Below are 285,875 nucleotides of genomic sequence, written 5' to 3'. Positions count from 1 at the left end.
TGTACCCGGCACAACCCTCCATGCGGCACTACCCTCCACCCGGCACAACCCTCCAAACGGCACTACCCTCTACCGGGCACTACCCTCCTCCCGGCACTATCCTCCACCGGGCACAACCCTCCACCCTGCACTACCCTCCACCCTGTACTACCCTCCACACTGCACTACCCTCTACCCTGCACTACCCTCCACCCGGCACAACCGTCCACCCAGCACAACCCTCCACCTGTCACTACCCTCCACCCTGCACTACTCGCCACCTGCACTACCCTCCACCCGGCACAACCCTCCACCCTGCACTACCCTCCACCCTGCACTACCATCTACCCGGCACAAACCTCCACCCTGCACTACCCTCTACCCGGCACAACCCTCCACCCTACACTACCCTCCACCCGGCACAACCTTCCACCCGGCACAACCCTCCACCCTTTACTACCCTCCACCCTGCACTACCCTCAACACGGCACTACCCTCCACCCGGCACAACCCTCCACCCGGCACAGCCCTCCACCTGGCACTACCCTCCACCCTGCACTACGCGCCACCCTGCACTAGCCTCCACCCTGCACAACCCTCCACCAGGCTGTACCCTCCACACGGCACTACCCTCCACTCTGCACAACCGTCCACCCTGCACAACTCTCCATCCGGCACTACCCTCCACCTGGCACTACCCTCCATTCTGCACTACTATTTACCCTTCACTACCCTCCACCCGGCACAACCTTCCACCGGGCACTAACTTCCAAGTTGCACTACCGTCCACCCTGCACTACCCTCCGCCTTGCACTACCCTCCACCCTGTACTATCCTCCACCTGGCACAACCCTCTACCCTGCACAACCCACCACGTGGCACAACCCTCCACCCGGCGCAACCATCCATGCTGCACTACCCTCCACCCGGCACAACCCTCCAAACGGCACTACCCTCCACGCGGCACTAGCCTCCACCCTGCACAACCCTCCACCCGGCACTACCCTCCACGCAGCACTACCCTCCACCCTGCACAACCCTCCACCCGGCACAACCCTCCACCCTGCACAACCATGCACCCGGCACAACTCTCCATCTGGCACTACCCTCCACCTGGCACAACCCTCCACCCTGCACTACCCTCCACCCTGTACTACCCTCCACCTGGCACAACCCTCCTCCCTGCACTACCCTCTACCCGGCACAACCCTCCACCCTGCACTACCCTCTACCCGGCACAACCCTCCACCCGGCACTACCCTCCACCCTGTAATACCCTTTACCCTGCACAACCATCCACCCGGCACTACCCTCCACCCTGCACTACCCTCCACCCAGCACTACCCTCCACGCTGCACTACCCTCCACCCTGCACTACACTCCACCCTGTACTACCCGCTACCCTGCACTACCCTCCACCCTACACAACCCTCCACTCTGCACTGCCCTTAAAGTGGCACTACCCTCCACGCGGCACTACCCTCCACGCTGCACTACCCACCACCCTGCACTACCTTCCACCCTACACTACCCTCCACCCTGCACTGCCCTCCACGCAGCACTACCCTCAACCCTGCACAACCCTCCACGCAGGACAACCTTCCACCGGGCACTAACCTCCATGTTTCACAACCGTTCACCCTGCACTACCCTCCACCCTGTACTACCCTCCACCCTGAACTACCATCCACCCTGCACTACCCTCAACCCGGCACTACCCTCCACACGGCACTACCCTCCACCCTGTAATACCCTTTACCCTGCACAACCCTCCACCCTGTACTACCCTCCACCCTGCACTACCCTCAACCTAGCACTACCCTCCACGCGGCACTACCCTCCACGCGGCACTACCCTCCAAATGGCACTACCCTCCACGCGGCACTAGGCTCCACCCTGCCCAACCCTCCACCCTGTACTACCCTCCACACTGCACTACCCTCCACTGGGCACAACCCTCCACCCGGCACAGCCCTCCACCTGGCACTACCCTCCACCCTGCACTACGCGCCACCCTGCACTAGCCTCCACCCGGCTGTACCCTCCACACGGCACTACCCTCCACCCTGCACTACACTCCACCCTGCACAACTCTCCATCCGGCACTACCCTTCACCTGGCACTACCCTCCATCCTGCACTACTATTTACCCTTCACTACCCTCCACCTTGCACTACCCTCCACCCAGCACAACTTTCCACCGGGCACTAACCTCCAAGTTGCACTACCATCCACCCTGCACTACCCTCCACCGTGCACTACCCTCCACCCTGTACTACCCTCAACCCGGCAAAACCCTCCACCTGGCACTACCCTCCACCCTGCACTACGCACCACCCTGCACTACCCTTTAGCCGGCACAACCCTCCACCCAGCACTACCCTCCACCTGGCACTACCCTCCACCCGGCACAACCCTCCACGCTGCACTACCCTCCACCCGGCACAACCCTCCAAACGGCACTACCCTCCACGCGGCACTAGCCTCCACTCTGCACAACCCTCCACCCTGTACTACCCTCCACACTGCACTACCCTCCACCCGGCACAACCGTCCACCCAGCACAACCCTCCACCTGTCACTACCCTCCACCCTGCACTACGCGCCACCCTGCACTACCCTCCACCCGGCACAACCCGCCACCCGGCACAACCCTCCACCCTGCACTACCCTCCACCCTGCACTACCCTCTACCTGGCACAACCCTCCACCCTGCACTACCCTCTACCCGGCACAACCCTCCACCCTACACTACCCTCCACCCTGCACTACCTTCCACCGGGCACAACACTCCACCTGGCACTACCCTCCACACTGCACTGCCCTCCATGCTGCACTACCCTCCACCCGGCACAACCCTCCAGCCGGCGCCACCCTCCACCCTGCACTACTCTCCACCCTGCACTACCCTCCACCCTGCACTGCCCTCCACCGTGTACTACCGTCCACCCTGAACTACCATCCACCCTGCACTACCCTCCACCCGGCACAACCCTCCAGCCGGCACTACCCTGCACCCGGCGCTACCCTCCACCCTATACTACCTTTTACCGTGGACTACCCTCCACCCGGCACTACCCTGAAATCTGCACTACCCTCCAACCTGTACTACCGTCCACCTTGCACTACCCTCCACCCTGCACTACACTCCACCTTGCACAACCCTCCACCCGGCACAACCCTCCACCCGGCACTACCCTCCACCCGGCACAACCCTCCACCCGGCACTACCCTTAATTCTGCACTACCCTCCACGCAGCACTACCCTCCACCCTGCACTATCTTCCACCCGGCACAACACTCCACCCGGCACTACCCTCCGCACTGCACTACCCTTCAGGCTGCACTACCCTCCACCCGGCACAACCCTCCAGCCGGCACAACCCTCCACCCTGCACTACCCTCCACCCTGCACTACCCTCCACCCTGCACTACCCTCCACCTGGCATAGCAATCCAAGCTGCACTACCACTGCAACAGAAGGTTGTCTAGGCCAAGGAACATCCCATTTGATTGTCATAAAGGAAACAGACGTGTCTTGTTTTTTATCTCTGAGAGCAGATAGATAATGTTTAGAAATTCCTAACTCTCTCATGAAACCTTGCTCCCAACATCCACATATAGACTCATTCTCTGGTAACTTAGTAAGTTTCATTGACTTATTCTGACTTCTGGGTGGCAATAGCTCTAATGTCTCAGATTTCCCCAAAGAGAAAAAAAGAGTCATGTGTACATTTAAAAGAAAGGAAGGAAGGAAGGAAGGGAGGAAGAAAGGAAGGGAGGAAAGGAAGGAAGGAAGGAAGGGGAGAGAGAGAAAGAAAGAGAGAGAGAAAGGAAAGAAAGAAAGAAAGGAAGAAAAGAAAGGAAGAAAAGAAAGGAAGAAAGAAACAAAAGAAAGAAAAAAAGAAAGAAAGGGAGAAAGAAAGAAAGATAGAAAGTAAAAACAGGGTTAATACCACTCACTGAGCCTTAGGTCGTGACCAGGCAATTGGATGCCCTGTCTTAGGAGGCATGAAATGAGAAGAGTCCACGCCTCCAGGGAATACTGAGAAGTAGACAACACATGCTTGTGTCATATCTGTGCCACTTACTCATTACAACTCATTTAAAATAAATTGGGATTTTTTTGGTTGTTGTCCTGGGCTTGAACTTAATATTTTCTTAATGTCTCTTGTCTAGTTCCGCCAAAAGTGCTACTTCTTCTGGGGAGGAACCGGAAGTACAGCAGACGAGCAAGGGAGACTAAAGACCAGACAGAGCCCAGGTCCTGCTACATCTTTGCTATGTGACCTTTCTGAGCTCCCATTTCCTGTTGGGTAAAGTGGAAACTACTTATATTGCCATGAGTCTTGGAGAAAAATGTGCAGTTTCTTTTCCTTTCAGTTCCCTGTAGGTAGATCTTCATTCACCATGTGCTTTATCACCCACTTTCAAAGGTCCCAATACACATCAGAACTATTTGGATGACACTAACACTTGTCAACTTTCAGAGATTATATAAACTCCACTATCTTACATATCTGTAAGTGACAACCATGATCATTTTTATCCTTAGACACAATGCTAGAAGTCTTAATAAAACACCTGCTAAATTTTCAATCCATAAGTATGGCTATATCACCTACCCAATTATCCTGTTGAGCCTACGATGTGTAAGGCATTAGGCTAGGCCCTATGGTGCAGGGGTCCCCTGACCAAGACCATCAGCATCACCTGGGAACTTATTAAAAAGGTGGATTCTTGGGTCACATGCTAGAACTACTGAATCAAAACCTCTGGAATGGGGCCCAGCAATCTGTGTTTTAACAAGCCCTCCAAGTAATTTTGATGTTTGCTAAAGTTTGAGAATCACTGCCATAGGAGATTCAAGAAAGTATCAAACAAACTGATTGTAATGCAAGGGAGATTAGACAAGAGTTCAAATAGCAACCGCACAGAGCAGTACGTAGCAGCTGTGTGAGTGTGACAGAGCTTGGGAGTTCTATGGAGGGACAGGGCACTTCACATTGGAACATTAATAGAGGCTTCACGGAGAGGGTGTAGTAGAGTAAGGACGAAAGAATCTTAAAAGGCAGAGCAAAGCGCAAGGCAAAACAAGCTGCAGAAACAGCCTGAAAAAAGCTTTGGAGGGAGGTTAATGATTAATTCAGAGAAGCTCTGTGTGATGAACCAGGCGAGGCAAAAAGTTGCTACATTATGGAGAATTTGGAACACTGCTAGAAATGTACTCCCAAAGCAGTGGGAAACCACTGCAGGTTTTTGAGGAGGAAAGTTACTCAAGCTGACCTGTGTTTCAGAAAAATAGCTCTGGGAGTGAGGTGAGGGATTTGGCATAGAAGAGTTTAGAGGCAGATAATGATGTGTTATAGCCCTTCTGTGAGGGACTCTGAATTCTAATTTAAGATCCCCAATGCTGTTTAAAAACCACTGCATTAGAATAAAGACTGTTCTGTTTAAATGAGAAATGCTGCCATCTGATCACATTTTGATACATACCATGCATTGTTTCATAGCTCTAACTCATTCGATTAATTTAATAAATGCTCATTTGAATGCTTTTTCTGTGCCACAAAACAAATGAAATTCAGTAGTATGGTGTTTCTTTTCCCAAACTCGCTTGTTAAGCAAAAGGATGCTTTCAAGTCAGGGATCTTGTGCTTGTGCATCATCCTAGTTTCCTCTTTTCTGGGAAGATGACACAGCCTTCCTTGTTTATCAGCGCATCCAGCATGTCTGTCGCTTCCTTCCACTTTTCACAAGATGGGTCCTGTTCGGAACTTCCCTACTGGGTACAGCAATCGTGTCTCTCAGGAAGTTCAGTCCACACATCACTGGCAGGTCAACCACGACCTTGCCTCTTCTTTGCTAAAACTGACCCGCTCCAACTCCCAGAAGTCATCCTTCAGCAGGGAAATATCTATGTGACCTGGTAGAACCAATCAACTCAGTGGAACTTGATGGACGGGCAGGACTTGGGGGGCATAGGGGAGGGAACACAGGTGTTTGAAACACGCTGGAAATTGCATTTTTTTGTTGTTGTTTTTTTTTTAACCTGACTTCTTGTAAGCCGTAATGTTCAGTGTTTAGGTACTGATGGCCCTGTTTTTAAATCTCAGCCAAACTGCTTATTGTGAGATCTTCTGGGTTCCTTGTTTTCTCTCAGTTTATTCATATTCAAAATGGAGATAATCCTTGGACTTGTAGTGAGATACGATGGTTAGCACAGGAACTATTATTATCATTTTTGAATTATTGCCAGCAAATTGAAGTTTGAGAAAAAGTATCACTCTTGATCATTAAATTAGTTAATAATAGAGAAGACACACATCAGCTGTTATAATTCAGTGATGTATATTTTATTCTAGATATTTAAAAGGAGAATAGTGTGTATTTTGTTCAGGTAATACAAAGGAGAAAGGCTTTAAGTCTCTAGTCAAGGAGCTGAGGCACAGAATTCTTCTTAAACAGCAATACACACTAACTTTAGTTTTTATGCTTATGTTTCGAGTATAGGGAATATAACACACCAAATTATGCAGAAAGTAGATTTTAGTTTACTCCTGTAAAATGAATGAGAAGCATAATTTGGCTCTAAAAATAAAGTTTTAAAATTGCTTTCAAATTAAATTTTACTCTAGAATCAGAGTACTTTAACCAACACTGGTTAAAGCTGTCACTGGGCTGCAGTGACAACTATTCCATTTCACGTTGAAAGAGTTAGAGCATCAAAAGAGAAGGAAGTAGCTTAAATTCACATATCACATGGGTGAAATCTCATACAAGAACTAAAACTGATTCTTGAGGTAGAGGGAGAGATGACAGGCAGAGCACAGAGGATTCTGAGGGCAGTGAAAATACTCTATATGATATTATAATGATGGATACATGTCATTCTACATTTGTCCAAACCCACAGAAGGTACAGCACCAAGAGTGAACCCTAAGGGTAAACTATGGACTTTGGATAATTATGATGTGTCAATGTATTTTTATCCTTGTTAAAAAAATGTACTATTCTGGTGAATGCTTTTGATAACGGAGGAGGCTATGCATGTGTGAGGGACGAGGGTATTTGGGAAATCTCTGTACTTTCTTCTCAATTTTATTGCAAACCTAAAACTGCTCTCAAAAAATAAAATTTGAAAAGAAAAAGAAACTGACTCTCTCTTTCCTTAGGATGGAGCTGGGGCTGACTGGGCCATAGGGATCCCTGAGGGTGAAGCAGAGACTTCCAGGAAATTCAATCACAGAAGGGAAAAGAGCGGAGAATTCTACAGGAAGTCAAAGCCTATTGAAATAACCAAGATGAGATTTTAGAGTTATTCACTGAAGTGTAAGAGAATGAATGTTAATACTAATTAGTAAGTTCCAACACAGTATATTCCCAGCACATGGTGGGATAGGTAAAGGATGAGAACCACAGAGAAGTACTCACCGTGAACTCAAAAGTGAGAAATATATTATCACCCTCTCGTGTATAAAACCACAAATCTATGGTATAAAACCCCCCTCTACTGTATAAAACATAATGGATCACAGCAGAGTATTAAAGACATTTAAAAGATCTAGAGTGATTCCAGGTCCTTGAGACTAGACAACAACCCGATATGAACTCATATTAGACTAAAAAATGTCTCATTAGAAGCAGGGGTGACCTATCATGGAATCAGAGAAAAGGGAGTCAATAGTTAAAGCAAATACTGAAAAGACAAGAGTGGGGCTGGAGACCATAATACTTGAGGAGCAGGAATACATGTGGCTGGGTAACATTCACCAGCATCATCAGTGGTGAGGTAAAAACTGAGAAGACCTACAGCTAGATTGATCAAAGGTTGAGATTCAGCTGGGCAGGTAAAATGGGAGGACAGGCAAGCAAGGACATTAAGAGAAAGTGACTAAAGTGATTTACAATGGGGCCTAAGTTGGATGAGAGAGCAGTAAAGGTGGGAGGAGTTGATGGACAAAAAGCCAGGAATCGTGGAGGGACTCAAGAGTGATGATGCTGGAAAACCAGAACCCTATGGTTTGAGAAGGCCTAAAGCATAGGGCCCTGTGATCGGAGAAGGGTCTTGCTGAGTATGGGACCATGAGAGTGAGGCGCTGAACTGAGGAAAGTTGAAAGTTATTGGATCTGGAAAGATGAAAAATTCAAGAGGCCAGGGTGTTGCATGAGGAATCCATGTGAACAGGAAAAGTAACCCACGATGGAGAATAAGGCTGTAAGCTAGGTGCTTCCAAGAATGAGAGGGAGACCGAGGAATTTGGTAAAGGAGTGAGATAAGGAGAGATGGGGATTTAGTTGGATGTTCAAAGTCGCCAAAGAGCAAGGGTTTTTACGTGATAGAGAAGGACTCATGCCTGAAAGTAGCCTTGCGAATGAGTACGCGACCCAAGTTACTGGAGCTGGGGAATTGGGCCACCTCTATTTGGGGGAAACAAGGTCCTCAGGGGGAGTCAAACACCAGCTAAGGCAACGTTGTGCAGGGAATGTTCAGTGAAGGGGCTGAGGGCAAGGGGAATTGTGGATATAGGATAAGAGTGGACACAGAAGAAAAGTGGGGGAGGGAGGGGAGAAGAGAAAAGTTGGGTATGTAATAGGAAGAAAAGCACAGAAGTGTTTGGGGATGAAAAGATGGGAGAGGACAGAGGAAAAGGAGCTTACACTTTGGACAGTCACAGAAGTAGCAGGGGCAGGAGGCAATTTTTACATCCAATCCCCAGTGACTGGGAGGAGATACTGTCAAGGAGGGATGGGGAAAGCCTCCACGGAAGGAGTAAATCATGACCTGTGTTGACAGGACTTTCAGGGAATTGGAGAGGTTGGGCTAGCTTTGTCCCAAGAGAGGCATAAAAGGTGGGGTGAAGTGGGGAGAGTTAAAGTGGGGCAAGATACTTTTGCTACTGTCTGCCCTTAAATAACCCTGAGTGCAAAGACAAGGTAGCTGAATGCCTCCATCAAAGAAAGCTTAACTCCCTCTCCGTTTCCTCCTGGGTTTCACTACGCTCAGAACATTTCCTCATAGGAGTACACTATGAGCCACTTGGGTATAAAATAATACAGATCACAGAGCAGTGCAAGCAGCAAAAGAAGGAGGGAGTCTTACAATATGTCCACAATGGTGTAAATGTTTCAAAGTTGAGCTACCAGGGGGTCAGTGTATTGAATCCAAGGGAAAAAATATAGTATGTTGTTGTAGCTCCCCATAAAGCTGCAAAGCAGCACCTCTTCGTGTAGTCTGCATTCTTTGGAAAAGATAGTGGTTCTCTTCCTATGTGCTTCTGTTCCTGTCCTCCCTCTCCTTAAAGCAATATCTTACAAGCAGCAGACTTTCTGAGAAGAGATAAGAGGATTTGGGATTGTCCCAAATGCAGTCTGTGCAGACTCGGCTCTTATCAGCTCAGATTATCTGGCCTTCATTAACTATTAAACGCTAACCTTTCCTATTTAACAAGAGGAGACTAATTTTCACAGCCTGATTAGAGAGATGTGGAGGTCTCTCAAGGCCACGTCTTTCACATTTCTGCCTTCTGGAAGATACCCCCCCCAAAAGTTCATTAAACATTACTAACCATTCTCATGACTGTATCTGCCATTCTCTTAACCTGGAGCTAGTTAGATGAATTTGATGTTCTCTGCATCTGGAGCAATTGTGTCTACAGTGCTCAGGGAAAAGGGTGGAAACGGTCCTTGTAGCTACTCTGGCCCTTTGGCCGGCCTGGTTTGGTAAAGTCCTTCTGGACAACTCTCTCTTTGCCCTGGGGGTGGCCGGGGGTCCTGAGCTATGACTCAGTCCATTTTCTTTGGCATTTCACTTCTTTTCAGTTGTGTGTTTTCCTCTCCTAAGTCTTTGAACATGGAACATTTACAATTCCTGAAGCAAAATTAGATGAAATCATCCTGAGAGTTAGATCTTTAGAAAAGTGTCAGTAAAGTGTTCCTTTACTTTCTAGTAATCTGCTTATAATTTTAATTTTTGCAGATTAAATTCTGAGACCCAGGGCTGACTTAATAATTTGCTGTCCCTTCAGACCGAGGGTTTAAAAATATTTGTTCCATATGTATTAAGGAGAGAAGTTATATGTTCTGTGGGGCGAGGCTGAGCAGCAGGGGTGCTCCAGCTGTGCTGAGCTGACCTGAGTCATTCAGTCCTCATCCCAGATGAGCTTAACGCTCCGCAAACGTCTCCTTGCCCCTTACCTGACCCAACATCCTCAGAATCAGGTTCGAGATTTTTTTATTGTAACCTGAGCATGAGTCTTGGAAGTCTTTATTCTCATCCCCAGAGTCTTATCAAAGCAATTCTTGCAACTCCTTTCCCCTAGGGGAATTCTGGTAAATATGATTCCTTCTTATTCCCATTGATGTCTCTGCACCCCGTGACCTTTACCTCTCTTCATGTATGGATGAGCTGTCTTATCCGTGGACTCAGCCTAGCTAATAACTAAGGTCCCAAAATATACATGAATGTACAACTTTGATGCTATGGCAGTGATAAAGTAACAAGAGAATACTGTTATATGTGACAAAGTTATGGCCAAGATTGGAAACCAAACTAACAGAGATTTTTAATAATTTTTTAAAGTTTCTTTGTCATTTAATTTTTTAATGCTTAATTCCAATTTTGGAGGAATTCTGAAAATTTGCCAATTAACTGAGAGGGATGTTTTTGACAAAGTGTATTTTGATTTCAGCAAAACTTTGGGCAAAGTTTTTGCTGTATTGTTAGATGAGATGGTTAAGGCTAGGTATAAACAAAAATATAATATATGGGTAATTTTTTTATTTTTATTTTGGAAAATTTCATGCATATGCAAAAAATACAAGATGGTAGAATAAGCCACTAAGTACTTGTCACTTAACTTCAACCATTTTCATCCCATGACTAATTTTGTTTCATCAGTTCCAGAACCTTCCCCACTATCACCAAGATTAAAAAACACCTCAAAAAGCTGAGAAAATATATTAACCGAAGTAAGTCAGACAGAGAAAGACAAATATATATCACTTACTTGTGGAATCTAAAAAAGTGATACAAATGAACTTATTTACAAAACAGAAACAGACTCACAGACATAGAAAACAATCTTATGGTTACCAAAGGGGAAGAGGGAGAAGGATAAATTAGGAGTATTGGATTAACAGATACACACTACTATATATAAAATAGATAAACAACAAGGACCTACTGTATAGCACAGGGAACTATATTCAACATCTTGTAATAACCTATAATGGAAAAGAATCTAAAAAAGAGTATATATATATATATATATATATATATATATATATATATCTGAATCACTTTGCTGTGCACCTGAAACTAACACACCGTTGTAAATCAACTATACTGCAATTAAAATTTTTTTTAAAAGCTGAGAAAAGATGTTTGATATTAACAAGATAAAATACTATCAGTGTAAACAGAAATTTCTCCCTTTGAGAATTTTTAAATGTGTGTCTTTTAAATTTAATTTAATTGATTTTAATTTTAAGGATAAAGAAAAAGTTTTAAAGAAATTTGGGGGAAAAAGCTCTGAGTGGGATAGCTCAATATAAACCAATTCCTTGAGAAAACTGCTAAACAAGTGGACACCATCTAAGCTAAGACAAAAAGTGGTTTCCAGATCAACTAGATGATCATGAACTCTTGTCTTATGGGCCCCCACTGAGATACCATCTTTAACTCTGAACACCACATGTTAAGAAAGATAACGTACAAGTAAACCACATCCTGGGAGAGCTACAGAAAAGGTATCCAAAAATCATAGGGGGAGCAGGTAAAGAAACTAGGCATGTCTCATTTGAATTAAAAATAATTAAGAAGTTAAAAGACAAGAAAATTGCCTTCAGTCACTGAATCAGTGTCCATGGAAAAAGGACTAGTTTTGCCAATTTAAAGATATGCTGAGTATCTTTTGACACTTTGCAGGCTTCTATTGGTTTCATTTGGTGACAAAATTTAGACTCTTTCATGTCCTTTACTTCAGTATAAGCTTAATACCAGGCATATTAAATACCATCTTTCAGATGCTTACTGTTCTCCAAATGACAAACAGATCAAATCTAAATTTGAAAAATTCAGTCAATATTGGGCACGGGAATGAAAAATTTAAACATCCCTAGTAACTGATTTCATGGTATTCTGCTAAGGTGGGATGAGAATTATTTTTAATAAGAATAAAAAAGAATAGATCCTGGAGACATTGCTCCACAAGTTGAACTTTCCAGGAAAGGATAGGTTATTAAGGAAGGGAGAAGGGAAGTGTGGTTCTTAACAGTCACATTATCATGTCCAGAGCCTCGCACAGAGCTTGACAGATGTGCTCCATAAATGCTGGTTGAACTGACATGCACAGAGCAATACGCTGCATAGGGGACAGATGCTGAGAAGACCCCATAAAAGAAGAAAAGAAGACCCCCTGCTATTTTACTCCCATCCTCTCCAACGTCTGCAAGTGTCTGGAAGTTCAACTTTGGAACTCATCCCTTCACCTTTTGAATATGATCACAGTCAAAATGCAAGTGATTCCGGAACAAGTCATCACCCAGGCACAAAGTGGTCGCACAGTATGTAAGAAGGATGCGCTCAGAGTCTGCCCAGTTGGGGTTTAATTCCCACCTCTACCCCTTAGCAGTTGTGTGGCACTGGACAAATCTCTTAATCTCTTTGCACTTCTTGTTTTATATGCAAAAAGCTGGATTTTTAAAAGGATTAACAACAGGAAGTGTTTAACTGTCACACATGCTCAAGTAAAGGTAGCTCTTGTTAGTACTCTCTCTTATCTGAAAATTTTGAGAGAGAAATAAAAGAAAGACCCTGAGGAAAGCAGGACCCAGGGAGCGGGCAGGAAGGCAGGACAACCAGAAGAGGAGGGAAAAGAAGCCCCTTCAGTTTGGGGCTTGGGGCCAACAATAGCCTTTGTGGAGGTCCCACCCCTGAGGCAGCTCACTCCCCTTCCCTCCCGGGTTACCCAAGTCAGTTCCTTATATGCCCACCCCTGCCCCCCAAAATTGCTTCCCTTCTCCATACACACCATTTGGTATAACCATGCTTATGGCAGAATCTCCCATGCTAAAATTGTGTATATACCTTTAAATCAGTACTGATTCTTTAAATAATGAGGGTTTCTTCCTATGAGACAGAAGGGAGTCAATGAGATAAGAGAACCAAAAAAAAAAAAAAGTCAAAGAAAGAGGCCAAGACAGAACAGGACATATTTAACATCTATCACTTTTTAGAACAGAAAGTATAAAATGTGATTTCTAGATCTTACTGTGAGGTGAAACCAGATTCTTCAGGACAACTGAATGGTTTTCAAGCAGTCAGTGAATTAACTTCAGAAATTGTAACTATTCTTTTGAAAACAGGAGGAAAAAAAAACTTTAAAGGACAGCAAGAGGGGTATAAAATGTTCCAAACACTTTTCTATTATTGTTGTTAAATATCGAAATGGGGAATCAAAAAGGTTATCAAATCTCAGAAACACTTCAGACTAGAATTGATTCTCACCCGTAAGGATCTGGATTGGAACTTGGTCAGAAGAGGAGTTCCCAGGTCCCCTTGATGACCAGCCTGGTGACACTCTCAGGGTAGTGAAACCAGTGATCTTCAAGTGCTTTCTAAAGAGTAGTGAGACTCATAATAAGAAAAAAAATGACCTCATCTGTGTTGAAGCAGCTCCGATTTGCTTCGTCTCACTCACTGTGGGCAAGCTGATCTGGGGTCCGTCTGGGGCGGGAAAACAAGAGCTGTGTAACGGGCCGTCCATAGGGGGCTGCAGCAACACCAGGCGAGCAGTCTGCTTCAACACTACCCTGGTCGGATTGCTCCAGCCGTGGGCGAAAGAAACCCCTCCTAGGAGACAGGACAGGCTGTAGGCAGTGCCGGTGTGGTGGCTGTGCTGCCTGTCCCCGATGCCAATAGCTGGTGGCGTGAGCTGTGTGCCGGGCGAGGGGCGTACTCAGCCCACGTGATACTCTGTAGCATCTCTGCTCTGAGCATGCGCTGTTGGGCTGAGATGTGTTTTCTCTATACATTGGCCATCAAGCTAATACTCAAACCATCTGATATGGCTGGACAAAGGTCAATTCCTCTGTACTCTGGTAGGCACACAGTTACTTTATTTTCCTCATTCCTCCCGTTCAAGAACCCTGCAAGAACCCAGGTGGAGCGTCACCAGATTGGTAACTGAAGTTAACGGGTCCATATGCTGTTATAATATTCGATTTTATTTATAAGGTCTAATTTAAATACGAAAATGTGGAATGTCAGATGAGGTCACATATTAATATTTTATTCCTTGGACTTATGACAAGAATATAGTCTGTAGGGAAAGTACCAATTATTTTTTACAAAATTAAAAAAAAAAATCCTTAGGTATTTCTAGGCTCTGTTCCTAATAACATTCTTTCTTTCTGAGCCTGCCACAGCTCCTCCTCCCTAACCTCCAAAAGAGACCCATCTGATCAGCTACTGGGTTTAGTGGGTAAAAATATCTAGCCCAGGGCTAGGCTGGGTTCCCACCTAAATCCACCAATTACCGGCTTTGGCACATTGGGCAATCTCCCGGTGTGCTGGATTTTTCACTGTCAAACGGAATTTCTCTCAGTGTTGTGGAAAAAGAACCTAACCTAGCACTTGGAAATCTATTTCTTGGTGCTTGGAAATCTATTTCTTGGCCTGCCAGGCATAGGTGGCTCTGGCTCTTTGCTTTTTGCCACACACATTTGCAAACCTTGCTCTTTTCTCCAAGTTTCAACAGAAGTGTCATGTTCTCATGAGGCCTTCCCTGGCCACCTTCTGTAAAATTGTAACACTCCCCGCCTCAGCGTTCTCTCTCCTCTTCTCTGCTTTATTTAATTCCTTAGTTCTTATCGTCCTCTAACAAACAGAATGTTTCACTTACTTATTGTCTATAATCCTGACTAGAATGGAAGCCCTTTGAAGGTAGGGAGCCTTGTCAGTTCTTGCCTGGGTTGATCGCTTGCATTATTCGTAGTGCAGACAACACACATAGCACTTTATAATATTTGTTGAATGAGTGAATGAAAGGGTACCTGTAAGCTAGTCTTACTATTAGTGCCCTTTTTTCACTCATTGCCAAAAGCTCTGACGCGGCTACCCTTCTGCATTCCCTGCTTATGTAATAGCTACAAAAACACTTCCTTCTCCTGCTGAGTGATGAGTGGCTATTAGTTAATCATGCTCATGTAATGTTTGGCAGAAACCCCATTTTACCATGGACTCTCACACTGCCGGGAATGAGAACCTATGTCCTTGGTCATGTTTGCACCAGGAAGAAGTCAGTTCACCTTCTTGTGCGTATCGAGATACAAAGAGTAGGAGCAGGCATTGCGTATATGTATGTATCTCAGGCAACTGATCCAGTAGTGTATTAATATTGCTTATAGAAGTATGCATGTAGCTAGGCTACAACGTTGTGATGCCAGTTAACTGAGAGAAAGTAAAAGGCTTGATCAGTTAAGCTTTGAATGTGGGCAGAATGTGAACAATGTGATTGGATTACATTGTGCAAAACGGTGGCTGCAGCAACAACTGGTCACGGGACGGTGTCACGTATAAAACACTGTGAGTCCTGGAGTCCGTTATCAGCTTTGTCACTGACTGTCATAACTTTTGAGACGTTTGCCTGAGCTGGGGTCAGTAGGGAATGCATCTCTACTGATTCACCACAGCACCCATCTCCATGAACACGGTGCATTCCCTAAGGTGTATCCTGGCACATTGGACCATCACACTGTGTATGTAGTGGACACATTATGATTTGGATGAACAACTTGGAAAGGTAGGAAGAAAATCTTTACTCCAAGCAATATTGGCTTGGCATTTCAAAAATGTTTGTTGTAGAGATAATTTGGAAAATGTAGTGGTAGGGCTCTCCACGAGATGGCACTCATTGTCTTCCTTACCTTTTATTTACAGTTTTGGACATATTCTTACAGAATAGGTATGTATATATGTGTGTGTACATATGTACATATATGCATGAATATGTGTATATATACATACACGCACATGTTTATTCACATATGCATATATGTGTGTATTTATCTAACGTTTTGTAATTTACCTAGATCATTCACATTCTTGACAAAAGTGTCATTTATTTTGGCCCCTTGGGGCCACTGGGACAGGGCACTTGTTTGTGGGTATAGAGAGGGAATCACTGCCTTTGTCCTCTTTTTTTCCACTCTGTGCTCTGCTTATGCCAAAGGATGAAAATGCAAAGCTGGCTTTGAGCCTAGGAATCTATGAACAGCAGGCAAGGATGAAGCACAATACCATCTAGACAGAGAATAAACAGGAATGTAATGAGATAAGCTATTTATAGAGAGACTACTATCTAAGTTGTAAGGGGACTGAGCAGCCTGGTAATTTGAAAAGCTGGTCACTTTTTAGAAAAAAACATCGAGTTTCCCTTCCCCACAGGAAGAACCTTGCTTCTGTTAGCATCTGAGGCCCAAGAGGAACTGTCTTTTCCTTTGTTGGTAAGTTCCAGTATGAATTAAAATAAGATTCTTTTTACTTGAAGTTCTCCCACTAACCATTGCAGTCCTGTGCTCTCGTTACAATGCTCCACCAGCGACAGACTTCACTGTGGATTTTGAGGTCAGAGACTCACAATTACAGTCAGCTGGAGAATTAACTAGGGCTTTGGATTGTTATGAAATAATTCTGTTTTCATTACATTAGCACTAAGAGGGGGAAAAGATCAGGAATTCAGAATCTATAGAAAAGCATATCAAATCATCTCTGGGGGAAATACAAGTTTCTCAACAACAATGACATCAACACACATCGGCACACTGGAAATTCAACTCAAATTGACCTTGTGGGCACTCAAACCAAGTAGCCACTTGGGAGACAGAGATGGAAAAGGCACGTATACCACTGTCTCATGCCACCTGCCTTAAATAATACAGCCAGTCCCTTCTGCCTTTTCAGGAGCCTCTTCCCCACTAGGAAGAAGTTCTGCCCTTTCTGTTTACATGCATTAGTTTTCCTCTGTGTAAATCCCTAACATCATGGCTTATATTTGTAAAGCGCTTTGTTAATTTCAAAATACTTTGAAATCTAAGAATCTTCTTCATGCTTTTCAACCACAATGGTATGGAGATCAATATGTTCATCCTAATTTTACAGATAAGAATCCTGAATAGGGGAGGTGAGTTGTCTAAGGTCACAAACGAGACAGAATCAAGGTCTAAAATGGAAAGAACTTGGTCCGCAGACCCATAGCCCACTCTGCCTTTTGCCTGATCATGTAAAAAGCCTGAAATTGACACATCATAGGAACTAAAGGCTTCAATTTCTTCCCTTGCACATGCAGGAGTAGTGTAAATTAAAGCTGTCTTCCCAGTGCATATTTTACATGGGATGCTTTTCACCCTTAAATATTATCTGCTATAACCTCCTCGAGGATAGAGCCATGACCTCAGAGAAAAGACACAGTATATTAAGTTTCTCCCATTCCTAAAACTGGATTTTCATTAAGGCCACTGCCTGATTCTTTTTTAGTACTGCCCCAGGCATACTGGAGTGAGCTTATTTTCCTGGTTAGCAAGGACATCATTCAAAAGACAATTTGAATGTGGTCATTTAGGTTTTTTTTCCAAAGCTACTGTTTGGATAACCTGCAGAGAAATCTTTAAAATACCCTGAAAATAAATGCCATTTCTAATCTGGTAGACACACAACACACATATATAGAACAGCAGATAATTCTGAGTTCATGCGTGTGTCTGTGTGTGTCTTTGTGTGTGTGTCTGTGTGTCTGTGTGTGTTTGGAGGAAGAGGTGAAGGGTCCTTTGGGAAATAGCCTAGAAACTCTTATTAATTCATAAGCCAATAAGCCAATTATCTATTTTCCAGCCCTTCCGCAATAGATTTAAGGAGTCTGAGGATATAGAGACAAACCAAGAAAAAAATCTAGAAGTCTGAGGTATAAATACTATTCAAAGAAACCTTTGAATTTGCCTTCTTCAAGTATTTGGTTCTGAGACACCCAGAAATGCTTGAGACATGTCAGACCATCAAGACATGGCTAACTCGACCCCATCAAGTTGCTTTCCACTTGCTGTGTGGCAACCAAAATGTCGTTGTGTGCACACACACGTGTGCGTAGATATACAAAAGCATCTCTCCCATTCTCATTCTTTGCACGTTTTCTCTGTCACATGTATGTTTAAGGGTATTTTTCTATTTGCATTTTTGCTGCTTCTTCTTTTTGAAAGGCCAGTGGAAAAGGGTTTAAAGACAGCAGATTGCATAAAAAATCAATTTCACCAAATTGGCTTCAGTTTCCATGTACGTGTACTTACGTGCATGAACACACACACACAAACACACATGCATATTTACACACACGAACTTCTTCCATCCCCCCTGCAGTAATCTAAATAATTAATAGCTGCTTTCTCTTAGGTCCTTTGAAAGAAGCATTCTTAGGCATTAGAATCGCCATCATTCTTCTGCCAAAATGCAATGAATTCCTCTTCAAAGCTGTGACCTTGTTGATTTTGCTCACTGCCAAATTTCACATCGTGAAGAAAAATAGCTTGATATTAGAGTGATTAAATTTCAGGGAGAGCTGACAGAATGGAGTTCTGCAAAACCTAAACTCTGCCAGTTTTGATGTCTCTAATTTATCCCAACAACCGTTTAGGTCTAAATCCCTCAATTTTAATCACATTAACAGTATATTACAAAGAGACTGAACATCCGAAGAACTCCAGTTGCAAAATGAGCTTGGCTCTTCCACATCCTCTCTATGTTTGTGATGATCAAATAGCTGCTAGCAAAGATCATTTGCTGGAGTCAACCCTTTGGTAATTTCTCTCTGACTCCCTCTGCTTAGCCAGAGGCCTGGACCTGGGCACTTGCCCAGATACCAGAGGGGAAGTAAACACACCTACCACCCACCCAAGCAATAGCAAATGTCCTGAGCTCCTAGTGTCGGCACTTAGCTCATCTCGAGTGCTCACATTTCTCTTGCATTTGACTGGTGCTACAGAGAATTAGCTGTACGAACCTAACCGACATCAATTCACACCAAGCCAGAGCCCAGGTCTTACTGGCATCATGCTCTAACCAGAGAGGCAACAGCAGTGCCCCCAAGAAACTGTATGCTCCTGCCGCCCCTCCTGGGTCCGGCGAGATGTTAATGTGTTAGGCCGTCAATGGGGTCAATGTGGAGATTTGTTCATACCGAGCCTGAGCCCTTGCCAATGTGCCAGTTCCTTTGGTACTGTACTCGCATAAAGCTTCAGGAAAGCTGAATATTTAATGCAGATATTTTACTTGAAACCAAGTGCTTCCGTTCTCCAGGGTCTACTTTCTGTCACCAGCCTACATCCTAGGAAACAGAATAAACATTTTTTGGCCCTGCACAAGGTATTTTAGAAATAAAGTGATGTCTGTCTGCAGGGGGAGGTGAATGCTGAAACTAACTAGTTACAGTGGCCTGAGGAGCAAACATAAATAAATGTACAGACTCTTAAGACCCTGGCACAGAGAATACAATCATGAGTTGTTTCGACAAGTCCAAAAAATATTTCTGTCTCTCCTCTTTCCTATGATTTGGCACCTCCTTTACCCCATATTGATTTGTTCCTCATTTCCCTTGCAACAAAATTTACCTTCTTATAAACATATCATATGATATTCTTTCCACAATGACTATTTCTAGCACATCTTCCTTCTTCCTAAATGATTTACAACTTTTTCTTTCCTACGCTTTATTATTCCTCCTGAAAAACCAAAATCAAAAACAAAAATTTGACCAGCACAGAATAGAATACTGAATTTTCCCAGTTATCCAGGGAATGAAGACAAAGGTGGTCATGGAGTTCTGTGTGGACAGCCAGCCACCTCTACTGTACAAGATGATACTCCCAGAGCGCCTTTCAGCTTGAAGTCCTCGTCTCTAAGTCTGTCTCATGGCTGGATTGTTAATAACTGCTCTTCCCACATTTCCAGGTCCCTGTGGGTTGACGGGCTCCCTCCTACTGCTTCCAGTCTCTGAGTTTTCCCACATGCTCAGCTACAGCTGAAAGCCAGGCGACTTCGAAGGGGAGATGCTGAATTCAGGCAACAGATTTGGGAGGAAGAAGGCCCATATCATTCTTGACACTTAAATCACACTTTATTTTTTAACATTTAAATTCTATCCAACGTTTCCTGGCTGGGCATTCCATTCCATTTCAAGTGCTAAGCTCTTTCTCAAAGATAAATTCTAGATCACCTTATTCTCATCATCTTCACAAGGGTAAATGTTTCTGGTTGTAAAAGGGGCCATTTGAATAAAACATGTGTCTCCTTAGGTAAAATGTATGTCCTCCCTATGGACTGCATAGCAGGGTGCTATGTCCTTCTTCTGCTTCTTTCTCTCCTCTGGAGGAGTCATATTCTTTTGTTGGAAACCATGATTTTTTTGAGAAATTAAAGCTGATTGAACTGTTTTCTCCTGATTATTATCAGGCCCTAAACTATATTAAATGAGCTATCTTTTGAGTTTTAGGTCATCTCATCACATTTCCTTTAGCTTCCTGGTTTTAAAAACTGCACTGTACTCCAATCCAAATCTTATGTTTCATAAATAAGAAACACAAGGCCTAGAAAGGTTAAGTGACTTACAGAAGATTACACAGCTAATTTGTGGAAGAAAGTGAGCAGTACCCCAGATTTTCTGATTTTTTTTTTCATTCACTGCTACATAAATGAAATAACTTTCCTATAGTTTCACAGATACGTATGTGAAGATCCTGCACACTCACTGAATGTGTTTAAATCAACCTTCATGTTGAGAAATCTCTCATCCCATCTCTGATGGAAGTTCTATGGTATTTCCATCAGAGCAGAGCAGCCCACCAACACCGTGATGAACTCTTTATCCTCTAGTTAGAAAAGACTGCTGACATTTGCACAGCATTCTACCTTTATAAAGGGCTTTCACACCCATGCTGGCATTCACAAGTTTGATATTACTTATACTTTATGGATGAGGACACCAAACATTCCCAAGTAGACACCTACCTATTGCTCAAGTCACATGACTTTACATTCAAGTAGACCTTGCTCTAGCTTGGGATCCATACAGACCCCATTGGAAACTGGTAGTTATGTCCATACTTTCTTAGTTGCAGCGCCCTGAGAGAGAAGAGTCCTAACAGATGAGAAGCAGCAACAGCACAGTCTGACTTCACAGCTGGCCAAGCATACACGTGTGCTTAGAAGTAAGTTTTGATTAAATGGTGCTATAATGATTGGCCCCCAAGTCTCTAACATTTAGGATGATGAATCCTACATTGTGGTACCCTAGTCTTTAAATTTTAAATTGAATTTGGGTAAAAGCAGTTACCATTCTTATTAAATTATTTTTGACAAAAACATTTTATAAACAAACAAGCAGCTAAATAAATACTTGTTTTAACTTCTAATTTATGAATCATTTAAGAAATGCACACAATTCATGGCAATTTTTCCCCCTCTAGATGACTTTTATCTATACGTTTACATCTTTAAGAAAATTTTCAATAATTTATAACCACATTTTATAAAGTTGCTTTGCTGCTAGAGCCAACATAAATGTGTATGTGATTTATCGTCACAATATTTTATTTCTTTCTTTACCCATATGAGGTCTGGTTTCCCAAGAGGACTGTTCTACCATAAGTGGATAGTCTGATAATTCTATTGAAGTATACAAAAATATTAATATTTTTTCTAAAATAAAAAATAAATGTATTGAAGGCAGTTTTCAGTGTACAGTTTGTTAGAGGTACACACAAGTGGTTTGTGCTCATCCTGAGAAGAGACCCAAAATATGGCCACCTGACTTGAAAAATAAATAAAAACTCCCACTGCTCTAAGGGGCCCCAATGCAGAAAGAAGTTTATACTCAATGCATTCAGCTAATCAACAGTATATCATTAATAGAAACATTCTTTGTATAGAGCCATCAAAATAATCCCATCGGCACAGAGTTGTGGGCATTAGAGTATCACCTGGATGAGCCACAGAAAGATGACACGCCACACAGACCAGGGAAAGAAGGATGGCCGGGGCACAACTGCAAAGAAAGTGAGGTGTGGCCTAAGCATTGCTCACTTCCCTCCCCTGCCACCCGTCCCGTGAATACTCAGGGGTCCTGCATCCACATGCCGCCCGTGCCCACCTCCTAAACATCACCCCGTTTCGGCTCTGATCTTCTTCTCTCCTTTAGATGGTAGTCCTGGAGGCAACTGCTCTCAATTTTCTGACTCCTTAGAAAACAGTCTGTGCGATGAATTTCTCCAAGGGGTTCATGGTTGATCATGGGGTCAACTGATCCTTTGCCCCTGATCACAGACTCCCCATGAAATGCAACGCTTTAGCCCAAAATGTCTTAGCCCAAAGTGCTGACAGGGGTAGAGAGAGTTTTTGACTGATAACCTTGTTAGCTGTGGTGGAGCTCTAAAAAATCTGGAGGTCTGGGTTCAAGACCTAGCTTACCATCAAGCAACTTTCTTCACTTTAGATCTAAAAGTCACTTGACCTGCCTGTGCCTTCATGTTTCCAGCTAAGAAATGAAGATTTAAAGGTTGTTTTGTGAGACAAAAAAGCAGACTGTCCATTATCTATATTATTGCCAGCATTACAGGAGTTTAAAATCATTTTTGCAGCTCTCGTACATTTATTGTGCATGGCATAAATCAGCCACACTAGTACTGCTTTCATATATCAATGATATCAAATGTCCAAAGCAAATCAGAATAAATTAATTTTCACCTTTTTTTCTATTTCTTTCAAAAACAAAGATTCATATATAACTACTACTGTCAAATGTATGTTTTGCCCTTACAGTTGGTCCTTGTTAAAGGACTAGGAAAATGCAGATGCATGGGAAGAGGAGCTTCTGTGTCCTGTGTCTCCCCACCCGCTTTGGTAGCCAGGGGCGGATGCAATGCACGGGGGATGCGGCAAAGCTCGCCAGGCAGTGGAGAGTTTCCCTGCGAGCTCTGCTGGCTCCCAGGCCTGTTTCTTCCCCAGCTGTGCAGTTCAAAACTGCTGATTCATGTTCTTGCTTCAAGCCTAATGACCATGAACACACTCTGATTTTTTTCTTCAGGCACATTTTCTTGGTAACCAGGCGGATGATGTGCTAATGCAAATTGGCAGACTTGAACTGAAACTACAAAAATTGGATCTGCCACGTGGAAGAACAAAGGACAAAAGAGACTTCAAGGCTGCCCTTTTGCATTGGGTTTCCATTTCTGTTGCAGTGGCATACAGTAAGTGCTCAACAAAGATGGGTATTGAGGGGAGACCTTTGGTGACCATTGGGATTTTAAAACATGATGAGCAGTCATTCTTTTTATTTAAAATAAATTTCCTTTGAGTCCTTTTAGTAACCTTGCTTTCAGAGACTCTCTGCTAATTTTTCTTTTTGTGTGGAGTAGCTCTGGGTCAGCAGCCTCTACTGAATTCAGTGAGGCAGAAAATTCAAAATTCGCCTTTTCTCAAAATCCATCTTGGCCACAACCTGGCCGCATCTTGCTTCTGAGTCATCCAGCAAAGGTTCATTGGAGGTCACCCTAGTTCCGTGGACTGATTTGGAGCTTTAATGTATAGCTGTTGAATAAGGTTTAATCTCTTCTTGTCAGCTGGCTGTATGATACAATAATATTGCCCTGTGTTGCTGCACAAGTGATTAAAGTACAAGAGCACAGCAAGTCCTGCTTTTCTACAGCCGTCTCACAGGAAAGCACAGAAGATTCTGCAGAAAGAACAAGCCTTCTGCAACATACAGATATTCCCAGAAAGACAATTCCAAATCCAGTTTATTAGTGCCTGAGTTTTCATTGCACTGCTAGGTAGAATGCCAGGGCTGTGGGCTCCTGCTTTATTAAGGTTCTCTTCTATTTGACTGAGACTCACCTATTTTCTGACCATGGACTTGGAATTTACTGTAAAGTGAGTGAACTGATGTGAACCAATTGAAATTCTGCAAGCAAATTCAGCTCAGATTTGCAGTTGTTGTTTCTATTCTGAAATGAGCTTTTTCTTTATTATCCAGGAACTTGTCAGTTTGGTGGGTCGGGGTGAGTCTATTTTAAGATGTTAAAATTAGTAAATAAATCACCTTAGGTAATTTCATGCTGAAAGCCAAACCTCCCGTTGATGAAAAGATGTTTGGTTTCAACTGGAAAGGTCACGGTCTCCGTTACTCTGATAAGCTGATTTTAAAAGTGATATGGCGATAAACATAGAAAAGGGTAGAGAAATTCCTTACAAAGCAAAATGAAGATGAGGACTTTTTCATCACGAAGGAGTAAGACTCAAATCAAAGTCCTAAAAACGAGGTCATTTTAAGATACAGAGAATTAAAGGTTGGCTAAATGGGTTTAAGTTTTTTATTAACAGCTTATAAATGGTTGTTTTCTTAATCAGTTAAGCACCTAGAACAATCTTGAGGTGGTTATTACTACTCTATAATGAAAATACTAGATATAAGAATTTTATTTTCTCTTCTGTACTGTAGAATGCCAAATCTTAATATCATCCAAACAACTAAATGCCTACTTTATCTTTTGAAGTGATCCAGAGCCAATGGTCTAGCCATAAACCTATACTGTTTATAAGGATGGTCGTCAGATTAGTCCCAGAGCTCTCACTGGATAAAGAGCCAGGAGGAAGCAGCCACAATCCCTCCCGGTCCCTAGGGCTGTCCCTAAGAGGCACTGTGGGCAGTATCTGAAGGCCAATCACCATGAACCTGGAGTGTTCCAAGCACCATCCACAAGGAGTATCCAGAGTGAAAGTGTCCAGACTGGAAGTTTAAAGGAGGAAATTATATTAGAATTACTATCTCCACTATACAGATGAAAAAAGTGAGCAAATCAGTAACTCCTCCACATCCCAACAACCAACTGAACTAGAATCCATTCTTTCTGCCCTTGTGCCTTAAGTTGGACATCCATCAGACCATGCCACTTCTTTTGGGGAAGGGAAAAGAAGAAATAGAGAACTGGATAAACAAGCACAAAAGCTGAATTTTGAGGTTAAAGAGAAAGCCAAGTTGACACAATAGGAGTAATTTTCCAATGATCTGTTGTTTGAAGATTGAGGAGTTCTTCCAGGGAAGAACCAAGAAATGAATTCCATTTAAAAAGTAATGTTTGACCCAGAGCAAGGATATTGAACAAAATTCTGAAAAGTTGATCCCGACATGTGTTTCCTTCTTCTGGGTTAGGAAAGGAATTAAATTCCTTATGCTTCCCCACTAAATGAAAGGCTAATTCAGTCCTTCACAAGTGCGTTCTCATATCCCAAGTGGTTGAACAGCAACAGCTGATTAATGTGGAAATGGTCAAAACACCATGTGTTTCATGATGCAAAAAAATGACTAATAGAAGAAAAATGTCTTGGATTGAGATTTTGCTTGTTTTCAGACAGAATATGTGAGAAGATAAAGAATAATAAAGGCCAAGATTAGGAAAATATGGAAAAGATGGCAACAAGAGAGGACAGGGCAGACCTAGCCTTGGCCTAGGAGCATTGACCTCTCTGATCTTGTCCTTGACAATGGTCACCTTGAGACTCTCTGTGCCCAAGTGAATATATTGTTCCCTGGAAGCTCTTGTTCCCATTAGAGTATTGGAGCTGTGGCCCAGCTCCATTCAGGAACCCCCAACCCAGGCCCAAATTTTAAAAGAATGTAGAAATGTAACAACTGCAACTGCCCACTAGGTAAGGGTTACTAAAATTAACTCTGGGCAACTGACCAAGATGTAGGAAAGAGCAAGTACTTATTGAGCATTTTATTGAGCAAGTACTATATGTCAGTTATCATACCAGAAACTCTACCTGTTTTCTCATTGAATGTTAAAAGCATGTAAGATATGGAACTATCCCCATTTTACTAGAAACTGAGAACCAGGGAGGTTCAGTTTCTTCCTCAAGATCATACAGTTGTAAGTGAAATGACTGGGATTCATTTCCAGGTGGGTTTTAATTTCCAACTAATAAAGACACAAGTGGAATTTCAGCACGTATAGTACTGTATGCAAATATTTCAAAATGCATGATGATTAACTAACATCTTTGTTATGAAATTGTAACGGATTATCACAGGACAGAAGTTAATAAGGCAAAATTTTCCATTAGTATATCTGTAATTTTAAGTACAGTGAAATATTGACAAGTAATTATTCGTGAGCGGAGTCAGGGAAGAGGAACACATCAGAATCACTTGAACAACCTGTTCAAGCCTGTCTCCCATGACTATCCCCTCCCCAGCCCACTTCACTTCTCTTGGTCAATGTTATTGGGATAATGTGTTCTTATTTCTTAGAAATGCTGGGACAAGAAAGATGTGACACCACTTTGTAAATGTTGACACAAGCAAATGTTTCTATGCTTCTTCATTATCCTTTATACTTCAAGTAAAGAAATTTCTAGATGAACACATTCTCAAGTTTTTTAGGTCATTATATGTTTTGGTAGTTAATTTATATCACATACAATTTTACATGTAACCAATATTCTCACAAAATATGAATATTTACATCTCTCATTTGCTTCACTGACATAGTCTGCATGTACACATATACTAACAGCATCGTTGATGTCCTGATTAGATCAAAAATAGAGAAAATTAGTTCATCAGAAAATATTAAAATTCCTAAAGATAGTATAGGAAGTGATTTCAATGGATCTGGCTACTATCATCATCTATTCATTAATTTATTCATCTATTTACTACCAAGTACCTGCAATATGCCAAGTGGTTGGCTTTTACCAGCTAAAGTAGAATTTACCCCCTTATTGAGATAATAATCATTTACTTATGTTGGAGAAACCTCCTTCAGAACAAGGATGCACTAAAAGATACTGAAGATGTTCAGAAATATTAGAGTAACTGTTGTTTTACGCTTGAGTGACTCTGTTTATTGGAGATAAAGCATTCATGCTTAGCAGGTGACACTTTCCAGATGTCAGCAATTAGTAATAATTATTAATAAAGTCACTATCACTTATCTTGCTATGTAGGCTGAAATTTGAATGATATTGGGTTGTTTAAACTCTAATGAAAACATGGACCAAGCATAATAAATGGGCCCTTTAGACTCCAAACACCTTAGTGGTGCTATTTTGGGGAATTCATAGTAAAACTCATCTGTAGGTGAATCTATACCAGTAGCCTGCACTATACTACCCAGGACACCAGAAGAATGAGAAGGCACCTGGGAATGGGAATCTTAAGGCCTGCATCCAAATCTCAGTTTGCAAGTTTTGGAACCATAAAGAAATCACTCATCTCTCTAAGTTACAGCTACTTCATCCGTACAGAAAACAATGGCTTTGCCCATATCATTGGGATATTATAAAGATCAAATAATCTAGGGTTTGTGAAAATGTTGCAGAAACAGTAAAATAATATATTAATATAAAATATTAATTTTGTGAAAATGCTTTAGGAACAGTAAAATGAAATATTAATATAAAGTATTAGTTTTGCTATTAGACCTTAAAATTTTATTTTTGATTTTATAATCATATTTAGGTTTATTTAATATAATCTACTTGCTTATTGTAAACAATCTACAAGATTCAGAGAGGAAGTAATCTTGTATAAAGGCAAGAACTCAAGGCTGGAATTGGCTGAAACTGAATCCCAGTTAGAGAATTTATTGGCCAAGATCCCTTGGCCATGTTGCTTCTCTGAACCTGTTACTTCATCCATAAAGCATACATAACAATACCTACCTATGTTAAAGGATAGAATGCAAAGCATGTGGTTCAGTTGCTTACTACATAGATTCAATTAATGAGAATTACTTCTAATACTACAAAGTTATAATAGTCTTTGTTCTCTTCACTAACCATAGTTATGAATGTCCATATGACTCAAGGATTGTATCATATTTTTCTAGTTTTGTGGTCTCTTTATTTTGCTTTTCTCATCCCCTTCCAGAAGCAGAGGATTTGCAACTACCATAACTGTTATGAAATTTTATTGGATGGGTGATTAACAAGTTAGTGTTACAGTTATTTTTTGTGCTACAGTTTATATTCCACTGAGATATCTGAACAGTGAGTCTGGTTTGAAAGATAAAGCAAGGAGAGGGTCACGCATGGTAGGAGATGTGTTCTTGTCAAGGTGACTCTTACCAAGGTTACAGCCTTACTTTTGTATTTTTGTATTTTATATTTTCTTTTTCTTGAAATGAGTGTTTTGAAAATATTATCCCACCTGGAAGAATCTGGTAATTGGTAAAAGAAAGGCCTGTCTGAGAAACAAAACACTGCTGCAAAGAATCTGATTTAGTATCATGAGTTTTATTCATTTTTAATATAGAATTTTATAGCTCATCAATGGGTAAGCCAGTCTATCATAAGAAGTTGTCTTTTTGTTCATTTTAGAAATGTCCCTGCTGTTATTGTGTGTGTGCTTTTGAAAACTCAACACAGTTTAAACGAAAGAGGGCTGATGCTCTGTTCTCTTTCCCCTCCTCCTGTCCAAGTTCATTGTCCTTTCCCTAAAAGTCCCTCTCACAGTTTTACCAATTCCTTCCTGCAACCCATATTAATGAGTGTCATAGCTTAGAACAATCATCTTTTCATATTAAATTTATAGTTCAGCTAATGTGATGGGATGATCTACATGCCAGAATCTCTTAGTTTCTTTTCCTTTCCTTTACACAACTGCAGACTGGAACCAAATGCTCAGTCAAATATCTTTCTTATGTAACTAACTGGAGGTGAGTGTTTTCCAGTTGCTCTTTTCTCTCTCACCATTATTCTCTGTCTCCCTCTGTATTTATAGAACCAGCTTTAATTATAATTTACCAGGGTGCTGAGGGCACATCAGTGATTCTCCAGATGGCTCAAACCAACCCGTGAGAGTACATTTCTTTTCACATTTGATCTTAGAATAGCCAAAATGTTCCTAGCAAGCACTGACTAAGCAGTTGACCTGTCTGTTTGCAGTTAGTTTCCATTTACCTGCTTTCTGATCACGAATACTAATATTCCTTGATATTATGGGCCCCCTACACATCTCTCTATATTTTCCCCTTTTAGATTTTCCTTTATGCTTAAGCTGTGGATCAACAAGAGGGAAGCCTTTAATTTTATATATATATATATATTTCATTATTTAAACAAGCTTTTCTTTCCAACATATGTTACAGCTTCTGTAATGAAGGTCTTAAACTTAATGTCAACGAGTGCTGGGTATTTATTCTAAAAGCATTTCTGAGAAAGTGAAAAGTATATCTATAATTAAATGAAGAAAAAAGAAAGATGGGGAAGAGAAAGGTATTATGTTTTACATGTTCTTCCATTTCCTCTGAACAAATTCCCTGCCGAAGTGTTTAAAATAGTTATATAATACCAATTAGACTACTGTAACCAAGAACTCATCCTATCAGTACAGATTCTGCATTTCTTTAATTCCAAAATAATAGAAAGTAAGTGCTCCAGAATGATCCTAAGAACTGTAAATAAGCCAGTGATGGCAAAGTGTTTATTAGAAATGGTAATTTGTGTATATATACATATATATTATATGTATACATTGTAGGGAGCAGTAGATGATAAAAGATTCTCATCCCATTGCCTTTTCTGGTCTAAAACCAACTAAATAAAACAGAATAATATGTTATTATAGGTGAAAATATTCTAAGTTTATTTGAATTGTCAAAATTTTTTTATTAGACCAAATTAGAACTATGGAAATGGAAATACTATGAAAATTCTAACAGAATTTAAGAATGTTAGGATGTTTATGTTCATTTGTAAGTAAACATAAAAGTTTTAGTTTTCAATACTATTCTGAGTATTCATGGTAATTCTACTCCACCATTTACTCACTTAGTTTTTCACCAGACTGCCTCCTGTGCCCAGCACTATGAATGTGTCTTGGGGGTGAGAGTAGGTAAGAGGAAAATTAAAGGAATGTTGAGAAAATTTCAGACAGAGATTATCAAATGAATGGGGAGATGAAGCAACCTGCTTCATATGGTGATTATCTTGGTTACTTCCCAGCATAAGAAGAGGGTCACAGTTGATGTATATGGGGAAACAGAATGTAGATGGCTTTCTATGCCATACTCTGGAACTTGGATTTTTGTCCCTTTTCGGTAGGTAAATGGGAAAAATGATATAATTTGAGTGGGTGAGTATCACATATTATTGAATTTCCTTAGATATTCACAATAGCCACAGTGTGAAGGGTGTCATGAGAGGGTGTGAAACTACAGACAAATACATATTAGGAGACCATAGCCATAGTCAAAGATGAGAAGGGCCTGAATTAAGACTAGAAAAGTAGTAATTTAAGAAGATATAATTCACAAGACTTAGGGATGATTAAATATCAGAATTGAAAGAAAGATACAAGTCTAGGGTGACTCGGCTTTTTGGCTTGAACAGCTCGGTGAATTTCTAAAATGAGGATTGCAGGAGGAAAAGTAGGTTTGTGGAAGATGATGAGGTCAGTTTGGGACATGTTGTGAAACACATCTCAGAGGCAGATAGTTGAGATTCATAAGTCTTAAGCTCAGGAAGGAGAAGCCTAAGATGGATAAAAAGATTTGTTTGTCAGATCTGACAAACAAATCTGTCATGATCTGAGAGTCATCAGCATAGGTGACTATTGAAACCCAGAGAGTTATGAGCTTGCCCAGAGAGCCTCACTGGATGGAAAGGTCCCAATAGCAGAGCCCTGGAGAACACAAACACTTAAACCATTATTAGAAGAAGAGAAATTAGGAAAGAAAGATTTTTTAAATAGGAAAGAGGACTACAAGAAGAGAGTCATGATTCAGAAGGGAAGGGAAAAAACAATTTCAAAATTAAATAAGATGAGGACTGAATGATAACACTGTCTTTGCCCATAATTATGTCATTGGTAACTTTGCCAGAGCTAATTAGTATGGTAGATTGCAGAGGCTACGACCAGTAAAATTTAATATGCACCAATTTTATCAATGGATCAAGTCATCACTTCTAAAAATTACACAGAAATAAGTTATTCAAAAGAATAGTTCATTTAAAAATGAAAAAGTGTTTGCATATGCAACATTAAAAACTGATTTAGAAATTACATTTTCTAGAAGAAAATTCCTTCACTTTAAAAAAAATTCTGATTAATTGTATTTTGGGAATATGAAGCCCCACCTTTGGCCATCATGGATCAACTGATGCAGGACTAGTTCTCCTGCTGTACACAACTAGAAAGCTAAACCAAATATATAAAATAATGTTTTCAGACATTGGACAGTAGGCAACATAAGGCAGTGTCTCTAAGGGAAGGAAAACAAGAAAAAGGTAAGTCCTGTGATGACCTAGGCTTTCTGGCAATGGCAGAGGCAGAGGCAGGAAGATGAATCCTAGTCAGAGAAGATTTGAAGAAGTTGAGGTGTTTGGAGTGGCAGGACAGAATAATGGAGAGAAGGGAGTACACATAGCACGAGCTCGAGAAAACTGCACAGGGCTATCCTTGAGACTTTGGTGTACTACAAAGTTGTCCATGCCTAGGGACACTTTACAAGGTTACAAGATAACTACCAGGGAACTATAAAGTCAACAACTATTGGAGCTTGCACAGAACTGGACGACATTCAAGTTCCAGCCAATCAGAGTGAAGAGACTTCAATGCATACTCTGAATATTCAGTAGAGATCAGAGAAAGGCCATGACATAGCATAAGGCCTAACCTCACTGGACAGTAAAAGATGCTCTAGACCAGCCCAAACTAAGCTTAAAAACAAACATTGAAAAGATCCAGCCGATTCCCAAGTAAGTAGATTTCTGACCAAAACAAACTCAATACTCTTTAAAGGAAGACAATAAAATCCAGAGTGTCAACAATTAAACATTCAAAATGTCCAGCATCTGATTTTAAAATTACTAGCTATGCAAAGAAGCAGGGAAATACGACCCATAACTATAAGAAAAATCAATCAATAGAAATAGGCCCAGAAATTACTGAGGTAATGGGATCAGTAGACAAGGTCTTCAACGGTTTTATAAATACAGTCAAGGATTTAAAGGACGAACAAAATGAGAAGAGAAGTTGAAACTGTTAAAACAATCAAATGGAATTTCTTGCATTGAAAAATGCAATAACTGAAATTAAAAATCACTGGATGGGGCTTCCCAGGTGGCGCAGTGGTTGAGAGTCTGCCTGCCAATGCAGGGGACACGGGTTCGAGCCCTGGTCTGGGAAGATCCCACATGCCGCGGAGCAACTAGGCCCGTGAGCCACAACTACTGAGCCTGCGCATCTGGAGCCTGTGCTCCACAACAAGAGAGGCCGCGATAGTGAGAGGCCTGCGCACCGCGACGAAGAGTGGCCCCCACTTGCCACAACTAGAGAAAGCCCTCGCACAGAAATGAAGACCCAACACAGCCAAAAAAAAAAAAAAAATTCACTGGATGAACTTAAAATCAGATTAGATGCTGCAGAAGATCACTGAACTTAAAAGCAGAACAATAGTTAGACTTTAAATAGAAACACATTGAGAAAACAGATTTATACCAATAACTTTGATACTTTAGATGAAATGAAATTCCTTGTAAAACCTAAACTGCCAAAGCTGACATAAGAAAATCCAAATTGCTCTATGTTGATTAAAGAAATTAAAGAAATTGAATCCTCAATTTAAAATCTTCTCACAAAAACAAACAAAAAAAATGTAGGTATGGATGGCTTCACAAAATTTTACCCAATCGTACATATGTTCTTTAAGAAAATAGAATAGGCAACACTTCTCAACAATTACAAGATAGTAAGAATCATTTCAACACAGACTTACACCAGTTCTTAAGAAGAGGAGATCTTGGGAATTCCCTGGTGGTCCAGTGGTTAGCACTCTGTGCTTCCACTGTAGGGGACACGGGTTGATCCCTGGTCAGGAACTAAGATCCTGCATGCTCCGTGGTGTGGCAGGGGTGGGGTGCAGGGGTGGAGGAAGAAGAGATCTTTTCTGGATATTATGATGAGGAATAGCATTATAGAGAACCTGAGAGTTAAACCCATATTTAAAGGATTTCAATAGGTGGGGAAAGAGTCATTCTAATTTGGGGGAATGACATAATATGATATGAAGCAAGGAAGCATATGTGCGTAGAACAGTTAGTACAATATGATGACATCATTTGGGTTCATTTCAGAGACTTTTAGGGCTGGGCTTAAAACATAGGTGATGTCATAACCATGGACCAACTTCAGTTCCAAGTGAGAGAGTTTGGGTTTTATTCCATAAGTATTTGCTAAGTCAATGAAAGTTTCTGAGCATGAGAGTGGCACAGTCAAATGGAAAGCTTGAAATCTTGATCTCATAAAAGCTATTTGGACTGGAGGGAAGAAAGTTCAGTGACAGAGAAAATAGAAAAAATCCTGCAATGGCTTGGTATGGTTCTTTGGGAGTGGAAAGAAAGACACAGTGCCCAGAGGAACCTCAGGGTAGATTCAATGGACAGTAGCCACAAACCTAATCATATTTTCTAAATATTAAGATTAAAAATATATAAGCTACTGCAGACTATACTTTCTAAGCTCAGAGAGAACCTCAAATGGGGTGGAATTTTACTAGTAAAACCTTACCTATATGAGAAGATAAATATTATTTCCATTTATGTTATGTTCTTGGTCTTGGAAATATAAGTTCCATTTATGCCAAGCTTCATGAAAATTATATTTTAGGGAAGAGTCATGAAGCTCTCTCCCACAATTTTAAAACATGAAGCTAGTTTCAAGTAAATTTATAATGGGAAGCAACTGACTTATATACACTGTACGTTCACCAGATTTTAATTGATTCTAGGGAGTTTGATGATTTGAAAATGATCAATGCTGATTAAGTCAGATATATTTGATGTCATCCCTAGTTTTATTTTTTTTGCTCTCAACATGGAATTTGACTAATGCATTTTTCCCTCCTCAATTAACCAAAGTTCATGTACACAAATCTCTGAGGTAGCTTCTAATCCCCTGTGTTTCTCTAGTGAACGTTGTCTAGGGACTAAGGCAGACAAGAATTTGATATGTTGTGATTTAGCAGCAGTAAACAAACCACAGTAGAGAAAGTAGCAATTAACATTGTGAATCTGTTAATACCACAATTGATATAAAAGAATTTTTATGACAACCAGTCTGAAGAAAAACTCGCTATTTCCATGCTAGTTTTCTTCAAACAAAAATCAAAACAAACAAAAAGTGCTTAATAAATAAATCATGAAGACATGCAGGACTCTTTTGAATACTTTAAGAGTTTGTTCATTTGGCTGAATATAGAGGACATTCACTGGCCCATTTGTCCATTTATTCACCAAGCATATGGTGAACATTGCTCTCTCTTGGACACTGCAGTGGTTTGAAGCGAGTGACATCCAGAGTCCACCGCAAAGGGAAGAAGAACATGTACTCACATGACTCCAGAAAATTACGATAGGCAATACTACAAGCAAAAGCCTCCCTTAAAACATTTCTCTTTGCTTGCAAACAATGATTCTCAAACATCGTGGAAACGAAAGACTGCAGAAAATCCTAAAGTTTCTGTTTTACTATTCACATTAAGCCTTATAAATTTTAAATATTTTCCCTGCCTGGTGCAAACGTCCTCTCCTTAAAAATTAATATTGCACAAAGCTAGTGAGCATTTACTGTCTGACAGATAAGATTGTGGTAAGAGCTGCCCCTTCCCTGGAAAAACTCACAGTTAATGGTTGGACACCTCCTATTTGCATTGGAGCCCTTGGAAGCCAAGTGGGGAGGGTTATGAAAGCACCGGATGCTTAGCCTGAGGCAGGAGAGGGAATGGCCAATGGACATCCCACAAGGAGTTCTCAGTGCGGAGAGGGAGGTAGACATGTCACACAGGATTATACTGTCGCGCGGCACGTGTTCTAAGAGAGATGTGTGCGTGAGTCAAAGAAGGTTCACAGGAAGGCTGATTGACTTTACCAGGGTGGGGAGTGAGGTCAGAGAAAAGACATGTCTGAGGAGACAGCTCCTAAAGAATAGGTGGATCACCAGGCAGCAAAGGGGTTATAGTTGATTTCCAAAGTGTTCAAAAGTACTTCAAAAGGGTAAAATGCTCCAAGCATTTTAAATAAGGAATAAAACATTTTATTTTACTATTAAAGATAAAATATTTCAAGAAATTATCCAAATAACTGATAACAGACTATTTTCTGCCACGAGTTTGAATTGATAACAGACCATCCACAAGGCACCAAGAGTAATGAGAATGGGGGGAGAGGACCTCTCTGCAGGAGAGAGCAATTAAAGAGCTCCTGTCAGGCAGTAGTGTTTTTTTGCTTACATCTTTTCATTGAGTTTTCAAAACAACGCTGTCTGGTATTTTGCCCATTTACAGATGAGAAAACTGAGAGAATATCTGTCACCAGTAAGAGGTAAATCTAAAATCTGAATCCAGACAAGTTTGTTTCCAAAGTTCATGTTCTTTATTAGAGGGCACTGTTTTCTTCATTCACCCTGACCTTTTCACTCGAACCTCTTCAGGAAATACAGATATGAAAGTTCCATCAAGGACCTAAAAGAGCTTCCTGTACCAATGCCCAGCAAACCCTTGCTCAGTGTTGGACAGTGGAACATTGGGAGGAAAGAGTCAGGGGATTACCAAGTCTCTCTTCTTCCTCCTGCATTCTCTTGGTCTTGGTAAGAGTTGGAGCAAGGTGTTCCTTTTGCTGCTGTATGTCTTCAGCTCTGGAGATCTGCATAAGGGTCAGAGGACTAGGGAGGACAAAGGAAAAGGGGCTACTTCGGACTTGGGTATGCATAAGGCTTTAAGAGAAAGGGGAACAATCCTGGGGTTTCTATATTGCCCAACTGAGTTCTCTAGGGCAGAAGGTAAAGAAAGCCTCAAAGCAAAAGCCCCAGGTAGGAAAAAGTCTGAATTTACTGATATTAGCACCTAAGCACAATTGTAGGTGGCTGGATAAAGCACAAGTCTCGCAGAGCTGAGGGTTCCGTGATGTACATCATCAGAGGGAGGGACTGTTGCAGCAGCAGAGACACATGCAGCCAGTCTTCCCAATCCTTCCTAGCATCCTAAAGAGAACTGGAATAATGGAAAGTTCAGGTCTTTGGAAAGGAGACCTACCCAGCTGGAACATCAGAAGGGAGACGGAAAAGTGTGCCTTGGAACCACTATTGAGCAGAGATCCAAGGAAGTGGTAAATGTCAAGGAAATTCATGAGAGGGATGCCCATCTGCCCATCCCTAGGTTAAGGGTAGATTGTTTTTATTACCTCTTATCTGGGCTCTTACTCTCCTTTCTCCAGCATTCTCCTCCCTCTCCTCTTAACCAGGACCAGGATTCTGCTCTGAAGTCTTCAACAGCTTCTTTTTGCTTATAGAATGAGCCATGCTCTACAATGTGGCACATTCAGTATGCTCTACAGTGTGGCACAACTTCTTTTTCCTAACTGGTCTTCTACTCTTACTACAGGAACTCTCCACCACATTAAATTTGTATGTGTCCCATTCCTAAACAATTTTTCTCCTATCCCACCTTCATGTTTTTTCTCTCTGTATTACCTCTACGCAAATGCTTCTCTTTTATTTCCCACTCTCTTTTTCTCTCTGAACCTTATTCACAGTATGGAGCACACAAAAGTTGTCCCATGGAACCAGCAGTGGGGTTACACATTTATGTCTTATCTCCTTTATATTTTGTAAACTCTTGAAGGCCAAAAAAATATTCATATAACCCATTATTCCAGGGCATAATTCCTTGTACATAGTAGGCAGTTAATATATAACTCATAAATGCAAATATTAGAAAGAAATAATGACTAGATTAACTAAGTGAGCTGAAAGGGTCATTTGCCAGCATCTAGTCCAATGCCTTCCTTTTGGCAATGAGAAACTGAATCCCAAGGAAGTTAATGATCTCGATCTGCACAATAACTAGCTGAGCCACAGCCAGGACTAAGTAATAGCTAACCTCATTTGATTACCTACCATGTATCAGGCTCAGCTATAAGACTTTACCTGTTTTAACTTTTTCAAACTTTTAACAATAATATGAGGTACTTAATAGCTCATTTGATAGGAAAATAGAGTCACACAGAAAGATTGAGTAATACATGCCAATCAAATAGCTTTGTAAATAGCAGAATAAAGATTTGACCACACAGACTTATTCCATAGTACTGATACTTAACCATGACTCCACTCAGTTGAACCTCTGTTAATCTAGCCCCCATTCTACTATGCCATTCCATCTCCATTTGTTAGCTTAGTAGGGCATAAAGATATTGGCTGACCCAGGTTCTTGCTATAAAATGAAAGGCTTGGAAAGATCACAGCCATATAGGCATTCACTGGTATCACTAATAAAGCTAATTAAAACATGAGGTTAGTTCAAGCTAACAATTAATGTGATTCTAGGTGAGAAATGAAGTTTAGACCTTACTTAACAGATTCAGTCTTTTAGTCTCTGCTATTTAGTCTTCCTCACAGTAAGTAATAAACAGACGCATCCTTTGCCAAGACATGACCTATGCTATTTTATTGTTATCTACTTGAAAGGGAAAACAAATTATACTATATTGGTAGTGCCTGTGGAGGTGTTGGGGGTTATGTTTTTGTTGTTGATGATGATGGTGATAGTAACAATATCTCAATTCCAATTTTTTTCTGTGTATGAGTAAGCTTATTTTCTAGAGCTTCAGAAACTAAAGCCTGTCTCAAGCAAGACTATTTTGAATTGTTTTATGCTTAGGTTTCCGTGCTAATTAGATTCCAGTTTATAATTTATTATAGTGTTCCTTTTTCTCATTTACTGTTATTTCTGTGTGAGCTATTTCCAGATTAGAATTTTGAAATTTTCTCAAGGAAATATAAACCTTGCCTTTCTGTTAATTATAAGAGCAACTGTGACCACAAGATAATTCTGGAAAGGCAATTAAGTAGTGTTTCAATTTTCTCCAAATTTGTACATTTGTAGTTAAAATCCACAAGTTTTGGAGGTTATCCTATCCAGACCCCAACTCATCGGGAAAATCCTCTTCACAACATCTTCTTTGGATGGCAGCCTCTGCCATCCAAGTGAGGCTCAAGAGATTCTCTAAAAATACAAACTTGCTCCTGTTTCTCCACTTACAGCCCTTCTGTGTTTTCCCATCCACTATCCTTCACATGGCTTACCTCTTCACGCTTGGACCCTTTCTACCCTCCAGCTGCATCTCTCACCACCTCAGGTCTTAGCAATCAACACGCCACCATGCTGTAATTCTTGCAATAGAAAATCTAGAGAAAAAAATCTAATACTTCTTCCTCATGACCATCCCTCAAATATTTGAGTGCAGCTATTGGGTATTACCAAGTTTTCTATTTTCCAGGTTAATTTCTCTGAGTCTGGCCATTCTTCAATAATTATGCCCTAATTTGTCCATGTCATATGATTATAGAGTCATTATATAAATTATCCTCAAAAACTGATAGAAAGTACAGGAGGTTCCTCAGACTTTCTCTTTCTTTTTCTTTTTTAAGTTTTCTAACAGGGAAAAGGTCTATTCTGGGGTCATATATGTGATTTCAAGGCTTAATACACTTTCAAAAAGGATTATAAGAATATTTTTGGATCAAAAAGAGCTAACATGGATTCACCAAGAATACGTAAATCTGATAAAACTGAATCCAATATTTTGATATGGTCTGTTCTGTTCAGAGAACAGTGAACTTTTACTTTCCTTGTCCTGGGCACTAAGTTTTATTTATGCATAACTAAATTTCATAAGCCTTTTCATCATCCACATCCACTCAATTTGCACTGGCCAACTAAAATCTTACATTAATTTTCATTACTTTAAAGTTCCCCAAATTCGTACTTTGCATTTATTGTTTTAAACATAGATGTGGTAATATATATTCATTGCTGTTGCATTGCATCTCATTAATTTTAACTCATTATTTTACCCTATTGAGGTATTCATCTTTCGAAATCCCATGTTTATATCATTCAAAATTTGAATGAGTTGGCTGTCTTTGTCATCATTCAAGTTATGGATAAAAAACTAAAAAACATATACTTAGCAGGTACCTGGAAAACTCGGGCCCGGGAGCCAATTCTTACTAGGGACACAGGCCCGAGCAGCCACGGGAAAGCTAAGGATACAGCATTACATTTAGTCTTCATGTCTCCATAGGCTCCTCTTGGCTGTGACAATTTCTCATATTTTCCTCATTTTTGATGACCTTGACAATGTTGAGGAGTACTGCCCTGTTCTACAGCTTCATAGTCTTCGGCTTCAGTTGGCAGAAAGGGAAAGAGACAGTGGAGGAGCCACTTCAGATTCATAAAAACCAAGCTTAGAGCTGTGTGGGTCTTGGTGCTCTGGACGGCTGTCAGACCTGAGCCTCTGAGGTGGGAAAGTCAAGTTCAGGACACTGGACCACCAGAGACCTCCTGGCCCTACATCATATCAATCTGCGAGAGCTCTCCCAGAGACCTCCATATCAACGCTAAGACCCAACTCCACTCAACGACCATCAAGCTCCAGTGCTGGACACCCTATGCCAAACAACTAGCAAGACAAGAATACAACTCCACCCATTAGCAAAGAGGCTGCCTAAAATCATAATAAGTTCACAGACACCCCAAAACACACCACCGGATGTGGTCTTCTCCACCAGAAAGAAAAGATCCATCCTCATCCACCAGAACACAGGCACCAGTCCCCTCCACCAGGAAGCCAACACAACCTACTGAACCAACCTTACCCACTGGGGGCAGACACCAAAAACAACAGGAGCTACGAACCTGCAGCCTGCGAAAAGGAGACCCCAAACACAGTAAGTTAAGCAAAATGAGAAGACAGAAAAACACACAGCAGATGAAGGAGCAAGGCAAAAACCCAGCAGACCTAACAAATGAAGACGAAATAGGCAGTCTACCTGAAAAAGAATTCAGAGTAATGATAGTAAAGATGATCCAAAATCTTGAAAATAGAATGGAGAAAATATAAGAAACATTTAACAAGGACCTAGAAGAACTAAAGAGCAAACAAACAATGTTGAACAACACAATATATGAAATTAAAAATTCTCTAAAAGGAATCAATAGCAGAATAACTGAGGCTGAAGAACGGATAAGTGACCTGGAAGATAAAATAGTGGAAATAACTACCACAGAGCAGAATAAAGAAAAAAGAGTGAAAAGAAATGAGAACAGTCTCAGAGACCTCTGGGACAACATTAAACACACCAACATTTGAATTATAGGGGTCCCAGAAGAAGAAGAGAAAAAGAAACGGACTGAGAAAATATTTGAAGAGTTATAGTTGAAAACTTCTCTAATATGCGAAAGGAAAGAGTCAATCAAGTCTAGGAAGCACAGAGAGTCCCATACAAGATAAATCCAAAGACAAACACTCCAAGAAATATATTAATCAAAGTATAAAAATTAAATACAAAGAAAAAATATTAAAAGCAGCAAGGGAAAGCAACAAATAACATACAAGGGAATCCCCATAAGGTTAACAGCTGAACTTTCAGCAGAAATTCTGCAAGCCAGAAGGGAGTGGCAGGACATATTTAAAGTGATGAAAGGGAAAAAACTGCAACCAAGATTACTCTGCCCACCAAGGACCTCATTCAGATGCAATGGAGAAATTAAAATATTTACAGACAAGCAAAAGCTAAGAGAATTCAGCACCACCAAACCAGCTCTACAACAAATGCTAAAGGAAATTCTCTAGGCAGGAAACACAAGAGAAGGAAAAGTCCTACAATAACAAACCCAAAACAATTAAGAAAATGGTAATAGGAACATACATATCGATAATTACCTTAAATGTAAATGGATTAAATGCTCCAACCAAAAGACATAGACTGGCTGAGTGGATACAAAAACAAGACCCGTATATATGCTGTCTACAGGAGACCCACTTCAGATCTAGGGACACATACAGACTGAAAGTGAGGGGATGGAAAAAGATATTCCATGCACATGGAAATCAAAAGAAAGCTGGAGTAGCAATTCTCATATCAGACAAAATAGACTTTAAAATAAAGACTATTACAAGAGACAAAGAAGGACACTACATAATGATCAAGGGATCAATCCAAGAAGAAGATATAACAATTGTAAATATTTATGCACCCAACATAGAAGCACCTCAATACATAAGGCAAATGCTAAAAAGGGGAAATTGACAGTAACACAATTAGAGTAGGGAACTTTAACACCCCACTTTCACCAATGGACAGATCATCCAAAATGATAATAAATAAGGAAACACAAGCTTTAAATAACCCATTAAACAAGATGGACTTAATTGATATTTATAGGACATTCCATCCAAAAATGGCAGATTACACTTTCTTCTCAAGTGCGCACAGAACGTTCTCCAGGATAGATCATATCTTGGGTCACAAATCAAGCCTTGGTAAATTTACAAAAATTGAAATTGTATCAAGTATCTTTTCCGACCACAACGCTATGAGAGTAGGTATCAATTACAGGAAAAATACTGTAAAAAATACAAACACATGGAGGCTAAAAAATACACTACTAAATAACCAAGAGATCACTGAAGAAATCAAAGAGGAAATCAGAAAATACCTAAAAATAAATGATAATGAAAACACAACGAGCAAAAACCTATGGGATGCAGCAAAAGCAGTTCTAAGAGGGAAGCTTATAGCAATACAATCCTACCTCAAGAAACAGAAAGCATCTCAAATAAACAACCTAACCTTACACCTAAAGCAATTAGAGAAAGAAGAACAAAAAAACCTCGAAGTTAGCAGAAGGAGAGAAATCATAAAGATCAGATCAGAAATAAATGAAAAAGAAATGAAGGAAACGATAGCAAAGATCAATAAAACTAAAAGCTGGTTCTTTGAGAAGATAAACAAAATTGACAAACCATTAGCCAGACTCATCAAGAAAAAAAGGGAGAAGACACATCAACAGAATTAGAAATGAAAACAGAGAAGTAACAACTGACATTGTAGAAATACAAAGGATCATGAGAGATTACTACAAGCAACTACATGTCAATACAATGGACAACCTGGAAGAAATGGACAAATTCTTAGAAAAGCACAACCTTCTGAGACTGAACCAAGAAGAAATAGAAAATATAAACAGACCAATCACAAACACTGAAATTGAAACTGTGATTAAAAATCTTCCAACAAACAAAAGCCCAGGACCAGATGGATTCACAGGCGAATTCTATCAAACATCTAGAGAAGAGCTAACACCTATCCTTCTCAAACGCTTCCAAAATATAACAGAGGGAGGAACACTCTCAAACACATTCTACGAGGCCACCATCACCCTGATACCAAAACCAGACAAAGATGCCACAAAAAAAGAAAACTACAGACCAATATCACTGATGAACATAGATGCAAAAATCCTCAACAAAATACTAGCAAACAGAATCCAACAGCACATTAAAAGGATCATATACCATGATCAAGTGGGGTTTATCCCAGGAATGCAAGGATTCTTCAATATATGCAAAACAATCAATGTGATATAGCATATTAACAAATTGAAGGAGAAAAACCATATGGTAACCTCAATAGATGCAGAAAAAGCTTGTGACAAAATTCAACACCCATTATGATAAAAACCCTCCAGACAGTAGGCATAGAGGGGAACTTACCTCAACATAATAAAGGCCATATATGACAAACCCACAGCCAACATCGTTCTCAATGGTGAAAAACTGAAACCATTTCCACTAAGATCAGGAACAAGACAAGGTTGCCCACTCTCACCACTATTATTCAACATAGTTTTGGAAGTTTTAGCCACAGCAATCAGAGAAGAAAAAGAAATAAAAGGAATCCAAATCAGAAAAGAAGAAGTAAAGCTGTCACTGTTTGCAGATGACATGATACTATACATAGAGAATCCTAAAGATGCTACCAGAAAACTACTAGAGCTAATCAATGAATTTGGTAAAGTAGCAGGATACAAAATTAATGCACAGAAATCTCTTGCATTCCTATACACTAGTGATGAAAAATCTGAAAGAGAAATTAAGGACACACCCCCATTTACCATTGCAACAAAAAGAATAAAATCCCTAAGAATAAACCTACCTAAGGAGACAAAAGACCTGTATGCAGAAAACTATGATACTGATGAAAGAAATTAAAGATGATACAAACAGATACAGAGATGTACCATGTTCTTGGATTGGAAGAATCAACATTGTGAAAATGACCATATTACCCAAAGCAATCTACAGATTCAATGCAATCCCTAACAAACTACCAATGCATTTTTCACTGAACTAGAACAAAAATTTCACAATTTGTATGGAAACACAAAAAACCCCGAATAACCAAAGCAATCTTGAGAAAGAAAAATGAAGTTGGAGGAATCAGGCGCCCAGACTTCAGACTATACTACAAAGCTACAATAATTAAGACAGTATGGTACTGGCACAAAAACAGAAATATAGATCAATGTAACAGGATAGAAAGCCCAGAGATATACCCATGCGCATATGGTCACCTTATATTTGATAAAGGAGGCAAGAATATACAATGGAGAAAAGATAGCCTCTTCAATAAATGGTGCTGGGAAAACTGGACAGCTACATGTAAATGAATGAAATTAGAACACTCCATACACAAAGATAAACTCAAAATGGATTAAAGACCTAAATGTAAGGCCAGACACTATCAAACTCTTAGAGGAAAACATAGGCAGAACACTCTATGACATAAATCACAGCAAGATCCTTTTTGACCCACCTCCTAGAGAAATGGAAATAAAAACAAAAATAAACAAATGGGGTCTAATGAAACATAAAAGCTTTTGCACAGCAAAGGAAACCATAAACAAGACGAAAAGACAACCCTCAGAATGGGAGAAAATATTTGCTAATGAAGCAACTGACAAAGGATTAATCTCCAAAATATACAAGTAGCTCATGCAGCTCAATATCAAAAAAACAAACAACCCAATCCAAAAATGGGCAGAAGACCTAAATAGACATTTCTCCAAAGAAGATATACATATTGCCAACAAACACATGAAAGGATGCTCAACATCACTAATGATTAGAGAAATGCAAATCAAATTACAATGAGGTATCACCTCACACGGGTAGAATGGCCATCATCAAAAAATCTACAAACAATAAATGCTGGAGAGGGTGTGGAGAAAAGGGAACCCTCCTACACTGTTGGTGGGAATGTAAATTGATTTACGGAGAACAGTATGGAGGTTCCTTAAGAAACTAAAAATAAAACTACCATATGACCCAGCAATTCCACTACTGGGCACATACCCTGAGCAAACCATAATTCAAATAGATTCATGGGGCTTCCCTGGTGGCGCAGTGGTTGAGAGTCTGCCTGCCAATGCAGGGGACACGGGCTCGAGCCCTGGTCCAGGAGGATCCCACATGCCGTGGAGCGACTAGGCCTGTGAGCCACAACTACTGAGCCTGCATGTCTAGAGCCTGTGCCCCGCAACAAGAGAGGCCGCGATAGTGAGAGGCCCACGTGCACCGCAATGAAGAGTGGCCCCCGCTTGCCGCAACTGGGGAAGGCCCTCGCACAGAAACGAAGACCCAACACAGCCAAAAAAAAAAAAAAAATTAACTAAAAAAAAAAAAGAGTCATGTACCACAATATTCATTGCAGCTCTATTTACAATAGCCAGGACATGGAAGCAACCTAAGTGTCCATCAACAGATGAATGGATAAAGAAGATGTGGCACATATATACAATGGAATATTACTGAGCCATAAAAAGAAACGAAATTGAGTTATTTGTCATGAGGTGGATGGACCCAGAGTCTGTCATACAGAGTGAAGGAAGTCAGAAAGAGAAAAACAAATATCACATGCTAACACATATGTATGGAATCTTAAAAAAAAAAATGGTTCTGAAGAACCTAGGGGCAGGACAGGAATAAAGCCGCAGACATAGAGAATGGACTTAAGGACACGGGGAGGGGGAAGGGTAAGCTGGGACGAAGTGAGACAGTGGCATTAACATATATACACTACCAAACGTAAAATAGATAGCTAGTGGGAAGCAGCTGCATAGCACAGGGAGATCAGCTCGGTGCTTTGTGACCACCTAGAGGGGTGGGATAGGGAGGGTGGGAGGGAGGCATGAGAGGGAGGGGATATGGCATTATAAATATACGTATAGCTGATTCACTTTGCTATACAGCAGAAACTAACATAATAATGTAAAGCAATTATGCTCCAATGAAGATGTTAAAAAAACAACACAGTTTGAGGGCAGCTGATAAATGTTTAAAGTCATATTTCAATATCTCATTCATGAAGAAAATTAGAGGCTGTAACAAATATTCTCTAGTCATGAGTATCAAATTCACATTACATATTCTTGGTGAATCCATGTTAGCTCTTCGTGATCCAAAAATATCCTTATAGTCCTTTTTGAAAGTGTATTAAGCATTGAAATCACATATATGACCCCAGAACAGACATTTTCCCTGTTAGAAAACTTAAAAAAGAAAAAGAAAGAAGAAGTCTGAGGAATCTCCTCTACTTCCTATCAGTTTTTGAACATAATTTATATAATGACTCTGCAATCATATCTGCAACTTCTTCATTATGAGAGAAATATGCTGTAATCATCTCCTTACCTAGATTGTTATTTGATATTTTTCTTAACCACAGTGACTCTGGTCTTCCTAATGTGAGAATTATTCCTCTTAATAGAGAAGATGGAAGTAAAACAGGAATTAGATATCTAAAGTCTGAATTGGTTCTAATGTAATTTTACCCATATTTTCTCAAATCACACTAAATGAGAGCTGAAGAATGCTCAAAATTATTGTTCAAAAAAACATTATTTTTCTAACTCAGTCCCCTCCAGCAGAATTTCAGAAAGCCATACCCTGTCCAAATTCCAGCTCCAAATTCCCCCAAACTCATTAAAGAAGGCCCTATGAGTTTTCCATGAGCTTCTGAATGTGTGGATGGACGAATTCCTTGGTTTTGAGGGGGCAAGGGCGATCCTTTGTCAGGGCCATTCCTGCTTTCATGTCATTCCTTCTCCTCTGTTGCCCCTATTCATGACGCCCCAGTCCTTGCGTGCCACCCCAAAGCCTTCCGCTCCCCGCCACAGGCTGCGGGTTCACAGCCCAGGTCACCATGCTTTCTCCTGCTCCTGATACTGGCTACTCTAATGTCACTTGCTGCTTCCTTGCCTTGTCTCCTTGACACAAACAAGTCACTTTGCTCAAGTGGAGGAACGCCTTTCACTCACAACAAGCTGTGCGTGAGTGTGCTGTGACTTCCTCCTCTTTCTGAGGTTCTAACATAAATCTCTGTAAGTGAAGGTGATGACATGACAATCTGAGTAGTATACACCCAGGCATACTCCAAACTCTCCCTCCCTTTTGACAGAGACTCTTTTTTTTTTTTTTTTTGGCAGCACTCTCCTGGATCTAAACTCTCTACTGCACTGGGCCCAGGATAATCCAAGATAATCTCCCTACCTCAAGGTCACCTGGTTACCAAACTTAATTCTATCTGCAACTTTAATTCCCTTGCCATGTAACTTATGAGGCCACTCCACCTGCTATCCAGTGGACCACATCTGTCCATAGGAAATACCCATGCGTTGCTTGCTCTGACAAACAGAGTGCGGCTGATACCTGTGCAGACACATTAATGCACTACCACAGGCCCCTTCAGCTTTCTTGGACATGACCAGGCAGTAAGCTCTATCAACATTCAACTTCAAGGAATAAATTTCTGAGTGGTCCTCTCCACAGCACCCAACTTGGCGTGCTATTATATCTCTCCTTCTTCCTCTTGGAAATAATGACCTTGTAGATGGTCTCTCCAATCTCTGACCCTTTCTTATGATCCTTGGCCATGGCTGGTGAGTCCAAGTCACAAAACCATTTCTGTAACATTTTCTGTGTAAATCCTGCATAAGGAGATCTATCTTAAGACTGTTTCAGTATTTAAAATTTATTTTATTGGCACCTTGGTAGAAATTTTATTTTTAATACCCTGTTACATGGTCTCTTCAACTGTTTAGTATTATAAGTGATTCTGCAGTGAATGTTCCTGTACTTACATAATTTCATAAATATTCAAGATGTTAGATAAGTCTAAGAAGTGGAATTAATGGCTAAAGGGTCCTCATTTTGACTTTTAATGGATATTGCTAAACTGATGTTTATATTGCTTTATATTCCTACATACAGGTATATACTAATTAACACTTCTAGAAGCAGACAATTGAGGGAGACTGTTTTTCCACACTACTACCAACAGGACATGATGTCTACCTTTCATGCTTTGTCTATTGCATTGATGATAAATTTTTTTTATTGCAGTTCTCTTCTTCTGATTAGAAATGAATATGTTATGATTGTGAGCTATTTGCAATCATAGGTGTTTCCTATGTGTTTTTATGTTTTAGAATGTAGAATGTTCTGAATCCAAGTAGCTTGAAGCCAAAGTGTGGGTGCAACTAATATTGAGAATCTTCCTGAGGGAAAGAATTAGGAAAAGACAATGTGAGGCAACAAGATTCAGTAACCAGAGCCGTGAAGCCCCAGACTTTACTGACACTTCCTGATCCTTAGAGATTTTACTTTGACCATTTACAGCTTGAAGAGTGATAATCATGAAGCTCTTATGACTTTAGTGCTGTCTCTTTCTCTCTTAGTGGAGGATACAGAAGCAGAAGCTCCATTCAAAAAATGTAGAAGTCTCTCTTTGATTGGGGCTCAATTTGATAAAGGAGGAGTTAATATTACACAGTCCTGAATTAAGAAGGAATATTCTTAAGAATGCTGACATATAAGCAATGCTTAAAATGTGCAGAAACTCCTAATTACAAGTTTGTTATATTTAAGTGTTCAAAATGGAGGAGAAAGATATACCAAAATAATAGTTTAGCCTGTTTTCAATCTAAAAACATTAAGGAGTCTATAAATATCAAAATAATATTGATGCCTTCATACAAAACCTTAAACTTTGTGTTCTTTCTCGAGTTGGATAAAATGACTATATAATGCTGTTATTTCAGATGAACATTGACATTCAGTGCCCTTTCGTGTGGGATCTTACACAATTCAAGTTCTATATTGAGCATATAATTTATGTCCAATGACACGCTCTCTTGAACTGGTGAAGGAAAAAGAAAAGACATCTTCAATTCCTTCCCCATGAAAAATATAGGGCCAGGAAATGAGAATGTAGACTTCAGGTATGTTGATCTATTTAGAGAATCCTCAGTTCTGAATAATCCAAATAAATGAAGTTTTGTGACAGTATTTAATGGTGATTAAATGTTGGATCAAGAAATATCTCAAGGATAGAATAATTTACCATGTTTGAATAAAACTTTTATTTTAAAGGCTCTTCCCCAACCAGCATAACCATTTTGCTCAGATGATCTTTCCCACCCTCTTATTGGATTAGCACTGTCTTCAAAATAGTACAGGTCGTCCTCACTTTGACTGGTAGCGCAGGGCCATAGAAATGACCATGCAAGCTGAGACTACACAAAGTGATCCTAATAATCGGTGGGAAAAATTACAGTTGTTCCATGACTTTTAAAAATGTTTGTCAAAACTGTAAAAACTCTCTTACCATAGTTCATAAATGTATAGGGAAATGTAAAAGAGAATAAAAGTAATATTTACTTAGTACATTGTAATTTAAAATATCAGAAACCTTGATGTTGATAAGATCACCTTCACTAAGTTTTCACTAAGTTCCTCTGGCTGCCCATCCTTAGTCGCTCAAACAGGCCAGTGTAAACATTCCCCACATCCAGCTATTTCTTCTATAGCTCCATTTATGTTCATTCAATATGCTATCCCTCGTCTCTTTGCAGCATTTTCATCTTTCTGTTCATTATCCATTTGTGTAAAATGTCATGTGGGTCTATCACTGGGACACAAGGAAGCAGCACAACTACAGGCTTTGCTGTCTGTTATGTGAACTGAATAACAGATGTGCAGTGATCAATCTCTGACAAATTTTGAAAGAAGTGACATGATTGGTTACTGATCATGACGGGCATCTTATTGACATAGTGATTGTAGACTGAAGAGCAAGCAGGAAGTTTGCACTGATGTACCTGCTCAGGTAACATGCCACGGTAACTGAAGTTTGAATCATGTTGTTGGAAGGACTGGTGTTAACTAGGCCATGGTAACTGAACTTCATGTACAAGGGAACTGTGCAAAGCAAGGACTGACTTGAAATGTTGTATTTATTTCTTTATTCCTAAGGTCTGTCTTTTGTTAGCAATCAAAAAGCTCCTTTTTCTAAGTGTAGTTTAAGAAAATGAGAGGAAAAAAAGTGAACAAAATACTAGGATCTGATGAAAGATCATTCCTATGTACATCTCTACATTTTACTTTATTTATCAGATGACTTACATAATACTGACTGTGCCAGGCATTTTCTAAAAGCTTTACAAACATCCTCCCTTTTAGCCATCTTAACAATAACGAGGTAGTTACTATTATTTTCCTTCTCTTAAAAATGAGAAAATAGGAAAAAAGAAGATAAGCAATATGCCTAAGACTATAGAGCTTGTCAATGGCAGAGCAAGATTCAAACCTAAGCAGTCTGGCTTTGGAGGCTGTGTTTTCAACCACTGAACAATGCTGCCTCGTGTCATCAGCCTGTGTTGCTAATTCTGCAAAGTAACACATTATCAGGTCATTGCTCTTCCCAGTAGAGTTAGGCCTTTCTCATTTATTGTTGTAGCTTATGACTATAAATACAAAATTCAGTACATAAAGCTGACATTATTTACAACAGAGATTACTAAGGCTCCACAGAACTTAGGGGAGACATTGTGCCTTTTTTTTTTAGAGGAGCCATGACTGCCAAGGGAATGATTTGGAAGAAAGGGGATGTAGCTGGTGACATCTCAGAAATCAACTAGATCAGAAGGTCAGAAGGTTGAAGTTCTGATCATGAATTTCTACATGATGGTAGGAAAAAACACCAGGGATCATGGAATGAATAAATTACTTACTCCATTTCTACCCAGATTACAAGGGTCTCCTTAGGGAAAGATTCAAGCCAACTTTACTGATATTTAAATGGCATAGATTTTACTTTGCTTGGCAAACAACCATCCACCTCTCCAACCACTAAGCCTGAAAATTATAAAAGTAAATTTTAATGAACCTGACAAACATTGAGAAGAAAAATAACTCTATAAAGTAAGCACAACTGATACAGCACTGCAAGTTCAAAAATATTATCCCACTTCTCTTGTTTAATGTCTGTTCGGAGAATACTAGTAATCAGATAACTTAATCTGCTTCATTAGCATTGTGGTTAAAGATTAAAACGGCTGTTTATTTTTAAATCTTTTTGTGTTTCATTGCCACTTCCTGAAAGTCTGCTTGGTGCCTAGCAACTGCCAACCATCCAATTTTCAGTGCTATCCTTTTCTCTCTTTGGCAAATAAAAAGAAAAAACCAAAAGCTTATGCAGGTTGTTACTAGAAATAACTTATTTCATAAAACAATATAAATGACCTAGAATAAGCCATTCATGAATACAAGGTCACAGCAAAAAGCACAAGTACAGTAGAGGGTCTATTTCTCATGGACTTTTTCTTTCCAGTTTCCAAGTCCAGTTCCACTAGTTGTGAGAATATTTTTATTATCTATACAATAGATCTTCGGTTCCTGAGTGATTTCACCTAAAAGGAGGAAGAAAGGAGAGGATCCATATGAAGAAAAATTAGCAAACTTGTGTGCAGGTACGGGGGAGCACCGTGAAAAGCATATGAACTGGAGAGAAGAGACAGGCTTATGTCCCAGGCAAGGGAACTAATCACTGAAGACAGCAGTTTCCCTTAAGAAGAGAGAATCGAGCTATATGATCTCTAAATTCACTTTAGGTTCAAAATTTGAGTAATACTACAAAAGCACTTTAATTATTTCAAGGTCATCCAATAAATTGTAATGCCACTCAGTGCTGAAACGCCTCCATTGGCTTCCCACCTCTCTTAGAATAAAATCCAAATTCTTTACCATGGCCTAAAGCCCTGAGTGATCTGTCTCACCCCAACCTCTTCTCCATTCACACCACCATCTGTTCGCATGCCTGGTTCAGTTACTCACACCTGCTAAGCTTACGTCTGTCACGAGACTTTTGCCCTTCCTTTTCCTTAAACATCCTAAGATCCACATCCAAGCTTCTCAAGACTGCCACCTTCTTGTCCTTCAGATCTAAGCCCAAATGTCACCTTCTCCTTTTCACAGTGGCTTTCCTTGTCCAGCTGACCTAAAGGAGATTTCTTCCCCAGTTAATCTCTATCATCTACCTTGTTTTAACTTTCTCTATAGTACTTAACACAACTTGCAATGATCTTATTCATTCACTTGCTCTTTATCTACTCTCTTCTGTACAAGAGCATAAACTATGGGAAGACAGGGATCTTACCCATCTTATTTCCCCATGTATCCTCTGGAACAGTGCCTGGCAAAGAGTAGGCACTAAGTAAGTATTTTGAGAATAAATTAATGATCATATATAATTTACTGATGCACCACCAATGCCGAAGCACAGTGTTAAATATGCTCTTTTTTTTTTTTTTTTTAAGTGAAAGCCGGTTTATTTAGAGAAGTACACATTCCATAGACAGAATCAGTCCATCTCAGAAGGCAAGAGTGGCCTCCAGGTGCAGAGGTGGTTAGTTTTTATGGGCTGGGTAATTTCATAGGCTAATAAGTGGGAGGATTATTCCAACTATTTGGGGGAAGGGGCAGGGATTTCCAGGAATTGGGCCACTGTCCACTTTTTGGCCTTTTATGGTCGGCCTTGGAACTGCCATGGAGCCTGTGGGTGTGCCATTTAGCATGTGCTATGTAGTACAATGACTGTATAATGAGGCTCAATATGTTCTTAAGGTAAAAGAGTGACCTTGATCACCTTCTTATAAAGGTGTCAGAATGAATTATTTATTATGTGTTCTGTATTAGTTTCCTAGCACTGCTATAACAAATTACCATAAATGTGGTGGGTTAAAACACCACAGTTATTACGTTATAGGTCTGGGGGTCAGAAGTCTAACATGAGTCTCACGGGGCTGAAATCAAGGTATTGGCAAGGCTGCATTCATCCTGGAGATTCTAGGGAATAATCTATTACTTTGCCCTTTCCAGCTTGTAAAGGCTGCCTGCATTCCTTGGCTCATGGCCCCTTCCAGCTTCAAAGCCATCAATGGCCAGTTGAGTCTTTACCATGCTAATTCACTCTGACACTGATTCTCCTGCCTCCTTTTTTCACTTACAGGGAACCCTGCGATTCTATTAGGCCTACTTGGATAATTCCAGAATAATTCATCTAAAAATCCTTAATTTAATCACTTCTGCAAAGTCCCTTTTGCCATGTAACGTGATATATTTACAGGTTCCAGGAATTAGGACATTGACATCTTCGGGGGGCTATTATTCTGCCTGCCACCTTGTCATTTGGCCTGCATCTGGAAACAAATCACCCATGTCTTCGGTAATCCTGTGGAAACCTCTTATCTTGCAAACACCTGCTACATGGTTGCATTCTGGAGAGGAATTCCCCATAAATAATCATATCTCTCATTTTCCCACCTCTGGGCTGTGTGGCCTGAGGGTGTGAGTAACACTAACTTTGCGCAAATTGAGCAAAGCGTTTAGACTGCCACCTCCTATGCATATAAACAGCCTAAAAATTAGCTGACTTAGCAGATGATGACATCTCTGGGCAGGCTAAAAATCCATTTCTGTTGCTGATAGAAGATAATTACAAGAGAAAACACATTCCATTCTCACCACCAAAATAAGAAAGACAACACCACTGTATATTGTAAGAAGATAAAATTCAGTGAGAGTCAAGCAAATTGCATCATTATTAGAAGGATCTATCTTAAGCCTGGGAGATGGGGAGAGAGGAGCAGGATGATGGACTCCAGAACCGGCGCTGGATGAAGGCGATTCTCCTCACTTGCCTCGGGTAAGTCAGCCTGTACAATTAAGCAAACCCAGGGGCCTAACACATTAACTTGTCATTGATATATTCTATCTGGCTTGGCACAGCTAGTGTTTCTGGCATTATTTATGAAGGCAGTCTTGCTATATTTGCACAGCATGTGGCACTGTTCATAGCAGGCTACTGATTATTGTCAATGAATAATGCCCCAGAAGCTCCTAACCCTTTGTGCTTATGCCTAATAACTAAACCAGCAATAGCTGCTTCTCTGTGTTCTGCTTAAAATTACAGCACAGCCACAAATAAACTACCAGCGGCAGGATCCTTTTGGCATCAGTGACTACCACCGCCAAGTTACAAGTTCATATTTTTCCCTGTTATATGATAAACAGTGGTCACTGCTAAGACTTTTTTAAAAGGTGATGAAACCTAAATATGTATATCAGAATTTTCTGAAATCACATATGGCTTGAATTACCCAAGCCAAAATATATATCAGGCCTTGTTTGGGAATTTACCCATGAGGGATGGGGAGAATAACCGCAGAGAGGTGGGAATTCCTACACAGTCATTCTTCTAAATTATTAAAAACTGCATGGAAATTTATCTTCTAACATTCAGAGGAGGGTTAGACTTCCTCCTGCCAGCCCACCTTGTCAGAGAGCTTCAGAAGAGGCCTGTGGACCTCAAAATTTGCCCTTCATGGCTCAGTTTGATAAAGAGAAAAACCCCTCAGAGATTTCCCCTTTACCTCTTCCCAAAGGCCACATAGAAACACTTTACCAAATTAATAGGAAAACTGGTGCTCCTTTGGCTAAAATACCATGAGGGTAATCTCTATGCCTGATGCCTCGTTTAAGTGTCTCTAATGAATATATTCCAAATTCATGCAAGAAGAAAGCATTCAGAAAGATGTAGTAACCTCTTTTATGAGATCACTAAAGGCACTACTTAATTTATGACTCATGACTTATGAAGACAGTACAAAGTGCCACAGACACTAGAGAGGGAGGTAGAGCCAGAGCCCTGGATAGAGTGGTCCTGTTTGTCAACTGTAGTGATGAGGGACGTCACCGCTGAAGGGCTCAGGACTGCCCGCTCCTCCCCTGGACTTTCTCTGGCCTCGTCATCTGACCAGGGCATGTTAGTTTCCTGAGATGCCAAAACAAATGACCACAACCTGGGTGACTTTAAACACCAGACATTTATTCTCTCACAGTTCTAGAGGCCAGAAGTCCAAATTCAAGGTGTCACAGGGCCGTGCTCCCTCTGAAAGCTCTAGAAGCAGTTCCTTCCTTGTCTCCCTTAGTTTCTGGTGGCTCCAGGCATTCCTTGGCTTATGGCTGGATAACGTCAGTCTCTGTCTCCATCTTCACATGGCCTTCTTCCTTGTGTGCCTCTGTATCCAAATCTCCCTCTCCTTTCAGTTGTGAAGTCACCAGTCTGATTGCATCATTGAGACCCTTAACTAATTACATCTGTGAAAACCCTATTTCCAAATAAGGTCGCATTGTGAGGTTCCAGGTGGACAATCTATTCCAGAGTCTGGTCCCTCTGCCTGGGTTAGGCTACTGTGAGAAGAATTTGGATTCTCCTGGCTCCCAAATCTTCCTTATCCTGCAGCCGCCCTGGTCCTCTGGTCCTCGCAGGAGATGCGCCTCTCCTGCTCTGAGGCCCTGCTCTGTCCCAGGCTTTCTCCCAAAGGAATTCCCCAACCGAGCCGGCTCCATTCCACCCCCCACCTTCTCTGGGGAGACAAGATGGGCCTCTGTCTCCGAGGTTCTCTTCTTCCCCCTGGAAGACTTTGCAATCTGCCACTCAGCACTCAGGCAACCTGAAGGAACTCAACTTTATTTAAAATACACTTTTTCCTTTTCTCTATAAAGGTGATGCAGCCTTGTTATGAGATTATTTTTATAAAAAATAATCAGAATATTAAAAAGAGAAAAATCGTCACTGATATCACCCAGAGAGACAACCACTTACTGTTTAGATGAATCCCCAACAATCTTTCTCTATGAAATATGTTACACTTTTTAAAAGAGTTAGGACAAGACTGCATGTTTTGCTTCCCACCCCCTTGAATCTCAGATGCACAGAATTGAATGAACTCGTAAATTTAATTTTATGATATAATAAACACCCATGAAAACAACACTCAAGTATTAGAATTTCTTTTCAACTTGCTCTTTTCACATTATCTGTCCTAATCATTTCCTCATGTCACTAATAATCTCTAAAACACAATTTTAATGGCTGCTTATTATTTCATGTTATATGTGCACTGCAATTAATTTAAATCATCCTACATTATGGACATATAGACCAAGTCCAATTTTAATAAAATAATAATAAAGCAATGTATAACTTTATTTATAAATCTTGAATATCTCTGATGTTACATCAAAATACATTTCTTAATCAAAAGATAAAGATGTTTTGAAGTTTTTGATACATAAAACTAAACCTCTAGCTTATAACAATTTATAATTTCACCACCTGGTTCATTATTCTCTTCAAACACTATTAACTGTGTCAACTTTGACTAACTCAAAAGACAATGTTATAGCATTCTCATTTGCATTTCTTTGATTACTAGGGAAGTTAGAGATTCTTATCATATATTTATGAATCATTATACTTCTTTTGTAATGGCCTCTTCAAATTCTTTACCTATTTTTTCTATTGGGATATTTATCTTTTCAATAACTCATTTGTTCATTCAACAAATTTTTATTGTGTGTCAACTACGTGCCAGACAGTTGGCTGGATCGAGGGAAGAGAATGTTGGGGGCGAGCGTGGGGATGAATGTGTGTGTTGGTTTCTGCCTTCATGGAAAATTATGTTCATTTTCTCATAAATTTATAAAATCTCTTTATTTATTAAGGCTATTAACACTTTGTCATGTGTCACTAACATTTTTACTAATTCATCATTTTCACATATGGTAAGTATTATATTATGGAAGTTCGTGAGAGATTATTTGTAACTGGGGAGGGGGAGGAAGGAAGGAGTTCATTTTTTGAAAGAACGTTCTCACCAAAAATGTCTAGCTATTATTCATCTCATTCTCTTGTGTTTTCACTCTTTTCATGTAATTTTTCCATTTGGACTTTATTTTGATATATGACATGAGGTTTTAGACCCGCATTCTTTTCCAAATGGTAATTAATTATCCCAGTACCATGTTTTAATGATCTGCTATTTTCTCATTGTTTAGAAGTTCATGTTTATCATACATAATATTTTATAAACATCCAATCTGTTTCTAAGTTTTCTGTTCCATTCCATTGTTCTGTCTATTCTTAGCCCAAGGTCACAGTGTGCATTATTCAAGCTTTATAACATGTTTAGTATAGGACAGTGCAAATTATAGCATTTTTTAAAAAATTTAAAACTCTCTTCTTTTTCCTCATCCAGGGTAGCTTTATTACAAACACCAAATATATGAACAAAAACCTCCCATGGAGACTTTGGAATTGTCATAATTTCCCTTTAGACTGTAAACTATATAAAGTTTCATTCACCTTTATTCTCAGTTGCTAAGCAATTCTTCCTAATTATCTTTTACTCCACAGTCCCTTAATATACCTGACCCTAATGCCCCATCTCACAGGACCACACTAAACAGAACTGTCACTGCAGGTCATCTGTTTAAAACTCGGCCTCATAGACCAGGAGAGTCGTAGGACCAAAGGAAAGTTGCTTAGACATTAAAAGGAAAAAAAGACAGTTTCAAATGCAAATTGAATTAGCAATGTAAGTTTATAAATCAAGAAAAATAAAAATTCACTTAACCTTTCCTTTGTATTGATTTATATAGTACAAGCATTTTAAAAATGCAAAGTATTTTAGATATTTTATGATTATTAAAAGATCTGTTGGCTAGCCTGGTCCAATATAGCATTGCTCTAGAGAACAGAACAAAATAGAAATTCCCTAACATTCTTATTTATAATAAACTCTAAGAGCTGCACTGGGTTCAGATAGCCATCTGCCAGAGCTTTTCCCTAAGAACACCTATGCAAGCTTTAGTTCTTTCTGAACCTTCTACTTGTCCCTGGCTGTTTGACCTGCAACATTTGTGTGTATACAAGGAAGATGATATACATGCTTACAAAAGTACAAGTTTTAGTACAGCATCACAAGCAAATGTAGGTATCGTTTCCATGAGTTTTGGAAAAAGAAATTAAACAATGAACTTGCTTACGTTTTCCAGAGAAAGTTCTGGAAAAATCAGCAGATACCAAACTATTTATTTTCTATAAAACTTGATAAAACTGAATAATTAGGGTGCTACATTTATTCAGGTATAAGCGATAACAGCTTGCTTAAAGCTTTTTCAGTCCATTCCAAATAACACAACTCATTCATCCTTTTCTCTCTAGGCACCTAAAAATAGGTCAAATTTCTTATTCAAAAGTCCAAAGAAACTTACCTATATATGTTGTTACGTTCTATTCAAGAACTGGGTTGAAGCAAACCAGGTACCTCTTGGATAAAGCATTCTAACTAATTCCAATGGAAAATAAAGGGCCACAGAATTCTGCTGTGAGGTATAGGATGAAGGACCAGCCATGAAAAGAGCCAAACACTCACTCACAAGCCGTTCTATGTGATGTGTATGGTTTCATATGTATTGATCTCAACCTTACTCCCTCTTTTTTTTTTTTTTTGGACATCTTTATTGGAGTATAATTACTTTACAATGTTGTGTTAGTTTCTGCTGTATCACAAAGTGAATCAGCTATACATATACATATATCCCCATATCCCTTCCCTCTTGCGTCTCCCTCCCTCCCACCCTATCCCACCCCTCTAGGTGGTCACAAAGCACCGAGCTGATCTCCCTGTGCTATGCGGCTGCTTCCCACTAGCTATCTATTTTACATTTTCAACCTTACTCCCTCTTAAGTGGTTAGTTTCTCAGTCCCAGCACCTCCGCCCCTCTGGTGTTGAGCATGAAACTCAGACTTTGAAAGGTGCACTGCAAGTGTTGAAGGACTACCCCCGTTTCTTTATATATTCCCTTGGCAGCTCTTATGTAGCACCAGGAAACTTAGTCCCATCTCAGAAAAATCATCACTAGGGATTCTTCCAGAGGTCTCAGGACTTGAACATGCCCCTCATGTGTTGTTGAGGGGTGCTTTGCAAACAGTGTTGCTTAAAATACCTGTGTAAGAACTGAAGTTCTTACTCACCCACAGAATCACAGCGTTCAAGACCAAAAACGCTGCCTCAACCCCGCCGGCATCAGACTGAGGCTATAAACATGCAACGGTCACGGGACCCTTCATTCCAAGTAGGTCCTCTTCACAATTCTCTTTTCCACAGCTTTTGAAATGTCTTATTTTCCCCAATTTCAAGTGACAATCACTCTATAACTGGCTATAATTTAATTTATATGTAAATTAACTTATATTTTCATTTTCATTTATGTTTCCATTGAGGCTGAAAAAAGTCACTATGTCTGGCTTATTGAAAGCTAAAAGATTGAGTCTTCTTATGTAGACTAAAGATAGAATTCTAAATTATACTTACACTTTCCAATTTAGTAAGCTGATTATATTACATTAGACTTGTGACATTTTCTAAAATGTCTGGAGTTTTCTTACTCAGCACATTTTTAGTTCACATTTCTTATTAAGAGCTCGTGAACTTATTGTCTCACATTTTCTTTTTTCTGATCCCACGCTGAAGTCATAGTCATCACATATTTCTTGGCAATTTCAGGAGTTATCTGCTCCTTTCAAGACAGCCTTGTTGAATGCAAACTTTACCTTGACTTCATGGAATCACTTATTTCTTGTGATATTTCTGTAATATCACACCAGAGGAATGAGAATGTTCTATGACAAAGATCTAGGGGAAAAAAATGTTCTATGACAAAGATCTAGTAAAAGTTCTTACTTTCCCTAGATCTTTGTCACAGAACATTCTCATTCCTCTTGTGTGATATTACAGTAGAAGTTGACAAAACTTCAGTGACACAGAGACTCCAACGTACAGGGTCATGCAATTAAAATTATGTATAACACTGACTAATTAAACAAATGCTCAGGAACATATAATTTAGTATCCTTTTTATGCACTGACAATTCAAACTAGATGACTTGAGTTTAATGTTACTTATAAGCAGTTAAGGTTTTTAAAACTTTTAAAATAAATAAAAATATACCCAGAAATTTAGATAGGTCTTATAAACAATAATAACTAGCATTTATACAGTTTTTGATGTGCCGAACACTTTATCGGTCCATTTAATCTTTACAACAACTCGAAGTTAGACACACTCGGCCCTCGGTATTTGCAGAATCAGTGGAGATGGAGGACTGACAGTGTTACCATTTTATATAAGGGACTTGAGTATTCACTGATTTGGGTATCCGTGGGGAATCCTGGAACTAATCCCCTGCAGATACCAAAAGACAACTTTACTATTATCATCGCTTTCACAGATGAAGCAGCTAAGGTACAGGAAGGTGAAGTAACTTGTCCAAAGTCACATAACTCCAGAGGCAGAGTCCAGATCCAAACTCATGCCACCTGACTCCAAACTCATGTTTTTAACCGGAATGCAATACTACCCTTAAAACTTATTCCCAGGCAGTTTCCATTCAAGTATTACCCAAGAGCCTGACCTTGCTAAAAGTCTATTATCAGATGAGTTATGACTAATTCACACAGCTATGCAGGATGGAATCCACAGTCTTGCAATAACATCCAAAGCTCCATCTTGGCCCAAAAGTAACTGCCATGCAGAGGTCCTAAGTTACAAAGGCAGGATTTAGCATATAAAAATACAAGAGGCCCAAGTAAATTTGAATTTTAGGTAAACACAACTTTTTTAACATAGTTATGTTCAGGCCTCTGATATGGTTTTATGTTCCTATATCCCCCTCCTCCCCAGCCAACCAGCTCCCCTGTGATAGCAACTCCTCCAGCCCAGTGCCTAAGCCATGTGACTTAATGGACTGAATTACAGGACAGCCCCCTGTCCAAAAGGTTTAATCCATCTCTTCATATTTCAACTGAAGCCTGAGTCACAGAAGGTAGGGTATTTGGATGCCAAAGCTTCAGCAAAAATTGTCACAAATTCTGAAATGTCATTCTCACTCTCACCATTCTCCTGGTCCCCAGTTCTCAGTGCAATGAAACATTCAGCACTTCATATTGAGAAGAATGTCTTTCTGATTCTATCACTTTCTGGATATTCAGTTTCAGTCATAAAACGTAAAGAGCAGATGGACGTGGTCTTTGAACATCTGAGGACAGAATTTGGTCCTGGATGCTATGTATCTGATAGTCTTAAAGCCTACACTGGGGATCAGGCTAAAATGCATGATTTCATGTAAAATTAATTACTGGGTGAGCTTCCCATTACTTAGTTCACAGTGGCCTTGAAAAATATTGTCCCTCGAGGTATGCCAAGTCAAAATCATGCAAAGTGCTATTTAATTGATGCATTGAACTTAAAAGCAGCCAACTCCATCATATTAGTCCTGTGTGGGTCACATCAGCAACTGCTCAACAAATAACTTGTTGACTGATTGACTGAAGGGATATTGGAAAGGTACTGGGTGACTCTTTCTGCTGTATGACAAGATGTCCTTTGCAAGGATGAACCCAGCAGGGCAACAGAAAGCAATTGTGGAAGCTGCTGAAAATTATTCATGAGAGCCAAAAAAGAAGAGAAACACATTATCTGCATTCTATGCTGGTTGTATAAGCAATGGAAATGGAGTTGTCACAGCAGTGAGAACAGAGAAAATTGCACAGGATTGAGAAGAGGCTTGGATTTTGGTCCTCTGCCAATAACCCTGTTGGAGGCCATGGACAATTTCACTTACATTCTCTCTGAAGTTCAGTTAAACATTTTCTAACGTCACTTCTATTCTTTAATTTTATAGTTTTTCTTCTGACTCGGGTTTATATGTATTTAAGCATCAAGAAATTTCAGCTTTCTGTCTCTTCTCAAGTATTGATTTGCTGCTTTCATTCCTCAACTTTCTAAGCAGATCCCATACTTGAAAAATGTCAATTTCTTATGAATATCCCTACTTCTAAGCGAGTTCAGCTAGCTAGATTAATCAGTATAGACCTAGAGCTGTCATACAATCAATCCTTCTTATAGGCATTCATTCTTTTAATTCAGTGAATGCTGAAATTCTAGTCAATAAATATTTAATATTTATTAAGAACCGCCTACATGTTATGCACTGAACCAGGTACTAGTGAGAAGGTCTATACTCTCAAAGAGCTTATAGTCTTGGTAGAGAAATAGAAATGTAAACAGAATTTCATCAAATTGTGGTACATTCTGTAACAGAAGTGTTTACAAAGAGCCGTGGTAGGCTAGAGGGAAGGTGACCATCTCCTATCTGAATCAATCAGAGAACTTGTTCACAGAGCAGCGACAGTTTGAGCTGAACTTTGAAAGATGAGGTTGTCAGACAGAAGAGCTAAAAGAGGCATTCCAGGCAGAAAACACAAGATTATTCTGCAATGCTTCACACAACTGATAAAGGCTTGAGGGGAAAGGGAGTTGGAGAAGCCAAAGAGGCCACGTTGATAGCTAAAAAGTCTCAGAATGAAGAGAGAAATGAAGAATCAAAGTCAAAAAAAATCAAAAAAATATATTAAAATAAGTATGTATGTTTGTGGGGCAAAGCTTGAGGGGAGATTAAGAACATGAACCCCTGCCTTATAGAAAATCTCACTAACCATCACAGAGAACACCACGATCTTCTACAAGCCAGTCTTTAGAGCAAGACATTTGGTTGTAGCATCAACCAATGATTCTGTATTGAGTTTCCCATTTTGCATAACAGTAGGTCTTCACAAGGCCTACTTCTCCTTGACCCCCAATACCCTTCCTTCCCCAGCAAGTACTCTCCATCATGTGACCCCATCAATTACAACTTGTAAGTGCATCGTCTATTCACCTGTTTATTTGCTTTGGACATGAAAAAATATGGTTCCTTCCACAGATGCTATCATTTGAGCTTGTGTTTCTATTCTTGAGTAAAGAATTAATCACTTGTATGCTCCAAACCTGGCAGTGCCTAGAGCAGTGTTTGGCATATCAAAGCCAAAAATCCCATATTAACATCTTGGAGCACGAACCACATTTTCTCTTAAATGCACTAACCATCACAACATCTCATTTACCCAGGGGCCTTGTGACCCTTCGATAATTAGCGGCAAAATTCGTTATTTCTTATTTGTATTTCTCTTTGTATTTTAAAAATCCCTGAAGGATATGGCTCCTAAATCCTAATGAAACCTGTTTCCCCTCTCTACTAGAATGAGTTAAGGTGCTGGAATAGAAACAGATGGGGAAAAAAAGATATAATTAGGAATCAGCAGAACAGTGGCTTTCCTACTTGCGTTGCATGGTTCCTTTCATTGAGTATAATGTATGAGCTTCAGTATAATATGTAATGTGGTCATCAGTTTTAATCTTGCCGGTCTTTCATTTGACTATTGCTGCCATTCCCATCTGAATCTTCAAAGGGCACTGTCAGGATGATTATCACAGCCACCAGATCTTTCTCCTATAATATCACTGAATCTGATCAACTTATTTTCTTTGCAACTTGGGATCACAGGTAGAGAGCTATTACACTCACTCTGATAATCACCTTTCTCCAAAAGCACAGATTTTAAAAGCAGTGATTACAGACTGCATATTCTGTATATAACACATTTAATAATTAATAATATGAATACAACCCATTTTAGGCAGATTCTATTCCACATTGAAACGGCTATAGCACATGGGATTGAATACCCCTGCCTCTATTCAGTTAAAGCAGAGTTTACATCTCAATTGAGGACATAAGAAAAGAAAGCATTCTCAAACTTGGCCATTTCACCAAAAGATCTCTCTGATATTTAAATGTTTCACCTTAAAATAACTGTCCCAAGTGCATATGAAAGCCAAGAGTCTCCTTCTTTCCTCTAATGTTGTGTTTTGCACACTTTTACCATACACAAGCCAAGTTTATGGAGAAATCAGTAGTTAGTGCTAGAATTCATGAATAAATATTATTCCAGTAGGTGTTTCAGTTCAAGGGAGATGCTTTTAACACAAGTTTATAAGGGCAGATTTGCTGAATTACCAACTTCAGCGGATGTTTATAGTCTCAGAGTTCACCTGAAATTCCCCAAGAAATAAAAGGCAAGGCATTTTTTTATTAGGCTGGTAGTTATTTCCTTTTCTCTAAAATCTGAAGAAATTCACTTAGTGTCTGATTATTACTTTATCATCTGATGGATGTCTTTCTCCTGGGAAAATAAAGTATACAAGTGTCTTCCCCAGTTATACGAATGAAGTTATGAAGGAAAACTATGCAAACTGGTTGGTTTCCTACAATAAATTCAAAGCTTAATAGACAAAATTTCTATTTTGGCATCCTTGGTGGCTTAAATCCATGTCACTCATTATTTTCAAATTATTGTTTGAATTATTGTTGAATTATTGTTTTCTCACGTAATTCTACCACTCATATAATTAATAAAGGCTCCCATAAAATAAACATACATATTTGCATTATCTGTGCCTCTGAGATGAATTTATTATTGGAATTTACTGCATTTAATGGCAGTACAAAATCATCACCTAAATTCATAGTTTTGTCATATGTTTTGTCATAACTGACACTATATGCTATACAGTTCAATTCTTTTTAAACACTTCCAGACTCACACACATGCATACACCATGAGATTATAAATAATGGCATTTTGCATGTTAGGCAATTACTTTCTTAATAATCTGTGTCCATTAATGTTCTCGTAAGTTATTGTGTTTACAAATAAATGAAGACTAGCATAATTGCAGTACTCACAACAATGAGTTAACAGCATGAGTCCCCAACTGACAGGTAAGACAGTAAGAAAGAATGCTTATTCTTATTCACCACTGTACCCAATGCCTAGAACAGTACCTGAATTTAAAAAACATTTGTTTTAAAAAATGAATAAATAAATCCTCTATAAATATTAAGTGGAAAATAATTTTCTCCTTTTGAAACTCTTTTGTAGTAAAGCGATGTAGGGGAGGATATATTTTGGTTTAAAAGAAAACAAATTTGACTTACATATATTTGACACAGAAACAGTAGCCAGGTGGGCAGGATTTTAAGGTGAATATTTCCCCTTTACAGGAGAATCTATAAGTACCTAAATGTTGAAAAATCACAGCGATTTACAGTTGCTGGAAAACCTTACATGCAGCAAGTTGTGGTAACCAAGGAGACCAGTGTGGATGGGCTGTCACAAAGGGCAGAGTGAATTCAGGTAAGCACACTGAACTCAAACTGTCTTTGGAACATGTGTCTGAGGGTGATGCACTTACCTGCTCATATCTAAGGACCTCAGTCATCTCTCTGGTTGAAGACACTTGGTCTAACATAGCAGCTTGTGGAGAAAAGCATGCAATGTGCCTGGTTCATGGGAAAACATAGTTTTCCATGAAGTGTTAACTCTTGGCCAGCTCTGCACCAGATGCATTGTTATGGTAACACCCCCATTTTCTCTCTTATGCTGAAAATGTCTGAGTTCTACAACTTTCCTTTTGTGTGATGAGTATGAAAACAGGGTGATGGAAACATGTGACACATTCGTTCTAACAAAACAACTTCCTAGTTATGTAATTCTTGACATAAAAGAAGGAATTTGATTTTTCTGTTTATCCTGCTCACCTTCAGCCTGGCCTAAGTCCAAAAGTCTAAGTGAGGTTGACTCTTTTGGTCCAGGGTAACTCTCTAATCCCCAGCCCCTACCCTTTTCTCAGACCTGCTCCAAGGTTGTTACTGGAGGTTTTATTGTGCTAATAAGAAGTTCTGGATGGATAGGGTCCACCTTTCAGATTTTTTAATGAAATCAGAAGATGTCTGCTTGTGGACTCAAAAACTTTTGTTTCATAACTGCTACAGAATCCCACTACATCTTGGAACCTAAAGATAGGTGTATGGGGAAAAAAGGAAGATAATGATAAAAACGAATATTAAAGTGGGAAAAAAAGTCAGAGAGTTCACACTTTAGGGGTTTTTCCATCCTCCCAGCTATTTTTACTTGCTAACTCTGCCATCTCTTTGCAGATGTTGTCTGGCTCTCTGCCAGAGTGATTTACACCATGCTGGTCACACACACTGTCAACTCTGGCTCCACTTTCCCTTCCCAGTGCTGCCAGAAATGTGTCACTGGAAAAGCTAAAATACTGTATGTGAAAGTCAAAAATGAAAGAACTAAGTGGGACATCTAGCCTAGGGGAGGGAAGGCTAAAAAGAAGGCGTGTAATGGTATTCAGACAGGTACAAGGTGCCTGCTGTCTCTGTGGAACTATGTTTTCAATTAAGAATGAACTAAACAGAAACCTGAAGATGTCACCAATTGGAGGGACTTCAGAATTTATCTGGCCCAACATCCTCACTTTAAAGTAAAGACATTTATGGTTGAGATATAACCCTTAGAGGCTAAAAAACTGAGCTTGACAATCCACATCTATCCTTCAAAGGAGACTGATGTACTGAGGACATTGTCAGACTAATACTTTATAAGTCTATTTTCTATTATGCAGGATGATTTCAGGTGGTACAAAGGCAGAAGTGTATTTTAATAGTTATGTATTTACTTCTCCCATATATACTTTAAAAAATAGAATCAGCACAACAATTCAGTAATATATAAATTTCCTGTAAGTGAAAATAAACAAATCCTATGATGTGCCAAAGAGAAATTGTTCTCTTGGAAATGTGGCCTAGTATTTGTCCTTGATCTTCACTGCACCATCCCTGCCAGCTCCTTAGCATTGGAATGGGGCTGAGGTGGAGGAAACGGGAGCTTCTTTGAGAGACCAACAATGAGGAAAAATTTCCTAACATCAGAGGTCTTTATTTTTAAGGGAAATTGGCTTACTCACTCAGGTTACGGGAATTCCTTTAGATGTATCCCTGGAAATGATTAAATCCAGCCGTCCTTGAAACTATGAGACATTTGATGAAAGCTTCACATGTTTCGATCCATAAGTGTCTGTTATAATTGAGAAAACGTGAAAAGTGATAATGCGGCCAAAATGTAACATTACATTTAATGTATCATGCGGCAGACAAATGAGGTGTAAGTTAAAACCTCATATTAGATAATCCTAATTTCTTATCACAATTTTGGGGGTTGGTAGCAGTAAAACAGGAAAGGAATAAACAGACAGAAAAATCTAGGTTTGGGAAAGAGATTTTTATCATTATTATTTCTATAAACTATATGGACTAACATTCCCCCTAAATCAATACAAGTGTTAAATGACAGTATTTCAACATTGAGCTTCAGCCTCTCTGTAGTTAAAATGGGTGAAGAATAGGGGTACCAGAGTTAGGTCTTGTTTCTTTTACCAAAGCTAAGCTTGATCTAGATACAGCCTGTTGTGGGACTTATGAAGACGTGGTTCTATAAGAGAGTCAGCTCAACTGACTGCTTCCTACTGCTGAGCTTGGAGAGGAATCTGGTAGTAGCTTTGGACCACTCCATTTTAGGGTAGCTGAATGTCTGTACCACATTCTCCAACTGATCTTCAGTGCAGTGGTGTCACTGTACCTAAGATTCCTGCTCATGAATTGTCTACTCACTCAAGTTAAAGGAATCAATATTGAAAGAAAAATAGCACTTGGTTGTTGATTTTCATAAATGACTCCAGGACTTTGAGTTTTGCAGGCCTGAGAGATTTGTGACAGACTCAGGAGATCTCCAGCTACTCTCAGAATATGATCAGAATCCAAAAGTTCCTGCTTAGTCACTTCTCAAGAACAGCAGTTGCCTTCTAAGATTTATTCCAAGTTTCCTGGCAGAGGATACACTGCTATGCTTTTTTTAAATTAGTTTTAGGCCACCAAATATAATTTATACCAAAGCTCTCAGGAGAATTACTCCTGGAAAACTTTCCCGTTACCAAGACAATGTGTCAACTGACTTCTAGAGTAATAACACAATTGACCTGTCAAAACACACCTTGTATCTATAGAAAATATGTTATGTTATTAATGATTTATATTTAACTGACTTTCCCATTACTAGCTACCCCCCTCTTTATTAATGTGAGACACAGGACAACTCAGGATCCTATGAAGTTAATAAAGGGCTTTATTTACATCTTTTGAAAAGGTATGCCAGGGGCTTCTTCTAAGATCAAAACTTTCAGTAGAGTTAGCATAACAGATTCTTGGATATGCAGTGAAAAATATTATAAGTGAAAAAAAAGATTCCAGAGTTAACCTATAGCAACAAATTACACACACACACAAACACACACACACACACACACACACACACAAACACATATGTTTATTATTAGGCAAAAGTCATCAATAAAATTTTGTGATCATGCAAATTATAAAGACAAAACCAGAGACATGGTTAAGTACATACTTTTCTCATTTTTCTTTGTACAATAGTCTCTAATTTGCAACAATAGTAATGTCAGGCTAATCGGTTTTCTTACCAAAATAATAAACATTGATTGAACTGAAGAATTTTCTGTTTATGACTCGCTGTGCCTGCTTTTAAGCATTTTGAAAAGCAACATGTTTTTTGCAAAGTCATCATTTGATCCAGATGTTTAACGGATTCTCTAGGTTAGCTCATCTAGCCATGTAATTGAAACTTGTTTTACTGTACGATTCAGCTCATCATATTTCTTTTCTACTATCTTTGATTTCTTTGACTTGATGCCAGTTGACATAATTATCAACATTGACTTCAACTGTGTATATGAATTTTGTCTGTTGGGATCTCACCTCCACACAAATTCTAAATGCTGGAATGCCCCAGTATTTAATTCTTTGATTCTGTGGCTTTAAATACCTACTCTGCACTGTTGACTGGCAGATTTTTATGTCCAGCCCAGCCCTCTCCCTTGAAACACAGACCTATGGGCAATTGCCCACTTCACATCTCCACCTAGGCATGCATTAGGCATCACAAACTTAATACGACTAAAATAAATGGCCAATCTTCACCGTCCTGCTCTGCCCAATGTCTTCTCCATCTCAGTTCATAGCAACGCCACCCTTCCAAAGTCTTTGCCCCAAATCAGTGGCTTCATCTTTGAATTCTCTCTTTCTCTCACACCCCACGTTCAAACCATAAGCAAATCCTATTCATTCTACCTTCAAAATAGTTTCAGAACCTGGGAAGTTTTCACCACATATACTGCTACCAAGCTAGTTCAAGCCTCCATTATCTCTTGCTTGGATTGTTGGGATAGCCCCCTCTATGGTTCTTCCTTTAATCCTTATGTCTTGTAGTTTATTCTCACTATACAATAGCCAGACTGATCCTTTTGTAAGTCACACCATGCTCTTCTCTGCCTCAAATGCTCTAATGGTTTTCCATGTCATTCGAAGTAATAGCCAAAATCCCGATGGAACCTACAGGGTTATCCCCATCCTCCTGCCCCCAACAGTTCTGACCTATGTCCTTCTACTCTCACTCTTGCTGGAATCCAGGTATCTGGGTTGTGAAGAAAGAGAGGAGAGAGGAATGAACCATAATCATAGACAAAGAGTTTAGATTCCATGGAGGGTATTTTTTCTCCAACAAGGCTTCTGCATGGCTCATTTATGATGACAGGGAGAAGCTTGGTTATAAAGAAAGCAGCACAGCTCCTGGCCATAGCAACTGTGCACTCATCCTCCCAGGACAAAGGCTGGGTCTCTTTCGTCTTTTGCATTGTGAATGCTAATGCAGTACCTAATATATAGCAAGAAGATAAAAAATATTTGATATGTGATAAATTGCTAGAGAACACATAGCTCTTTCAATAATTTTGGCAAATAGTCTTTTGGAAAATATCATGAAAGGTATCTTTATCAGTTAACGGTATGCCATACCCGATATCGATTACTTTCATGCTAGTTACGGACGGGTTCACCAACACGACCACATCCCTAACACTGTTAGCCTACCAGTTCCTAGGTTCCCCTGGCATTAAATGATCAAGACACTTAATGCCAAGTTGTGTGAGTAGTTGAGAGGCCCCGTTTCTAGGCTTCATTTCAAGGGTTTCTGAATGAGGTACTTTTTCAGTATGGCCCTTATTCGTGCAGAACCTATTCTCTACGTCTTTGAATTTATAAGGAGTTTCTTGGTCAAATTTTCTAAGCCTGAATATCTATATCTTATCAGTAAAATTTCCCAGAATTTGTTTCCTGTATCCTACTGACCCAAAAGAGAACTCCTTTTCTACATATTAAAAACATCATAACTGTTCCTTTCATTTCTGGGACATGAAGATCTTCAGGCTTACTGACTAGGAACTTCTCCTGAGGCATTTCAAATGTTGAACTGAGAAGCACGTTAGGGAGTTTCAGCATGAAATTTCATATCCAATATGATCCAGCATCAAGTCGCCTAAGAACTAATAGTAATGGAATAGTATTTGGAAAGGTGATGCAGTTCTGAAATAGCATAAGCATCTATATTTTATCAGAGTATAAAAATCTCTATAAATGTCAACCTTCAACCATGACTGAATGGTAATGGTCAATGGGATATCTACAGTATTTCAACAGTTTCAGAAAATGTCTCAGTCCTAGTTCAAGTGTGGACTGGATGTAAAGATTTTATGATGACACATATTTAGGCCCTAAAGACTGAAGGAACATATGTTTTGTTTTCCTTATTTTTCACATGCTACTAATTTATTTTCCTCCAGGTCAAATAAATGAACAACAAAAATCAAAATGACTAATCAAACTTTTCAAAAAGCCCTCAGAGTAGCCAGTTTTATCACAGTGTTTATCCATAGCATTATTCCCTCTGTTTCTAATACTTTTCCACCTTGTTCAGAGAATTCCTACTTATTCTTCAAGGATTACTTCAGGTGTCAATCACCCTCCTACCTCCTCTGAGGAACCCGTCCCTTCCCCACTCACCACCACAACCTTCACTAGGGAATCGTTTTCTCTTTCCCCTCTGATCTTACAGCATCTCTCGTATTTATACTGTCCATATCTTTCCAACTAGACTGTGATCATCCGGATGCCAGAAACCATTTTTTCTAACCTTCAAGTTCTCAGTGCAAAGCAAATAAAGTGTTAAACAACATTTGGGATTTTAAGGAATGAAAGCAACCAACATCGTAATGTCTTTAGATCAGTTAAACAAAGCTTCCCTTTTATAGACTCTATGCTCTGCAATCTTGAATCTCAAATATCACTGTGACCTGAGCAACAGTCAGAATGTCTCTGCCAGTGAGCATGTCATGCTCAGTGTACATTTTCTGGCATCTGGGCTGATCTTCTTGGCCAGAATTCACTTCATGTGGATTGAGGACAGCATTTATAGGAGAAGCTGCCCTATCAACTTCAGTAACGAAGAACATTGATCTTTCCTAAAAGTGGGATCACACAACCTATTCTCACACAGATTCCCTCTAGCAGAATCCCATCCTCCTTGAGACATGTTGGACTGTAGAGAACAGAAAGGGTCATCCGTAGCTCTTTCCCACCCACTTTTCTGTAACAAAATTACCTTAAACCGACTTATCCTGTAGTCCCTGCTGTCCTCAAACCAAAGCAACTCTCAAGGTGACAGAAGTCTTGATCCACCACCATGCTCTTAGCACACAGAAACTCTAGACTATTTCTTTACGTAAGCATTGACCACAAAAGGACAAACCAGTAAAAGGATGGCACTGACTTGAAAAAGAGAGAAAATTAGTTTAACTGGTACAGATACTAACTTCACTACTCTCAAGAGCATTATTTCATTTCAACGAATAAATATGTGCAGCAATATGCTTTCTTGATTTGGTATTCCTGCTCCATCTGAAGCACTTGGCAAAGGCAGGCAAATATTTTGGCCTTGGGGGGGAGCGGTAGCAGTGGCTTTAAAACTCCTAGAGCAAGTAGGTGAGCAGGAGACAAAGAGGGTGTCTTTGGGTCAGGTTTCAAAGTACAGATTCATTTTGTTGATGTAGCTGTAGTTTTATGTTGTAATTCTATTAGAAATGCTGGGAAGGGGAATACTGGATTTTTCTGGGATCCTCACATGCTAATAATCATCCACCACTGACACTTGAACAATTTAATGCATTGGAAAATAAATCTGTGTTTCAAATCCTCTACACTGCGGAACTTAGTGTTCCCAGCTTGTTCTATTTTTGCTGTTGGACCATTTCATTTTGAAGACACACTTGGGGAAGATGACAGCATTAATTTAGCTAACAATATTCACTTTGTTTTCATTAGTTGTTTTTGTAGTTTTATATTTTGATGATTGATCTGATAAATGTATAATACCCAGAGGGTGCCTCTGTTTGTATTAATAACCGCATCTCATTCACACTTCATCAATGATAGACCAGCTCAGCTTCACTGTCAAAGGAGTATGAATCAGAAATGTTCATGAGAGGCGGGATACTTTTAATGCAGATGGAAATTACAGGGAGGGTGGGGTGAGGTGGGTAGGGAGGAAAAGTATACTCTGAAGTACAAGACACTGTGTAGGGGCAGCAGACATGGGTTCTCTAAACAGCTGACTTGGGCAAGTCAATTAAACCATCTAAACCTCAGTATTTTCTTCTTCAAAATGGATATGGGCAAGTTACACTAGAAAAAATTCATGATTCTATAATTGTATACTTATATACGATGAGTTTATAATTGTATCAACACTATTAATTGAGCAACGATGACCCTTGTGATTCCCTAACAGAAAACTTTAGAAAGAAGAAATGATGGTGTAAATGATTTTTAGAAGTCAATAAATTATAATAACCATTTGCTGGATGCTTATGTGACAGGTATTATGCTTTTTTATGCATGTTATATTATTTTATCAGCACTATCATATTGTTCTATGGGTACTTCATCCTCATCTTAAAAATTTAAAAATCTAGCCTCAAAGGGTTTATGTAACCTGCCCAGTCACATAGCTAGAACCAAAATTCATATCCAGAACTCTCAGACTTCTAAGCCTGAGCATTTAAGTATATCACCTCTGAGTTAAATTCTATAGCAGCCATATTTATAAAGTTTCATCTTCCAAGTGTACACTGCAATCACAAGTGTCCATATCTGTGTCAAAGAAATGCACACCATTTTGTTGAGTCCATAATATAGAGATATGTTCTACACCACACTACACAATTGGTAGAGCAGGGGGAGATAAAGGTAGCCTTAGAAATAAACACTTTGGAAAATATTCTAAGAAAGAAACAATAAGTACTTGAATTTATTTTATTATTTGTTTATGAATGTTGTCTCAGAATGTCTACATCCAGGAAAATGCATGTGTACTTCCGTTAATATCCTCAACACATTAGATGAAATCATCTTTACATGCGTGTTTCCCTCACTAGACTTAATGTTTCTGAAAATGAAAGCCCAAGCCTTATCTTTAAATTCCCAGCATGTAACCCAATGTTATACAAATATAGAATAAACAGTAAACATCAGCTATACATAATTTAATGAATAAACATTTCCCCAAAACCAATTTATCCTGAAAATTTACCATGGTATCCCTTCCTTTGTTAGTCTCTGAAAGAATAAAAAAAGTAAAAAAGAAATGTTTAATTCTACTAGAGTAGAAAAGAGAAAGCAACTGAGGCAGAAAAAGAAACTGAATATTTAAAACATGGTTAAGCATCTATGGGAAGGAGAAAATAGTGCTATCAGAATGAGACTAAACCTTACCAAAAGGAAGGTAGCCTGAAAACTATTTTTTTAAATGTGTATGTTCCTTATCTGATATAATTTACAGGAAAAAATTTAATAGTGTTTTCTACAAGATGGTTTATAATGACTTCAAGTATTTATCAACTCTACCAAAAGGGAGTTTGAAAAGTGGGCCATTGTTAAGATCCAGATGACCGATGGGGAACTGAACCCATTAGCAGCTGAGGGAGCATGGCCTTAGAAGACACCAACAAAGCAATCTGGTCTTAAATTATGATGTGAAAACTTAAAGGTGTGAAAAGAGACCAGAAGTAAGAGTTCTGCTGTCATAGTAGGATCTCTGTCCTTGGTCATCTTGGGGGCAGGTAGCCTATCTTGCTCTCATTCTCCCCATCCTCCTTATTTATCAGTATCCTAGAGTAAATAATAACCCAGTGTAACTAAGTATATGGAAAATGAATCTATAGTCACCCCAGGTTAGATTTCTCATATATTTAGAGAACATGTCCACATCAGTGGCCATGAGTCATATCAAATAAATGACCATTTCTCCTTAAGCATGCTCCTAAAATTATGTACAAAAATAGCTACTTAAATCTCCGCTGAGTCCTTCTATTGTCTTTGAATGCTGATTCAGAAGGACTATTTGGTGTTTAAAATCTTCAATGCCTTCTTTTCTAGTCTTTTTCTTATTGTTTTGCATGGGAGAATAGAGATATCTAAGTCATACTGCCAGGGACTCACATTAGCATAAATATTTCTTTTTTCTATGCAATTTAAAGGTGAACTTTATGATGAAGAAAAAAGAATGTCATCAGTCGTCTTTTGCACAATGGGAATAATCCCATGTAATCAATAATAATTTTGCATAAAAGTATTTAATTTTAAGTGATCGTGATAACATTAAGTGGTACTATCTTTGTATTTCTCCTGCTTTCATTAAATTGCTCCTTTTAGCTGTGTCATTACACAGACAGGAGTACATTGATAGGTACCTGAGCTTGTAAAACTCAATGAAAAAAACTCATTGTGGTTCTTTCTAGTTTCTCCCTGCCCTAGATCCTCTCTCTTCCCTTTGCTGCCTTTCTCTGTGCCCCAGGAGACTGATCCCTACCCATTGCATCAGCCAGGATCCCTTCCAGCTGTTCCCCACAGGGGCAGCCAATTCGAGGCACTCCTCACAAGAGATTGAAGGAGAAGGGGGAGTAAGAAGGTTGGGAAAATGTTCCCCTCTACCTCTCTGCTCTGAGTGGTGCCCCCCCCCGACCCCGCCTCACAACCCCAGCTCCTGCCTGGCAGCCCCTCCTCATTTCTCAAGCTCTCTCTGATTCCAGAAACACCACTGTCTCCCCATTTCCCTTTAGACCAGGGTGTGGTATTGGCTTCCTGCTGTTGCTTGTCTCGGTGTCTAATACCCTTTCTGTTCTCTGACCCAATAAGTCATTCCTTCATTAAACTCTCTTTATTGGAGTGGATTCTGTTTCCAACTAGGTCTTGACTGATCAAATTGTGAACTTGAAAGTAGATCAACTTAAACTTTTCCCATTCCAATCCCTTAACTCTATTGAAATATCTATGAAAATAATGCCCCTTCTCTTTGTGTAATTGAAACTGGGATGAACCAGTTCAACAGTAACGTAGCCAGAAGGGATCTTTAATCCTGGTAATCAGGGAGCATACTGATGTTGGCGAATGTTTACACTGGACAACCGCTTCTCCTTGCCCCTGCTCTGGAGTCACCATTCTTGCCAACGGCAATGGGACATCATATGCCCTTTTACTGCAGTGAGAACAGAGAAGGACAGAGCAATACTCGGAGGTCAGAGAGCAGTGTTGGAGTGATAACACCTTGGAGTCTGAGACAAAACAAAAACTCAGTAACATTGATCGCGTCTGGATTGAAATTTTTTACATTTTGTTCATCAGGGATTTTTTGCATTAACTGAATTGTTAACATATTGCATGTTTGAATTATTTATCTTGGTTAATGAGTTTTTTTGGCACCCCCTCATATTTTATACCCAAGATGAGTGCCTCACTCTCCTCTGCCTAGTCCAGGCCTTTTTGGAAAGAGTCAGAAAATGGAAAGCTGTCTCAAATTGAAAGACAGCCAAGGCTAGATTATGGTACTGTTATTAAAGATGCAAACTTAGAATTCAGACACACTTAAGTTTGAATTTTTCCCCTACCACTTACTAGTTGTGACCTTGGACAAGTTTCTTAAACTCTCTTAGCCTCAATTTCCTCATTGCAAGATGAAGATAATAATATAGGTCAGTAAACCCTAATCCGCATTGCAACATCCCAAAAGTTCTTAGAACTAAATGATTGTTTGTACCTTTGGCACAAACTAATTTGCAGCAAATTCTTACTGAGCTGAGGTAAGGCAATTCATAGTCTTTATTTACCCCACATATAAAGCAATTACTTATGGGGTGCTGCCTCAGATCCCACTGGGGTTGATACAAACTAAATATATGTTATATGCACCATTTAGCCTGCCTGAAATCTAAAAGTTCTGAATTCAAAAACTTAGATAAGTCTAAGGGTTTTGGATAATGACTGTGAACCTGTAATGGCTCTTTGTGGGGATTCAATGAGATGCTGCATGAGAGGACGTCCCATCACAGAGTGGGCCACCTGGTGACACTCACTGGAAAACAGGCTTTCCCAGAATCCTAGAAACTCAGAAGCAGAGATTCCATTCCAGGCCCAGACACTGCTTGCTCCCTGGTGGAAGATGAGACCTTGCAGACACTGAGTTGGATTATAGAGGCAAATAGGTTATATAAGTCCTTCCAGAAAATGATGTAAACCCTGAATATTAAAGGGCAGTGTCATGGCAAGAATGAAGATGTATCCTCTTTGTGTGGACAGTGCCTCAGGCAGCTATAGGCTCCTGTTAGTTTTGGGGAAGAGCCAAGGCAGCTATGCTGACATATGCTGTGTCTGCTCCTATCCTGTGTGGCCACCTCCCCTCTGATTAGGTTTGCATCCCTGGCTAATTAAATTAGGAACTTAATCTAACCATGCAGTAGTGCAGTCTGTGCGTTGGGAGTGGGTCTCTTCCTATCAGTTGTAACCTGGCTGAAGCGCTGCAGTGCTCAATAAACATTGCTTATTAATGTCATCTTAATCATGATTGTTTCCTAACTGGCAGCAGGCATTTTTCAAAATTGAAGCTTTCTTAGAAATCAGTTGATTTACAGCATAATCTTTGAGCAATTGCAGATGCAGAGACTAAAATTTCACTGTAATTTTGACTAAAAGCTTGATTGAAGAAAGTAAAAACGTCATCCCAGCCTGGGGTGGGGTGGGAACTATATCAGCAGAACATAAATGATGAAGAGACATCTAGACTGGACCATAACAGAGACAATCCTTTAATGGTACATGACTAAGGATTTTACCAATTTCCAATAAGAATCAGAAGTTAATTTCAAAGCCTGCTTTATATTCTTCAGAGTTCCTTATTTTTAATTATGCTTAAATTAACTTGCAAGAACAGTATAGAGTTTTTATTTCACAGGGTAGGTTTAGTCATTCTCATTTTTTTTTTTTTTTTTTTTTTGCCTACACATTGTCTTCATAGTTTTAGATGATTAATCTTATTGGGGACCCCATCCGTAACTTCAAGCAGAATTCTGGTGCTCAGAATGGGCAAAGCAGATTAGAGCCACTCTCAATGGTAGCCTTGTATCTGGGGGAATTACTTGTGAAGATGACCCAATAAATGGATACAAACACCCCTTAGACTTGCTGATGTTAATGAGGAGTTTGTGTACTTACCAGAATCATCTGACAAGATGGGCAATGGGGTAAAACACTTGACTCACTCTGCTTCAGTTTCATTTATAAAATTAGGGAGTTGCACTAGAATATTTTTTCAAATCTTTTCTTTTTGCAGAACTCTTTCCTTATATTATTTTTTACAGTAGGAAGCCCAAAATATGACATAAAAGTAGAGGCATACTGTTTGAAGCAGGAGTTGAGGTGCCAAGTCAAAACTTAAATACTAACAATTTTCATATGTATTTGCCTGGGGTTTTACATTTGGTCTTCTGTATAATTCTTTAGGATGGTGGTTCAGATGTCATTATGTCATTCCTCTTCTGTGCAAGCAGGAAGCACATCAAGAGTTAAGTAACTTGTAACTTGTTCATAACCACACAAGTGACACCATGACTTGAACTCAGGTCTCCTGATTTAGAATAAATATGCAGAGGTCATTTGCAATAATTTTCCCTAGCCATCAGAAAGTCTCAATTCTAGTCATTGTCATTTCTCTGTTATTAGTTCCTAGTTCTAACTAGATACATACCTGGTGGATGCTCTAGAGGTCTGACTGTCACCTTCCTTAAAGCAGTTCACCTGGCATGTCCAGGTAGTGTGGTCAATGTTGTTACCTGTAGAAATGCAGCCTAGCTTATTCTGGAGCATCAATCTACAGTTAGAGAACTTCTAGGTCTAGTATGTTTGACAGTCTGTAAGGGGAAGCTTTGAGCACATAATCCTATTAAGCATATTGTGTTTTATAGATGTGGGGGAGTTGGAGGGGGGAAAAGAAATAGAAAAAAAACACAATTAGGTAGTACATCTTATTTGTAATTTGCTCTTTTCTTTACTCTCAGTTCATCTCTTGTAGCTGAACCAACAATCTGTCTCCTTCCAAACAAGTTTATTTAGTCAGCATAACCAGTGACATTGTGCCTTGTATAATAAATTCTCTGCTCAAAATGATCTTAATAATGTAGTCTTTTCAGCTCTGAGGGAGGAAAATTAGCCTTAGTTAGAAAAGGCATTTCTATAATTCACTTTCAATCATTTCGGTGTCAGTAACCACATATATGTACATAAATCAATTTTGGATCAGACCTTAAGTTGGATCATTGGGAAAGAATATCAGGACAGTGAAATAATAGAATAAAAAGAACCACAGCCCATATGGTATAACTCTTTCACTTCTCTCTTCTTTACTTTTTGAACCCAGCTTTTTTCCCTATCAATGAATACTAAAATAGCATTATTAAGAGAGATTATTGACCTCCTAACCATCCAAACCAATGGCCCTTTCTTCAGTTCTTGCTTGCTGTCTTTGAATTCCACATAGCATCTGACTCTAGTAATCATCTTCTCCTTAAAATGCTCTCCTTCTTTGAGTTTGCGGATATGAAGCTATTGCATTTTTCACCTTTCTGAAAGTCCTGAGTTTTTCTTCACTTGCTCCCAATGTTAAGTTTTTTCTTCTTTTTCTCTTTATTTACCTTCTACTTCAGATGTCACATCTAGTTTCCAGCTTCAAATATCATTATAGGGAAGACCTCCAAATACTAATAATTGTAAATTTCCTAGTGGAAAGAAATGAAACAATGGGAAGAAGAGACACAGGCAGTGACTAATCCACATACTGTTAGTCACTCACTGGAAAGAGAATCCATGTGTTTCCTGGAAAAGGGATAGACTAGATTTACAACTTAGGAGCTGTTCAAATTTTTACCCTTGTTTATAAAGCTAATAGTAATCCCCTTCTGCTTTTGGAGTTTGGGCAAGTTTCCTCTTACATAAACTTTGCCTCTTTGTTTCTCCTTACTAATACATAGTTATGGGATTTTGAATATTGACTCATTTCTTTCATGTCATGCTACATCTAAATAGACCACACACAAAGCAAACTTAAGCAAGAGAACTTACGAAAACTAAATATGAACCCATATGAAAAATGTTAAAATGAAATTGTTTTGGTAGTTTTATGGATATCCTTCCCAAATCTTTACTTGCAGAAAGATTTTTCTTTTTATCTAAATTGAAACATCCATGGTAATTTTGAGGGAGAGAGTACTGAAAGGAACATAGGTCCTTGAGTCAAGTCACAGGTTCATATAGAGGTTTCACAACTTTCTAGTTCAACCTCAATTTCTTTATTTCTGAAACAGAATTATTACAAATGCCTGCTATGATTCTTGGGAGGATTAAAGGTAATGATGTAAAATGCCTATAACATAGTAGATTCTTATAAATAGTAGTTACTCTTATAGTATACCATCTCCATAGCGGAGAAGGAGGACCAGGAGGCTAAAATAAATCTAAATGAAATGAAGGAAATCAGACTGTGATTCAACTAAAATCAAGAAGTTGAAAACAGATCAAGATATCCTGCACTATACTTTTATTCAGTATTCATAACAAGTATAATTACGACTATTATTTAAGTTTTCTTGTGTAATAAGGGAAAGAGCTAAACAATATGGCAAAATCCAATACAGTTAAAAGCTCTGGTACATGTGACAAGAAAAGTTAAGAATTTAAGGGCTGCCTGGGTGGTTTGTTGCTCTGTGCAAGGTTGTCAAATAGGTTTATGTATACTTGCATTATTGGATTATTTGATTTCAGCCTTATGGTGGATGCTATTAGCCTATGAAATATTGAAAAGAATTTAAAGGCTGGATATGAGCACAGGATGGTCAACAGAACCTGACCAATGAACTTATCTTTAGATGCAAGTTTAGATGCAGGAAGGGAGGGGTCAGGTGCTCTGTATCTGCCATCCCTGGTAGTCTGTGGGTATTAGATTGCATTTTCATAGCTGTATGGTTAGGTTATTTTTTTTCCAAGTCTCTCTGAAACAAACTTTGATATAAATGCTTTGTGCCCCAACAAGCCTTAGTAGACTCAGATCTTCATGCAGTGAAAAGATGTTTCCCCTGCTTCAGAAATCAATACTGCAAACAGCAGAGGGAACTTAAACTGCCTCATACTGGTGTCAAGCTTAAAGAAAAGAGAAAAAAATACCTTGCTCCATGAGGATGAACAGCAATATCATAGCAACTGACCTTTGACTGAATGGTTATAGGAAAATGCTCTATTTGCTCCCCTGAGCCAATTGAATCACAATGCTCATTGTACCCTGGAAAAATATCAACTTCAGCTAGAAAAAAATGGAATAACTGAACAGAATGTTTGATCAATTAATGGCTTCCTTTTAACCACATCTTTAGCAGGATAGGCCTAAAAGAGTAGGCCTATGACAAAAGCTACAAAACAGCTAACCTATCTTAGATTATTCCTAGAAGGTCTTGGGTACATCTCCTAGAAAGTGAACAAAGAAATCATGACACTATTTAATCAGTTTTCAATTATCCAGAAGTTGGTAATCCTATTTGTGGATGGTTCATATCTATTCTCCTTCTGCTCTCTCTCGCTGAATGCCTTTGGCTATTACAGTGTCCAAGTGCACTTCCATGAGAGAGGGGCAGGGAGAGATGTCAGCAAGCGTACAAACTGAGAGACCCATAAAAGTGAGAGAATAGCAAGCACTGTGGCTAAATGAGGCTTAGGTACTAACTGCAGATCTAAAAATTCCATGCTTTTCCTGAAGTCATACTATGATGTCCTACCAGCTCAGGGCTTTATATTACCAGCATTCAATAAATATTAGTATAAAGAAAGTATAGCACAGTGATAAGAGTCCAGGGCATAGAGTTGGGTTACCTGTGTTCACATCCCATCTCTAAACTTAAAGTTGAATGACTTACTTACTTGACCTCTCTGTGTCTTAGTTTCCTTATTTGAAAAATAGCAACGTGATAGATTGCATTGTTATCAAAATATGGGTTGAAGGGGCAAAGTCTGGAGATGAGAATGTACCAAGGGAGAGAGATTAATTAAATTTCTGCCATTTTCACAGCTCCCAATGAACAGCAACAAGGGCAGCTATCTGTGGTGGAGAAAACATATACACTTTCCCAAACAGAAAGTCCATAGACCATGTGACTTTCTTCCCAAGCACCCTTTCACTGATGTGATTAGTTCACCATGAAGAAGGTGAATCCATAATTGATGTATATGCTCCTTGGCAGGAAATAAACAACAAGTGGGTCAACAGAAGCATCAAAGAAGAAATTTAAAAATACCTTGAGACAAATGAAAATGAAAAAATAACTTTCCAAAACCTATGGAAAGCAACAAAAGCAGTTCTAAGAGGAAAGCTCATAGCAATATAGGCCTACCTCAAGAAAAGAGAGAAAAATCTTAATAAACAATCTAACTTTACACCAAAGAAACTAGAAAAAGAAGGATAAGCAAAGCCCAAAGTTAGTAGAAGGAAGAAAAATAAGGATCCAAGATGAAATAGAGAGTAAAACAAACAAACAAACAAACAAAAAACAATAAAAATGATCAATGAACCTAAGAGCTGGTTCATTGAACAGATAAAGAAAATTGATAAACCTTTAGCAAGACTCATCAAGAAAGAGTTTTGGCCAAATAAATAAAATCAGAAATGAATAAGGAGAATTATAACTGATATCACAGAAATACGAAGGGTCATGAGACTACTGTGAACAAATATATAGCAATAAATTGGACAACCTAAAAGAAATAGATAAATTCCTAGAAACCTATAATCTTCCAAGACTGAATCAGGAAGAAATAGAAAATCTGAACAGACCAATTACTAGTAAGGAGATTGAATCAGTAATCAAAAAAGTATAAACAAACAGAAGTCCAGGACTAAATGGATTTACTGGTGAATTCTACCAAATATTCAAAGAAGAATTAATAACAATCTTCTCAAACTTTTCCAAAATAGAAAAGGAAGGAGCATTTCCAAACTCATTTTACAATGTCAGCATTACCCTGATACCAATCAGACAAAGACATCACAAAGAAAGAAAATTATAGGCCAATATTCCTGATGAACATAGATGCAAAAATCCTCAACAAAATACTAGCAAACTGACTCCAACAATACATTAAAAGGTCATACACCATGACCAAGTGGGGTTTATTCTGGGGATGCTAGGATGGTACAACATCTACAATCAGTTCAGTGTGATAACACCACATTAACAAAATGAGGATAAAAATTACATAATCATCTCAAAAAAGATGCAGAAAAACCATTAGAGCAAAATTCAATATCTTCTTATGATAAAAAATCTCAACAAATGGGCATAGAGAGGACATACTCAACATATTAAAGGTCACATAAGACAAGCCCACAGCTAACATCATACTTAATAGTGAAAAGCTGAAAAGCTTTTTTCCTCTATATCGGGAACAAGACAAGGATGCCCCACTCCCACCACTTTTATTCACACAGTATTGGGAGTGTTTAGACACAGCAATCTTACAAGAAAAATAAATTAAAGTAATCCAAATTGGAAAGGAAGAATAAAACTGTCACTGTTTTCAGAATACCTGATTCTATATAGAGAAACTAAAGATGCCACCAAAAAATGTTAGGACTAATAAATTAATTCAATAAATTTGCAGGACACAAAATTAATATACAGAAATCTGTAGTATTTCTATATACTAAAAATGAACTACCAAAAAGAGAAATTAAGAAAATAATCTGATTTACAATTTCATCAAAAAGTATAAAATATCTAGGAATAAATTTAACCAAGAGGTGAAAGATCTATATTCTGAAAACTATAATACACTGATGAAAGAAACTGAAGGCAACACAAACAACTGAAATGATATATTGTGCTCATGGATTGGAAGAATTAATATTGTTAAAGTACCCATATTACCCAAAGCAATCTACAGATTAAATGCAATCCCTATCAAAATACCCATGGCATTTTTCACAGAACTAGAACAAAGAATCCTAAAATTTATATGGACCACAAAAGACCACAGATAGCCAAAGAAGCCTTGAGAAAGAAGAACAAAGCTAGAGGTATCATGCACCCTGATTTCAAACTATACTACAAAAGCTATAGTAATCAAACAGTATGGTACTGGTACATAAACAGACATGTAGATCAATGGAACAGAATAGAGCCGAGAAGTATACCTAAGCTTATATGGTCAATTAACCTATGACAAAGGAGATAAGAACATACAATGGAGAAAAGACAGTCTCTTCAATAAACAATGTTGGGAAAACTGGACAGCTACAATCAAAAGAATGAAACTAGACCATTTTCTTTTACACTTATAATAAGAATAAATTCAAAATTGACTAAAAGACTTAAATGTAGGATGTAAACCATAAAACTCCTAAAGAAAACATGGGCGTACGCTCTTGACGTTGGTCCTCTGCAATATTTTTTGTATCGTCTCCTTCAGATAAGGGAAACAAAAGCAAAAATGAACAAAAAGAACTACATTGAAATAAAAAGGTTTTGCACACTGAAGGAAACCATCAACAAAATGAAAAGATAGCCTACTGATGGGGGGATATCTACAATGATACGTTTGATCAGGGATTAATTATCCAAAATATATAAAACTCATACAACTCAATATCAAAAAAAACCCAAACAGTTCCAATTTTAAAAAATGGGCAGAGGACCTGAATAGACATTTTTCCAAAGAAGACACACAGATGGCCAACAGGCATGTGAAAAGATGCTCAACATCACTAATCATGAAGGGAATGCAAATCAAAACCACAAAGAGATATCATCTCACACCTATTAGGGTGGCTACTATCAAAAAGACAAGAAATAACAAGTGTTCGCAAGTATGTGGAGAAAAATGAACCTTAGTGCACTGTTGGTGGGAATGTAAATTGATACGGTCACTCTAGAACCGGTATGAAGTTTCCTCAAGAAATTAAAAATAGAACTACTAAATGATCCAGCAATTCCACTTTTGGGTATTTATTCAAAGAAATGAAAGCACTAATTCAAAAATATATATACTCTCCAATGTTCATAGCAGCATTATGTAAAATAGCCAAGATATGGAAACAACTTGTGTCCACTGATAGATGAATAAATAAAGAAGATATGGTGTATTCATACACTGGAATATTACTCATAAAAAGAATAAAGTCTTGCCATTTGCAACAACATGGGTGGACCCAGAGAGTATTATGCTGAGTCAAATAAATCAGACAGAGAAAAACAAATGATCTATGTTACCACTTATACGTAGACGCTTAAAGAAAAAAAAAACTAATGATCAAATGTAACAAAACAGAAGCTGACTTAATAGATATAGAGAACAAGCTGGTGGTTGCCAGAGGGGAAGAGGATGCGGAAGATGGGAGAAATAAGTGAATGGGGATTATGAGGTACAAACTTCCAGTTATAAAATAAATAAGTCACAGCCATGTAATGTACAGCATAGGAAACACAGTCAATAATATTGTAATAACAATAATATTGTAATAACTTTGTATGGCAACAGATGGTAACTAGACTCATTGTGGTGATCATTTTGTAATGTATAAAATTATTGAATCAATATGTCATACATCTGAAACTAATATAATATTGTAAGTCAATTACATGTCAATTAAAAAAACACACATAAAGAAAGCAGGAAGAAATTAATAAAAATAAAGAATAAGATGGTGAATTAAAAATAGAAAAACCATAGATTTAAGTAGTAAACATAAGGATGAAGAACATGAGGATGATAACATGACTTACCATATTCTGAGGTTCTCTTTTAAAAGGTCTGAAATATTCTTCCTCCTCAAATCTCTCAGATTTTCCTTTCTCCCATTTTTATAAAACATCAAATTTTGCTTAGAAATAATACAACATGCTCCTAAAATGTATTCTTATTTCTAAAATGGATAAAGCGCTATCTCTTAGAATTCAGCTCAGCCAAATTAATGTCACCAGACTCATACTAGATAAGGAGGACTGGCATTCAAACTGGAGAAGGTCACTGTTCTCCTGTAGCTCATCTAGTAGGGAAGACAGACCTATACAGAGAAATGCAGTTTTAGGGTAGTCAGCATGTGGTAATGGAGTTAAATCAACAATAATAATAATTCATTGCTTTTTTTCCCCCTTTTGCAGAAGGAAAATTTACTCTGCTCAAGACAATTTATTGTACAACAAGCTTTAGCAGGGAAAAACAAAAATTGAAATGATGTGATTTGAGTGACAGTTGTGTATTAATATTCTAAAACCTATGACAAATCGCTTAGTCTCCTTGTGCCTCAGCTCCCTCATCTAAGAAACCAGGAGAATGACTGTACTCACAGTACTGAGCTCACAGCGTGCAAGGTTCAAATGAGATAATGTTCCTGAAAACCTTTTTAAATGTGCTATGTGCAAAAGTTATTTTCATTGACGCCATTAGCATCAAAGTGTAAATGATTGTGAATTTCACACTTCTTCCACTTGCTCTTGAAAACCATCTTCAGTCACCACTTTTTAAAGTCAACACTTTCTTAAATGAATAGTGTACAAAGGATCCTGATTCACAAATTTAATGGCTGCACTCCTTCATCTTAAAGCCATAGTCATACCCCAAATTAGTTAAGATCAGTGTGTGGTCCAGAGTGTAGAGTTCTTTGTAGCCTAAATATTGCGACTCTTTAGGATATGTTGTGTTTACTCTTTTAGACTCTATTCATTATTTAGACATTCTTTTTTTTTTTTTTTAATTTATTTTACTTATTTATTTTTGGCTGTGTTGGGTCTTCGTTGCTGCACACGGGCTTTCTCTAGTTGCGGCGAGCGGGGGCTACTCTTCATTGTGGTGCGCGGGCTTCTCATCGCGATGGCTTCTCTTGTTGCGGAGCACAGGCTCTAGGTGTGCGGGCTCAGTAGTTGTGGCACGTGGGCTTCAATAGTTTTTGGCTCGCGGGCTGTAGAGCGCGGGGTCAGTCGTTGTGGCGCACGGGCTTGGTTGCTCCGCGGCATGTGGGATCTTCCCGGACCAGGGCTCGAACCCGTGTCCCCTGCATTGGCAGGCGGATTCTTAACCACTGTGCCACCAGGGAAGCCCCTATTTAGACATTCTTATTCATCATGTAATTAAAATGTAATTACAATTACAAAACAATAGAAGTTCCCCAAACTGACCTCAGGTTAACAGATTCTGCTTACCCACAGCTCTGCTACAGGATGAATGCTCAAACGAATACACCTTTTAAATGTTGACATTCTGTTCCTATCTTTGAGTGATATGCTTACTAAGAGTTGATGTCTATTCCCAAACTCTTTAGGTGGATTTTACTGGTAATTATAAGCATGTAATTAAATTTATTAGTAAATAAACTAAAAATGTAAGTGGGAGAAATTGAATTGTTTCCATCAATTTGAAGTTGAATGGTTTAGAAAGATTCAAAAATAGGCAAAAAAGTCACTATCAAATGAGTTGTGGACAAGACAATTATATGAGGTTAAGGGGAAAGAAGATAAAAAATCTAAAGGGATTCTGACATTGGTATTGTGTCAGAAGTATCTAACTTCTTATTCTACTTTCAAGAATATGGAAATTTAGGGTCATACCTTATGATTGATGTAATAAAATAAATCAGAACTTTTATCAATGGACACAAAGAATAGAGTCTAAATGGTCAAAGAATAGGCCTGAGCACTATCTCAAAAGATCGTTGAATGAATGCACACTTCATGTCTTAAAATTTAACATTTTTAATGTATATAGGAGTCATTTTTATGTTTCTTTGTTTTGACTTTTTAAAATACACTGACCAAGTATGCATTATTAAAATATTAATATTACTTTGGGGACTTCCCTGGTGGTGCAGTCATTGGGAGTCCGCCTGCCAGTGCAGGGGACACGGGTTTGAGCCCTGGTCCAGGAAGATCCCACATGCTGCGGAGCAACTAAGTCCGTGCGCCACAACTACTGAGCTTGCGTGCCACAACTACTGAAGCCTGCATGCCTAGAGCCCATGCTCCGCAACAAGAGAAGCCACCGCAATGAGAAGCCAGTGTGCCGCAACAAAGAGCAGCCCCCGCTCACCACAGCTAGAGAAAGCCTGTGTGCAGCAATGAAGACCCAATGCAGCCAAAAATAAATTAATTAATTTTAAAAATTAAAAAAATAAAATATTAGTTTATAAACTGAAATTATTTCAACATGAGAACATATAAGAACACACATGATTATTTTAAAATTCCATTAAATGAATAAATATGAACTAATTCCCAATTCAGTCTCAGGTAAAATAATAGACTCTGTAAGGAATAGAAAGACAAATAAAGCTAAGCACCCACTTTCAAGGCTCTGAAAACTCACAGACTTCTTACATGTGGGAAAGTTCTCAGATACCTATGTACTCACTGTAGAACTGAAAACAGAGAAGAACAAAGAGCATCTTTGTCTACTACTCAATTCTGTAAGGGTTAAAATTGCAACCTGCTGCAGTCCTGACCAGCAGTGCACTCTGAGAGGAAATTAAGATAACAGTATGAGGCACTCTGTGCTTTGGACAAGCAGCCCCCTTAGATAGATGTGTATCTCTGGAAGGATTTTAATGAACCCAGATTCTTGCATCTTCTACTACATAGAAAAGCACTAAGATCATTAACCTGAGATATCTCTTCTTGACTAGCAGTAATCTTTTACCAAGATATATACTTGAGAGCACATGTTCTCTAGCCAAAAAATCACATATAAACCGGCTTCTCCTCCTACCTCTTCAGAACAACTTCCTCAGAGCTACTGAGTGGCTGTCTCCCAGGCCCTAGTCCTCAGTAAGGCCCTGAATAAAACTTAACTCACAACTCTTACACTGTGCATTTTTCCTTCAGTCACTACCCTTCAAGTTGTGCAGATCACAACTGGCATAACCATTTAGAGTGGTTATAATGTGGTCAAAATGAAATGCATCCTTGGTTTTGGTGAACCAATCAGACCCAAGCACTAAAATAGCTGATGTTTTAGAGTCCGTTTTCTATGTCAGCCACATTAACCATTTTTATTGATAGGAATTGTCACTACATTCCTACCACCATCTAGGTAGGGACAAGTAGAAAATACAATGATTAACAAGATCTCTGAATTATTTGCAAAGTGCAATGGAAGGTCTTTGAAGGATTTTAAGGTTAATGACATGATCCAATTTACATTTTAAACACTCTCAGATTATTAGAAGAAGAAAGGGTTAGAATGGAGAGAAAAAAGAAAACCAGAAATGATGTTAATATGTTCTGTTATCTCCAGGTTTCTGAAATTGTTTTATCATGTTTAAGGTGTGGTGAGCACATCTCAACTTCCTTATCCCAGATTCTAAGCTCCTTGATATCAGTAATCACAAATCTCACTGCTTGAAAACATACATCTAGAATTTTCTCGAATTATCTTTATTTAAAAGTTTGTCCTGAAATTCCCATACACAGTAGAGAACGTGGCAGAAATTCTAATAAGTTGGCTTCCAAATGGCATCTCGCCACCTCTTGCACCCAGAAGCAACATAAGCCCTTCCTCATTTTGGCTCAGAATATATGACCACTGCACTCAGGGAACCTAACACACAATACGTTTAGCTCATCACACATTTTGAAAACTACTTTCTCAGCTAACTTTTGAAAATGTGAGAAGACTAAAAAAATGATGTCAGTTCTTTATCATTTTCAGCTACTTCCCTAAAAGTAGATACATTTGCTATTTATCTTTTTTTTTTTTTGGACTCATCAGCCAATTTTCAAGGCAATTTGAGTTCACTTTTTGTGAAAGAGTCTTCAGGAAAATATTCTGTCAAGGGCTTTGGGACAATCAAGATAAATGACACTCCTACATTTTGCTCATACTAATCACCCCTTTATGAATCTGCCCAAAAGCATGAATTCCTCTCTCCCAGGCTGCTCTTTATACAATCCTAATGCTGCTGCATTCTGAGTCCTCTCTGCTTCATGCATTATCACTTCATTCGCTGTCTTGTTCCCCTATTGAGCTGCCTCTCCACCTGAGATTCTATTCTCAGAGTGGTTCTGCTTGGGATTTTGGATACTAGAGATTAAAATTTTGAAAGAATGAAATAACTGATCTTTTAGGTAACCCTCCTCACTGTCATCTCCCAGAGGTTGATATTTTTCTATTTCTTCACCTAAAATTTAGATAATCTGTAAAAAAATATATACAATGGATTTGGGGAAATTTGAGTCTACCCATCGGAATAACTTCTGTTTGTTGTCAATATATTTTTTCCTTTTCTTTTTAATTTTTTTTATTGGCGTATAATTGCTTCACAATGTTGTGTTAGTTTCTGCTGTACAATTACGTGAGTCAGCTATATGTATACATATATCTCCTCCCTCTTGGTCCTCCCTCCCACCCCCCTCTTCCCAGCCATCTAGGTCATCACAGAGGACCGAGCTGAGCTTCCTGTGTTTTACAGCATGTTCCCACTAGCTATTTATTTTATGCATGGTGGTGTATATATGTCATTCCTAATCTCCCAATTTGTCCCACCCTCTCTCTTTCCCTCCCTATGTCCACAAGTCCGTTCTCTATGTCTGCATCTCTATTCCTGCCCTGAAAACAGGTTCATCTGTACCATTTTTTTAGATTCCACATATATGCATTAATATACAATATTTGTTTTTCTCTTTCTGGCTTACTTCACTCCGTATGACAGACTCTAAGTCCATCCACATCTCTACAAATGACCCAATTTTGTTCCTTTTCATGGCTGAGTAATATTCCACTGTATATATATACCACATCTTCTTTATTCATTCATCTGTCGTTGGACATTTAGGTTGTTTCCATGTCCTGTCTATTGTAAATATTGCTGCAATGAACATTGTGGTACATGACTCTTTTTGAATTATGGTTTTCTCAGGGTATATGCCCAGTAGTGGGATTGCTGGGTCATATGGTAGTTCTATTTTTAGTTTTTTAAGGCACCTCCATACTCTTCTCCATAGTGGCTGTATCAATTTACATTCTCACCAACAGTGCAAGAGGGTTCCCTTTTCTCCACACCCTCTCCAGCATTTATAGTTTGTACATTTTTTGATGATGGCCATTCTGACCATTGTGAGGTGATACTTCATTGTAGTTTTGATTTGCATTTCCCTAATAATTAGTGAAGTTGAGCATCCTTTCATGAGCCCCTTGGCCATTTGTATGTTCTCCTTGGAGAGATGTCTATTTAGGTCTTCCACCATTTTTTGATTGAGTTGTTTGTTTCTTTGATATTGAGCTCCATGAGCTGTTTGTATATCTTAGAGATTAATCCTTTGGTTGTTGCTTCATTTGCAAATATTTTCTCCCATTCTGAGGGTTGTCTTTTTGTCTTGTTTATGGTTTCCTTTGCTGTGCAAAAGCTGTTAAGTTTAATTAGGTCCTGTTTGTTTATTTTTGTCTTTATTTTCATTACTCTAGGAGGTAGGTCAGAAAAGATCTTGCTGTGGTTTATGTCAAAGAGTGTTTTTCCTATGTTTTCCTCTAAGAGTTTTATAGTGTCCGGTCTTACATTTAGGTCTTTAATCCATTTTGAGTTTATTTTTGTCTATGGTGTTAAGGAGTGTTCTAATTTCATTCTTTTACATGTAGCTGTCCAGTTTTCCCAGCACCACATATTGAAGAGGCTGTCTTTTCTCCATTGAATGTTCTTGCCTCCTTTGTCTATTCTTGCCTCCTTTGTCATAAATTAGGTGACCATATGTGCGTGGGTTTATCTCTGGGCTTTCTATCCTGTGCCATTGATCAATATTTTCCAAAACTCACACAGAGTTGTGAAAGAAAGGAAATATTAGACTGCAATTATTGCGTGGTAAAACTATCAAAGAATAGGTTTTTAAACTTTCTCTAAACTAGGCTGGAATAGGAAGAAATCACAAATGAGATTAAAAATTTTGATTGATAACTCAATGTGACTGATGTGTGGGAAAAATACTAGGTTGGGAGCCGAGCTTTGGTTTTTCCATGTTTTTGTAGCTGTTAGAACTTAAGATAATGAGGGTTTGTTGTAAAAATATATATATGGAAAAAAGAACTAAGGGAATCTTTGCTAACCCAGTAACAGATATATTCTGGATCTCAAAGGAGAAGAATAGAGTTTGAGAATTAGAAGATGGTTTAAGATCCAAAGTCATTTTACTATCAACATTAACTTATCCTTTAGTTAGACAAGCTCTTGCCAATATTGTAGCTCAGCTCCTCTCTCTAGCTCTACTGCTAGATATCTTTTAGTTTCTGCTTACTCATGATATCTGTACTTTGATCTTGAATGTATTCACAATCTCTGCATACTCAGTTTCTCTTGACCACTGCCATCTTATCATCTCTGATACCCGACTTCTGTATCTTTTCCAGCATCAGCCTTCATCACCAACTGGAACACTCTTTGTATTTTGCACTCAAATTCTCCAAGGAAAAGAATCTGATTGAGTGTTCTTTAGTCATCATTTTGTTTGGGTAGAGTTCTCATGCCAGATTTCTCATGGGCTGCTACTAGCCGATAGATAGATCCATAATACAGGTGTCTGTTTCCCAGCCCTGACCTAATCAGCTGCTGCTGGTGGGACACAATCATGTGGTAATTTTCTGTGCTGTGTTATTCGTGAAGACACCTATCAGTACCTAGTGCTATGCACAGGGGACTAGACTTCCTCTCCAGTGAACTTGGCTTCATCAAGTTTCCATTTCCATACCTATAACAGGAAAAGTTGGATGACATGTCCATTAAAGTCCTTTCAAATTCTAAGGTACTGTGAGTGCATCTTTTGTATTTGTCCTCATTCTTTCTTTCTTTAAAAAAAAATTTTTTTTAGTTACTACTTGTGATGTTAGGTATTATTCTAGATGTTGAGGAAACAGCAGTGACTGAGGTAGACCAAGTGTATAACAAGATTCTGGCAGTAAGAAAACTTTACCCAAGATGGTACCAATTAAGTGGTTTTAATCAAAGAGCTGCTTAGATACGTTAAGAAATGTTTCAGAACTAGATAAGGAGAGTTGAGGCACCCCAAGGCCAGCAAGAGTGAGAAGCTACCACCACATCTAAAGTTGGATGGGCGAGTGGGACATAATGGTAAACCAACGAGACTTTGAGACATGGAGGAAGAGATGCCTGGAAGAAACTATAGTCACAAGGGATATAGGTGCTGCCCCAAAACAAGGAAATTGCAGGAAAAGGCTCCTCAATCTCTCTCTCTTCTCACCCTCTAGGTTACCAGGGCTTTCCATTGGCCAAATCCAACCGAAAGTATGAGAGCAAACGATTCAAGGTGATACAGTCTTCAGCCTCTGAGAGCATACTGCAGCTCCAAGAAAATGGGAAATGGATAGGAGGGGATCAAATGGAAAATAACTGCGGCATAAATCTTACCATCAAGTGGAGTAAACAGATTAAAAACTTAAACTAAAATAAATACAAAATAAAACAATAAAATTTGATTTTTAAAAAAAGTACAAAGGAGGTAAAAGAAGATAGAAAGTGATTTTCAAGGAGGAAGGGATTATTTTAGAATAATGGAAAAAACAGCACATGTTGACAATTTTTGTCATTTTAATAAGCGTACTTGCCTTGGACTTTTTTATTTTGGAATATCTGATATGTGAAAGGAATGTATGTGACATATACAAGTTATGAACATAAAAGAAAAGCAAAAACCCATGAACAACCACCAATTAAAAAAGAAAATATCCAAACCATTGACACTTCTTCGTTCTCCCTCATCCTTTTCTCCTTTCTCATTCTTCATCAGTAAAACTCACTAACCTGAGTTAGTGAGTTTATTACTAAACTCCATTCCATTATGGTTTACTACAGGATATTGAATATAGTTTCCTACGCTATACAGTAGGACCTTGTTGTTTATCCATTCTATATATAATAGTTTGCATCCGCTAACCCCAAACTCCCAGTCCAACCCCCCCTTCCTCTCCTCCCCCTTGGCAACCACAAGTCTGTTCTCTATGTCTGTGAGTCTGTTTCTTTTTCATAGATAAGTTCATTTGTGTCATATTTTAGATTCCACATATAAGTGATATCCTATGGTAATTGCCTTTCTCTTTCTGACTTACTTGGCATAGTATGATAATCTCTAGGTCCATCCATGTAGCTGCAAATGGCATTATTTCATTTTTTATGGCTGAGTAATATTCCATTGTGTATGTATGTATGTATGTATGTATGTATGTATATATATATATATATATATATATATATACCACATCTTCTTTACCCATTCATCTGCCGATGGACATTTAGGTTGTTTCCACGTCTTGGCTATTGTAAATAGTGCTGCTATGAACATAGGGATGTATGTATCTTTTTGAATTACAGTTTTGTCTGGATATATGCCAAGGAATGGGATTGCTGGATCATATGGCAACTCTATTTTTAGTTTTTTGAGGAACCTCCATACTATTCTCCATAGTGGCTGCACCAATTTATATTCCCACTAACAGTGTAGGAGGGTTCCCTTTTCTCCACAACCTCTCCAGTTTAATCACACTCTTTAATACATGTTAGTTTCGCTTATTTTTTGAAACTTATAAAATTGAAATCTTAAATTCATTCTTTTCAGTCTTGTTTTTTCCACTCAATAATACTTTTTAATTCACCTTTGGTGATACACATTGTTGTAGTTCAACTTCACTGTTGAAAAGATATTTCATTACACAAATATTGTATAATTTGTTCATCCATTTTCCTAAGGACATTGTGTTATTGCCAATTTGTTGCTGTTATGATACTGGTGCAAATATTCTTCTATCTCTCTTTTGGATACATAAGCAAGTATTTCTTTGTGGTATATAATGCATACAGGAATAGAATGGGTGTATTACGGACAATGTGCATGTTGAGCTTTATAAAATAGTACCAACTTGTTTTTCCTACTGGTTGTATCTTTGTACACTCTCACCAGCAATGTTCAAGAGTTTCCCTTGATTCATGTACTCTCTGTCATTATGCTATGGGTTAAATGTTTGTATCCCCCCCCAAAATTCATATGTTGAAATCCTAGTCCCCAAAGTGATGCTTACAAGCAGCCCTGAGTTATGATTCTAGACAACATCACCATGATAAGCATATGAGATGGACACTTGGCCTAACAGTTACTAAGACTTCCTAGAAGGTCATTATAATACAAACAGTATAATATTAATACAAAAATAGACAAATTGACCTACAGACCAGGATGGCTGTAAGATAGACTCATATCTCAGAATTTATTGCTTAATAAAGGTGGTACTACAAGTCAGACTGTTTAGTAAACTTTGATAGGAAAGCTGCTCATTATGGAAAAAAATCCATACCTATTACCACCTACAAGAATGGAATGCACGTATATTAAAGAAATAAGCCAAAAGAAACCATAAAGGCAGAAGATAATGTGCCCTAGGGTCAGGGAAGAACTTAAAATTCCAAAAGCATCGTTAATAGTTTTAATCACATCAAATTAAGAATTTCTGTGAATAAAGTTAACATAAAGCTGTTGCAGAGAGATGATATTTGCCAGGTCTAAAACCACAAGGAAATTATTATCTAGAATATACAAGAAACTCATGCATATGAAAAAAGCATCAGAATCTCAAATTTTAAAAATGAGTAAAGGATATTTGAGTCAATTCAGAGCCAAAGAAACCCAATATATGATAGGTGCCAAAAATCATTGGTAATCAGAGGAACGCACTTTAAAACAAAAAAGAGATAACACTTTAGACCCATCATATTCTAAATACAGAGTGTTGAGTGAAAAAAATAAGGAACCCAATACCATCTATGTAAATTACAACTCATGAAATAATTCATGGCTTACACTAATACTTTAGAAAAGAAGACTATAGGGCTTCCCTGGTGGCGCAGTGGTTGAGAATCTGCCTGCCAATGCAGGGGACAAGGGTTCGAGCCCTGGTCTGGGAAGATCCCACATGCCGCGGAGCAACTAGGCCCGTGAGCCACAACTACTGAGCCTGCGCGTCTGGAGCCTGTGCTCCGCAACAAGAGAGGCCGCGATAGTGAGAGGCCCGCGCACCGTGATGAAGAGTGGCCCCCACTTGCCGCAACTAGAGAAAGCCCTCGCACAGAAACGAAGACCCAACACAGCCATAAATAAATAAATTAATTAATTAATTAAAAAAAAAAAAGAAGAATATAAACCAAATATACATTGGGGAATTGGGAGTGAGGAGTGGACCAGAGGCCTTGCAAAGAGCAATGATCACCAGATGCCCAGAACTGCAGAGGATTACTAAGGAACCCTTGGCTCATTAAACAAAGCAAAACCATAGCGCACAGGTGAAATCATACTACATCATCTTAAATTCCCAATTCCATCGTGGGAGTCCTACCCACAGGACACCCAGCTCAGGAGTCCACCATTAGCTAAACTCTTTGCTTCCCTGGGAATATCTTGGTCCCCAACAGTCCCAATCATCCTTCTATAGGCTGAGGATAAAATGACTCTTTATCTAGTTTTCCAAATATTTATATTCCTATGGTAATATAGCACTGGAATAAAAATGTGATGTTTTTTTTTTAATAATTGAAATTTTAACCAAAATTTTTTCTCTCATTTTCTTGTATCCTTTTTTTCCCACCCATTCATTCAGTAGAAGTCATTGCCTCAGGGAAGGGGTAATATGGCAGAGAAAATCTTTTTGGTGTTAAAAGCATCACTATGAAGTATGTAACTTCTAAGCCATAAAACATCATCTCCAGAAAACCAGATAAAGAGCCAGGCCAGCTTGTCCTCAGACTACATAAAAGTGGCCATGACTGCGGGGAACAAGAGACATGGCAGAATCCAAGTTAAATGATGGTGGGTTCCTAAGCTCTGTTTCCTGTAGAACGGTCTCCGCAGATGGAACTGGGAACCCCACATCAGACAGAACTGGGCCCCTAGCCCCAGGGAAGTGCCTGGAACCAGCAAGATTCCTGTGTCCTGTCCCTCAGCTTGGCTCCCCAGCATGGCACCAGGACAAGCCTGAGGCCACCTAACAGAGCATCTTGCAATAATGCAGGAAGAGCTTTGTGCCTGAGAGCAGAGCAGAGACAGCTGCTCTGAAAGTCGTTTGTAAGATCGTAGTAGATGCACCAGGGGCCCAAAGTCAAAATGGGAACAGAGACCCCTCCTATGAGTCTATGTAGATGAAGAATGATTTCAAGGAAAGGTCTTCTCCATCCCTCAAGTCTCTGCCCTCGCTCTTAGACATCACCCCACAGAAAGGAAGAGGCACTCCACTAAACACATGGGCTCTCAATGCGGGACTATCTTGCTCCCCAGCAGACATTTGGCTATACCTGGAGACATGTTTTGTTGTCACAAGTGGGAGGTGCTGCTGGAATCTGATAGGCAGAGGTCAGAGATGCTGCTGAACATTCTACGGTGCACAGAACGGCACCCCCCATACAAAGACTCACCCAGCCCCAAATGTCAGCAATGTCAAGGCTGAGAAACACTTCCCTAAACTGAGACTAGGTTTTTGACGACTTGGCACACTAACAATTTATTTATTTATAACTTTTTATAATTTATAATTTTTATAATTTATAATTTATGATTTATAATTTATAACATATAATAATTTATAAATATATACATTAATAAAATAAATTAATTAATATAATTTATTTATTTATAACTTTTAAAATTAAAATATTTATTTATATTAAAATAAATAAATATAATTTATTTATTTATAACTTTTTATAATTTATAATTTTTATAATTTATAATTTATAACATAAGTGCTCATTTGTTTTAAATAAAGAAAATTACACCTAGTTCGTGGGTTGAAATGTGGAACTACTTGCTTACGCTCAGGAATATATCCTTTGTCTAATATAAAATAATCAACAATTATCAGTTTTGAATTTAATGAAAAGGTTTTGCAGGGGAAGAAAAGTTAATTAGCTTTAAAGTAAGACAAAGCGCCTCACTCACAAGGAGGAAAAAAGAATTGGAGACATGAGACAGATTCGTGAAGCTTATGACACTATTCCGAAGCAAATGAGAGAAGCAAAGGGGGAGTAGCGGGTGGGGAGTGGGGTGGGGGGTTAGGGGAGAAGAAAAGTACGTGCAGGGAAGTCATCCCTGGAGGAACATTCAGAGGGGAACAAGTGGCTCCTTACTTAGGATGATGGGGACCATGAGCATTTTTCAGAGAGGTGAGGTGGGTTTTCTTCCAGACTCTCCAGTGAAAGTTTACTAAGAAGGTGGCATGAGAACCTCAGATCACTAACATCCAGGAAGAATATCAGCAAAGGGAAAATTGAAGGGCTTTCAAAAATAGTATAGGTGAAAGCAAAAGCCAGAAACAATGAAGAGAGGAAAAGGGGGAAAAGAGACGAAAAGGAGGAAGGGAGAGGAGAGAGGAACAGGGGAAGGGAGGGAGAGAGAGAGAGATCTAGAAACAATTGCAATGAGTAATAAAGTAAACCAGTCTTATGTTAATGACATGCCAAAGTGTTTCATTTTTTATGCAAAAGCAAATAACTGTGAAGTATCCCCAACATAAACACTGATTAAAAGAGATTAAATGTCTCAGGATGAAATGTCATAATATTACACAGTCAGTTTGTGGTGTTCTCAAAATGTTAATGACCTCCAGCTTCAGCTGCTTCCATTACCAGCTCTCTCAAGGGAGAACAGCCTCAGCTGCAGGGCTGCCAGGAGGAGCTCAGAGCCTCGTCCCATCTCCTCCCCATTAATAGATAAAATTTCACTGAAAATGATTCGGTGACATTTGGCCATAATTCAGAAGGGACCACATTTTTTAAAAAGAATTTTTCTTTTATCAGAAAGTACTTGAGTTTATCTTACCATTTCAATAATGTTCCAGACCTCATTCAGTCAGTCTTCAGTACTCTTTGGAATAATAATTTTCTATTCTCTAACAGTGACATTTCCCCAGCAATGGTAGAATCTGCAGAAAATTTAGGAAGTGAGAGTTCATCATTTTACAAACTAATTCTGGAAAAAAAGCATGGGTCAGGATGAATTTATCACTATTTCACCAGGACTGATCCCAGAATTCTACATAAAGTGTTAGTGTACTCTGAGTGGCCACGCCCCCTCACTTACTTTAATAAAAATCATTAGTACTTCTGGTCTCCACAATTATTTTTGCCTCCAAGCCAAATAAAATAGGCTAACACCCTGTGGTTACTTTATAAATTAGTCATTCTCTCCCACCTATTCTACTGACCCAGTTTCTCTCATACAGCCAGGACACGTGGCATCTAACTGGCTACACTTTTGAACACATGAACCTCAATGGGTATGTATCTGTTGCCTAGTAATATCTACGCTTTCTGCAGTACATAAGTGCATTCAGACATTTATGGTTGGTGCAACTTTGCATTTATTCAACAAACGCTCATTGAGTTTTTATTAAGCACAAGCTCTCTAATTAGTCCCTTCTCTCAATACATTTCTAACATCTGGAGTGGGGTCAGGGGTGACAGAAAGAACAACATGGGGCAGGATAGGTACGTGCCACTTCCAGGGTCCAGTTAAAGCTCTCAGTAACTAACACAATGAAGTTTCTTAGCTGGAGACTTCAGGAAAGACCCCAGGGCAGGTGGGTTATACAAAATGGACCTCGTAAATTTTGACAGAATGTTGACTGAGATGAAATGAATAAAACATTCTATCTGTCCTGTCTGAATACAGTAGCCTATAGCCACATATGGCTATTTAAATTAAAGTTAAGTAAACGGAAATAAAATTTAAATTTCAGTCACACTAGCTTCAAGTGCTCAATAGCCACACGTAGCTAGTGGTGACCATATTGGACAGTGTAGAAGAATATTTCCATCACTGCAAAAAGATTCATTGGACAGCTCTGTTCTAAGTCGAAGAAATGGGATAATTACCACGAGAAACCACAAGTGTTTTACAGATGTCTGGAGACCAGCAAACACCCCCCATTTGCTGGTGCATAAAATAAAAGAGTAGTGGAAAATAAGACCAGAAAGGGAAGTTAAAGTCAAATTCTAGTGAGTCTTGAACACACTCACGTGGAATCTTGTTTGGAGCAGAGGACTGAGACTTAGAAGGATTAATTTTTGGTAATGTGTAAAATGATGATCTGGAAAAACAACTAAGCAAGGAGTCCTGAACTCTGGTTGCACATTAGAATCACCTGGGGAGCTTTTTAAAACCCCAGTGCCCAGGCCATACCCAGGAAGAACTAAATCAGAATCACTGGAGGTGAGACTCAGATGTCAGTATTATTTAAACCTTCCCAGGTGATTCCAATGTGCCGAGGGACTTAGGGACAGCCGCTGTTTTCACATGTATAGCATCACTTCTTGCACTTCTGTCAACAGTAACCTCTTTCCTCTTATGAACTTCCCCTTATCATTTCTACTCAATCCTGGTGAGGGTGCCATAATAACCTAGTTCCCTGGTCACTAGAGGTGGCCTTGGAACCAAATCTTGACAAATCACAATACCCCAGTAATGTTGGTTGTAGTGACTGGCCCAGATTTATACTACAATCCAGGTCCTGCAAGGAAGAACCTGTTCTGGGATTTTACGTACATATTCCTGGTTAGAAAGGCTCTCAGTTCCATCTAGGAGGTCACTACACTGAGATGATGTTGGCCTGAATATCCTTGTGAATGTGTTCCTTCCTATGCTCCATCACAACCATCACTCCATTGCAAGGTAGAAAGTCATCCACACAAGAAAACTACAAAATTCATAAATACAAGCAAACTATAAGCTCCCTTTGGAATCTGTTTAAAGGATTGACCAGGATTGGGGATCACAGACAGTTCTTGATCTCTTTCCACCTTGAAAGTACAACCAATGTCCTACTCAGTTATTTTGGCCAGCCATTCCAAAATGAATGAATGGGGGTTTACTGTGTTCTGTGTTGATGATTCATCACCATAGGCCAGTGAAGCAGAGAAAGTATCAGAAGCAGTGAACATAACTGGTTGGACCAGTAAAGTGGATGGGGCTTAGATCTACTCACAGGAAGGGAAAATAAGGCTTTTGATGAGAAAAGACAATAGCCGGTAGTATAGGCATTCTTTCCACCCCTGCAATCTTTCCACTGCTGACGTCTCCTGTCATTTTCACATGAGGACCCAACCTTTACCTTACACTATCTCAGGCATTTTATGTAACTTAACTCAGGCAATTTTCAGATGCCAGTCTCTACAGGATGTGCTCTGTATTTTAAAGAAATTTTACAATATATTTCCATTTGTAGCATTTTAAGATGTAGGCTTCTATGACATGTGATAAAGAGAAATCTCTTCCCTGGTGGGAGGTGATCAAGATACCCTCTTCAAGTTCTAATAGTGAATGACCATATTTAAAATGTGCGCACATTCTGTGAACGTTAAAAAAAAAAAAAAAAAAAAAGACTGAAAGGTGAGATCCTAAAGGTCAAAAGTAGAGAATGGAGAGAACATAAAAATTTTATTCTATTTTTTCCATAATCAGAAAAAGAAGTTTTATGTAAGTCCCTTTGATTTGCTAAATAAACATATTTGTGGATAGGAAATTCAAGAGACCTTTGGCATTTGAAGAAATTAACTGTCTCAGTATTCAACTGTATCAATCACACAATGGCACTTGGTTTTCACCAAGCCACAAGGGGTCCAGATCACCTGGCAAAGATGAAGTGAAAATGTACACTGTCAACAATAACAGGCTACATGATCATGAGGTTCCTATGCATTATCCCAGAGCAGACTAGTTTTGTCGAAGCCACCAGGATTTCAATACTCTCCTGGTGAGAAGACCTTTCCATTCTATAAATTCATTCATTTAAAAAAAGTGATCTTACCCTAAACCTGTGGACTTCAAACCTTCTTTTTAAAGTAGACAGATGTCCAGTATGGAAATCAGATAGAAGATCCTATAGGTGGTAGGGGGAAACAGGGCCCTTTGAGTTTTCTCTTTCTATTCCCTACATAATTCCAGAGATGCCAGTGAGCAAGGTTTGAAAACCACTATATCAAACTATTACCATCACTGGCTGCCAAGTATGACATCCCCTGGAGTTGTACAGCATAGCAGGCCTGCCCAAAAGGCCAGAAACAGCAATTAATTATTAGAACTAGGATGTTTTTGTATCTTCCAGTGTCTCTTATAAAAATGCAAATGTTCCTGGAGAGAAACATCTTAAGCAATCATGGGGAATTATTTTATCAATTCAATTTGCAGCTTGGAAACTTTGGTGACAGCAAAGCCCTGTAGGATTGGGCACAGATAAAGGAACTGAAACAGATGTAACCAAGGAAAAATGTCTTTACTTCCTGAGGTTGTACAGGACCCACCTAACAGGCTATCGATAGTTTTTAAATAAAGAAAATTATAAAATGGCCAACATTTGAATGTATCTTGATTGCCAGATACTTTTCCAAGTCTCAATCTACTTTTTAGCTCATTTTATGTATTCTTTTATTCCTTTATACATTAACTCATATATGTATGCCTTACAACAACTACATGATGAAAGTATAATTTTTATACCCATATTACAGATGAGGCAACTGAGGCACAGAAGAGTTAAGGTCACACAGCTAATAAGAGGCAGAGCCAAGATTCAAATCTGCACAATCTGACTCTAGGGCCTGTGATAACCTCACACAATGGTTCATCTTCCAGAGGTGGACAATTATTTCAGTTTACCCCAGCACTTCTAAAGGGTGGCCCCCTCTGAACTTTAACTCTCTAACCTCTGTGATTCTCTTGATTTTGGCTAATTACCCTAGAGAAAACACGAAGGATGAATTTCCAGTAAGCTATGAGCTTATTGAGATGGGAATTATCTTCTAGTTTTGCACCCAATCTAACCAGTTGAATAAGGATTTCACTCAGTTGAGGCTTGATATTTTCAGGTCTGCCATGCACTGCAGCAAGTGTTGTGATGCTCAGCTCAGGAAAATGACACATATAGAGTTTAACTGAATATCATCTTCTAGAGCTGAACTGTGAAAACTGGTGACCCTAGGAGTTTGGCCTTTGCCCGTATCACTAAAGCATCCATATTTTCTTCTAGGAGTTTCATGGTTTCAAGTCTTATGTTCAAGCATTTAATCCATGTTGAGTTGATTTTTGTGAGTGATGTAAGATAAAAGTTCAATGACACTCTTTTGAACATGGCTATCCAGTTTTCCCGGCACTGTTTATTAAAGAGAGTATCCTTTCCCCATATTCTTGGCTCCTTTGCTAAAAATTAATTGACCATATAGGCATCAGTTTATTTCTGGGCTCTTTATTCTACCCCATTGATCTATGTACGTGTTTTTATGCCAATACCATACTGTTTTGAGTACTACAGCTTTGTAATACAGTTTGGAATCAGGAAGTGTGATGCCTCCAGCTTTATCCTTTTTCAAGATTGCACTGGTTATTTGGGATCTTTTGTGGTTCCATACACATTTTAGGATTTTCTTTTCTAATTCTGTGATAAATGCCATTGGAATTTTGACAGGGATAGCATTGTATCTGTAGATCACTTTGGGTAGTCTGGACATTTTAACAATTATTAATTCTTCCAATCCATGAACACAGAATATCTCCATTTATCTGTGTCCTCTTCAATTTCTTTCATCCATGTCTTATTGTTTTCAGTGTACCTCCTTGGTTAAATTTATTACTAAGTATTTTATTCTTTTTGATGCTATTTTAAATGAGATTGTTTTCTTAATTTTTATTTCTGAAACTTTGTTGCTGGTGTACTATATAGCACAGGGAACTATATTCAATATCCTGTGATAAACCAAAACAGAAAAGAATATGAAAGAGTGTATATATATGTATAACTGAATCACTTTGCTGTACAGCAGAAATTAACACAACGTTGTGAATCAACTATACTTCAATAAAATAAATTTTTTTAAATGCAACTAATTTTTGTATACTGATTTTGTATCCTTCAACTTTACTAAAATCATTTCTTAGTTTTAACATTATTTTTGGTGGAGAGAAGACTCAATATTTTAAAGATAGTTTTCCCCCAACTAACATAGATTCAGTGTAATCCAATCAAATGCTCATCAAGCTTTTTTTTTTTGGAAATTGACAATCTGATTATAAAATTTATGTAGACTAGACAAAACAATTTGGGAAAAGATAACAAAGTTGGAGGACATACTCCATTGATTTCAAGATTTACTTTACTACCTTAGCAACCAAAACAGCATGATACAGTGTACAAATAGACATGCAGGTCGATGGAAGCAAATAGAGAATTTAGATATAAACTCACACTTATATGGTCAATTGATTTCAACAATGGCACCAAGGTAATTCAGTTGGGAAACAGTACTCTTTTCAACAAATGGTACTTGAACAATTGAACATCCAAGGTCAAAACAAAATAAATGTACTCCACCTTTACTTCACACCATATATAAAATATAACTAAAAGTACATTATACACCTACAAATTTAGAGCTAATACGACAAAACTTCTAGGAGGAAATATAGAAGAAAATCTTTGTGACCTTGAATAAGGCCAAATTTCTTAAATAGGACACGAAAACACCCCAAAAACTGATAAATTAAACTTCATTTTAAAAATTTGTTTTTCAAAGACATTTTTAAGAAAATTAAAAAGCAATCCAAAGACTAGAAGAAAATATCTGTAAAACATAGATCTATTAAAAGACTTGTGTCCATAATATATAAAGAACTCTGACAACTTAATAAAGACAACAACCCATTTTTAAAACGAGTAAGAGATTTGAATAGAGAGCTCAACCAAGAAGATATATAGATGATAAATAAGCACAAGAAAAGACATGCAACATGATTAACCATTAGCAAATGCAAATTAAAACCACAGTGAGATACTACACACCCTCTAGAACTGCCAAAATTACCAAGTGTCTGAAAGAATGTGAGGCAACTCAAACCCTCATACATTATACATGGGAACACACTTTAGAAAACAGTTTGGCTACCTCTTATACTCTTATAAAGATAAATATACACTACTCTATGACCCAGCAATTTCTCTTTTATATATTTACCCAAAGAAAAGAAAGCATATGTCCACACAAAGATGTGATTCAAATGCTCATAGCAACTTCCTTTATAATAGCTCAAAATGTAAATAATCTAAATATCCCTCAACTGATGCAAGGATAAACAAAACGTGATTATTATCCTAAAGGAGAACACAATAAAAAAGGAGCAAGGTACAGATGTACGCAAAAATATGGAATATTCTCAAAAGTATGACATTAAGAAATACAAAGACTGTGCACTCTATGAATTCATCTTTTAGTAAATTCTAGAAAAAGCAAAATTGTAATGATACTAAAAAAATCAGTGGTTGCCTGGGACCAGAAGGTTAGGAAAGGGACAGCTTCCTGCAAAAGGACAGCTGGAAATTTTGGTGTGATAGAAATGTTCTGTATAATGATGTTGGTGGGTTGTGAAACTGTATAAAATTGTCAAAATTCATCAAATTGGAAATGAGCTTGGTGAATTTTATTGTATGTAAGTCAATGAAGCTGACCAAAAAATGAAAGGAAGAAGATCTCTCTATCAAGGAGTTATATACTTTCCAGAAACAGAAAATAAGAAATGGAGAAAAATTAAATGTCTTTAATGAAAAAAAGAGATGCTTTCAAAGATATTTTGTTTTGTATAATGGTGTGTGTATTAGTCAGGGTTCCAGAGAAACAGAATGAATAGTGGGTATAGAGCGAGAAAGAGAAATAGATTTATTTTAAGGAATTGGGTCACGGGATTGTGGAGACTGGCAAGTCCAAAATCTGCAGGGTGGGCCAGAAGAATGGAACCCAGAGAAGAGGTGCAGTTCAAATCTGAAGGCAGTCTGCTGGCAGAATTCCCTCTTCTTCTAGTGAAGTTAGTCTTTTTCTATTAAGGCCTTCAATTGATTGGATGAGGCCCACCCTCATTATGAAGGGTAATGCAATTTACTCAATGTCTACTCATTTAAATGTTATCTCCGTTAAAAAATACCTTCATAGAAACATTTATTTATTTATTTATTTATTTTAACATCTTTATTGGAGTATAATTGCTTTACAATTGTGTGTTAGTTTCTGCTTTATAACAAAGTGAATCAGCTATACATATATACATCTGCCCATATCTCCTCCCTCTTGTGTCTCCTTCCCACCCTCCTTATCCCACCCCTCTAAGTGGTCACAAAGCACCCAGCTGATCTCCCTGTGCTATGCAGCTGCTTCCCACTAGCTATCTGTTTTACATTTGGTAGTGTATATATGTCAATGCCACTCTCTCACTTCGTCCCAGCTTACCCTTCCCATTCCCTGTGTCCTCAAGTCCATTCTCTACGTCTGTATCTTTATTCCTGTCCTGCCCCTAGGTTCTTCAGAACCTTTTTTTTTTTTTTTTGTTTCCATATATATGTGTTAGCATACAGTATTTGTTTTTCTCTTTCTGACTTATTTCACTCTGTATGACAGACTCTAGGTCTATCCACCTCACTACAAATAACTCAATTTTGTTTCTTTTTATGGCTAAGTAATATTCCATTGTATATATGTGCCACATCTTCTTTATCCACTCATCTGTCGATGGACACTTAGGTTGCTTCCATGTCCTGGCTATTGTAAATAGAGCTGCAATGAACACTGTGGTACATGACTCTTTTCGAGTTATGGTTTTCTCCGGGTACATGCCCAGTAGTGGGATTGCTGGGTCGTATGGTAGTTCTATTTTTAGTTTTTTAAGGAACCTCCATACTCTTCTCCATAGTGGCTGTATCAATTTACATTCCCACCAACAGTGCAAGAGGGTTCCCTTTTCTCCACACCCTCTCCAGCATTTGTTTCTAGATTTTTTGGAGCTACATAGAGTCATTTAGTTAGGTACCATTAGCATTTGCCCTTATGGAGAAAGATGGAAGAATTTCCTTAGGTATTACCTTTGCCCTCCCACTAGCTGACCTTGGAGACAGCAAGCTCAGCACCGTAGGTCTCCATCTATAAAATTAGTATAATATCTACTTCACAGAAGTGTTAGGGGAAAGATACATTAATAAGCATCTAAGCAATTGGAGATTTGCATCACATATATTGCTACCCATGCCTTTGTGCTATGCACTCCCAAAGCCCCCCAGCAAGTCCTTCTTATAATATAGCCCCATTGCCCTTCATCCCAGGCCCAACTCCAGTCTGATTCCTTTTTTGCCTGCCAAGGAGGACTTTGCACTCCCACTTCAAAAAGTGCTTCCAGACAAACAAGAGGCAAAAGGAACCAGGTGCCTTCCACTCCTTCAACATCATTCATTCATCACCTCTTAAAGGTGAATGGTGTCTAAGAAATCTCAGAAAGCCTTAGCACAATGGTTCATATGTAGACGAAGATTTCTCTTTCCTGATGGATTTACACAAGAATCTGTTCCAAAGCAGAATATTGACAGCCAACTGGAAATGAGCATGGAGCCAAATGTTAACAATATCTGGCCCACCCTGCAGATTTTGGACTTGCCAGTCTCCACAATCCTGTGAGCCAATTCCTTAAAATAAATCTATTTCTCTTTCTCGCTCTATACCCGCTATTCGTTCTGTTTCTCTGGAACCCTGACTAATACACACACCATTATACAAAACAAAATATCTTTGAAAGCATCTCTTTTTTTCATTAAAGACATTTAATTTTTCTTCATTTCTTATTGTTATTATGTTAACAATTATCAGTGATAATCTATTACCTGTTTTAGTGAGTGCTTGTTCAAGGCCATAAACATTGCCATTTAATCCTTACACAACTCATCAAGGTAGATAATTTTTAGTCCTACTTTACAGACAAAAAATTAGAGTTACCATATGATCCAGCAATCCCACCCCTGGGCATATATCCTGGAAAGATGAAAACTCTAATTTGGAAAGATACAAGCACCCCAATATTCATTGCAGCACTATTTACAATAGCCAAGATATGGAAGCAACCTAAATGTTCATCGACAGATGAATGGATAAAGAAGATGTAGCACATATATACAATGGAATATTACTCAGCCATAAAAAGAATGAAATAAGGGCAATTTGCAGCAACATGGATAGACCTAGAGATTATCATACTAAGTGAAGTAAGTCAGACTGAGAAAGACAAATATCATATGATATCCCTTATATGTGGGATCTAAAAAAATGATACAAATGAACTTAATCACAAAACAGAAATAGACTTACAGACATAGAAAACAAATTTATGATTACCAAAGGGCAAAGCAGGGGAGGGAGGGATAAATTAGGAATTTGAGATTAACAGATATACACTACCATGTATAAAATAAATAAACAACAAAGACCTACTGTATAGCACAGGAAACTATATTCAATATCTTGTAATAACCTATAATGGAAAAGAATCTGAAAAAGAATATATATATGTGTGTGTGTGTGTGTGTATATATGTGTAAAACTGAATCACTTTGCTGTACACCTGAAACTAACACAACATTGTAAATCAACTATACTTCAATTAAAAAAAGAAAGAAATTAATTAGAACGAAAAGAAGTTAAATAATTTGGTTACAGTTGTTAGAATCAGATTTGAACCAATGTGAAGGAAAAGGACCCTATAAATTTATTCATCCTTTAGGACATTGCACACAGAATAAAAGGGTTAATACAAACTTCTCAAAATTGACAATGGGAACCAGTTGTACCAGAAGAAGATGTGAGAAGCTGTAAATTCTTCATCCTGAGGCCACAAGCCCATGTCAAGGCCCTTAGTGGAGAGGACTGAAGGGAAGGCAGAAAGGGTGCATGCACTGAGATATAGGGGTACCTACTCTTCCCTCCTGGCACCCCAACTCCCAGAAGACTTATACTTGACAAACTGCTTTCATTTCCTGTCCCACCCTTCCAACTTAATACCATTATTAATAGGCACATCTTTCATGCAAAGCTTTCTTTTGGAAATTGATGGGAAGTAGGTAGGTGGGTGAGGCAGCAAGAAGAAAACACACTAAGAAGAAAAGGTGGTAAGTGGGTGGATGAAGGTCACTGGAGAAAAACTGAAACCAGAAATATATTCATCCTTGCTTGGAAAATATGACTAAGTAAAATAAGTGTGATCATTTGAGGTAGTCAGTCAGTCTGACCTTTATAAAAAGAGCAGGATGATTTTACTTTTCTCCCACTCCACGTCATTTTAAAGCAATCCATAAGGGTTCACTTCTATCAGAGGATAGTGAGTTGCTGTTGTAGAGCTGTTATCTACAAAAAAGAGTTTCAGATGGGTCAGCTCATACTTTCCCACTTTCTTTAAAGTATAGGGGTGATGGACTCCAAAGAAAAACCAAGTGGTTATTCTTGTGTGACTCTTCTTGGATATAGCCTAAACAGACAAGCCAGGGGAAAACATCTTAAGGCAAAACTTGTTAGGAACAGAAGAATAACCTGCTTCATCTTTTTTGACCATCTCAACATTTTATTTTCTAATGAACTCCAGGGCTAGAGGGTAGAGAGATGCCACAGTAGGCTAGATGGGGCAGTAGGCCAAGTAACTCCTCAGCAGTGACCCAGACTGAGTGAAGAAAGGGTGGGTAATCTCATTTCCTCATGGAATGAGAAGATTCTTTCAAGCAGCATAAGAAAAAATGACCAGTTATGAGGGAAAAAAGAAGAAAATGGAAGTGGATAGCTGTTCATCTTAAAAGGTTTTCAAGTCTGATGACAGGATTTTTTGATCTTCACCAGGTGCAAAGTTTTAGGAGATTCCAGCTCATTAATGCAGAACCTTAAGGCTCGTCCTGAAGGAACCCGTATTAGTTTCCTAGGGCTGCTAAAACAAAGTAACACAAACTGGGTGGCTTAAAACATCAGAAACGTATTGCCTCACAGTCTGGAGGCCAGAAGTCTGAATCAAGTTGTCAGCAGAACCGTGCTCCCTCTGAAGCTGGTAGGGGAAAATCCTTCCTTGTTTCTTCCTAGATTCTGGAAGAAGCCATCAATCCTTAGCATCCCTCACCTGTAGCTGCCTCAGTCCAGTCTCTACCTCTGTCATCACATGGTGTTCTCCCTGTGTGTTTCTGACATCACATGGCATTTTCCTCTTTTTATAAAGACAGCAATCATGTTGGATTGGGGCTCACCCTAATGACCTCATCTTAACTCAGTTACATCGACAATGAACTCATTTCCAAATTGAGTCACACTCCCTGGGGGTTAAGCCTTCAGCATATCCTTTCTGGGGAACCCCAGCAGTTCATGTCCACATCTTACATGCATTCATTCACTCTCCAAGTATAAAACACCTGTGCTATGCCTGCTGACCCCTCCAGAAGCAGCTCCACAGAAGCAGGGTAGGTGTGGAGTGGGAGGTAGATAGAGGTGTTCAGGACACAGAGGCTGGATGAAATTCCAGCAGGGGCGGCAAGAGTCAGGTAAGTGACAAACAGAATGAAACCGGGAAATGTTCACAATTTTGTGTAACACCATACTAGAGTACAAAAACGAAAAGAGAGTAAGTAGCAGTGTCACGTTCCCAGTAGAGACCAATGAGATGAGGTCTGTAAAACACAGCAGAATGATCACTTTCTCTCACATTTAGTGCCAAAGTATATAGTTTTAAGGCAAGTTTACAACATTTTCTATCAGGATTACAATTTTTCTATTAAAATTAAGTTGTGCATATATACTCATGAAATCTTTTCCAAAATTTTTAAACATTGTATTTCAGAATAATTGTGCCAGGAAAGTAAGTTACCTAAATAAAGGCACTAAACTATTTGAAAATAGATCTTTCTGGTTTTTTTCAAAGATATATATTCATTAAAATTAGCTTAATACACATTGTCTCTTAGGAATATGACTGGCTCAGGTGATGCAGATTCTACTTCCACTTCAAATATATGTAGAAATGCTTGGTAAATATAACACTTTTTAAATACAAAACTAATCTTAAAGGAAATGCTAAGTTCATAAATGAAAGAGTAAATATAAGCGTTGGTGCCTCTGCCCCTGGGAGGAAAAGAGTCCACCAGACCCCAGTGTGGATCTTGACAGCAAAAGGTTAGGTTTTCAACACCTAGTTTTATTCAGGGATATGAGAGTTGGAAATAAAGCACTTAAATAAAGCCAGGACCCTGATAGAGCCATCTTTTCCACGAAAAAAGTGTCTACAAGTAACAAGGAAGCCTGTAGTCTGTTCAAAACACTGAATAGGGAAAAGCTAAGTTTTCCAAGAGAAATTAAAATTGTACACCTAATGAGGCGTGAGATCTAAATGTGCACTACCCAATTGGCACAAACACTCAAGCTGGGAAACGAGCTTTAAAAAGAAAAGTACATGGAAACTAGTGTTTCTCACAGAAGTAAATGGACAAACAACAAAAAGATACAGGTACTTTATAAAGAATCCAGATCACATACGACTTCCACAGATAAATAAGTGTGAATATGAGCTAAACCTAAGAAATTTTAAATCATTAAAGAAAATAAGTCACTATGAGAAAGTCAGCAAATACAAGAGGATAATCAGCATGCTATTTAAAACCTTCAAATAGTATAAGAAGACTCCAAAATAAGTATAAGTAGTAAAAAAAAATAAGAATATGAAATAAAGCACTAAGAAAATTAATGACACTATTTTAAAAGGCAGATTAGTAAAAGAATCAATCATCTTTCTAGAAATTAAAAAGACATTGTTACTAAAATCTAAAATGCAGAGAATGAGTAAAACAGTACATGGAAAATAGTTTGGAAAAAATTACCCAGAGCTGTTAAAAAAAAAAAAAAATTGTGAATACAAGGTTAAAACATAAAAAGCATAAATTGAGAAAGTCCAACATACTTCCAATAGGAGTTTCAGAAAGAATAAAAGAGAAAATGGTGGCAACAGAGAAGTTTAAGAATAATAGTGGAGAATTTTCCAGAACAGAAAATCAGTCCACAATTTAAGCAAATAAAGTTAATTCTGAGCAGGAATAAAAAGTAAATTTGCACCGAGTCACATCAGAATGAAATTTCAGAATACAATATCAAAGAGAAAAATCTTAAGAGCAACTTGGAGAAACAGAGATTACCTATAAAAGAATAACAATTAAAAGGATTGTAGATTCACGTCAGCAAAAATAGAGGCCAGAAGACAATGAAAAAATGTCAGTTTATAATTTTATACAAGCTAAGTAATTATTTAAATATAAGTTTTCAAACAAAAATAGAGAAGCAAAAGACAAAACAAAAACAAAACATGATAAATGAAGAGATAAACTAAGATCATCAAAATGAATCCAAATCAGTAATTACAAGAAATATAAAATATTAATCTCAAGTGTAAGAAAGCAGAAATTCTAGGATAGGATTAAAAATAAAAATTATTTGCTATTTATACAAAACATACTTAATACTCAAATATATGGAAGTATTACATTTAATAAATAGGAAAAGATAAACCAAGACAATACCAAAGGAATAAAACCTGTGGTGGCAATATTAATATCAGGCAATAGAAATTTTAGGCAAAATTCATGGTAGAGATCAAGAAAATCATTACTTTTAATAACACAGGGACAGTTCCCCAGGAAGATGATCCAGAATGTACCTCATAATATTGCTTTAAAATATAGAACAAAAATGGACAGAAATTCATAAAGAAATATCCCTGATAATGGTGAATAAAATACTCTCAAATACAATTCATATAAGAATAAAACTTTCATAGATGTGAAACCTAGTTAAGGTTTAAGACAAATTATCTCCACAGTCTTCTTAGTTACACGACGCATAAGCCTATGAAACCACAGTTTAAAAAATCTTGCTCTGTCACAGATGATAAATTTTTAAATAATGAAGTTTAAATATAGTTAAGCTTCTTATGTCAAATAACTTTTTAAAAAGCAATAATCCTTTTTGACATAGTGCCTTTGTGTGTATAAAAAAACTTCCATAAACATCGATGCTCAGAAAAAGTAGGTCACAAAGTCACACAGAATATTAATAACTAAGAATAAGCCTAGGGCTCTTAACTGTAAAACTCAGTGTTCTTTACATGTTGCCAAACTGCCTCTCAAGGATCTTAAAGGATTCGATGGAAAATATAACCATTGATCCATTTATTTCATCCAGTATTTACTGGTGTGTATACTGTCTAAAAAGTGCTTATGATGATGAATCAGATACACACAGACCAAGCACAGTACCTTAAACACTGATTTCCCAGTCTTTCCATTTGTGGGTTTCCCCCATCTTTCTCACTGCTCCCTCTTGGTCCCCATTGTAGGCTACTCTTTCCCTGCCCAACCTTTACCTCATCTCCAGGATTCCACTCTGCCATGTTGCATTCTAGGTTTTCTGTACCCTCTGACTGGGCCATCTCATCATTACATTTCCCTCAAATATCAAGCACTGGTTAAGCTAATGACTCTCAAACCCATAATTCCAGTCTAGATCTCTGTTCTAAACCCAAGGGCAGATATCCATTTCATATTGGATACCTCTATCTACGTACACTCACTAGTTACTCAACTTCCTCATCAGCTGAGGGTTACTAAAGTAGATTTTATGTCTCTGCTTCTTGGATCTCTACAGATTTATTCTCATTTCCTATTCTTTCCCCAATATTGCCTTGTCTAAACTTCATCAACACCACTAAAGGCACTGCCCTTAAAAATGGACTTGTCACCATCAGAGCAAAAGGATGACCTTAGCTACTCGTTCACTAGAACATACAAGTTTCTACATATAAACTTCTTTACCTTATCTACTGTCCTTTCCCAGTTCCTCACTATTACACCCATTGGCTTTCATTCCCTCCTGAATCCTGTTGCAGAAGAGCTTCTTTTGCTTACAGAGATAGTCTAGTAAGGCCGATGGGGGTGTCAGCAAGATACTCCTCACAACTTCAAGTTTGCATGCTGAGAATGAAATTGGGAGAAGTGTAATTAACGAGATTAGCCATATGTACAAGAAATGTCCCTTAGTAATGAACGGCTAAAGTGTTTCAGGAACATCCAGGCTCAGTGCCCTCAGCGTCCTCAGAAAATCATTAGCTTATCTAGCCTTGCAGTTAATCAACCGAATCATAAAGACATGAGATTTAGAGACAGACAGTTTAAATTCCAGCTAAACTACTTCTACTGTAATTTTGTTCAACCTATTTAACTTTTCTATGCCTCAGTTTTCTCATATATAAAATAAGGTTAGTGGTACTTCACATAATTATGAAGATTAGCTGAGTGAATTTATACATAGCTTGTACATAGTATGCATCAATAAGGAGTCTGGAATTATAGCTGTAGAAATAGTATTAATTGTGGTAGAAGTTCTTTGCCATTTTTTGTTTTCATGTGTAAATAAGAATTAGTATGAAGCATAAATAAGATGTCTAAGGTCAGTTATGACCTGTACTGTAAAGCTGTCCCCAACAGGTCTAGGTCTAAATGAGCTAGTTCTCTTTCTCTCCTTTTTTCTTTTTAAATTACATGCCAATGACTCATTTATTTTATAACTGGAAGTTTGTACCTTTGACCTTCTTAGCTCACCCCCCACCTCTGGCAACCAACCACCAATCTGTTCTTTGTATCTATGGTTTTGGTTTGTTTTGTTTATTTGTCTTTTATATTCCACATATGAGTGAGATCATATGGTGTTTGTTTTTCTCTGTCTGACTTATTTCACTTAGTGTAATGCCCTCAAGTTCCATCTATGTTGTCACAAATGGCAAGAGTCCATTCTTTTCTATGTTGAATAGTATTCCATTGTATAGATATACCACAACTTCTTTATCTGTTCATCCATGAATGGACACTTAAGTTGTTTCCATTAGCCAGTTCTCTTGATACATACATTCCTACATTGTTCTTTCAGCTACCATAACTCAATAGCCATTAAAATCATCCAATTAACTTTTTTTATTCTGATTCTGTGCTCATCAACCAACCTGCTGTTTGTAACTTGACTTCCTAGGTAACCTTCTTATCTAGGGAAAATATACTGAATATCCCACAGAAATAGTCCAGTCCTTGTGACATGTATACATTCCATTATAAAACACTGGCATTCTGGACTTCTCTCTATTTCTTGTGGGTTGATTTGGTAGAGTTCATCCCTGAGAGACTGGTTATCTGTGCGCAAATTGACATCGTGACATAAGAAATCCCTGGAGACAGGTATCCCTTGGAGATATTGCAGGTTTTGTTCCAGACCACCACAATAAAGCAAATATCACAATAAAGCAAGTCACATGAATATTTTGGTTTCCCAATGCATAGAAAAGTGATGTTTACACTATACTGCAGCTTAAGTGTGCAATAGCACCATGCCTTAAAAGAATACATATAATTAAAAAAATACTTCATTGCTACAAAATTTAACCATCATCTGAGAATATATAATAATAATGAAAAAGTTTGAAATATTGCAAGAATTACCATAATGTGACACCGAGACACGAAATGAGCAAGTGCTGTTGGAAAAATGGCACTGATACACTTGCTTGATGTAGGGTTGCCACAAACCTTCAATTTTTTAAAAAAAAAAACACAGTACCTGTGAAGAGCAGTAAAGCAAAGTGCAATAAAACAAGGTATACCTGTATTTGGTCCTTGCCCTCCCCTCTCTGTTTCCTGGCACACAGCTCCGAAAACCCTATGACTCTCTGAAATGATAAGTATCTTTTTTAGGTTAATGAGATGACTAGTGGCTGGGGGCCCCTGGAGAGACCCAAGGGATCGAGAGATGGTTGCCAGGGGAATCAACCAAGTGATTAGAAGGCTGAAATTTTCAACCCCACCTGCTGACCTCCTGGGAGAGAGAGAGAGAGGCTGGAAGTTGAGTTCAATCGCCAATGGCCAATGATTTAATCAAACATGCTTATGTATTAAAGTCTCTGTAAAAATCCTAACAAATGGGTTTGAAGAACTTTTCCATTGGTGAACACACAGAGATGCTGGGAGGATGGTGCTCTCAGAGAAGGCATGGAAGCTCTGTACCCCTTCCCCTATCCCTGGACCTATGCATCTCTTGTATCTGGTTGTTCCTAAATTGTATCCTTTTATAATAAACTGGTAATCTGGTAAATAAACTGTTTTCCTGAGTTCTGTGAGTCATTCTAGCAAATTATGGAACCCAAGGAGTTCCATGTGGGAACCTCCATTTATATCCAGTCTGTTAAGAGTTCAGGTGACAACCTGGACTTGTGATTGGCATCTGCAGTGGTGGAGGAGGCCAAGGCAGTCTTGTGAGACTGAGCCCGTAACTTGCAGGATTTGACACTAACTCCAGGTAGATATTCTCAGAACTGAATTGAATTTTAAGTCACCTAGCTGGTGTCAGGAGTATTAGTCGGTGTGGAAAAAATACAAAACAAAAAAACAAACACAAAACAAACACAATAACCCTATACAGACCTAATCAAAGTTCTCCCTCTAAATGGATGATAATCTGACCATAACTTAACCTTACTGAAGTGATGCCCAAAGTGTCTGACCAGCATTACTCATGCCAAATCCATGTCCTCATCTTTCACTTTCAATGAAATTCCCCCTTAGTCCTGGGATACCATCCCTGTTTAGTTTCTTCCAAGATTTTCTCCCTTTTCTTTTGTGAAATTGTTCTTTCTGGTTCCTCCATCTTCCCACAAACATATCTAAGTTCCCTCTATTCTAGATATTCTCTCATTTACCAGTTTTTCTCTCAAACTGCTGTTTTTTTAATTTATATTTTTAATTGCAAATCTTCTTTAAAGAGTAATTTAAGATAAATATGGCTGATTAAACACACATTGACACAACACCCTCTCTCCTCAAAATATATAAAATTATAGAAATATTTTTTAAAGTAAAAGTAGCTACTTGAGCTCCATAGCCAAAAAGAGAAAACTTCAGGTGCCATAAACAAAGGAATATTCCACAGAGGTAAGCAAAAGATAAAACAAAAAATCTCATGAAAGCTGGGACCACACATGGGCTATGAGGTTTGGGGCACTGACTGAAACAGAAGGCCTGGGAACTAAGTCTTGCACTGCACAAATGGTAGGAGGCTGAAACCTACATGAAGATAAAACCCCAGGGAGAAAAATTGGGCAACAATTAGAAAATATAAGAAGCACGCCAATGCTTTAAATGACAATTGATAGACATATAAGTAAGAAAGTCTCTCTCTGAAAAAACAAATATGAAAGGAATTTTTAAAAAAATATGTTTAAACTTTTCAAAGAGAGATTATCACTTATGAAATAAAATAGACAATAAAATTATTTCTATACTAATAACCAAATAAATAAAATGTAGTAACCAAAATTTTCCCTTTCTCTGAGCACCCCATAGTATACATAGTCACCATTAAGAATTCTGGTTCAGAAAAACATAATGGACAAGCTTTCAAGAGACAGAGAATCCCAGTCTTATACTAGCTGTTCCAGAGAGATAAAAAATAATAAAAATCATTAAACTTGTTTTACTAGGGCAATGAGTCCAGATATTAAAACTCTCAGATCATGAGAGGTGGCCAAATTTTACTTATGAAATATACATTAATAGCCAAGAAAAAAAAAACATTTGCAGATCAAACCCAATAGGTTATATTAAAAATATGCTCACAAACATGTACTTTTTATCCTTTCCTGGAAAACAAGAGTGACTAAGCAGTAAGAAAAATTGATCAACAAAATTTACCCTATCAACAGACTATGGGAGAAAAGTCATCTTACCACCTAAATATATTTTTAAAGCTCAATATCACTGATGAACACAGATGCAAAAATCCTCAACAAAATACTAGCAAACAGAATCCAACGGCACATTAAAAGGATCATACACCATGATCAAGTGGGGTTTATCCCAGGAATGCAAGGATTCTTCAATATATGCAAATCAATCAATGTAATACACCATATTAACAAATTGAAGGAGAAAAACCATATGATCATCTCAATACATGCAGAAAAGGCTTTTGACAAAATTCAACACCAATTTATGATAAAAAACCCTCCAGAAAGTAGGCAGAGAGGGAACTTACCTCAACATAATAAAGGCCATATATGACAAACCCACAGCCAACATCATTCTCAATGGTGAGAAACTGAAACCATTTCCACTAAGATCAGGAACAAGACAAGGTTGCCCACTCTCACCACTATTATTCAACATAGTTTTGGAAGTTTTAGCCACAGCAATCATAGAAGAAAAAGAAATAAAAGGAATCCAAAACAGAAAAGAAGAAGTAAAGCTGTCACTGTTTGCAGATGACATGATACTATACATAGAGAATCCTAAAGACCAGAAAACTACTAGAGCTAATCAATGAATTTGGTAAAGTATCAGGGTACAAAATTAATGGACAGAAATCTCTTGCATTCCTATACACTAATGATGAAAAATCTGAAAGTGAAATTAAGGAAACACTCCCATTTACCACTGCAACAAAAAGAATAAAATATCTAGGAATAAACCTACCTAAGGAGACAAAAGACCTGTATGCAGAAAACTATAAGACACTGATGAAAGAAATTAAAGAGGATACAAACAAATGGAGAGATATACCATGTCCTTGGATTTGAAGAATCAACATTGTGAAAATGACTGTACTACTTAAAGCAATCTACAGATTCAATGCAATCCCTATCAAACTACCAATGGCATTTTTCACAGAAGTAGAACAAAAAATTTCACAATTTGTATGGAAACACAGAAGACCCCGAATAGCCAAACCAATCTTGAGAAAGAAAAACAGAGCTGAAGGAATCAGGCGCCCAGACTTCAAACTATACTACAAAGCTACAGTAATCAAGACAGTATGGTACTGGCACAAAAACAGAAATATAGATCAATGGAACAGGATAGAAAGCCCAGAGATAAACCCATGCACATATGGTCACCTTATTTTTGATAAAGGAGGCAAGAATATACAGTGGAGAAAAGACAGCCTCTTCAATAAGTAGTGCTGGGAAAACTGGACAGCTACAAGTAAAAGAATGAAATTAGAACACCCCCTAACACCATACACAAAAATAAACTCAAAATGGATTAAAGACCTAAATGTAAGGCCAGACACTATCAAACTCTTAGAGGAAAACATAGGCAGAACACTCTATGAGATAAATCACAGCAAGATCCTTTTTGACCCACCTCCTAGAGAAATGGAAATAAAAACAAAAATAAACAAATGGGACCTAATGAAACTTAAAAGTTTTTGCACAGCAAAGGAAACCATAAGCAAGATGAAAAGACAACCCTCAGAATGGGAGAAAATATTTGCTAATGAAGCAACTGACAAAGAATTAATCTCCAAAATTTACAAGCAGCTCATGCAGCTCCATATCAAAAAAACAAACAACCCAATCCAAAAATGGGTAGAAGATCTAAATAGACTTTTCTCCAAGGAAGATATACAGATTGCCAACAAACACATGAAAGGATGCTCAACATCACTAATCATTAGAGAAATGCAAATCAAAGCTACAGTGAGGTATCACCTCACACTGGTCAGCATGGCCATCATCAAAAAATCTACAAACAATAAATGCTGGAGAGGGTGTTTAGAAAAGGGAACCCTCTTGCACTGTTGGTGGGAATGTAAATTGATACAGCCACTATGGAGAAGAGTATGGAGGTTCCTTAAAAAACTAAAAATAGAACTACCATACGACCCAGCAATCCCACTACTGGGCATGTACCCTGAGAAAACCATAACTCAAAAAGAGTCATGTACCACAATGTTCATTGCAGCTCTATTTACAATAGCCAGGACATGGAAGCAACCTAAGTGTCCGTCGACAGATGAGTGGATACAGAAGATGTGGCACATATATACAATGGAATATCACTTAGCCATTAAAAGAAACAAAATTGAGTTATTTGTAGTGAGGTGGATAGACCTAGAGTCTGTCATACAGAGTGAAGTAAGTCAGAAAGAGAAAAACAAATACCGTATGCTAACACATATATATGGAATCTAAGGAAAAAAAATGGTTATGAAGAACATAGGGGCAGGACAGGAATAAAGATGCAGACATAGAGAATGGACTTGAGGAAATGGGTAGGGGGAAGGGTAAGCTGGGATGAAGTGAGAGAGTGACATGGACTTATATACACTACCAAATGTAAAATAGATAGCTAGTGGGAAGCAGCCGCATAGCACAGGGAGATCAGCTGGGTGCTTTGTGACCACCTAGAGGGGTGGGATAGGGAAGGTGGGAGGGAGACGCAAGAGGGAGGAGATATGGGGATATATGTATATGTTTAGCTGATTCACTTTGTTATAAAGCGGAAACTAACACACCATTGTAAAACAATTATACTCCAATAAAGATGTTAAAAAAAAAAAAGCCCAAAAGCATATGCTAAAACTCAATATTCATTTCTGGTTTTTAAAAAGCTGTTAAATTATAATTAGAAGAAAACTGTCTTAACCTGAGAAAATGTATTTACAAATATCTTTAGAGCAAACATTATGCTTAAAGAAGGAATTTTGAAAACATTCCTTTTAAAGTCAACCATAACAAAAAAAAAAGACTGCATTATCTCTTCTGCTATGCAGTATTGTACTGGATGTTCAAGTCAATTCAATAATACAGTAAAAAAGAAATAAAATAGAAAGACTGAAGTGTAAGAAATAAATCCCCTCCTTTTCTTTCAGGTTGCATGATCACCTACATAGAAAACCTAAGTAAATTAGACGATCAGATTTTACAAAATGTATAAGAGGATTCAACAAGCTTGTTGAATATATAAAACATATACAAATGCTAGAATGCTGCTTGGGTCATGATCACAAATGGATGAGGTCACTGTGTGAGGGAAAAGAGCATCACCAACGGACACGCATTCGTCTGCTTCCTTTTTCCTCTGTATGCTGAGATTGATCACCTAGCTGTCCCAAAATTTAGATCTGTACAGAGAAAACAGGAGAGATTATCACTGGCCTTCACTGTAAGCTGCATGTTCCAAAAGAGCCTCATCAGAACTCAACACAAGAAGCACTGGCCGTAACCCAACTAATAAATGACATCCTGCTTCCTGTTTACTCCTTTGGGAATGCCGAAACCAAAATTTGGTTGGGGGGTGGTTGTTTTCTGTTTGAGGGTTTTTCGTTTGTTCATTTTTGCTTCGTTAATATAGGTCTAGAGCACCAAACTCACCTTGAATGCGTATGCACACTAACTTGCTTTTGTGCATTGTCATAATGCATTTTTGTTCATGCTGTTTCCTCAATTAGGAATGATTTCTCCCTTCCCCAATCAAAAGTTTATTCTTCATAAAAAATCTGCTCAAATGCGTTCTCTTATGAAGCTTCCAGATACTTCCCAGTTAGCGTCATCCCTAAGTTTATACGTGTCTGTTCCTATGTCTGTTTATGCATCACTGTGGGGCATCAAGCACTGCATAGGGAAGTAGCCTAACAGTATCTGTGGGCTACTTTAAAGTTGATCCCAGTGTTGTCCAACAGCATTTTCTCCAATAAATGGAAATGTTATATATCAGCATTCTCCAGAACTGAAGCCACTATCTGGATATGGCTAATAAGCACTTGAAATATGGCTGGTATGACTGAAGAAATGAGTTTTAAATTTTATTTTATTTTAATAAATTTAAATGTAAATAGTGGAACTTGAAAAGCTTTCTGTGACAGATAATGAAAATTATGTAGACTAATATGACATACTATTTGCCTTAGCTGACAAATAACTGAATTCAAATTCCTTTCCAACTTTAGTTATCATCTTACTTGCTGCTCTTTATAGATGGTCTCTGCAGTTGGGATGGACTTCATTAAGAAGAGAAATTTTAGTGTTGGTTTTAAAGGAATAGTTAACCCTTCAACAGTCAGTGTTAGGAATATTCCAGGCATGAGAAATGGGGACCACAGAAGTATGGAGGTGAAACTGTCTTTTACTGGAAAAAATTAGTTTACTTGAGGACAGATTGTGGAAGGTATAGGCTAAGACTTGTACTTTCTCTTGAAGATTATATCCCATCTACCTACCTCTAATATCCTACTCAAGGATATAGTTCCAGTATTTTGCCTGTTTCTCTCCAGTATCATCAATTATTCCCTCTATGTTTATTTATGGATTCCCAGTACAACATAATGAAGCTGTTATTTCTCCCATCAAAAAAGGGGGAAAAATAGCACTTCTTTTGGCTCCTTTTCCCCAGCAGCATTCATCTTGTTTCACCTCGTTTATCTCTTCCATTTCTCTATGATCCAGCATTTGACTGATGTTCATCAACCGACTGGCAGTATTTGACACAATTTGTTTAGAGTGGATATTAGTATCTTTAGTCAGGATTCAACAACACTCAAGGAGACACAGGCTACAGGTCCTCTGGGACACCATCCTATCTTGCTTTTCCTCCTACCTATCTGGCAGCTCCTTCTCAATCTCCGTTATAAATAACAGTCAACTCAACCAGAGAGGTTAATAACTTATCAAAAGACCACAATTAATAATTGAAAGACCTGGACACCAAACTCCATTGTCTCTGACTTCTAAGACAGTGCTGATTACAGTAATGTCAAATACTTTTATAGGCTGTGGGATAGAGAAGGTCCCAGAAAGAGTTATTTCCCACTTGACTGTGCCCCAGGGAAGGGAAAACACAGAGATTAGAGAAAGATTGCTTCTTAGATATAGTTGCTTCATCTAAAAACTCTCATTTGATGTACTGATGCATTGTGTGAGATTTCCTAGATCACCAAGTTAATAATAGCATGTGGTCCATCCTGGAACACAAAAACTTTACAATTATGGTCACTAGCAACTGATGTAGTCCACAGCTTCAGAAAGAAAAAGCCAGGGAGGGGGTGGATTAATTTAATTCATAAAATTAATTTAATCAGGTAAATGCATACTTGTACTATGGAATCATTATGTTCTCATGGTTGTTTCTTCCTGGGCATAAACAGACTCACAATTACTATATGAATTACCTGCACGAGAATCCAATCCTAATAACTTGTATTTGTTTAGTGTTGTTTGCTTTGCAAAATCTTTATATTTATTACCTCACTTAATGTAAGTGGAAATGGACTAAATTGATAAGAAGTACAATATTTGCAGCTTGCTTGAAAATCACTTAGAAAATTTTTAATTAATGTAGGGTATTGGCTCCACACCTGTGCCTTACAACCTGCCAAATGATTGGCCTCCAGGTGTACTTCAAGGTGTTGATCATTAATCTGTGTAGTCTAAGAATCCCAGAGTCTGATGACCTTATGGATGCTTTTTTTCCTATACATTGGTGAAAACTTCTAGAATTGAATATAGTGAATTATAAAACAGTGTTTCTTCTGTAAAGGTAGTAGAACTCTGAAATCTTTCTCTTCTGGTCCAAACCACACAAATAAGCTAGCAGTCTAGGGCAATAGGCAAAGTCCATCTGTTTAGTCGGGCATTCATCCAAAAGGAGAAAAATATTTTATTTTCTTTTGCATGGATTTTTTTTTTAATTTAAATATACCTAGTAAAGGAAACTGAAACTGAGCCATGACGGCTATACTTGAACGTGCTGAGAATAATGCCTCTTCTCGGTATTTTTTTCCTAAATCTTCTTATACTCCACCTAACCACCTTCATGTAATCAAATATTTATATTTGCCACTAGATATTGAAATTAATATGTTCACATTATTTCTCTCTTAAGATTTTACAGTGAAGGGGCAAGTTTTCTTTTAGATCCTCTAGCTCTGCGCTCTTAGTTACCTGTTCAACAAATGCCTTCCTCACTGTACTGTAAGCTCCAAGAGTGCCAGGGCTGATCTGCTCCCCACTGTACACTGGCATCCAGAATGGTACCTTGACAAACAACAGTTTCTTTTCGCACAAGAAGTTTGCTCATTACTCAATATTGAATGTACAGTTAAGTCAATCCTTCTGTCAAAAACATTCTAAATGTGTAGATAAATACTCACGAAATGCCACAACTTAGATTCTTCAGATTTCCAATTCCGATTTCCTGACTGATATGAAGATGGAGTGCAAAGCAGTGTATCACAATACCAAGCCTCACTCATGACTTGAAAAGTCTGAATGCATGATGTGTCGTGTGATCCGACCATGATGGAAAATGAGGATGGATTCACCTTAAATGGAGAGCAGTATTTACCTACAATAACTAGCAGAGCATGGGCAGTATTTTTTCGGAAGTAGAGTTGTTATAAATTTGAAACAATAACAATGTAAGTCATCATTAGATGCCAACCAAAAGATCAGAGGGCACAAAACCTCTAATACAGCAACATGGTGTGTACAACTGAGGCAGATAAACTCTACTTGTACTGAAAGCTCACCCCCATCTCTGCACAGGGAAACTGACAATACAGGAAGAAATGGAGGGAAAGTGAAAGGAAGGGAGAAAGAGAGAAAAGGAGGGAGGAAGGAGGAAGATAAAGAAGGAGGAAGATAGGGAGGGAGGGAGGCCACTTAAAACAAATTTACCTTAGATTCTTCTTGCATTAACTAGAACATAATGACTAATGTATTTCACAAAAGAATGCACTTTTTGCCAACACAAATGCTTAGCTGACAAGAACATGTAGAGTTAGCTCAGACCTATCTTGTAAATGCAATAAGATTCAGTTATATCCAAAGGGCAAATCTGAAGGATTCGGGAACTGTTGTCCAGCAGTTCATTAGCATGAGAGACCTAAATGGCTCTTGGGAAGGAACCTACCCTCAGGCTAAAGAAGAGCAGCAATTTCATATACAGCATCTAACTAATATTCAGATGTGTCCTCAGCCCCAGAGCCCATGAACTTGCCCCAAGTCTACTATAAATGGCTGTGATTAAAGTCACTTCAGAACAGCTTCTGACTTCCTTCCAGCTGCAGCTTTGGAATCCACAAATAATGGAAGCTACAGTTTTGGCAACAGCAAGAGGCACATTTGCAGAAGTTTTCCAGAACCATCTCCACCATCATGGTACCAACACTAGAGCAAGAGGCTGCTCTTGAATATTCTGAGATACCACCTACAGGATTCTCTGGAGGGGAACTGAAGGTTCCACAAGAGTAGGGAGAGGTGAAATCAGAGAAACACTGATGCTATAATTGTACACCTCTTAACTCTTAACCTGTGTGATCTGGTGAAAAACAAAATGCACATATTCTTGAAACAAATAAACAATTTTAAAGCTTCCAAAAGGCCAATGCAAAACTATTCTTATTTATATGTTAAATGTTTCTGGTTTTCATCTTCTGAGTCAGTGCCGAGAGCAAATCGTGCACATATCACATAGGACTATAAAATGAACCACAAATAAGACTTGTCAGACAGCAAGTGGTTCAGCTATGGACTAGCTTCACACATTACCTCTCTAACACACACAGCAGCTGCACTGCAAAGAGTATGTTCTGACTGAAATCTTAAATAAGTGGAAAATGATAAAATCACAACTAGGATTAACTCAATAAACAATCTCAGTCTTCAGTATATTAAAAAAAACCAAAACAAAACACTAGTAAACTCTTTATATCATGAATGCCCAAGACTTTCATATAATTTTTGAATGGACTTATTATTCCAGACTAGAAAAGTCAAGACTAAGACAAGCTCCAGAATATTATACATTTGGTTTACATAAATAGAAGTATCTCAAAACTCAAGCCTAAATACCTGATAAAAGGATAATGGAGTTGAAGAGCTGATCTTCCTGTATTGGATCTCTGAATTGCTCAAATTCACTCTCCAAGTTTGTGCAGACCATACATTAGTAACTTCAGAAAACTCAGAATTCAACTAATCTCATGCAGACACAGCATACTAGAAGGCCCCAATAAATGTTTTAAAAGTCTAATTGTTTCTTTTAAGCCTTTTTCCATTGATTTCAGTAAGTTAAGTAACATTACCAGAATCTGGCTTTGAAATTAGACAGATTTGAGCTTGGTTTCCAGTTCTACCAATTACTAACTGTAGTCCTTAGAAAAGTTATCAGCCTCTTTGAGCAAGTTGACTGACCTTGTAATGATGACTACTAATGCCCCACAGAGTTTTATAAAGATAAAGGAAATAATGTGTGTATCACACCTAGCACAGTACCTGGTACACAATACACACATAACTGGTAGACATTACTGTTACTTCGATTGATGCTATTACATAGAGTACTTTTACTGTTACTACTACTTAATACCACTACTACTACTACTATTATTATGACTATTACTACTACTACTAAGGGACCAAGGATGAGCACTGGAAACTCTGGATGTGAGAGCAATAAGTAGAGTTCATTTGTTTTCAACTATATAAATCCAAGAATAAAAGTGATGACTGTAAAATTTCTGGATATTAAATCATCCCTAACAAATTTTTGTCTATAGAGGTGATTATGGAATTAACATTAGCTTGGCATGCTTGCAGAATAATTAATTAAAACACAGAGGGAATCCCCTCTCTTTAGCCATCTTATACTTTGGAAAGCCCACCCAAAATATGCCGGAATACAAGAACAGCTTCAAATAACAGTGGATATCTTTTTAGGATTTTAAGTATCTAGTGATTGGCAATTAGAAATGACAAAATAAAATAAACATACCAATGGTATTTTTTTAAGCAGAGGGCATATTGAGGAAGACCATAGAATGTTGCAGATACTTAGGCTTGTACCAAGTAGACCGCTAGTGACATGCAAGACAAGGTCTCTAATGTCAAGGAACTTACAACATATTATTACAGATAAAGCAAGGGTAACCACCCAAATCATCACAGCTTCTAAAGGCTACAGGTTAGCTAAAGATGTGATCAGTGAAGAGTGAAACAGTCGCATAACATTTCATGAAAGTGGTCAGAGATGCTGGAACTGAGCCCTGAGACAGGTAGCAGAGAGCAAAAGTAAGAGTTTCCAGGCAAGAGATTTATCATAAACCAAGTCATGGAAAAAAGACTGAGGTTTATATATGTGTAGGAACACTGGGATCACTGGTTTGCAAAGCATTTTGCCAACTGGTTGGACCTAAAATTGTATGTAAATCAGCAAGCTGGTAACTTGAGAAAATCTGTTTAGGGCAAATTAGTCTATATCAAAATGCCACATGATTTGTGGATGGTAAAGACTGCAGACAAGAAAAATTTGTAAGAGGCTGTAATAATCCATAAAGACTGTAATAACCAGGACAGAGGGTTTGGGCGGGGTGATTACAGAGGAATAAAAGGGAAGAAGCAATATGAGAAAGAGTCTAAGGGAAGATGGGCAGGACTATTAACTGACTGGATATGGAGATATGTGTCTAATGAGGAAAAAAAGTGAGTCCAAGGTTAAGCCTGGATGCTTGAAGAGAACCATGAGATCCAACAGAAATGGAGTACAGAGACTAGGCCAAGAAGAGGGGAGCCAGATAAAAATTATAGCAGATGGGTTGAGATAAGAGTGTGCCTGTGAGGCGAAGCTGTAGATTTGGGCACCACCAGCCTTGAGGTGTGTGGGACCCGCCAGAGCAGAAGGCATCCAGAGAGTTGGAGGACAAGGACTTGATCTTGGAGACGCTCATAACCAGAAGAAAATAAGTGACAGGAGCCAATGGTGAGGGGACTTTAGGAAGTAGGGGAAGTGTCTTTAAGAATTTCTCAGAAACCATTGCTATGAAACAAGCTCTACATGTCTTCTGAATTACATATATGATGATAATGGTAAGTTGGGATTTAAGCAAAAAATTTTTATAATGTGTCCCTATGTGCCAGACACAGTCTAGGCAATGGGGACAGAGAGAAAGCCAATGAATTGGAAATGAGGACCTCAGTCTCTGCCTCCTACCCATTCAGAGTCACTGATGCTCAACGACCACCCAGACTCACTCAGTTCCAGAGAGAATCCAGACCAATGCAATTAGGATCAGGAAGGCAAGACCCAGAATCAACCTTGCTACAGGAAAGCTGATACCTGATATTTCAAAGCTGATACCTAGATATATCCACAGTCAGTACTTTCCCCCCGTCTCCAAAGTTTATTCCCATTTTATGCCTTGATCGTAACCAAAACTGTTCCCCCTGAGGACAATGCAACTTGGATTACTCCTGAACTTCTCTGAACTCAACCTTGCAAGAAAGGAGTCATCACCACTAAATTAGGCCCATCCTTTTCTAGATTCCTTAACTTCCCTACCTATAGCCACTCAGAGGGATTTTTAATGGATACTATTTTAAGAGGGATCTGAGAGTGGTAAAATTATGCTAAAATGTCTCCAATTTCACATGTATCTCAAGAAAAATATTCACTAACGATCCCAAAATAATCTTCACTCTTTCAATGAAAAGGGTAGCCTCAGCTTTAACTTTCTAATTGAAAACTGAGCAAGGCAGAAGGACTCTCCACCTCTAGGGAGGTCCCCAGACATCGGAGTCAGTGAACTCCCAGCAAGATAGCCCTAATAGAATTACATTTGTCCTCCAGCAGTGGTTTGTTTCTGTTTATCAGAGCTTACAGTCTTCTGCCCCTTAGTAGTAATTGCTCTTTTTTGGTTCCGTGCACTCTTTTTCAAAACTGAAATTGGAAAAGAAATGTATAAGAAGACATCCAAAAAGACAAAAGAAAAAAGAAAACTTAAATAGTCCCAGAGCATCAAAAACAAAACAAGAAAAATTCTTTGCCTAGATGTAGTCAGGATTTAGCCTTGCATTAAGAGCCAAGATATTCCCTCAAGCTGCAAATCAGAATGCAAAATTCAAATTCCATTTACTTAATCAGTAGCTTATAATATTACAACAGCAATGAATCTAGTTTCCAAAGACTAAGGAAGTAAGATACAAGGGCAATGACTTATAGTTACAGTTTTGTCTACAAATCATTGATTTATTCACTAAGTGGGTTTCTTTCTTCTGATTTTTAGACCTAGTCTGGATTCAAAAGAGATTCAGTTCAATAAATATTTGTGCAGTATGTGAAGATGAAAAAGTCTCCATAGCCCTAACCTCCAGGAGTTCTAATTATGAGGTCAGTTCAAAATCTTAACTAATCAGGGACCAAGGTTGGTAGGAATTGAGACTGAAACAGCAGAGAGGAATGTCGGGGCCAAGGAAGTGAACTTTATTCTGTGTGCTTGGAGGAAGGGGTAGACATTGAACTATTTTAAGCTGGAGCGTAATGCGAACCAATCTGCATTTTAGACAGATTGCTATGGTGATGATGGGCTGGAGGAAGGCCAGTTGGGAGCAGGGAGAATGAGAGGGCCCAGAACTGCAGCCACAGCAGTGGCAAAACGAAAACAGGGCTGCTCGGAGAGACAGACGATGAGTAGAATCTGATTGGATCTGGGTCGAAAGGAGAGAGAGGAATCTGTCTCCTCTGAGAGTTCTGTCATGCTGCCCACCACATTCCCAACATTGAGAGTCCTGTAGGAGGGAGGCAAACATCTTGCTGCTTCCTTATCTGGCCAGCTATATATTCTAAGTTCTAACGGCCGCAAGTGTTCTTCAAAGTGAGCTGGGATGATCCAGTCTGATCTTCACGTTTGCTATTGTTGAATTTATTCTCACTTTTTCTTCACCATGCCTGATGCAATGGAAATGACACAAAGCTAGGGAAGTCTGGTGGTCTTGGGATTTTAATACTGGCTTTTTTGATAATGAGCAATGTGACCTTGGGCAAATCACTTACCTTCTCTAAATCCCATATTGTCTATAGCTGGGGATTACCTCAGCTATAAATAAAATCCCTTCTAGACACATCTCTTATTCATGCCAAGTAATTCCGTTCTAGTCTATCCACCAGTTACTAGTATACAAAGAAAATACTGATTAACCCCCAAAGCAGTTCAGATAGGTTATATACTAAGAGACTTCTTGAAAAGGAAAGTCCCTGAAGCAAAACAAAGAAAAAAACCATAGACCTCTCTGAATTAAAACAAAGACATCAAGAAAGCAAGACAAGTCAATGGAATTTGATTGTTGGAAAAGTGCTGATCGTGAATTAGACATCTAAGTTCTTTAAGAAAATCACCCAATGAGTTTAACTGTCTGGGACTGAAAACTAAGAAGAGGTGTGTGCCACTCCTGAACCAGTAAATCTCTATTCCCTAGTTGCTGAGTTAACTTCTAATTCTCACTGGCCATCTTGCAAATGGATTATTTTTTAGTGAAATAAAAAATTGCTGTTTATTTTTTCAGTTGTTTTTGTTGTTGTTGTTTTTGTCTAGTAGCCTTGTCTCCCTGTGAGAACAGCATCTCCCCATTCTTTCGGGGACCTGCCTCATTAGCCACTCTAGGTTCATGGTCTGGGAGCCTCTGTCTTACTCTGTAATCTTGACTCCCTTGTTACAGCAATTTGACGGTTCTTTGGGTTTCTGACCTAACCTGACCACTGCTCTTCTTTAAGATTTTTTCCTGTGGAACCGAGAGGTAGAATCCTTTCCTTCCTGATGCTAAAACTGGAAAGATACAGCCTTCAAGCTGTCAGTGGGAGAAGATGTTCTGCTGAGAAAAAAAAAAAGGGATGAGAGATGGAAAGAAAAAGGGTTCAAACGTCAGTCCTTAAGACCCCTGGAATTGCTCCTTGCCTTGTCAAAATTTCTCCTTTTGATTCTTAAGCCTAGATTTCCTGCCAAAACTAGTTCAAGTTGGATTTCTATATCTTGCAACCAAAGAGGTTCTGACTGATGTAGTAATTTTCACCATAAGGAAGAAATATGGAAAGGAATGGTTTAGATCACATAAAGATCACGACTGGAAAAATAATTTAAGTACTCAAATACTAGTGGCATGTTAGCGATATCATCTTTAAGCATGTTGAACAACTATATATATATATCCTCTTAAGTACAGTACTTGCTGAGCCAAACAAACACAAAAGTGGTCCTTGTCAATAAACAATTATAATTTATATGGTTTTGGTTTTGTTGTTATTGTTGTCACCAAAATGCAAAAAGGTTTGAGTCATTCGCAAGAACTTTGTGAATTTCCTTTTTAGATGCTGTTGATCTTCAGTAAAATAGGTAGGAAAGAAAAATCCATGAGATGTGTAAAGCTGGATGCCTACATAGATTATAGCCTCACAGGACATTGTTAGGGACAATGTGGCACAGGACATGTACCTACCCATCAATGAAGGCCATCTGGACCATGCCAAGGGACACAGGACATTGTTAGGGACAATGTGGCACGGGACATGTACCTACCCATCAATGAAGGCCATCTGGACCATGCCAAGGGAAAGCAATAGAGCTACACTGAAATGGCTGGTCTGTCCATCATTCAAGTTGATTCTGAGAACAAAAGAAATTAAAATCATTTTCCACCTAAGGAAAAAATAGGCTCAAACAGCTGGAAAAAAAAGATAAGGGGAATAAAAATGAAAATAACTACAAATCATTTTTCATGAGAGTCACTTGCTAAACTTGAACAGCTGGGCCTTAAAAGGCTTGGGACATATTCAACGAACGAGTGTTAAATTCATTACATTCTTACTTCTGCTCTGTGGTAAACCAGTTTGACAAAGATCATCTTCACAAATTGTTTTATTATCAGATCAAGTATGTAAATTGGGGGAAAGTGAGTTCCCAAGAAGATAGGAAAGATAAAAGAAAAACTGTCTTAAGAAAAGTGGAAAAACAGATTCACATACAAAGAACTTTAAAGCAAGATTCTTAATCTTTTTGTTCCATAGATCCTTTTGGCAATTTTGTGAATCCTATGGGCCCCTTCTCTGTCTCAATAAAGAGTATCACCATTTCCCCAATTTTCTAAGTCAAGTATTCAGAATCCCTTATTTCCCTTAACCACAAACTCAAAAATAAGCTGTCAACAAATTCTGTTAGTTCTACCTGCCCCCCTCCAATGCTTTCACCCTAGCCAAACTTACCTGATCTAAGTTACTGCAAAGTCTTACTAACTATACTGCATCTACCCAACCCCTGTCCCATACTCCAATCTATATATGGCAGAAAAAAACTATTCTTTAAAACTTCTGATCATGTTAGCTCACTCCCTGCATAAAACACCCCAACGACTTCACAGTTTAATTTGAATAAAACCAAAATATCTTACTATGGTCTACGAGACCCTACATGATCTGAACTCTGAACCAATGATATGATAATGAAGGCTAACATTTGTTGAGGACCTACATATCCCAGGCCCTGGTCTAATTGTTTTTTATGTCTTGTTTTACATCTTTCAGTAATTCCATGAGTTGTGTATTCTTATTTACACCTACTTTAAAGACCTACTTTAAGAACTCAAGACACAGATAAGTTAGGTAATTTGTGCAAAGCCAAATAAATAATAAATGCCAGGTCTGTTATTTAAACCGAGGCACTAGAGGCTAGGTTCAAAAAAAGAGTCCTGATTCTGGATTCTTAATCACTATAGCATTTCACTTCTCACCTCCTCCCCTTCCCCTGCCTCTCCTAACACTGTGCTCCAACCCTGCGTCTTTCTGTTCTTTGAATATACTGAGCTAGTTCCCACACTCAAGGGTTTGCATATGCTGTTCGCTTCTCTGGAATATTCTTCCCTCAGATCTCCATGTGGTTGACTCCTCATTACTCAGGACTCAGCTTATTATAGGTACTGATAGTGGTTTATCCAAATCTAGCCCCTCTTTTGTCCCTAATTAATTAGTTGTTTAACCTTCTTTGGTCATTCTTATACTTAAGAAAAATGACCCAAACTCAAGTTCCAGGGGCTGAATCTTTATTTAAAAAAAGCTAAGTCTTAGGCTCTAGGCCAGTCATAGGAATTGCATTTCCTATGCAGGTGACACAATTTTGGCCAATAAGATGTAATGTGCAGTCTGCTGGGAACAGAGAGCTTCTTGCTGATAAAAAATAGACTTAAGGGAAGAAACTGTCCCTTTTTACTTAAAGACTCTGCCTAAGGTGTGTGAGGATGGAATGCCTAGAAGTGATGCAACCATCTCTCAAGCAAGGCAGTAGGTATAGTCCACATACTGAGATAGATAGGCATGTAAGAACTGATGTTCTCTTACACCCACTGGCCTCTGATTAACTAATCCTAGAGCCCTGCTACCTGAAGACATCTTTTTTATGTAAGATAACAATGTCTTCTATTCTTTAAACTATTTCATGTTCAGTTTTTTGTCACTCATAGCTGAAAGCGTTCTGGCTGATCCACAGTTAGTCACCTCTCCAGAGAGGACTTCCCAGACCATCTTACAAAAGTTATTCTCCCCCAGTCACTCTCTATCACATTCCCATGTTTATTTTTCTTCATAGTACCTATCATCTGAAAGTATCTTCTTTATTTACCATTTGCCTTCTTCCCTCAACTGTAAATTCCCCAAGAAAAAGAACTACCTCCACTTTTGTCCATTGCTAAATCTCTATTTCACAGAATATCATCACACTCTTCCTCTTAAAATCTATGTGACTTCAGAAAAATGTGTTAATATCTCTGTGTCTTAGTTGGATTATAAAGATCAAATTCATTAATTCATGGAAAGTGCTTTAAAAAGAAGAGCATGACACACAGTTAATGCTCAATAGCTTAGTTACTATTATTGCTATTCTTATAGAGGCACTAAATAAATATTAGTTGAATGAATGAGAATATAAAAACCTGAGTCACAAAGATGTGATGTATTCACCCTCTCACTTGGAACATGATGATAGGAGGACTTGTCTTTCTCAAAAGAAACAGATTTTTAAGAGAAGTGGAGTAGGGCTAAAGGTCAAGAACATTAACCTCTGCATAGAAATCTTCATTTCCTGAAGAGAGAACACTGAGTAGCAATAAAAATAATGGTGGCCATTTTTGGAGCACCCATCATGGTGCAGGAATTAGACGTGAATAAGACAGGTGAGGTTCCTGTCCTTATCAGCAGTGAAAGAGACTTCAGCCATCCATGAATAGACCACACATTTTATTTGGCTAAATGCCAACTATGTAACAGGTGCTTGAATATCATTAATGAAATTTAATCTCTAAAGCAACAAGGAAACAATGGGAGGAAATGACCACTTCGGACCTAGTTCTGACAACAAGAACTGATTGGTAAAGTCAAAGTAATGTGAACTTTAAAAGAAAGTGACCATGTTATCCTGAATTTTATTTTTTCCAAGGACAGCATGAATTGTACACTCCATATGAATGTCTTCAAAATGTTTAGAGAAAAGATATGCATTATTCATGGCATGAGACTCCTAAAGAGATTATGACTCAAAAGTGTTATGATGTTCTCAAAAATGCAATTTTGAGTGCAATTGAAAATGATAAAATAAGGAGAAAAGTAGAAAGAAAACTTAAAAAAATGTAGCTACAGATATTTTTAAAAGAAAAAAGTACAGTTGAAAAGTATCCGTATCTATCTTACTCTCCATCTTGGTAAATGCAGTGCCAACGCAGCAAATAGTCAAAAAGTATTGTCAAATGAATGAATAAATGAATGAACAAATGAACAATGAATATGAGAGTGGTAGGGCCAGACAGACTCATATCAGAAAGATTAAGGTCTCAAATGAGCTGAGATTTGAGAAAAAATTAAAATACCAAAGTAACTTATGGTTTTATTTGGAACAAGAGAAGGCCATAAGTTTGAGCTACTGATATAATAATGATACATTTTTCAACCTTCAAAACTCAGACTAAACACTATTAGGAAGAAATTGAACCCCAAAAAGACTTTCTTGGTCAACACCTAAATGAATGTATATCTCCTGATAATGATGAATTTCAAACCACATTATGAAAATAATTTGCAATTGAGATCTCTGGGTACTAAGAGCAGTATTAGAAGATTAGGACTAGATGAAAGAGCCAAAATAGTGAATTCCAAAATTTGAAGAGAGGTGAGCTGTGGTTGATTCCTGGTGCATTCTGAGTGACTGATCAAAAAAGCAAATACTACCACATTTCCTCCTTGGATACCACTATTAACCTTATAGACCACTCTTAATCTGGTAGATCATCTGGGCTTACACAGGAGGGCTTATATTGCTCATGATTTGATCAGAATGTTTTTGAGACAGTCTGGAATAATAAGGTTCGGATACTGGTTTAATTTGGTGAATTAGTCACTGGCTACGTTGATGTACCCTTATAGCCTAGCAGTCAGTTGACTCCCCTGGTCACCTCAGCCAATGATTATAACACCATTCCCCCCACCTACATCTTATATCTCTGTCCTGGTTTATTTTTCTCTCCCAAACACTTATCACTCTTTAAGGTACTTTATATTATTTATCTCATATATTTTCTGTCTTCTCCACTTAAATTCAAGTTCCCTGAGGATAAGTATTTTAATCCATTGTATTCACTGCTTTATGCTCAGTATCAAGCAGAGTGCCCTGAGTGTTCAGTGAATATTTTCTTCACTGAATGAATAAATGAATGACCCTTGAAATATTGTGTCTTAAGTATAAAAATGAAGAAGGATATAGGCCCACCGAGTATTTTTGAGGGGGGCATCAACTGCAGAACTTCCAAGCATGTCACACAAAGAAAGGAAAAATAAAATGAATATTGTTAGCCTAGGGGAGAGGAGACAGGAGGGAGTGGGAAGAGGAGGATGGAAGTTGGTTTGACATGGTAGAAGCTTCAAGTATCTCAGGACTCTATTATGAAAAGGGATTATCCTATTCTGTTTCTATTTCTAAATGCTCAACTGGTATAAATAAATGATTGTTATAGGCAGATTTCAACTCTATTTTACATAGTCCAAGCTTTCCAGTGATGTCCCAGTTGCCACTGAGGGAGCACATTTCTCCTTCTTGAAGGTTTGAAATGAATGAAAAATTCATGGGGATGATGGTCAGACTAGAGAATCTTAATATTGTGCCAGACTATGATACGTTTATTCTGTGAATGAAATCATACAGCTTCCTTGTACTGAATGTACCATTTGGAGAAATGGACACAGAGAATATATTTACAAATAAGCATAGGAATTAAACTCAATAGTTTGCAAATATAAACCTGATTTAGTAATCTTTCCAGCTTTCCGAATCAGTTGAAAAAGTTTTAAGACCTATAAGTGCTCCCCTATATGAAAATAATTCCCAATTTCTCTCTTAATTTTTTGATACTAATCTTCCATGCCCCCTCCTTCCTCTCCTTTTTTCTCACCATACACACACACACACACACTCAAATTTTAATCACTATAAAGATTACTGACTCATATTTCTAGAATTCCCTCAATCTTTTCCCAGATTTAACTTAAAAACAGAGGCTAAATGGTGCTGCTGGAACATCTCCTCTTGATATACAAAAAAAATTTTTGCAGATTTGAAAAAGAGTAGTACCCTAACTTCCTTTCAAAAGCTGAGATTCCATGCTATCACCCTTTCTGTCAATAGAAAAAGACCCACATGTGTCCTGAAGTAAACTCTGTGTCTCAAGGGAGGAGACCACGAGGATTCTTTACATCTTCCCACAGGACCAAGTATAATGCCTCAATTAAGTAACTGGTACTCGAAATAAATGTCGACTGTCAAATACATAGTTTTCTGAAAACCTGGCAGAAGGTGCTTTAGAAGAATTTGTCTCTATCCTAGCTTCTTCACTTTTGAAGTTTCCAAAGGACTTTTATAAAGGGACATAAAAGATAATTTAAATAAACCAATATATTAATAATCATGCTTCGAATGGATCTCATAGGATTAGAGCTGTCCTACTTCATTTAGATTGCTTTTAATAGATGTGACTTTTCTAATTTTCTTGATTACAGTTTCATAGGTAACACATTCATCAGCTGTAGTCATCTTTTTCCGTTCAGATCCAGATAAAATTGGACTAATTCCCATTCCACATCCTACTGAAAGTTTAATGCAAGCCTTAAGAAGAAGGTAAGGTGGGGAATGTGTGTTTGGGATGAGGAGGGTAGGTTCTCATGCTACCTCCAAACTCATCTGCCTCCAAACTCTTACTTCTGCTAGATTGGCTCAGTGTATGGTTCATCTCACAGTCTCCACAAACTGCCAAGTTCTACACAATACCTTCCATATGAGTAATTCAGCCCCTTTATCTCCACCAAAAAGCAAGAAGGAAACAAACAAAAAGAGGTGTTGAGATATCCTTTTATGTAAAGCAGACTTCACAGAAGTTTTTAGAACAAAGGGAGTTTATATCATGAGAACACACACACACACACACACACACACACACACACACACACACACACACCTCAAAACTGCATATTAGACATCTCTCTTCTTCAAATGGCCCTTTCCACTAAGTGGGTCCCAGCTCCTAAAAAGTTCTATAGGTCTCCTTCTCCTTGTTTTCCATCACCTACAAAGTCCTTCTAATTTCTTAAACAGAGCAGTATGGCAATGTTAACATTTATTAGAAATTCAGCAAAAAAATATTAATCATCATTGATATTTCCTTTTCTTGCATCCCCTATAACTAAATTGTCCCCAAATCTATTTTTGTTCTTCAGACGTTATTCTGAATGAACTTCTTTTCTTTCCTGCTATCTGTTCTCTAGTCCAAATCCACAAAGCCACCACAGCTTTCTATCTGTTCTCCTACATTGTACTACATGACCAAACACAGGAAAATGTATTTGCTTATATTCCATTCTTACTTTAAAATGTGCTGGCAATTCCTAACTTCCCACCCAAGGTTTAAAAGGCCTCTTATAGCGAGACCAGCTCTGTATTTTTCCAAGTTAATTTCCTAACACAGACCTCACAACTCACACAAAGCATCACCACTGCCCATACCCTCGTGCCTTCATTCTTGACATAGTCACATTCTATGGCAGTTCCCTATATCTCCTTTGTTTACTCAAATCCTACCCATGTCTGAAGATCCCCCTCCCAATCCCATTCCCATTTTACAGATTTCAAGCCTAAACTTCTTTCTCACTTTATCATACAACTGTTCAGACAGCAACACACAGTTAAGAACCCAACTTTTCAAGCATTTTTGCTTATTTTCTTGTATGTTTGCTTCCTAAATTTGACTTGAATTCATAGGAATAGGGAAGACTCTATTTTATGTGTTATTGTGTCCTATCACAGAGTCAAGGCTAAGTCTGGACATACAAAAATGATTTTGGTTTATTGAACTAGATAACAGCTAAGAACTTAGGCCACCACTTACTCGTTGTGAGCTATCAAGGCAAATTTTTAAATTTCTCTAGGGTTATGTTTGTAAATGTGAGTGATGGGGTCACCATGAAGATTAAGTGATATAAGGCATATAAAGCATTGAGCATAATGTCTTTGGCATTTTAGCCTGACCATTTTTAAGGATCAAGTGGAAAGAGCATTTGAGGTTATCTACTCCAACACCTCCATTTCACAAATAAGAATATTAAGTTCCAGAGAGATTAATTAAACTGAAAGACTAGATCCTTCTAGGAGAAACAGCTGGTGACTTTCCCGAGGTACTTATTGGCTTAGGGCTGACAATCGACCCAAACTCCTGACTCTTAGCCCATTGCTCTTTCTGCAACATTCCAGTGCCACCAGAAGTAATTTGGAAGTTGAGAAACCTTCAAGTGATTGACAAAAATTCTACAGCAGAGGCTGTACTTGGTGCATTATGAAAGATTCTAGAGAATGGCTTTTAAGATGGCTTTAGATCATTCTGAAAACAAATTAATTTAAAAATCAATAAAGAATTAAAAGATGTTATCTGTGATTCTAAACAGTAAGAGGACAAGATTGAATCACTTTTCTCCCTTAGAATAAAACAAAATGGATTTTAATATTTACCCTCTCAATGTTCTCATACCTCCAAAATACCATCATAAGTTTTTAAAAGTATGTGTGTATGTGTGTTCATGCTCTAACAAACCAACACAAGTGTGTGCACATGTGCTTGTTGAGTGGGGAAGAGAAATCTACATCACCTGTTGGACTGGTTTCTACACTGACATCCTGACTCTTGATAACCCCAGAACTGAAGAGGCTCCACAAAGAAGACTGGGTAAATCCAAGCAGAATGTCAACTAGAGGAGCTCCCTGAAGCTTACCTCTTATCTAGAAGAATTTCAGAGACAGTGGGTGACTTCAAGAGGCTGTCAGCGTGCCATTTCTCCTATGGCACAATCTGTAATGGTTAAGCCCCACCAGTCAGTGCATGGTGGGGGTTTGCTGTCTACATCCAGCTGTATCACCCATGTCATCTTGGGACAGTCCTCTTTCTCCCCACCTACACACATGCTTCCTCACACACACATATACATGCACATACCTAGAAACCTTAGGGATATCCACTCCGCCTGTAGAAACTGCATACAAGTTGCTAGAGCAGAGTCTCTCTGGGAGACTGACTCACTTCTTGGGAATTCCAGAGGATTAGAAACAAAACAAAGCCTGTATCTTCTATGCTCAGACCTACAAGGAAATTTTAGAAACTAACCAGCATTTACCAAATATTTTCTATGTTCCGTCTACTCTTCTAGGGAACCTAGCATGGACAATAATGTTTACTTCTGTCATATTAACAACTCTATGTCCATCTGCTACCATAGGACTCAGTAGATGCTCAAAAAATACTTGGCAAATGAATTCCAAATGAACTTGTCCAAAGTCCCACAGTGAATGGCAAAACCAGAAATCAAACTAAGATAGGAATGACTCCAAAGAACATACTCTTAAGCCACTAAATTATACCATCTTAAATCCTACACTATACGTCCCATGGGAGTCTATAACCTTCTTGTTATGGACTGAATATTTGTGTCCCCCGCCCAAAGACATATATTGTAACCCTAACCTCCCAGTTGGCTATATTTGGAGATGGGGCCTCCAAGCATTTAATTAAGGTTAAATGAGCTCAGAAGGATGGGGCCCTGATGCAATGGGATTAGTGTCCTTAAAGAAAAGATCTCAGAGCGCTCTCTCTCTCTCCCTGCATGCATGCACTGAGGAAAGGCCACATGAGGACATAGCAAGAAAGCAGCCATCTGAAAGTCAGAAAGAGAATCTTCACCAGAAACCAGATCAGCTGAAACCTTGATCTTGGACTTCTAGTCTCTAGAACTGTGAGAAAATAAATTTGTTGTTTAACTATCCAGTCTGCAGCATTTTGTTTTAGCAACCTGAGTGGACTAATATACTTCTGACACGTAAAATTCTCCTGCTCTAAGCTTTATGTGACTCTTGTGTCCTGATTTATTCTTGTGCACAACAGAGTGTATGCCACAAGGAAAACAAACGTATGTCATATGAAAAATATAGGAAACAAAAGACCATTCCCCATATTAATACATAACTGTGTGCAGAACCCCAGCATATTCAAAGAAAAGAAAACTATGATTTTTTCTGTCAAGCTCTACTCATACTGCCTCTCACCCTCTACCCCAGCTGAAACTTTAAATGGGAAGGAGAGGAGGGTAGATTGTGACAAAATATTCCGTGGTATTATACATTCAAAATAGTTATTAAAAACATATTGATGGAGGAAGGATTCATAATTTGGGTAAGAGTAAGCTAAATATCAAAGTAGCAAAATCTTTTTACCCCAAGCATTTTTCTTGATTTCTACTTTTTTACATAGTAGACAGCAGAATCTACAAAGAAATATTTATAGTCACAGAGCAGAGTGTGGAGTTGAACCAGAGCCCAGAGCCCTGTGACAATCCTGCAGGCTCTCTCTCTGGAACTTAGGAACCTTGGACAGCTCCAGAATCCATCCAGGACTCCTGAGCAGCACCCACAGCAGCTCTAACGGCCAGAGTAGGAAAACATGATGAGGTCAGATTCCTCTGAGAGCCTTTCAGAATGGCCTCCACTTCAGTAAAAATATTTGAAGGTCATATATAATAATTTGGCACTCTTGTGGAAAGATTGCTTGTGGTCTGCTGGTGTGAGCCATTGCACAGCTTGTTCCATGGATATTAGACTCCAAATTATTCACCACAATGTCCCCAAGGCCTTATTTACAGTAGAAACTCAGTAAATTATACTTTCCTGCATCAATAACACAATACTAATTAGACAAACGTAGACAAGAAATCTGTACTTGCCTAGAAAACTGTTCTTAGTATTGAAGAACATGACGGTCTGAAATTAGGATCTAACTGAAATGTTTCATCAGGCAGACCTAGTTTTGCTATAAAAAAAGCTACCTCCCACATATATCTGAAACTTATTTATTCCTCTCCCAAATTGCTGGCTGGCCATAATAGACTCATCACTGTAATAGAGAATGGATCTTGCTCAAAGACATCCTCCTGAAGTGTATTCACTAAATGGTCACAAGACTGTGGAATGTTAGAGCTGCAGAGTGATAGATAATCATTCAGTTCAACTCCTTCATTTCAGAGATGAGAAAACTGGAGTCCAGAGAGTTCAAATAATTTACCAAAAGTCACCCAGGTAAGTGCGTCCTGTTTTTCCAATATTTTCCTATTTTCATACAACTCCATCTCTGCCTGCCTCCTCTCTCTTCTCTGGCCTTAGCCCTTGTTTCATTATAGCCCCAGTTGTAGACTACAAAGGAGGTGACATACGCAGCCAGCTATCTTCCTGTGAGCAGATTCTCACCGGAAAACTGGCACTTGGTGCCTTGGCAGAGAATCGCTAAAGCAGGAGCAGAGAAGTGGCCACCATCTGGACAGTGTGATGCTTGGTGCCAAATGGGTCCCAGCCATGGGGAAGGAGGAGAAAGGAAGGGTGTCACCCGACTGCACACATTTATTTTCACTTTGAGGGGATTTGTTAGTAACCACTCTGTTTGAGAGGAAGCTGTTGTAGGTGGTTCTGATGGCGGACAAATGCGTAGGCAAGGATGAAACAAGGTGAGGGGTAGCCAGGCAATTTGCAAATGATTTTGAGCCACAAATCATCAGTGGTATCTGGTTAATCTGTACGAATGAAAGGATGCATTTTTGAAGGGTAAAACAATGTGTATGCTTTCCCTTACTTACTCCCCTCTCCCTTTTTAGAAAGGTAGTAAGTACAAGAATTTCTCTGACAGTACCTAGAAAAAAAAATCTTTTATTTAACATGACCCACCGACTCTTCTCTCTTCTTCCTAAATTTTAATCATTTTAACATTTTCCTATGCTACAGCCCTGTGTCCCACCTGTGAAAACCACCCCGATGTACATAATGGTTTTCAGTGGTCAATTAGTAGCATCAAAGTTACTGCAGAGATGAGCAGACTAAAGAAAAAAGAATGAAAAGAATTGAGGACAGTCTCAGAGACCTCTGGGACAACATTAAATGCACCAACATTCGAATTATAGGGATCCCAGAAGAAGAAGAGAAAAAGAAAGGGACTGAGAAAATATTTGAAGAGATTATAGTTGAAAACTTCCCTAATATGGGAAAGGAAATAGTTAATCAAGTCCAGGAAGCACAGAGAGTCCCATACAGGATAAACCCAAGGAGAAACATGCCAAGACACGTATTAATCAAACTATCAAAAACTAAATACAAAGAAAAAAAATACTAAAAGCAGCAAGGGAGAAACAACAAATAACACACAAGGGAATCCCCATAAGGTTAACAGCTGAACTTTCAGCAGAAACTCTGCAAGCCAGAAGGGAGTGGCAGGACATATTTAAAGTGATGAAGGAGAAAAACCTACAACCAAGATTACTCTACCCAGCAAGGATCTCATTCCGATTTGATGGAGAAATTAAAACCTTTACAGACAAGCAAAAGCTGAGAGAATTCAGTACCATCAAACCAGCTTTACAACAAATGCTAAAGGAACTTCTCTAGGCAGGAAATACAAGAGAAGGAAAAGACCTACAATAACAAACCCAGAACAATTAAGAAAATGGTAATAGGAACATACATATTGATAATTACCTTAAATGTAAATGGATTAAATGCTCCAACCAAAAGACATAGACTGGCTGAGTGGATACAAAAACAAGACCCGTATATATGCTGTCTACAGGAGACCCACTTCAGACCTAGGGACACATACAGACTGAAAGTGAGGGGATGGAAAAAGATATTCCATGCAAATGGAAATCAAAAGAAAGCTGGAGTAGCAATTCTCATATAAGAAAAAGTAGACTTTAAAATAAAGACTATTACAAGAGACAAAGAAGGACACTATATAATGATCAAAGGATCAATCCAAGAAGAAGATATAACAATTGTAAATATTTATTCACCCAACATAGGAACACCTCAATACATAAGGCAAATACTAACAGCCAAAAGAGGGGAAATCGACAGTAACACAATCATAGTAGGGGACTTTAACACCCCATTTTCACCAATGGACAGATCATCCAAAATGAAAATAAATAAGGAAACACAAGCTTTAACTGATACATTAAATAAGATGGACTTAATTGATATTTATAGGACGTTCCAACCAAAAACAACAGAATACACATTCTTCTCAAATGCTCATGGAACATTCTCCAGGATAGATCATATCTTGGGTCACAAATCAAGCCTTGGTAAATTTACGAAAATTGAAATCGTATCAAGTATCTTTTCCGACCACAACGCTATGAGAGTAGATATCAATTACAGGAAAAAAGTCTGTAAAAAATACAAACACATGAAGGCTAAACAATACACTACTTAATAACCAACAGATCACTGAAGAAATCAAAGAGGAAATCAAAAAATACCTAGAAGCAAATGACAATGAAAACACGACGACCCAAAACCTATGGGATGCAGCAAAAGCAGTTCTAAGAGGGAATTTTATAGCAAAACAATCCTACCTTAAGAAACAAGAAACATCTCAAATAAACAACCTAACCTTACACCTAAAGTAATTAGAGAAAGAAGAACAAAAAACCCCCAAAGTTAGCAGAAGGAAGGAAATCATAAAGATCAGATCAGAAATAAATGAAAAAGAAATGAAGGAAACAATAGCAAAGATCAATAAAACTAAAAGCTGGTTCTTTGAGAAGATAAACAAAATTGCCAAACCATTAGCCAGACTCATCAAGAAAAAAAGGGAGAAGACACAAATCAATAGAATTAGAAATGAAAAAGGAGAAGTCACAACTGACACTGCAGAAATACAAAGGATCATGATAGATTACTACAAGCAACTCTATGCCAATAAAATGGACAACCTGGAAGAAATGGACAAATTCTTAGAAATGCACAACCTTCTGAGACTGAACCAGGAAGAAAGAGAAAATATGAACAGACCAATCACAAGCACTGAAATTGAAACTGTGATTAAAAATCTTCCAACAAACAAAAGCCCAGGACCAGATGGCTTCACAGGCGAATTCTATCAAACATTTACAGAAGAGCTAACACCTACCCTTCTCAAACTCTTCCAAAACATAGCAGAGGGAGGATCACTCCCAAACTCATTCTACGAGGCTACCATCACGCTGATACCAAAACCAGACAAAGAGGACACAAAGAAAGAAAACTACAGGCCAATATCACTGATGAACATACATGCAAAAATCCTCAACAAAATACTAGCAAACAGAATCCACCGGCACATTAAAAGGATCATACACCATGATCAAGTGGGGAATCCTAGGAATGCAAGGATTCTTCAGTATACGCAAGTCAATCAATGTGATACACCATATTAACAAATTGAAGGAGAAAAACCATATGATCATCTCAATAGATGCAGAGAAAGCTTTTGACAAAATTCAACACCGATTTATGATAAAAACCCTCCAGAAAGTAGGCATAGAGGGAACTTTCCTCAACATAAAAAAGGCCATATATGACAAACCCACAGACAACACCATCCTCAATGGTGAAAAACTGAAACTATTTCCACTAAGATCAGGAACAAGACAAGGTTGCCCACTCTCACTACTATTACTCAACATAGTTTTGGAAGTTTTAGCCACAGCAATCAGAGAAGAAAAAGAAATAAAAGGAATTCAAATCAGAAAAGAAGAAGTAAAGCTGTCACTGTTTGCAGATGACATGATACTACACGTAGAGAATCCTAAACATGCTACCAGAAAACTACTAGAGCTAATCAATGAATTTGGTAAAGTAGCAGGATACATAATTAATGGACAGAAATCCCTAGCACTCCTATACACTAATGATGAAAAATCTGAAAGTGAAATTAAGAAAACCCTCCCATTTACTACTGCAACAAAAAGAATAAAATATCTAGGAATAAACCTACCTAAGGAGACAAAAGACCTGTATGCAGAATATTATAAGACACTGATGAAAGAAATTAAAGATGATACAAATAGATGGAGAGATATACCGTGTTCTTGGATTGGAAGAATCAACATTGTGAAAATGACTCTACTACCCAAAGCAATCTACAGATTCAATGCAATCCCTATCAAACTACCACTGGGATTTTTCACAGAACTAGAACAAAAAATTTCACAATTTGTATGGAAACACAAAAGACCCCAAATAGCCAAAGCAATCTTGAGAAAGAAAAACGGAGCTGGAGGAATCAGGCTCCCTGACTTTAGACTATACTACAAAGCTTCAGTTATCAAGACAGTATGGTACTGGCACAAAAAGAGAAATATAGATCAATGGAACAGGATAGAAAGCCCAGAGATAAACCCACGCACATACGGTCACCTTATCTTTGATAAAGGAGGCAAGAATATACAGTGGAGAAAAGACAGCCTCCTCAATAAGTGGTGCTGGGAAAATTGGACAGCTACATGTGAACGTATGAAATTAGAACACCCCCTAAAACCATACACAAAAATAAACTCCAAATGGATTAAAGACCTAAATGTAAGGCCAGACACTATCAAACTCTTAGAGGAAAACAGGCAGAACACTCTATGACATAAATCACAGCAAGATCCTTTTTGACCCATCTCCTAGAGAAATGGAAATAAAAACAAAAATAAACAAATGGGACCTAATGAAACTTAAAAGCTTTTGCACAGCAAAGGAAACCATAAACAAGATGAAAAGACAATCCTCAGAATGGGAAAAAATATTTGCAAATGAAGCAACTGACAAAGGATTAATCTCCAAAATTTACAGGCAGCTCATGCAGCTCAATATCAAAAAAACAAACAATGCAATCCAAAAATGGACAGAAGACCTAAATAGACATTTCTCCAAAGATATACAGATTGCCAACAAATACATGAAAGAATGTTCAACATCATTAATCATTAGAGAAATGCAAATCAAAAGTACAATGAGATATCATCTCACACCGGTCAGAATGGCCATCATCAAAAAATCTACAAACAATAAATGCTGGAGAGGGTGTGGAGAAAAGGGAACCCCCTTGCACTGTTGGTGGGAATGTAAACTGATACAACCACTATGGAGAACAGTATGGAGGTTCCTTAAAAAACTAAAAATAAAACTACCATACGACCCAGCAATCCCACTAATGGGCATACACCCTGAGAAAACCATAATTCAAAAAGAGTCATGTACCAAAATGTTCATTGCTGCTCTCTTTACAGTAGCCAGGACATGGAAGCAACCTAAGTGTCCATCAACAGATGAATGGATAAAGAAGATGTGGCACATATATACAATGGAATATTACTCAGCCATAAAAAGAAACAAAATTGAGTTATTTGGAGTGAGGTGGATGGACCTAGAGTCTGTCATACAGAGTGAAGTAAGTCAGAAAGAGAAAAACAAATACAGTATGCTAACACATATATATGGAATCTAAGGAAACAAACAAAAAAAGGTCATGAAGAACCTAGGGGCAAGACGGGAATAAAGACACAGACCTACTAGAGAAAGGACTTGAGGATATGGGGAGGGGGAAGGGTAAGTTGTGACAAAGTGAGACAGTGGCATGGACATATATACATTACCAAACATAAAATAGATAGCTAGTGGGAAGCAGTCGCATAGCACAGGGAGATCAGCTCGGTGCTTTGTGACCACCTAGAGGGGTGGGATAGGGAGGGTGGGAGGGAGGGAGACGCAAGAGGGAAGATATATGGGAACATATGTATATGTATAACTGATTCACTTTGTTATAAAGCAGAAACTAACACACCATTGTAAAGCAATTATACTCCAATAAAGATGTTAAAAACAAAGTTACTGCAGAGGTTTTCCTTTTAGCGATCTTGGTTTCCTATGTACATACCGCTTTTGGCAATAGTTTTCAAGTAATGTGTATCTTAATTATTATAGTCCATGTTAATTATGAAGATAGTTGGAGTGAATTACACCACAGTGAGAGCATGGGTGCATTAAAGTGTTTTTCCCACATTAAGAATCATATTGAATTTTCAATCATATATCCACAATACATCATCTCCATTGTTTGGCATTCTAGAGTTTGCAGAGCACATTCGCATACATGGTGCCATTTTAATTTCGATGGTAATAATCTGATGTTGGCAACTATCCCTACTTTATAGAAATACTAAAAAGCTTAACAGACAGAACTCAGCCCCTGAGAAGCATTGTGGCATGAGGATCCAGAACTCACACTGGAACCACATGTACCCATATTTGGATCTCAAAATCTCCTGTGGCCCAGGACAATTTAGTGAATATCTCCAAGTTTCAATGGTAGCAAATCCTGCCTCTAAGACTCTTGTGCATTCAAATAAGGTAATAATAGGAAGATCCTTGGTGTTGGAGGCGCCTATTTCTTTTCCCTTCTCAACTAACTCCAGGTCTCATGCTTTTCTATTATACAATGATACCTTTCCTTTCCTCTTTTTTTGATGTTTTTATGATCAGTGAGACACTTTCTGAGATATTTGTATACGATTAGGAGAATAAAACCTTTAACCATGGAACACAGCCAGGAGGAATAACAGAGATAAGAGAAAAAACATATTATGCTCCAAACTTGAACTAACCAGCCCAATCAACACTATTATTAATGGAATAAAATTGGGATTAGACATAAATTTTTTTTTTAAATAATGTGAGTTTTTTTGGTTTTCTTTTTAAATTATTGTTTATTTATTTATTATTTATGTCTGTGTTGGGTCTTCGTTTCTGCGCGAGGGCCTTCTCCAGCCGCGGCAAGCGGGGGCCACTCTTCATCGCGGCGCGCGGGCCTCTCACCATCGTGGCCCCTCCTGCTGCGGAGCACAGGCTCCAGACGCGCAGGCTCAGTAATTGTGGCTCACGGGCCCAGTTGCTCTGCGGCACGTGGGATCTTCCCAGACCAGGGCTCGAACCCGCGTCCCCCGCATCGGCAGGCAGACTCTCAACCACTGCACCACCAGGGAAGCCCTAGACAGAAATTTTTAATGTATATCTATCTCCCAAACTTAATACGGTCATTTTCCTTTTATTTTTTTAAAGGTCTTTAATCCATCACCATAAATAACCAAAGTTAATTTTCTTTTTTTCTGTTTTATAGTGATTTAAATTCATATTTAGTAAAAAGTAGGCGCCATTCATAACCAAAATGCTGAAGTCTAATAAACTTCTTCTGCAATGATTTTTATTTTATTTGTTGCTGCAGTAATATGCAATCGAACGACGAAGCCAAAAAAGAAAAAACAATGCATCTGGTGCAGCTGATCCATTCAAAGTCTGTTCAAGCTAGAATGATGGTCTCAAGGCAACATCCTCAGTACTTGGAGTATCCTTCTGGTTCATCAGGATTCAACCTTTGTGAACTAAAATCTGATGACTTTAATAGTTCATTTTTCAGTCAAGGAGAAGGCACTGCATCCCTGCTAATAGGAATCCATTTGTTATAGTGTGTCTCTCTTTGAATACAACCAAGGGTGGATGACCACATAATTTCATTACTCTGCAGCAGACCATAAGTTCTACTCACAAACTGTAGGCAGAAAGATTTCCTCCTCATTAGGAAACGGATGCTTCTGCCCGCTCTTCATGTTTCCTTCCATACAGAGGGTGCTACGTTAGTGCAACTCTCCTAGGCTCTCTTCTCTGTTTCACTCCTTCCTTTCAAGGAAGTAGGAATAATTCAGTCCTATTAGTCTTGAAGGGCAAATTTGGAAAGCATAGTCCAGGCTTACTCCTTCCATTTTTTCTTCAAGAAATGACGGTCTCCAGAAGCCTGTAATCTGGTAACCCAAGGCACCAGGTACACAGGATACTGTTTCATAGCTCTGAAAAGCATGTGATGCATCTTGATAGAATTACCAAAAGCTGGCAATGAGATTGCAACTTTAACCATGAGATTGCAACTTTTTGACCAAAGTTTACATTGATCTTTATGGCTATAATAGAGTTAATATCTAACTTTTGAAGGGATAGAAATACTCAATATTTAATATATCTTCTTATATATTTCATTCATTGAATAAAGCCTACTACTCCAACTCCAAAATGACAGAAAAGAAACCACTAATTAAACCATATTTAATTTTTAAAGCATACTCACAATCTAATCTAGTTGCCCATGTCAAATATAATTTTATATATTTGACAATTTATATTTATGTTTTATATAAATACATACATTTATATAATTTATATTATATAATTAGATTTGATATGATATATAGAGAAATATACGTATATGTAAAGAGAAAGAGATAAAAATTTGGTCTTTTAAATTTGAATTTCCACAACTCATGAAGAGGGATACTTTTTTCCTATTCTAACTGCCCAGGTAATCGTTAGTATAGGATGAGAGAATTTAAAAATCAACTATAAGAAATGTGGTTTATCAGTCATCATTTAGAAATTTTTGAAAATACGTATTAGGATAAACTTCCAAATAAATATTTACAAATCAAAGGAATTGAGTCACTTGAGAAACCATTTCACCCTCCTCATGCCTAATGATACCCCAAATATCCCAGGCACGTGGGTATTAAGAAGTACATTAAGTCCAGGAAATGAGGTGATGAAAGAACAGGCCAGAAATGTTCTCTTGTGTTCTTCACGGGTGGCAGGTGGTTATTTCCCTTCCTAGCCCTGGAATGTCGTCCTAAATCCAGGTTGTCTGGGAAGCCGCTGCAAAACTGCCTCAGCCTTAGGCCCCTAGGCTCTGTCCAGCCTGCTCTCTTCCAGATCAAGTAAGCTCTGCGCACTTGTTTAACTTTTCCTCACAACCTCACTTTCCCTAACCTTTCAGGATCTTTTAGGACATGTGTGATACTTCATTTACCTTTCCTCAATGTCCCTTCAGAATTCCAATTCAAAGCTCCATTTAATTTGACAGCCTTTCCTCCATTTATGCCAAAAATGTGCAACTTCACATCAGCCAGAAAGAAGGAAAATCAAGGTCTCTCCCTTACTTTGGGAATATGTACAGTTATGAGGTATATCATGTTAATAAAGAACACAATAAACGGGCGATTAGCATATATCTGAACACATTGCAAAGAAATTAAGGAAAATGTCATTAATTCAGACCTTATTTTGTCAGAAACTTTGGTTGGTTTATATCCTAACATAAATTTACCTTTATGCTATTTACATATACACTTTAAAGCTTATTGACAGGTTCAGTAGGAATGTTTACATCAAAGTAATTGAGGAAATCAGGTGCTTTAGGTATCATTAAGAGACTACAAAGATTTGTCTACTTTTACTTGGTGCATGTTTTAAGCGACTGTAGTCCATGCGTTGTATAATGCCTGCTATATGGCCTTCCTAAATATATTTGTATAGTTAGGTTATATTTTCTATGAAAATTATTTCAGAATAAAAAGGTAGTCATTACAAAATATTTGCTATAAAATGGGGCCTGAGGATTGATCCAGTTGAGGCCAACTGCCCTACAGGGCTAGACCCCAAGACCTCTCAGCCTTCATTTCCCACCAGTCTTCTGGCTCAGCCCAGACCTTCTGCTTTCCTTGCTGCTTCTCAGACACATCATGTCTGTTTCTGCCTCAGGGCATTGGCACTTGTTATGCCATTGCCTAGAACACTTTTCCCAAGTTATCCACCTGGTTCATCCCCTTCATTTGGGTCTCTGCACAAAGGTTACCTTATCGGAAAGGCTGTCAATGACCTTCTTATAAAACAGTTCTATCAACTCACACACTTTGACAATCCGCAAACCATATCCCCTTACTCTTCCTGTTATGAGCAGAATGTTTGAATCCCCTCAAATTTACACATTGAAGCACTAACCCCCAGTGTGGCTGTATTTGGAGATGGGGCCTCTAAGGAAGGAAGTATGGTAAAATGAGGTCATAAGTGTGGGGACTGGATCTGACAGGAGTAGTGTCCCTATAAGAAGAGATAGCAGAGAGCCCCCTCTCTTTCTGTGCAGGCGCAGAAGAAAGGCCATGTAAACACACAGTGATATGGTGACCGCCTACAAGCCAAATGAGGAATGAAACCATCCTTGCTAGCACTTTGATCTTGGACATCTCTGCCTTCAGAACGGTGAGAAATAAATCTTTGTTCTTTAAGCCACCAGTCTGTGGCATTTTATTATGGCAGCCTGAATAGACAAATACACCATCCTACATTCATGAAGGTAAATGAAGGCAATGAAGAAAAATGTGTCTTCAAATATGCTAATAAAATAAACCTTCGTTACACTTATCATGACCTATCACTGCGTTTCTGCCTTTGGTGTGTCTCCCATCTAGAAAGGAAAGAACGTTAAGAACAAGGCCTTTGTCTTGCTCATCACTGAATCCACAATAGTGTAGGTATTTGTTGGACATATGAATGTTAAGGAATGAATTTTAAAGTAATATTAATTCTATTGTCTGTGATTTTATTATGTCTTCCTCTAGTTTGTCTGAAAAGGCAAGATCTTTCCAAAACAAAAGTCAGAAAAAAATGCATTCTACGTCTTTTCTGCCTTGTAGTGATGAGACACAGCAAGAATATGAAACCTACTTCTCTTGTGTCCAAAATACAGCATGCCATCACCACCTGTGATATTAAAGTGAGGAAGAAACAAGGAAAAAAAGAGCAAAAGGAAAGCATGGACATTTCATAAGCAAACAGGGAAGCCATTGCAATCTAAATTTATGTTGATAATGTATACTATGCTAGATAGCATGAGAAATAAGAAGACAAAAATACACCATTTCTTGTTATTTTGGAGGGACGAGCAGTTACATTTGCTCTTACAGTTGTCAAATGTGTTCTTCTTGTATTATGTGGTTCCATAATGACCACTAGAAACTGGGGGCTGACAGTTCTATTGATAGACGAGCAACACACTGCAGGCTGTCATGTTTCTCATTTACATCTTAGACTCTAATCTGTTTTTCTTTCCTTCATGAAATCAATTCTGTAGCAATCAAATAACCAGCACACAAGGCCTTTTAATATCCCAAGTCTTTATCTCTATATAGCTCAGGAAAGGAAAGGTAATTAGAAGTGATGTACTATAGCTGGTGAAGGGAGACAAGTTAGACAAATCAGTACTTCATCATTACTCTAAGGAGGTATCACTATATCTGCTTCATTCTTGATTCAATCCTCCTCGGTGACATACTGTTGAGCCTTTTATTTGATCCCTGGAGGACACAGACTCTAAAATGGGTATCATTAGCTGGCATTTTGTTTCATTTTCTGTGAATTTAAGGCATCACCAAAATAGAGTTTGTTTTTAACTGTGGGATGATACCGTCACATGCACACAGCCCTGGATGAGTAGGCTTTGTAAGATATGAAAAGGCTCAAGGAAAATGGCTTTTCCAAATTCTCATCGATTTGAGTGTTTTGAGCTGAGCCCTGCAAGTTGAGAATTTCTTGCCTAAGTGATTTAAGGAAAAAATGATAAGAAAATGCCACAAGATCCAGGCAAATTTTATTGGTCTTTCTCTTTGAAATTTTGTTTACTACTTCATACCCATAGCTTGCATATATGAGGCAGTTATGCCAGGGTCTAAAAAACATGGAATTTAGCTTCAAAAGACCCAAGTCCAATTCCTGTTTTGCCTCTTACTAGCTACTACTAGTCATTAAAATCCCTGACCCTCGATTTCCTCATTTGTATAATGGGAATAAAAAGACCAGTCTGACTATAAGACTATAGTCTTTGACTATAAGATGCACATTTTTTCCATGTTAGTAACTGAAATTGAGATGCATCTTACAATGTATGGTTGCTTTCAATAATCCACGTTAGTGTTTTGGACCAACCTATTGCTTAGGGCCACCCTGGATTCCAGAAATAATAGAGCTGAGCCACTGCTAAGCTGAGGACATGGTCGTGATCCTGTCACCACCTCCTCAACTCATCTCCCTGGCTGTATTTACTGTCCCTTTGTTCCAACCCCTCTCTCTGCTGAACCCAAGTTTGGAAGCCTGTAGACTGAAAACTTAGGGATTTAATGTGGGGCAAGCATAGCACAGAGCCAGGTAGATTTCCTTGATTTTTCCCTAGTTCTATTACCTGTCTGTTATGATAATGCCCCTATTACAGACACTTCAAGTCAAAAGTCACGGAGAGAATACTGGTGAACTCGTCTGGGGCTCAGGGAAAGACTCAAAGTACATTTACAATAAGACTAAAATAAAATTTCTAGGTGATTAAAAAACACTTCGTCATGGTCAAGTAGCATAATTTTTTGCTTTCATAGTGGTACATATTAAAAAGGACTTTTATAATCTATGGTATGTTAGATTCAATGAAACATAGCACCAACAGCAGGGTTAGATGAGAAAATATAGGTAAAAGTGCTTTGTAAATGGCAAAAGCCAATACAAATGAAAAATATGATAATAAGATTTGGTCAGGAATCAGCTGAAGATAAGGAAGACCACTCTAGGTATTTTAAGCGGAAAGGAATTTGTCTAGGTTCCTACAAAATCATTGGGAGGGCAGAAGAGGAGGCTCTAGACTGTGCCTTTGAGAACGACTCTCAGAACAATACTCTTAACACTGGACAATCAAGACATTTGCTGCCTCTGCAACAGTCAGAATGCTGGGAAATCAGGAAGTCACCTCTGCAACTGGTAACTCCAAAAATATTGTCTTAAATACAATCCAGAGATTAAGAGACTACCTCGGAATTGTTCACTCCAGAGCCAGCCACATACCAAATAAACAGATGTCTCGTATCCCATGACCTGCTTCTCCACAAATACAAAACTAATGACAAGTAACAGGGACCTGTGTTAACACACTCGCAGAAACACCCACTGATTCTGTGACCATGCTTGACAGCAAGAAACAGGAGAAGCAACAGAAAGACAACCTCAGATTCGCTTCTTCCCCTTGTATTTCCTGGTAGTAAGTCAAACTAGTGAAACCTAAATCACACCTAGAACCTTGGCTGAAAATAAGTTTAAAATGTAGTTTTTAGTTCTCCAGCATCTGAATAGAAGGAGGTGTATGAGGGTGAGGAAGGAATAAATGTAAAGGGACAATTCAGAGGATGTAGGGAGTAGTAGAAGACCATGTCTCCCTCCCACCCTTAAGATGAGAAGAGTTACCAATAATAGTCATTAAAATCCATCCCATAGCTGAGACGTAAAAAATCAAAATGACTTAAATTCCAAAAAGGCACAACCCTTCTCAGGAGAAAAGTGATCATTGGTTGTTTTAATTCTGGCAGAGCAGTGAGAGGAGGAATCCACATCGATGGGGTAAGGAGAAACCTGCCAAATTCGAACAAACTGTCAACAGCCACATGTGAGCTAACACAATGGACAAGAATCTTGGAGAACTCCAGTCACAGAGCAAATCTACACTCACTTTCCAAAACTTACCCAGGAGCTTCACTGATGTATAGGGTGGCATATCAAAGACTGGGGATAGGAAAAGAGAGTTGGAAGAAATCCCTCTATTGCACTCCAGTCCTGCCTGCCCCTAGTTCAGCCAGAAGCCCACCACAGGCTGTGAGAGAGTCAGGAGCACTAAGAGTAATCTCTCCAAGGCACTCCAGAGCTTTACCAAGTGCATTCCAGAGGTCCTTCAAAGTCTGGAGGCAGAGCACCAGAGTGGAGAGATTTCCAAAGGAACATAAAGCTAGGTGTGGAACGATACAGGAAAAAAGATTCCCCACTGACTTATAAGTCCTAAGAGAATACATGGAAAATTTAGAGAAATGCTCAGTCTAGAGTTTAAAGTTTATCTGTCTAGGGTAGTACATAAATGAGAGTGACAAGGTATGTTTTAAAATGTTATATACAGCATATATATAATAGAAACATTCATCATGGTAACCATCAATTGGTAGAGGTCTACATTGGATATGGATTCAGAAAACATTATTCCTAGGTGGATATTTGGTACAGGGGCTTTACAAGAGGCTTTAAACTCACTCTAGAATCAACATGGAGAAAAATAGACTCATACAGCCCAGCAACAACTTGTCAAGGCATTCTGAACACCAAGCTCCACCACCAGCCTCCACTCCAGTATCTGAACGTGCTATTTACTCAACAATCATCTACTGAGACACTACTAGGTGCAAAGCAGAGTGTGAGATACTTCTGAAACATCATGCAAAAAGGAACAGAGTATTTGTTGTTCTGGCTCAAGGAAATTACTTTGCCTCTTAATGTACTATGATTGAGACTTCCACACTCCAGGAAAAAACAATGAAGTGAATAATAGTGTGTTCACCCAGCACTATCTAGAAAAGATTCCTCAATGATCTTTTCTCAGAGTCAAGAGGAAAATATCTCAACATGGTGCCTTCTACTGGATATCTCCTTGGGTGTTTCAAGTGGGTAAAAATAAGTCAACCATAAGTAATATGCCATGATCATTAGCACCTCTGTGCCTCTTCAAATACCATTTCTACTGCCTTTCTGGGTGAGGGCCCTCCTCTTGGTTCGCAGACAGCTGCCTTCTCACTGTTACCTAATATGGTGGAAAGAGAAATGGTATTTCTCTTCACTGCCTTCACTGCCTTATAAGGGGACTAATCCCATCCTGGGAGCACCATGCTCATGACCTCACCTTAACCTAATGACCTCCCAAAGGCCCCACCTCCAAGTACCATCACACTGGGGTTTAGGGCTTTTACATCCTAATTTGGCGGGATACGAACATTCAGTCCATAGCATATATGAAACATATTTATTAGTTGTGGGGACCAAGAAGGAGTCTAGGAAGCCAAAGAAGCTTGGGAATGTAGTAAGATCATGACTGATGCTGTTCACAGCCACAGAAAAGCAGTTCTGGGAAGAAAATGAAAAGTTCAACCTTCTAGCTGTTGCATTTTTTCATTTCTGTGTGAAACATCCATGTGCTAATATCTTGCAGGCAGCTAGAAATAATGTTCTGAAATTCAGGTGACAGGATTATATTGGAGATACAGTTTTGAATGACTGAGTTGGCGCCACAAGCATAGATGAGAACTTTGTGCTCAAGGTTGGAACCTAAGGAACGTTTGTGGGGCAAGGCAAGTAAAGTTGCCAATGAAAGGGACTGAGGAGTGATTGGAATAAGAAATAAACAGAACAAAATGGTGTCATAGAAACCACGAGAAAAAGGTGCCAAGTGCTGCAGAATAATCAAGACCAATAAAGACTGAGAAGTGTTTACTGCATTGGCTACTAGATGGTATCAAAAGAATGTCACCACCCTCCTCCCAGGGTCTAGGAAGTAGGGAAGTACAGAGAGAAAGAAGAGGCTTGTCAGAGAATTATACTATAATCGTTAAAAAGACTGATGGTTCCGAGGGTTCTGGCTTTAAATCCTGGCTCAGTCCTTTGTTTTCGACGTGATCAAATTAATTTTTCTAGATAGCAGTTTCCCATCTGTAAAATGGAAATTACACTAATTACATATGTCTATTATGAAGCATTCATAAAATGATATAGTAAAGTGCTTAATACATAGCAAATATTTAATAATCAATATAAATTATTGATTATTTGTGGCTTTATAAGAAGACAGGATTATACCTACTGGTGGTCACAAGATGAAGAGAAAAACATTGTTTTTTGTTTGTTTGTTTGTTTTTTGGCTGCATTGGTTCTTCGTTGTTGTGCGCAGGCTTTCTCTAGTTGCAGTGAGCGGGGGCTACTCTTCGTTGTGGCCCATGGGTTTCTCATTGCGGTGGCTTCTCTTGTTATGAAGCACAGGCTCTAGGGCATTCAGGCTTCAGTAGTTGTGGCGTGCAGGCTCAGTAGTTGTGGTGCACGGGCTTAGTTGCTCTGCGGCATGTGGGATCTTCCCGGACCAAGGATTGAACCTGTGTCCCCTGCATTGGCAGGCGGTTTCTTAACCACTGTGCCACCAGGGAAGTCCCAAAACATTGGCTTTAATTTTGAAAATTGAGCATGTTTATAGACTACAGACAGTGTTTGTAGAAATAGAGTTTGTAATTGATCAAATACAGTCCTGGAGGATGTAAAAGAATGAAATACAAGATATAGATGACAAATTAGAATTGACTTTTAAAGAATTAAGTCTACAAGTGTATACATATGAGAGGGATATGGGGTGGCAGTAGAATTGAAAAGAGGAAAGGGATAATGGAAGATGAGGGAGTTCTCATCTAGTTAGTAAAATTGTGGGGAAAGTCAGGTTAACACTTCCCAAGGGACCAATCTATAGGAGGTATTAAAATGTCACTGGAGAAAATTATTTTTACCTTAACTTCTCTCAAAGGGAGTCTGCAGTATCCTATATGACAGGGAGGCAAATTTGATTGCTCCTTGAGGTGGGAAAAGTGAGACAACCTTCCTTCAGCCAGCAAGGCTCATGCATAAGTGATCACAACAGAAGATGACTAAAGTACTTTCTAAGAAGGGAGGCTCTGATGACTTGCAGAGCAGCTGCTCTGCCGAGTGGGGTGTGCAAGTCTGAGGCCATAGGGAATTGCGTGGAAAAACAGAGGGAAGCTGAGCTAGACACTAGCCCTTCCCTCTTCTTTAACCACTGTCTAAACAACACTGGTTTGGAGCCTCCAAGTCATCAGCCTGCATGGGGTGCTCAAATCTTGACCTCCGTTAGGAATGGAAATTATCTAGTGAGGATCCAGGTGATGGGGAGTAGGTTAGGGTATTTGAAGAGAGTGGTGGAAGTGATGACAGATTCTGTGAGACATGTGAAGCCAATAGGTAGGGAAGATAGAAACCATGCAAGAGGCTGATAGAATGAGAGAAAGAGGAAAGATCAAGTGACTAGAATTCTCTAGGAGGTCATCTATACTTCCCTACCTTTTCTTTAATGTCTTCCATTTTGCCAATTCTTTCTGCTGACTTTCTTTGAAACTCTGCCTTTCTTCCTTCCCTCCTTCTCCCCTCCCTAATCTGCCTCACCTTTGGCCTTTAACTCAGCTCAACAGCCCCCTGGTAGCACTGCTTCGCTGAGCTCTGTAGGTGAACGCTGGCTTACTTGATCTTATTGGCAGGATAGTATGCTTCTCATTAAGGTGGGGAAAAAGGGGATGGTATATAAATCCCAATTTCTATGACCAAAAAATGGAGTCTAAAGTATTCAGCTATGCTTCCCTTTCCACACATACACAAATTTTCTCTTATATTTTGCTTCAGAGAACTACAGTCAGTCCCTCTGGTAAAATTTATCATAGCCCCTTCACTCCATCCAGTACAAAAGGATTCAAACAGATTGCTTTAAATATGCATATTCAAGCCAGAGTATTAACTTCAAAATAAGACATTTCCCAGGAATAATGACTCTTGTAGTTAATGACCTGTAGACAGTTTGGTCCATCAACTCCTCCCAGCTGGTTAATACTCCCTGAGGAACTGCCCGGTGTCTCTATCATTATTAACTAATTAGTCCAGCTTTCCTGGAGGTTTCTGTGTTTCTGTGACATCACACCTCCAACAGCTGTGTTTGGTTATCCACTAACCAAATACTGTTTAATTTCTGCTCCCTCTAGACCAGTATTGAATGATGTTCTAGTTTACTTTCACATAACTCCAGGAAAAAAAATGGAATAAGACTACATCTTAAAATGCAACTTCCTACACAATGCAGGCTTTCTAAGATAACTATCTACTAGCTCTGGGATACTAAATAAGTTAATTAATCTCTTTTGAGCTTCATCACCTCATATCTAAACTGAGGATAAAAATAGCAGCTGCTATCATAGGAATCTCCTAGGAATTAAAAGACAAAGCAGAGAAAGCATACTAGACAGTGTATGACAAATAGTAAGTATTCAGTAAGTGGTAACTGTTGTTTATTATTTTCTTTGCTACAAAAGCAGAGGGCACATAGCATGGATATAGAAAATTTTGCACCATTTACACCTCAATGCCAATATTTTGGGCTCTTTTTAAAAACAAAAAATCTGAAAGAGATTTATACAGCACTCATGGCTTCTTAGTTCTGAGTGGGAATACAGAAGGAAAGGAAAGAAAATCAGGGCAGATTTCTTTTCTCACACAATAATTTATTGAATGTATTGAATAAAAGTACTTAGCCAGCTGTGAGTTTTATGGCCTCTATTACAATAATGATACTAAAAATGATGGCATTCCATTTGATTATGACCTTTAAAAACTTGCTTTTATGTATTATCCCATGTTGCTATCCAAGCCACATTTGAACATAAGTAGGTAAGATATTATTACCCCATTTAACAGGAAAAGGAAAGAGAAACCAAGACTTGACTTAACATATAAGCTCGGACTTCAGTGATTAATGCTCGTTCAGCACTGTCTCATGACCTTGTGCTCATTTCACTTCTATAAGTGGTCCACAAGCCACCCAGAGCTTCCCAGAAAAGCAAGCCAGTGGGAACTCTCTGAACCCCCAGCCCCATCTGCATACTAAAATGCACTGAAAGTGAAGGACAAAAAAAACAGAGTGAGGATGTACAAAACTTTATACCAAACAATTGCTCTTTTCTTCTTCATCAAAAGCCATCGAATGTGGCCACTGAAAGTGGTAAGTGACCCTCAAGAGAAATCGTGTGGTCAGGTCAGGGTTCTGATGTTCCTTCAGACACCAATGTGTGCACTCAGACCAAAGAATTAAAATTGCCTGCGGTTGAGTTTGAGGCTGCAAGCCCAGTGGGAAGGGTGGCAGCAAGGAAGCTAGCTGGCTGGGTGCCTCTGTGCCAGCTCAAGGCAGAGCTTCCACCGATGGGTCCCACCGAGGCAACCATGGCCCCAGGGTTGGAATGCAGCCTCGGGAATAACAGTGCCCTTTGGAGTTGGAGAGTTGCCATCTCTGCAGATCCTCCCCATATCCCTCTCCTGTCTGTCTTTCATGCCATCTCACTTTGCCTCCCTAAAGTCAGGTAGAAGAAATAACAGCCTAGAAACTGAAAAGTAAGATCAAACATGCCTCATTGAAAGTGATCTGTTATGTGAACCAGTATAAGTCAATGGTCTGAACATTTTTTTAATTTTCAAAATCTTATTATGCCCTTTAATAGGGTTCTTTTGTGGATAAAAATGATTCAGTGCTTTTATTTTTTTATTTTTATTTTTTCAATGGTTTTAAGTATAAGATCCTTGCTGCTTATAAATGCTAGCTGGAATCACACAAAGGTAGGAAATTATGAATGTGAAAATGTGAAAGTAATAGACGTCTGATGGAACCACGGAGCTGTATATTTTTTTAAATCCTAGGAACAAAAATATACAGCTCCCTGTTACAAATAAAATCACAATTATTCTCCTTTAGGTTATCATTTCAACATTTTTAAACCAATGTATTGAAGGAAAACATATTATAAAAATTTTTTATGTGTTAATAACTTAAAATAGCGGCATTATTAGTTTCACTGCAATGTTTGAAAATATCCTTTCATTTAGAATTTACTCCATATCTAACTATCATGTAGGGTCACAAAAGAATTATTTAATAGCAACAGACTTGATTCCCATTTCAGTTTCTACATGAAACTCCTGACAACTTGAAAGTATCAGTATAATTGAAATGGGAAAATGAGGTTTGGTCCCAATAATGGCAGGATAATTGTGCAGCATGAAATTTCAAAAAGTGAAAAACATACAATATATTACTGTAAATCTCTAGAAAACTGGGATCTAACTAACTTGCTTTAGAAAGAAAGGAAACCTCAGGAAGATGTGCTGCCATGAGGATTTCTGTATTGCCTATCAAAGTGACTTCACAGTTAGCCTTGCCATGCTAAACTTGCCCTTCAATGAGAAACACCAGCCCAGGAACAAGCTCATTTCCAACAAAGCTGATGCAGCTGTTTGATGTACAGAGGCGCTCATAAGGATTCCAGAAGCAGGAGTACTGTTTATGCAGTATACTGGCAGAAAGGAACATTTCATTTAGATGCTCAGATCACATAATGAGATTTACCAAAAAGCAATGGTGGCACCAGAAACTGTCAAGATCAAAACAAAGCGATGTGGAGTTCATTTTACATCAAGGCAAGCCATCACCGCACAGCAAGAGGCCCGTAAAAACAGACCAGTTATACATAGGAACATACGAATTTCCATGATGGGTCAGTCTCATGGCCCATCAAACTCAGCCTTTTCTGTCTAATAATATATCGATTGATAATCCATGTGAGAAAACAGTTTGCTTCTCTATAATTAAGAGAAAAAGACTGTGTATTCGTTACTCGAACAGTGGCTTTATTCAACTGGCACGGGACTTGTATTTTTTGGTTTTTTTTTTAGTCAGAGCATAGCCAGAGAAATGATATTAGAGGAATGTGTGGTCTGGTCCACACAACACAGTCATGAAAATAAGCTACAGCTGTTCCGGATTTTGGTGCTATTCAACTGAATTGACCATCTTCCCTTGGAGCACAGCACCAACTATCTCTCTGGGGCATGAAATTTAGTACCTTTAGCCTACTTCTTTTTTTGAATTACTGAATTTTATTTTATTTATTTATTTTTTATACAGCAGGTTCTTATTAGTCATCTATTTTATACATATTAGTGTACACATGTCAATCCCAATCTCCCAGTTCATCCCACCACCACCCCCCTCCCTGCCACTTTCCCCCCTTGATGTCCATACGTTTGTTCTCTACATCTGTGTCTCTATTTCTGCCTTGCAAACTGATTCAATACCATTAGCCTGCTTTTTCAAAAAAAAAAATCATTAAGCTCCAAGTTCCCTATATAACGCTATGCATTGCACAGAATTTATATTCCAGGCTTAGATGAAGAAATAGGCATTTCTTCTTGTTGAAGATGAAAGGAGTGCATCTTTTCTCTCTATGGCAATATAGCAGTCACAAGAGTTGCTTTTCCTGGCCCATATGCAGGACTGTGAGAAGATGCCAACTTGTGGGCCAACCTCTGTGAACCTAGTCCTGCTTATTCCTAATCCATGCCGGGAAGCCCCTGAAACAAAGAGATGGAAGCTTTCTAAATGGAGACTGTGTCCTGACTAGCAGAAAGCACGCTGGCAGAGTCAAAGGGCAGATGCTGCATGTTATCTGCTCTCTGCTCTCTAAAGGAGTGACTTATCATTTATGTGAGACACCGATTAACTCCCTACCCAGAAATGTAAGTGAACCAGAACTGCAAAAACATAAAGAGACACATTGTTTAGAGGACATTTGAAGACATTAACCTTTACAAAAAGGAAAAAAAAAAAAACAAAGAAGAAAGGAAGAAAAGCTTTCTTCACTGTTAAAGGCCTGGAAAATTGTCAGAGGAATTTACTCTTGGCAAGTTAGTCACTTTGAAAAGAGAGTCTTTTCTCAAATTAGCCTAAATACCACCTCTCTGGGGCCATTTATACTTCATCTTTACCAGGCTAAGACCATGACTTTGATTCTGGCTGTGAAAATTTTGCTTAAAATCTAATGCAGAAGATATGAATGGGCACAACAGTATGGGATTTATACTAAAGTTTAATGCCTTGAACAAAAACTCTGGACCCACGCAGGGGGAGAAAGTCCCACTTGGCCAATTATTTGAGGACTCCTTCAAAGTAATAAGAAGGAAGGCCAGAAGGATGGGAAGAATGGGAGAGAGAGCAAGTCAAAAGAGCAATATCCCCAAATCTAGAATAAATACTAGAAGAAATAAGAACAAAGTCAAAAGTAAAGATAATTTTAATTCAAAAACTTTATACCGAAGAGTCACATTTAACGATTGCCTTTATTCATCTTAGTCAGCCCCAGGCCTTTCTCACCTGAAGCTCCTTGGAGATTTAAGCCTTAGTACCTTAAGGCATCCTAGGGTATGTAATGAGAGGATTAATTTTTCTCCCAGCATTTGGAATACTGGTTACATACCACCCGTGGGAGAACCAAGAAAATAGTGACTCAAGTAATTTTCTGTTTCTGTGGTTCAAATGAAGAACTCAATCTAAATAAATAATTTTCTATAACAGTCCTCCCAAAGCACACAATCAATCCCTCTCTCTCTCTCTCTCTCTCACCCCTCACCTTTATTACAATCAACCTAAACCTAAATAAGCCACACTTTCTCTCAATGCCATGACTTGGAATCCCCTCTATCCCTATCCCTCCTCGCCTTTAAGGTTTCATCTCCTGGAACCTTTCCTTACCCCTCCCAGGCTGTTTTAGGTGCGTTCTTGCACCTCCCGTGGTGCCCTCTCCTTACTTCTATTTTTAGCACTCATCATTACATTGTCATGAACTGTGTAGTGTCTCTTTCTCCCCTTCCTTGAGTTCAGGAAAAGCAGCTTAGTTTTGCAATTCCCAATGACTGATTTGGTTCTCAAATAAGAGGTGTCTATAAGTGTCTACTGCCTGAGTTAAAACAATTTTATCTATACCATCAGTCTAAAAACATGTTAATGGAAGCAAAAACTATAATCTTGTTTAATATTCCAAATATTTAATTATCTTTATAATCTGTCAAAATGGCTGTCAAATTCTATTCTGCAGAATCTTGGGATTCCTTGGAAGGATTTGTGGTCTTCTACACGTATTTGATAAGTAAATATTGAATAAATGAATGACTGAACAAATGAACAAATGAATGAAATATATAGAAGGATATGTGAAAATTAGTATATTGGATCCTAGGTATTTCAAATCCTTTTTTAAAAAAATGTGAGAGAATAAACAAATAAAACATCTTTGCTTCATATTTTTGGTAGTTTAATTGCTTTCTATTTTTTAATTACAAATTTATAATTTATAATTTTTTATAAACATTTTTATCTTATAAGACTTTAAGGTCCTTTATATCTTGGACCATGTCATGGATTATTTGATATCCCCAGAATTCTAAGCACAAGGATCCTCAGAGAACAAGTGCTTGATAAATTCATTAATAGCAGCAGTAAATTGAAATGAATATAAATTATTTTTTATAAATGATATATTGAATTGCTTTACATGTAAAGAGTATTTTGCATCTAATCTATTCTCAAATAATACTTGCTATTTTGATCATCACAACTCACACCACATCTAGAAAATACAGTAAGTTAATTATGATACGGAATTTTTAAATTATGTTTCCAATGCATTGTACTTTCTAAAATTCTCCAGTTACTTTTTTTAAATAAAGGGGATAAAAATGACATAAAAAGTAATGAGAAGATAATAAGGAAGGCAAAATGGCCTATAGTGGGCAACACTTCAAATGTCAGGTTAAGGAATTTTTTCTTAATTTAATAGGAAGTGAGGGAGCTTTTTAAAAAGGCTTTTAAGCAAAGTTTTGCATAAAATATATGCTTACATTCAAGAGAACCAGGAAAGTTCATAAAAGAACTACATTTTACCTAAAATCCGTAAGAATATCAGTTGGCTCTACAGAAATCATGTCACAACTTCATCGTTGGAAACACAGATCTGGAACCAGACCATCTGAGTTCAGGTCCCAGCAAACCATCTTACTAGCTAGGTAACCGTGGGAAGTCACATAAACTCTCGGTGCCACTGTAGTTTCCCCATCTCTAAGATGGAGGTAGAAATAAAACCTGCCTCATAGGATTATTGCGAAAATTAACTGAGATAATACATGTAAAACACCTACCAGTGACTAGCACAGAATAAATGCATGTAAATGTTAGTAATTAATGTAGTTGTAGGGACTGATATCTGAAAACTACTTTTGTATCAAATAGAGGATTAAATTCAGAAGAAATGAAGATTTCATCATAGGAGTGTCACTGTTACTTTTCCCCAAATGTTCATTTCTCACTTCCTGTCCCCTGTCTCTTCTATGCGCCAGGAAAACTTGAGAGAATGAAACTTGGAACGGAAAGTTTTATTTAATGAATTCCAACCAAAAATTATTTACAAGCATTCAGAAAGAGAAGAAATACGGGAAATCGAAAACAAAAGAACAAAAATCAAAATGGAAGAGCTGCCCACAGGACTGGCAGGTTCTTCATAAAAAGAGAAATCTATCAAAGCCCACCTCCCTTCCGCTGAGCCCTCCCCGGGGGTGCTCTTGGGCCGGCATCCACACACGGAGCATCCGTCTGGAAGTGTGCACTTCACGACCCAGCACCGCGACCAGATGGCACAGCATGGGGACTTCATTCCTGAGTGCAAATGATTTTGTAAATCAGAAGACAAAACCTTCCGAGTGAACACGGTTTCCTAACAGGATTACACAAACCCGGGGATCTGACCCACAGGATAAAAGAGTCTCCAAAAAGCTGCTGCCTCAGTGCGCCCACTACATGTATGGTCTTATTCGCAGAACACACCAGAGAATCATTAGAGATGAGAGTTCTAGATTAAGAAAGAGAATGTAGCCAGGAAATGGAGAGCACATATAGAAATGGTGATGGCATAGCATCTGACCCCATGCTGCAAAGCCCTGGATGAAGGAATTCGTTCATTAAGAAAATATTTACTGAGAGTTTATCATATGGCACACAGTTTATCTAGGTAGCAAGCAGAGGTAAACAGACAACCACTGCATTCATGGCACCTACATTCTAGATGAGGGGAGATACAATCCCAAGGCAAATAAGTAAATTATCATATATCATATCATATCACATGAGGAAAAATCTGAAGATTAAGGGGAAATGAAAAAAATAGTACCGCCACTTTGGAAGATAGTCTGGTGGTTTCTTACAAAACTAAACATACCCTTATCATACGATCCAGAAGTCAGGCTCCTTGGTATTTACCCAAAGGAGTTGCAAACGTATATCCACACAAAAACCAGCACATGGATGTTTATAGCACCTTTATTCATAATTGAGAAAATTGGTAAGCAACCAAGATGTCGTTTAGTAAATAAATAAGTAAACCATAGTTCATCCAGACAACGGAATATTATCCAGCACTAAAAAGAAATAAGCTCTCAAGCCATGAAAAAACAGGGAGGAAATTTAATGTATATTGCTAAGTGAAAGATGATAATTTGAAAAAGCTACATACTGTATGATTCCAACTACATGACATTCTAGAAAAGGCAAAACTATGGAGACAGTAAAAAATATCAGTGGTGTCCAGGGATTGGAGGAGGAGAAGGAATGAATAGGTGGAGTGAATGAACGTGAACTATAGATTTGGGGTAATTATGATGTGCCAGTGTAGGTTCATCAATTGTAACAAATGTACCAGTCTGGTGGAGGATGTTGATAATGGGGGAGGTGAGGTATGAGTGGGGGTTAGGGATTTATGGGAAATCTCTGTACCTTCCTCTTCATTTTGCTGTGAGCATAAAACTGCTTTTAAAAATTGTCTTTAAAAAAGATTAAGGGGCTTCCCTGGTGGCGCAGTGGTTGAGAATCTGCCTGCCAATGCAGGGGACACGGGTTCGAGCCCTGGTCAGGGAAGATCCCACATGCTGCAGAGCAACTAAGCCCATGCGCCACAAGTACTGAGCCTGCGCTCTAGAGCCCACGAGCCACAACTACTGAGCCCGCGTGCCACAACTACTGAAGCCCGTGCGCCTAGAGCCCGTGCTCCGCAACAAGAGAAGCCACCGCAATGAGAAGCCCATGCACCGCAACGAAGAGCAGCCCCCGCTCGCCACAACTAGAGAAAGCCCACGCACAGCAGCAAAGACACAATGCAGCCAAGAATAAAAATAAATAAAATAAATTTATTTTAAAAAAAAGAATCTTATTTAAAAAAAAAAAGATTAAGGGGAGCTGTAAATGTAGAAATCACCAATACATCCTCAGTCATCAGTGTATAGAGCTGAGACCACCTGGTGGGTTCATAAAGCTACAGCAAAGAGAAGGTTCCAGTAAGGAGGAAGGGAAATCAGGAGAGTGTGCATCTCAAAGCTGAGCAAAAAGTTTTTTGAGGAGGGATCATGTGTTATTCACATCTGCGCCAAAGTGGCTGGCCAGGTACACAGTATTCCATGTTTACTGGATGACTCGATTTATTAATTTCATAAACCCAATCCAAATCATAAGCTTCTTCAAGATCCCCTTGCCCACCAAACACTAAAAGGCTTGGAATACAGTTTTAATGGTAGTTGGAACAGTTTTTGGGCATCCCAAATCTATAGTGCAAAAAGAGGGCAAAAGTTTAGACTTCTAAGGGTTTAAACATCCAAATCAGGACACCTATCAATACTATCTACTTTAGTGATCTGTTCGCTACATTCTGTCTTGACTTTTCTTGAATAGCTATAATAATCAAGCTAATTGAGTATTTACTACATACCATGCACTCTGAAATGCACTTTATAAGGATTTTTTCATTTAACCTCACTCCCCCAAACATGAGTTTGATATTACTCTTATCCACATTTTACAGATAATATTGAAATAAAGAGGACATAATTTAGATGAGATCAAAAAGCTACTAACAAATGGAACAGCAGTTCTAACCCAGGTAGTCAGGTTCCAGGAATACTACTAAAAGCACTACTTGAAAACAACCTTAGTCAAGAAGGCATAGGAAAGAAAGCATCTGAGGGAGACTAGTGCTCAAAAAGAAACAAAATATAGCCCCAGTCAATCAATCAACTCCTCGAAAAGCTTTGCACCTAAACATAATGGATCGTGTCAGTAAGTGGAGTATAGGTGAGTGTATTAGCTGTAAAATCCTCTCTACATCTTAGACTAAATGATACTGTGTAGACATTAGAAACTTGTTGAGCTAAGAAGGCAAATGTCTTAAGTGATAAAATGTTAAGAAATATTGCAGTTAATGGGGAATCTCCTCACCAGTTTTTGTAGTGGCTGAATCAATTTACATTCCCACCAACAATGTATGAGGGTTCCCTTTTCTCCATGTCCTCTCCAACATTTGTCATTTCTTGCTTTTTTTGATAACAGCCATTCTAAGGGGCATGAGGTAGTATCTCTTTGTGCTTTTGACTTGCATTTCCCCTAATAATTAGCGATGTTGAACATCTTTTCACGTGCCTGTTGGCCACCTGTATGTCTTCTTTGGAAAAATGTCTATTTGGATCCTCTGCTCATTTTTTAATCAGGTTGTTTGTTTCTGTGTTGTTGTGGAGTTGTATGAGTTCTTTAAAGGGGACAGCAGCAGGTTCAAAGACAGCATTCTTACTTGGGATGCTGCTGGCAGACAGGTAGACACTGGCACAGAAGCCAAGTCAAAGCAGGTCAGGTGCTTATACGGGCTGGCCTGGTGCCTCCATTGTTGGAACCATCACTATGCCCAACACACACCTGGTAATGGAACACTGTGTCACAGGCAGGGAGAAATCCAAGAAGAGAGAAATAGGGCACACATGCTGCACGAACTCCAGTTGCCCAAAACTTTGAAAGAGAATGCTTGTAAACGGGAAGTGAACAAGTGTACTCAGGAAACCAGATCAATGAGAGATAAACTACTGTAAAGTCTTTCTGTATTTTGACCATCTGTGACAGGAGAAACCGGTGTAGGCAATGTTTTCTTAACAGGAGAACCAGCTTGCCCCAGGGAGACATCCAGAGAAATGTTCCATTTGAACCAGTATGTTCTGTCCTATTTAAAAGATGTTTCCAGCAAATCTCTTTACCTTACTTCTCGTGTAAATAATAAAACCCAGGAGAACTGCCTGCTTTCTTCCTCTTTTCAAGCAAAGACTACTTGTAACTGCTAAGCCTGTCTCCTTTTAACTGTCAAATAGAATTAAGTTTTATTTAGCACCTTATAGCATACAAACCACTTTCACAGACGCTGGGATGTTTCCTCCCAATAATGTCAGGAGTTATTTCTAGTTCCACTTTCTAGATTAAAAAACTGACATCCTAGTTCATTTACCTTGGACCAGAACTCAGACCAAACTTCACTTTGTCGAAGATAACCCTCTACCTCTTGGATAACTCTGGTCAAGTAAAAATCATCATAATTTAAAATTTTGAGCCGGTTTTTTTTGTCAATATAGGAAAATCAGCTGATTAAATAGTTCTCTCCACAGGTTAGGCATGGCTATATAGGAACCTCCGTGAAGCAAATCATGAAGAAGAGAGAAAAGAAAGATTGGAGATAAAACCTGACAAACCTACAAAGAACCAGGGCAGAAAAAGAGACAAATTGGGAGCTAAGAAACACAGGAACAAACCTTCTCAACATGAATTTGATTTGGCAGGGGGCCTCTGACCCTTTCAGATTCAATCTCTAAAGCTTTGCTTTGTATCTTTCCATTTTACTGCCTGCTCACTACCGGCCCATCTGAGTGAGTCCCTGGTGCTTGATTTTAGTGATTTACCTAAAACTGGCAATAAAAGGTGTTTATGTGCTATGTCGTTTAGAATATAAGGAACAGTCGATTATTAGAATTACTAGAGAAGAGAGTCCTGATTGCTGGAGCAGAAAGGTGAGGAATCCCTGTAGAGAGCTGCCATTTGCAACCACCCAGGCCAATGGAGCACAATTTGAGGTGAGAAAAGGAATGGGGGAGTGTTACCATGAACCTCTTGAGAAAAGTAGCACTTGCTTTGAGTTGTCGGTGAAAAATCAGGAGTGATTTTTACCACAATAAAACAACTCAAAATTGGAATAAACCTGCACAAATTCCAAGTTACATCCATGAATAGAATCAGACCATATTGCACTAACTTTTCCAGAGAGAACTAAAGAATACACAACTGGACTTTCATGGCTTAAAATTCCATCAGTACTTTGAAAATGGAGCAGAACCTACTGAACCTCAGAGAGACATCTGGGGCAGGGCGGAGCCGGGGAGCTGCCATGGTTAATTCTTTAGTAAGTAGAGAATTCTACCTGAGGTCATGCTGAATGTTAAACAATGAATTCACGTTCACAGAAAAATGTGGCAAAAGTTAGCAATGGTAGATGAATTAGGGACTTTTTTAAAAGTTGGATATATGTGTCTTAATATAATCACCAGTTAGAAGGTAAATGCTGATATCAATAAGATTTTAAAATCACAATGCAATACTTAAGTCAAGAGCTGACAGGTCTATCAGTTATTCAAAAAAAAACATTATCTAATTTGAAAACAAGCTATGGCAACAGAAATAACAAATACTAATAGAAACATCATACTTTTGTTCTTAAAATGCAATTTTCCTAATAATTTTGAAAATTTGTCATCAGAAAATAACTAACTACTACAGAAGTGAAGCAGTCAGAAGTCTGTAGGCCCAACTTCTTTACACTTGGCAGGAATCCCACCTACGTTCCCTCCAAGACTTCCTATAACCCTCATCTTGGCAGCTATCTAATTGTTTGAATTATTTCTTTCTTTTTAAAAGATATATATGTCCTGCTTTGCTTAGAACACTCTCAGTATCTAAGGGCAGGAGTCATATTTTCCAAAGGATCTAGCAAAGTAATATAAATGCAGGTCTTTGTTTGAAAAATGGGTTGACTAGTAGATCTAATTGCCTTTTTGGTTTTTATAAACCACGAGAAAATGAAATTCAGATTATAAAGGAAGCAGAAGCTTTTGGATTTAGGTTGAAACATTCCTAAATCAAGATGATGTTTTTTTTATCCCAAATCTGCGTGTCAGAATGACATTCTGATCTATGACCTATAATTAGAGATACTTGGAGAAACCAAAGTATGCTATGACTGCTTTTGCCATTCTTATTCATTTTCCCTAAAATATATTAAACTAGTTTTCTAATTTATCATGATGGTTATTGAGATCAACGTGATTTGTAACAGTTTCAAAGCTTCGAGTGTGTTAGGATCACAGTTCATTTACTTTTCATGCATTTATTGAGCCCCTCCCTGTTCCCTGTGTGGAAGCCTTGAGAGAACTACTATTTGCATAGCAGTTCAGAGTTTGCAAAACCCTCTCCACACATTTTCTCTTTTGACCCTCAGGGCAACCCTGAAAGGTAGGTAGGGCAGGTATCATCGGTGACCTTTTACAGGGTAGAGAAATAAAAAGAACCTATAAACAACGGAATGAGTATCCAAACCTAAGTCATCAGAACTTTTCCCACTTCATCTCTGGAAGTTTCATTTTTAAATAAATCCTTAGGATTCAAGGTGACTGAGTTCTAAGAATTCTAGCTATTTACGATTTTAGTGTCATTACATCACAAATGTTTTGATTTGATATTCAACAGCAACATTATCACTTATTGACAGCTCACTTAGTACTTCAAGGGCCTTTTGTGCAGCTGTTTGACAACACCGCTTCATCACTTTCCCTGAGCTGTCAAACATCCTGCAAACCTATCTCTTGCCATGTACATGCATAAATGGTTGAATAGAGTCTGTGTACAAAAGCAGCTAAATAATGAAACGTGGCATACACAGAAGGCCAAAGATAACCAAACCAAATTAGACTGCATTGTTTGCAGACTGGTGACTCTGTTAATTTTAGTAGTTTTCCAACATAAATGTACAATGTAAAGGTCATTATGAACGGGAATCACACTCAGCAATCCCAGGTCACTCGACAAACTGGTTTGTTTGCATTCCTCAAAAATGATAGCTACCTGAATGTTGTGAGTCTGGGGTGAAGTCAGCGTCTGAAAGACGGACAAGAAGGAGATTGACATGACAGAACATGTGAGGCTGGAGTGGATATTAACTCCCCAAATTCTAGTTTTCTTTTAGTGTTCTAGAACTTAAGGATAATGGTTGTTGGTTCACTCCTAGATACACGATATGCAATTTCTTCCTTGCATGATCCTCTCAAAGGCTCAACAAATGCGAGATTCCTTCAGTAGGCTTTGGATTTCAATTCCAGCACAAAATTGTGATAGGTTTAGACCTATTATTTTTAATATTATATGACTCCTATTAAAAATGATGATTAATCATCCCATCTTCCTTGCTAGGGATTACTTTTCAATGTTAATAATTTCTACATACATTTTTATTTTAAGGTATCTAGCAAGTATTTGACACTTCTCTGATTTTCCCTTGCCATCCTCCAAATAGCACAGTTTGACTATATCAGATATGTAATATATTCAAAAGCATCTAATACATTTTACTTGCAGGAGCTTACCACAATACTACAATATTTTTCTCTGTGTTTTTTATCTTTTGACTTACGTTTAGGGTAGGCTTATTTGTTGCTGAAGCAGCAAGTCAGCTCCTAGCTCCACTGAAAATAAAATTAACATGGCACTTTACTAAGACAATGAATCATTAAAATGTGCTGCCATGAAGACACACTCAGTAGTGCTTATATTAAGTAAATAGCCAAATTACATAAAATACCAGTAATACCTAAAAACATGTTAAGCTCAGCTTTCTCCACCAAGGCTCAGGAGGTGAGGGCTGATATACTTTGGATACTCAGGGAGCTGAACACTTTAGCAGATCAATGACCAGAAGAGGAGTTGCCCCATAACTACACAAGCACAGGCTTGATGGCATGAAGCCAGTGAGCAAACTGGGAGGACTGGCTGGACCTGAGTGTACTTGAGGTCATCCTCCCTCTGAACTCTCATAATTATTCACCTTCACTCTCTTATGATACATTGGCTTTCCACCTCCCACTGGAGTGATAGGTAAACACATTTTGGTCTCTTACTAGATATTAGGAGCCTTCAGAGCAGGACCCATGACTGATTCATGTCTGCATCCCCACACCAAGCCCAATGTCTTGCCCCAGTATGAGATCAGTAGATACTTGTTAGCCGATTGAAGCCTCACATAAAGGTCTTGGATCTCCTCCTCCAGGGCCTCTCCTGGGTGCTCATTTTGTCGATGGGGAGTGGGAAGAATGGAGTGTCTCTGGAGTGCTACGCCATTTGCAAGAACCCTTATTAATGGAAGACGCACTACCGTTAGATAAAGGTAAGCTGGGTCTACCTTTGTCCACTCTCGACTTCCCCTTTCTCTTATGAGGAGAGAGTGAGGATAACAAGTTCTCTTCTCCTGAGATCTGGGCTACTCTCTGACATCAAGAAAGCCAGGAACACTGAGTGAACAAAGGAGGATGATTACATGTTTCCCAGAAGACTTAAATGATTAGCAGTGACTTAGACAATATTAAGTGCAGAGCTCATTTCATTTCTATTATGAATCTACTGAAAAGAGAGTTTCATATTTTATCCATGTTGTTTCCTCATAATCATAGACACAGAGGGCCAAATTCTGGGCTTTAATGCACACTCACAGTTGCTATTAAATTAACCAGGAGCTGTGTTCATGCATTTAACAAATGCATTTGCTACCATGGAATATTTGTTGACCTGATGCTACATTTCTACATGTCTTAAATCTTATTCAAGGAGTACAAATGGTTCCAATATTAAAAAAAAAAAAAAAAAAAACAAAGAAAGGGAAACTAAAAACCTAAGCCCATGGTCAAGTATTTTAAAAACAAATTTACAGCTCAGTCACAGGCTAAACTGGATATCTCTTTTGTTTTGTATTCTCCTTAGGTCCTAGGTAATGTTCCCTAAATAATCCTGTTAAGAACACAGGACTTGCTGAGTCTTCCAGAAAAACTCCCTCTAGTTAGGAATAGCAAGCACTTCTTCCGCCACACATCTATTTGACAGATATTGTTCACCAGCCTTTTCTGCTGAACGGTTCACTTAGAATCTTTCTCATCACTTTACTCCAAGAAACCACTATTTAAAAGTTTATCTTGGTATTTAAGACAAAACCCATTTGCCACCTTTGATCAAGACCAGTTCACAGACATTTTTTGAATCAGAAACACTTGTGGAAGTTCAAGAAAGCTATGAACCCTCTACCCAGAAAAATGTACATAGGCAAAAAACTATTTTCCTACTATTTCAGGTAGTTTTTGGTACTCACAAAGTTTATCTATTAATCTTCTTGACTAATCTATCCATTGATTCATGGGAATAACTTCTACTCTAGATCAGCATTTTCAGAGAAAATTCAGGAAATAATAGAAAGTCTGCATCATGACAACAGTACTTGATTTCTCACTTTTGTCCTCAAATTCCTCTTCCCCTTCCCCCTTCCTCCTCCCCCCTTCCCAAATAAATATATTTGCCTCAACATCTAAGATTATAGCAGTTTCTTTCTCTCTAAGTGGCGACTAGCCAAAGAATGAGTCAAATTCTTCAAAAGTAGGTAGGCGTATCTTAGGTTTGATATTCTCTGAGGCACCTCCCACAGAGTGTCATCAGGCATGGAGAAAACTATGTGGGTGGACAACACAGCACGTTTGTGACCTTAGGCTGACAATTGTAAATGACCAGGTAAATACCTCTCATGGATATCAAAGATCTTATTTTTCATTGTTGTTGTTTAAAATGCTATTTAACTTTGTTTCTTTCAAAATGCAAAGTGAGTGTTATCCTAGATTCAGATTTATCATTTAAAAGTATCACAAGTGCGCTAAGAAAATTCAACTGTTTCCATCTTGAGACTTTCATAAGACCTCGGACCTTGTCCTTGATACACAGGTGCTAATTAATACATTGGTAATTTACAGGCTAAAAAGCAAGCTGAGAGTCTATAGACAAGCAGTTTGTATTAGTGTCATACTATTAGAAGGTAAACTCTGCCCAAGTGGTTCAATCAAATATTAGTGCTAATTTCTAGACCATATTGTTTCATCTCTATTAAATTTCACATGGCATGCAATACTAAGTTTTTAGGTTCATATTTAAAAATCTCAACACTGTTGTTCATGAGGTGTCCTAGAAAATATTCAGCCATCAATTATATATTCTAGTTTCCTTTTTTTGTTGTTGTTATTTTTCTTTCTCCTTCCTCATTCCCATTCTTTTTTTGAAAATTCTCTGTTCTTAGAAGATTATCTCTTTTTTCATATGGCCTTTCGCCAAAGCAATACAAATGATACTGTGACAGGACAAAATTCACAATAATAACTGAGATTTCTCTCTGACCCCCAATAAGTTTCTTGTGGCCTCTTCTACCCCTTGAAAATGCCCTTCCACCCTAGTCTCTCACAGGGCATCCCTTTGCCACAAAGAAAGAAGGACACAAAAGAATCCAGAGATTCTGAAATCCAAAGATGTTTTAAAATAAATTAGATTCTAGATAGGTTTTTAAACAATCCCAATGGAGAACATAGTCTTGAAAGCCAAGGTATACGTGATTTGAAAGAGATTTTTTTCATATTTCCTTTCTTCTTCTTTTTTTTTTTTTTTTTTTGAGAGTGAGAAAGGAGGGTTTATTGAATTATAAATATTTGGCTTTGAAAATCCAGGAACAAAAACTAACTTACCAGACTAACGGCTATACAACAGAGTTGAAAACAAAGCAGAAAGGTTTAAGAGCCATTTCCCAGTCCAAAATGAGATAAAATTGGGAGGACATGGCATAAGGATAGACATACAGACCAATGGAATATAATGAGGGGTCCAGAAATAAATCCATACAATTGATGGCCAATTGATATTTGACAAGGGTGCCAATTCCATTAGAAAAACACCAAAAAACAAAAAACTGTCTCTTCAAGAAATGATGCAAGGACAAATAAATTTTCACTTGCAAAAGAATAAAGTTGGACCTCTACTTCATACCATATACAAGTCGAATTAGATCAATGACTAAATACAAAAGCTAAAATAACACAACTTGTAAAAGAAAACATAGGTGTAAATCTTACGACCTTGGATTTGGCAAAATATTCTTAGATATGATACCAGAAGCACAAGCAACAACAACAAAAATAGATAAACTGAACTCCATCAAAATTAAAAGAACATTTGTGCATCAAAGGACATTATCAAGAAAGTGAAAAAACAACCAACAGAATGGGAGAATATATGTTAAATCATATATCTGATAAGGATTTGATATCCAGAATATATTTTTTAAACTACTAAAACTCAACCAGAAAAAAGATAAACAACTCAATTAAAAGATGGGCAAAGGACTAAAGTCAACATTTCTCCAAAGAAGGTATACAAATGACCAATAAGCACATGAAAAGATTTTCAACATCTTAAGTCATTAAGGAAATGAAATCAAAGCTACAAAGGGATACCACTTTATATCTACTAGGATGGCTATAATAAAAAATAAAACAGGGAGTCCCCTAGTGGTCTAGTAGTTAGGATTCGGTGCTTTCACTGCCGTGGCCCGGGTTCAATCCCTGGTCAGGGAAATGAGATCCCGCAAGCCTCGCAGCGTGGCCAAAATAAAAAATAATTTAAAAATTAAAAAAAATAAAACATAAAACAAGTGTCAGCGAGGATGTGGAGATATCAAAACCATCATACACTGGTGAAGCTCCTGTGAAAAACAGTTTGGCAGTTCCTCAAAAAGCTAAGCATAGAGTTATAGTTACTGTAAAACCTACCAATTCCACTCATAGGTATATGAATTGAAAATATGGTCAAACAGATACTTGTTTGCCAATATTCACTGCAGCATTATTCACAGTAGCCAAAAGGTGGAAACAACGCAAATGTGCGTCAATAGAAGAATGGATAAATGAAATGTGGTATATATGGGCAATGAAATATTATTCAGGAATAAAAATGGATGAAGTTCTGTTACATGCTACAACATGGATGAACCTTGAAAACATTATGCTTAGTGAAATAAGCCAGACACAAAGGGACAAATACTGCTTGATTCCACTTATACAAAATATCAAGAATAGGCAAATTCATAGGGACAGAAAGTAGACCAGGAAAGTTGCCAGGAACTGGAGGAAGGGAGCCAGGGCTTAACTGGGACTCATTTCCAACTTGACCCTTGACAACTGGGACTCAGACCTGGGACCCTGACTCTGCAGAGAGGAAGGCACTGGGTGGGAGGACCAGGGGAAGCATGGGCTACCTTTCTAAAAAGGCTGCTGTTCCTCTCTTCTTTCCCCAACTCAGAGAAGTTCTCCCTACCTTCATGTCTGAGCCATCCAGGAAAAATATCACATCAAAGGAAACCCTTCAGGAAAATAGTGCTTCTGGCTGAAGGAGGTAAGAACTTCACCCAATAGCCAGGTTCCTCATATGACACTAAACCCGGGGGCAGAAGATGATTACACAACTATGCACTGCCTCACGGGCGAGTACACATGTGGAGAAAACAGATTCTGGACAGGTAGCCCAATGCCATTTTCTTGATAAAATAATGACTAGAATGGGTTAAAGGTGAGTGCTCTTGCAGGGTGAAAAACAATTAGCATGGAGTTAAATGTGGAGAAATAAAATTCTGTGAAAATCAAACATTTTCTTTTCATCATTTTGCTGATTGCCCTACAACCTCTTACCCATTGAATCTCTTGGCAACTTGTTTCCTCAGTGGACAGATAGATAGAGCTGAGAACATGAGTCAATTGGGTTTATAAATAGATTTTGGAACTCTAGCAAAAACAATAGTTTTGAAAGCCAAGGTGTTCTTGATTTGCAAGAATCAAGCTTTTATTCTTAAAAAAAAAAAAAAAAAAAGAATAAGGTTCTTAAGTGCCAAAAGCTTGGCTTCAAACATAAAGAGCCCAAATCCTGAAGGACCCATAAACAGAGATTGAAAGGAGAGCTGCCTCTTCAGTTTTTCCAACCTCCCAGAGGGAAAAGATTTCTGGGCTAGTGGAGGAGAATGTTCAGAAATGGAGAGGAAAGAAATTGTCAACTAACTCTTGCACAGTTCTCTGAGAAAGAGGGCCACGCCCTCCCAGCCCCCGTACAAGAGCTGAGCCTAGGATGTGAAAACAACAGAAAAGCCCGTTAAATTTGTTGGCATCCCAGGACAGAGAAGAAGATACATGCCTCCCTTCCCAAAGTAGAGCCTGGAGAGTCTTCAGACTTCATGAAGGAGAATGGCACCACAACAGTCAAATGGCCTCTGCTGACTAAGCCATCTAGACAAATAAGCCTACAAGTAGGCTGGCAAAGTCATGGGCACCTAGAATGTTTAAGGAAAACAGTTCCAGAGCCCTCAGAGAGGAAGTAGGTAAGGTTGAGAGTGGGTCTTTCAGTTTGAGAGAGGCAACTTCAGAGCACTTGAACCTGGAATTCAGGAACTGTGAATATCAGGAGCAGATGCCAAAAACCAACAAGGACCATATGACATGGGCCAAGGTAGACAGAGCATGCTCATGGAGCAGACTCCCCCTCTTCGCCAATGCTGTAGTCCTACTGTAAACCTCCTGGAACTTAAACACAATCCAGTAAGGAGAAGCAAGAAAAACCCTCACTTGACTGAGTATATGATCAGAATAGTCATTACTTTCACCAAGTTTGCCTGATGGGAACAAATCTCGTTTTCCGCTACCTAATGGAAATGGCGGTTCATGAAAAAAACTCAAATTTTATGAAAAAGTTAAGTAACAAATTTGAACTTGTATTTCACAAATGCAGGTTTTTTGCCTGTGAAATTTCCACCAACTACATGTGATTTCAAATCCCAATTATATTTCGGTCCTGGGCTTACTCTCAGATTATTTTGTTCAGCATTTTGTGTATTCCCTCACTTGTAATCATACTCGTAATCTCTTGGCTTACTTCCCCAAATATTCCTCTAAACATAACCATCTTGTGGTGATTTCACTCATTAAATTTTATTATATTGCTCCAAACTAAAAGAGTTCTCCAGTGCTTTGCAATTGGGGGTTAGAATTTTTTTGAGTAAAGATGCTACAAGATATCTGAACAAATATGCTTTGTGGATAAGCAAAAAAGAGGGCGGGAAACAGCTGGACTACTCTTCCCCACGCAAACTTAAGGAGAAGAGTAACCATGTTTCTTTTTTTGTTGTTTTTTAAACCTTGCTGTAGAGCTTAGCACAATAAAATTGCACATTATAGATGCTCAATTAATAGCTATGTGTGGAATTAGAATGAAAGAAATAGAATTTAAATAAATTGATACAAATATGGCCTTTCACCGTTTTCTGTACTTTGTCATACAGATAGTACTTGCAGATAATTTATCTTCCCCAAGCTCATCAAATGAGTAAATGGCTAAGTCCAGAAATGTGGGGAGATAAGCTTGAATAAATGTTGATCATAACCGTGTGTTGCAGGGGGGGCCTTGCTTGACTCATAATAATCTGTAAATGTCTTCCATATTCTAACTGTAGGATATGTTCTTTGTTCAGGCCTTGATCCCCTCAATTCTTGCTGAGTCTCCCGAGATGTTGTTAACCCTCAGGCATGGTCTTTGTAGAAGGTAAAAAGAACACAGCCTTTGGAACCCCTGTGTTCAAGTCCTGCTTCACTACTAGGATGACCTCCAGAAAGTTACTCAAACTCTTCGAGCTTTGGGTTCATTATTTATAAAGCAGGAATAATATTACCACCTCATTAGGTTGCTGTAGATATCAAACTAGATAAAAAAAATTTAAATGCTTAGTGCTTTCATCTGTAAAGTGCACAGCAGGGAAGACATTCAGGAGCTGGTAGCTGTTGAAGACATTATTATGTAAGAATATAAGGATTAGGTGCCGTTCTTTGAATGTCTCAGGGATGAAGGTTTTACTAGTCTACCCTTTCCTGAATATTTGTTGTGAAACAAAGGCAATTTTTTCCTCCATATATATTGTATTATATTATATATATCTATACATACTATATACTATAGCTAAAAGTGATGGATTCATATTCCAAATAATTATCTAGGTATCACCAATGTTATTCAGAAATCATTATTCATCATATCATCACCCGGCAAAGTCATTCATCCGGCACACCTCGGTCTGGCTCTGTGTGCCGTGCAAACAGATGGATCCCTGTCCTCCAGTGGCTTCAAATGAAAACTGCTCAACACCATACTATTGCACACAGAAACAGCTGAATAAACAGCGAATGAAGAAAAAAATTTAAAACCTAAATAAGTAGAAAGCACATTTAGCCACGTCTTAGCAACATTCAGCAAAGGGAGATAATCTTCTAAAAAGGTCACCTTATAGGACACAAAACATCTTAATGTCCCCTTAGCTGGTTAAGAAAATATACAAGGAACAAAACATGTGTGGTTTGACTCTACTGAATTCCCTTTAATCCTTATATTTCAGTTCTGAATACATTATGGGCACTCAAGAAACACAAAGAAATATTAAAGAGTCAGGCATACTGCTATATCACTAATCATTTGGGAATGCATATTGGTTTTTGTATCTTTTTTCTGCGAAAGTATTGAAAACTATGTAAAGCATTATACCAATATAAAGCATTATTATTTTTATTATTTCATGAAATTCTGCAATCTATATGCACGTGCCAGGGGCTAAGAATCTTTTTACAATCCAGAAACAACCACAGATGCTATTATTGCCTGCTTCTTTGCATACATATCTCAGAGGTTGGCCTCATTTCTTAAATGTGGCAGCTACATAACGGCAAAGAATCTGTATAAAAAGTGAAACTTATTCAGTCTTCCAGATGTTCTTGTTACATGACACCAAACAATGGAGTGACTGACTGACTAACTGAACCTCCCCTTTGTATTTGAATTTTTGGCATTGTATATCACATATTTAAATTTAATCTAACAGTTGTAACATTAGCATTTCCATGAATTTGAACTTGTCCATATATACTGAAATAGTAGTATGTGTCGATGTCACCATTTGGTTAGATGCTTGTTGAGAGCATAAAGATCACGATCTACTGAAAAGCTGCGCTTTTCTTATTTTCTGAATAAATTGGTATGTCTCTTTTGGTTCATATCTTCACCATTTATCAGGCAATCCAAACAGAAACTGATTCATCTTAGTCACCTTTCTCCCACATATCCTGTAGTAGTTTGGGGTTCCATTTTACGATTCTGTACACATTGTCCTATTTTAAGATCTCATGATCTCTACCATAGACCTTGCTTTGGTTTTGCAGCATTTAAAAGTACAGACTCTGCAGTCAGACCAACGGGTTCAAACCTGATTCCACGACCTATTTTCTATGGAGCCTGTATAACTTTTTCATCTATAAAATGTGGTTAATAATAGGACCTACCTCTTAGCACTGCCTTAAGTAGTTAACATGTGTCAAACCCTTAGAATGTACCCAGCACAAAGTAAATACCACACAAGTATTAGCCTTCAAATTCTCCTCTTTTGTTTTCATCCTCCTCCCAAATTCAGTTATCTTTGCAAAATAAATCTGATCATGCTTCCCAGCTTGGAAACCTGTGAAGGCTCCTTCTGTCTAGAAATAACGCCATTCAAGCCTTTCACCTCTTTGCCTGAAGGTAACATTCCAGCCTTCTTCCAGCACACTCCCTGTGCTGCAGCCACAGCAGACTTTGCCATACTTTACATACCCATGTATTTCTGGTCTCCTAGCTTTGCTCACGTTATTTCCTTTAATTAAAATATGCTATCTTATTCTGTACTTAGTTCTAGTCTATGCTTCCTTCAAGACCCAGATCAAATGGCAAGTTCTTCGTGAAATCTTCCCTGAAACAACCTAAGCAGAAAGAATCATTCACATGTGAGCTCTTCCATGGGATTTTCCTCATACACTAGCGTAGGACTCAACACATTATAAGTTATTATCATTACTTGCTTATGAAAATGTTTTCACCCTTAGGTTTTTGTTCCTTGAAGACAAAGATCATGTCTTAATGGTCTTTATATCTGGATAGTCTAACATAGTGCCTGACAAATTCTAGGAGCGGAATAAGTGAGTGGGCATTTGTTGAGTGAAAAATAATCTCTCATCAGAAACTTCACTTCTCTCTTTCACAAGATTCAAGTTGAATTCTAATTCCTCAGAAAAACCCTTCCCATCTGCCTCAGCTCAAATGACTTCCCCCACTTTGAACTTCTCCACTATTTATTCTGTCATTCATCTGACATGTATAATATATTGCAGTGAGATTTCGATTCCTTTTTTTCATGTATCTGTAACTCAGATGTCAGCTAGAGCCTCTCTACGCATTAAGATCTATCTAAGTGTGTTTCAAACCCCATTCCTGCCAGTCTTTGACACACCACGAGATTCTAGTGAATTTCTGGGGGGCTTTGATGTTCATAGTCATCTCTGGCTCTGAACCCGTCCTTGGGTGCCCTTAGTTCAGCGTGTGGATCATCTTCCTCTCCTGTACCTGCTATTCCTATTCTACCCTTGGTCAATCCAGCAGTAGAAGTCAGCCCCTTTCCCTGATGTCTATAAGATGAAACCACCCAATGATAAGCAGATAAACCCTACTCACATAAGATTTTGTGTAGATGATAGACATAAGCAAAAGTTTGAAATTTATATCACAATTAGAGAAATATCTAGTTGGTTGCTGTTTGACACCATACTCATTCAGAAATGTGTGTGTGTGTGTGTGTGTGTGTGTGTGTATAAATATTCAACAGTCATTACTGAATCACTGGGGAGACCGAGCAGGGGTCTACATCACAACAATCCAAAAAAGGCCACACAATTAATATTAAAACCTGGGGATTCATACTGGGCGTTTCCCTGGCCATTTGACTCCAGGTAGCACCCCAGCTTCACTTCACTTCATTGGTTTCTCTCTTTCTCCTTTCATCTACCCGCTTCTGTCACCCTCAATTCCTCCCCCATCCTTCTGGAACACCTTCAAGAAACTCTAGTTTTTTTCATTCTGTTTGATAGAACAATTCCATTCCGTTTAGTCCTCACTCTCAAAGTCCGCATCAGGGTACATTTGCATATGCAAATCCATCAAGATGTTCCACCAAAAAAATGGTTCATCATATTGGTGGAATTTATTCTCCTTAGAAAACTTGTTTTTTAACCCAAGATTTGTTTTTCCTCCTTATATATGTATGCTTTATTCTGCTAGTCCTTGAGGACTGAGTTAACCTATACTACACTTTGATCCCTCAAAATATAATATCTTTAAAATCATTCCTTCATCCATTCAGTAAATATTTCTTGAGCAGTTGCTATGTACAAGGTATTATAAAATAAGCAATCACCACTCTTACCCTCAAGATGATCCTAAGAGGAGGGAGTACACACATGAACAAAGGATAACAGTGCACTGTGGGAAGTGCTGTGAGATGGACATGCAGACTCGCTTCTGTAGGATGCCAGAAAGGGAAGCCTCCTCACAGTTCTCAACTTTGTCTCCACGCCAACATTTCTGAAGCCTTTCTAGTCTCCAAACAAGATCAGTAACTCTCTACAGCAGAGATTCTTACTCTCCGTGGGAGAACTCCCATTCCCCCTTGAAGAATGGAGCAGAATAGAAGTGGGGTGGAACGTGGGGTTTTCAAAAAGACCTGTAAACATCAGTGATTCTGATAAACCTGCTCAGGGAGTGTGCCCTTTGAGAATCACTGGGGTAAAATTTTAAAGATACAATTAAATTAGAACTCAATTTTTCAAAAACGCATTCATTCCGTAAAATGAAGTACATTGGGCATATTTGTCTAAGTGCCAGCAACTAGTTAATGTAACTGCATAACAATCCCTGTGCCATTTGCTTAACTCACTAGCAGAAAGGCATAAATAACTAACTGCAGATCTGTTTGTAATGGCAGTATAATGAGGCCTCCGGGGCCCTGAGCTGAAAATGACTTGAGATTTCTCTTTGAGAATATCCTTTAGTGGCTGTGAATTGGGTTTGCTTTATGCAATGCTCAGAAGGAGAAGAAAAAAGATGATTTTATAGCGATTTTTTTTTCCAAGTGGGAGTACAGTCTCAGCTATTTTTAGATCATTGTTCTAAATCCCAAATACTGTTTTATTATGCTTTTTTCAAATAGAACAAGGCGTATGTTGAAATTTATTTGTTAAATCTTTTCTCAAAAATCACCAGCAATAAGCATATATTCTCCAGAGAACAATTTGCTTTCAGATTGAAATCACTTGGTAAAACCGTCCAGCTCAGTGAAGCAGAAGTTTGTTTCCTTTTAGATCATGCAGATCAATGCAGAGATGAGAGAGGTAATCACAATTCAAACCCAGACTACTTTCTGACCGTTAAAAGAGGAAACAAGATACAAATAGAAAAGAGGAGGAAATTTTTCTTTGAAAGAATCTGGCAGATCTTCTGCAACTCAAGGATGCTTATCTGATGACCACTCAGGCCCTCTGCTTGAGTTTCTAACCAGTTACCTACATGTGCTGAAGAAGAACAAGCACCAAGTTAAATTTCTTAGAACATATATTTATTGACAGTTACTAATTTATGCATGCTCATTATCATATAGCCAAAAGGAATACTCACATTTTATTACAAATATTAATAATTGCTTTAAAGTATGCAGCCCCCTGGGCTACATTATACATGGATACTGAAGTGAAGAATTGAAACAATTTTCTGAGCAGCCTAGACCATTAAAGGACTTTTATCTGCTATACCCAGCAGAAAGGAGAAGGACAAAAATGGCAGGGGGTGGGGGATGTTATCTTGCTGTTCCCTCTGCCTGGAAAGTTCTTCCTTCCAGAAATATGCATGAGTCGCTTCCTCAAATCTTTTCCCACATGTCACCTTCTCAGTGAGGCCTTCCCCAGTAAGGCAAATGGTAATCATCCCCTGCCTCCACTCTAGGAGCCTTCCATGATTTATTTCTCTCCATAGCTCTTACAACTTCTAAGAAGCTGAATAATGTACTTATTTATTTTGTTTGTTGTCTGTTTCTGTCCAATAGAGTGTAAACTCCAGAAAGGCAGAGATTTCAGTTTCTTTCATTTTTCTGCTCTATCTTCAGGACCCCAGTTAACAGTAGGTTCAAAAATTATGTGAAGAATAAGTAACTGTGCACCAAATGTAAAATCGAAAGCTAGTGGGAAGCAGCCGCATAGCACAGGGAGATCAGCTCAGTACTTTGTGACCACCTAGAAGGCTAGGATAGGGAGGGTGGGAAGGAGACGCAAGAGGGAGGAGATATGGGGATATACGTATATGTATAGCTGATTCACTTTGTGATACAGCAGAAACTAACACAACATTGTAAAGCAATTATACTCCAATAAAGATGTTAAAAAAAACAAAAAGTAAGTGTACAAACTGAATGATGGGTGCCCCTTAATAGACAGAGGTCTGTCACTGTGAGGCTTGGTAGGGCTCAATTCTATGGACTTTTTCTGCACCCAAAGTTTAACTACCCTATGTCTAATGACCCTTATCCATTCATTCCTATGAACTGCCCTATAGAGCACCTACCTTGACACTATACATGCTAATGCAGTAGATGAGGTTTTCAGAGAAAGTTGGCAGAGTGAAACTATCACAGATTCTCCCTCACTACCACTAAAAAAATTTATAAACTTTAGGTAAAACAGGATGTAAAAAAATAAACCAGTAGCCATCAAACATAAGAGACACAGATTTCTGCTTACTTTGTGAAAAGACTAAGCTGAAAAGAAAAGGAGAGAGAGAGAAAGAGATTATTCCAGGAACTAGTATGGTTACTAATAGTGAATGAAAAAGAGAGAGAAAGCAAAATCATATGCATATAAAGAATACTCACAACGCAAGAAGAAGACAATAGGTGTAGAAAGTCCAAAGAAAAGAAATGTAAAAATCTACAAGTGTCTCCTGAGAATCAGAAAGAAATCTCCAGAGCTCACTATTTTGTGTCGTGTTTTTTTCAGGCTGAGAACAAAGTTGCAGAGAGAAGCCAGGCTATTCACAGTGACCTAGGGCTAATTATATCCCACAAAATATATGTATCTAGCAAAACAGAAGACCAAAAACAAAGAAAATATGAACAGAGAGACAGAAACAAGCTCCTTTCAAGGTGCAAGAGGCCCAGGGTGAAGAAGCCACAAAGAACCCCAGGTAGTGCCACCTTTTCCCAGCAGAACAGGAGGTTGGAGGTCCAGCCTCAAGTCTCGCCGTATTTTTGGTAGGAAGAATATTTGGGAAGAAGGAGGTAAAGGAGAAGGTGCAGCTTGTCACTATGCAAAGATCAGTGTCCACGATCCACCCTAAGTTGGGTACCCCCCGGCCTTGGACATGTCATCACAAAGTTGTAGTAAAACCTGGGCAGAGCTTTGAATCAAACTGGGAAGTGAAAGCAGAGACCAGGTTCACAAAACATACCTTTCCACGATCCAAATGTGCTGTCTTCCTTTCCCCTGTCTCTCCCAAAACAGAAAACGAACAAAACACATTACACAGGCCCCATGAAACCCTCTAAAACATATAAACGGGTTTCAGATATGATGGGAAATAAGATATCTGAGAAAGCAGAAGGTCTTGTAATACTAATGACAGCTAACATTTATTGCTTACTGTGAAGCAGGCACTAGGCACTTTATATATATATATATATATTAACCTATTGAATCCAACAACAGCCCAATAAGATAGGTACTATTATTGGTACACAATCTATATTCAAAAATTCTGGAGCCAAATATGTCTTGAAATTTGTCTTTTTGTCAATAAGGGAATAAGGTATAAGTGCCCTATAAGACATAAAATTCACAGATCTTAGAGAAGCACATTGTATTCAAACATGTAAATATTTTGCAGTGAAATATATGAATAGTCACACTAAGTTGGAAAAATAAATTGTGTAAATAGCTCATATCAATTCAAATCAGGCCAAGTTTTGCCATCCAAATGAGTTTGAGTCAAACCTATGAAAACATAGGATTTTCAGAGCATTTTGGATTTTGGATTTGTGGGTAAGAGACTTGGGCCTGTGGTCGTAGCCCCTGCACAGATGAGGAAGATAAAGCAGAGCAAGGTTCAGATCATCAGTTCTCATAGGTCAAACAGGTAGAAAGTAATGGAATCTAGATACCAAAGCAGATTCCACAGTCTAAAAGTTCAACTCCCAATTGATAGAGTTACCAGTGTGCATTCATTCACTCAGCAAGTATTTATTAAGCAACTAAAGCTATAAATTACAGGAACCAGAGACATACCAATGAACAAGGTAGACACAGTCCACCCTCATGGTGCTTACAGTTTAGTGAGGACAATAAACAAATATGTAGTATGCCCAGTGGTGGTAAGTGCTACGGGTTCCCCAGTGATTACATTTCAGACCTAATCCTTCTTTGCCCCTGCTGTAATTATCAGTAAACCAATTTCCCTTTGGTAATAGGGATCAGGCATCATGGCCTGTCACTTCAGTGCCTTGGAGAACCTAAAATGGCCAGGGGGCATTCTCTGTAATTTAGTAAAACCTAGTGGAAGCACCCCTCCCTTAGCCAACAGGACTCCCAACTTACCAAGACCAAGGCTGCAAAAACGAGAACCAGAAATTCTAGATTATTAGATATAATAAAAAGAAGGGTCAATCACTGTTCCACTTCTTGGTCCCCAGATTGTATATTCTGGCTATGGGGTAATGGTACAAACATTATGAATATGAAGTATATGCTACTTTCTGTAGGACAGCACTGAAACATCACAGAGCATTGTGTTCAGGCTGAACTCATAACTCAGCATTTAGTAGGCCCATCCACACTGTTCAGTCAAGCTGTTTTTAAATCATGAGGAAGTGGGAAGACCCCATGATTGAATTCCATGGGCCTGAGCTCATTGCCATACTTCTTTCACTATGAAATGAGATTCTTGGTTGAAGACGACGTGGTAAGGAACATGATGGTATTTTGTGGTTCCCTCAACGGTAGATGGTCATGCCGACGTAAGAAATGTGGGAAGGGAAGGTAAATCTGTAACCAGCATGTGAATCCTGTAAGGATAGTTTCCCCCACCAGAATGGTAGGAAACCAACATATTCAACTTCCCACTGAATGGTTAACTGGTCCCCCCCTAGGAATCGAGCCATATTGGGGATCAAGTGTCAGTCTGTGCTGTATATAGGATGGACACTCAGCAAAGCAGTAGTCAGATTAGTGTTGGTAAGGGAGAGCCTGTGTTTTTTAGCCTATGCATAACTTCCATCCCTGATGCCATACCCACTTTGTCAATGAGTCTTCTGAGCAAGCATCATGGTGGCTGGTAAAAGAGGGTGACATCTATTGTACAGGTCATCTTGCCACCTTATTACTAAGAGAATGAGCATTTATCTTCCCCAGACTTTCTTGTCATCAACCTTCCAATCCTTTCTTTCTAAAACCTTGATCGGTCATCTACTTTGTTAGCAAGCCCATGACCCAATGCAGATCCATACTTCAGGCCACCTTTCTTTCTGAGGAGAGCAGACCACCATATGTACTGTTGAAAGTTCTATCCATTAGGAAGCTTCCCTTCACCTTTGACCACAGGCACTTTTAAGTAGGTCTGTAAAAATATTTTAGCTCTCCTCTACCAGCTGGTGCCCGTATACACCAACGTGTAAACCAGACTTTCAATTTTTCCTCTTCTGCTAATTGGTCATAGGCAACACCACATGAGGCCGTATATGTGAGCTGAAGGAAAGGTGGGGAAAGAGAAAATGATGATACCATGTGAATCTGAGCAACCTTTTAATCAGATTTACTTATGCCCTCTGGAACTGCTCAAACCCAGATCCATTTTTAAGTAATGATGGATTGCTGCCATGCAATTTATGATATGGTAGGTCAGAAAACACCCAGACCATGATAAGTTTCTCAGGTCTTATTGTTACTTGGTATCTCATGGTCAGTATTCCATCTTTTTGAGGATCCTATATCAAAACAGGAACTGGTTCTCACAGAGAGAATTTCAACAGCGTAAAAGGCGATAACCTTAAAATCCTATGGTGTGAGAGCCAATCCACAGTGATCCTCCTATTGATGCTTACTGAAGGCCATATACACATCAACAATCACTAGGTCCAAATGGTAAGGAAGCTTCCACCACAGCTTGAATTTTCTATAGAGCTCTCCTTAGGTCTCCACTCAAAAACAGCAGTCTTATGAGCAAGCCAGTAAATGAATCAGAGTAACATACAGAAAGGTAGTACATAGCGCCTCTAAAATCCAAAGAGTCCCACCAAAAATTATTTTGTTGTCTGCAGTTCAAGGTCTAATAATTTGCCTTTCACTTTAGAAGGAGTATCCGGTTAGACTTCAAACCATTGGAATTCTAGCAACATGCAGATCCTTGAATTTTCACAGGGTTTATCTTCCACCCACAGACATGCTAAGGTGTTTATGTCATTTGCTATTTTTTGCTCACCAGATCTGATTATCAGAATGTCATCAATGTAATTGGTTCCTGTAATGTTCTATGGGACATCAAGATGATCAAAGTGCCTCTAGTACATTACAACCGAAAATAAATGAGTTAACACAGTCCATTAGAAGTATACTCTAGACCTTCCCATAGAAATTAAAATTGCTTCTGATTTTACTATTGGATATAGGAATTTTTTCTGATAGGTCTGTAGCAGCAAACCAGGGGCAGGAACTGTGCTGATTTGCTCCGAGAAATAGACCACATCTGAATAGCAACTACAATGGTATCACTATTGAAGCTTATGATAACTCACTGTCATTCTTCAAGATCCATCTAGCTTTTGGACCAACCACACAAGTAAGTGGAAATGTGTCCCTAGTCTCCACAATTACTCCAAAGGAGATGGCACTGCTCTGGGTATGCTATTTTGGCCTGGTGAGGGTAGTTGGAGTGGGGAGGAAAACTAAGTTAAATAATATGATGAAAATGCAATCAGCCAAATTTGAAATAAGAAAAATTCTACAAGACTAATGACCCAGTTTCTTCACCAAATATCATGAAAAGTAGGGAGAAGAAACTGTTACAGATAAAAGAGGCGTGAGATATATCAACTAAGTACAAGTATGGAATTCATTTAGGTACTAATTCAAACAAATCACCAAAGAAGCCAGTTTTTTTATACAATTAAGGAAATTCAAACATGGACTGTGTAATAGATCATTTTAAAGAATTATTGTTAATTGTTTATATGTGATAAAGACATGGTGCTACATTAAAAAGAAAAAGTCTTTACCTATTGGAGGTATATAGTCAAGATGATGTGATGCCTGGGATCTTTTAGAAATCTCCAAGGGATGGGGGGAAAGTGTTAATGTGGTTAGGCAAAATAATAGAAGCAAAATATGGGTATTTCTTGAACCTAGAGGATGAGTGCATGGGGTTCATTATCACCATTCTCTCTATTTCTATATGTGTTTGAAATTTTTTCAAAATAGTAACCTGTTAAAAAATGACTCCAACTATCTCTCCTCCATAAGCCCCTACACTGACTGGTAGGTCACAATGGCGTATTGGGTACTTAGTGACCAGCCTCAACCCAGGGTCAGTATTTTATAACGTATGAATGGTCTGAAAAATCTCCTTTTCCCAATGTACAGTCACCCTATAAATGGCCTGTGGGAAATGCTTAGAGAAAGATTTTACAGTATACACTGGTGACTATGTTACTTCCCATAAGACACTTCTTACAGGAACCCAGCTTCCCTTCAGCCATCCCACCACCTGGCCTCTGCCTAACCAGGATCTCATTATTCCCATTAAAATTGGGATCCCGATTCAATGGTGGCGATTCCAACCATTATTTCCAGGTTATGGAGCAGAGATCAGCAAACTTTTTCTGTAAAGGGACAGATAGTGAATAGTTACAGCTGTGAGAGCCAGTCTGCCATGACTACCCATCTGGTAGCACAAAAGTCCCATAAACAAATAGGCATGGCTGTGTTCCAATAAAGCTTTATTTACGGACACTGATATTTGAATTTTATATAATTTTTATGTGACATAAAATATTACTTTTTTCAACCATTTAGAAATGTAAAAATCATTCTCAGTTTGCATACCATAAAAAAACAGGTAGTGGGCCATTGGCCCTCAAGCCAAAAGTTGCCGATCCCTAGTCTAAACCCTCAGAATTCATTCTCTTACATACTCCTTGGAGTCCAGCACATCTAAAATAAGTGAAAAGCACTTGCAGTTCCTTTGATCTATTTACTGTCTCCCCCTGGAAGTGAATTTACAGTTCTCCCCTGTGCCACGCTGTGATTTAACTCTACTTTTGAGCATAGAGGCCTTCTGGGTGCTAGGATAGGCATTCCCCAGCAGGGCAACTGCCTCAGGGACTATCATTGAAAGGTCTCAGTGAAAGAAAAGGGTGATTTCCTGCAACAGGGGAGGAGGGACTATCTGCAGTAGCAAAGGAGGCTCAGGGTGATTTGGAGGTTCAACTTGTGCCTGCACAAATATCCTTTTCTGAAGTCTCAGAAGATCCTTCCTTCCCAATCAATGTTCTAACCTTAGCACAAGAGACTTTCAAAGGTTGCATACTTAACTAGAGTTGTAATTCTGCAACTGAGCAATTTGATTTTAGGTCTGATCCTTATTCATGACTCCTCTGCAGCTATAGGCAATTAGGGATTCCCTTAAGGCCTCCAAAGTTCCTTTATGGACCTCTCTGGTCCTCCACTTTTGCCTTGAATTGAAGGTAAAGCAATATCCTTGTTTTTACACAAGCTGTCTGGCACAGGCAGAAGCAGGTTACGTTCTCTGCAATGTCTGTCATCATCATTGTCATAATATCAGGGAGTACAACAGACTGATGATCTTCCAAAGCCTTGCCCTCGATGGCTGTCTATCTTATATCACTGTGAGAATAATTGGAGTGATCACTAATGTCACAGCATGTCACCTATTGCTTGTGTCCTGTGTACCCAGGCATGGAGGTCATCCATGAATTTGCTTACTATGTTAGCAACCCAGTCTGAGAATTCTATCACTAGGGCCATTCCTGGTCCTACAGACTAGATCAGTCAGGATCCTGGCAGGCAACATGGTTCACACCAGATATTTCAAATGAAGAGACTTGAATAAAGGAACTACTTAGAAAGGCAGTCAGGGTTAAGGGAACAACAAGATCTGGTGAGGAACCTGGAGAAAAGAGCAGTGGCTTACCATTACTGCCCTCAGGACTGGAAAGGAGAGGAGAGTGTCTGGTGAGAGTTGGAGCTGGGGAGGAGTGGCCACCTTCAGAGACTGTCCTCACAAGCGGTGCAGAGGGAGAAAGCAAGAAAAAAATACCCACTTCTCCCACTCCCACCACCATCTGATTTCCTGCAAGCCTAAATTTCCATTGGCCTAATCCAGCTGGAAACCAGCCAGCCAGGGGGCCCAGATGATGCAGAGAGCAGAGGTCAGCCTCCTGGGGTACAGAAAGAGGCAGAGCAGAGCCCAGAGTGGATCTGGGGCACGTTTGCAGAGGGGCCAACAAATGGAATAAACAGTACATGTAGGTAGCCTTCTCTTAAGGAAAAGGAAACGTGAGCACAGTTACTTGCTCAAGGTCACATACGGAGTGGCAAAGCTAGAATTCAAACCTAGGAAGACCTTCAAAGGGATCTTCATATAGAACTTAAACTCTCAGCAACTGCACTATACAGCCTCAGACAGATACTACCAAATACTGGGGGAATTTAAGAATGAGAACTCACCATCTTCTTGAAAAAAAGGAAATGCTTTTTTCAAAAAAAGAAATATATGAGATGACTAGAGAATCCATGACAAAGGAATTAGTAGTGAGCAATAAATAAATGTATGGGAAATAGTTACAGAGGAAAATGCTATGAATATTATCAATTTAACAAAGTAATACAAAAAAACGTGGAGTTAGTGGAAGAAGGTTGTTTAAGGACCCTAATACCTTCATCTTTTCTTTGTGGGCAATCAACAGTGACAAAGCTGATAAGTAAGAAAAAATTATTTTCTGTTTTTGAGTATAAATACAATCATATTTTTCAAGCCTTGTACATCTTTTTATTTTTGTCCCCCTAATTTATCAAGGGTCAAAAAAGGTGAGTTAATGTTACCATCACTATATTTCTGTCCATTTGTGAACACATTTGTCCATTTCTGTCCAAATGTGTTTCTGTTACATTTCCTGTTTTTTATGCTCAATGTATCTTCATGTTGGAGTAAAGGAAAATTCAAAGAAAATGTGAGCATTAAGAAAAGTATTTTTACCTGCAATGTTTATAAGGAAGTTCAGCCTTCCAGAGAACTAGGTTTCTTAAATAAAGGATGTAGCCAATATTTAAAGGATTAAACATAAAGCTATAGTTTATCCGTTCATTATTCCCATTGGTGGTAAAAGGCCATTTTCCCTCACATGATTTTCCTGAAAGAACTGCTGCACAGAAGACCTAAATAGACACTTCTCCAAAGAAGATATACACATTTCCAGCAAACACATGAAAGAATGCTCAACATCACTAATCATTAGAGAAAGGCAAATCAAAACTACAGTGAGGTATCACCTCGCACCAGTCAGAATGGCCATCACCAAAAAAATCTACAAACAATAAATGCTGGAGAGGGTGTGGAGAAAAGGGAACCCTCCTGCACTGTTGGTGGGAATGTAAATTGATACAGCCACTATGGAGAACTGTATGGAGGTGCCTTAAAAAACTAAAAATAGAACTACCATATGACCCAGCAATCCCACTACTGGGCATATACCCTGAGAAAACCGTAATTCAAAAAGAGACACGTACTACAATGTTCACTGCAGCACTATTTACAATAGCCAGGACATGGAAGCAACCTAAGGGTCCATTGACAGATGAATGGATAAAGAAGATGTGGCACATATATACAATGGAATATTACTAAGCCATAAAAAGGAACGAAACTGAGTTATTTGTAGTGAGGTGAATGGACATACAGTCTGTCATACAGAGTGAAGTAAGTCAAAAAGAGAAAAACAAATACCGTATGCTAACACATATATATATAATCAAAAAAAAATGGTTCTGAAGAACCTAGGGGCAGGACAGGAATAAAGACGCAGACATAGAGAATGGACTTGAGGACACGGGAAGGGGAAGCTGGGAAGAAGTGAGAGAGTGGCATGGACATATAGACACTACCAAATGTAAAATAGATAGCTAGTGGGAAGCAGCCACATAGCACAGGGAGATCAGCTCGGTGCTTTGTGACCACCTAGAGGGGTTGGATAGGGAGGGTGGGAGGGAGACACAAGAGGGAGGAGACATGGGGATATATGTGTATGTATAGCTGATTTACTTTGTTATAAAGCAGAAACTAACACACCATTGTAAAGCAATTATACTCCAATAAAGATGTTAAAATAAATAAATAAATAAAAATAAATTTAAAAAGAACTTTCATTAAAAACAAAAAAAGAACTGTTGCATATCTTCAGATGTCAGAGATAATATTGCTCTCCCCTGGAGTCATCAACTTTTACAGGAAAGGGTCTCGAGGCTTTATTTCTGGAGGAGACTCAAGAATTCTTGTTTTGTTTTGTTTTGTTTTTTGGTTTTGTGAGTATGTGTGCATGTGGCTTATCTCAGACAGAAGGTTTTTTTCCTCGGATGGTGCTGGCCATCTGAGGAAAACCATCTCACTGTGGTGGCCTGGTCAAGCATCATTTTTGGTTTCTCATTTTGGTATTTATTGCATAGAGTTTAAAATAGTCACACCCACTTGTGGATTTTTACTCTTCATATTATTCTTAAAGTACACTTCCTTGTCTCTCTTTTTTTTTTTAATTATTTATTTATTTATTTATGGCTGTGTTGGGTCTTCGTTTCTGTGCGAGGGCTTTGTCCAGTTGCGGCGAGCGGGGGCCACTCTTCATCGCGGTGCGCGGGCCTCTCACTATCGCGGCCTCTCTTGTTGCGTAGCACAGGCTCCAGACGTGCAGGCTCAGTAATTGTGGCTCACGGGCCCAATTGCTCCACGGCATGTGGGATCTTCCCAGACCAGGGCTCGAACCCGCGTCCCCTGCATTGGCAGGCAGATTCTCAACCACTGCACCACCAGGGAGGCCCTTCCTTGTCTCTTTTAACACTTTTATCTTCATGGGCTGATGTTCATGTCAAAACTCCATCTTTTTTTGATTAGCATTTACCTCCTATTTCCTTGTGTGCTTTTTTAACCTTTGTGAATTACTTTCTTTTGAATGTGTCCTTTCTTTAGAGCACTTAGTTTGATTTTTCATCCAACCTGAAAATCAGTTTATGACTGTTGACTTTATACTATTTACATGTATTGATGTAATAGGTAAATTTGGTCTTAATTTTGTCATAGTATTTTCTACTTTCTAATTATGTTTCCTTTGCTTTCTTTGGTTCTTGTCTGTGGTACATGCTTGATGGTGAAAAAGTAGAAGCATTATCACTAAAATCAGGAGCAAGAGAAGTATCCCAACACCACCACTACTATTTAATTTTATGTAACATTATTTCCTGGAGATAACTAGTCAATGTAGTGAGGGAAGAGCAAGAAATAAAAGCTAAATATATAAGACAGAGGAGGAAATTTTTTCAATATTTTCAGATAGTATTATAAATAATCCTGGAAAATCCAAGAGAACCAACTGAAATAGATTAGAAACAATTAGAGAATTCAATAATGTGCCTAGTTACAAAATCAATGTACAATAGATCCATTGTTTGTCTAAAGGCAAGGAAAAAAGGAGAATATATAATAAGAGAAAGGATGCTAGTAATAACAGCAATCAAAAAGAGAAAATAACTAGGAATCAATTAACAAGAACTACAGAAGGCCTACATAAGAAAAACAATAAAATGCTACTGAGGAACATAAAAAAGACTTAAATTCATCAAAATACAGCTCTTGTTCTTGGATGGAAGGTGCATTATTGTAAAAATATCAATTATCCCTAAATTGATCTAAAAATTCCATGCAAATTTAAATTCAATTAAAATTTTTTGAAACTTTATAAAATAATATTAAAGTTAATCAGGAAATGTAAACATTCCAGAAAATTCTTACAAACTAGCCCATTAAAACACATTACAGAGCTTTAATGCTAAGTTAATTGGGTACTGTTTTACAAATAGAGCATAACACAGAGTTCAGTAAAAGACCCAAGTACATGGGGAATAGTACATATAAAAAGGTTATATTTCTAATCAACAAATGGTATTGGTACAATTTGAAAATTTGTCTTTTGGAAAATAATTAAAAGTTGGACCCCAACATTTATGCTCTATTACTTCCAAATAGTTCAAAACTTTAAAAAATTTAACAGCAAAAAAAAAAAAAAAGATTATAAAATGAAGCTACATTTTTGCTACATATAGGAAATTTGTATTATAATTTCCTTTCTAATCTTTGGGTAGGTTAAAAGTAAATTTTTAAAGTTTCCAGATAAATTTTTAAAGCTATCTTTCCTTATTTCTAATCTGATTACAATATGTTTAGAGATTCTAGTCTCTGTTATATCAATTTTTTTTTATGCTTAATAAAAATTTTATTTCCATTTTTTCTTTGTTCAAAGGTATCCAAACACTGGCAAACTTCTTACATTGAAAGGAGAGTCATCTAATTTATTCAGCTCATTCAACCATCAATATTGAATATTTGTCTTTTTTCTTACACATATTTCTTGTATTCCAATCGTGACATTCTAGAACACAGTGAGCACATTTATAACTTACTACTGCATTACTACCTTGGCTATTCCTTGACCAAAATCTACTTCATACAACTGACAGCCTAATTAACCTACTGGAGTTTTTTTTTAATGTATGCATACAAAGAATAAACACCAGGTGCATTGCTAATAACTGAATTTTTACATCTCTATGCACCCATGTATCCAACACCAGGTCAAGATATTATAAAATATTTCTAACACCCTACAATGTTCTCTGTTACTTCTTTCTGTTCCATACTCCCCCAGGCCAACACCTAAACTGACCTCTATCACCATATATGTGATATCAATTTTTTAAACTTTGTAGAGATTCCTTTATACTATGTCTTGATTCATAGTCAGTTTTTATAAATGTTCAATGTACATTCAATGAAAGGACTGTATGTTCTTTAAAATTGGGTGCAAAATTTTATGTATGTATGCCTACATTCATGTATATGAATCAACCTTGTCAATTGTGTTGTTCAGATTTTTTAATCCTCATTAAGTTTTGGCATGCTTTGTCTGTTTCCAACTGAGGTATGTATAAATAATCTAGTATAATTGTACATTTGTCAATATTCCCTTTTATTAATTTATTTTTTGTATGAAATGTTTACAGCAGCTTCATTTATAATAGCCCAAATCTGGAAACAACTCAAATGTTCATCAACAGACAAATATACTGTGGTACAGCCATCAATGATACACCAATCAGCAGTAAACAATAACAAACTATTGATTTAAAAAAAAAAAAATGACTCTCAAAAACATGTTGAGCAAAAAAATATATATATATAAACAAGAGAATAAATACCGTATAATCCCATTTATATAAAATTCAAGATTAGGAAAACAATCTATGGCGATAGAAATCAAAACAGTAGTTGCCTACAGGGTGAGGAGAGTAGGAATTGACTGGAAGGGAGCACACAGGGACTTTGGGGAGTAATGGACCTGTTCTGTATCTTGATTGGGATGTTGGTTATAAGAGTCTCTATATTGGTCCAAACTCAGCATCTCCTTTTCAATCAATTTGTACTTTACGTTGCCCAAGGCTATGTTGTTAGATATATACAGGTTTGTAATTCTACCTTCTTGGTGGAATGTTCATTTTTTTATCATTTTGAGTCATTCTCTTTAACTATTAATTGATTTGCCTTAAATTCTGTTTTTTTTCTGGTATTATTACAATACCAGCTTTCTTTAGGTTGGCAGTTTCATGATTTATCTCTTTTTATATAGTTCTGTTTCAGGTATATCTCATAAGCAGCAAACAGCTGACCTTTACAAAATTCATTCTAGTAAACTCCATATTTTAACAGAAGACTATGGTCTATTTGAATGTATTATAAATATCAATGTATTTGAACTTACATGTATCATTTTATTTTGTGTTTTCTATTTATCACCCTTTTTTCCTTGTTTTTTATCTTCTTTCCTGCCTTCCATTGCATGTGTAATATTTTTATTTCCTCATTTTTCTTCTGTTACTATAGAAGCTATGAACCATCTTTATCTTAATTGCTAACCATTAAATTTTATTGTGCATACTTATACATTTTTTAAACAAAATCAACAATTATTTAGTGTTTCCATTTTTCTTCTTGACTATTCCTTAGTTACCCAAAGAAAATCAAAGCATTCACCACCATCTTGTTTTTAAGTTTTAGTTTTATTCTTTTTAAAAATAGTTATTTTTATATTAAATAGTTAAGTCAATGAACATATTTTCATCAGTTTCCATGCTCATTGTTTTCTATTGCCCATGCATAACTTCTGGGTTCACTTTTCTTTAACATACAAACTTTTGCTAATTTTTTGTTGGGTCACTGGCAGAATAAACACTCTTAGTCTTCGCATGCCTGAAATGTTTGTATTTGCTCCTCCCTCACCCACCAGAGGAGAGAGCCTGGTTGTGTTTCTCCACATTGAACTGAGTGCGTTTGGCTGCCTATACGCCACCGGAGATTAATCCCCACTGGGAACAGGAGAGCAGTCGGCCTGTGCTTCCACCCTGCCCCCACTTTAGTTTGTGCCAATTCTGCTGGATGGCGATATCCATTTTGTTTATAAGTCCAGCTATGTGTCTTTGCTTTCCCCTCTTATGTATTATCTTTCACTGCAGTGCATTTGGTGAAGAGGGGGTGTTTGAAATGGATTCACTCTTTCCCCCATTTCAAACTCTTGTTTTACCTAAAAAGTTATTTATTCTGAAGTTTTTATTTGTTTGTTAGACTATAAATTCTGAATAGCCTGAGAAAATCAAACATTTCTCTTCTGACATTGACACCAATTTTTTCCCCAGTAAACTCTCATGATGGTAATCAATAATTAGTCTATTAATATAATTATGTTAATTAATAAATAATGTATTGTGTAAATCAAGCTTGTTATCCTTTTTTTATTATTAAACTCAAGTTCAGTCAAGGTTTATGGAAGTTTAGACAGTGAGCTATTTAATTCTAACTAGGATTAGAGAAGGTTTAACAGATTAAGGGACATTCGATCTGTGTCCTAATAGATGAATAGGAGTTTGTCATACTAACGAATGATGTGAAGGCTCAAAGTAAAAAACAGGGGTCACAAACTGGCACACAGAGACAATTTGTCTCACAAAATCGTTTCAAAACGTGAGCCAATAATTTTTTTGGTTTTGTTTTGTCAACATACCAAAAGAATTTCTTATTGCAGGGCATCTTAAAGTCTTAATATGTCAATATGCTTGTCAATCTCCCAGGGATAGGGAAGGGTAGAGTACGTAGCCCTTCCCAAAGTCTTTTGATCATCAAGTCCTTGTTTTGTGAAACATCTTGTAGGACTAGTGTTCCATGGAATCTACTTTGGGAAACACTTATCTAGGCACAGGCCCTTGAAAACCTTCATGAACAAGAGACTTCAGTAAAAATTAGGATTTCTAGTATCTGATGGGGAAAAAAGGTAAAAGTTTTGGCAAAAGGGGCCCAGCCCTCCAGCCCTCCCATAGGGCTGGAGCTGCGTAGTTCTGCCTCTTTTTAATAGGGGTCATCATCATCTTCCACCTGGTTGTCTTCTCTTCTTTGTATCACCTGCTTGTGATATAAGGCTTGTGTGAGGCCCCTGCCAAAAGTCTTGGCGACTTCAAAGGTGCACAATACATTTAGAAAAGATTTGAAAATGGGAGAGTGATATGATACGATCTTTGTTTTCATAAAGCAACTCTGGAGATGAAGGGCCCTGCGTGGGCAGGGAGCAGAGGGGACGATTTGAAAGCAGAGAAAATAATTAGGAGGTTACTGCAATAGTTCAGGAGAAAGATGACAAAGTGCAAACCTAATCAGTAACAGCAGGACTGCAGGGGAGGGCACAGAATCAGAGAATTTTTAGAAGCAGAATCAAAAAGACTTGGAAGTGGATTGAAGGCCAGTTGTGAGGGAAAATGTGTCAAAGACAATTCAAATGTTTCTAGCTTTGGGGACTCTGTGTTGCTATCAACTAAGACATGGAACTCGAAAGTAAAAGTTTTGGTGAAAAAATAATTGTGGGTTTTTTGGTGACCTCTTTGGATCAGAGGCTGGATCTTAGTTATCTTTGTGTCCCCATCTTCTAACACATCCCCTGAAAGGGACTCAGTAAATAAATGTTGAATTGAATTCAATTAAGCTTATTGATTCTTAGCTGTTTGTGGGAAGGTCATCCAGGTGGAAATGTCCAGAAGTCAATGTGTCATTTTAGAGCTCAAGAGAAAGGTTAAAGCTGGAAATAAATTTGACTGTTGTCAGCATCTTTACTTTCTTGACTGATTTCCGAGTTGTATTTTATTAAGGCATACTTATTGATAGTCTATCTTGGTTAAAAATTTATGATTTTGTTTATGATTGCCACATGTGCTTAATATACTGTAATAATGAGGAGATATTGATATTTTTCACCATCTCTTCTCCTGTGCCTTTAGCAGTATATATAGACCATGAGGAAATTTTTTTCACCAAAAGATATTTCTGATAGACTCTAAAATGACAACAAATCTAAATTCTTATAGAGTCATCATACAATGAGAAAGGAATTTAAGTGGTTCAAGTACATATAAATCAACTCTAACTTGACTAAAGTTTCAAGTTGAAAATAATTTCGGAAAAAAACGAACAATCAGAATGATGTAAGCATTCATGCTCGGGTTTCGGCACCACCACCACCACCAAAAAAATGATATAAGCAATGTTCTAAACAAACATTGATTGTTCACTCAAAGGTAGTGTCTACATGATATACATTTTTAAAATCAAGTAGTCATTGTTTAAATTGTTGAGTTAGTTTTTAGCTTACATTTGCTATATTCATGGAAAAAAGAAATATGGTATCCACTGTTAAGTATGCCATGCACATCCTCTTCTGGGTTTATCCTTTGTTTAGAAAGCGTGTAAATAGGTTTTAAAAAAATGGAAAAGGGTACACAGTTTTTTCACAGTTTCCTGTGGTCCTCATCTTCTTTCACAGTTTCCTGTGGTACTTGGTGATTCAGCACTTAAAAGACCGCCCGGGATGCAGATCTCATAACTCTACCATGTTCCCTGCCTGGAGACACAATAGTGTTGTCACCTTGGTGACCACTCCAGAGGAGGTGAGCGCTACCCAGAGTAGAGCACAAAAACACTTAGGATGACAGAGAGAAGCTGGAATTCAGAAAGGAGTGTTCTCTTCTATTTCCTATTTTTTTCCCTCCTTTTACATTTCATTGACAAAACTAAAGAACACCAAAAAAAAAAGTGGAATATGATTTCCCCATGCACCTGTCACCCAGCTACAAAACCCTTCAACTCAGGGCTCTGCTTCTTTCATCTATTCACCATCTGCTTCTTCCCTTCCCCACAACAATGGGAATATTTCAAGGCAACTATTTGCTATGATATTATTTCATCCATAAATATTTCAGTACACATCTAAAAATGATAAGAGCTCTTTTTTAAACATAATCAAAACGTCGTTATTTTCTTGTCCCCCAAAGAAAGTAATATTCTCTAATGTCATCAAATATCCAGACTGTGTTTGAATTTCTCTTATCATGTGTTTGTTTTTACCATTGGGTTCGTTTGGAAATGGATCCAAACAAGATGCACAGGTCTTGCATTTGTTTGATAGGTTATCTCTTTTAATTGATGAATTCCTCCTCCCTCATTTTTCTACTGGCAATTCATTTGTTAAAGAAACCAGATCATTTATTCCTAAGATTTGCTGACTGCCTTTCTATCACGTCATTTGACATGTTCCTGTAGATTGTAGTTAGATGTAGAAGCATGATTTAATTCAGTTTCAAATTTTTGGTAGAGTGTTTGTAGATGTACATCATACTCAGTTGTCTCTCTTTTAGTGACATTAGTGGCCATAAATAATCAAATCAATGCCTAGATCCATTGTTTCATGAGAGGTTTAGAATATGATGATATTTTATCATTCCTCTGTCATCTGTTAGCTGACAAACTTCTATGGACAGAAATTTTTCTTCATCGAATCTATAGTTATCCTGAAGACAGCTCATACAGGAAATACAAGTAAATGCTTGATTCTTTCCTCTTATTGACAAGTTTTCAGAATAATCTGGTTCCCTAGTATCCACCAAAGTTTAAAAGTGTTGAGTTTTTCAATATCATTTTGTACTCATGGATTTTAATGTTTATTTCAATAATTTCCTATTAATTTTCAAATTGTCTAAACTTTGACAAGCAGGAGACTCAAGTTGTTTTTTGTTTTTTTTTTTTTTTTACACAACTCCACTAGTCTTTTGATTTCTTTACTCTTTGGTATAACAAGACTGATACCTAGTATATTTCCTGCTCTAAACCAAAAGCCAGACATTTCTCCAAGGTACCCTGTTTTTTTTTTTATCAGTATATTACATTTAGAGAACAGAGTTTGGGCATATTCTGATTTTTAGTGCTATAAAGTGTAAGAAATATCAGCTACAGGTGCTGTATTTTGGGTCCTTGAACCTTCCTCACACAATAGGTCACTTACACCTGCCATTCCCTGTGTCTGGAACACTCTTCTCTCCCCTCTTCACATACATACCCCCCCAATCATCTTTCATATTTCAACTCAAACCTCACTCTCCAGGCTTTTCCAACTTCTTGACATAATCAATTTCCCCTTCTATATGCTCTCAAAGAGCATTTGTCCTTCAGTATACTGAGCATTCTTGATAGCACTATTTGATGTGAACCTAATTTCCAGGCTAGAGTGTAATAGCCATGAGGGCAGGAACTATATAAATTTTTGTTCATCATGTGTCTTCTTGAGTGCCAAGCCAATGTCTGATGTAAACTAACACTCTGTAGTGTGTTGATTAAGGTCCCCCCCCAAATTCATGTCTGCATGGAGTCTCAGATTGACCTTATTTGGAAATAGGGTCTTTACAGTTGTACCTAGTTAAGATGAAGTCATAGGGGGTTAGGGTCAGCGCTAAATCCAATGATTCATGTCCCCATACAAAGAGGAGAGGATGCACAGACACAGGAAATAAGGCCATGGAAGATGTGAAGACAGGGACAGAGATTGCAGTGGTGCAGCTACAGGCCAAGTAAGGCTGAGGATGGCTGGGAAGCACCAGAAGCTGTAAGAGGCAAGGAAGGATTCTTCTCTAGAGACTTCAGAGAGAGAATGGCCCTGCTGACAGCTTGATTTCAGACTACTAGCCTCCAGTACTGTGAAAAAATAAACGTCTGTTGTTCTCATACTTTGTTACAGCATCCCTACGAAACGAATACAATTGATATTATAGTTTAAAACTGCGTTAGGAAGTGTGATTGCCTTAAAAATAAGTGTGTCATAGGGTGTAATTAATCTAATTAACACCATCACCACAAATCTGGTATCCCAGGTACAAAGGTAATGCCTCCTGTCCTCCTTTCCCATAAAGAGACCCGCCCATCCCATGAGCTTCACCTGCTCATCATGTCTGAGAGCTCTTAAGGCTTGGTGATGACTGATGGATAAGATCATCACTAGAGTATATACTATTGTATAGCAATTTCCACTTGGGAAAGATGGGGTGAATGGGAGGGTTGTTTCTGAAGCTACTAGGGAGGCAGAAGAGTAGCAAACAAAAGAGGCAAATGCAAAGAAAACATGGAACTTTAAAACAAAATTATGCAAAACCTTGGTCACTTGGAATTACTATCAGTCTTCCAGTTTGAGAATGAGTGTCATTTTAATGAGACCAAGATATCTTTGGTCACCAATCTTTTCTGTTACGATATATGTCGACAATTTCTACAGCTATACTCACCTAGTTTCTTAGTCAAGAAAATTATATTCCTTCCTTAAATTCTTTCTCTCTTTCATTGCACCACAACTTCTTACTCATTAAGTCATTACACAAAAACATTCCTGCTCCTCATCCATTATTCAAAATACCCTAAACAGTAAATCACTTGAATCAATGAAGGGTTTAGTTTATGAGTTCTATCAAGCAAATAAAACCAAAATAACCTCCCCTAAAGTGCTACAAAATATAGGCAAGATACCATTTAACCTAGAAACTATGCATGACAACTATAAAGTTTCATTATGATTTTAAATTAATACCTCACTTAGTAAGTGCAAAATAGTGAATTATATACATACTTCTCTTTATTTTAAAGAGATTTCAGAGTAAGCGTTTTCTAAGTGAATGGTCACCAAAGATCCTACACCTCTAGAATTCTCCCTACTTGATATCATACTTGGCTTGATTGAGAGATTAGTTGCACGTGTTAGAAACACTATTCAATTTGAAATCGTTAAGACCTCAATTTGAGCCCTGGCTCTGCTACTTCCAAGCTGTGCAAAATTGGACATGCCACTTAAACATGATTAAAGGAGAGGGGAAAGTTATATAAGAAAGTATTCAGTTGGCACTTAATTAGAACAGGCATGGCATATCATTAGATCTAGAGTTTTTAACGATTAGGAGCAAAGGGCTATGGCATGAAAGAGAACCAGGCTCCAGTTCTGAGCCTGCCACTCACCAGCTCTGGTTGAACCCATTTGGGGGGTTCTGATTAAAAAATTCCGAAGGCCTTAGGCTTTTTTTTTCTTTCAAATTCTGTCAGTGATCCAGACACTTGTGATATTTGCATAAAAGAACATGATACCTCGATAGAAAACTGTCTTATCAAAAATATTTCTATAATATCCATTGTGGAGTTATAATTTTACTAAGGATGACACAATGAAATGAAAAACTTTTAAAAATCACCTATTTTTAGTTTTTGCTTACACATAAAATAATATAAAAATATGCATTAGACTGGCAGGTCTGTCTTTTGGCAGCCAAAGTCACAGCACCAAAAGAGTATAATTATAAAAATCACTCAAAAACTATTTTGTCATGTAGTGTGGCAGGTAACTAATGGTTGCTTTAATGTGAGAATTATTTTAGGACCCAGTTATGCAAATGTAGACATTTGCTCAAGAGACGGTTAAGCCTCTAAGAGGTAATGGCTAATATCCCCTGAGAATATTCTTTATTCTCAACAAAGGAGGTGTAAGCTTTTTTCTTGAGTACTCTAGAACTATGTACTGCTTTATTTTTAAAAGTATTAATAAAATTCAGAAAGAAATATGTACTTAATTTTTTAATTCCAATACACAAAAGTATAAATTAAAATATGAATATCCCACATTATCTACTCTCCTTTGATTTTGTCCTTCATGTATCCTTTACGTGTGTGTGTGTATGGGTATATGTTTATGTATAGGGAAACAGACATGGAGGGAAAGAAACCTTCTTCAAACTTTATTGCCAATGCTATCAAATCCTAAAATGGAGATTTTATAACTGCTAAAGATGGATCTTTATAGATGTGGGAATCTTCTGAATTAGGATTTTTTCACCCTCATCTCACATAGGGTCTAACCGAACCAACTGTCTTATGATGAAATCTTTAAGTTATTCAAATTGGAATCATGGATATTTATAGCTCAGTGTTGTCGAATTGTATATTTCACAGTTCTAGCAGCTAAAGTCGAAAAAGGGCATCAATAGACAAACCTTGAAATTTTTTCAGAGTTCAGTTTAAATATTTACCTCAAATAGATAAGGTAAGCTTCCAAACATTGCCAGTTTTTAAGAATCTTCTCATCTAATAAATGGCAAGAAGCCTGATGGGTGTGTTGACCTCCTCAGGGAGATGAAGGGATGTCTCCTCTCCGGAGAGAGGGTTGCTCTCTGCGAAGAGATGCTCGTGCATTTTGGTACATTGTTTTCAGTCCTAATTGAAACTAGAAAATGCAGGCAAGCGTGATAATGAAAATAACAAGATCAGGAGAGTGTAAAAATCAGCTGACTTTTTCCCCACACATAATCCGTAAAAACAAACGAGCTTGAGTTTGGGTTGTGATTTGTGGGTTACATGTGGGAAGTGATGTCTTATAGCAGAAACCATGAAACCAACAAGGGAATATCCTTCGCCTCCCTGGCATCCAAGACATGAGGCAAGAATGCTGCTTGAGACTAAGCCCAACAAAACTGACCCAATAGCAAAAACGCAGGAGTGGGGTTGAGAGTGATGATCTATTCAAATTAGACCTAGTCGTGAGTATTCAATGAGTCTATATCTGAGAATCTAGCACGATGCCTACTTTATAGAAGCATTCAATGAATGGTCATTGGTGCAGTTGCTGTTATTAATGCTTTGCTTTAACTCTAAATAAAGGGCATCATTGTGCCATTTCCATCATGGAGAGCAGTGCTTCTTTGTTAATGGCTGCAAAAATCATTGGCAGTTGAGCAAATCTTTTCCTTGCCATCGGAAATGTTAAAAGTGACCTCTAAAGACAGGAGCATATAGATTTGTATCTCTGTGCACTAGATTGTAAATCCCTTAAGGAATTTTTATGTCTCTAGTCTCAGTGACTAACATAATGCAAAACATATAATATGACCTCAATAATGTTGCCATATAGGGTAGTGGTTAAAGAGCACAAACTCTGGAACCAGTTGGTTTGGGTAAGTATTCTGGTTCTCCCACTTATTAGCTGTGTAATCTTGGGCAAATTACTTAACTTCTCTGTGCTTTCAGTATCATGACCTGTAAAGTGAGGATGATAATAGTTCCCAGGGTTACCATGAGAATTTTAAATAAATTACATGTATAAATTTCTCAGAATAGTGCCTATCACCTTGGGATGCTATATATTTGCTGTTGTTATGGTTACGATGATGGTAATAATTATGATGCATCCCCCCTCAGGACTAACCTTAGAAATACCTTACAGCATAAGATCATACTCTCTGCCACATCTCTTGGTGCCTACTGTTCCTCTAAGAAACTTGGATGGTTTCCCTTTTTATATCCAATAATAGATTGTGATAACACTTACTAAATAGAATACCTTACCTGATTGCAGTTTAAAACAAAACAAAACAAAACAAACTGATGCCAAAGAAGCTGCCAAGTGCCTCTGCTACACTTTCAACACGCAAAATCAAGTCTTTTCTTGCTGTTTTGTAAACATCATTTGAAAATGGTCAGAACAGTGGCACGTGTGCTATATTTAAGAAAATAACAACATTTTCTAAATCATTGGGTAAATTATATTTACTAGTGGCACTAATAGGGTTTTTTGGTATCAAAGTAGAGTATTCAGGAGTAAATAAGGCACAATAAACCTATTCTCTCTAAAAATCAATAAATAATGCTTTTAATTCGCTTGATGACTGGATTTGGCAGGAGAATAATTGTGTCATGAAACTGACACGCCAAAAAAAAAATGATTATGTCAATAAAAACAAGTAAGAATAAGCCAATAACTGAGCTGCAGAAAGAAAAAAATATGCCAGGAAGTAGTTTCTGCCACGAGATGAGAAGCCAAGTTTCTGCCAATGGCCTCAGTGTGAACAGGAGCAATCGTCTCTTGCAAATTGCCATCATTGCAGCTGAATGATATTATCTCCACCTGTGCAACAATTCTTTCCACCAACGGTTTCCATAAGCAGTGTGAAAACTGCATCTCCTTAGTAAACAGTGCTAGCGGATGAGATCACACTTACATCAAACGGAGTGTGTGCTAGATTCATTTACCATGAGACCAGGATCATCGACTCACGTTTGGATTCTAACCTGGCCTGATGTTGTCATTCTAAAATGATGAAGGAACAGCAGCTCTCTCCTCTGAAAGGTGATAATTGTTGCTAATTTCAGTTAACAAATTTCAGAGAAAGCATCCCTTTTTTTCCTTTTTTGTTTCCTGGAATCTATAATGAGAGCATCGCAGGTCATCGGAGAAGAGTAGGAAGAGGCCCCGCCCTGGCAGCGCAGAAGGAGGCTGGGCGGTGGAGCCAGGGAGACCTGTTCAGATAGTGAGCTTTGCCTTCCGCACACTGAGTTACAGGAGAAAATTCACCTCCCTCTCCCAGCCTCAATTTCCTCAACAGCAAAAAGTGAATAATAAAATCTCTCAGGGTTCTTAGCACAATTTAACAAAATATATAAGCATCTAGCACACAGTATAAACACAATGAATAATAGGTACTGTTATTACAATTATCTTGCAAAATGACTCTTGGCCTTTGACATGTAACAGAGTCTCCTCTGTATAAAAGGATTGAAGTCAAGCGGGAGTAGCCCTTGGAAGATGAGATCGTCTGGAGTCTAGAGATGAGCGGGGCACCATGACCTTTACAGGGAGGAGTGATACCTCGACTGCAGTCTCTCGACTGGGAACGAGACTGTCAAAAGCAGCGCAGTCATAAGGGCCCCAAAGTCCCTCCTTACGTTCTCCTCTCTTCATTGCAATCTTCTGTCACCCCTATTACTCAAAATATTGCAAGAGGAAATGATTACACCAACGTTGTGGCTGTGGAGTCTTCCGGGGAGGCTTACGAACGGGCTCTTCCTACTGCAAACTTCCTGACAGCTCTCCAACCACCACCATTATGCTTGCAAACCCTGTGTGTGATTCCTTTAAACACAGAGAATGTTATGAGCCTAGAGCAAGCGTGTGCCTCCAATGGGAGTGCCTAGGCTTATTCATAGACTTGGATGCAAGGAGAAGAAGGACGTTTCTCATTTCCTTTCCAGATTGTTATTGTTACAGTAGCTGTGCCCACCCTCTGACACTGAGGCATAGAATTAATAATTCACAAACAACTTGAGAGAAAAAAACCTTTATCTCACATGCCTCTCAAGTTCAAAAACTAAAAGAGAAATGTAGGGGTATGCAGTTAGAAGCAAAGAACTCTAATTGAAACATGAACCACACTCACAACACATTCTCCAGATGAAGAAGTGCAATATGGGCTCAGTTCTCTGCCCATCCCTTCAGCCCCAGTAATACCCGGGAGGACAGAGTTTAGCACTGCCTCGGGCAGAGAGGAAAAGGCAAGAGAAAGGACTGTTTTTCTCTCTTTTACTTTCTCTCTTGGTTAATCTCCAAGGGAACGTTAGCTTCCAGTGGCAGACAGTGAATGAGGCTGCAGAGAGGTTTTATTTCACCTGTTTAAATTAGGTTGAATAAAACTCCTACCAGAAAACCTCCTGGCAATGGATCTACAGCTAAGAGATTGGCAGATCTATCTCCATTCACAGTCAAGCACCTACCCTCCTTTCCCATCCCTCCCCTCTCCTCATGAATGCCCAGGAAATACGTGGGGAAAGGGCAGGGAGATGCCACACAGTTGCCTCAACTTTATTTGCTTCAATCCACTCTATGCAAAAACAAACTCATCAAGAAACGTGCACTAAACACATCTATAATGTGCTAGGTCTCACCGCTTCATTCACGCATTTCCTGACAACACAGATCCTCATCACCAGGAGATACAGTTGGTATCCAATAATTTAGCATGTTGCAATCTTGGCTATGTGCTTCAGTGGAGTAGTTGAGAGCATAGGGTCTGAGCACAGGCAACAAAAGGAAAAATAGATGAATTGGACTTCACCAAAATTAAAAATGTTTGTGCATCAAAGGACATTACCAACACAGTGAAAGGTACCCTTCAGAATGAGGAAAAATATTTGCAAACTATATATCTGATAAAGGATTAATATCCAGCATCTATAAAGAACTCTTACAACTCAATAACAACGAAACAACCCTCTTTAAAAATGGGCAAAAGACTTGAATAGACACTTCTCCAAAGAAGATTTACAAATGGCCAATAAGCACATGAAAATATCCTCAACATCACTAATCATTAGAGAAATGCAAATCAAAGCCATAATCAGATACCAATAGGATGGTATTAGGAAAAAAACGTTGGCAAGAATTTGGATAAACTGGAGCCCTTGTGCATTGCTGGCAGAAATGTAAAATAGAGTAGCCACAATGGAAAACAGTATGGAGGCTCAAAAAGTTACACATAGAATTACCATAGATTCCACTTCTAGTATACACCCCAAAGAATTGAAAGCAGGAACTCAAAACAAATATTTGAACATTCATGTTCACAGCAGCGTAATTCACAATAGCCAAAGGATGGAAGCAACCCAAGGATCCATTAATGGTTGAATGGATAAAAAAATGTGGTACATACATACATACAATGGAATATTACTCAGCCTTAAAAAGGAAGGATATTCTGACACATGCTACCACATGGATGAAACTTGAAGATATTTTGCTAAATGAAATAATCTAGACACAAAAGAATGTGTATGATTCCACTCACATGAGGTACCTAGAACAGCCACACTCATGGAGACAGGAAAAAAGAACAGTGATGACCAGAGTCTGGGAGAGGGAGGAATGGGGAGTTATGATTTAACGGGCACGGAGTTTCAGTTTAGGAACATGAAAAAGTTTTGGAGACGAATGGTGGTGATGGTTGTACAAAATGTGGACACACTAAATGCCATTGAACTGTACACTTTTAAATGGTTAAAAAGTAAATTTTACGACATGCATATTTTACAATAAAAATAGAAAAATTAAGAAAAAAAAAGCATAAGGACTGGAGTCAAAGTGCCATGATTGACACCCTAGCTACCCCACACTAGCTGTGGGGCAAATAATTTAGCCTGTCTGTGACTCCATTTTCTCTTCTGTAAAATGGGATAATCAGAGTGCCTAAGTCATAAGGTTATTGTGAAGTCTGTGGGAGATGATAAAAAAGAAAATCCTGGCACATAATGAGTGCACAAAACATGTTAGCCATTGTTATTGTTTCTTTGGTATATATGCTAAAAACTCCTTGATGCCATGGACAAATATTTCTTCCTTTTCTGCATCCCCCATAGAGCATGTTATATATACTATTAAATACTTATTGACTGATTTATGTATTTATACACAAAGATGAACCTATTGACTCACTATCAGTGGTTGTTTTTCCAACACAGAATATAAATTAATATTGATCCATTCATATTCTTGAATAAGCCTCTTTAAATCAAAGATATTCATTTACAGACAGCTGGCTAAAGCTGGGGTATTATCTTGAAAAGGACATAATTCACATGTTCCAAGGCCAAGGGAATCATGAGGTCTTCCCCTCGCTATTATGTTATTCTAACCAACCTATAGAACCAGCCACAGAGTACAAAACCACGTAATTGTTTGGGACACCACCATCTAAAGAAAGATTCAAAATAGGTTAAATAGATGGTAAAATCCCTGAGCCCCGGAAGCTGGTACCTTCTTAAATCTTTCCACATCACTGACAAGAGACTGAGGTGTGAAGGACATTCAGACCACTATTACTAAACTCTGGCCCAGGTGAGGTTTAAGACCCCTATTAAATTTTTTTTCTCATTATAACACTTTAATTAATTAGATTGATTTCTCTTTTTTTTGTCATAACATTGATATACAGTATTATGTATGTCATAGGAATACAGAACCATTTTCAGGGATAACTGAAGACCCCTATTAAATTTAAAGGTAAGTGTATCTGAGGATGCTGTTGGTCTCAAGTTGACAGCAGGAACAGGGCATTTGCTAATTCTCTCCATTTCAAACAAAACTATTTTAAAATAAAAGCTTCTTCTCCCCCACCCCAAAATGCTATAATAAAATATTAACATCCATTCTCAGAAATAACAGGTGATTTCTGAAATGTACACCATTTTCACAAGCATTTCCTAAGGTGGGTTTTTCAAAATCTTGGCTGATGCTGGTCTCTAAAATGATCTTCTATTGGACTGATAAATTCATTTAACGGTTTATTTCTCCAACAGTTTGAGTGACTATTTCCCCTAGATATCTTTTGCAGAGCCCACACCCTAAAGCTTCATAATTCCATTAAATCAGTGCACAGCTGGGCAATTCTTTCTTTGCTCACATTATAGTGATCCCTGGGGAATTTATGTAAATCTGTGCTAATTCATTTTCAAGTCTGTACTCTGAAAAGGAGGATGCACCCTCATTAAGTAAACGATTATATCTACAAGCAAGCTAAAAGCAACATGTTGGAGAGCTAAACTAAACTTTCCATCAGGAAAACAAAACCATTTGCTTTCATGTATAGGCTTTACCTAAATGCCACCAAAATTATGACAAAAGATTTGTATGTAGTCCAAATAGATACCAAGGAAAGTGTAGCTGAGCAACTGTTGCAGGGCACAGCCTCCTTTCTGGTACCACCACTTAATTTCACTTTGGGCGATGCTATGGGAATGGGTTCAGCCTTAGAATTCACGGGCCCTCAGGAAAGACTCATACAAGGGTAAAAAGAAATGAACTTCCCTAGTCCTTCAAAGGGCACCGAAGTCAACCGCAAGAAACCCTGATAAGACCAGAGAGTCTGAAAATTAAAGGACAGATATTGTGGGCTGGAAAGAGAACAGGCCTTATTTACAGTTAGACTTACCTGCATTCCAATCCTTTATTAGCTGAGTAAATCACCTAGACTTCAGGGTCTCAGTTTCCTCCTCTGTACGTCAGGGATAATAATCCTTTACAGTGTTATAAATTTTTAATGAGGTAAACTATGTAAAGCACTTAACCCAATACCTAGAACATGACTGATGCCCAAATGCCCTCACCTGGACCAAAAGATAAGGTCTGAAAAGATCTAGGCTACAGAAATGAGGAATTCCTCCACTTAAATGTTTTGGATCCTCAAATAGCTATGGTGCCTTCCCATCTTAGTAGATCTGCCCACCTTTCCTACTGCTGGGAAAGTAAGGCTAAGGGATCCATGGGAACATTGACTCAATATTACCACATCCCTCTCTTCTTAAGCCATTCCAACATTTACTCTTTTGAGCGTAGACCTTCTCATATCTGAAAACTCCAGACTCTGCTATCTCCATCACTGGCCAATTTCTCACATCCCTAACTAACAATATCCCTCATTGCTTTCTTATATATCAACCACAGTCTCTCAGCCTCATGTGTCTTTTGTCTCAACTGCTGCTGGATTAACCAGCTCTGCATGAGTTTGGAATGATTTGATTCACGCAGAACCTGGCAATGCCTTACTTTAAGGCCATGCCACATGCCTCTCATCAACTCAGGACTTTCTTGTTGACACTGAGGTGTGAGTGGTCTTGCTTAGTATCCACAGATGCAGTCTGGAGTTTCAGGGAAGTCCCGTCCCAGCAGAGCAAACCTTTAACCAACGGCTGACAAGAAAAATAGATAAATACTTCCCCTTTCTCCTCAACTATCTATAGTCCTGAGATGTCCTTTCATAGGACAGTCCAACGACAGGAAGCAGCCTAAATTAGTGCTACTAGTTCAGCAACACACCTTCCAATTAGCTTTCTCTCCTTCCCTACCTTGGGTCCTTTATACTCACTCTTGCCTCCCTTCAGAAAAACAGTAGCATAAATTCTTATATCAGGCTCTGCTTTCTGGGATACTCAGGCTAAAACACCTGCCCCTGCTGAGGGGACATGACCTGTACCTGTACCAGGTAACTCTCCCCATTTTGCAGGGGAAGATTGAACACGGATGAACGTCTAACACAAAGGCTGCCAATCTACTGCCTAAGCCAGTAAGCAAGACTCTAGACCTCGTCTGAAAAGATGAGCTAAACAAATTGAATTCCTCTCTAGGGAACTGGAAAATACAAAATAATAGGTGAAGCTAATTAGCAGACTGTGTCATAAAGAGAGAAGGTAGCAGGGCAGCCATGAGGGTCTAATCGATCCATTCAGCAGGGGAGGGAGGAGGAATTGTATTCATTTATTTGTCATTGTAACCCAGTACCTGGTATAGTGCCTACCACATAGTAGGAGTTTAAAATACTTTTTTGCTGAATGACAAATAAAACTTTTCTCCCACTTTAATCCTTGAGTTTAACTCCTATGCACCCAATCCTTCCCTGCAGTCAGAGACAAGAATCATCTAGCATTTCCTCAACCGCCTCGACACTAGTATCTTCCGCTCCATGTAGCGAACAATAAACCACACCTTAAACCTTGCCATATCTCTTAACTGCTTCCCCTTTAGAAGCCTCTTGAAATGCCTCTCCCTGACCATCACATGTTCTGTTCTGTCATCTCACCAGTCCCCTCACTTCTGGCATGCTCTTTTCCCTCACTGTTCTTCCTTCATCACCGTCCTTCATTCCTTTTCTGGCCTTCCTTATTTCATGCCTCTCCACCCAGTCAGCAGCCCGTGGTTAATTATTATAATAAATACTTCTATTCCTGCGTTTAACTAATCCTTTTATAGTACACATAAAGGCACAAATGTGCCAGTTCCAACATTAACAGACCACACTGTCTGTTTTCCCCATTCCTGTTCCTGATCTAACAAGCACAGTTAGAAAATATCACATCTAACTTCAGCTGGACCTTCCACACAAATGAAATTATAACTTTTTTTCTTGCATCCCATGATCTTGTTCATACCACTTTAATAATTTCTCCTTCTGTAGCCCATACCTGGTAAGTGGCAAGACCTCAATTCTTTTTCATGATTCTCTACGCGTTCATAAATGGAGAGTTGTTTCAAGTTCCTTCCCAATGGACTCAGGGACACCCTGCAAATCAGAGGATGTAGCTAGACGCTAGGCATCCACCTAACTCCATCCAGTAGTATATTCAAGCCTCAGCTAAGACCCAGCCAAGACTCCTGGTTGAGTAATTCAGTGACCTTCCCCATTCACTGTGTTACAAACTTTTTATACATGTTTAACCTTAAAAATAACTCCACAAGGCTCTCATTATCACAGTTTCCATATGAGGAAACTAAGGTCCAAAGAAGGTTGAGTAAATTTCCATATGTCACAAAGTTAAAAAGTGGCAGAGTTAGTATGAAACCCAAGCTTTCTTATCCCAAATGATGCTCTTTCAAGACTACTATAAAGATACTTAGCATTCTTTCATGTGCTTGTTGGCAATCTGTATATCTTCTTTGGAGAAATGTCTATTTAGGTTTTCTGCCCATTTTTGGATTGGGTTGTTTGTTTTTTTGTTATTGAGCTGCATGAGCTGCTTGTAAATTTTAGAGATTAACCTGGAGGTTCCTTAAAAAACTAAAAATAGAACTACCATACGACCCAGCAATCCCACTACTGGGCATATAGCCTGAGAAAATCATAATTCAAAAAGAGTCATGTACCAAAATGTTCATTGCAGCTCTATTTACAATAGCCAGGACATGGAAGCAACCTAAGTGTCCATTATCGGATGAATGGATAAAGAAGATGTGGCACATATATACAATGGAATATTACGCAGCCATAAAAAGAAACGAAATTGAGTTATTTGTAGTGAGGTGGATGGACCTAGAGTCTGTCATACAGAGTGAAGTAAGTCAGAAAGAGAAAAACAAATACCGTATGCTAACACATATATATGGAATCTAAGGAAAACAAAAAAAAAGGTCATGAAGAACCTAGTGGCAAGACGGGAATAAAGACACAGACCTACTAGAGAAAGGACTTGAGGATATGGGGAGGGGGAAGGGTAAGCTGTGACAAAGTGAGAGTGGCATGGACATATATAGACTACCAAACGTAAAATAGATAGCTAGTGGGAAGCAGCCGCATAGCACAGGGAGATCAGCTCTGTGCTTTGTGACCACCTAGAGGGGTGGGATAGGGAGCGTGGGAGGGAGGGAGATGCAAGAGGGAAGAGATATGGGAACATATGTATATGTATAACTGATTCACTTTGTTATAAAGCAGAAACTAACACACCATTGTAAAGCAATTATACTGCAATAAAGATGTTAAAATAATTAATTAATTAATTAATTTTTTTAAAAAGATACTTAGCAACTTGTTTTTATTCTCAATGACATCAAAATAATATTAAGCCTTCAGGATTATATCCTTGGATAACCGACAGTATCATTATTATTGTTACTAACATGTTGCTTCCTTCTTTCTCCTTCAACTCCTTCTTAGGTGCTACCAATACTTATGAATTCTCTCAGAGAATAGCTTTCCTTTCCAGCTCCTAGCCATCAATTTAATTCAGCCCTTTGCCATTATCTTTGATTAATTGAAATAAAAAGGGGGCTTCTAATTTGTATTCTCTGATCTCGGTATCTTCTTAATTCATATTATTCATAATTGCTATCTTTCGCCAACAGTTTTCATCACATCATTTTCTCTTCTACCAGAAAAGTTAATAACTTTTCCTTTTTTGATAAATGTAACATTAAGTGACTCCCCTCCTCCATCAATCCGTCAACATTAAACTCAGTTTCATCTTTTATGCTATTTTTCACTAGAATTTCACCCTCAAGCCTTATCCTTAGAACACAATGTATGGACTTCCAATTCGAAGAACACTACTTTGTCTTATTTGTTCAACGACTCTATACTCCTAAAACTATTGAAATGACCAAAGAAAAAATTTTAAGGGTAAAATATGTATCAGTGTTAGAAAATACTGAGTTTTCCCGTAAAAGTTGGAAAATTTGACAATTTTTATAAACTATGGTGCAGGCCAGACCAGATAAAGGGAAACAATGACCACAATTCAAAGCAACCAACAGAAGGTTGGAAAAAGTAGTATGTCCAGATAATTTGGATAAGACACAAAGGCTAAAATATATCTGGTTATTGGATAGACTACAGCCCACAATCTTGAAAATATTCTTCTGGATCCAGAAGAAAGTAAGGAAAAACCTCAGGGATATACTACCAGAGAGAGACAGCACCATGAGTTGAAGCTGGAGAGGAGAGGAGTAAGAAAAAATAAAATCTGGGGTTACTATGAGGGAAATGCTGGTACTGAGATACTAAGCCTGACTCAGGGTTGGGTGAAAAGAATCTAAAAGTCCAACATTAGAATGAGACCCTTGATGCTGAACAAAATGGATGGACCTAGGTCAGTAGCAACCAGGGATTCCAGGCAAACCAAACTCAATCGTCCTTAGAGGAAAGTATTTTGATTATAACACCAAGGATTTCCATAGATTATGAAGTCATCATAAAAACTGAGTAAACCCACAAGGAGAGTGTTTATCACAGCAATGAATAAGCAGAAAAAATATACAACATATTTAAAACCACCCCCATAACTTCAAATTGTAGAATTACCATCTATAAATGGGATGAAGTGAGAGAGTAGCATTGACATATATACCCTACCAAATGTAAAATGGATGGCTAGTGGGAAGCTGCTGCATAGCACGGGGAGATCAGCTCAGTGCTTTGTGCCACCTAGAGGGGTGGGATAGGGAGGGTGGGACAGAGACGCAAGAGGGAGGGGATATGGGGATATATGTATACATATAGCTGATTCACTTTGTTGTACAGAAGAAACTAACACAACATTGTGAAGCAATTATACTCCAATAAAGATATTTTAAAAATAATAAAATATGAAATAATTCTAAATAAAATATTGAAAGAAATAAATAATAAATTCAAAAAAGGAAACAGCCTAGATGAAATTATTTTTAAAAGATCAAGCTACTGTTAAAAATACAGTTTTTAGAATGAAAACATAATCATTGAAATTATAAAGTTTCTCTATAAGTAAACTAACAACTTAGATAAAGCTGAAGACAGAATTAGGAAATTAAAAGATTACCCTAAAGGAAGTACACAGAATGAAGCAGAGAAAAGGAAATGCAATATATGAAATTAAAAGATAAATAGACTTGAAGAACTGAATGAGAAGGTCTCATAAAGTAGTAATAGAAAGAATGGAGGAGAGGAAATATTCAAAGACATAATGTTTGAGAATTTTTCAGAACCGATGGAAGATTCTGAAAGATATATGAAAGATATCCATACCTACACATATTGTAGTAAAAGTTCAGAACACCACAGCTTAAGAGATCTAAAAAATAGTCATTTCTTCTGCAAAGAAATGATAACTATCTAAAGGCAGGCTTTCAATAGCCACAATAAAAGCCAGTAGCAATAGAACTATGTCTTCAAGAAATTATTTCAAGAAAATAACTCTCAACCTACTATATTGTATCCATCAAAATTTCTTCAGGATTGAGAGTGAATTAAATATATTTCAAGCATTTTTAGATGAACAAAATCTGAGAGAAAAACAGTATACTTTCACAAGAAATTTCTGAAAGATATACTTCCGAAAAAAAAAAAAATCCCGGAAAGAAGATCTAAGAAGAAAGGTGAGCAGAAATTGGTAAACATATAGATAAATCTATATAAACTGTGTCTTATAAAATAATAAATAAAATGTCTAATTTGGGAAGTTAAATGATAGAACTTAAAGAGTAATAGCATGGAAGTCAGAAAAGATGATTGGAATAATTGTTCCAGAACCCTTGTATTGTGCAAAAAGGGGAGGGTATAAATGGTTGATTAAATTTAGTCATTGTTAAGTTAGTGGACATCCCCTTGAAATGTCAAAATTATAAAAGAAAATAAGTTAGAATATATCATTTCTAATCAGTAAAGTAAGATAATTGGATAATAAAACAAGCAAATTTGAAAGAGAGAAAGAAAAAAGGAAAGAGAAAGAAAAAAAAGAAAGAGGGAGAGGGAGGGAGGGAGGGAGGAAGAAGCATAGAAAAAAACAAACAGAAAGTATAAATGAAGATCATAGAAATAAGTAAATATATATCAGTAATCACAATATTTATGTATTGATATATAGACCAAACTTGCCAGTTAAAGACAGAAATTTTAAGGCTAAACATAAAAATTCTACATTAGACACACCTAAAATATAAAGAGAAAATGGTTGAAAGATATGTCCAACAAATAATAGCCCAAAGAAAGCTGGGGAGAGCCATATTAATAATATAAAAAGAGTCTTTAAGATAAAAAAACATTATTAGGAAGAACAAGTGATACTACCTAAAGTTTCAAATTACCAGTAAGATTTAACAACTAGGTATGTAATATGGCTCTATCTCAAATTACACAATGCAAAACATTCAAGAACTCCAGAGAAAAATTGATAATCATCATGATAATATAAGAATGAAACACACCTTTTTCAATTATTGATAGTTCAAGCAGAAAAAAGTCTATAAAAATATGAATATTTTGGACTACCAAGCTTGATTTAATGAAGATAGATAGATAGATAGATTTCTTCTCAAGCACACATGATACATTTATCAAAATTGAGTACATTAACCCATAAAGCAAGACTCATCTTATATACAATGTGTATGTGTGTGAATATATATATGTTCTACATTATATAGAGAGAATATAAATAGTCTATGTGGTGTGTGTTTTTGTGTACTTGTATATATATTGCATCCTCTAGCCACAAAGCAGTTAAATCAGAAATCATTATTTAAAGAGATGAATTTTTAGTATCTTCTCATGAAAAATTTCTAACACATGCAAGAGTAAATGAAGTAGTATATGTTGAATGCTCATGTATCCTTCATCTAGCTTCAATGATTATACAACTCGGAGTCAATCTTTTATCATCTACACATCCACTCCCATCTGAATTTTTCTGAAGCAAATTCATCCATAAATATTTGTAACTCTGTAAAGGAAGGACTTTTTTCTTTAACAGAATGATAATACCATTATATATATTTTAAAATATATAAAATTCCTCAAATATCCAGTCAGTGTTCATATTTCCTTGATTATCTTATACGTTTTCTTAGTTTGTTCAAGTCAGGATCCAAATAAGGATCATACATTGCATTCGATAGATAAATCTGTTAAGTCTCAAGTGGGTATATTATTAAGATCCCATATGATTGAAATTCTAAAACCACACTTCCAAATAACTCATAGATCACAGAAGAAATGATAATGGAACATTGAAGATACTTGTAACTGAACAAAGAGCAAAATACCAACGTAGTGTTACTTTGAAATGCAATGAAAGCAGTAATTTGAGGAAAACTTTATACTTTAGTGCTTATATTAGAACAAATTGTGGAAATTAATGATTTAAACATCCAACTTAAGAAGTTGGGTAAGGGGTAGAATGATAGACTATAAACAAAGAAAACAGAAGGAAGAAATTTAAAGAAAGAATGGACGACTGAAATAGGAAACTAAAATATAACACGGGATCAATGTGATGAAATACATAGCCCCAAGTCTTTGACACTCATCCCATTGATAGGAGGGGTCTATTTCCCCTCCCCTTAAATCTTTGTTCTGCAACGACTCTGACCAAGAGTATGGCAGAAGGGATGCTTTGCCAGCTCTAGGTCTAGCCTTTAAGAGGACATGCAATTTCCACTTCCCATAGAACATTCTTAGCATGCCAGGCTGCAATGTAAGAAGTATAAATACTCCATTGGAGAGGCCATGTGGAGCAGCCCTGTGATACATGGATAGAGGGAGAAACCCGGCTGAGCTCAGCCCTCTAGCTCTCCTTGCCAAGGCATCAGGATGTGAGTGAAGCTATCTTGGACTCTCCAGACCAGACCAAGAACCAATAATACCACCAGGTAAACCCAGTCAATACCATATGACGCAAGAGAATGAGCCAGGAAAACTATCCCTGAATTCCTGACCCACAAAATCATGAGATAATAAAATGGTGGTTGTTATAAGCCAATAAATTTTCAAGGTTGTTACACAGCAAAAGATAATGAGAGTAATAATGCCAAAAGTTGGTTCTTTGAAAAGACTAATAAAATTTGTCTCTAATCTCTAGTGATATTTGCCAAGGGAAGAAAAGACATAAAACATTTTTTTTTAATTAAGAAAAAAAAGGGCTTGGATGCTAACTAGACTTATTGTGGTGATCATTTGGCAATATATACAAATATGGAATCATTATGTTGTACCCAAGAAACTAATATAATGTTATATGTCAATTATACCTCGACTGAAAAAAAAAAGGACCACGTATCAGATTATATATCGAAGAGGTAACTCTGGATTAAAGCCATCAAGCAGGATGGGGACAGTCTGATGTGGTAGAACAAGCAGTTGTTTGAGGTTTGGATTCTTCCACTAATTAACTTTGGGAAAGTTATTTAAATCTATCAGACCTCAGTTTGATAAAAATGAACTAACTAAAGCTCCTTCTATAGTTATAATTCTTTGACATTGTGATTTTTCATATGTTTAGTCTTTGCTATTTATAGTGGCTGTACTTAAGAAATAGTGAATTCAGGGCAAGGAACAAAGTAGAGTTCAGAAGGTAACCAGTACTACTTGTTCTCTTTGCTTAACTTGGGGAAAATAATTTGGAGACTAACCTTCCTTTTTTTTTTTTTTTTACAAAATTTCACTATGTCTATTCAAGATCTTTTTGTGTCAGTAAAGTCAATAAACATCTGTTGAATTAAATTCACACAAACACACAAAAAGGTTATTTCCCAGAATAAAAGAAACATCACATTAGCTAGTTTGATAGACACAGTCTACAATGAAAGAACTAGTTTTTATCCTTATATATTCTATACAAACACTGTATACTAAATTCTGGTTTTATAAAGATTTTTCAAGACTTTGAGAGTCCTACAAATGGCTCATGCTACAAATATGATGTGGAGCTCAATTGCATTTAAGTGCTTATCGAAAACATGGCCACAATTTCTACTTTGCTCTACATTTTCAGCAGTAACTTAAAAGTTTTGTAAGACTTAACAGTTTATTTGTGTCTTCCTGTTGGTTTTTAACATGGAATTTAGTTAATAAAGTTTTGTAGCATGTTAAATTTCTGCTGATATTTTGGAATGATTTTGAACCATATGGATGGAGGGGGTAGAAGGGCCATAGTTCTATCAAAATGTTCTAGCTTGTTACCTAAGAGAAAATAAAAAGCTCTATCGTGTTTTCACCTTAGTTTCTGGTGAGGACGTTTATTAGTTTAAATGCCTATTTAAATTTCAAAATATTTTTATCTCAATTTTAAAATTTAGTGTACAAAAAAAAAGCTAGACCAATTGACATAATGAACAGGTTATAGGCTGCAATGGAAAGATTAGGCCATTCTAAAAAAGATATCACCAGGATTTTTGAAATTTCATTTTAAATTAGCAAAGCCATTTCCTATATTCAGTTGTTTTCTAATGAGGATAAATATTTGCATGGTAAAATTAAGAAACATTTATGATTTAATGTATACAGTATAAACATAAGAAGCATCATACTCACAAATAGATACAGATTACTCTTACTCTGAACATATAAAGACATCTTTAAATAGATATAGCTATATAATATTGACATATTTATGTAAAGGTTCTTTACATTCTTACTAAAATTAAGATTAGGACATCAATCTTGACCTTTACCCATTACTATTTCAAAAAATAAAATGAAAAAACCCTAGCCACATGCTTTTTTATTTCAAAGGGTCTTCTTTATGAGCTAGCTAGTTTATCTACTACAAGGCATTAATAATTTCTTTCTTTCCAAGTTATTTTTAGGGTGCTTTAGCTTTATTAAGCTGTCTACCAAATGCTAAAACATTAAATAATGAGTTTTCTCTTCTATGCCTACCCCATAGATAGGAGATTTCTTGCTTCAAACCTCAGTGCACACGTGTAAACACAATTACTCAAAACAAGGCAACAAGTGAGAAGCAGGATTAAAATAAGAACTCAGACATTCTAACTCACAATCCAGCATTCAACCCCCTAGAACTTGCTGTTTTCCTTTGTCCTCTTTGCTGTGAACCAAGATACTTGTTCTTTAGCAGGGTGTTTCTGCTGCAAATCCAGTTGCTACTGCATTATGCAATGAAGTCAGAAGCCTGAGCTTGTGACATCAATATAGGTTGCTATGGTAACTCTTTCCATAAGTATTACAGGTTCATTGTAGGCTCAAAAAAGAGGACTTCAGCAGAGTAGCAAAATAGCTGGCATTATTCAGCCTAAATTACAACAGTAATTGGTGCAAAAAATGTCTTATACTAGCTATAGTAAATGCAGATTTTTATATTTATGTTTTACGTTGTTATTGAAAGTCATTTTCTATTTTTTTTTAAAGAAATGAAAATTCTTCAACAGAAGTACCATTGCCACTGACCTTCTGATATAACAGATCCACATGATCCAGGCAGAAGAGAGTCACACTGTAATATAGCTAATTATTCCCCACATTGTGTCATTCCAGAAGTCAAGTAATGTTATACATTATCTGTTATGAATACATTCATAATAGCATGATTCCAATCCAGTTTTCTCATTACAGGCATTATAAAAAGGTCCCACAGAGCTGTTTGTATGAAAGCAATTTTAGATGACAAGTTTTCCCAATGAGCGTGCCTATTTTTACCTGAACAATAGAAAAGATCACCTTTTTATTGCACATGTTCATCCTTATTTCCCTGAATATTTTTGCTAATGCCTCAGTTTTAATGGTTAAATCCATCCCCCTGTGTAGGAGACATTTGGAAATATTCTTTATCCATTACGTTCTTTTAACCTGAATTTGAAGCTTGTGGCTGACAATTACAAAGCCTGAATTCCTTTCTTCCACAGCTCCTTTTTTTTTTTTTTTTTTTTATCACCTACCATCATCAACATGAGGATGTTAGTTCAATTCTGCAACCATGCTCAGGCTAGGCACTAGGGTCACAATTTGTCGGGTGTTAGGTATAAGAAGCATAAGACATACATGTCACACATGTAATAGCAGCAACAACACTATTTACTGAGTACCTGCCATGTGCCAGACACTATGGTAAGCACTTTACATCCATTATCTCATTTAATCCTCACAACAATACAGGGAGAGAGGGAAGTACTTTTATCCCCATTTTCTGCATTGGAGAACTGAAGCTCAGAGGGGTAAAGTCACTTGCCTGAAGTCGCAGAGGTAGCTAGGGAACAATAGCTGGCATTTGAACTTAGATCTGACTCCAAATATTTATCTTTTGACAGAAATTAAGGAAAATTTCTTGTTACTGTGTTAAAATTTAAAATTGCATCACAATCCTATTGATAAAGAATTCCTTCACATACACTTCACTGAAGCATAAAGGCAATGATAGTCTTCAGGTTGACTTCATAAACACTTTTGATGACTGACTTTCCTGTTTTTGTAACACTCAGCAGTTCAGAAAGTGTTTGTATGAAGATATTTTTATTCCCTTAGGTTATAAATGAAAATATCTCTCAAAAATATTGGTCTATAACTTTTCTTAGACAGTTGCATTGATATTCTCATATACTCCAAGCTACTGGACTATCTTCAGCTCAGATAAATATATTAATAATGTGTATAGTGTGGAGCAGTTTACAAATCATACTAAACATTCACCCATTCAGCACATTTTCATTGAGCCACTATTATGAGTCAGGCACTGTGCAAAATGTTAGATATGAAACTACAATAAAAAACTGAAATGGTCTCCAAATTAAGGAAGCATATAGTCTAAAATGGGAGTCATTGATCAAATAACAACATAATAAATGTAAAACTGGAACTGTGTCCAGACAGTAGAAAATAAGAAAGGCTGAAAATAAACAATCTAAGCAATTCAACCCTGAATGATACAAAGAGAACAGAAGAAACACAAAGAAGCAGAAGGAAGAAAATAATAAAAAGAAAAGGAAAACCTAAGGAAATGTAATGCAACATATGATGGGAACATCAACACAGCCAACTTCGTTCTTTGAAAAGACAAATAAAATTGACAAACCTCTGGCAAGGGTGATCAAGAAAACAGAGGCAAGGCAAAAGTAAACACCTTTTGAAATGACAAAGGGAACACAATTAGAGATACAACAGAGATTAAAAAGGAGATAAGATGCAATGAACTTTATGTTAATACATTTGAAAGCATAGATAAAAGGAACAAACAAAATTGATCAAGAAGAAACAGAAACTTAAATAGGCCTAGACACACCAAAGAAATTGAATTAGAAATATAAAAACTTCCCAGATCAAAAGCATGGATGGTGTCACAGGTAATTATACCAAAATTTAAGAATGGATAATTCCAGTCTTACAAACTCTTCTAAATAATTTTTAAAAGCAGGAACTATCCAAATAAATTATTTTATGAGTCTAGTATAATTTGATTAAAACAAAAAGCTAAACAAGAACAGTATGAGAAAAGAAAAATAAAGAACAATATCTCCCATGAACATAAATACAAAAATCCTAAATAAAGTATAAAATCCAGCAAGTGTAATAAAATGCTATATCCCTCTTTTCTTCCAAATGCAACCATTAATCAGCATTTTTGAATCTATTATTCTCCACTTCTTAATTCACATCTTAGTAATAATATTGAACTGTGGCATTTCCAAGGACATACCTTACATTTCTCACCTCTGTGCCTTTCCTGATAATACGTCCTCTACCTTGACCTCCATTCCTCATTTAAGTAGATAACTCTTAATTAGTCTTGAAAAAATCACCTCATCCCTGTCTCCTTCTGGCCAGAACTTTTTCTTATGATTTACCATATAGTACAAAGTATTTTAATGGGTGTCTTTCCCACAAAGAACCATATGGTTACAGATTATGTCTTTTTCATCTTCTAACCCTTGGCTATTAATATGTGCCTGGAATGGCACTAAATCTTCTAAATCAACTTCATGTAGTTTGCATTTCGACCACATAGTCAGTCTGATGAACTAATAGAATGACCTTCATTTAGATCTTCAATATCACCTATATTTACCTCCAGTACCTCAAAATGTAACCTTATTTGGAAGTAGGGTCTTTACAGAGGTAATCAAGTTAAAACAAGGTCATTAGGATGGGCCCTAATTCAATGTAACTGTTGTCCTTTTACCAAGAGGAAATTTGGATAGAGAGACATTTGCAGAGGGAAGACTATATGAAGGAAGAATGCTATGTGAAGATAAAGGCAGAGATTAGGGTGATACATCTACAAGGCAAGGAATGTCAAAAATTGTCACAAATCACCAGAACCTAGGAGAAAAGCCTGAAACATAGTCTACTCGACAGCCCTCAGAAGGAACCAACCCTACTGACCCCTTGATCGTAAATGTTTACCCTCCAGAACTGTGAGACAATAAATTCCTCTTGTTTAAGCTAAGCCACCCAGTTTGTGGTACTTTGTTACAGCCCTAGGAAAATAATAAGTATCTTCAAGAAACCTTAGAATAAATCTAAGCTTCTTGCTAATGAATAAGGCAATTCCCAACACTTTCTTTCATTGGGTACCATATTGATAGAGCCAGTTCACGATAAGAATAGCTAGATCGAACTTTCACCTGTGTTTTTATAGCCTCACAGGGAAAATTTGCAAATAAATTTGCACAACCTAACACGTTGCCACCATTTGCTAAAAGAAGGTTAATATTTTTTCTGGAGAGAATGTTTTCCTTTCTGCCAGAAAACAGACATCTGATTCCTAAATGATCATTAAAATGTTTTTATTCTAGGCTTCTAAGACACATCTAAATACTCAGAATGGATTGTTTACCCATCAGTACACAGCTAAGTTCACATTAAAACATTCTCAAATATCAAAAAAGTGTTTTATTTTAACAACAATTAATAATTCATCTAATGTCTAACTTTAAGGGGTCTGATGGGAAGCATGGTGGAAGATTCTTTTTGAGGTTTTGGAAGAAGACAAAAACATGACATGAATCATAGTTAGGAATCTATATGAATAGCCACATTACCAAAGAACATACAGAGCTAAAACATTAAACATTTGCTATGTTCCTGTCGAACACTGCAGTCCCCTTTAGGGGAAAAGGCATAAATAAATGTGTCCCTCTGAACTTACTTTTTCCAGCCGGGTGGAACTTGAGGGATGCTCTGAGCCAGCAGAATGGTCACTCCCATGCACCTGCGGGGGGAAACGTATGGCTTTTAGTAGAATCTAACAGAGTCACTGATCCTGTTCCAGGACTTGATATGATTTCCTTCCTTTCTTCCTCCCTTTCTTCTACCGTCCTTCCTTCCTTTTTAGTATAAACATGCTTTTCTATTAAAGTAATGCATGCTTGAAGTTTTAAAGAAGCCCCATTGTTTTGTGCACAGAACTGTCAAAATGAAGGAGCATTCTGAAGCAGGCATCCTATTTCTTGTTTTCTCAGTTCTGAGTATGAATTTAGCAGCATAACATATTGGTTGGGTACATGTTTCAGAGCCAAATAGCCCCTGTCAAACTGACAAGATCTCTTATTAGCTGTGTACAACTTTAGGAGTAGTATTTAGCCATCCTGTGCTTCCACACCAGTAATTAAGGATGAAAATTGTACCGCCATCATGTGGTCTGAGAACCAAAAAAATATGGTACCTGAAGAGCACATAACATAGGGACAACCACCTGGTGAATACTTAGTAAATGTAAGCTAATAATTATGCTTATAAAGAAAGAAAACACCAATTATATGACATTCTGGAAAAGTCAAAACTATAGCAATGGTAAAAAGATCAATGGTTTCCAGGGGTTTGAGGCAGGGAGGGAGTTAGGTGAGGCTTGAACACATTAAGCACCTTTTTAAGATGGTATAACTATCTGTATGATACTATAATGGCAGATATATGATAGCACACATTTGTCAAAATGTATAGAACTTTATAACATAAAGAGTGAACCTTACTGTATGCAAATTTTTTAAAAACCTATTTTGGAGGTCAGGGTATTCCTGGGTGGAATGCAGAATGTGATAAAACTAATTATATCATGAATGTATGAAATAAATATAAATATTACAAATGTATGAAGCAAACTCACTGCAGGGACTGGGGGGAAAAGATGACCTAAGTAACTCTGGAAATGAATGGAGTCTAAAAGACTCTAGGCAAAATAAAGTGTTACATAAGCACTGTGTGTTGGCAAAGTTGATTCTCATGAGGATATCAGTAATTTTGATACTGCTATACATATATACTGGAATTGAACAATTAAGTAATTAGATGCTGGATGTTGGGAGCCAGGTTTCTCACTGTAGGTGTGGGAGATTACAGATAAGAAATAGGAGGAGGCCAGAAAGAGCCATGTGGTAATAGATTAGCGTTGGAGACATCAGTATGAACTCATGTTTAGCTTGGTATAGATACAGATGATTACATATAGAAATAATTATAGAAATATGTATATACATGGGTTAGTATATACACATATAAGCCCTTGCTCTGTCAGTAGAGAGGGCCTAGAAATAATGACACCCCAGCAGAAACAAGCACACCTATCAGCCAGATCTTGTTTTCTAATACCATATTCCAATTTTTAAAAAATCAGGGCTCCTTGGAGAAAGGCTGATTCTAGGACTGAGACAAAAAATATATAAGATGATCCTAGAGCATCTTGTAGTGCCAGAAAGTAAAAAAAAAAAAAAAAAAGCTTTTAAATAAATAATGGAGTATGCAAAGGGACATAGCAGACAACTGAAAAAGTCCCCAATTGTCAGGTTGGAAAATTTTATCAACAAAATAAGTGGCATTGGCTTATAATCCAAAACAAAAAATAAATCTATGAGTCCATACTGATATAGATAAATAATTGAAAAAATAAATAAATATCAATCAATAAATAAGGGAGAACAGACAAATCTCCCACACAGAAAAATTCCAAATAATTAGTGTCAATACTCTGCCTGCAAGGAGGTGAAGCATAAATTCCCACACTTTGGATGTGAGCTGTTCATAGTGACTTCCTTCCAAAAAGTACAGTATAGAAAAGGGGCAGAAAGAGCAACTTTATAGAAAAGAAACCTGGCACACTAACTCAGCCAATTGACCAAGGTAAAGATGGACAGTAATAAGTCATGTTGATAGTATGTACCCTTGACATGATGTGATGAAAATGGCACTTTACCTATTTAGTCTTCTTCCCAAAAACCCACAACTCCAGTCTAATCATAGAGAAAAAACATCAGGCAACTCCCAACTGAGGAGCATTTTACAAAATACTTGACGAGTACTTTTCAAAACTGTCAAAAGTCACCAAAAACAGGGTAAGTTTGATAAACTATCACAGCCAAGAGGAGCCTAAGGACACATGAGGACTAAATATAATGTGATATCCTGGAGGGGATCCCCAAAGAAGAAAAGGACATTAGGTGAAAACTAAGGAAATTAGAATAAATTATAGACTACATTTAAAATAACATATCAATATCGATTCAAAATTGCAACAAATATCCCATACAAACATACAAATATAAGATGTTAATAATAGGGAAAATATGTAGAGGATATATGGGAACTTTGTAGTGACTTAATCTGTTTTAAAATTTAGAATTTGTTTTAAAAAAGAAAAAAATAAAGACAGACTATTATATTGAACCTAAAAACAAAAACAATAACCAGCATTACTAAGTAGTATTTTTTTTTAATTCGGTAGACAATTAGTACAGGAGATACCTAGCAACTACTAGGACTTATAAACGTGAATGTTTTAATCATTACTCCAACTAATCTTTATCTAATTCTTATACTTGATTCAATTCACGCTGAATCTCTTCTCAAAGTGAGACCCTCCTCAAAGTTGATCTGTTATGTTCAGAAACTTTACCACCCACTTTAATTTGCCCACAAGGAAATCTTACAGATGTCAATGGCTTTTATACTCAACCTGCAGTTCCTAACACTCTATTTTTCAGCACTCCTTGATTTATAGCTCAAAGGACAATTTGCCCTTTTTAATCCAGTGAAAAACTATTTAAAAAGTAAGAGGTCAGTCACAAATTACATTAACTTACTAGTAACACAAATCCACACATGATGATTTCTCCCAATATAAATTAGGTTTCACATCACTTATGTCTCCTGTGTTTAGTTCTTGGCCTTCTGAAGTCAGAATTTACATATTTAGGTTCTTTCTCAAGTAATTCCTCATCTAACAAACTTCACCAGCCACAGTAGATTTTATGTGGTACTATTTTCTTTTAAAACTGTGAAACTGCAAAAATAATAGTAACTTAATAGTTTTCTATATACTCCCAGGAAGTTGTTCCTTCCCTCCCTACTGTAACACAGAAATGTACCTCTCTGAATTGAAGCTTTTTGTGACGCCTATGCTTTGGGGGAGGGGCTTGAAAGTGACTGTGAACAGAGAGATGAAAAGAAACAGTAGAGACAGGAAGTTGAGCTCCACCATCATACAGTTTTTGAAGAAGCTATTTGCATATGGTTATTCATCCCATTTCTCTCTGCTCTGTACACTCTAGATTATACCCCATAATTTCCCTATCAGTGTTCTCAGGTCTTGCACATGTAGAATCTGATATGAGTATAAGATAAGCATAACTTAGAATTTTATGATTCTTCACAAGGTCCTAAAACACCTAGAGACAATGGCCCTTGACTTAGATGGGGCAGGTAGAAATGCAGATGAAAAGAGAGAGACTGAGAAACTTCACCACTTCTCAAGTGCTCAAAACCAGCTCATCTATTCCCAAGCCCAGTGGACCTTCCCCCCCACACCCCGTGTACATACCACTCGGAGCCAACTTGAACCTACATTTGGAGGATATTTTACTCAGTGTGAGTATCCCCTTTCTTCCTTCTTGGTAAAGTATAAAGTGATGTGGTAAGTTGGTGATCAGCTCAGTGCTCCTACCTTGTTCACTGGAAAGAAAAAGACTTCCTCTGGTGACTGGTAAAGGGAATCAGCCTTGTGTCCAGATTGAAACTCTAACTTGAAAATTCCTCCCAATCATAGAAAATATTTGCAAACGAAACAACTGACAAAGGATTAATCTCCAAAATTTACAAGCAGCTCATGCAGCTCAATATCAAAAAAACAAACAACCCAATCCAAAAATGGGCAGAAGATCTAAATAGACTTTTCTCGAAGGAAGATATACAGACTGCCAACAAACACATGAAAGGATGCTCAACATCACTAATCATTAGAGAAATGCAAATCAAAACTACAATGAAGTATCACCTCACATGGGTCAGAATGGCCATCATCAAAAAATCTACAAACAATAAATGCTGGAGAGGGTGTGGAGAAAAGGGAACCCTCTTGCACTGTTGGTGGGAATGTAAACTGATATAGCCACTATGGAGAACAGTATGGAGGTGCCTTAAAAAACTAAAAATAGAACTACCATACAACCCAGCAATCCCACTACTGGGCATATACCCTGAGAAAACCATAATTCAAAAAGAGTCATGTACCAATATGTTCATTGCAGCTCTGTTTACAATAGCCAGGACCCGGAAGCAACCTAAGTGTCCATCAACAGGTGAATGGATAAAGAAGATGTGGCACATATATATAATGGAATATTACTCAGCCATAAAAAGAAACAAAACTGAGTTATTTGGAGTGAGGTGGATGGACCTAGAGTCTGTCATACAGAGTGAAGTAAGTCAAAAAGAGAAAAACAAATACCGTATGCTAACACATATATATGGAATCTAAAAAAAAAAAAAAGGTTATGAAGAACCTAGGGGCAGGACAGGAATAAAGACACAGACATAGAGAATAGACTTGAGGATATGGGGAGGGGAAGGGTAAGCTGGGACGAAGTGAGAGAGTGGCATGGACATATATACACTACCAAATGTAAAATAGATAGCTAGTGGGAAGCAGCTGCATAGCACAGGGAGATCAGCTCAGTGCTTTGTGACCACCTAGATGGGTGGGATAGGGAGGGTGGGAGGGAGGGAGATGCAAGAGGGAAGAGATATGGGGACATATGTATATGTATAACTGATTCACTTTGTTATAAAGCAGAAACTAACACACTATTGTAAAGCAATTATACTTCAATAAAGATGTTAAAAAAAGAAAATTCCTCCCAACCAAAATTCCAGCCTGCCCAAATTTCTATACAGTGTGGCTTCTGAGTGAAATGGAAAAAGTGGAGCCAATTTATATACCCTATACTTCTTTAACATATTTGGTAATTCACAAGCCTTACAAAGCCTTATGCAGCTGAAAGCTTGGTGTCTATGGTTGAATGTGTGTGTGTGAGTGTTGGGTTGATTTGCCTTTTTATGCATCTGAAAGTCAGTTACAAAAGGAAGATAAGCTATTTTGTGAAACTCAAACTCTTTCAACCATAGTACTTGTGACAACTGCTACTGCATGTTTTATCAAATGACATGTGGACTTACATTGAGATAACACATTTTTAAGCTACTGGGACTCTTTGAAATTAAATGTACAGGCAAGGTTATACACATTGGAGATGCTAGATCCCCACAGAACCATGAAATAACATGATAGAAGACAACATAGCTATTTGCACCTTGCCTCACCTCCAATTCTGGAAGCTGGCTTAATTCCATAACCAATCCTGATTGCGTCTGGCCAAAGGTATCTTGTTCTGTTCCACAGAAGCCCGGTGAATCTGACTTGTCCCTGGCCATCTTCATTATGTAGTACCCAAGGGAGGCCAGATTATTTTACAGTCAAACCTCAGAAATGTGCCTGCCCCACAGCAAAGCAAGCAATCCATTTAACACCTTAACTTTCCCAACCAGACCAGACCTAACCTAAAATTAACCCTCCATACAAAGTGACCCAAATCTGGTGTCTGAATACAGGCCTTTGAAAAGACTTGTCCAAGGGAAGGCAAAGGACTAACTACTCCGGTGTACTCACAATCCTTCTTTCTTCTGCTACCACCCCCCTGCCCAGATCCCACTTCTGTGATGATTCTGGATTAGCCTACTGAGTGCAGGATTCAAAAATAGAGGCTCAGGTTCTCATAAAAATGTTCTGCAACTTTAGGTCAAAATCACATTATTAATTGTGGTATTTTGCTCAGTTCCCAGCCAGGGTAATTTTGTTCAGTTCACCAAAGTATGCCTTTGCAGTTTCAGTTGTACTCCGTTTTTCCTCACTATTAAATAGAATAGTCAAAAAATTATAGGTCTGCTAGTTTTCGCCCTACAAATAGATATATTTTTCGGTAGGTGAAGTGATGCTCTACTTATTCCCTTTCCCTGCCACAGATTTGATTCTTGTACTAACCGCTTTGACTCTCCAGGACCTGCAAAATTGTCAGTGCCTTTCAGTCTAATCCCTTTAAACTTTAAAAATGATTATTCTTCTGACATATTGTTTTTTATGTCACGCTATTTTTCAGAGAAGTGGTATTAGGAATGAACAAGTGATTATAGAAATGAGCAAGCCTCTCCAAAAAGAGGAAACATAAAAAATAAAGGTGACATTGAGAAGTAGAATCTCTTTTTTTTTTAAGCCCCAAGCTAAAGCACACTGCTCATCCCACTGTGAAGGAATGCTAAGTAAAACTCAGTTTCCTTTGTTTGTTTGTTTTTTTAAGATTATATCATGTGTACTAAGTTTATAGAAAAACAGCCTCTGCTTTTATAGAGCCTGAGAGTCCTTGCTTTATCACAGGAAGAAATCTGCACAGTGTCAGGTTCTAAACAGCTGTGGGTTCATTCATTGGCCAGAAGGCATCATGATGACAATGGGCCAGGGGTGTCAGGCACTGAGGAATAGTAGGAGTAAACAACACTTCCTAATATCTAGTAATGAATAAGGTTCTATTTAGTCTTTCCCCAAAAATAACCCCTTGTCACTTTTCCCATTCACTTAATATTCCCCTATATAAATCCTAGTTACTGTAATTTTACTTGTTATAAATATGCTCAGGAGAAGACCTGGTTTTATAGAATCAATCATCTCTCTACTCATTGGTATCTTTATAAAATTTTAGACTAGTAGAAATCCAGTAAACTAATAAATGACAAAGTCAGATCTACTACAAATGGCTGTTGCTGAACAGAAGCAAAGGCATTACCTTGACATTTAGTGATAGAACTTTAGCAAATGGCAGTTCTTAGAAGAGAGTTTAAGTGGGAGTGAATTTTGAAGGCCTCTATAAGAAGGGGAAATTTTCCAAACATCATATGTATAATTGTTCTTGCATTACCCAAAAATTTAAGGTATGTAGACTTGAGCTCACAAAAAAAAGTAAATAATAGATGTTCTCTTAGTCAACAGTTAACAAATGTTTATTGAGTACCTACTACTTGCCAGGAAATTTCTAGGCACTGAGTATGCAATGGAAACAAGGCAATGTCCCTATTCTCAATATAAGCTCTTACATTCAGAAGAAGAAAGAAAGAGGGTAAACATGTAAATAGACAAGATCATTTCAGGAGATAGTAAGTGCTATGAAGAAGATAAAATAAAGAAGTATAACTGGGAGTTACTGATGAAATGGCATTTGAATTGAGACCTGTTGAAGTCATGCATATCTGACCATGTCTTTATAAACGTGGTTCTGAGATTGGCTTTCCCAATTTGAAATGGGTGTTTCTGAATAAGGGCCTTACCTCCATATCTCTCTCCACGTACCTTTTTTTTTTTTCCTATCTTTTTTCCTCTGTCTCCCAATCTAACCTTCCTCTCTTTCTACCTTTAAGCCTACAGGTCACTCTCCTTTTTCTTCTCTCTCCCCTTCCCCTTTTCCCTTATATCTTCCATTTTGCTTTCTTCCCACCTCTTCCCCTCAAGCTCACTGTTTCCTCCCTGCAATGTTTTCCTTAGCTTCTTAAAAAATGTGTCTGCCTGGCCCACTGAGGCCACCTGAATTTCTATTCTAACACTTTCCTTCTTACTTTCCTTACCATAAAGCAAAACTCTTTGTATTTCTTGTGGAATTTAACAAATATAGTCTTACATTTGCTTCTCTAAAGTAGTTATGTCCTTCTTAACTTACTTTAGCCTTTGAGTTCTCTCTCTGTACCCCTTACTAGGAAAAAAAATTGAGATATGCAGTGTTATACCAGGTCAATAACACGTAAATATTTGAAAATTTTTGAGTGTTTTAATTCTCCTGAATACATGTAAATTTTAAAACACAGTGCTATATTTTATATTTGGAGGAAGTACGTGCTCCAATTTTATGCTTTTAACTGCAATCTCATCGATGTGTTTCAATGATTTTCTCTACAATAAAAGTATGCAATTATCTATACTTATTATGAAAGTCATATTAATAGAACTTTTATTAAAACGGGGAAGGCTTAATGTACCATAATAAGACACACTGAAAATATTTATTTTCAGCTACAGCCTCATAAAAAATGTACGTTTCCTTAGAAAGGAACTCTGCACAGAATTATTTTGTGTTAATTTAATTCTACTAAAATGGAAGTACACTTTACAAATTAATACATACATAAAGTAACACATTCTGGTAGGTTATTTCTAATTTTTGTTGTAATTTTCTTGAATGAAACTATAAGTTTAAAACTATTTACAAAGTCAAGAAATGACTTAAATAAGACTGGGTAAAAATAAGAAAGAACAACGACATAAACATTTAAACAATGTCGAATAGGACTCACTGTAAAGATATTTCACCCCAGTACATTCTCATTTCAGAAATATGGTAAATACTGGGACTTCCTTGGTGGTCCAGTGGTTAGGGCTTGGCCCTTTCACTGCCAGGGGCCAGGTTATATCCTTGGTCGGGGAACTAAGATCCTGCAAGCGGTGCAGCATGGCCAAAAAATAAAATAAAATAGAAAATTGTAAAAATTAAAAGAAAAGAAATGTGGTAAATACTGCATGCTTATCTGGTAAAATATACAGTAATAAGACACATCCTCAAACTGATGAAACTCGTGCACGTTTAGAAGATTCTACCACCACAGACAGTATTCCCCGGCCAATAACCCTTCCTCGGCATGCTCACACAGTGTCCCATCTAGCTGTCAGCTTTGGCCTACGGAGGTTATAGTTTGGCCTCACAGCTTAAACAGGAATTTTTTTTTTTCTCAAAAGGGAGTACACCTTTGTCTTCTGAATTTAAGGATAGGCAGGCCCATCTTCCAGAAAGCAAAATATTTCAAAGAGGAAACTCTAGGTGTAAGGGGACCACAGTGAAACAAGAGCGCCAGTAGAGTCTGAGGGCTGTGGCAGAAATCTGGGGCATTGGCTACTGGGTATTCATTTCACTCCACACCAGAACTTCAAGGAGTAATTCTAGGACAGACGGAAGTGTTAAACAAAAGAGATTTTCATCATGTTCTCAAGCGAAAAACCTACTGAGTCCTTTCCAATTCACTCTTCTGACGTAATTGCTCTGTGCCTTCATTTCCTCAGTTTGAAAATGGGAACTGGATAAATCTCATAGTGTTGTTGTGGGGATTGAATTAGTTAATTCAGTTAAAACACTTAGAATCATGCCTAAAACATATTTATCATTCAGTAAATGACAGCTACTGTCCTTGCTGCCACTGCTGCTGTTGTTACGGTAGTTAATAGTACCAAATGCAGAGATGGTACTAATTATGTAGTTGTGGGACTTAAATAATCTGTAAATCTGAAACATATACGTAACCTAGACGCTAGAAACATCCATGTTTACCATCATTTTCTAAGATCCTTGTCAGATATATTTCATCATTAAACTCATCTTTCTAATTACCTAAAAAGAAAGTTTTATAAGTCTAGTTTTATTTAATGTATTTTAGGCAACTATGCTTGAAAATGCTTTAAGGAATAGAGAAAACAAATTCAAATTATGCTCCTAGTTTTCAGGGAAACAACCAACATAAGAGACCATTATCATCCGTGGGAGAGTTATTCGGAAACTACGGGATTTACCATATAAAACAGATTAAGGAGGACTTTGCCTATCTTGGTAAATTGTTTGCAAAATGGCTGATTTAATATCCTTCTCTGCACCATGGGGAGTTCCCTCCTATGATGACTCTGGATCTGGCTATGTGACTTGCTTTGGCCGATAGAACAATAGCAAATGTGGTGCAAGCAACAGAGTGAAAGGTGCTTGTATTAGTCAAGGTTCTGAAGAAAAAAAGAATCAATAACACTCCCTAATACCATACACAAAAATAAACTCAAAATGTATTAAAGACCTAAATGTAAGGCCAGACACTACCAAACTCTTAGAGGAAAACATAGGCAGAACACTCTATGACATAAATCACAGCAAGATCCTTTTTGACCCACCTCCTAGAGAAATGGAAATAAAAACAAAAATAAACAAATGGGACCTAATGAAACTTAAAAGCTTTTGCACAGCAAAAGAAACCATAAACAAGACAAGAAGACAACCCTCAGAATGGGAGAAAATATTTGCAAATGAAGCAACTGACAAATAATTAATCTCCAAAATTTACAAGCAGCTCATGCAGCTCAATACCAAAAAAACAAACAACCCAAACCAAAAATGGGCAGAAGACCTAAATAGACATTTCTCCAAAGAAGATATACAGATTGCCAACAAACACATGAAAGAATGCTCAACATCATTAATCATTAGAGAAATGCAAATCAAAACTACAATGAGATATCATCTTACACCAGTCAGAATGGCCATCATCAAAAAATCTACAAACAATAAATGCTGGAGAAGGTGTGGAGAAAAGGGAACCCTCTTGCACTGTTGGTGGGAATGTAAATTGATACAGCCACTATGGAGAACAGTATGGAGGTGCCTTAAAAAACTAAAAATAGAACTACCATATGACCCAGCAATCCCACTACTGGGCATACACCCTGAGAAAACCATAATTCAAAAAGAGTCATGTACCACAATGTTCATTGCAGCACTATTTACAAAAGCCAGGACATGGAAGCAACCTAAGTGTCCATTCACAGACGAATGGATAAAGAAGATGTGCCACATATATACAATGGAATATTACTCAGCCATAAAAAGAAACAAAATTGAGTTATTTGGAGTGAGATGGATGGACCTAGAATCTGTCATACAGAGTGAAGTAAGTCAGAAAGAGAAAAACAAATACCGTATGCTAACACATATATATGGAATCTAAAAAAAAAAAAAAATGGTCATGAAGAACCTAGAGGCAAGATGGGAATAAAGACGCAGACCTACTAGAGAATGGACTTGAGGACATGGGGAGGGGGAAGGGTAAGCCGGGACAAAGTGAGAGAGTGGCATGGACATAAATACACTGCCAAATGTAAAATAGATAGCTAGTGGGAAGCACCCGCATAGCACAGGGAGATCAGCTCGGTGCTTTGTGACCACCTAGAGGGGTGGGATAGGGAGGGTGGGAGGGAGGGAGACACAAGAGGGAAGAGATATGGGGATATATGTATATGTATAGCTGATTCACTTTGTTATAAAGCAGAAACTAACACACCATTGTAAAGCAATTATACTCCAATAAAGATGTTAAAAAAAAATTACAATTACTTTAATATATAAATTGGCCAGGTTTCTGGAAATTGCAAGAGAATTTTTAAAATAATAAATAAATAAATAACTTTTATAAGTTCATTAAAGAATATCAATAAACTCCAGTATATTAAGAAAGCATAGAAATTAATTAAGAGAAACAAATAAAGAAAAAGAGTGAAAACGAAATCTACAAAACTTGGGACAATAGAAGAAATCAATCTAATATATAATATGTGTACCTGTATATCAGTCTGAAAAGTGGAAGTGACTTTGGTAAAGATCTAGTTGAACTTTACCTCAAATTAGAGAATCAAAGCAAAACTGTGGAAGGTCATCAGTAAACATCTGACACTGATGTAAATGCAATTGTAAATTCAGTTAAAATGTTCAATATTGAAGGTAACATTATTTGATTTTTGTTGATAATATAATACATACGAATTTTGGAAGAAAAAAAAGAACCAATAGACTTTTATATTATATAAAATATTAATATATTATTATGTTAAAATACATTAATATTATATTAATGCATATAGGTTTATATTTATAATTTAATATATTAAATATACTAAAATGATAACATTTATAATACAATAATATCATATATTATTTGTATGTATAAAACCTATTGGTTCTGTTTCTTTGGTGAACACTAATACAAGCATCTTTCACTCCTCTGCTTGCATCACATTTCTCTCTCACTCTCTCTCTCTCTCTCTCTCTCTCTATAAATAGAGAGAGAGAGAGAGAGAGAAAAAGAGATTTATTTATTCTAAGGAATTGGCTCAGGTGATTATGGAGGCTGAGACATTTCATGATCTGCCACATGAAAACTAGATACCCAGAAGTGCTGGTGGTGCAAGTTCCAGTCCGAGTACAGAAGACTGATGTCCTAGCTTGAAACCAGTCAGGCAAAGAGAGCAAATTCGCTCTTACTCACCCGACCTTTTTTTCTAGTCAGGCCTCCAAGGAATTGGATGAGGCCCATCCACATTGGGGAGGGTAATCCTCTTTATTCAGACTAACAATTCAAAGGTCAGTCTCGTCTCAAACACCCTCACAGACATACCCAGAATAATGTTTAACCAAATATCTGGGCACCCGTGGCCCATCAAGTTGACACATAAAGCTAGTCGTCAGTGTTCATCAGCGGGCTTCCCCTCCTTTGCTGCTGGACTCTTCATCATGTAAACAAGCTCAGGTGAGCCGGCAGGAGGCTGAGGGACCACATTGCAGAGAGAGACTGCAAGTCTACCTGTCTCAGCTGAGGTCCCAGATGCATGAATGAATTCCACCCCCACCAGCCAGACCACACAGGCCCACAGAAATGTGAGAAACAATAACTGTTTGAGGTTGAAACCATTAGGTTTTGAAATAGTTTTTTATATAACAAAAGCAAACCGATTTGCTAACTGAACACAATTTTAAAAGCTGATGTCACAGTTAAAACCAAGACCATATTCTAATCTGTGCTTAATAAATTTCAGTCTAAGACAGAAAATTCTACTCTGTACCTATTGCTTGGATACAGAGCATGTGAAATATGTAAAACTATTTTGGTTTTTTGTTATTAGCATCAAAGGATTTATACAAATTTTTAAAATAACAGATCAAACTTTTAAAACTCATAGTTGAGTAGACACAAATGTAAAACGAATCCCAAGGTCAACTTACAAAAAATGGCAAGAAGCAAATTAAATTTTATGTGAGTATAAAAAAATACTGGAGATACCACTTCAGTTCTAAAATAATGACATAAACATTAACTTCAAGCACCTTCAATATCAAATAGTAAAAGTTTTTGTAATATAATTCACATTCTATAAAATTCACTAAGGTGTACAATTCAGTAGATTCTAAAATGCTTAGAGTTGTGCACAAATACCAGAATATTTCATCACCCCAAAAAGAAACCCTGTACCTATTAGTAGTCTCTGCCCTCTTCATCCCCCCCAGTCCCTGGCAACCACTAATCTACTTTCTGTCTCTATAGATTTGCATATTTTGGACATTTTACATAAATGGAATCATACCATATGTGGCCTTTTTATACTGGCTTCTTTCACCTAGCCTTGTGTTAAAGTTCATCCATGCTGTAGCATTTATCAGTACTTCATTTCTTTTTATTGCCAAATAATATTCTACTGGATGGATATACCATATTTTGCTTATCCATTCATCAGTTTATGGGCATTCAGGTTGTTTCAGTTTCTTACTACTATGAATAATACTGCTATAAACATTTGTGTACAACTTTTTGCATGAACATATGTTTTCAATTCTCTTAGATATACACCTAGGAGTGAAAATGCTGGGTCATATGTTACCAGTATGTTCAACATTTTGAAGAACTTCCAAACTGTTTTCCACAGTGGCTGCACTGTTTTTCATTCCAGTCAGGAATGTATAAGGGTTCCTATTTCTCCCCATCCTTAACATTTGTTATTTTCCTTTTTATTTTTTTATTATAACCATCCTAGTTGATGTGAAATGATTTTGGTTTTGATTTCCATTCTCCTGATAACTAATGACGTTGAACATCATTTATATGCTAATTTTCCAACTACAAATCTTCATTAGAGAAATATCTGTTCAAATCATTGGTCCATATTTTAGTTAGGGTATTTTTCTTCTTATTTTTGAGTTGCAAGAATTCCTTATATATACTAGATACAATGTTCTGATCAGATATATGATGTGTGAATGTTTTATTCCATACTGTGGGTCATTTTTTCATTTTCTTGTTCTTTGAAGAACAAAATTTTTTAATGTTGATAAAGTCCAATTTGTCTATTTTTCTTGTGTTGCTCATGCTTTTTGTGTTATATTTTTAAAACTATTGCTTAAACTAAGATCATGAATATTTACTCCTATGTTTTCTTCTAAGAGTTCTATCACTTCAGCTCTTACTTATAGGTTTTATCCATTTTGAGTTAATATTTGTATTGATAGATAGGGTGAGGCAGGGTCCAACCTTATTCTTTTGTATATGAATATGCAGATGTCCCAGCATCATATGTTGAAAACACTATTCTTTCTCCCATTGAATTGTCTTGGCACGGTTGTCAAAAGTCAATTGACCATAGATGTGTGGGTTTACCTCTAGACTCTCAGGTTAAAATGTTATGTGATCTATGTGCCTATCCTTATGCAAGTACCACACTGCCTTGATTACTGTAGCTTTGTAGTAAATTTTGAAATCAGGAAGTGTGAGTCCTCCAACACTGTTTTACTTTTTCAAGATTGTTTTGGCTTTTCTGAGTCCCTCACATTTCCTTGTGAATTTTAGGATTAGCTTGTGCCTTACTACAGAAAGGGGAGTTGGAATTTTGATAGGGATTGCTTTAGGTCTGTAGATCACTCTGGGGAGTACTGCGAACTTAACAACAGTAAGTCTTCCCAACATGAGCACGGTATGTCTTTTTATTTATTAGGTCTTCTTTAATTTCTTTCAACAATGTTTTGTGGTTTTCAGTGTACAAGTCCTGTGCTTCTTTGGATAAATTTATTCATAAGTATTTTATTCTTCCTGATGGAATAGTAAATAGAATTGTTTTCTTAATTTCATTTTGGGATTTTTTTATTGCTAGTGTACAAAAATACAATTAAATTTTGTACAGTCATCTTGTATTGTGCAACTTCACTAAACTCTTTTTTTGCTCTAATACTCTGTGTGTTTGTGTGTGTGTACACTTAGTGTTTTATGTGATATATATTATCATATATATATGATACTGTCATCTGTAAACAGAGATACTTTTACTTCTTTCTTTCCAATCAGGATGCCTTTTGTTTCTTTTTCCCGCTTAGCTGCGCTGGCTCATACCTCCAGTACAATGCTGAATAGAAGGGGTGAGAGTGTACATCCTTGTCTTCTTTTTTATCTTAGAGGGAAAGCATTCAGTCTTTCACCTTAACTATGATATTAGCTGTAGGGTTTTGTAGATGCCCTTAATTAGGTTGAGGAAGTTCCCTTCAATTCCTAGTTTGTTGAACGTTTGATGCTGAAATAGTGTAGGATTGTGTCAGATGTTTGTTTTGTCAAATGTTTGTCTTGAATTTTTGTCTATTGAGATAATAATTTTTTCTTTATTCTCTTAATATGGCATATTACATTGATTTTGATATGTTGAAACAACCTTGCATTCTTGGGATAAATCTCACATGGCCAGGGTGTTCACTTTTTATATGTTTTGGATTAATTTGCAGGTATTTTGTTGAAGATGATGGTATATTTATTCATAAAGGATATTGGTCTGTAGTTTCCTTTTCTGTGATGTTTTATCTGGTTTTGGTATCAGTGTAATACTGGCCTCATAGAATGAGTTGGGAAGTGTTCTCTCCTCTTCATTTTTTTTGGAGGGTGGGAGCTATGTGAATAATGGTATAAATAATTTTTTAAATGTTTGGTAGAATTCACCAGTTTGCTTAGTGATATTCCTGAGCTAATTCTGTAAAGTCTCTGTTCTTTGTCATGTGTGGCCACTGAAATCTTCTTCAGTTAGCTTAAGAATCAGCTAATGATAAGTAATTTTTTTTAAATTCCTGAAACCAATAAATCTCCCATTCTTTATTGAGCAGCTTTGTACGCATGTTAAAGTAATCTCCAACACTCAGCTTACAACTCTGTCTTAGCTTCCACTTCCTGCTTGGCTGCTTCAAGGTCAGCCAGAGGTGAGAGCTAAGGGCCTTCTCAGGTTCTTTCTGAGAATGCACACAGCACTACACATGTGCATGAACTTTTAGATTCCCAGGAACACGTCCAAACTTTCCAAAGCCCCTGTGGACACCTCATTGCTCGGCTTTTTCTTTTCAAGCTGTTTTGGTTAATCTGTCGTCTGTGCCAACTGTTAACTATCACCTTAGGCATTATGGTTTTGAAACATTTGCCTGTAAATGTTTTTTATAAATGCCCCTTAGGGAGAGGCTTTTAGTACTGGGCAACCTTGAGTCAGACCAAAAAAGGACAAGCTTTTCCAGTTGGAAAACCATCTAACAGATCAAATAAAATCAATTCTTTGCGAATGCAGCTTTGAAAGAGCCCAAGCTCTGTTCTGCTTCCTCAAGTATTGGGAATGCAGGCTCTTCTTTTTCAAGGCCACTGCTGATTTGCAGAGTGGGAGTTTGGAGTTGCTATCCTTACCAATATTTGGTAGTTTTTCTTGAATAAGTACTTCCTGGCTTGCTTCCTTTGGTTAATTTCCAGAGTTCTGGAAAAAAAAAAATGATCCTATTTTGCCAGTCTGTTGATGTTGCTGTTGTTGCTTTTATGGAAGGATACATTTTTGGATGCCAGTTTTACTACACATCGCCATTAATAGTAAATTAACCTTATCAAAGTTGAACTAGTATGATACAGTCAGTTCACCAGTATTGACCAGTAATCTTATGACAACTTAATCTTGCATACTAACAGAGGGAAAAATATACCATAATTAATTAATTAATTAACTAAAATAAATAAAAATATGCTAGTGCAAATCAGGTATTTCAACCATGAAACGTGGCTGCAGGTAGTGACACAGGAATACCTTCGGCAAATATGAAGAACAGTTAAGTATAAGCATACTTGTATAAGAGAAACACTATTCAATGGCAGCTCCAGGATCTAAAAGAATAAGTCAGAATTTTTTAAATTAGGACTACAAATTATAAGATGCAGCTAAGAAATTAAGAGTAAATTCTACTTGTAGAGTTGACTCATCAAAATGAAAGCAAAGGCTCTTTATTAGAAACAGCCTGCATAAGAATATTAAACTCACTTCGTACTTAAACTCTCATCAAGGATGATTGATGATAGAAGAAAAAACTAAGAAGAAACATATTTTTGTGACCATACTTTTATTTGCTGACACTACAGAAAACCAAATCTCTACTACACAAAGAATGAGTTCATAATGGAAAAACACCAAAGCATCTAAACTTGACTGTATACTGTACTAAGTCAAAAACAAACTCAGAAAATGCTCTATGTGAAAACAAAGTTGATTTGCTATTGATCGTATTGGTAATTTTGCATTTTCTATCAGCTAGAGGTTTATTTTTAAATTCAATCTCCCCTGACTGAAATGAGGTTTTTAAAAATCATGTATTTCATATTTGTCCTCACAGCAGTCAATGAGGTAGATGAGATAAACAGAACTATTCTGGGAGACACAGAATTCTAAATTAAATGATAAAGTGTGTCTTAAAATGACATGCAGTGCTTTGTGACCACCTAGACGGGTGGGATAGGGAGGGTGGGAGGGAGACGCAAGAGGGAGGAGATATGGGGATATATGTATATGTAGAGCTGATTCACTTTGTTATAAAACAGAAACTAACACACCACTGTAAAGCAATTATACTCCAATAAAGATGTTTTTAAAAAAAATGACATGGACTAAGTGCTCTTTCAGTTGGATCATTCAGTATTTAAAAGGCCACTTTAGTCTGATACCTTTTGGGGCACAGACAACAAAAAGACTTAGTTAATGATTGTGCATCATTATAGGGGGCAATTTAGAAGTGTATACAGAGCCAAACCCTACCTACAAAGTCATCACAAACCCCTAGGTTAACTAAGAGGACTGCCATTGTCCTTTAAATTACACCACATGGCTTTAAAAAGCTAACGTCCTTCTAAGAGTTTGACTGTCTCTCAGGATAGTGGATTAATCCCTTATCTCACTTATCTGACTTCTCATTGCAATTACAGTCACTTGCACAATGTGAATAATTTATCGTCCACTATTAGTTTTATGTGTTTTAACATTGTCTTTTTATGTAGATAATATGCTCCAGGAGTTCTTAAATTTCTCTATCACCCTCTCCTCTCCATTCCTCCCTTCTTTTATTCATGGGGTCTCATTCCATTCCATCCCATTCTTTCCTGGGCAACAAGTGCCTCAATGCTTCCCTCTACTAGAGCAATTCATTCGAACAGTTTTGAAACCCTAAAATCTTGCCTAATTAATTGAAAGAAACATTTCAACTTTACAGTGGTTCTGTCCTGTCTAAATATAATTTTGAGACTTCCTCCTATTTTATTCCTCATTTTCAAAAACTCATTGTCCAGTCTTATGTCTGTAGAGGGTTGCCTATTTTACTGTCCCCATTCCTCATTATCTAGTCACTGAAATATGGATTCTACCTCAACTATGCCACTGAAACAATTCACTCTTTACAGACTTTATCTTACTGGAAATTGCTGTAGCACTTGAAATTGACTGCTCTCGCCTTATTAAACACTCTTTCTTTGGCTTCCGTAATACCGAACCCTCTTTCCTCAGCCTCCTCCTCGGACCCACTTCATATGCTCAAACACTTGTTCTCCTCGCAGATCACCTAGAGGCTCTCCTCTTTTCACTGTATATACTCTTCATGTGTGATTTCATCTTTCCCTTGGCAACAATTTCTAGCTTTAAATGAATGATTCCCAAATAATCTGTAGCCTGGAATTTTCTCTAGGGCTTTACGTCTCCATATCCAACTGCCTTCTGAATATCACCATTTGTATGTCTGACAGGATCCAAAATGTAATCCATCCAAAATTGAACTCATTTTTAGTCCCATAATTTCTGCTTCTCCTCTCAGATTCTGTATCCTAGTGAATGCTGCCACTGAATAGCAGATGCACTTGGATTCCTCCCCAAAATCCATCCTTGCCCTTTTCCTCCTTCCTAATAAAACTGCAATTTGTTCAGATTTTCGCCCTCCTCCATGAGACCCCTGAGCTCTAGCCCTGGGGTGTCCTAGTTCGTGGAAAATACTTTAAATCAATAATGGTAGAATGATTTCCCTTGCCAGTAAGTGGGTTTGCATGAGCATGTGATAAAATTCTGGCCAGTGAGACATGAGCTGATGTCTCCTGAGGTGTTTCTGGGAAAGGTTTCTCACTCCTAATAAAAGACACAGGAAGAAACTTTCCCCTTTGCTGCCCTTGAATGTTGTTGGCCTTGGATTGGTACCTGAAACTGTCTCAGTCATCTTGTGTTTCCAGCAAGAATTTGCCTGAGAACAAACACATGATACAATAGAAGATAGAATCAAAAGAATGGTAAAGAAGCAGAACTAGAGTCCCATTCCTCAGGCTGCTCTTCTCTTGAATGATGGTTCAAATCAGTGGTTCTCAGACTTAGCCTGCAAAGACTTCTAAAATAGATATTGCTCAATTCCACCTCCAAAAATAGATAAAGAATATGTGGTACATATACACAATGGAATATTACTCAGCCATAAAAAGGAACGAAATTGTGCCATTTGCAGAGACGTGCATGGACGTAGAGACTGTCATACAGAGTGAAGTAAGTCAGAAAGAGAAAAACAAATATTGTATGATATCGCTTATATGTGGAATCTAGAAAAATGGTACAGATGAACTTATTTGCAAAGCAGAAATAGAGACACAGATGTAGGGAACAAACATACGGATACCAAGGGGGGAAGGGGGTGGGTGGGATGAACTGGGAGATGGGATTGACATATATACACTACTATGTATAAAATAGATAACTAATGAGAACCTACTGTATAGCACAGAGAACTCTACTCAATGCTCTGTGGTGACCTAAGTGGGAAGGAAATCCAAAAAAGGGGGGATATATGCGTATGCATAGTTGATTCACTTTGCTGTACAGCAGAAACTAATACAACATTGTAAAGCAATTATACTCCAATAAAAATTAATTTAAAAAAATTCCACCTCCAGAGATTCTGATTAGGTAGGTCTATAGAGGGACTCAGGAATTTGCATCTCTAACAAGTTCCCAGGTGATGCTAGTACTGCTTGTCCAAGGAAAGTACTTTGAGAACCACTGGTTTAAATCACTGACCCAAGTTTCCTACTATGTGCAGCCAAACGCATTTTAATGGATAAAGCTATGCACTCCATTGTCAAAATCAGAATCTTGTGTCTCACTCCAAACTCTCTTCTTTTCTCCACACGTAAAATCTATCCTGAAATGTTATTCATTCTACCTTCTAAATAGTTCTCATATTTGTATGCTTTTTCCATAGGGAACATCATTTCTTAGTTTAAGCCACCATCATCTCTCCCTTGGATTACTGCAACACTCCAACTAGCCTTCTACTCCCACTCTCTCCCCTTTTAGCAAGCAGTTCACTGCCATCAGGGGAAGATTTCAAAAATGCAAATTTTGTCATTTCTCATTTGCCTACAACTTCACAGAGGCTCCCCAGGCCTTCTAGTACCTTGAACAGCAGTCCTCGGTCCCACATACTGCAGACTCATTCCTGGTCGCTCTGCATCTCACACTTGCCTACAACAGCTTTAGCTTTCCAGAATGTCTCTAGTTCCAGAATGTCTTGAGTTCACTGAGCTCTTGGCTCCTCTGTGCCTTTCATACACTCTTCTGTTCTCTTCCACCCTAGCCCCTTCTCCTTTACTTGCATGGCCCTTATTTATCTCAAATTAAAGGTTCTGTTTAGATATTTCTTCCTCAAAGGATTCTTCCCTGATCTCCCAAGTGTGGGTTTGAGACACCTCCCTCGAGCTCTCACAACACTCTTTGCTTCCCTTCCAACGGCATGTCTTTTATTGCCTCGTAATGACCTCTCCCCTCATCTGTACACTTGGGGGGATCAGGGACCATGTCTACCTCATCCGCCTTATGAATCCCTCACATAATGCTTAGGACCACACTGTCATTATCGTCCTCATCACCTTCCTCATCATCTTCATCATCTCATCTTCCTCCTCCTCATCTAACAGACACTAAACTAAAGGTCTTACATATTTAATGTTCTAACTACCGTATCTTGCCCATAAGGAAAATTAGGTTCAAAGAGATGAGGTGATTCACCCCAGGGGGCAGTTAGCAATGAAAGGGCAGGATTTGAACCCAAAGTGAGTCTAAACCTAGAGCTCACTCTCCATTCCTTCTTCTTCTGCTAACAGTATAATGACCCCTGACTTTCCTCTAGGAAACCACCCCCTCTCCACCCATTCCCCACCTTCCCTTGCCTGAGATTTCACTTCTTCTATTACCAACCATCCCTCCCACCCCCTGCACACTTGTGCCACACATCCAGTGGCCTGCGGGAAGAGGCTTAATTGCAGTTTGCCAGAGGGGTGCAAAGCCTGTCACTGGTCCCATTCCCAGTTCACCCAGGTATCTCTTCACCACTCTCTGGGGAATGACTGCCCAGTGATCCTTTTCACTACACAGGTACGACTGGGTGTATATTGGAGAGAAAGTGCTATCCTTTCAAGAATTTATGTAGTATGCCCCAATCCAAATTCTGAAAACACTAGGTCCTAAGAGGAAAAATAAGTGTCAATGGACTCTTTAGGTTTGATAAATTAATAAAGCTAATAGAACAAAAAGAAAAATTATTCTGAAATACAAAAATGAAAAATCCAACTGTTTATAAAGCCCATCTCCAGGCCTCTCCTGACACTTGCACACTCCTCTGTTGCTATCCTGTCTGTCTCTGCGGCATATGACAAATTCTGTGAACTCCTGAGCGCAAGGACTGTTTTTCATCCCTGGATGCTCGTCACCGACAACAGTTCCTGACATAATACTGGTGGTCAAGAAAAATGCGAAAGCAGTTGTGCATATAATCCAATGTTTCCATCAAAGTCTCTTCCCTCTCAGCAAGATAGCTGAAAAAGAAATTTGGTTGAATAATTTTGAATTTGAGCTTTAAACTTGTCTGCCCAGGGGCAAGTGTTAGTATCTGAGAATTCAAATGGAAAGTTAAGTTGTCCTCTCTTCTGTCATCTCCAATCCTCTGAGGCAGAGAGATTTACATAACTGTCACCCTGCCCGTATTCCATCCAAATTTCACTTTGCTGCCACGTGTGGCCCCTCTGACCCTGGAGTAGCACTGTCTTATGCCTTAATCAACTTCCTTCACTCTGGGGCAGCCTATATACAGCCTCTCATTTTCTACACAGGCAGGCATCTTGATACCATTCAGTATTCTCTAGTGACAAGGCCACGCATGATAGAGCAGAGGGAAGGGCAAGGTGAAGGACAGACCCCGGGGCCTTCCTGCCATCACTCCTCTCTTTCCTTAGCCAGGCAGTGGCTGCCCTGGAGAAACGGTGCACAGATGCCTGGCAGCCTACTGGAGCAAACTATTCTTGACACTGAAGAAGTTTTTTTCTAGTCAGCACTGTGATACTGTAATGAGTAGACTTAGAGCCTCAAAATTAAAGCTTCCTGAGAAAAGAACATCCTGAAGATTGTTTGACTATATCACCGAAATTCGTTTTAATGCATGGTGACTCAATCCTGTTTGTTCACTGCAAACATAAACAGGGCTGATTTTTAAGGGTGTGCCTGGTTAAACATACGGTAGACACCCTCTTTATTAAGACTAACACCTGGTTAGAAGCTGCAGTTTAATTTGTGGAGAGTGTTTAGTTTTCACACAGAATAGAAATTGAGAAAGAGGTAGTTAAATGAGATTGACAGATGTCAGATCATGAGTGTCCTTCTATATCCTTCATTTTTACTATAAAGGACATTATTAGGACACTTGGCAAAACTTTGAATGGGGTCTGAAGATTAGAGGGAGGTGATGTATCATTGTTAATGTCTGATTTTGATGGTTGTATTACCGTCATCTTGGGCACCTACCATATGGAAAGAACTGTGAGGTACAGAAAAAAAGGACAAGAATTGTCCCAGGTTAATTACAGTGTAACAGGAGAGATATCAGGTGCATGTAAAAGATGGGACCTCAGACACTCCTGAGAGAAACTTTTGTATAGTTTTTTGAACCAGGGTTTCTCCATGGTCCATTAGAATCTTTCTTCAGCTATTTTTACACCTTGATTCTGATATTTTGTCCTATTTCAAGGGGACTTATAGAGTTTGGTTTGTTAGGTTGGGAAAGAAAATCTTATGTACTATTGTGTTTTAGTGGTACATTCCACAAAGCTTATCAGTTCTTCCTTTGTTTACTTTGTTTTTCTAGGAGAAATGTATGGAATTAAAACAGACTAAAGGACCAGGCTGTATAACACTATTTCAGGAACCTCAAACTTAAAGCCAAGGTACATGAGCTCCAATCCTCACTCTATTAATAAACTACTTGCTGTGCAAATTTTGGAAAATATTGACCTGTCTCCCTCATGAGGTTGTTCTGAGGAGCATATTAGATGATTTGTAAAAGTAAGTTGACAACCATTGTAAAGCAATTATACTCCAATAAAGATGTTAAAAAAAAATGTAGGTTGACAAAATATAATATGCAGTATAAAAATAGGGTGTCATATTTAAAGAAGTTACTAAAATAAGAAGATAAACACAAAGCCTGTGTGAAAAAGAACACGAGACTGCTTTTTGCTTAGAATCACCTATTTTCTCTGCATACTTTCAAAGACCTTTGGAGTAGGGAAGACTTTCTGAATCTTAAGTGCTTGTCTTGTCTGAGAAGTCTAAAGAGGTAGAAGTCCTCTTCTACCATGTGATATTTAGATTACATCTATAAGTAAATTTAACCCAATAGGTGCTAGACTGTATTTTTGGTTATTCGGCGTAAAGGTCCAAATCAAAATTTGAAGTTCAAACGCTTCTCTCTGGCTAATTTGATCAATTATTCCTTAGAATTATTTAGAAATACGGCATGACATAACCAAAAGACCAACTGACTATGACTAACAGACTAACATCATCAGTGTGGGGAGCCTAATTGGATAATTTGGGTTCAAACTGGATATGAGGAAGTGGACTCCATTTTTTTCTGTGCACAGAGCTTAGTTCATACCCCAGGCTTTCACAGCACTGAAGCCACTCACAAGAGAATAAGATTCTTACCTAAGCGTCTAGGACTTTGTTTCTGCAGCATAGCATAACCACCTAAGCCTTACATCTAATCATTATTTCCTTTTATCTCATACAGTAACCCTTACATTTATTAGCAGAAAACCACCGTATAACACCCTTTATTCTACATTGCTATTTTTTTAGTGTGATGCTTATATTCTCAGTACTATTTATTGTACCATATTTTCACAAAATTAAAAAGGGTTAAAAACTTTTTTTTTTTTTGGTCTAAATATCGAACATCAGTTCATTCAGGTAGTAAAGAGTGGATGAGTTTTCTAAAAGAAGATTTCTTTTCTTTCATATGTTCTTTGCAGGCTGGCAAAGAAAATGTATAAATACTCCACCAAGTCACATCTTGTTACGAGTCATTTGATTAGTGGTAGCTGGCATGTAGAGCAATGAAAATGCAGTTTTAAAAAATTAAATGCTGAGCTGATCGCACTCAGACACCAGGCAAATATAAATACGAATCCTGTGATTTTATCATAAGGAGGCTACTTGTCTTATTTATTTCCAGCTTCCAGCACAGTGTCTGATCATAGTAACCCCTCAGTAAATATTTGTTTTACATGATCTGGTAAAATAGAAACAGCCAGAGAAAATAGCTAGATCTGAATATGGACTGTGGTAAGTTTTCTTCTTTGCTATGCTTTTCCTTTCTTTTCTAGAAGCCAAAAGTGTTTTCTATACAGGTAATTCACATCAGCAATTCCCTTACAGCAAATTTCCAAGTAACTATAAGTCTCCTTAAAAGGTTACATAGAGAAAGTCACTGTTCACAGTGGTTAGAAAGCATTTTAATAAGGCAGACTGCAGCTTTTTGAAAAGGATATGAAGTAACCTGAGCCCTGCACAATAGGCTCTTACCCTAGACCACCCTGTATAGAACTGCTTCTTACAACACGATTTGCAGGGGGAACAATCACCAAGGAAGAATAAATTAAACATGCAACCATTTTTCAAAGTGAGTTATTTTATATTCTAATAGTTTTTGTATGAGACACTTTCTAATTACTCTCAAACTCTTCAACATAAGCACTGAAAAATAAACCCTTAAATTTCTTTTCTCTAGGCAAAATGTAAAATTGAGGCTAAGAATCTATACTGATTGTGGGTCTGGTTCATCCAATGACACTGCAAATTCTTTAACTTTCTTCCCATCTCCCTACAAAGTATTATAAACCAAGAAGAATTTTCAACTTGAACATCATTATAAATTTAGGGGATGTGGTAGACACAAATGACACATCTGTATTAAAATGAAAATATAGACACAAGGTCTGGAAACATTGTTTGTCTGTTTTTAATTTGTTTAAGTGGATGTGCTGTATGTCGTGAGGCCAGGAAGGAAACAAGGTTATCATGTTACAGTCAGAACCTGGAGAAGTTAGAAGCCTTTGTCCAGACAGGTATGGACAGAAACCACCCACAGGAAGACTTTGCCAAGCTTTGAATATGCCGGTGCAAGAAGAAAAGAGTACGAAAAACAACTAAGACAAAAAGATCAAAGATGGTGGGTCTGAGAGACAGTAATATGAGGAGGGAGTGAGAGAGAATGAGAAAATAGAGGAGGAAAATCAAAGATAAATATGTCTATTCCAACGTACTTCAAGAGTTTTAAGAATGTTTATATACACAATGGAATATTACTCAGCCATAAAAAAGAATGAAATAATGCCATTTGCAGCAATATGGATGGACCTAGAGATTGTCATACTGAGTGAAGTAAGTCAGAAAGAGAAAGAGAAATATCGTATGATATCACTTATATGCGGAATCTAAAAAGAAATGATACAAATGAACGTATTTACAAAACAGAAACAGACTCACAGACTTAGAGAATGAATTTATGGTTACGGGGGCGGAAGGGTGGAGGGAAAGGATAGTTAGGAAGTTTGGGATAGACATGTACACACTGCTATATTTTAAAAGGATAACCAACAAGGACCTACCGTATAGCACAGGGAACTCTGTTCAATGTTATGTGGCAGCCTGGATGGGAGGGGAGTCTGGGGGGAGAATGGATACATGTATATGTGTAGTTGAGTTGCTTTGCTGTGCACCTGAAACTATCACAACGTTGTTAATTGGCTATACTCCAATATAAAATAAAAAGTTTAAAAAAAAGTGTTTTAAGCTGGGACGAAGTGAGAGAGTGGCATGGACTTATATATACTACCAAATGTAAAATAGATAGCTAATGGGAAGCAGCCACATAGCACAGGGAGATCAGCTTAGTGCTTTGTGACCACCTAGAGGGGTGGGATAGGGAGGGTGGGAGGGAGATGCAAGAGGGAGGAGATATGAGGATATATGTATATGTAGAGCTGATTCACTTTGTTATAAAGCAGAAACTAACACACCATTGTAAAGCAATTATACTCCAATAAAGATGTTTAAAAAAAATAAAATGTGATGGTAAGAACTCAAAAAAAAAGAATGTTTAGATACTTTGACATGGTAATTTTACTTCTAGGAGTATATAATAAAGGAATAGTGTGAACTTTGAATAATGCATAAGAGTAATTTATGTTGAAAAAAACTGGAAATAATCTTGTGCAAAATAGGAAAATATTAAGTAAATTATGAAGCACTAATAAGATGGAATATTTAAGATGTTTAATCTTGGCATAGAGTATTTCAATGACATGAGAAATTATTATGGCAGAATGTTAAAAAGAAAATAAAATTGTAACTAGAGTATAATGTCAACTTTGAAAATAAAAAAGAAATAAAGCTTGAAGTAAATATTTTTAAATGGTAAAAAAAAAAAAAATGATAAACATGTCCATTCCAAAGAGAAATTCCTGGGACCAAAGACAACGATCCCACCTACTACATGGCCAGCAGTGGCTTAAAACCTTTCTTAGCATATCTTTGAATTCCTAAGAGTTTATCTTCTCATGACTCTTTGTCCCTAGCCCCTGCATCTACTCATGCTGTTTATTTCACCCCATGTCAACCTAATCTGGAAACCTCAGTATCAAGCATTATCATCAATTTTCATAAAATTGAAACTCACCCTGAACATTTCTGAGTTGAGTAGAAATCTACTGATGATCTTAATCATCAGGATGACTGATAGGAGAATGAATGACGAGACAGAAATACACTTCACATTACATTCTGCCATTTTACTGGCCTCATTCCATCTTCCTATCTTCTCTTTCTTTTCAGGAGTGAAACACAAAATCTATTTTCCTGTCTTACTTGGAACATCTTAGCAATGCCACTGAAACCTTTGCACCAGCCTTAACTAAGCCCCTGGCTATATATAGAAGGAGGGGAGAGCTGTGGAGGCTGACTTTCTACCAATAATTGTCAATGCTTTCTTCAATTTCTTTTTTTTCTTTAAATCTTTGACTGCACTGTGAGGCATGAGGGATCTTAGTTCCCCGACCAGGGGATCAAACCTGTGCCCCCTGCACTGGGAGCGCAGAGTCTTAACCACTGGACCACCATGGAAGTCCCACTTTCTTCCATTTAAAGTAGGATGGTGTGAATATCATATTTTCACTTCATTACAAATATCAAACTTCTTAGGGATGTTATGCAGTCAATAAGATCTTATTTTCAAAGAACATTTGTGAACATAAAATGCTTATGATATGATAAATGGGGCATAAAGATATATATGTGATATAATAATTTATATAAAAGTCATATATATTTATAGTTGTAAAAATGACTTCAGAAAAATACATAAATACTTTTAAAATAAAATATTTAAAGTATCTCTGAACAGTGGAGTTGTAGGTGATTATCACTTTCCCCTTTAGAGTCTTCAGTAGATGTTTTATCATGAAGAATTTTTTTTTTTAATCAGAAAGAAAAATAAAACTCTTACTTTAAAGATGTCTTAGGGTCATACTAAGTAAAATTGCTTTTATATTAAAGTAATATCTGGTTAGTTAGAGTTACAGAAAGCAGGTGAAGTCATTGCAAATTTCCCTTTAAATGTGAAATACATACTTTACTTGTCCTTGAAACTCAAGCCATTTGATTCCTTGAGACACTATGAATTTGATTTCTCCTTGGGGAAGTCAATCCTTTTCAGAGCTTAAGTGATGCATTAGCTGAAAAGAAAGAGAAAAAGACAGAGAAATTGTAAAAATAATATATAAACTAGAGATGCAGTTGCATATATTTTTTAAAGAATTTCTTTCAATAAAAATTTTCATTATGAAGGATTTAACCAAGTTTTATAGTTTGAGGACTCAGCTATGATCTTCTAAGGTTTGGTGAAATGATGAAATTCTACCTGAGGGCCAACTTCTTAAAAAGTTGTTGATAATGATAATGATAAGAATAAGAAAAGTTCCTGTCCTTAAGCACTTCAGATTCTATGGAAGACACTCAAGACACTGGTAGGAAACCAAAGTTACACAGTTCCTTTCTTGCCTTGAGCCTCTAATTACAATTAATGCTTACTTTTCACCTCTGAAAAAATATTGTTACTACTTTGAAGGAATCATACCCAACTTCTTCCTCCTTCCTTCCTTCTTCCCTTTCTTTCTTGCTGTCTTTCTTTCTACACACCCTATACCTGCACTGTGAGGTATAGTAGCCATTAGCCACATGTGGTCATTGAGCACATGAAACGTGGCTAACCCAAGTTGAGAATAAAGTACACGCTACATTTCAAAGACTTGGTACGAAAAAAGAATGTAAAAGATCTCAGTGATTTTTTTTGTCATTTATTACATGTTGAATGAGATATGGTGGGTTGAATAGAATACATTATTAAAATTAATTTCACTTTTTTTAACTTATTTTAATTAAGCTAGTTAAATTTTTTAAAATTATATAAGGCTCACATTACATTCTAGTACATGTGCATTGCACTAAATGCACTCAGTTTGTGCATTTAGAAAAAAAATAGAGAAAGAAAAAAATAGAGGAATAAAAAAGAGAAGCTTACCACTTCTCAAGACATATTTGTGTAAAACGTAATGACATATGCTTTTATTTTAGTAGTCAGTTATGAGGGTCAGCCCATGTGGACAAGCATACAAGATTTAGCTAAGAAAGAATTGTGTATGAGCACTAATAGTTTTTGTGTATATTGTGATACTGTAAAGTACAGTGGAAACTAGTGACTTATCTCTTATCTTTGTGGGTAGGGTGTGAAGGAAGTTCTTCTCTACCTTGGTAATTTGTTTCATATGATTGAAAACAAACACTTTATTTACAAAACTCATCAACAGATGCATTCTTACGGGGTTTTTTTTTTTCAACATCTTCATTGGAGTATAATTGCTTTACAATGGTGTGTTAGTTTCAGCTTTATAACAAAGTGAATCAGTTATACATATACATATGTTCCTATATCTCTTCCCTCTTGCGTCTCCCTCCCTCTCACACTCCCTATCCCACCCCTCTAGGAGGTCACAAAGCACCGAGCTGATCTCCCTGTGCTATGCGGCTGCTTCCCACTAGCTACCTATTTTACATTTGGTAGTGTATATATGTCCATGCCACTCTCTCACTTTGTCACAGCTTATCCTTCCCCCTCCCTATATCCACAAGTCCATTCTCTAGTAGGTCTGCGTCTTTATTCCCGTTTTGCCCCTAGGTTCTTCATAACTATTTTTTTCTTTTTTTAGATTCCATATATACGTGTTAGCATATGGTATTTGTTTTTCTGTTTCTGACTTACTTCACTCTGTATGACAGACTCTACGTCCATCCACCTCACTCCAAATAACTCAATTTTGTTTCTTTATATGGCTGAGTAATATTCCATTGTATATATATATGTGCCACATCTTCTTTATCCATTCATCTGTCGATGGACACTTAGGTTGCTTCCATGTCCTGGCTATTGTAAATAGAGCTGCAATGAACATTGTGGTACATTATCCTTTTTGAATTATGGTTTTCTCAGGGTATATGCCCAGTAGTGGGATTGCTGGGTCATATGGTAGTTCTATTTTTAGTTTTTTAAGGCACTTCTATACTGTCCTCCATAGTGGCTGTATCAATTTACATTCCCACTAACAGTGCAAGAGGGGTACCTTTTCTCCACACCCTCTCCAGCAATTATTGTTTGTAGATTTTTTGATGATGGCCATTCTGACTGGTGTGAGATGATATCTCATTGTAGTTTTGATTTGCATTTCTCTAATGATTAATGATGTTGAGCATTCTTTCATGTGTTTGTTGGCAATCTGTATATCTTCTTTGGAGAAATGTCTATTTAGATCTTCTGCCCATTTTTGGATTGGGTTGTTTGTTTTTTTGATATTGAGTTGCATGAGCTGCTTCTAAATTTTGGAGATTAATTATTTGTCAGTTGCTTCATTTGCAAATATTTTCTCCCATTCTGAGGGTTGTCTTTTCATCTTGTTTATGGTTTCCTTTGTTGTGCAAAAGCTTTCAAGTTTCGTTAGGTCCCATTTGTTTATTTTTGTTTTTATTTCCATTTCTCTAGGAGGTGGGTCAAAAAGGATCTTGCTGTGATTTATCTCATAGAGTGTTCTGCCTATGTTTTCCTCTAAGAGTTTTATAGTGTCTGGCCTTACATACAGGTCTTTAATCCATTTGGAGTTTATTTTTGTGTATGGTGTTAGGGAGTGTTCTAATTTCATTCTTTTACACTTAGCTGTCCAGTTTTCCAAGCACCACTTATAGAAGAGGCTGTCTTTTCTCCACTGTATATGCTTGCCTCCTTTATCAAAGATAAGGTGACCATATGTGCGTAGGTTTATCTCTGGGCTTTCTATCCTGTTCCATTGATCTATATTTCTGTTTTTGTGCCAGTACCAAACTGTCTTGATTACTGAAGCTTTGTAATATAGTCTGAAGTCAGGGAGCCTGATTCCCCCAGCTCCATTTTTCGTTCTCCAGATTGCTTTGGCTATTCGGGGTCTTTTGTGTTTCCATACAAATTGTGAAATTTTTTGTTCTAGTTCTGTGAAAAATGCCAGTGGTAGTTTGATAGGGATTGCATTGAATCTGTAGATTGCTTTGGGTAGTAGAGTCATTTTCACAATGTTGATTCTTCCAATTCAAGATCATGGTATATCTCTCCATCTATTTGTATCATCTTTAATTTCTTTCATCAGTGTCTTATAATTTTCTGCATAGAGGTCTTTTGTCTCCTTAGGTAGCTTTATTCCTAGATATTTTATTCTTTTTGTTGCAATGGTAAATGGGAGGGTTTTCTTAATTTCTCTTTCAGATTTTTCATCATTAGTGTATAGGAATGCTAGAGATTTCTGTGCATTAATTTTGTATCCTAATACTTTACCAAATTCATTGATTAGCTCTAGTAGTTTTCTGGTAGCATCTTTAGGATTCTCTGTGTATAGTATCATGTCATCTGCAAACAGTGACAGCTTTACTTCTTCTTTTCCAAGTTGGATTCCTTTTATTTCTTTTTCTTCTCTGATTGTTGTGGCTAAAACTTCCAACACTATGTTGAATAATAGTGGTGAGAGTGGGCAACCTTGTCTTGTTCCCAATCTTAGTGGAAATAGTTTCAGTTTTTCACCATTGAGGACGATGTTGGCTGTGGGTTTGTCATATATGGCCTTTATTATGTTGAGGAAAGTTCCCTCTATGCCTACTTTCTGGAGGGTTTTTATCATAAATGGGTGTTGAATTTTGTCAAAAGCTTTCTCTGCATCTATTGAGATGATCATATGGTTTTTATCCTTCAATTTGTTAATATGGTGTATCACATTGATTGATTTGCATATATTGAAGAATCCTTGCATTCCTGGGATAAACCCCACTTGATCATGGTGTATGATCCTTTTAATGTGCTGTTGGATTCTGTTTGCTAGTATTTTGTTGACGATTTTTGCATCTATGTTCATCAGTGATATTGGCTTGTAGTTTTCTTTCTTTGTGACATCTTTGTCTGGTTTTGGTATCAGGGTGATGGTGGCCTCGTAGAATGAGTTTGGGAGTGTCCCTCCCTCTGCTATATTTTGGAGTTTGAGAAGAATAGGTGTTAGCTCTTCTGTAAATGTTTGATAGAATTCTCCTGTGAAGCCATCTGGTCCTGGGCTTTTGTTTGTTGGAAGATTTTTAATCACTGTTTCAACTTCAGTGCTTGTGATTGGGCTGTTTATATTTACTATTTCTTCTTGGTTCAGTCTCAGAAGTTTGTGCTTTTCTAAGAATGTCCATTTCTTCCATGTTGTCCACTTTATTGGCATAGAGTTGCTTGTAGTAATCTCTCATGATCCTTTGTATTTCTGCAGTGTCAGTTGTTACTTCCCCTTTTTCATTTCTAATTCTATTGATTTGAGTCTTCTCCCTTTTTTTCTTGATGAGTCTGGCTAATGGTTTATCAATTTTGTTTATTTTCTCAAAGAACCAGCTTTTAGTTTTATTGATCTTTGCTATTGTTTCCTTCATTTCTTTTTCATTTATTTCTGATCTGATCCTTATGATTTCTTTCCTTCTGCTAACTTTGGGGGTTTTATGTTCTTCTTTCTTTAATTGCTTTAGGTGTAAGGTTAGGTTGTTTATTTGAGATGTTTCTTGTTTTTTAAGGTAGGATTGTATTGCTATAAACTTCCCTCTTTGAACTGCTTTTGCTGCATCCCATAGGTTTTAGATCGTTGTGTTTTCGTTGTCATTTGTCTCTAGGTATTTTTTGATTTCCTCTTTGATTTCTTCAGCGATCTCTTGGTTATTTAGTAGTGTATTGTTTAGCCTCCATGTGTTTGTATTTTTTACAGTTTTTTTCCTGTAATTGATATCTAGTCTCATGGCATTGTGGTCAGAAAAGATACTTGATACAATTTCAATTTTCTTAAATTTACCAAGGCTTGATTTGTGACCCAAGATATGATCTATCCTGGAGAATGTTCCATGAGCACTTGAGAAGAATGTGTATTCTGTTGTTTTTGGATGGTATGTCCTATAAATATCAATTAAGTCCATCTTGTTTAATGTATCATTTAAAGCTTGTGTTTCCTTATTTATTTTCATTTTGGATGATCTGTCCATTGGTGAAAGTGGGGTGTTAAAGTCCCCTACTATGATTGTGTTACTGTTGATTTCACCTTTTATGGCTGTTAGTATTTGCCTTGTGTATTGAGGTGCTCCTATGTTGGGTGCATAAATATTTACAATTGTTATATATTCTTCTTGGATCGATCCCTTGATCATTATGTAGTGTCCTTCTTTGTCTCTTGTAATAGTCTTTATTTTAAAGTCTATTTTTTTCTGATATGAGAATTGCTACGCCAGCTTTCTTTTGATTTCCATTTGCATGGAATATCTTTTTCCATCCCCTCACTTTCAGTCTGTGTCCCTAGGTCTGAAGTGGGTCTCTTGTAGACAGCATATATACGGGTCATGTTTTTGTATCCATTCAGCCAGTCTATGTCTTTTGGTTGGAGCATTTAATCCATTTACATTTAAGGTAATTATCGATATGTATGTTCCTATTACCATTTTCTTAAGTGTTTTGGGTTTGTTATTGTAGGTCTTTTCCTTCTCTTGTGTTTCCTGCCTAGAGAAGTTCCTTTAGCATTTGTTGTAGAGCTGGTTTGGTGGTGCTGAATTCTCTCAGCTTTTGCTTGTCTGTAAAGGTTTTAATTTCTCCATCAAATCTGAATGAGATCCTTGCTGGGTAGAGTAATCTTGGTTGTAGGTTTTTCTCCTTCATCACCTTAAATATGTCCTGCCACTCCCTTCTGGCTTGCAGAGTTTCTGCTGAAAGATCAGATGTTAACCTTATGGGGATTCCCTTGTGTGTTATTTGTTGTTTTTCCCTTGCTGCTTTTAGTATTTTTTCTTTGATTTAATTTTTGATAGTCTGATTAATATGTGTCTTTGTGAGTTTCTCCTTGGATTTATCCTGTATGGGACTCTCTGTGCTTCCTGAACTTGATCAACTATTTCCTTTCCCATATTAGGGAATTTTTCAACTATAATCTCCTCAAATCTTTTCTCAGTCCCTTTCTTTCTCTATTCTTCTGCTGGGACCCCTATAATTCAAATGTTGGTTCGTTTAATGTTGTCCCAGATGTCTCTGAGACTGTTCTCAGGTCTTTTCATTCTTTTTTCTTTATTCTGCTCTGCAGTAGTTATTTCCACTATTTTATCTTCCAGGTCACTTATCCATTCTTCTGCCTCAGTTATTCTGCTACTGATTCCTTCTAGAGAATTTTTAATTTCATTTATTCTGTTGTTCATCACTGTTTGTTTGCTCCTTAGTTCTTCTAGGTCCTTGTTAAATGTTTCTTGTATTTTCTCTATTCTATTTCCAAGATTTTGGATCATCTTTACTATCATTATTTTGAATTCTTTTTCAGGTAGACTGCCTATTTCCTCTTCATTTGTTAGGTCTGGTGGGTTTTTGCCTTGCTCCTTCATCTGCTGTGTGTTTTTCTGTCTTCTCATTTTGCTTAACTTACTGTGTTTGGGGTCTCCTTTTCACAGGCTGCAGGTTCATAGTTCCCGTTGTTTTTGGTGTCTGTCCCCAGTGGCTAAGGTTGGTTCAGTGGGTTGTGTAGGCTTCCTGATGGAGGGGACTAATGCCTGTGTTCTGGTGGATGAGGCTGGATCTTGTCTTTCTGGTGGGCATGTCAACGTCTGGTGATGTGTTTTGTGGTGTCTGTGGCCTTATTATGATTATAGGCAGCCTCTCTGCTAATGGATGGGGCTGTGTTCCTGTCTTGCTAGTTGTTTGGCATAGGGTGTCCAGCACTGTAGCTTGCTGGTCGTTGAGTGAAGCTGGGTCTTGGCATTGAGATGGGGATCTCTGAGAGATTTTTGCCATTTGATATTACGTGGAGCTGAGAGGTCTCTTGTGGACCAGTATCCTGAACTTGGCTCTCCTACCTCAGAGGCACAGCCCTGATGCCTGGCTTGAGCACCAAGAGCCTTTCATCCACACGGCTCAGAATAAAAGGGAGAAAAAATAGAAAGAAAGAAAGAGGATAAAATAAAGTAAGATAAAATAAAATAAAGTTATTAAAATAAAAAATAATTATTAAGAAAAACAATTTTTAAAGTAGAAAAAAAAAACGGACAGACAGAACCCTAGGACAAATGGTAAAAGCAAAGCTATACAGACAAAATCACACACAGATGCATACACATACACATTCACACAGAGAAAAAGGGGAAAATATATATATATCTTTGCTCCCAAAGTCCACCTCCTCAATTTGGGATGATTCGTTGTCTATTCAGGTAATCCCCAGATGCAGGGCACATCAAGTTGATTGTGGAGATTTAATCCCCTGCTCCTGAGGCTGCTGGGAGAGATTTCCCTTTCTCTTCTTTGTTCGTACAGCTCCTGGGGTTCAGTTTTGGATTTGGACCCGCCTCTGCATGTACGTCGCCTGCGCTCAGACAGGACGGGGTTAAAGGAGCAGCTGCTTCGGGGGCTCTGGCTCACTCAGGCCAGGGGGAGGGAGGGGTACGGATGCGGGGCGAGCCTGCGGCTGCAGAGGCCTGCGTGACGTTGCACCAGCCTGAGGCGCGCCGCACCTTCTCCCGGGGAAGTTGTCCCTGGATCACGGGACCCTGGCAGTGGCGGGCTGCACAGGCTCCCGGGAGGGGAGGTGTGGCTAGTGACCTGTGCTCGCACACAGGCTTCTTGGTGGCGGCAGCAGCAGCCTTAGCGTCTCGTGCCCGTCTCTGGGGTCCACGCTGATAGCCGCGGCTCGCACCCGTCTCTGGAGCTCCTTTAAAGCAGCGATCTGAATCCCCTCTCCTCGCGCACCAGGAAACAAAGAGGCAAGAAAAAGTCTCTTGCCTCTTCAGCAGGTCCAGGCCTTTTCCCGGACTCCCTCCCCACTAGCTGTGGCGCACTAGCCCCTTCAGGCTGTGTTCACGCAGCCAACCCCAGTCCTGTCCCTGGGATCCGACCTCCGAAGCCCGAGCCTCAGCTCCCAGCCCCAGCCCGCCCCAGCGGGTGAGCAGACAAGCCTCTCGGGCTGGTGAGTGCTGCTCGGTGCCGAGCCTCTGTGCGGGGACCTCTCCGCTTTGCCCTCCGCACCCCTGTGGCTGCGCTCTCCTCCGTGGCTCCGAAGCTCCCCCCTCCGCCCCCTGCAGTCTCCGCCCACGAAGGGGCTTCCTAGTGTGTGGAAACCCTTCCTCCCTCACAGCTCCCTCCCAGAGGGGCAGGTCCCATCCCTATTCTTTTGTTTCTGTTTTTTTCATTTTTCTTTTGCCCTACCCAGGTACGTGGGGAGTTTCTTGCCTTTTAGGAAGTCTGAGGTCTTCTGCCAGCGTTCAGTAAGTGTTCTGTAGGAGTTGTTCCACATGTAGATGTATTTCTGATGTATTTGTGGAGAGGAAGGTGATCTCCACGTCTTACTCTTCCGCCATCTTGAAGCTTCTTATGGGTTTTATAATTTACACGTCTTCATAGGATTATTAGATATTTTAAGTACAAATTCTACATACATGTAGATATATCTTTATACCAGAGAAGAGCCTCTAATTGTAAACCCAATGACCATGAAAATTATAAGAATGAAACAGCACTTCTATTTTCTCCTTAAGAGTTAAATAAATCAAATTCTCTTCCCATTTGCTGTGACTCAGAGTTAGTATTTATAGTTTCTAGGTTAAATGTATGGAGTCAGTGAAATGTCACTAGAAATTTTAAGACTCATAATACATAAAAAAGACATTTTTAGCAAGACAATTACTAGAATAATACTGTATCTTTCTATTAAATGTATTCTTCAATTTTTATAGAAAGAACATACAAAATTTTAAACTCAAGTTTGGTTTTTAAAAAAAAATGCTATAGGGCTTATTTGTATTTTTCTCAATAATACAGTTTATAGTGTTTATTTGTAATATATACCCCATTATAAAATATTCCATATAAATTTTACAAGGATCATTTTTACAGTGAAATGTCTGTAATATATTAAATGTGCTTTTCAAATAATTTTGACTATAATAAAACATTTGAGCAAAACTCTGCTAAGCATATCTTACCAGAATCCACTCTCTGTCTCACCTTAAATTACTTTGAAATAAAGAGTAATAGCATGCTACATGATACATAGCCACACCTCTAATGTGTAAAAGATACATTTAAAAGGAAAAATATATGCACACTTTTTGTCTGATGGAATCATTGCCTTTAATATAGATCACAATAAATAAAATGGTCTTTGTTTTTCCAACACATCCACTCATCTTTCTCTCTTTAGAAATCCAAAACTTCTAAAATTCTCATTTCTGTGATTTGTTTGTTGAAAACTTGATTAAAATTTTACATTGATTTGTATAAACTTTGAACAGGATAATTTTTTTTCATTGAATAAATTTTTACTGAGCGTCTACTATGTTCCAGACACTATGTTAGGCCCTCCGGATATGCTGATGAACAAAATTATTATGATCCTTGCCTTCACAGAACTTAGAAATTGAAGGAAAATTAGACGTTTCATAAATAATCTCACAAACAAAAACACAGCTACACACCTGAGGAGTCCAATGAAAGAGAAGCACAGGTTTTACAAAAAAGCTTAAGAGGTTGAGGGAAAGGGTTAACTTAGGTTAGGGAAGTTAAGGAAAGTCTATCTGAGGGAGTAACTAGTTCTGCCTGGAAGAAGAGAAGGATTTAGCAGGTGAAGCACTGGAGGAGGAATGTTCTAGGCAGAGAAAGGAGTGTATGCAAAAGGCTTCCAATACAAAAGAGTTCCATGCATCTGAGGTACTGAAAATGGCTGGGTAGCAGCAGTCTGTGGGGATGATGGGAGATTGAGGCCAGCAAGATTGACAGTGGTCAGAGCTCACCTGGTCTTATATGTTCTTTATTGAGATAATTGGCACAGCCTGAATGGGGCTTGAACATAAGAGGGTAGTGAGGTTAACTTCCTGGTTTTGATGGTTACATAACACAATGCCCTTATTTGTAGGAAATATACACTAAAGTACTCAGGATTAATAAAGCATCATTTGGGCAATTCACGCTCAAATATTTCGGGGAAGAAAAAAGTTCTTTGTGTGGTACTTGCAACTTTTTAGTAAACTTGAAATTGTTTCTAATAACAAAAAAAGAAACAAAATTGGAGAGTGAAATTTCCTTTCTCCTACCCTTTAAGAGATTTCCATTCCATTCTTGTGGTTTGTTTTTTTTTTTAACAACAACAAAAATGTGAATGGAAAAATTTTACAGTATTCAAGGAAATATAACTTGTGAGGCAATTTGTCTTCCTTATTAGATACAGATTCATGTAATATGTTCCCTGTATATCCAGAAATGAGATATTAGGAAGCAGTTATTTTTTTTTAACATCTTTACTGGAGTATAATTGCTTTACAATGGTGTGTTAGTTTCTGCTTTATAACAAAGTGAATCAGCTATACACATACATATATCCCCATATCTCCTCCCTCTTGCATCTCCCTCCCACCCTCCCTATCCCACCCCTCTAGGTGGTCACAAAGCACCGAGCTGATCTCCCTGTGCTATGTGGCTGGGAAGCAGTTATTTTTAATCTAGTGCTCTAACTGGGCTTTCTATAGACAGATATACTACTCTGTGTAGACAGGTGGTTTGGAACAGAGAGAGGGAAAAACAGGTTCCACCTGGGTGATCTACCTGTAGAGCACCTTTCTTTGACCCTTCAAAGTTCAGTGTTCCCCCAGGCTCTAGGACAGCAAAGACACTATCAGGCCTGCTCCGAACATTTGAGGAACGAATGGAGGCCTACATACCAAAGGTTGGAATATTTTAAAATTATAAACCAAGCTAATAAACTATCAAATAAAATATATTTTATCTTTCTTGACAGTACACCTTCATAGACATCTAGAAGGCGCATTTAGAATTTATAAATAAAAATTCGAATTCCAACTTAGAATTCCTCCCTGGAGTACATAGTTCAAGGAAGAATGACCCATACCCATTCTCTTCCCACATCAGGGTCCCGCCCACATGCAAAGGCTGTTCCTTACACGTATGTGGACATCTCCACAGAGAGCTGCTCCCTGTACCACCACCCCTTGGGTCTAGGAATAAACTGTAGGAATTCCTCCAGTATCTCAGTGATTCTCTTGGAATTTCCATTACATGATTTTTTTATAACATTCCAGGACTTTTGATAAACATATACATTCATGTCTAATATTAGCTAAACATTATATGTTTACTAAACATCTATAGTTTTGTTTACATAGGTTCTTCTTCTTTTCTTTTCATGTAATATAAATAATAACTTGTATAGCTCTTCAGCATGTTTTGTTGCTCTAGAATAAGTCTTGGAGATCTATCCAACTTTATCTCTGATTTTGCCCTAAAAAATCATAGATATCATTGTGTACATCAGATTGAATGTACAATGGCCAGACCATGTAAATGGAACCCTGACACACAATCTATAGCAACCAGCTCAGGAAACCAAACTATTAGCTAGAGTAACCAGCCCAGAAAGCCAGCCTGCTAACTGTAAGTCAGACTTGTAGGAACTAGCAACTGACCCAGGAAGTTAAACAATAATCCCTAAAACAGTTAGCCCCAAATGGCCAGGACTTGATTAATAACTGACAGCTTCCCTAACTTTTGTCCTGGCTTCCAACTTAGGGCCAGTTAGGGGGCATATACTCACCCCTAACCAATCACATAGGATTTCCCACTTCTACTTAGCCCACCTACAGCTTTCCTATACCAACAGCCTTCAATCAGAGCACACCTGAAGCCTTTCCTTTTATTTTGTATAAAGCTTTCTGGCTCCTCTGCCTGTCTTTGCGTCTCTGCCAAACACAAGTAATAGTGGCTGACTCTTTTCCTATAACAAGCTCAGAATAAATAACCTTTGCTTGTTCTCATTTGGTTAGTCTTTGTTTATTTCCACATGTAGCAGGCAGTGATAGATTTCATGCTTAATATCATTTATTGTAATGAAGCAGTTGGCAAATTTAACTCTAACATATGTTCGGTTAATATTTATTTATTTTTAATTTACTGAATTAAGTAGATAATTTAACAATTATTTATTATTTTATCATTAAAATTTCAGTTGGACTTGTTTCCTTTATAGAACTAGCTGTGGCTCTAGTAAAAAATGGAATGTAGACTGCTTAAAAAATATATTCACAAGGCTTTATTCATTTCCACAGTTAGCAATAAAAGCAAACTTTTCAACAGTAATTTATGCAGTGAATGATAGATTCTTTGAGTTCTGCACATAAGGATGAGTCATTACCAGGGTGTTTTATATAGTGAAAATCAATGGTCATATCTATAAAGACTTTTTACATAATTCGCTTAACAAAAAGATGTTAAATCTGAATATATAATTGATTTTATTATTGCAAAAGTATTTGGTAAGTGGAAGAAAACAGCATGACACTTAGAGCAGTAGAATTCTAACTCATCATAGGTTGAAAATTGACATGAGTTCCCAGATATCTTCTTAGTCCCTATAGTAAGCTGTTTACGAGGTCTGTGAAATGAAGTTATTTTAAAATTCAAACCATGAATCAGAAGAAATCATTTTGAAGACAGATAAAGTAACTGGTAAATTCTAATTCCAGTATTTTCTGTTTTCCACAGATAGTAGCAAAGCCATTTCCAAATTGCAGCCATCTCTTCCTCTCCGCTTCATTGGGTACAAATCTTCCTCCAGTCTTCCAAATCACTCCCAAAGTCATTTCTTCAACTTTTTCTTCTTCCATTTTCCCAGGAATTTCTCAAGCTGTAGATGTGAGGTTCTCCCTCAGAATCATCAGAAGGCACCTGTAAAAATGCAGATTCCTGGGTCCCGCCCCAGACCTTCTGAGTCAGAATCTCAGGGCATGGGGCCAGAGGAATGTGCATTTTCACAAGCTCTCCAGATGATTCTATTGCACATCCGGAGTTGAGAATTACTGTTTAAAACAATTGTCTACCTCAGAAATCTCGTCAAATCTCTTGGATTCACAGATGGTTTAATATGATAATGACAGCATAATATATATTTTTAACCTTAGTTTCTTTTTTGAAATTGAACTGGTTTCTCTAACTTCTGATACGATATATTTACTAGATAACTTACTGTCAATCCACAACTCAGGAAAAATAAAACCAAATTTGTCGTATTTGCTGCAAAAGAATCTCCTGCCCTTCCTTCTATCAGTCTCTTAGTTACCAACTATTTAAACATTTAAAAATAAGAGTCACTAATCATGTAGCTTCTTCTTTCATTAAGTGTCTGACTATAGGCAAATTTGATCTTTAAGTCAATTACTATTACCTGAGCACCTACTATGTGCTAGGAAGTGGTGATATAAAGATGAATCAGACCTGATCCTTGCCTTGAGATACTTACAGTCTAAGTAGCATGACAGTCCAATAAATAAATAATCCTCTGTGCTAAGTGCTATGGTGTAAACATGTCAAAAGTGCTAAGAATACATAGATAGTGAACCAGTTAATGATTCCTATGGGGACTGTGAAAGGTACAAAGAGGAGGCAACATTTAAGCTGGCGTTTTCTGAAAGAGAAGTAGCTCACCAGGCAGAGAGCAAGGAAAGGACATTCAAGAGAAAAAAACAGGACCAAGAACATGGGGATATAAAAGCAGGTTGGATAGAATAGTTCTTTTCCTGGTACATGCTGTGGAGTGACCATGGTATAGCCATAAAGGTGGGCTTGCCCAAGTTATAGAGCGTCTTGTGTGACATGCCCAATAGTTTGGGTTTATTCTATAGGCATTGAGAGTCACCAAAGGGCTCTGCTTTCTTTTTTTCTTTTTAATTAAATTATTATATTTAAGAAAAATGTAGATGTAGGAATTTAAAAGTCAAATTTTAATGGTTCTGATGAACCTAGGGGCAGGACAGGAATAAAGACGCAGACATAGAGAATGGACTTGAGGACACAGGGAGAGGGAAGGGTAAGCTGGGACAAAGTGAGAGAGTGGCATGGACATATATACACTATCAAATGTAAAATAGATAGCTAGTGTGAAGCAGCCGCATAGCACAGAAAGATCAGCTCAGTGCTTTGTGACCACCTAGAGGGATGGGATACGGAGGGTGGGAGGGAGACCCAAGAGGGAGGGGATATGGGGATATATGTATACGTAGAGCTGATTCACTTTGTTATACAGCAGAAACTAACACAACATTGTAAAGCAATTATACTCCAATAAAGATGTTATTTTAAAAAAAGTCAAATTTTATTACAAGGCTTAAAATAAAATCAGTATGTTTTCTATTTCATCCCTTTCCATCCCCAAGTCCTGTTGTCCTCAGGCAGCCACTTTCCTTACTTAGAGTTACTCCTAGTATTTGCCTCCATATTTCAAAATAATATGGAGCATTGAAGAAATTTCATTGTGAAATCAACAAATATCAGTATCATTGAGTCTTTTCTTTTGGCTGATCTCTTCTGCAAAGAGGAATTCTCTGGTCTCCTGCCCAAGAGAGGCAGTGGGATCAGGCTTCACTATTAGTTACACAGATTCTGACTCATCCATCATATGTTCTACTTACTTGACTTTTCCCTGGACAGCAGTTTCTGATGCTTAACATGTCCAGAAGACTTCCTTTGATCTGAAGTTACGTCAATTATTTACTATCAAAGAAATTATTACATTAATTTTAGCTTTATACTTTGAAGATTATAAGTCACCTAAATTGTATATAGCAACTGGACCTAGTTTCTATGAGACAGATGAGGAAAGTGAATACAGCTGTAGTAAGGGTAAAGGTTGGGAAATGCTGAAGTCTTCTAATGTAGAAGTCAGTAATCTATGGTGCATGGGCCAAATCTGCTTCACCATCCATTTTTCTACAGCCCACGAGCTAAGAATGTTTTATATTTTGTAAGTAGTTTAAAAAGCTCCAAAGATGGGGGAGACCTTCAAGATGGCGGAGGAGTAAGACGTGGAGATCACCTTCCTCCCCACAAATACATCAGAAATACATCTACATGTGGAACAACTCTTACAGAACACCTACTGAATGCTGGCAGAAGACCTCAGACTTCCCAAAAGGCAAGAAACTCCCCATGTACTTGGGAAGGGCAAAAGAAAAAAGAAAAAACAGAGACAAAAGAATAGGGACAGGACCTGCACCTCTGGGAGGGAGCTGTGAAGGAGGAAAGGTTTCCACACACTAGGAAGCCCCTTCGAGGGCGGAGACTGCGGGTGGCGGAGGGGGAAGCTTCGGAGCCACGGAGGAGAGCACAGCCACAGGGGTGCGGAGGGCAAAGCGGAGAGATTCCCATACGGAGGATCAATGCCGACCAGCACTCACCAGCTCGAGAGGCTTGTCTGCTCACCCGCCGGGGCGGGCGGGGTCTGGGAGCTGAGGCTCGGGCTTTGGAGGTCAGATCCCAGGGAGAGGACTGGGGTTGGCTGCGTGAACACAGCCTGAAGGGGGCGAGTGCACCACAGCTAGCCAGGAGGGAGTCCGAGAAAAAGTCTGGAACTGCCGAAGAGGCAAGAGACCATTGTTTCAGGTGCGCGAGGAGAGGGGATTCAGAGCACCGCCTAAACGAGCTCCAGAGACGGGCGCGAGCCACGGTTATCAGCGCGGACCCCAGAGACAGGCATGAGACGCTAAGGCTGTTGCTGCAGCCACCAGGAAGCCTGTGTGCAAGCACAGGTCACTATCCACACCTCCCCTTCTGGGAGTCTGTGCAGCCTGCCACCACCAGGGTCCCGTGATCCAGGGACAACTTCACCGGGAGAACGCACGGCGCACCTCAGGCTGGTGCAATGTCATGCCGGCCTCTGTCGCCACAGGCTCGCCCCGCATCCGTACCCCTCCCTCCCCCAGCCTGAGTGAGACAGAGCGCCCGAATCAGCTGCTCCTTTAACCCCGTCCTGTCTAGGTGAAGAACAGACACCCTCAGGTGACCTACACGCAGAGGTGGGTCCAAATCCAAAGCTGAACCCCAGGAGCTGTGCGAACAAAGAAGAGAAAGGGAAATCTCTCCCAGCAGCCTCAGGAGCAGCGGATTAAATCTCCACAATCAACTTGATGTACCCTGCAGCTGTGGAATACCTGAATAGACGACGAATCATCCCAAAGTCGAGGTGGTGGACTTTCAGAGCAACTGTAGACTTGGGGTTTGCTTTCAGCACCTAACTTGTTTCTGGTTTTATGTTTATCTTAGTTTAGTATTTAGAGTCTATTATCATTGGTAGATTTGTCTATTGATTTGGTTGCTCTCTTCCTTTTTTTTTTTCTCCTTATATATAGATATATATTTTTTTCTTCTTATATATAGATTTTTTTTTTCCTTTTTCGCTTTCTGTGAGTGTGTATGTGTATGCTTCTCTGTGTGTTTGTCTGTATAGTTTTGCTTTTACCATTTGTCCTAGGATTCTCTGTGTTCGTTTTTTGGTTATTGCATGTTTTTTTTTAGCATAGTTTTTAGCGCTTGATATCATTGGTGGATTTGTTTTTTGATTTGGTTGCTCTCTTCTTTCTTTCTTTTTTTTATTACTTTTTAATGTTTTTATTTTTAATACTTTCTTTTAATTTAATAACTTTATTTATTTATCTTTTTTTTTTTTTTTTTTTTTCCTTTTCTTCTGAGCCGTGTGGCCGACTGGTTCTTGGTGCTCCGGCGGGGTGTCAGGCCTGTGCCTCTGAGGTGGGAGAGCCGAGCTCAGGACATTGGTCCACCAGAGACCTCCTGGCTCCATGTAATATAAAACGGCGAAAGCTCTCCCAGAGATCTCCACCTCAACGCTAAGACCCAGCTCCACTCAACAACCAGCAAGCTACAGTGCTGGACACCCTATACCAAACAACTAGAAAGACAGAAACACAACCCCACCCATTAGCAGAGAGGCTGCCTAATATCATAATAATGTCACAGATCCCAAAACACACCACCGGACGTGGTCCTGCCCACCAGAAAGAAAATATCCAGCCTCAACCACCAGAACACAAGCACCAGTCCCCTGTACAGGGAAGCCTACACAACCCACTGAACCAACCGTAGCCACTGGGGGCAGGCTCCAAAAACAAAGGGAACTACGAACCTGCAGCCTGCGAAAAGGACATCCCAAACACAGTAAGTGAAGCAAAATGAGAAGACAGAGAAACACACAGCAGATGAAGGAGAAAGGTAAAAAGACACCAGACCAAACAAATGAAGAGGAAATAGGCAGTCTACCTGAAAAAGAATTCAGAATAATGATAGTAAAGACGATCCAAAATCATGGAAATAGAATGGAGAAATACAAGAAACTTTTAACAAGGACCTAGAAGAACAAAAGAGCAAACAAACAATGATGAACAACACAATAAATTAAATTAACGATTCTCTAGAAGGAATCAATAGCAGAATAAATGAGGCAGAAGAACAGATAAGTGACCTGGAAGTTAAATAGTGAAAATAACTATCACAGAGCAGGATAAAGAAAAAACAATGAAAAGAAATGAGGACAGTCTCAGAGACCCCTGGGACAACATTAAACACACCAACATTTGAATTATAGGGGTCCCAGAAGAAGAAGAGAAAAAGAAAGGGACTGAGAAAATATTTGAAGAGATTATACTTTAAAGCTTCCCTAATATGGGAAAAGGAAACAGTCAATTAACTACAGGAAGCGCAGAGAGTCCCATACAGGATAAATCAAAGGAGAAACATGGCAAGAAATATTAATCAAACTATCAATAATTAAATACAAAGAAAAATATTAAAAGCAGCAGGGAAAAACAACAAATAACATACAAGGGAATCCCCAAAAGGTTAACAGCTGATCTTTCAGGAGAAACTCTGCAAGCCAAAAGGGAGTGGCAGGACATATTTAAAGTGATGAAAGGGAAAAACCTACAACCAAGATTACTCTACCCAGCAAGGATCTCATTCATAGTCGACAGAGAAATGAAAACCTTTACAGACAAGTAAAAGTTAAGAGAATTCAGCACCATCAAACCAGCTTTACAACAAATGCTAAAGGAACTTCTCTAGGCAGGAAACACAAGAGAAGGAAAAGACCTACAATAACAAACCCAAAACAATTAACAAAATAGTAATAGGAACATACATATCGATAATTACCTTAAATGTAAATGGCTTAAATGCTCCAACCAAAAGACATAGACTGGCTGAATGGATACAAAAACAAGACCCATATATATGCTGTCTACAAGAGACCCACTTCAGACCTAGGGACACATACAGACTGAAAGTGAGGGGATGGAAAAAGATATTCCATGCAAATGGAAATCAGAAGAAAGTTGGAGTAGCAATTCTCATATCAGAAAAAATAGACTTTAAAATAAAGGCTATTACAAGAGATAAAAAAGGACACTACATAATGATCAAGGGGTCGATCCAAGAAGAAGATATAACAATTGTAAATATTTATGCACCCAACATAGCAGCACCTCAGTAAATAGGGCAAAAGCTAACAGCCATAAAAGGGGAAATCGACAGTAACACAATCATAGTAGGGGACTTTAACACCCCACTTTCACCAATGGACAGATCATCCAAAATGAAAATAAATAAGAAAACACAAGCTTTAAATGATACATTAAACAAGATGGACTTAATTGATATTTATAGGACAATCCATCCAAAAACAACAAAACACACTTTCTTCTCAAGTGCTCATGGAACATTCTCCAGGATAGATCATATCTTGGGTCACAAATCAAGCCTTGGTAAATTTATGAAAATTGAAATCGTATCAAGTATCTTTTCCAACCACAACACTATGAGACTAGATATCAATTACAGGTAAAAAATCTGTAAAAAATACAAACACATGGAGGCTAAAAATACACTAGTAAATAACCAAGAGATCACTGAAGAAATCAAAAAGGAAATCAAGATCTCCCTAGAAAAAAGTGACAATGAAAACACGATGATCTAAAACCTATGGGATGTGGGAAAAGCAGTTCAAAGAGGGAAGTTTATAGCAATACAATCCTACCTCAAGAAACAAAAAGCATCTCAAATAAACAACCTAACCTTACACCTAAAGGAATTAGAGAAAGAAGAACATAAAAACCCCAAAGTTAGCAGAAGGAAAGAAATCATAAAGATCAGATCAGAAATAATGAAAAAGAAATGAAGGAAACAATAGCAAAGATCATTAAAACTAAAAGCTGGTTCTTTGAGAAGATAAATAAAATTGATAAACCATTAGCCAGACTCATCAAGAAAAAAAAGGAGAAGACTCAAATCAATAGAATTAGAAATGAAAAGGGAGTAGTAACAACTGACACTGCAGAAATAGAAAGGATCATGAGAGATTACTACAAGCAACTCTATGCCAATAAAATGGACAACCTGGAAGAAATGGGAAAATTCTTAGAAAAGCACAACTTCCGAAACTGAAACAGGAAGAAATAGAAAATATAAACAGACCAATCACAAGCACTGTAATTGAGACTGATTAAAAAGCTTCCAACAAACAAAAGCCCAGGACCAGATGATTTCACAGGCGAATTCTATCAAACATTTACAGAAGAGTTAACACCTATCCTTCTCAAACTCTTCCAAAATATAGCAGAGTGATGAGCACTCCCAAACTCATTCTAAGAGGCCACCATCACACTGATACCAAAACCAGACAAAGATGTCGCAAAGAAAATAAAACTACAGGCCCATATCACTGATGAACATAGATGCAAAAATCCTCAACAAAACACTATCAAACAGAATCCAACAGCACATTAAAAGGATCATACACCATGATCAACTGGGGTTTATCCCAAGAATGCAAGGATTCTTCAATATATGCAAATCAATCAATGTGATATAGCATATTAACAAATTGAAGGATAAAAACCATATGATATCTCAATAGATGCAAAAAAAGCTTTCGACAGAATTCAGCACCCATTTATGACAAAAACCCTCCAGAAAGTAGGCATAGAGGGAACTTTCCTCAACATAATAAAGGCCATATATGACAAACCCACAACCAACATCATTCTCAATGGTAAAGAACTGAAACCATTTCCTCTAAGATCAGGAACAAGACAAGGTTGCCCACTCTCACCACTATTACTCAACATAGTTTTGGAAGTTTTAGCCACAACAATCAGAGAAGAAAAAGAAATAAAAGGAATCCAAATCGGAAAAGAAGTAAAGCTGTCACTGTTTGCAGATGACATGATACTATACATAGAGAATCCTAATGATGCTACCAAAAAACTACTAGAGCTAATCAATGAATTTGGTAAAGTAGCAGGATATAAAATTAATGGACAGAAATCTTTTGCATTCCTATACACTAATGATGAAAAATCTGAAAGAGAAATTAAGAAAACCCTCCCATTTACCATTGCAACAAAAAGAATAAAATATCTAGGAATAAAGCTACCTAAGGAGACAAAAGACCTGTATGCAGAAAACTATAAGACACTGATGAAAGAAATTAAAGATGATACCAACAGATGGAGAGATACACCATGTTCTTGGAATCGAAGAATCAACATTGTGAAAATGACTCTACTACCCAAAGCAATCTACAGGTTCAGTGCAATCCCTATCAAACTACCAATGGCATTTTTCACAGAACTAGAACAAAAAATTTTACAATTTGTATGGAAACACAAAAGACCCCGAATAGCCAAAACAGTCTTGAGAAAGAAAAACAGAGCTGGAGGAATCAGGCTCCCTGACTTCAGACTATACTACAAAGCTACAGTAATCAGGACTGTATGGTACTGGCACAAAAACAGAAATATAGATCAATGGAACAGGATAGAAAGCCCAGAGATAAACCCACGCACATATGGTCACCTTATCTTTGATAAAGGAGGCAAGAATATACAATGGAGAAAAGACAGCCTCTTCAATAAGTGGTGCTGGGAAAACTGGACAGCTACATGTAAAAGAATGAAATTAGAACACTCCCTAACACCATACACAAAAATAAACTCAAAATGGATTAAAGACCTGAGTGTTAGGCCAGACACTGTAAAACTCTTAGAGGAAAACATAGGCAGAACACTCTATGACATAAATCACAGCAAGATCCTTTTTGACCCACCTCCTAGAGAAATGGAAATAAAAACAAAAATAAACAAATGGGACCTAATGAAACTTAAAGGCTTTTGTACAGCAAAGGAAACCATAAAAAAGACGAGAAGACAACCCTCAGAATGGGAGAAAATATTTGCGAATGAAGCAACTGACAAAGGCTTAACTCCAAAATTTACAAGTATCTTATGCAGCTGAATATCAAAACAACAAACAACCCAATACAAAAATGGGCAGAAGACCTAAATAGATATTTATACAGATTGCCAACAGAGACATGAAAGGATGCTCAACATCACTAATCATTAGAGAAATGCAAATCAAAACTACAGTGAGGTATCACCTCACACCAGTCAAAATGGCCATCATCAAAAAATCTACAAACAATAAATGCTGGAGAGGGTGTGGAGAAAAGGGAACCCTCTTGCACTGTTGGTGGGAATGTAAATTGATACAGCCACTATGGAGAACAGTATGGAGGTGCCTTAAAAAACTAAAAATAGAACTATCATACGACCCAGCAATCCCACTACTGGGCATATACCCTGAGAAAACCATAATTCAAAAAGAGTCATGTACCACAATGTTCACTGCAGCTGTATTTACAAGAGCCAGAACATGGAAGCAATCTAAGTGTCCATCAACAGATGAATGGATAAAGAAGATGTGGCACATATATACAATGGAATATTATTCAGCCATAAAAAGAAATGAAATTGAGTTATTTGGAGTGAGGTGGATGGACCTAGAGTCTGTCATACAGAGTGAAGTAAGTCAGAAAGAGAAAGACAAATACCGTATGCTAACACATATGTATGGAATCTAAAAAAAAAAAGAAAAAGAATGGTTCTGAAGAACCTAGGGGCAGGACAGGAATAAAGACGCAGACGTAGAGAATGGACTTGAGGACACAGGAGGGGGAAGGGTAAGCTGGGACGAAGTGAGAGAGTGGCATGGGCATATATACACTACCAAATGTAAAATCAGTAGCTAGTGGGAAGCAGCTGCATAGCACAGGGAGATCAGCTCGGTGCTTTGTGACCACCTAGAGGGGTGGGAGAAGGAGGTGGGAGGGAGATGCAAGAGGGAGGAGATATGGGGATATATGTATATGCATGGCTGATTCACTTTGTTATAAAGCAGAAGCTAACACACCAGTGTAGAACAATTATACTCCAATAAAGATGTTAAAAAAATAAAAAAATTTAAAAATAAAGATTTCAAAGTAAAAAAAAAAAAAAAAATCCAAAGATGAATACTATTTCGTGATGCACAAAAATTATATGAACTTCTAATTTTAGTGTTCATAAAGTCTTGTCGGAATATTACAGTGTTCAATTTTTACATATTGTCTATGGCTGCTTTCATGTTACAACTCTGTAACTGAGTAGTTGTGACAAAAACTACATGGCTTACAAAGCCTAAAATATTTACCATCTGACACTCTTTACAGAGAAACGTTTACTGACCCTTGTTCTAGAACAATTAGTTGTGGCAATGCAAAGAGCATCAGGTATGAGGATTAAATGCAGGTAGTCTGGGTAAAGAAAATAGATCAGTAGTAGAAAAACTGGGAGGAAAGTTTTCTGCCTCAAGTTTTTTCTTCAGTTCTTTCTAATAGTCATCATTCTTCTGGGTAATATTAGGTCATGGAGCATTAACCCTGAGCAAATTTAAATCATTAATATTTCTCCATGGAACTTTCCATTTCAGCTTCCCCTCTCACTCTCTCCTACATCATTATTGTCTATACCACTTACCAATATATCTTTAATTACCTGCATACTTACACGCACATGACCTGTTCCTCAAATTAACTGTAAGCTCCTAGTGGGTTTTTTTTTTTTTAAAAAAAGGGAGACTATTTTACCCTCTTTTGTTTTCTTATATTTCTAAGACCTAGAATGAGATGCTTATCCACGATGCTCATGAATGTTGAAGGTGATAATAATCTCCTGGGCATTTTTTGCACTTTTTTCTCAGGGAAAAGAAAATAAATCCTACAAAAAATATATTTCCAATTCTAATAATTCCGACAAGATAGACTTTGATGGAGCTGAACCTTTTAGATGAATAGCACAGTCTAGCAGTTTGGAAAGTACCCAATAGAACATGTGTTCTTTGGTTGAACAGTTGATGAAAAGAGACCTTTAGATCTCTCTTGATTTCCTTTCTTTGGGACTCCACCCTGCCCCCCAACACACATACACACACACACAGGTGCACACACACACACACACACACACACACACACCCTTCAATCATTCCATCCTGCTGTATTCCAAATCAGAGAGAAAACTTCTTGACAGTGAAATAAAAGTAGAAGAGCTTTGAAATAAGCATGTGCTAAGACGTAGAGCGAAAAGAAAACAAAATCCAAAAATACTTCAGACTGATGTAGCTTGTGTCTCTAAATTTCACCCAGGATTCTGAGGAAAGAGTGAACTGCAGTTTTCATTTAATTCAATAAGACTCCCATTTGGCAGGGTTAACCTTTTCCCTCTTGTGTCTTCATTGTGACTTAGTTGATACAAATTGCTTTCATTAGGGCATTAATGGGCTTCTGGCTATAGTCTCAAATGGAACCTGTTGCAGTGGTTCAGTGCGCAAGTAGTCAGGATGCTGTTAACTGTGGTTTAACATTAGGAAGGAAAGGAAGCAGGCTTATAAATGATTGCTGAAAGGTTCTGTCTGAATGGAAATTCTGGAACCTTAAGAGATCCAAACAGAATCACAGATTACACACCTTTCTGGCCTAAGATGAAATTATTGAAGACATTCTCAAACCTTATTCAGTGACATCATCTGTATATTGTATGAAGGAAGCCTTGGTATATTTGACACTAATACATTTCTCTAATGTAACCAAGTAAGAGTCAAGTTGGAAGAAAGGGAAACAAAGTGTGTTACATGGGCTGAAGGATTTGCCAAACAGAACGCAACGGAACTCCAAAGGTTCTGAGACAGACTTTAAGGAATGATAGGACGGGAAAAACAAACTGGCAGTTTTTCAGAAAGAATAATAAAGATTAAACTGTCGGACTTCCCTGGTGGCGCAGTGGTTAAGAATCCGCCTGCCAATGCAGGGGACACAGGTTCGAGCCTTGGTCTGGGAAGATTCCACATGCTGCGGAGCAACTAAGCCCGTGTGCCACAACTACTGAGCCTGTGCTCTAAAGCCTGCGATCCACAGCTACTGAGCCCGTGTGCCTAGAGCCTGTGCTCCGCAGCAAGAAAAGCCACTGCATTGAGAAGCCCGCGCACCGCAACAAAGAGTAGCCCCCGCTCACCGCAACTAGAGAAAGCCCACGCGCAGCAATGAAGACCCAACGCAGCCAAAAATAAATAAATAAATAAATTTATTAAAAAAAAAAAAAAAAGATTAAACTGTCATCATCTCTATCCCCCACAATGCCAGCCAGCTGATGATGCAGATACCAGGCTGCTTTGGAGACAGTTCTCCCAGCTTGACTCACAAACGCAGAGGACAACATATATCCAAGATGTTTGCCACTTTGCTACTAATTTTGGAACTCAAATGTGAGGAAATATTTCTTCAGTAATCTCAGTAATCCCATTCAAACCACAAAATAGAACAATGGACCCATTGAGCATCCTCCGTCTCCATAATAACTGAATATCCCTCATTGTTTGAACCGTGTCTAGGCTGTAAATTGCAATAATGGAGCTGAGAACATGGAATGTAGTAGGCGCTTGGTAAATATCTTACGAACGAATGTATGGGTGAACTACTAGGTAAATAACTGGAGGTCTGGGTGTATGGCTGCGCAAATCCTGCCAGTACAGATAAAACAAAGCATAAAGGAGTTTGTATGTATCATGGATAAAGGCAAACATTTTAAAGACTAGGTCCAAAGCAGATTTGCTTATAGAATTCTATGTGGGAGAGTTCTTGGTGAACACATTTCTAATTGTGATAAAAATATCAGCAGCACATTTGTTTATTTATTATCCAGCAGACATGACCAAATTAGTGTCTGTTCTTGTCGTTACTGTTTGATAGATCCTGTTTATTAAAGAATCAATGATTTCATCCTTGGAGAGAGAGGGATTTGTGATATTGCTATGGAATCTTTCCGCTATTCATTTGGGTAACATTTTGATCTTCTCTGGAATAGTACGCATTGATCATGGCATGAAAATATTTTTTTGTCATCTTGTGTGAATAGTACCTAGAATTTGGAAAATATGCTATTCCACATGAAAGTTGAGGAACTTGCTTGAGGGCACATAGAAAATTAGGGACGGGGCAGAATTATGTGTCCCAAGATTTAATCTGACCCTAAATTCTTTTGCTCAGAATAATGCTCTGTATTAATCCTTTAATTCCTAGGAATGCATGCCCTTCTAACCGAAAAGCTGCCTTTCTGAAATTTCCTTTTGTAAGCTTCAATAACTATTTTGTTTCCACTACTCCTTGAAAACAATGTTTTTGTTTCAAGTGTCACAAAATCAAATGTCTACAGGGGCCAGGCAGGCAAAATACACAAATGAAGTGATGAGACAAGTGGTAAGTGACACTGAGCCCCAGTTTCTGGGGGATGTAGATGATGGGACTGCGAGAAACTGGAGATAAAAGCCCAATGTTGAGGATCCAATTTTCTAAGAGAGGGCAGAAATTCACATTGGTGTATAAGGCTTTTAAATGTCATTGTGTTTATTCTGGTAACTAATTACAATGTAGAACACTGTCCAGGCCAAACCAAGCATGTCTGTGGGCTGCATCTAGTTAGAGGGACAGCTCACTTCCTTTTTATACTGCCAGATTGAGCTGCTGGGGGTATTTTGCTCTCTGTTTAGATTGGCTTTTAATTTATCAGCAATCAATCACATTGAAGAAAGTACAGGAATGCCTTCAGTAATGCCAACATAGATGGAATTGTACAGCCTCCCAGGACGGCTACTCAGCAGGACAACACATTTGAAGTTGAGAGGTAGTGTTGTCTGCTAGTTAAGTATATAAACTCTGTTGCCAGGTTGCCTGGGATCTTTCACTTACCAGCCACGTAACCTTGGGCAACAGATGTAATTTCTTCCTGGCTCAGTTTCTCATCTGTAAGATGAAGATAATGACAGTTATCATGACAGTTACATGAATACACACACATACACACACGATACTTAAAATCTAAGTTAGTGCTATCTAATTATTTGCTATTACTTATTAATCACAAATCATAGCACTGTTGAAAAGTAACAAACGTTTCCATGTTTATGTCATATTAGACAGCCATTGACTCCACAAGTGGCCTCAGAAAACTTTCTTCCTCAGACAGAACAGGTGCAAGAATCAGGCTGCTATGGTATAAATTCCCACTATTTTGTCTTTAACACCAAATGCCATCACTTCTCGGAAATGTCATAACTGCATATTTCAATGAGAGGAATATATAAGCAAATTTTCGAAACACTAAAAATACTAGCAGTTAATAATATGTTAAGTTAACTTTTCATTTTTCCCTTCTTTGGAGATGATCCATTTTAAAGTCAGGGACATTCTGTTCCAGAGTTGAAAGGCAGAAAAATTAAAGGAACTTTATTTTCCTCTTTTATAGGTTATTGAAGCATGAAACTTATTGACAGATGCTTGAGCTAGATATAAGTTACCATGCTATTTCATCCAAGATTGTTTTCACATTCTGGAGGTTTTAATTTTTTTAAAGGGTACCCCCAATTTTTTTGAATGTCTAGAGATAGAGAAAACAGAAGGTCACATGTCATCTTATCTATGTTACTGAAATAATCATATGTTTGTGAATAGTAAATGATGACACAAAATTCATTTTCTGTGGCACAAGCATATTTACCCACCAATGAAAATTCAAGATACACTGCCCTTTAAAGATTCCATAACTTTGTTTTTTATTTCCTGTACTCCTATAAATAAATTTAAATTGTCAGGCCCACATGCTTTCATTCTACCAAATCCTTTCTTCCCAAGCAGGAGAAGAGAATGGTGAACTCTCAAAAATAATGCTGGTTGAATTTATTAAGTTTGCGAACATCTACTTCCACTCTGATCTCATCAAGTGCTGCTAGACAGTGGCCTTATGCTCATGTGAAACCCAACCCAGGAGCCAAGAAAAGCAGAAGTGCAGAAGCACTGACTCACATAAGATGGGAAGGCATGTTAGAAATGACTGACTCCACACGCCACCTCACCCTCCATTTAACAATGAAGTACCAATGCCCAAAGCGGGATGTGATTTACAAATGTACAACTGGATATCCAGGGGTCAGAAGCCAAACCTAATATTGCCAATTGATTAAAATATCTTTTCTATCCTGAACTGTGTCTACAAGCTTCTAGAAGTGTATTAAAATTGGAGATGCATAACTTACAACATTAACCGGTTTTCCTTCCATAACTATTTCAAAATGCTCAGTTTTTCTCAAATATGATGGGTGATTCACCTGCATACAAATCACCTGAGGTCTATGGAAACTACAGATTCCCAAGCTCACTCCAGACCTACTGGACAGGGAGGAGATTTAGAATTTGGCTACATGCAGATTCAGTATACAACTCAGGGGACTGTTATAAAAAATAAAGTTTGAGAACCACTGACGTCTAGGATCTGTGATGTACATTAATACAGGTGGAATTATTGAAATAGGGAAAAACATTCCTAGTTAATTTACTCACAAATTGATATACTTTAAAATCTCAAACTTGAGTGGTTAAACTGCTTTAAGGAATAGTTGCTTTATAAATTATAAATGTGCTCTTGTGTATGTATACTTAGTGATTTTTCATAGTCACTTTCTCATCTGGTTTTGAATCTTGGGGAATGACCCAAAATGACTTACTCAACAGTCAATGAAAGCATTTAGCATATATAAGGTTAAGGAGTTGTACTTTGCTGCACTTAAAACAGATGTGCAGCTAGAATTTAATCTTGTGTTTCTGAAAGGAGACTGTACGTGCAGGGTCAGGGCATCTCAAACCCAAACAATGGCATAGGAACTATCATCTGAAGATGATGCTTTTGTGGCACACTATTTTCTTGATTTATTCCTTAATGTAAAAGAACTACCATACTTAAAATGAAACATTAATATAGGTTAGAGTTTAAATTGTATATCAAATTTAGAAACATGACAACTTTTAAAACGCATTAAATCAGGAAATGGCATTTCAAATATAGAAGATCCACAGACAAACTTTTAGAATTTGAACTTAAATGTGGCTCTCTTCCTTGTCCTGCAGCCACTATTTCCTATCAGCATCATTCAGAGTAAACCTGGCACTCTATGTACCATGTGGGTGAATTGAGGCTTTTTTTGAGATTCTATTTTAAGACCAAAAAAATTTTTGTTTTAATTTATTGGTAAATCCCCAAGGATGCATGCTTAGTATTTCATGACAAAGGAGCTATTTCTCCTTGTTTTCTGAAAATGAATATAATATTACATCATTTTTGTATTCTTATTGTGGTAAAATATCTCTGCTTATTACATTTCCAGTATGCATAATTCATTTTTATTACTGCCACATTAAACTGGAGTTGTTTTCTCAATGACAGCTATTCCTTTTAGACAACTAGATACCCAGCACTCTTCTACCCATGATTTTACATCTTATAGGAAATGAATGTATTTAGAACAATAGTCAAAATTAATTTAACAATAGTCTAGAAAGATGAAGAAAGTTAAAATTATCCTTCTGAACTACTGTCACCAATCCATTGAAGATAATGAACATCTATAAAGTAGGGTGCATTATGCACCGTTTTCATTACATTTTCCATGCATTTGTTTTACATTGTCATATAAAGCTGGAGCCATCTGTAATATTGTCACACATTTTATTCACAATTATATTAGGACATAGGTTGAGTTTCAATGATTGCTTTCTGCAAATATTTGTGAAAAGATCTTAAATAAACTAGGTAGGGCTGGATAAATGTTTCCCAAATTTGTAATAGATTGGTTCTACAATGACTCAGCAAAATATTAGTACGCTTACATCTAAAACTTTATTGGGAAATGAGGGGCAGAGAAATTCCATCTAATTGGCTGACATTTAGAAGAATTAAGACCAATAATCAACCACTTCCCAGGAGACAAATGCAAGGATCCAGATCCTTCCATATCTGGAGTGTTATATGAATGCAAAGCTATGACTTGCTGTGAAACTCTACACCTGGGACCACATTTCTGCACCTGGTCAGCCTCACACTTCTTTTTTTTTTTCTCGTCTTTAAATTATTTATTTATTTATTTATTATTTTTTTGGCTGTGTTGGGTCTTTGTTGCTACACGTGGGCTTTCTCTAGTTGTGGTGAGCGGGGGCTACTCTTCGTTGCCATGCGCGGGCTCCTCATTACCATGGCTTCTCTTGTTGCAGAGCACGGGCTCTAGGCACGCGGGCTTCAGTAGTTGTGGCACACGGGCTCAGTAGTTGTGGCTCACGGGCTCTAGAGCACAGGCTCAGTAGTTGTGGCACACGGGCTTAGTTGCTCCGTGGCATGTGGGATCTTCCCGGACCAGGGCTCAAACCTGTGTCCCCTGCATTGGCAGGCAGATTCTTAACCACTGCACCACCAGGGAAGCCCTCAGCCTCACACTTCTAATCAGTAATCTCTCCAAAGTTCATTCCGGGTCACTTGTGCTAAATTCTTTACAATCCCATTAGCTTGTAGAATTATTAAATCTCATTTTGCAGTTGAGAAAACTAAGAGTCTGTGCCCTTAATAACTGTAGCATATAATTGGAAACATCTTTTTTTCTTTTCCTTTTTTGTAAATATTTTTGTTTCTTATCCCTTTACATTTGGTTGCAATTCCTTTTCTTTTACTAAAAATATTACCTAGGTGAATATACATAAATACATGCTACCATATTACACATAAATAGTGTAATATGTCTCTCCTAGGTTCCAAATGTAGATATTTGTACCTTTCTGGGAATGGGAAGCATCCTTTGTTACGTAAACGAAACTAGTGACTAGTAGTGTAATATCTTTGGACTGAGAAGTCATTCCAGTCAATCCTAGCCAGTATTCTTCTATTGCAGAATATTAATAAGGCCTTGTTGTCTATTAACCCTTAACATTTTCAAAGCGGACAACTGATTATTACAACTCCAAGGTAAGCAGGAAAGAAATTATGGTCTTTACTTTAGAGATGAGATAAGTGAAAGGAGGGGAACTCCAGTCAACTGACCTAACCAAGATTATATAGTTAAATAATGGCAGAGTTTTGTCTAGAACCTTGGCCTTCTGATGACTCATTCAATGTTTTTCTAATAGAATGTCTCTCAAATAACACTTAACTTTCTGATTATTCAATCTTTATAGCTCACAACTTTTATGAATTTGATAATTTTTCCAGAAATAAGTAACTATATATGGAATACCAAATTGAGCTGAAAGCAAAAAGATGTGGAGATACAAAGCAAAGATGTAATAAATTCCAAGCATATCATAAACAATCATAAAAAATATTTTCTGGAACATTGGATTTGAATTCTCAAAAAATTTATTCTCCTCTCTGAAGACCTACTTTCTCTGCTTATCCATTATCCCTGTTTTTCTATGCTCTGTCTGTAGTTTTGTATCTATTTCCTTTTTCCTTTCTAAGGTCCTAAATTTTCATATTTTACAAGTCTAGCAGCCATATTAACCAGCCATAGTTTTGTCTCTTAACTCAGATTTTCAGTAGATATAACAAATATACTCAGCCCTGTCTTTGGGTATGTTTCAATCAAATATGATAAATAGGGTGAAGACTCATATATAAATAATACCACTGAAGCCCACCAAGTCAGGATAGAGGATGGGCCAGGCAAACACCCAAAACATGTCCACCGTTAATAAACACTTGTAGAACATTATCCTAATTGCCACAATAAAGGAAACACACGGTGTTATGGATGAACATGGAACACGTGCTTAAACTAGACCAGAAAACATCACGGAAAGTTCCTAGAGGAGGTGATATATGAGGTGAGATTTGAAGGATGAATGGCTAATAAGAGTTCAGGAAAGACAGTGAAGTAGTGTGTTTAAAGCAACGGAATCAACATGTACAAAAATAAGAGGTATCAAAGAGTTTGACATGTTAAGGGAACTGTAGGTATTGCAATATGAATAAAGCAGAAGGTTAGAAGGGGAGAATAACAAGAGATAAATCTGGAGAGTTCAATAGGGACCAGATTACAGAATGTTAGCCAGGCTCATTAAAGGCTGTGATTTTATCCTAGAAACAATAATACTCCTTTAAGGAATTATAGGATTACTTATTAAAGGAATAATAACCCTTTAAGGAATTTTAAGAAGAATTATGATATGGAAATTCTAATAATAATGTTAACAATAGCTAACTTGTTTTGAGTCCTGCTATATCTCAGGAACCATGTTAAATGCTTGGCATCTAGCCAACGTTAGCTCTCATAAAAACTCCAAAAGGTAGATACTGTGAGTATCCGTACTTTTCAGATGAGATCATTGAGCTAGTCAGTAATAAAACCATAGCCAAGAATGAATTTGAGGGAAGCAAGATTAGAGACAGAAAAAACAGTTATTGGGTGGTTGCATCAATCCCAGCCTGAGATGACTGGGACTTCGTCTAAAGCAACAGACACGAGCATGGAGAGGAAGGGCTGGAGAGGCAAGCGAATAAAGGCATCAGGACCAAGAAGATGTTCAGATTCGATATGGGTGAAAGGGAAAGGAAGTAGCCGGGAGTAACTACACGTGCAATGGAGAGGTCATCTGGGATGATAATAATGCCAGAAATGAGAAGTAAATTTGAAGAGAAATATGTTAGACTTGAGACATCTCTGAGATACAAAAGTAGAAATATCTAGTGAGCAGTTGAATATACAAGTAGGGGGCTCAGGAGAGGCACCAAAAAAATAGGTAATTGCTCAAACAATTGTAAGGTATTTCTCACTCACATAAAATTCTAGAGCAGGTATTTCAGGCTGGTGGGTGGCTCTCCCTCATGCAATTATTCAGGGGCCCAGGCTGACAGTAGCTGTTCCAGGTTCAACATGTTTCTCTACTCTCTGTGCTTGGAGAAAAGAGTGGAAGTCTGGGGCCAGAGAAGCCCACTTAAGCAAGTGAGGAGGAAGTTGCATATGTAACTTTTAATCATATTCCCCATGCTAGAACCACTATATGTCCACACCTATTGCAATAGGGCTAGGAAATGTGATCCCTAGCTTAGTTGACACAAAGCAGTCAAAATTCTACAATTATGGAAGAAGCAACAGCTATAGAAGAGTAGCTGGAGAGTTTAGAGCCTTGGAAGTGAATTAGATTACCTAGGAAGAATGTTTAAATTGAGAGGAAAAGAAGGCCAAGAATGGGATGGACATATTAATAGTCTTTTTCAGTCTGTGTGAGAGCCATCAGGGAGATTTCCTTGTCTTTTTGTAAATCTTGAGTCACATTGCTTACCTTGCCCCTCTGCTTTTTTAGCATTTGATAACCTAACTCTTGATTATCTATTTCATAACACAAAATACTATGGTAAGAAATGACCCCATTTCCAGTTACAATGCCAGGTTTATCACCCTCACCGCCAAAAGTATACTGTAGTCTCGACCTTCTGCTTTATCTGCAGAGAAGATCAGCTAAAGCCATAGAAAGCATTTTATAAAAACTTTGTATAACAGATAATTTGTAGGACAATTAATATATTAGCTAAACGAGGTTTAAAAGGGTTTGAAGGGGATGAATGATGGTCAAATACTAATAAGATAAAATTTCACAGGAATACATACAATACAGTTTCAAAAAACTAAGTTCATAAGAAAAGAGGTATCAGACCTTGCTTGACAACAGTTAACATAAAGACCTCAAGTTTTATTTGATCACAAGCTCAATATGCAGGAACACTGTGATACAGCTGCTAAAAATGTAAAGCAATTTAAGGCTTTATTAGTAGGTTTGGCACACGCAGCAAAAAATGTTGGTTCACAAAACATTTTACACTGAACAGTTGGGAGTGCCATGCTAGAATTTACAATGTATAGTCACCTTGAATTCTTCCTCTCCCTTTTGCTTACATTCAATTAATATCAGGTCCCATCTATTCTACTTTTTAAATATTTTGTGACCCTTGTAATATTGAATTGGAATTGGGGATGTGAGTATGAACTCATTTATATATATACATACATTCATACCCATAACATATATACTATATAATTTTACAGAAAGAGGTATAAACACATGTATCAGTGTGTGTGTGTACATTTCTTAGATCTGTCAAATGGATGGGTCTAGAAGTAAAGACACCACAAGAGCAATGATCACTTCTAACACCCAGATCTTTGTCTCTAAATACCATTTTCCACTAAAAGGAACCAGGGATCCTGAGAGAAATGAGCCCAGGGTGGGGCAGGGAAACCATAAAATGAGTCTGGAACTTTCTGTGGTACCAGAAAGTAAGAAAGTGCTAAGATAGGGACATGTCAAAAAAGAAAGAGGATCCAGCTTAATGAATACTAAAGAGAGTGGATGAAAGTTTGATGAGCAAGAAGATATTTACACAGTTTCAGCATAATCACAAGTTACTTATTAATTACAAAGAGAAAAAATAGTAACTTTATAGTAAGTTAACCTAACAAACACAAATTTATTAAAGTTATCAAGGCTAATGTCACTCATAACAAGACAAAATGATATGATATGCTTCCTGATATGATACCCTGAGAAGGACACAACATCACTTCTATGCTGTTACACTCAAAAATACAAAACCTGAAGCT

The 285,875-nt window shown here is 38.0% G+C and overlaps 1 protein-coding gene and 1 long non-coding RNA gene across 2 annotated transcripts; one reads left to right on the top strand and one right to left on the bottom strand.

Moving 5' to 3' along the window:
* Nucleotides 1–20: 20 nt before the first annotated feature.
* Nucleotides 21–3,430, top strand: LOC118905459 (extensin-like). The gene is made up of 2 exons (XM_036872127.1): nt 21–1,367; nt 2,168–3,430. The coding sequence occupies exons 1-2, from the start codon at nt 21–23 to the stop codon at nt 3,428–3,430; spliced, it is 2,610 nt and encodes an 869-aa protein (XP_036728022.1).
* Nucleotides 3,431–65,884: 62,454 nt separating this feature from the next.
* Nucleotides 65,885–252,316, bottom strand: LOC118905317. Its single transcript, XR_005022202.1, has 4 exons — nt 252,212–252,316; nt 224,111–224,173; nt 97,088–97,190; nt 65,885–65,988 (listed from the first exon to the last, which is right to left on the bottom strand). It is a non-coding gene; the product is annotated as an uncharacterized LOC118905317 (long non-coding RNA).
* Nucleotides 252,317–285,875: the final 33,559 nt, after the last annotated feature.

Source organism: Balaenoptera musculus, chromosome 12 (genome assembly GCF_009873245.2).
Source record: "Balaenoptera musculus isolate JJ_BM4_2016_0621 chromosome 12, mBalMus1.pri.v3, whole genome shotgun sequence".
NCBI classification, from domain to species: Eukaryota; Metazoa; Chordata; class Mammalia; order Artiodactyla; family Balaenopteridae; genus Balaenoptera; species Balaenoptera musculus.
This window is presented reverse-complemented; position numbering and strand designations above follow the sequence as displayed.

Coding starts and splice junctions, on each gene's coding strand:
- LOC118905459 (XM_036872127.1), top strand. CDS start 21: ATGCGGCACTACCCTCCACCCGGCACAACCCTCCAAACGGCACTACCC. Junction 1,368..2,167: donor CCTGCACTACACTCCACCCT/GTACTACCCGCT, acceptor CCCTCCACCCAG/CACAACTTTCCACCGGGCAC.